The sequence below is a fragment of the Geotrypetes seraphini genome, chromosome 14, assembly GCF_902459505.1.
Source record: "Geotrypetes seraphini chromosome 14, aGeoSer1.1, whole genome shotgun sequence".
NCBI lineage: Eukaryota > Metazoa > Chordata > Amphibia > Gymnophiona > Dermophiidae > Geotrypetes > Geotrypetes seraphini.
Genome location: NC_047097.1, coordinates 35,898,563 through 36,186,920, shown reverse-complemented (window position 1 = coordinate 36,186,920; position 288,358 = coordinate 35,898,563). Strand labels below are relative to the sequence as shown.

The 288,358-nt window shown below is 44.4% G+C and overlaps 1 protein-coding gene across 1 annotated transcript; it reads right to left on the bottom strand.

Annotated features, from left to right (window-relative positions):
* Positions 1 to 147,715: 147,715 nt before the first annotated feature.
* On the bottom strand, positions 147,716 to 273,472 carry ANXA2 (annexin A2). Its single transcript, XM_033920392.1, has 13 exons — positions 273,371 to 273,472; positions 237,567 to 237,625; positions 231,180 to 231,282; positions 225,358 to 225,452; positions 206,000 to 206,113; positions 187,306 to 187,396; positions 182,507 to 182,586; positions 179,282 to 179,341; positions 171,643 to 171,736; positions 166,714 to 166,809; positions 165,815 to 165,873; positions 152,254 to 152,376; positions 147,716 to 148,071 (listed from the first exon to the last, which is right to left on the bottom strand). The coding sequence occupies exons 2-13, from the start codon at positions 237,612 to 237,614 to the stop codon at positions 148,012 to 148,014; spliced, it is 1,023 nt and encodes a 340-aa protein (XP_033776283.1). The 5' UTR covers positions 237,615 to 237,625; positions 273,371 to 273,472; the 3' UTR covers positions 147,716 to 148,011.
* Between the last annotated feature and the right edge of the window lie 14,886 nt (positions 273,473 to 288,358).

Below are 288,358 nucleotides of genomic sequence, written 5' to 3'. Positions count from 1 at the left end.
AAAAAAAAACTGTACTCAGAACAAAATGCTGTGTGGAAGTTTGGATAGAACACTGGCAATGATCTGAAATTTGAATGATTTTTCTGTTCTAATTAAAATATATTTATTGATACACCCACATGTCGAAAAAGTGCTGAACATAAACAGAATTTGGAATTAATGGGAATCTCTTTTGTTGCATTTATTCTTTCTAATTATCTTCCCTACCTCACACATTAAGTGCAGTCAAATGAAAACAGAGTTACTGTAAACACTGGGGAGTCATTTTAAGATTAAAGGCTTCGCTAACTAGTACATAAACAATCAGAAAAATAGCTGCTGATTTTTGCCTAATTTAAAGACAGTGGTGAGATAATTAACTTTATGGGGGGGGGGTTCTTCAAGTGAGGCAACTTCATTTTTCTGTTCAGCTATAAACAAACGCCAGAAGGAACATCCCCTCAAGTACTTGAAAAAATAATTGTTCTTTTTTTGTCTTTAGAATAATTATTATTATTTAAACAAAAACAAAAAAAATCATTGACGGCGACACTACTTTGTGGAACTGGGTAGATAGAAATGTGGTCAGTAGAGCTGTGGAGTCAGTACACCAAACCTTCAACTGGCTCCAACTCTGACTCCTACTATGTATAGTAAATCTAAGAGAAATGTGTTTAGTTACAGAAATACAGGCTATTTCTTTTAAAGGCCGACCAAAAACATGATTCTCGGTTTTGACCAAAACTGAACCAGCAACCAAAGTTTGCAGTTTGGTTTTGGACAAAACAGAAAGCAAACTTCTCCCCCCTTCTCCGTGGCCCCCCTTCATGATCACTTTTGCCGCTGCTGCCATCCATTCCCCTACGATCCCTCTCGGCGCTACCTTCTTCCCTCCCACCGCCTACCCCCTGAAGACCTCCCTCGGGCCTACCTTTAAACTTCCAGATGGGTCCTCAGAGCTCCATCAGTGATTCTTATGCTCACTCAGACATTTCACATGGGTTTGCTCCCTCACTTTTCAATTTGCTCATCCCATATGTCCTGCTGTGGAATTTCTATTTCTCCCCAAACACTATCCTCCAGAGTTTACCTGTCTTGTTAAACAATTAATTTGCATGTGCATCTCAAGATCTTGCTCAAATTTTGACACGCAAAGTGCTAGTGGAGACAGTCTGCTAACTAAATAATTACCCTGATAAAGTTAGGGTAGAAAAAAGCTATTCTAACTTTATCCAGGTAGCTATCCAGGCAGTGGCTTGAATATCAACACTGGCCAGTACTGAAACTGGATATTCAGGGTCAGCCAGTATCCAGATTTTGTATAACTGCAGTGGCCGGTATTTTAACAAATTGCTGACCAATACACTTATATGTTGGGGAGGGGAAGAGCTTTTACTCCAATCTAGAGTTACCATATGTCCAGGAAGACCTAGACATGTCCCCTTTTTAGAGCAGTGTTTTTCAACCTTTTTTGGGCAAAGGCACACTTGTTTCATGAAAAAAATCACGAGGCACACCACCATTAGAAAATGTTAAAAAATTTAACTCTCTGCCTATATTGACTATATATAAAGTAATTCTCTTGAATAGGAATCAAATAAACACAAAGAAAGTATTTTATAATTACTTTATTACGAAATAAAAATTATAAAAATTATAAAATACTTTATTCAGTGCGAAACCTGGGCCTGTTTGGCTGAACACAAAGCTGATATTCTGGCTGGAATCGAAGAAAGACACACACGTAGCTCTTCGTCAACAGCTCTCAGTCTCTCTCTGTATTTGGTTTTTATAGCATACAAAAATAGACAAATATACCCTCCATCCTTTTTATTAAACCACAATAGCAGTTTTTAGCGCAGGGAGCTGCGCTGAATGCCCAGCGCTGCTCTTGACGCTCATAGGCTCCCTGCGCTAAAAACCACTATTGCGGTTTAGTAAAAGGTGACCATATTGTAAAATATAGACAGCAGATATAAATTCAGAACTGTGCATAGTAAGTGAAGGGAAGTTTTCATCTCTGGGAATTTACCCAGTTAACTATTAAGTTATTTGGGCAAATTCCTTTGAAAACTGTGGTAATACTGCCTCCACTTTGCTAAATTTAAAATAAAATCATTTTTCCTACCTTGTCTGGTGATTTCTGGTTGCACTTTCTTCTTCTGACTGTGCATCCAATCTTTCTTCCCTTCTATCAGCCTGTATGCTTTCTCTCCTCCACACCTCATTCCCTCCCCCAACTTTTTCTTCCTCTCTCCCTGACCTTTCTTTCTTTTTTTCTGTTTCTCTTCTTTCTTTCTGTTTCCCTGGCTGCCCCCTTTCTTTCTTTCTTCCTGCCGTTCCCCAAGCCACTGCCACTGCCGCTGCCATCGGGGAACAGGACCCACCAATGGATAACAGGCCCCAAAGCCGACGCCGACGCATGCTCTCCCTGACGTCAATTCTGCAATCGGAGAGGAAGTTCCGCCCAGCCAGGCAGCGATTGGCTGGCCCGAACTTCCTCTCCGACTGCAGAATTGACGTCGGTGAGAAGAAGACTTATCGGCTCGATAGATTAGATCGCGAAGACAAAGTGAGTCCTGGGTGATCGACTCACTTTGCCTTGGCGAGCTACTAGCGCCCCTGCCTCGGGCCCCCTGTCAGCTCCGGGCCCCTGAATGCAGGACTGGTAGTACTGCCCTGATGGCGGCCCTGCGGCACACCAGGCAACATCTCGCGGCACACTAGTGTGCCGCGGAACAGCGGTTGAAAAACACTGTTTTAGAGGACTATCCGGGCACAGTTTGTCTGCGTTTTGGAAGGCCCCGAGCTCAGGGCCGCATATGGAGGGCCTCTGCGCATGCATGGATGTCAACATCTGTGCATCTGCATGGAGGCTCTCCAGACACAGCCCAGAGCTCGGAGAAGGGACATGAGGTTTGTGTGGGGGTGGAATGGGCCGGGGTAGAACAGGGCAGAGCTGGGGGCAGGATGGCATGGGACCAAGTGTCCTCTTTTTTATAAGAGGAAATCTGGTAACCTTACTCTAATCAGTTGGAGACTGAGATCAGTAGGCTGGCCTGGCTGAAGACTCTGAGCTACACACCCATCCAGTGACATAGTGAGGATTAGAGGCACCTTGGGTGGAGGCACCCCTCCCCGCTCCTTCCCCGATCCCACCCCTGTCATGCACGCACCCACCTTCCCTTCCCTTCCCCTATACTTCTGGTCACTATCCACCATGAGTAACAACTTCAACGTGCTTCTCGCGACCCCGGAGGCTCTCCCTCTGATGTCACTTCCTAGGCACCCGGAAGTGACATCAGTGGGAGAGCTGACAGCGGTCACGAGGAACATGTTGAAGTTAAACATGGCAGTGAACAATTAGAGGTATGGAGGAAGGGAAGGGGGCATGCACATGGCGAGGGGAGGAGTGGGAAGAGGCAGAGGGGTCGGAGAGGAGGAGGGGTGCCAGAGTGCCCACCAACATGATGCCCAGGGTGTTCCTACCAGAAGTGATGTCAGAGAAAGTGCTGAAGCTGAAGCAGGCAACAAGTGCGTCACTGCTTGCGCTGAAGATAAAAAGGTATAGGGAAGGGCCGCGGGCATGTGGCAGGGGGAGGAGTGGGATGGGGGGGAGGCGGAGAGGAGGAGAGATGCCATTTCCCCGAGGAAAATTGCGCTCAGGGCAGACTGCCCCCCCCCTACAACTTCCTACTATGCCATTGCCACCAGAATTTAAAACTGCGGCCAACAGACGTTGCTGCCAAAATTCAAATTGCAGACCTTACAAAGTAAACCTGAAGAAAGCCACAGCATCATGGCTGAAATGTCAATTCAGATGTGGCAAGACCTAGACAGCTGCAACAATCATACCATACCATGCCGCTGCCCGAAGTCTGGCCAAAAATCCACTTTTCATCTAAAACTAAAAATGTAATTAATTACTGCAAAGCAAAATAAAACATACCCCCCCCCCTTTCACAAAACCGAGATAGCAATTTTTAGCGCAGGCCGGCGCGCTAAATGCTCCACGCTGCTCCTGAAGCTCATAGAAACTCTATGAGTGTCGGGAGCAGCGCGGCGCTTTAAGTGTGCCGGCCTACGCTAAAAATCTCTAACATGGTTTTGTAAAGGGGGGGGGGCAATGCATTCAAGCAAAAATTAAAAACATTAAACATTAAAGAGAGAGAACAAAATGAGCTTTCTTTGCCTGCAGTTCTGTTGTCTTGCGTCTTTTATAATAGTCCTACATCCATAAAAGGCCAAAAGGACTCTGACCTTGACAAGCTAACTAAGCAGGAAAACGCAATCATGTGTACAAGGTTGTCACCTACCCTCACAAATTATGATAAAACATACCTCAGCAGTGGAAAAAATAGCTGTATGTCTTCAGTGACATCCACTGTGCTACGTTTAAGATTTGAATAGGACGGTAATTTATTTTGCACTAAAATGTTTTATGGTTATCATAAAGCATTATGTCTTCAGGGACTGAAAGGTGATGGTTTTATGGACTCTTGTTTCTTGTTGCATTATCTTCACAGCTCTGGAATGATCTCCTTTTTTATATCTAAATCTCCCACTCCCCCTCACCACTGCTTTTACAATAAAAAGATGAAGAATAGTTCTAGTGAAGAAAGGAAGAACATATTTTGCACAAAGGGGACAAAGACCCTAATTCTAATGGCTGACTTTTCATAATGAACGATCATATCGCTAATTAGTGAAATAAATGAAAATAATTGCCTATCCTTCCTTATTAAAGTCTTTTAAAGCAAGAACTATGCAGTAGAGCTCAAGCAGGCCTCGCTTCCCAGCAAACATCTCGATCCATAGATGAGAAAATCTGAAGAAAATCCATTACTCTGCCAAGAGACAACCCTGGCCGCCTTTCTGGGTAGATTGGATAGGTCAAGCTAGTCTATCTGCTGTTGTTTGCTAGGTTAGTATGTTAAGAGCATACTTTTTGGAAGGCATATGGGGACAGACTTAAAGATCTCAGTATGTATACTTTAGAGGAAAAGCGGGAGAGGGGAGATATGATAGATGTTTAAATACCTACATGGCGTAAATGCGCATGAGTTGAGTCAAAACCTAAGGTGTAGCAATATTCCATGCTACCGATACAGGGCAAGCAGTGGCTTTCCCCCCCCCCCCCCCCCCGGTGTCTTTCTCAATAACAGACTATGGACTTTTCCTCCAGGAACTTGTCCAAGTAAGCCATGAAAATTACATGATTGCAAAGAGAGCTAACAGTGACTTTCCAGGTTATCCATGTGAAAGGATAAGAAAACGATGATTTAAACATGTAAATGGGCTCTTTTAAAATTAGTTCACACCCAAAAGTACACGTTGTGTAAACAGGCACAGTTTGGGCATCACATTGGCACAGTTTGGGCAGGGCATTGGCAAAGTTATGATTTACGTGCATATTTGATAAAATATGTGATCAAGATCATTGTACACATGCACAATTGCGCCTGTTCTTGAGCAGGCACAAGACTTGAACCGCCATCTATGCATGACTTCTGCAGGGTTTGTGGTACTGTTTCATGAAAGCACAAAGATGCCTATATACCCAGTGGCATAGCGAGGGTGGGAGCGCCCAGGGAGATGGCATCCCCTAAGCCCTTCTCTCTGCCTGCCCGCTCCTTCCATGCCACCCCCCTCCCGCTCCTTCCATACCCCCATGCCACACTCGCACCCTCCCTTCCCACCCCAGTACCTCTTTAAATTTGTACCAGCACGAGAAGTTTCTCCAGTCTGCTGGCTTTCCTTCTGATGTCACTTCCTGGACTTATGACCTGGAAATGATTTCAGAGGGACCCAGGTCAGCATGAACAGCAGACTAGTTACTCACGCTGGTGACGATTTCAAAGAGGTAGGGGGGGGGGGGCGGAGAAGGGCGGGCATGAGCAAGGCGTAGGGGTTGGAGAGGTGACGACACCCCCACCAAGATGGCAACCAGGGCTATCTGCCCCCTGCCCCTCCTCCTATTTCACTGTATATACCTATATAAAAAAGGCAAAAAGCAGACTTCTTCCTATTAATCTAGGTGTCCTGCTATAAAATTACCCTCTTAGAGTCCTTTGCTTCTATCCTAGGTTTCTCACAACCAAATGAAATAGACAAAAAAGGGCATCTTTTGAAACGTACAGCTAATGGTATATGGAGAAAACAAAAACAAATATTCAGTATTTCAGAGACGGTCTAATTACAAGATCTTTTTGCTTGTAGGCAGTTGGATACCTATAAATCTGGCTGAATTAGGTTTTCAGGCCCTTATTTCAGATAATTTCTTCTCCCTATGTGGACTTTCCTGGGAAATGAGGTTTAATGAGTCATAGAACTCACAAATAATCATAGAAGAGCTCATTATTTTTATGTCAGATTCTTTACACTTATTATCTGCCCCCCAAATGAAAATTACTTATCCTGAGTCAAATATGTCATTAGAAAGACAACGAAAGGGGGGTCATGTAATGGTCGCAGCCTGAGCAGACACCTCGAGGTTGAGCTCTGCTCTCCTTTCCCAAAAGCCCCCCATTTTGTCTACAATATGATCTGTAGTCTGAACAGCTGTGGAAACGACTGAAGCATTTTTTGAACTGAAGACACCTCTTTTGTTTTAGTTATGCCTATGAAAATAGCGTAACCTGGAAGAGCTAGGGCCATGTGCACTCCCATAAAAGATGGTGTCCCAGCAGCCACAGGCTATGGCCACCCTTCAAGAGGGTACAATGCAGGTTTCCACGAGACTTCTGTCCCAACCACTGGACGACAAACATGCTGAGCTGCATTCTGCCATGGACAAAATTTAAAACTGTGTGATTGGCCCTGCTGCTCGGTTCCAACAAGCTGAGGATCACATTTCCACCCAGGAGGATCGATTGGCATTTGCAGAGGAGAGAATAAGAGCTCTTGAAGCCCAGCCAAAGAATATGGAAGATTGAGCAGAAGATCGGGAAAACTGTTGATGACACAATAAAGTGCATGTCATTAGGGTCCTGGAGAAAGTGAAAGACAAGGAATATTGGACCTTGTGTAACAGCAGCTCCCCCAAACTTTGGACCTTCTTCAGAGTGCTGCGCCAGTGCAAATGGAAAGAGTACCTTGGGTTAGTGTGTGGTAAGATGAGGGAGCATGGACGCTCCTGGTAATATCATGCTTCTTATATTTTGCTATTAAGGCCAAATTGCTGGAGCTCTACAGAAACAATCAATCACTGGATTATTGGGGCACAAAGCTGCTAATGTTTCAAGATTTTTCAGCCAAGGTGTCAGAGCAATGTTGATCTCTTGCACCATACTACTCACATTTGCATGCAAGGGGCATTAAATTTGCCTTTCAATACCTAGCTAAGGTGAGAATTACTCATGATAATTGCATGGTGATATTGTCTAGAGCATAGGAACTTTGTTCCCTTTGGGAAAGGCTGCCTCCTCATTGATGGCATTATTTCAGTGTTTGATGGCCCTATGAGCAACTGTTATTTAGACTGCATGATATATTCTGCTGTCATGGCTGCTACTGTGATCTTGGCCTCCAGGCATCTTTGGGCTGGCAGGAGTGTGGACAGTCTTGGAGTACTTTTTGTCTCTCACATTCTCAGCATGAGTTTTAAGTGGTTGGAGAGGGATGCTCTCTAATGCTGGACTGGGCTTCACCAGCCTCATCTTTGGGTTGCTTTGCAGAGGACATTGCTCCAGGCTCATCAGGCAGCTCATCTTGCTGGCTGTTTGTTTGCTTCAATTTGCTATGGTCTGCTTGTATCATTTCTGGCCAGCGTGCATCGCATTAATGTTCGAGTACTGCTCAGTCACTTGTGGACCTTCATGTTATTGAAGTTCCATTTGTACACTTTATTCAATTTTGTTCTGCTCCTCAAGGGGGTGGTGGACTGAGTAGTGATATAGGAATGGATGGGATAGATGTTTTAGACGGGGGGTAGAGCGAATGTGTGGGGAAGGCATGCGAGTGTGTGCGGATGCACGTATGGGCTGCTTTTAGGGTAGGGACAACAGGGAGTGGGGGGTCTTGCACTGTCAACCACAGCAACTATGTTATGGGGATTTGGGATTCTAGGGTGGGCTGTTGTGATGCTGTTGGAGGGAAGAAGGTGAAGAAGAAGCTGGGTATGGGTACAAACTCCCAGTGTCCGTGTGTTTTACTTGTCTAGGGGCTGTGAAGATCTATATTGCTCATCAGAAGACTCTAGGGCAGGGGAGCACAACTCCGGTCCTCGAGGGCAGAATCCAATTGGGTTTTCAGGAGTTCTCCAATGAATTTGCATGAGATCTATTTGCCAGCACTGCTTCCATTGTATGCATATTGATTTAGACTTTTAATACCTTATACTACCTCTAGATCTCTTAGATCTCAAGACCAGCAACTTTTAGTAATTCCCTCACTAAAAGTTATCAACACAAGGCGTAACACTATCTTTTCCATAACAGCCCCTCAATCTTGGAACAATCTTCCATTGTACCTAAGACAGGAAAAAAACTTAACAAAATTTAAGTCAGAACTTAAAAGTTTTCTATATATTGATGCCTTTAATAACTAATTTTTCTTTTTTCCTTTCTGCATCCATAACTCAAAAGGTCAATTGTCTTTGTCCCCCCTCCTATTGTTTTTCCCCTGAATTTAATTAAATATTTTAAAATTGAATTAATGATTTTAATATTGAATGTAACCATTAAATAATTTTCCTTATGTTTCATTATAATCTATTCAAATACCCTTTAAATGTAATGTTATATGTGTATTTGTATTCTAGATAATCGTTTGTTTAATTTAATAATTGTAAGTTTGTTACCAACTATTTTATCTGTACATCGCCTTGAATTTTGAATAGGTGATAAATCAAAAATACCTAATAAACTTGGAAACTTGGAAACTCATGCATATTCATTGGGGAAATCCTGAAAACCTGGCCTGGCGAGGGCCGAAGTTGTCCATCCCTGCTCTAGGGTGATTTAAATGGGAGGCTGCTCCTAGGTTAAACCTTGTAGTATTAGATCTTTTAGTGCATATAGTGCCAAAATATTAGAATGGGTAGCATGAAAATTGCCTCCCTAAACGTGGATGGTTTTCACTCAAAATGAACATGGATACTATCATATTGCAAGTGCATGAAAGTGGATGTCTTATTTATGCAGGAAACTCACTAACTCGGAGCATGCTAAATTGAGGAGGGATTGGGTGCAAGAGCTCTTTTGCCTCCGGTAGTGCAAGGAAGTGGAGAGTAGCAATCCTCATTGATAAAAAAAAAATAGCCTGTGTGGGTTTTAAGTTTATTCAGGATCCTGATGGCTGGGTGAACTCTAGGGGACAAAAGGTGGCTTTGTGTTCTATTCATGCACTCAAAATATATTCACACAATTTCTTCCTCAACATTGCTAGCTACTCTGGCTACTTTACAAAAGTATCAACTTATACCCCCTCTTTTACTAAGTCGTGCTAATTGAATTAGCACACGCTAAGTGGTAACGCGTCCATAGACTAACATGCACACGTTAGCGTTTAGCGCCCGCTAAATCAATTAGCGTGCACTAATCAATTAGCGCACCTTAGTAAAAGAGGGCCATAGTGTGCGGCAATTTTAATATCACAGCTGATTCTTTAGTGAACTGTATCCCTCCGAAACCAAGACTTTCAGGAGCAGGTGGAATGGTGTTAATCTCCTTACAAATGGCTTGGGGTTGTTGGACATTTGGCATGTTCTACATCCTGAGGAGTACAAGTAAACATTTTTTCCCTCAGGTTCATAATGTCCATGCCAGGCTGGATTATCTTTTGGTCTCTTCTTCCTTCTTGGGGAGCTGGCATTGACTGTGGGGTAGTATCAGACTATAGTATGGTTTTGTTATGTGCCAATTTGCAGAAACAAAATTATGTGTTTTGACATTGATTCAGATCATTGATTGAACCATATCCATGTCATTCTCTTCTTGATTGAGCTGAAAACTTTCCAGCACCCCCTCATACAGCTTCAGATGAAAGCAGAGGGGCACTCTAGGGGGTACTGCAGTGAATGTCACATTTAAAAGTTCCAAATACATGTCACTGTAACCTGCTTATATTGTATAAGTGAGCCCTCCAAAACCTACTGTACCTACATAAAGATGACATCTGCTGGCAAAAGGATTATTGTTGAGGTGTACAAGTGGGTACAAAATGTTTTGGGTGGGCTCATCATACAATATAAGCAGGTTATAGTGACATGTGTACCTGGGACTTTTAAATGTGACATTCACTGCAGTACCCCCTAGAGTGCCCCTCTGCTCTGTTGTGGCCAGTTTGCTAAGAATGCTGGCTGCTTGGATGCCCCAATAGTTTGTGTTTGTGCATTTTTTTTATTTAGACATTTTTGTATTCGCAAATGGCCAAAAAAGATAGATGTACTAAGGACCAAAATGTCTTTATAGGTTATTAAAAAAAAAAAGATAGATGTTTTGTTATGAGAATAGACATTTTCTGTACTGGATTTCTGGATGTCTTTCCCAAAATATCCAAACTCAAAATTAGACATCCTATCAAAAATGCCCCTCGCTGGGACTGAAAGTGGAGACTCTCAGTTTTTGTATGTCTTCTTCCATAGGTTTGTGGACAGGAACTTTTATACAGTCCCCAGGCCACTCTTTGGAGTCAAGAGCATCCATTAGCTCTGCTCAAGGCTCTGACACAGATTCCATGTTAACTGGCAGCACCTATCTTATAAACTTTATAAAAGAATGACTTTTGGGAGGTGATCTTCGTCAAAGAGGTAGAGGGCATGGAACAAAAGGAATCCCATAGGACTCATCTGCAGACAAGTCAGGCTAGTTACTAGAAGAATGTTGCGACAGGTCTGAGTCCTTGATGTCAGCCCTTGAAAATGTAGATTGTCGACGTGATTGTCAAGGAGAACGTCGAAAGGAGTGTTAAGATGATGAACTGTGCTCTTCAAAGGAAGATGGATGTCTCCTCGACTTAGATGCTTGACATTGTTGTGTCTGATATTGATGATTTGATGAAATTTGAGGGTGGTGCTCGGACTGGGCTGAGACTGGGCGTGTTAATACAATTAACTTAGCGGGGTTTAAAAAAGGTTTGGATAATTACCTAAAAGAGAAGTGTTCAAGGCTTGTGCAGTTAAGGCAGAGCTTACAGGAACGGGGCAGGGACAGGAACATCGACAAAACTCACGGGGACAGAACGGGGAAATTGAGTTGCTGCGGGGACGAGGAAAAATTTGTCATTCTCTACTCAGGAGTAGTCTAAGGAAATACTTTTTTACAGAAAGGGTGGTAGATATGTGGAACAGTCTCCCAGAGGAAGTAGTGGAGACACAGAGTGTGTCTGAAGTCAAGAAGGCGTGGGATAGGCACTTGGGATCTCTTAGAAAGAGGAAGAGATAATGGTTACTGCGGATGGGCAGACTGGATGGGCCATTTGGCCTTTATCTGCCATCATGTTTCTATGTTTCTTTGTTTCTATTTTTCATACATGGTGGCATTTTACAGATTTAAGCTATAATACAGCAAGCCTACCCGGCAGCAAAATTTAAGCAAAACAAATATGTCAGGGTAATCATGCCAAAGTTCTTTATTGAAAAAAAAAAAAAAAAAGCCATTTATTAATACCTTATTGTTACAAGCTAGATTCTATTATCATCTTGGGTCATTTAGAATCTTATTAGGTATTCTGATAGTGGATGAATAATCCTGTGATAAATTCTTTGCCATGTCCTTCACAGTTGTCATAGCAGGATCATAAACAGCATTTATAACAATCTAGCCCGAGGAAAAGGCTTACAATGATCTGTTTAGCATGCAGAATATATTCAGATTAGCTGTGTCTGGTTGGACTTCCAGCTCACTAGAGAGATAGCAAAGTTAAATGTAGCGTGGGCTTTTCTTCAGATAATCTTTAAAAAGGTAATGGGTCAGGGACACACAGAAGATTTCCAGTTTTTAGGCCTTGGAAATCATTTTTATAACATGAACCTAAGAAAGATCTACATTATTAAATATCAACTCTTTTCTGAAAGGCTCTTCATGGCTTTAACCGTGGCTTTGTGAGGCTCTGCAAAGTGTTTCCTCAAGAAACTCTACTGTAAAACATGTGAAACGCACATGGGATAGTTTTAAAAATGTGAAAATGTGCTGCATATTTAATTTCAGCATGTAAAAATAAGTTATTTATTGATCTAATCAAGCTCTGCATATAAATCTTACAGTATAACTACTAAGAAAAAAGGGGGAGACTTCAAAGAACCCTCCAGAAATCTAAAATCATTTTGCAATCTACTCTAAAATCATGTATTAATAAACAGATTTAATAACGTATATGGTACCATATTAGCCTGCATTAATGTATAAGATGGGACTTGTAGTAAGCAATGCACATTCATGTAGTAGCACTCCTAAATTAAGGACCTAATTTTAGAAGAATTAGGTGCCATTTAAATATATAAAAAGTTTGCTTACATGTATAAGTTTCAAGTTTAAAAGTTTTATTTTATCGCATTATCAAAAGATTTCAAAGCGATATACAAAATTTAAAAAAATAAATCGTAGTATATGACAAAACAATCTGTTTAGGTGGACAAAAGACTTAACAATAGACAAATGGTTTATAACATGAAACATTTAGGGTAGTGGGAAGAACTACAATATGTAAGGAAAAGAGACGTAAAGGGAAATAATACTAGGATAGGTCATATCTAAAATGAATGGTCTCGTAGCTTTCATACATCGAATGCGTCCTTGAAAAGCAAACATTTGAGTTTTCCTTTAAATTTGTCAAGGTTGGGTTCCTCTCTTACATATATTGGCAATATGTTCCAAGTTTGAAGGGCTGTTACGGAAAAAATAGTGACCTCAGCGCTTCCTTACATGGGTCTTTCCCGCATGCTGAAGCCATTTTTACTGCAGTGGTAAAATGGGCGAAAGTCCTATTTTCTGTATTAATGGCCACATGCTAATTTTCCCATTAGAGCAGGGCCGCAATCCAGTTGGGTTTTCAGGATTTCCCCAATGAATATGCATGAGATCTATTTGCATGCACTGCTTTCATTGTATGCTAATAGATCTCATGCATATTAATTGGGGAAATCCTGAAAACCCGACTGGATTGTGGCCCTTGAGGAGAGACTTTGACACCCCTGCATTAGAGTGTGACCTTTAGTACATGAGCCCCTACCACCACCTATTTTGTAAGCATTAAAGGCTCACATGATAACCATGCTTTAATTGGTCAGCTACACTAATGGATTAACACAGAACATACCTACTCTCCATCCACTGCTAAAAATTAAACCCTGGTTGGTTAAATAGCATATCAGCTCCTGTGATGGAGCAGAGTTGCTATCACCCCAATCATCTCCGAGAGAAAGCTGCATGGAGAAGCCCTGTGCTAAAACCTGCTGGGTATAGACTCTTCCCAGCAGGCCAAGCAAAGCAAGCTTATTTGCATGTTGAGTCAAGTTGGAACAGATCTCACCCCGAGAATTAACAGGAGCTTACAATCAAGACCCAGATTCCATAAAGACAATTGAAGCAGAGTTCCTGGCAACAGGAACTTCTATGAGTGACCTTTGGGGGGATAGGCCTGCCTATTCCTAGTACACTCAGACCTGAACTGACCAAGGTACCAAGAGACCTGAATGATCAGTGGAGACTGGAAGAGACCTGAGTGATAAGAAGTGACTGGTGGTTTATTTAGGATTGGTTTGCCTATGGCAATCTTTTAATTTGAAGGTACTATCCAGCATCGATCGGCAACGCGGGTCCCTCCGATCGGCAATGTGGGCCCCACCCCGATCAGCAACGCACCCCCCCCCCCCCCATTGATGGAAAGTAAGACAAGCAAGCAACGCGGGTAAGAAAGGCAACTGGAATTGTAATTGTGCAAGCAGTGCTGCTTGCCCAAAGCTTCCCTCTGACGCAGCTTCCTGTTTCTGCCAGGGTGCATGGTGGGGTGGGGTGGGGCGGGGCAGGGGCCCCAGTATTCTTGGGTGCCTAGGGGCCCTCAACGAATTAATTCTGCCATGGGGGAGAGAGAGACCAGAAAAAAAAGGAGGGGGGAAGAGAGGCCAGAAAAGGGATGGAAAGAGAGGAAGAGATTCTTAGTCAGTGGAGAGAGAGAGAGAGATGCCCAGACTATGGGGAACAAGGAGGGGATTCAGGGTGCAAGTGAGAGAAGGGTGGGAATTAGAGGGAGACGGTACTGTAGTTGGAGTGAGAAAGGGAACTGAGGAGGCTGGGACCTGAGAGAGGAAAAGGCAGGAAGGAATTTCAGGTCATAGGATAGGAGAATTCTATGCAAAACACTATGAATGAACTTTGCAGAATTTTGAAATATCGTATGCAGAATTTTCAAAAACTTTGCACAGAATTCCACCAGGAGTAGGGCTTGTAGATGGTATATAGTAAGATAATCATTGTTTCATTTTGGAAACAAAAATTCTAACCATAAAGAGGCTAGAAGTGAGTTCCACAAAAGGGAAGTCATATAATAAAAAGAAGAATGAGCAGAATAAAAATGAGCATAAAACATACTGTAGAAGAAATGTGTAAGCAACGATCATTAAGAGAATGGAGCACTCTTGCTGGAGTGTAAGGGATAATTAGGGAAGAAAGATAGCAGGGGACACTGATATGTAGAACTTTGTATACCCTGAAATCCACCCCAAAGTCTCAAGGGCATAAAGCATCTGCTGAAAGGGCCATGTATACAACAGGAGAAAGACATAATCCCAAAATAGAAGCTTAAAAAAATAGAGGAATAAAAAGATGATATAGACCACAACCAGTACAATTAAATACCCAGCCTAGGTTTTTATATATTTTATATATGACATTTGTCTATTGTTTTGGTTATACTTTAGAAACCCTGAAACCTTTTTCTGACACTTGCTAAATTGGAATGCATATGGTTTTACACAGATTGCTATACATAGTAATTAAATTGTTTACCCTTGCTGATCAATTTCTGCAAGCTGAAAAGGTTTCCGATCGCACGACACACTGATTTTACACCTTGCTTGCATAAGGTTTAGAGAATGATATGGGGGACAAATTTGTCCCCATCCCCGCAGGAACTCAATTTCCCTGCCCCATTCCTGTAAGCTCTTAGGATTTTAAAGTGTTCGAGGCTTGTGCAGATGAGGACGGATCTTAGGTATTGGTGGAATGGGTCATTATGACATCACAATCTGAGCTCTAGAATGTTGCTACTTATGATTTTAAAGTGTTTGAGGCTTATGTAGACGAGGACGGAGCTTGCAGGAATGGGGCAGAGACAGGAAAAGAACTCACGGGGATGGGACGGGAAAATGAGTTCCCGTGGGGGACAGGAAAATTTTTCCCCATGTCATTCTCTAATAAGGTTCATAAACAAACCCGGAAGTTGTCCTGTTGTATTGGAGCTACTCAGCTTAGCTAAAGTGATCGCTCTAGAAGTGCAAATCTTTGATTAAATCAATTGCTCCCACAGTTCCGAGTGAATAAATGCAGAGTGTTTCTGTGACTGATTGACTTGATGGTAGTCAATTAGGATTTGAGTGTCTAATTAGCAGGAAATAGATGAAGTATTCACTATTACCTTACAAAGCATATTGTAACATTAGCTCTGTTTGAACAGCTTCAGTTCTTTTACTTTTAGCATAAATAGAGCCAAAATAAAATTTTCAAGAGGCTAATGTTTAACATGCATGCATCTGGCTTGCCTGAACTTACTTATTTTTGGTTGGCTCATTCCTTTTCAGTAGTAGTCTAAAGCTAGTTACCGTATTTTCATGAAGATAATGCGCACTCGTGTAAAACGCGCTCACGGGTATAGCGCGCGGGAAACTGACATATATGTAAAAAAAATTTTATATACCACGCGCACCCGTATACCGCGCATGCTGCCCCGACTCTTCCGTCACCGCCCAACTCTCCTTTCGCCCGCCCCGACTCTCCTCTGGCCACCCCAACTCTCCTTTCCCCCACCTCGACTCTCCTCTCCCCCTTGAAGTCCTGTCCCCACCCTGAAAGCCTGATGCCCCTCCCCCGATGTCCAATTCACACACCCCCGCAAGACCGCTCGCACCCCCACCCCGAAGGACCGCTCGCACGCACCCGCACCCCCAAGGACCGCTCGCACACACTCCCACCCGCACCCGCACCCCCACCCTGAAGGACCGCTCGCATCCCCACAGCCTCCCGACCCCCCTCCCCTCATCACATAGAAGCTCCTACCGGTGTCCTGCTGCTTCCTCTTGGCGGTCCCGGCCCTTCTGTGAGCCCTGCGTCTGCGCTGCTTCGTCTTCCAGCGGTCCCGCCCTTTCTCTGACGTCAGATATAATCACTAGACCACACCTCTACTTTATTTCCTCACCGCATTTATTTAGGATGCTGCACTACTGAAGAACTATTCTCCAGTCCCAACAGTCTAAACTAAACTAAACTAAAACTTAACCTTATATACCGGGTCTTCAACCAAAGGAAGCTCGACGCGGTTAACAATAAATTTTTTTTAAAAAAAAAGTAAACTGAAATACAAGAGAGTTAGTTTTCAAAATGTTTAGCGAATAAAAAAGTTTTTAGAAGTTTACGGAAGAGTTAGAACATAAGAATATAAGAATTGCCACTGCTGGGTCAGACCAGTGATTCATCATGCCTAGCAGTCCACTCACGCGGCAGCCTCCAAGTCAAAGACTAGTGCTCTAAATGAGTCCAGCCTCACCTGCGTACGTTCCAGTTTGGCAGGAACTTGTCCAACTTTGTCTTGAATCCCTGGAGGGTGTTTTCCCCTATAACAGCCTCCGGAAGAACGTTCCAGTTTTCTACCGCTCTCTGCGTGAAGAAGAACTTCCTTACGTTTGTACGGAATATATCCCCTTTCAACTTTAGAGAGTGCCATCTCGTTCTTCCTACCTTGGAGAGGGTGAACAATCTGTCTTTATCTGCCAAGTCTATTCCCTTCAGTATTTTGAATGTTTTGATCATGTCCCCTCTCAGTCTCCTCTTTTCAAGGGAGAAGAGACCCAGTTGGAAGCAACTGGGACACCTCAAAATTAGGGGAAGTTCATTCCATAATTGGGGAAATTTAAGCGCCAGAGAACTGCTAAAATTCTTAACTCCTTTTTCATCTGTAGCTGTTGTCTTCAAATTACAGATTGTGGATCAAATCTAGCCTGCCAGGCAATAGAATCCGGTTCACCAGCCCTCAAATAAAACAGTCGCTAATGGAAATCAAATAGCTGGAGCTAGACATGGCAAAATGTGATCCATAAAATTCACTGCCAGTATACAAAGAAGGGCATATACATGCACCCACTATAGAAACATAGAAACACGACGGCAGATAAAGGTCAAATGGCCCATCCAGTCTACCCATCTACAGCATTCCCTACTGTCCCTGAGATCCCACGTGCCTATCCCATATCTCCACCACCTCTACTGGGAGACTATTTCACACATCTACCAACCTTTCTGTAAAAAAAAAATATATATATATATATTTTTTTTTAAATTACTCCTGACTAATTTCATCCTATGCCCTCTCATTCCAGAGCTTCCTTTCAAATGAAAGACATTTGTCTCATGTGCATTTATACCACAGATGTATTTAAATCCCTCTATCATGTCTCCCCTCTCCCACCTTTCCTCCAAAGAATACATATTGAGATGTTTGAACCTGTGCACATACGCCTTATGACGAAGACCACTGACCATTTTAGTAGCGTTTGACTCCATTCTGTTTATATCTTTTTGAAGGTGCGGTCTCCAGAATTGTACACAATATTCTAAATGAGGTCTCACCAGAGTCTTATGCAGGGGCATCAATACCTCCTTTTTCTTACTAGCCAATCTTCTCCCTATTCACCCAAGCATCCTTCTGGCTTTCGCTGTCACATTTTCAACCTGTTTGGCCACCTTAAGATTATCATATACTATCACATCCATGTCCCACCCAATGTTCCCTCTAAGGACTGATGAGGTGTGTGCAAAAAAAAAATATGCATGAGCGACAAGTTACATACTCTACAAATTTATGAGCAGGCGCGGAGGACGAGTGCCCGTGAGATTGTGGGAGGGTTAAATACTCAAAACTTAGAAGAATAACAATTTATTTAAAGTTTTTGCTTCGCCAGCTTTCTAGTATCTTTACATACAGTGGCGTACCTAGCATATGTAACACCCGGGGCCCATCATTTTTTGGCACCCCCACCCCCCCCATCTATACGAAAAACATGATTTTTAGTAACAAGCCACACGTCACACATGAGTACCTAGGAAAAGGCAGCATCTTACATATTGCAGTGAGCAGTACATCAATACACCTATTGTAAAACTAAACAAGTCAGACCAGCACAGATCAATCCTACATCGTCAATCTAGCAGAAAACCATGTCTTTCGAACACACAGAACACAGAAAACATCTTCGCCTAGTATGTAATATGTCATCACAAACTAACCCCTCCTTCTTTTACAAAACTGTAGTGTGGATTTTAGCCACAGTGGTAACAGCTCTGACGCTCATAGAATTCTGAGCATCAGAGCTGCTACCACCACGGCTGGTGCTAAAAAATGCTCCACAGTTTTGTAAAAGGGGGGATAAAATAGAAATACACAGCTTCAATGCTCTAGCTCAGGGGTGCCCAAACATTTTGGGCTTGCGAGCTACTTTAAAATGACCAAGTCAAAATGATCTACCAACAATAAAATTAAAAAACACAAAGCACACTATACGCTGAGAAAATGTTAATTATCATTCCTATTCTGGGTTTTTTTCAAAGAGATCAAGGCAGATGACTCTATGCATTGTCACCTCAGTAACAACCATACAAAAATAGACAAATATACTCCCCTTCCTTTTTATTAAACCACAATAGCAGTTTTTAGCGCAGGGAACTGTGCTAAATGCCCAGCGCTGCTCTCGATGCTCATAGGTTCCCTGCGCTAAAAAACACTATTGCAGTTTAGTAAAAGGGGGCCATAGTGCAAAATATAGACAGCATATATAAATTCAGACACATTTTGATCACTAAATTTAAAATAAAATCATTTTTCCTACCTTGTCTGGTGATTGTCTGGTGATATCTTCCTGTATTCAGCTTTGATCCCTTGTACCTGTTCTGAACCCTTCGTTCTGTAACTTGACTCAAAGCATCTCGCCTCCTATTGCTAACTCCATTATTCTCTTTGCCTGTACCTTCTTGCAAGCTCCCCCAACGAGTTCTCTTAGATATCATGTTCCAAAGCTTATGTATCTCAATTCCTGGTTCCAATACTTAGCTTATATCTTGTTTCAAACATATGTATCTTGTTGTAAACATATGTCTCCTGCTGTTAACACTGCACTCTCTCTCAGCACGACCCTCATTGTAAACTGCTTCGAACTTAGGGTATAGCAGTATATAAGAAATAAAATAATAATAATTATTATTATTATTATTATTATTTCATGAGTCTATGGTTGCAATTTCATCTTCTGACTGTGCATCCAATCTTTCTTCCCTTCTTTCAGCCTGTATGTTTCCTCTCCTCGAGACCTCATTCCCTTCCCTAATTTTTTCTTCCTCTCTCCCTGCCCTTTCTTTCTTTTTTCTCTCTTGATGCCCCCTTTCTTTTTTTCTGTTTCCCTTCTGTCTCCCTGCCTGCCCCCTTTCTTTCTTTCTTTCTTTCTCCCTACCCTCCACAAAGCCACTGCTGCCACCATTGGGGGAAACAGGCCTCAAAGCCACCGCCGCGGCTGCCCCAAGCTCTCTGCTTCCCACCATCGGGCCGAACAGCATTCCCCCGACGTCAATTCTGCCAACGAGAGGAAGTTCCGCCCAGCCAGGCAGCGATTTGCTGGCCCGAACTTCTTCTCTGACGGCAGCCTTAGGGGGGGTGCACAGCCAGCCAGATCCGGACCTGGCCGGCTGTGCACCCCCCTAAGACTGCACCCGGGGCGGACCACCCCCCCCCTTGGTACACCACTAAAGATGTGGCAGTGGCTCCTTTTACGAATCGGACTGCGTCGGAAGTCCGATGCAGTCGGGGATCTTGAGAGGAGCCGCCGCAGCATCTTTCCACTTAAAATACACTAAGGCGAGCAGGGCAGACCGCCGCCGCCGCCGCTTCCTCTCACCTCCACCCGCGACACGAGCTGAGCGACACAAGAAAACGTATGAGTGACGCCACTGAAAATAATGAGCGATCGCTCATGCGCTCAGCTTAGAGGGAACATTGGTCCCACCCCTCTTTCATGCATAAAAGTTCTTCACCCTCTAAACTGCACTGTTTGTGCAGGTTTTTGCAGCCCAAATGCATGGCCTTGCATTTTTTAGCATTAAATCTTAGATGCCAAATTTCAAGGTCCTTCCTCATATTATTCACACCATCAGAGGTATCTACTCTATTATAGATTTTGGTATCACCTGCAAAGAGGCAAATCTTACCAGTCAGCCCTTCAGCAATATCGCTTACAAAAATGTTATAAAGAACAGGCCCAAGAACCGAACCTTGAGGCACACCACTGGTAACATCCCTTTCCTCAGAGCGATCTCCACTGACCACTACCCTTTGTCATCTTCCATCAATCAGTTCCTGATGCAGTCTGTCACTTTGGGGCCCATCCTGAGGGCACTCAGTTTATTTATTAGACACCTATATAGAACACTGCCAAAGGCTTTTCTAAAATGTAAATACGCCACATCTAGCACTCTCCCTCTATCCAATTCTCGTGGAGGCAGCCGGCTAGGATGTTTGTTCCACTCAACAAGGCCTGTACATGAAAACATGCCCGATCTTACTACCGGCGAGGGAGGTATTTAAAGGGAGGAGGGGGTGATGCATAGGCTGCCCCATTGTATAGGCAGATTTACTTTTTATCTCTTAGATAAGCCACGGCTAGTAACATGGAGCGGCTTATCTAAGAGTTTTATCATTTAAATCGCCGTTTCCTGCGGCCTATACATGAGGAAATACGGTACATACACAGTAGAAGGTTTAGGAACAAGGTTACAACTTCACATACAGCAGATATACAGAAAAGCAGATTAAGAGGCTGAAAAGCAATACTGTAGTAGAAATTCCTATCTACATGTTTTGGGTACTGAGCACGGTGGCATGGCAAACGCTGGGCAACAAGGATGCAAATTCACATATAGGATATACAGAACAACAGATTAACGGGAAGAACGGCAATAGAGGGATAATTCTTATGAACTGTATGGACAGCAACAGAGGGTTTACTATGCCAGTCGGCTAGTTTTGACACACGGTAGCAGTAAGCACAGGTCTGTGCTAACATCTACTGCACAACAGAACTTAATGCTTAATGGAGCTTGGTAAACAGGCCCTACAGTACCATTAACACATTTTAAAGCATATTAGTTGCCAGCACAAATGTTTAGCATGCCTTATTGCATTAACAGAGCAGAGTAATTAAGACTTTATGAAACTCCCACGAGCTTGCCTGAAGACTTTATAAATCATGTTCACTAAAGATAGTTACAAAGTCTCTACTCAAAATATATCTTATTTTTTTACCTCGTGCAAAACCCTCGTGGGTTGTTTTTTTTTTTTTCATATTCTTAATGTTAGTGCTTTATATTGGAAATTTGCTACAATGCAAAGTACAGTACTTATAAACTTTAATGCATTTATCTTTGCAGCTTATATTAGTATAGCATAAATGAACAATATGGTAGCAATTCTATAGGTGGGTTCCTCGTTGTAGGTGCCATGATGCTGCATGGAAAGCATGTACTCCTTAACAGCATCTGGGCATCCAGAAGCCAATAGAGAATACTAGCCATAGACCTGATGTAACTGCAAATTCAACACGGGCAAGTATAATTAACAATATTGTGTAAGTTATATGCATAATGGGGAGCCTTGGTCACATTTCACCCATACGCCACCTATGTTTGCCACTTTGCAAATGCATGCTATAGCACTTATGTACCCTTACTGAATTGTACTTGTGTATTTATTCCATTTTCTACATTATTCTCTCAAGGGAGCTCAGAATGGTTTATATGAATTTATTCAGGTACTCAAGCATTTTTCTCTGTCTGTCCTGGTGGGCTCACAATCTATCTAATGTACCTGGGGTTATGTGGGGATTAAGTTTCAAGTTTATTAAAATTTTGATAAAACGCAAATCAAGACTTCTAAGCGTTTTACAGTTTGTATTAAAAAGGGGGAAACTGAACAAATAACTACTGCCTAGACCAGTGGTCTCAAACTCAAACCCTTTGCAGGGCCACATTTTGAATTTGTAGGTACATGGAGGGCCGCAAAAAAAAAAATAGTTAATGTCTTATTAAAGAATTAACAATTTTGCATGAGGTAAAACTCTTTATAGTTCATAAATCTTTCCTTTTGACTAAGTATTAATTGTCATTGTCATTTATAGCTAAAGAGACATATGAGCAAGAAACTTTTATTTTACTTTTGTGATTATGATAAACATACCGAGGGCCTCAAAATAGTACCTGGGGGGGCCGTATGTGGCCCCCGGGCCGCGAGTTTGAGACCACTGGCCTAGACAATACTTCACAAACATAAAACAATAGGAAAGTGTATTTAGAAGTAAAGAAAACATTAAAAAAGTAAACAACAATAGGGAAGCTAGGGAATAAAGATTCAAAATTGTAGTTCTTCCCTGATTTCCCCATGAAATAAACTTGAAACTTGATTATTAAACAACCCTGACTGTTTCCAAGTCTATTCAGCAGTCGGAAGAGGTAGCACTTTAGATTTCCCTTAAATTTATCTACATTTTTTTTTCCGCCCTGATATGAAGTGGCAGGGAATTCCATACTATAGGGACCATTATTGCAAATGAAGTGGCCCGATGTGGGCTAATGATTTTCGAGGAAGGTCTATAAAGAGGATGTTGAGAGGAGGATCATAGGACTCTAGAAGGTTCGTGTGGAATAAGAAGCTTGTAAATAAAGGCCGGTACATTAGTATTTTGGGACCTGAAGGAGAGAACAGCCATTTTGTATATAATTCGATGTGGGATTGGTAGCCTGTGCGCACTTTTCAATAGGGGAGTGACATGGTCAAATTTCTTCCTGTTTGTAATAATTTTTATGGCACAATTTGCATCAATTGTAGGCGGCGGATATCTTTTTGGCACATACCCTTATATAATGCATTACAGTAGTCAAGATTGGATATAATGAGAGTGAATTAGAATGTTGAGGGATTGGGTGTCCAGAATGTTCGCAAGAGATCTAATCAGGGTCACATGGAGCAGCAAGGGATTGAACCCATGACCTCAAGGTGCTGATGTTGTAGCTTTAACCACTGCGCCATACTCTCCCCTATTTATGGCATTTATGGACATAAGTGCTATTTTTCTCTGCACTTAATTGAGCAAAAAGACATGTAACTGTGTGTAACTTATTTTCCTGTAAAACTGCCCTCAATGTGTGCAAGCAAAGAAAATACACCTTTTGATTGGTCATAGTAAAATAAGACAGTAGAAAAGAAAATATTCATCAAAAGAATTCCTGCAGTTAGGAATAATTATGGAAGTTATCCTGAACATAAAACGGTGGAATAGTTCCTCAATGGCAAGGAAACCAAAGGGCAAAAGTGAGGAGACCCTCAAGTGCCATGGCACACAACCAAATCATTTGTTAAAATGAAGCCATCTTTTAAAAAGAAAATCCATTAAAAACCACTTCTGAATAACACACCATAAATGGTGAAGAAGCAAGTAGCATGTACTATGGGCGTTAGCATACTCTGTTAGTAAATGATCCCTTCAAATAAAAGAGAATTGGAAAGGGAAGGGATATGGGATTTAGCACACACCTTTTATTAGCTGTAGCTCACAGTAAAGTATATATAGATACAGAAATTTTCTACCATCCCTAGAGAGCATACAATTGTGAGTTTGTACCCGAGACAAGATCACAAGGAGCTGCACACATTTAAGTGATGATCACCACCAGTTATATTAGACCAATATTCAATGCCAGGCCACATCTGGGCACAGGTATTAAATATCCAGGCATGACCAGCTAGGACTGTACTACTGATATTTATTGGGGTCTCAGCTGGTATTCAGCCAGCAAGGGCCTTTATGTGAAAGGCTGACATTTGCAGTAGTACCACTGGTAAAAGCAGAAGAGGTCCACTCTTAGCCTGGCCCACTAGACACCAGAAATCTCCCCCTAGATGACTCCCAAGGGTGAAGGGCAGTCCTTGTCATGGTCTGGAGGTGGGTTCACCACTTGTGGGTGACCCTTCATTGAGAAAGGGACCTATAGGGGGGTTTTGGATCCAGAAGGATTCAGGGATTGTGGGGGTTCTCAGAGTGGTTCTGATTATTGACTTCACCTGTGTGATTATCAGTTACTTCACTGTGGTATTTTCACTATTTTGGTTAAGCACACGTGAGGTATCCTATGATGGTGTGCAGGCAGAGGTTTGCTTACCTTTGCCTAGTTGTGTAAAGCAATGGAGAATTTCTTCCTTCGCTGACCTCTCACGCTGAGGATACCCCCTCTACACCAATATTTTGAATAATTTTTCATGAAATTCACATTTTATGTTGTTTCACACAGGTCCATCAATTATCATATTACCACTCTCAGAACTCTTTGACTTGTTCTGCCTTTTTGGTCTGTGTCTCTTGAAGATTTATTATTGGGACACCGAGAGTCTGTATGGTCAGCGTTAATAATTATTCATGCTGCAATCGTGTCCCATGCCCCTCCCTCTGCCCCTGAATTAATTTCTTTGATAAGGACCACATTCCTTGCTGATCGTTCTTTTTATGGACATTCTGGTTCCATATTATGTAGTTGGTAATGGCTCCAGCATTATCCATGCACTAACAAGTTTGAGTACAGTAATGTAGATAACGCTAATTGGTTAACGAAGGAATGCCCAACTCTGTCCCCGATATGCCCCTTAAAAAAATTCCATATAAATATTTACCACAGGGACATCTCAAATCTAATTCATGATGCTTTAGTGCATCCTATGTTTAGACACACATTAGCGCCTAATTCAGCTTAATAAAAGGAACTCTGAGATACTTAGAACAAAGCACTATACTGTAAAAGCTTAACAAATTCAATAGAAAGCAAAAGCTAAAATCAAAGTGAGATTTTATGCTAAAGTCAACTGAGATCTGAGGGAGGGATGAGATTAGCAGCAATTAAGAAAACAGGAGTGTGATATGTGATTTCGAAAACATTTTGTTTTGTATTGCGGGTGTACATTTGTGCAATGATTTACCAGGACATATGAGATTATGCGCAGACCGAACAAATTTTAAGAGACAACTATTTGTTGATGCCTATAGGTAATGTGGATGAAAATTTCCATGCTGCTCTAGGTATACTGCACCATATATGGATGGCAACATAGTGGTGTCGTTTTTAAGACTATGGCTCTCTTTTACTAAGGTGCGGTAACCGATTAGCGCGAGCTAATCGATTTAGTGCACGCTAAACGCTAACGCGTGCTTGTTAGCCTATGGACACATTAGTATTTAGCACACGCTAATCGGTTAGCGCACCTTAGAAAAAGAGAGGGAATGTGTTTTATGACAAATTTTATGAATGTTTTGATACTACTTTGATATGAATGTTTTGATACTACTTTGATATGAATGTTTGGAAACCACTTAGAAATGAGGCGGTATATAAATGTTTTAAATAAATAAATATTGATGTACAGTTTCTTTTTACTTTACCTACATTCACACTTAAATATCACTCAAAGCAACTTAGATCTATTAAGTATAACTGTTGCAAACAAATCTTAAAAAACAGACAGAAACGTGCCGATAAAGAAAATCCGAAATGGTCTTGAATTGTGTGGTATAGTGGAGCTAATCTGTAAACATTATGGGCTCCTTTTATCAAGCTGTGGTAGGCGGTTAACACACGGAATACCGCGCGGTCAACCGCCTGCCGCGCTAGTTGCTAATGCCTCCACTGACGAGGCGTTAGTTTTTGGGTGTGCTGCGGGGGTTAGCGCATGATGAAATGTCCGACGCGCTAACCCCCATGGCGCACCTTGATAAAAGGAGCCCTATGTCTCACCATGAAATGAAACAAACCAAACAGCGGACTTGTTCTACTTGATACAATCGATCAGTGTCAAGTATATTTTAACTTATGAAACCCTCAGATTCCTGCGCTGGACAATGGTCACATTGAAACAGCAAAAAGCAGGTTCACAGATTATCTTTCATGGGGCTTTCATATGTTTTTAGACTTTTGAATTTTTAAGACACTCATCAAACATTAATGCTTAAGCTGGTGCAAAAATTATATGTAAAACAGCGACACTTATCTTTTGGTTGGTCGCTAGTTGTTAAGCACGAACAAGTGGCCCAGTGGCCCAGCGGGACCCGTTTCGCCAATTATGGCTTCTTCAGGGGTCTGTAAGTTTAGGTGCGAACAGCTCAACCTGCCTTAAGCGGATCGAGCTGTTCGCAACTAGCGACCAACCAAAAGATAAGTGATGAAAGCCCCGACGAAAGGTAATCTGCGAACCTGCTTTTTGCTGTTTCAATGTGACCATTGTCCAGCGCAGGAATCTGAGGGTTTCATAAGTTAAAATATACTTGACACTGATCGATTGTATCAAGTAGAACAAGTCCGCTGTTTGGTTTACAGTGGTGCCTCACACAACGAACTTAATTGGTTCCAGGAGCAAGTTTGTTATGCGAAAAGTTCGTTATGTGAAACGCGTTTTCCCATAACAATATATGTTAAAAAAAATAATTCGTTCTGTAGCATAAAATATGCTAAGATGACATAAAAAAAGATAAATTTTTTGTTATTATTTTTATTTAGATACATCTAAAAACATAATTGTTTTTTAAAACAACACACATTTTTTAAATTTAAAGACAGACTAAGTAGAGTCTAATTTTACAGTGAGAGAGGGCAGAGTCTCAGCGGCAAAAACTGGGACTTAACTGTTCATTTTTTTTTTTTTACGTTGTTTCAAGATGCCCTAAATAAAGTTTTTAAAAAATGCAACTTTGGATATAACGGACTCTGAATATAACAGACTGGTTTTCCAGGTCCCTTGAAGTCCGTTATAATGGGATTATACTGTATTAACTAAACCTCTACTAAAGCTTTGAGAGCTCTGATAAACTTCAGAAACCCAACGACATCATTTTTTTCTAGCATCGGGGAAGCGGCGAGAGTAGCTCCGCCCCCCCCAACGCATCAGCAGTAGGCGCCGGGCCCCTGCGAGCCGACGGTCCGCCACTGCACAGGGAGCCAGGCGGAGAGAGGGCAGTTAAGCGCAGTGCCTGCGCGGAAGGATGCAGCTCGGGCGACTTCGTTGTGTGAAACGAAGTTCGTTGTAGGAAGCAAGACATGAAGTTCGTTGTGCGCAGCGTTCGCTGTGCGAGGCGTTCGTTATGCGAGGCACCACTGTATTTGATATTGCTGGGACTTGATATCATTGTTATCTGAGTAGTGAGTCACCATGAAATGAGTATACCATCCATAGATCCTTGCAAAAGCAGCAGACACTGCTGTGGATAATATTTAGTGCGGACATGAAAGTCAGTAAGAGCAGAACTGTGCATGTTATTAATCATAATTAAGGAAGACATGACAGCTTCTTGGTGACAAGACTTAGGGGTACTTTCTTTGACACAAAACTCCTTAAGGAATACATTTCCTTTCAGAAATGAGCCTGCAATTCTTCATGGATATCATATATTTCAAAGAAAGCTACGACGTTCTATGTACTAGTGAAGAGTCACAGATTTTGCTAGTATTTGCTTAGCTGTTAAAAGTAAATTAGGTTCAATACAAGAAGTTGTGTGCTGTGCCTTAAGGGCTCCTTTTATCAAGGCACGCTAGGGGGATTAGCACGTCGGACATTTCATCACACGCTAACCCCCACGGCAGCCTAAAATCCTAACGCCTCGTCAATAGAGGCGTTAGGTACTAGCACGGCAGGTGGTTTAACGCGCGGTATTCCGTGCGTTAAACCGCTACCGCGCCTTTGTAAAAGGACCCCTAAATATTAGGACATGTTTACAATGTTATAGCCCATTATCTGCAGCAAGGCAAATAGGAACAAGATGCCACTATTATGTGCTACCATTGGTAAAGGACCCTGGAAATAAAGAGAATATCCCATGGTTATAAGATAGATATTTATCTACTGTAGAGCGAAAAATAAAAATAGTTGTTACATGAATATTTATTGACAAATTCACAAGATTTATTTTTTATACCACAACAATGTCCATTCTGTTCTTCACATGAAAATAAGAACATAAGAATAGCCTTACCTGGTCAGACCAATGGTCCATCAAGGCCAGTAGCCCATTCTCAATCCAGTGGCCAATCCAGGTCACTAGTACCTGGCCAAAACCCAAGGTGTAGCAATATTCCATGCTACCAATACAGGGCAAGCAGTGACTTCTCCCATGTGTTACTCAATAACAGAGTATGGACTTTTCCTCCAGGAACTTGTCCAGACCTTTCTTAAAACCAGCTACCAAATCCTCTGGCAACGCATTTCAGAGCTTAACTATTCTCTGAGTGAAAATTTTTTTTTTCTCCTATTGGTTTTAAAAGTATTTCCATGTAACTTCATCAAGTGTCCCCTAGTCTTTGTAATTTTTGACGGAGCAAAAAATCGATCCACTTGTGCTTCTACTCCACTCAGGATTTTGTAGACTTCAATCATATCTCACTTCAGCCGTTTCTTTTCCAAGCTGAAGAGCCCTAACCATTTTAGTCTTTCCTCATTCAAGAGGACTTCCATCCCCTTTACCATCTTGGCTGCTCTTGTTTGAACCTTTTCGAGCGCCACTATACATCTTTCTTGAGATAAGGAGACCAGAATTGAACGCAATACTCCAGATGAGGTTGTACCATGGAACAATACAGGGACACTATAACATTCTTAGTCTTGTTAACCATTACTTTTTAAATAATTCCTAGCATCCTGTTTGTTTTTTGGCCGCCGCCACACATTGGGCGGAAGGTATCATCATATTGTCTACAATGATACACAGATCCTTTTGTTAGGCGCTAACCCCCAAGGTGGGCCCTAGCATCCGATAACTGTGATTCAGGTTATTCTTCCCAATGTGCATCACTTTGCATTTGTCCACATTAAATTACATCTGCCACTTGGACGCCCAAGAATTCCTGTAAGCTCTCACGTATACTAAATCTGATTCTTTTTGATATGTTTGTCATTTTAAATGAGTAGCAGCAGCTTCTGTCGATGCACACATGGTCCCTTGGCCCTTCAATACTGAAGAAATAAAACAGACCACATAGTTTGTCTATGCTTGCTTGTTTTTATTTGTTTTATAAATTTATGTATGTAACATTATGTAAACTGTTTAGGTTTTAAATTGTGTAGAAATTTTAAAACTAAATAGCAGGCAACAAAACATAGAAACATGATGGCAGATAAAGGCCAAATGGCCCATCTAGTCTGCCCATCTGCAGTAACCATTATCTCTTTCTCTCTCCGAGAGATCCCACGTGCCTTTCCCAGGCCCTTTTGAATTCAGACACAGTCACTGTCTTCACCACCTCTTCCGGGAGACTGTCCCATGCATCTACCACCCTTTCCGTAAAAAAGTATTTCTTTAGATTACTCCGGAGCCTATCACCTCTTAACTTCATGCTATGCCCTCTCATTGCAGAGTTTCCTTTCAAATGAAAGAGACTTGACTCATGCTCATTTATATTACGTAGGTATTTAAACGTCTCTATCATATCTCTCCCTCCCCTGCCTTTCCTCCAAAGTATACAGATTGAGATCTTTAAGTCTATCTCCATATGCCTTATCACGAAGACCACACACCATTTTAGTAGCTTTCCTCTGGACCAACTCCATCCTTTTTATATCTTTTTGAAGGTGCGGCCTCCAGAATTGTACACAATATTCTAAATGAGGTCTCACCAGAGTCTTATACAGAGGCATCAATACCTCCTTTTTCCTACTAGCCATATCTCTCCCTATGCAACCTAGCATCCTTCTAGCTTTCACCGTCACCTTTTCAACCTGTTTGGCCACCTCAAGATCATCACATATAACTACACCCAAGCCTCGCTCTTCTGTCGTGCACATAAGCTCTTCACTCCCTAATCTTTACCATTCCTTCGGGTTTTTGCAGCCCAAATGCATGACCTTGCATTTCTTATCATTAAATTTTAGCTGCCAAATTTCAGACCATTCTTCAAGCTCCGCCAGGTCTTTTTTCATGTTATTCACACCAGCATAGAGAGGGGTCAGAAGGAAACTCTAGCACAGGCGCCCTCTAGCAAATTTCTTCCTTCTTCCCATCCACCCTGAGCCAGAAATGGTTTATTTTTCAATCCCACAGTAGTTTTCAGATTTTTTTCTTCTGTTGACTAAAAATGAGACATATTTGCATTCATGTTTTGGACATCTGACTGATTTCATAAAGCCAGAAAATGGACATCTAAAACTGCTGTATGTCCATATGACAAGGGGTAGAAGCCCGGGTGTGTTTTGGTCAAAGCTGGACACCCAGCTCCAATTGCAGAAGACGAAGAGGAAGATGGACATTTGTATTCAGATCAGATACTTGGTACATCCAGATTACAGAATGGATAGGGTTACCAGAGGTCTGGATTTCCCTGGACTTGTCCTCCTTTTGAGGACATGTCCGGGGGTCCGGACGGCTTTTCAAAACCTGGCACTTTGTCCTCAAATCATGTCGGGCTGGGAGGAAGTCCGCACAAGAGCAGGCAGGGACTGGGGTGTGGGATTAGGGCATAAATCGTTGGAACTGGGTGGTCCTGGGGGTGGGTCTAGGGGGTCCAGATTTTCCAACTGGCAATCCTATGAATGGGGCTCTGATTCAGCAGTTCTCCACTGAAAGAAGTAAGAAAACGCATAGTAGACGTTCAGGGAGACATGATCGAGACGTTCAGGGAGACATGATCGAGACGTTCAGGGAGACATGATCAAGACGTTCAAATATGTCACAGGCCGTATCGAGGTGGAAGAGGATCTCTTTTTCCTTAAAGGACCCACGGCAACAAGAGGGCATCCGTTGAAAATCAGGGGTGGGAAATTTCATGGCGACACCAGAAAATATTTCTTCACCGAAAGGGTGGTTGATCGCTGGAATAATCTTCCACAACAGGTAATTGAGGCCAGCAGCATGCCAGATTTTAAGAAAAGATGGGATTGGCATGTGGGATCTCTTCATGGAGGTAGATAGGGGGTGGGCCATTAGTGTGGGCAGAATAGATGGGCTGTGGCCCTTTTCTGCCGTCATGTTCTATGTTTCTACCGCCATACCGAAAAAGTTCTAGGTGGTTCACAACAAGGTGAGCTAATACATGGGATACAGATAAAATACAAATTAGAATAATGGACTTAAAACCAGATAAAGACAGAAAGCATTTACAATATAATGCAGAAAATACCGGCATGGCAGGGAAAGAAGTAATACATAAAACAGATAAAATACCTCAAGTTGAATATAAGGAACTTGATTGAAAAAATAAACAGAATGCATTAAGATACCAGCCTATCAAAGAGTTGAGTCTTTAACAATTTTCTAAAATCAAGATAGGAAGAGACCTCTAACATAATTTTTCCAAGCCATACATTCAATTTAGTGGCTTGAAATGAGAGGGCTCACAAAAAAATTACACAAAACTACATTGAGACTTAAGTTTATTTAAAAATTTGATATACTCATACCTGTACCACTTTCGCTAATAAAAGGTCAAAGTGATTTACAATAAAAATTAATGGCCCCTTTTACGAAGCTGTAGAGGGTAAGGGAGTTCCCATTCAGTGGATATCACGGAAAACATTTTTACTTTACAAAATCTCTTCAAAAAAACTTTTTAAACCAATATAATAAGTTCCCTGAGATACCAATTTCAACCAATATTCTTAATAATATTACATGATGTACTAAGGGCTCCTTCTACAAAGGTGCGCTAGGGCCTTAACGTTAAATTCCCAAGCGCGCTAGCCACTACCGCCTCCTTTTTAGGAGGCGGTAGATTCAGCGGTAATTTTGTGCGTGCACTAAAAACCCTAGCACACCTTCATAAAAGGAGTCCTGAGTCGTAAGCACTGGATAGGTCAAATTGAAGTAACAATAATCTGTAACCCTTAGAAATATTACTTCTTAAAATTTCTAACATGGGTCTTAAAATGGTTTCTGTGTGGAATATACAATATTAAATTTTTCTGAATAGGAATTTAATTGGATGTTGACTAGACCGCCTAATATTTTACCTAGTAAAGAAGAACACCAGATTCATCTGGTGTGATATAACATTAGCTGAGCTGATGTCACCGGCTGGTAATATTTATTGAATAATGGTGTGGGTAAAATGGGAGGGGGGGGCAGAGGGTGAGGGGAATATATGAGGTGTTGTCAAGGGTCTGTAGAATAAGGATTGACAAGTTTATAAGAGGAGGTAAGAAAGGGTTAATAGACAGAACTTGTAAGAAAGAAAAAGGATTAGGGAGGTTTCTAAGGTGATGGGGGTGGAGCAGCCACGTGATTGGTTGGATGTTGTGGCAGGCTGGAGTGAATTCTGTGAGGAAGGGGGAACGGTAGTCTCTTCAGGAAAAGATTATGGTCTATAACTGGATACCTGGTCAATATGCCCCTTAGAGTCTTCTTTTACTAAGGTGCGCTAGTGTTTTTAGCGCGCGCTGCATTGCCGTGCACGCTAACCCCGTGCTACGCGCCACGAACTAACGCCAGCTCAATGCTAGCATTAGCGTCTAGCATGTGCGGCAGCGCAGCGCGCGCTAAGCGCACGCTAAAACCGCTAGCGCAGTTTAGTAAAAGGAGCCCTATGTGTTTTAATGATTTTGGGGAAAGATCTCTTTTTAGTATTTCATTAGCCCATTCAAAAAAGAATTATTTGAAATGAGAGAAGTGCCTTCTGTAAGATGGACAAATATCCAAATAGCAAAAACTGTTGATATACCTATTATATATTTTAATAAATTCATCCCACTTAACGTTTTCAAAAGATGTCCGATAAAGGCTCCCCCTTATTATCCCCCCCTATTACCAAACCGTAATAGCAGTTATTAGCGCAGGGAGCCATGCTGAATGCTTTGCGCAGCTTTTGACGCTCATAGGAACTCTATGAGCGTCAGGAGCAGTGCGGAACATTCAGCACGGCTCCCTGCGCTAATAATCGCTATCACGGTTTAGTAAAAGGGGGTGGGGTATATTTGGATCTTTGCTAAAAACTAGATGTGTAGACTCTGAAATAGGTGGGAATTGTGCTTTTATATATCTTTGACTTAATTTATAAACTGACAAGCTAATTGTTGAGCAGTCGGTGGTTTTTCAATAGGAACATTAGTTAAATGTTTAGTGTTACTTAATTCCTTTATTAATTTGAATAATCTTTTAGTGTCACTAACATCTGCTCCTATAAGTGTAGAATAATAGTCCTTTCTTTATTCTGTTAGTTTCCTTTTATTAAAAAAAGATCATTTTTCTCCATTCTAATCTTAACTGCTCAGTTTGATGTTTCCTCCATCTCTTTTCTAGTTTACTGCAGTTTAAGCGACTAATTCAGTTGTGAACCATTTCACACTGTTATATCAGTTGCCCAATTTCTTCTTTCTTTTTTGCAAAGGGGTGTGTTCATCTAATAATAATAATAATAATAACTTTATTTTTGTATACCGCCATACCCCGAAGAGTTCTAGGTGGTTCACATCAATTAAATAGAGTTACAAGTGGTTCACATCAATTAAGTAGAGTTACAAGTGGTTCACATCAATTAAAACAGAGCAAACAGCAGTTCAAGACCAACTTGATCATAGTTGCCAGGGGGGGAAGGGGGAGGTGGTGAGGGGGGAGGTTTATTTAGTTAGGACGGGGCATTAAGGATCCTGGTCTTGGAAAAGGTGGGTTTTGAGCATTTTTCTAAAGCCGAGGTAGTTGGGCGCCTTGAGGGCCATTTGGGTTAGCCATGGGTTTAGCTTGGTAGCTTGGAAGGCAAAGGTTTTGTCAAGGAATTTTTTAGAGTGGCATAATTTTAGGGAGGGTTAGGCGAAGAGTTGAATTCTGCGAGTGTTCTTGATGATGTGGTTCAGGAGGAAGTGAGGGATGATGTAGCTTGGGGATAAACCAAACACTGTTTTATAGCAAAAGCAGGCAAATTTGAATAGGACTCTGGATTCCAGTGGTAGCCAGTGGAGTTTGTGGTAGAAAGGGGAAACGTGTTCCCATTTTTTCAGGCCGAATTTCTCGCTGTTAGATTCCACTGTGTAAAAATGTTTATTGGGTTATCTATGTGATCACAATCTAAATAGTTACAGAATACAGCTGAATCTATCTTTTTCCTAAATTCCTGAAACTCATTCATATTTATATTTGAAAGTTTTTTCTTCCAGTCAACTGAAAAATCAAGCATATAGTGATCTGACCATAGATTTTCTTCCCATCTAGAAGGACCCAGCCAAATATTCACATCCAAATCCTGTTTAAAGGCGATCCAGTCAAATTGATGACCTTTAATATGAGTCTTATGTGAAGTTAGACTAAAATAATTAAGAGTATAAAAAAGAAAAAAGTCAGATACTCTGTATCTGTTTGTTGATCTAGAATAGATGACAATTCAGCTCTAATTTCAGGAGGAAAGTTATTCCTGAGGGTTGGTGATTGGTAGAAAAAAGCAGAGGATTTAGTAGTTTCATCATGCATTGTTCTCAAAGATGGTATAACTCAGTGGTCGGCAAGCTGCATGTGGCTCTTTAGCCACTTGAGTGAGGCTTTGTTAGAGAATGGCACAGTGGCAAAAGGTGGGAGAAAAAAAGTCTTCGCCGTGTGTATGGAGACAAGGCCATTTACCGCCCCGTGGAGCAGTGACTGACCTTGTCTCCCGCAGTTAAGGGAGGGATCGCGTGCAGTTACCAATTGAGCATCTCTCTTCCTCCCCCTTACCTTACCATGGCGATTTTCTTTTTTTGTCTTCTAGCTGCCCGAGCCGGCTTTCAACAAATCGCATGTGGCTGCTGAAACTTCTCCTCTGATGCAACCGGAAACAGGAAGTTGCATCAGAGGACTTGATGAAAGCCGGCTCAGGCAGCTGGAAGACAAAAAAAAGAAAATCGCCACGAAGGTAAGGGGGAGGGAGGGGAAGCTGCTGATAGACATCTAGTAATTCTTGCAGATTTCACAACTTTTCTATAGCACCCGACTGTCCCTCCTAGTCCCACACATCTACTGTATTTCTACTTAGTGTTCAGGAAACCTGGTGGCCCCGGTATGCTTGTGGGGCAAGGGAAGGAGTGGAAAGTGGAAACGAGGGGCAATATCGGTCCCGTCGCCAAACATGCAGAGAAAACTGCAAACCCCTCCTAAAAACATGGTTCTTGAAAAGAAATTTGGCTCTCAAACGAAATCTTAATTGTTGTACTGCTGATCTTTGGCTCTTTTGACTAATGAGTTTGCCGACCACTGGTATAACTAATTGATGTGCATCCAAAGAATGGTGGGAGCAGTAGGGAGTATATGGGATAATCAATACGGAACTGGCAAGCTTTGGCTCTCAGCAGACTGTTTTAACCATTAGGCTACTCCTTCACAAGGATGTCTGTGTCCATTTTATAATATGGACGTCCGTCTGCTGCCATATAGATGTCCACATCCCTTATTTTGTACAGTTCATAGTTTAAATATTTCAATTTTAAAAACAAAGGTTGATGCTGAGTGTAAAAAAATGAAACGTCAACACACCGGGACATAAACTATTTATACAGTTAGAAGATAACTACTTAGTGCTCAGAGAACCATTGGTATACTGAGACCGTTGGGTGAGCAAAATTTGCCCACTACTGAAACAGCTCATATTCTCAATCACTGCACTAAATTGTATCTACTGTACAATAACCACAAATCTTTTGAACTTTTCTTGAATAACTTCAAACTGTAATAAACAGAACTTAGATTTCGGTGTACTCAGCATTCATACAATGCGTGGTGAATGTAAAGGTTCTTAAGGGTTCTGATGCGTTTCGCCAGAGGCGGCTTCAGAGAACCCGTATTTCACTAGGCGTACCTTTGCCCACACTGTGTCTTAAAACAAAAGAATAGACCCCCCAATAAAGACCAGTTTCATACCAAATTTACACAACAATTCCTTTAACCCCCAAAAGTCTGGCACACTCTGAACGCAGTACCTGTTTATGGTGTTCTACCCTTCTCAAGACGCTGCCACTTCAAACTCTGAGGCCCTCTTTTACAAAGACGTGCTAAGCGTTTTAGCACGGATTTAGCACGTGCTAAATCAACGCGTGCGCTAACTGCTAATGCACCCATAGGATAACATGCACGCATTAGCGTTTAGCGCATGTTAAAAAGCTTAGCGCACCTTTGTAAAAGAGGGGGCAAGTGTAGCCAGAGCTTGCATTTCCATTCTCTTGTATTTTAGAGCAGACAAATAGATATAGATTTAAAAAAAAAAAAAAATTAATAGCTGGGCAAACTTATCCAACCAATCTTCAGCCAGCAGCAGTAAGCACTTTGCTGACCGCCACCGACATTCAATGCTGGGCCCTTTACAGGCTTTGACATTGAATATCTTTTTTTTTTTTTTTTTGAGCCAGCTGAAACATAGCTGGTTATATCAATATTCAGCCCCTCGTCGCATCAGCCAAGCCACTTACAGCTATAAATGCTATTTATGCAGCCCGATTTAAGTGGTTTACTTATGCGGTGAGGGGCTGAATATTGGCACTTACCCTGACTCTGTCCCTGGAATGCCCACGAGTTAGTCACTTTTGAATTCAGTGCTAAGCAATCATTTTCAGCAGAGATAACCCTTTAAGTGCCGCAAAAAAATGATCAGATAGTTGCAAACAAGTGATTTAACCGGTCGGCAGCCATTTCCAGCCAGTTAAATCATTTTGAGTATTGGACGACACTTGTCTAAGCATGGCAACGACATTGAGCTGTTTGTATTTAGAATAAAGAGTAAATGATAAGTTTTCTTTCTTCAAACCCACATCAATTTATTTTTTATTTTTTTCGTACAAATCTTTTATTTTTGTAGAAATTTGAGACCAATAATTCATACTGGAGACAATTCTATATAGTAGGTCACCAACATTTAGGAGACAAATTTCTGTAGGCTGTGGGCATGATCTATAGGAACATTAGCAAAAACTGGCATTTGGCATGCACATTTATATGTAAATGGCAGTATTCTATAAAGTTCAGCCTGCAAATGGTACTTATTCATACATGTAGGTGACCTGTTATAGAATAAAGTGGATTGTGTCAGGCAGTTTTTCATCTTTTTATGTTTTTAAAAAATTTAGGGCTTCTTTTACGAAGGTGCGCTAGCATTTTTAATGCACGCACCAGATTAGCGCGCACTGTAGCGCACGCTAGCCGAAAAACTACCGCCTGCTCAAGAGGAGGCGGTAGCAGCTAGCGCGTGTGGCATTTTAGCACACGCTATTCTGTGCGTTAAGGCCCTAACGCGCCTTCGTAAAAGGAGCCCTTAATTAACAAAAGCCAAGATTGTATAATATCTTCGGCTATTTTTTTTATTATTACGATTTCAGATTTATCACTGATGAATGGCAATCCGTGTCATGTTTTGTTATATGTAGCCAACAAAATATATTAGTGATTGTCCTCATTTACCCAGAGCTTTCCCATATCTTACAGAACCTGTAAAGTGTATAAAAATACCCCCCCCCCCCCACCCCCGCTGAGTTTTGATTTTGTGGTCTGTTCTTTGCTGAAGCTCGTGTTAGTGAGCTCCCAGAAGATTTAGCAATTAGCATGAGGGAAGCAGTATGATAATCAGAAGAAATTAATGGTTTAAAAACATAATCTTACGTATTCCCCCTGGGCTTGTTCCATGCGACCAGATAGTGAAAACAAAAATTAATTGATTCTTATTAAGAGAATTATCTGCCACAAAATGCCTTTCATATGTAACAGATTTTAGCTTAATATGCTCAATCAGTGTGAATGGAACAGAAAAGCTGATGCAAACCAAGCTTGTTAATAGGAAGCATTATTATTCTGCATTTTCCCAAGAGTTCCAGAGATGGCATTTAGCAAAGTGCAAGGAGTGTTCTCCTCCTATACCTTCATTGATAAAGGTTGAAACACATGTCTTTCAATTAATCTCATTAGACAATGTTCAATGCAGAACAACAGGTCTGACAAAACAGACAGCAAATGTTTTCATTCCCCAAGGATATTTTTGGTTTAATACTTACAATGACAGTTCTTTCTTTTTTGCTGAGAGAGGCAAGAGTTAAGAGTTTTTTAATACATTATATATTATTTTATAAAACATTTTCTTGCATTGCTTGAAGCACATACAAATGCTCTCTACAGCTTCACATGAAAATAAATTTTGTAAGCACATCCATCTTTAGCTTTTGTCATCTTTCAGGTTCTACATCAGTTCTACCAGACTTGGATGTGTGAAAAAATAAAATAAGCCACGCAAGATGGTCAAGGGGACCCGTTAATAAAGAAAGTGGAGTGGAAAATTGGTCAGAAAGGTCTACATAGCTGAGCCTTTCACAAGTGATCACATTTTGTCAAGAGGCGTGTAAAGAAAAGATGCTTACCTGTAGCGGGTGTTCTCCGAGGATAGCAGGCATATATTCTCACATGTGGGTAACATCATCCACAGAATCCAGTATGGGCACTAACAAATGCACTGTCACTTTAAATCTTTAGGCAGCACCCAAACCACGAATGCTGTCCTACTGAAGATGGACTGAAATTGAGGTTGTGATTTCTGTGTCCTTTGTTGCCTTGCATGGAGTCACTGAGCAGAAGGCCTGGGGGGAGAGTGTGGCGCAGTGGTTAAAGCTACAGCCTCAGCACCATGAGGTTCTGGGTTCAAACCCATGCTGATCCTCGTCAACTGGGGATCGCTGCTGCCCTGACCCTACTAGACACCACAGATACCAAAAGGTGGGCCTTGGGGAGCCTACGGGAGGGGGGAATGCTTTTTGATTTGGGTGGGCTTCATCACTGGAAGGAATTTAATAGGGGGCATGCAAGAGAAGAGGCAGGTCCTGATTTCAAGCACCAGCCCCTTTAAGAAACAGCTGAGAGCCTTGGGTCTGGGCTTTGCAGGAAAATAATGCCAACTACAGTACATTACTCTGTTTACAAAGTAATGAGGCATTTTACGTGCATTTGCATGCTTTGCATCTCATTACTGTGCATCTTCGCTAACTAATTTTAATGTGTGTTATGTTAGAGTCATTATGCACCTTAATAATAACCCCCCTCCTATTTAAATGTTCCTTACGCCACTCAGTCAAGGCATCTGGAGACACAGAAGAGGCAGAGAAGGCTAAGCAATCCAAAAGAAAAAGCATTCATATATAAAATACTATTTGCGTGTAGTAGGTTTCTAATAATATCCTTTCAGCCTATATTCAAAGAGATGTAAGTGGGCAGGAGAAGCTCTTGCCTGCTTAAATCACCTGTGGATGCCTTCCCCCACCCACACAATAATCAGTTGCACTAAACTGGGCAGTGCTGTTGAATATCGCCTCTGACTGCCCATAGAAAATTGGCAGGTCAGAGGCAGTATAAGGGCGAGTGTTTGGGAGTAGCTGGTAATTTTATGGTACCAGTGATATTCAGTGCCAGCATCCGCATAGCTAAGCAGACAAATTTAGGACAGCTCAAAAGCTGTCTTTATTCCACCTACTTAGCCATGAGGGTGCCAGCATTGAATATCAGATGACATCCACATAACTATTCTTAGGCACCTCCATTTTTTTAAAATGCCATTTTAATCGGTTTTTAAACAACGCACTCAATTACTACGCAAATTGAACCAATGAAAACAATTAAGGGCTCCTATTACAAAGCCACAGTAGAGGTTTCTACCGCAGGCCAGCGAGGAAAATGCTTCGACGCTCACAGGAATTCTATGAACATCGGTGCATGTACCTCGCTGGCTACGGTGGAAACCTCTGCTGCAGCTTTGTAAAATCCAGCACGTTAGGCAGCGTTAGGGCACCTAACGTCACCTAACATTATTAACATCTGGCCCTATGTGTGAAAATGTATGTTCAAGATTATAGAATTAGGGAAATAATGTACAACACAGAGCAGTGTGAAGAAAAGTTAAAGATAAATAAAAAGACTGATATACTCTGGGCTAGATTCACTAAGCTCATCGATTGTGTCCCGACCAGTTTGCGACCCTGACCCAAATCACTAACCATCCGCACCCGATCCGGTCCGCACATGCAAATGAGGGGAAATGGCATGCATAAGCAGGAAGGCAGCGATTCACTAAACAGAAGAAGAAACACCGATTGGGCTGGCCGATCCAAAAAGAAGCAATTGCTGAGGACCTGTCACTCACGTCCTTGCCGACTGTCCTGCTCTCTGCCGCCCTGAAATCCCAGTATCAAAACAAAAATAAAACATTTTAAACACATCTCCCTTGTGCAAAAAGCACAAGAAGGCAAGCTCTGCCGACTCTCCTGCCTACTCTTTTCCGCCCTGTCCCTGACGACTCTCCTGCTGTCTGCCACCCTTCCCTGCAGTGCGAGCTCACGGTTTTAACCAAAGGGTTAAAAGCGTGTTCTGTTCCTGGCTGCAGCGTGTTCTGTTCCATATAGCTTTGGCTAAAGTGTGTTCTGTTCGATTAAAGCCCCTCCCCCCCTTGTTTTGACCTTGCAGAGAGCAAGCGCATGCGCGGACCACATCTACAGGCAAAGAAGATGGTCTGCACATGTATCTGGATTGCTCTGCAGCGATCCGTGGGTCGCTGTGGGGCGTGCCTCCGATAGCACTAATTTGCATGAAGACTCGTAGTGAATCGGTCGCCCGGGAAGACTCGGCCATGGACCACCCAAGGATCGAATTGGTGAGATTAGTGAATCTAGGCCTCTGTGCAGGAAGTGTGCAAAATTTTGGCCAAAGACCCATATCAGAAAAAGTTAACTTTCTATACATTAAGATAATTTCAGCATCCTATATAATGCGCCTAATTACAATTTAGAAATTAGATTTAAAAGGAATAATATTATGCTCGCAGCTAATTTCATTAAAGTATTAATGAACAGGGCTTATCTTGCGTCTAGAGGGCAACCACTTTCTGCAGAGTATCTCCACGCTAGCTAATTTATTCAAGCATGAAAAATAATCCAGTGAGGAATGAGTGAGCCAGGAACGGCTGGTCCTAATTAAAATATTTAAAACACCACATCTCTTCTGTTCCATCTAGCCAAATACATAGGCTAGAAACCAGCATGGTGCCAATTAACATGGAACAAGCAAACACACGGTGTTCGCAGTTCCTGATTAAAGTCCACATTATTGTATCATACAATGTATTGTTCTGCACATATATGTAAATGTTTAATTAACCCATGTTTAAATTTCTGCAATTTTTAGAAATCAACACATTAATCTCCAAACAAGTGATATCTTAAAGGTGTCACAGATAAAATGTTATTTATGGCTGTGCTTTGCAAGAACATAATTTGGACTGATCACAGAGACTATATGTTAAGCTATTTCTTAGAAGAAGGAAACAGGGGAAAAATATGTCCTCCTGGGCCACATGAGACAGTAAAGAGATTGGCCACTGGCAACTCTCAGTGAGAGCAAGGGAACATTGGTTGAGCCTCAGGTTACAAAATATTTTTCATGAATCATTTAAGGAAGAGTCTGACGCTAAAACAACTTGGCAATTTTGGTCAACAGCGATACTCTCCCTCTCCTTCCTCTTCCGTAAAGGCACAAGCACCTTTAGCAGTGGTGCAGAGAGAGTATTACTTTAGAAGAAAGGTATCCTTAGAAACTCAAGATTTGGGGGGGGGGGAATGGTATATAACAGAAACTCAACTGGGAAACTATCAGAGTGAAGAGCTAGGGAGTCTCCTTAATGCAGAACAATACTGGCACTGAAGTCCCTCTTCCCCCAAAACATTTAACAGTAGCTCATCAGGACAACTGTTCAAAACATTGCATGCTACATAGAAATTTACAACTGTGCTACACTTACAGTCAAAATTATGGTTATATCCGTTTCTTATAGCCTTTCACAGTGTTCCGCCATGTACTGATTTCTTTGAGTCATGCCAAAAAGACCACACCGTAGAGTGCACTTGTTTTCATATCCCTCCATAAAATCCTGTCGTTATAAGAAGTTCCTTGAGAGAACCCTCTCATTTCAAGCCGCTAAATTGAATGTATGGCTTGGAAAAATGATGTTAGAGGTCTCTTCCTATCTTGATTTTAGAAAATTGTTAAAGACTCAACTCTTTGATAGGCTGGTATCTTAATACATTCTGCTTTATTTTTTCAATCAAGTTCCTTATATTCAACTTGAGGTATTTGATCTGTTCTATGTATTACTTCTTTCCCTGTCATGCCGGTATTTTCTGCATTATATTGTAAATGCTTTCTGTCTTTATCTGTTTTTAAGTCCATTATTCTAATTTGTATTTTATCTGTATCCCATGTATTAGCTCACATTGTTGTGAACCGCCTAGAATTTTTTCGGTATGGCAGTATATAAGAATAAAATTATTTTTATTATTAAATAGCTTACCATTTGGCATTTGTACCACTGTACTCCTGCATACTTACCACTCATAAGCATTTCTATAAAGCACATAACTGTCTTATAATCATGTTGGCAATAACTTGACCGAAGCTTTATTTACATCAACAGGAATTTAATAACAATGCAATTCCATCATCACCCTTCTTCCTAGGCAGCCCCAAAACTTCCCTCTTTCCAATCAACTAGTCAGTGACGACCTAGCTGCTCTGTGTCACCAAGTCCCAGTAAATCATGTTCAATTCCAAGTATCCCGTTTGCATGACCAGCGGTGTCGCCTGGCCTCACAGCTATCTGTGCTGGAGTAGCACACAGTAAACATCATAATACCTCTTACACACCCCTTGCCAAACAATTGGCTGCCTGGAAGGAACTCCGCCCCCATTTTCCCCACAGCTGCGGCCTCTCCCACCCCAAAAACCCTGCATATCAAAAATTCCCACACATAGAACCACAATTGTCCTCCTCAGGGACACCTACCCCCACCTGCAACAAAATTAAACTGTGTGCTCCCCACCCTCACACAAATCAAAGGAGATGGGAAAGGGAGGGCAAATTAAAGCTGCTAAACCACGCCCCCTTCTAAAACCCACATTCCCCTGCTCTTCCCATTAGCCCACAACCTCTCTTAGATCTAGATTCACTAAACTCTGTGTCCTGGATCGTTGTTGGGCGATTCGTGGCTGAGTCTTGCCGGAAGACTGATTCACAACAGTTCCTGCATTCAAATGATCTGATCGGACACACGCCCACAAGCGATCCCACGGATCGCTGTAGAGCAGTGGTCTCAAACTCACGGCCCGGGGGCTACATGCGGCCCGCCAGGTACTATTTTGAGGCCCTCGGTATGTTTATCATAATCACAAAAGTAAAATAAAACAGTTTCTTGATCATATGTCTCTTTAGCTATAAATGACAATATTATTATTGGAGACTTGGCCAAAAGGAAAGATTTATAAACTATGAAGAGTTTTACCTCATGCAAAATTGTCATTTCTTTAATAAGACATTAACTATTTTTTCTGCGGCCCTCCAAGTACCTACAAATCCAAAATGTGGCCCTGCAAAGGGTTTGAGTTTGAGACCACTGCTGTAGAGCGATCGAGACACATGCACAGGAATCATTTCAATTTGTGCAGCCAGAATGGAACAGAACATCCACCCAATCAGTGCTACAGGGGGAAGAAGTTCCTCTGCCGACAGAATGTTGTGCAACCTATCATGTTAGGCATTACCTGTGGCTCTGGCCCACTTCTGTTAACTCCTTCTCCCTCTCTTTCGAGCTTGGCTGCAAAACAGGAAGAGCTATGGCAGAGAGCAGGACAGTCGGCAAGGCTTCAGTTTGGATTGGCAACACCAATCAGTGTCCCTTCTGTTTAGTGAATCGCTGCCTTCCTACTTATGCATGGCATTTCCCCTCATTTGCATGTATGGATCAGATCAGATTGGATATTGATCGCACAGCTGTTTAGTGAATGGGGTCAGGGAACAATCGGGTCAGGAAACTATCACAAAACCATCAGTACACGATCGGTAAGTTTTGTGAATCTAGCCTTTATAACATCAAACACAAAACACCCTCTCCCTTCCACACAGTCTCTCCCGCCACATCCGACCCATAGGCAGCGGAACACCTTTTTGTTGGGGGGGGGGCCCAAAAGCTCCACACCAGACCCCGCACCCATAATAATAGTACTAATTGTAAATGCCATTTCTTCCATTAATTTTTCATATACACACACAATATAATCTTATTAATAATACACAATGGTGACCACAAAATTAAACTACACAAAGCACACTCTTTTTCCCCTCTCCACCACTAGCATTTCTTCCTCTCTCCTCCATCCCCATGTGCAATATCTTCCTCTCTCTCTCTCTCATTCTTTCCCTTGCTACAAAGGGAGTGGGGAAAGAGAGAGCCAGAGAGGGATCTATTCTAGGGTGCCTCTCTCCCACCCCCTCTACTTTTACATCCAATATGTCTTCCTGCCCACCAGCCCTATGTCCAACATTTCTGCTTCTATCACCCCTCTCCAGCTCCATGCCACATCTCTTCCTCCATTCCCTCTACCACCATGTCCAGCATTCCTCCCTTTTGCATCCATTTCCATCTGTACCACTGTTTCCTCTCCACCAAATCCAACATTTCTTCTCATCTCTCTCTACCTCACTCCTCTCCCATCACCATGTCCAATAATTCTCCTTTCTTCCTTTTCCCATGTATACTATCTCTTTCCCTCCCACTCTCAGCTCTAACATTTCTCCCTCCCTCCTTATCCTCCTTCCATCCCCAAGTCCAATTCTCTCCCTTTCTCTTCCCAACTGCCCTCCCATGCCATATCTCTCCATTTCCAACTATCCTATTCTCCTATTCTATATATCTCCCTCCCTCTACACCACCCCCAGGTCCACCATCTCTGCCTTTCTCTTTCCAACTGTCTTCCCTTCAAGTATCTCATTCCCCTTTTCTTCACAGCACTCCATGCCCAACTACTCTCCTTTTCTCTCCCTCCACAACATTGCCCACCATCTCTCTCTCTAATGGCCCTATAAGTTCTTTCCCTTCCCTCCTCACCCCCAGTCTAGCATGTCTTGGAAACCTATCCCCCATTCTACCTTTAAAAAAAACTGTCGTGGGGGGGGGGGCCTTCCTGCTCTGGTACATTCTCCCCCTTCACCTCCACTCTCATCCGTTTTTGTGGCAGGGGAATGTCGGCTGCGGCAGCAACTCTAAAACACAGCCTGCAGCCTCCCTTCATGCTTTTCTTGTGCCGTACTCTGCCTAAGCTGAGTGCAATTGTTGGATATGTAGAAAGGGGGGGATGATATATGTATTTGTTATAAAATATGATTTGATAGAATTTAAGTGCTGTTAAAGTATAAAATGTATGTATAATATGTTGCACTTATTTTTGATTTTAAAATGAATAAAGATTTTTTTTTTTTTTAAACCCTCAAATACTCTTAGTGCAAATCCTGTTCTAAACAAAGGGGATTTCACTTCTTACTCTCTTACACTAGCATAATTTTAAGCCTTTTTCTTAGGCTCAACAACGCACTGTGGACTTAAAACTCAATAAAGCCACTGCTATACAACAGGAATCTTGTAAAGGGGGAGAAAAGCCTCAGACTCAAGCCTACTGCTATTTTATATGCATTCAGGCTACCTCATCGGCATTTTTTTTTTTTAAAAAACCCTCCTATTTCCAATCATAAATTTTTTTTTCCAATAATAAATACTTTTTTTTAAAATACTTTTAAAATCTTCAAACATTTCAATAAATTAAATTTATCAATCTTAAATCTCAATAGTGATTGATCCTAAGGATCACTAGATTATACACTTTACATCCACATGCGCTGGGAGCCCTACTCTAAACTCCTAAAGAACAGCTGTGTCGGGAGCGACCATAAAATTGCTTCCCGCTAGTGTAATCGGGCTGCATCCGGATTGTGTGCCAGTATGTAATGTAGCTAATACTATTATGATAAAACACTTATCTTTCCCAGCGCTATGCTGGATCAGGCCCGCATGTCTTTTATACCCACTGCTGTTCTTGTGGCAAGTCTGCCCAGCCAAAGCCCTTTCCTGTTGTAAAGCAGTGGCTTTATTGAGTTTTAAGTCCACGGTGCGTTGTTGAGCCTAAGAAAAAGGCTTAAAATTATGCTAGTGTAAGAGAGTAAGAAGTGAATTTCCCTTTGTTTAGAACAGGATTTGCACGAAGGATATTTGAGGTTTTTGTTTCTAGAAAAATATGTTCCCAGTTCAGTAAAAGTTAACAAGCTTAGGGCTCCTTTTACAAAGGTTTGCTAGCGTTTTTAGCGCACGCACCAGATTAGTGCACACTAGCTGAAAAATTGCCGCCTGCTTAAAAGGAGGCAGTAGCGGCTAGCACGAGCTAAAACTGCTCGCGAACCTTTGTAAAAGGAGCCCTTAATTTCTCATGTTATTAATGTAAGGGCTATTGGAGTGGTATAGTAGATTTTGGGGGAGTTTTGGAGGGCTCACCAAAAATTATAAGGGGTATATGGTAAGATGTATATCTGGTACCCTTTAGGTGAAATTCACAGCAGTGCTCTTAAAGGTATCTCACTGTTCTGTTGGCCTGTCTATGTGGCCAGTCCATTAGAATGGTAGCCCCCTCCTATGTCTAAATGGTGCTGATTTGGACATTTCTAACTTGGACATTTTTGTGGTCAAAAATGACGAATAATAATAATTTAATAATAATTAATTTTCTTATATACTGCCCTACCAACAGTTCTAGGTCAGTGTTTTTCAACCTTTTCACACCCGTGGACGGGCAGAAATAAAAGAATTATTTTGTGGACTGGCAAACTACTAGGACTAAAATTTAAAAACCCCGTTTACGCCCCATCTCCGCGAGCTCAGTCCCCACAAACCATCTGATCCCATCTGCACAAGCCGCAGTTATGATTTTATATTGAACGTATTTTATTGAAGTATAAAAAGAAACAATATTCTGAACAATTGTGATTTTATAAATACAAATATACAGAGCACGGACCAACAAAGCCCCTGTCTCCCCTCCCCTTCACATATATCCCCTCTACTATCAAGAAAACTGAACAAGCCAAGTTATTACAGAATGCTACACAGAAATATCATGCTAACAGAATACTGCAGTCACACAAGACAAGAATAGTGTTAGGGGAGTACCCCCTGGTCCGAGAAAGCCCTAAGCCAGATGAAAGCTTTGCAGTCCCCAGTTCTAGGTGGTTCACAACAGAAGAAAACCTGAAACATTTCAGCGAAAAAATACAATTTCATAAAATAATATTTCATACAGCAGTCAGATACAGCATTAGTTAAAATACAGTTCCCAATTACTAAAAAAAAGTTTAGAAGAATAAAAATAAAAAAACACATCGTAAAATTAAAATCAGCATTCTTGTTTAACGAATAAATAAGTTTTTAATGATTTCCTAAATGTAAAATAAGAATAGGTTTGAGCAATCGGCAGATTTAACCAGGAATTCATCTTCCCAGCCTGATACTCCAATGTCCTGTCCAAAAAGGTTTTGTAACGGCAGGCCCTTGGGGCAGGGAAGACGAACATACCCGAGTTTCTGGTACCTTTTATTGAACAAGACAATTTCAAATAAGAAACCAAATAGGATGGCAATAATCTAAAAAGTGCCTTATAACAAATACACCCAAACTTAGAAAACACTCTAGCTCCAAATGGCAACCAATGCAATTTGGCATAGAAAGGACTAACATGGTTATAAAGTTAGATGTCCTGGCAGTCTAGATATTTTGGTGGTCGAGATGTCTAAGTAGGTGATTTCCCCCCCCAAAAAATTATTTGGACATCCCATTTGAAAATGGACATTTCTGTGCTTTCCAAATTTGGACGTTTAGTGGGACATGTCCAAGTCGGACTTAGACATCCTTTTCAAAAATGCCCCTCAATGTGTACTTTTTCAATCCGTCTGTGAACTTACGATTCTTCTATTCATAACTTCAGTTTTTAAGTTCTTCACTCGTGCTGAAAGACTTGGTTTTCATGCCTCTTTAGCCAGGCAAACATTAGTTCTCAGCCTGAGAGATGGAGCCACCGTTTTAAAGAATACAGGCCTATCATTTTCCAAACAGGCAGCTCTTCTCTCTTGTGACACTGCTGAGCAGTAATGAACCACTTCTTAATATTTAATAAGCCTTGCATGCACTCCCTAAGTAGGGAATATGGATGGTTGATATGCCAGTGACTAAATGGTCATTAAAAACAGAATATGTCTTTAACATGTGCTCAATAAACAGGTTATCACCTGCAGTGGAATGTGAGTTATGAGCTGAGAGCACAGCTTATTCCTCCTTAAAATGTGAAACAGCAAGAAGCAAAGTTAATGCTTTTCAGTCTTATAAATGTAAATGTGTCATATACATAGCAAATTCTTGCGACAGGCCATAACTTTGCATTGCACCGTAATGTTACCAATATAGTTAACATTTCCAGATGTCCCAATTACTGGACGAAGTACCTTGCACCAGGAGTGTGCACACTGGGTTTTCTATTTCATTTCATTTGAGCGAGAGGGGGGGAGGAGGAGGTTTCTGGGGTTTTGTATCATTTTCTGGTTCATTTTAGTATCTCAAGTAACTGCGCCATTACTGAAAGCAGTTACCTGAGGTAGCTGTTGATCGATAAGCAGGTTTACCTACAAAGGTTTGAATAATGTTTGGAACACAGCTTTGTGAGGATTTGTTCCTGATCTCCTGATGAAAGCCAGGGCAAAATGGGCCCCATTGGGATCAGTGATTAGAATTTTTGATCTGCTATTCACAGCTAAGTTCCTAGTTTTATGAAAATTTTGCATATTTTGAAGATTTGGATGTATTGATTATGGTCGAGGTGGTCAACCAATAATTATACTAATTCCCACAGAGTAGATCCTCTCTATAATGAGTTGGGAATAAAAGAAACTGAGGTCTTTCCACTTTCCATTTAAAGATACTTTTTGCAACATATACATATATTGGTCAACCTTGATATATAGATATTAATACTGAGAAATAATAATATATTTTTTGCTCAACTTATTTGTGTACATTAACTTACAGATACCCACGTGGTTTGAAGATTGCCCCTTCTATGCATAAGCACCAAAGGAAGACATCTTTATTAAACAGTATTTGTAATAATTTACTCATAAATACTGTTAGTATTTATGTATTCAGAGCTGACCTTACAGGGGTGGGGTGAGCAGGACAGATCAGCCACTAACATATGTTAAAAAAAAAAAAGCCTTGTTCTTGTTCTCATTTTACTGTATTGGCTATTTTTTTATTCCATTTACATCTCTGCTTTCCTGACTACTTTACAAGCTTCACTTAGGTTTTCCAGATATTTTTTATTTAGATTTACATACAGGGCCATGTTTTTGAAAAAAATTCTCCAAAGGCAGTGTTTTGTTGCTTGTCCCCATCTTTCTACAATCTCTTGTGGTTTACCCTTTGCTTTTTCAACTAGTACTTTCAAGAATCGTAGGGATTCCTTTGTCCTCCTTCTATTGAGTTTCCTAATAAAAAGGTTTGTTGCCCTTGAAATATATCTCTGTTTTTTCCACTGCTTTTCTATCCTCTTCCCCCCCCCCCCCCTGATGTTCTCATGCAGTTACGGACTCCTTGAGGTATTTCCCCATCTTGATAAAGCTAATTTTCCTAAAGTCTAGAATCCTCACTTTTGAATGAAACCTCCTAATATTGAGCCTCGCCATTCGGTGGCACGAAGTGGGAGAAACTCCTAAACAATTTAAGCCCAGAACAGCATACAAAGTTAGAAGAGACAAGAGTGTATTTTCAGCAAGAACTCAGAATAACTGAGTCACAGATGGAAATCTAAGCAGAACAAGCTAGTGTTTTTGATTAGGATATCATAGAACCCATTAGATGCACCATTCCTCAACTAAAGAAAACAACTTTTGTGTATTGTGATTCTCCCCTCTGTGGATCTGAAATTATACACAGTGATATCAAAGGAAAGTCATTTCAAGCGGTTTATATATTTCTGCCTTTTCTTTCTCTGCCATGAAATAAATCTGTGGCCCCCAGCAATCATTTTAGACTTTGAGACCTGTCCTGATAGAGAGAAGACACAAGCGATTCCCTGATCTTTCTTCTCCATCATCAACAAAAGTGACAGCCTTCCTAATTGGGCCTAATAAAGCAGCAACCAAGAGAGTGGCACAGCAATGATCTAAAGAGAGATGGCATTGACCCACAGATAGAGGTGCCGCCCGGAGGCAGAACTGGTATTGCTTTATCGCTAGTACTTTAGAGCTAGCTGATTACATATTCAAATGCAAGTGGCATGATTCTACCCCCTTCCTCTCAATGCTTAGATCAAGTACAAAAAAAAACCCCTCATATCATCTAATCAAAAAAGGCACTGACAATTTTTTAGGTTCACATTAAAAGCAAAGTGTCGTTCTGAACAGTGCACTTCATATTCCATTTTATAATATCACTTTAAGCTATTCCTTTGAATTGCAAACGTCTCTTTGCCAAGCAGGAAAATCAAAAATTCATCAGAAGAAATTTTTTTTCTTCTTTTCCTTCTCTTTTACGGGGCGAACTAGGCCTTTGAGCTGGTACCAACATTTGTAGAAGTTAAGGGTCCTTAAGCAATTATTAGCGATGACAGCTTGACACACTTGAGAGTTGTCAACAACCAACTTTAAACCAAGAGTAAGGAGAGAGATAAACACTGCTTTCAGCAAAATTAAGCACAGACTGCAAATTAAAGCAGTAGCATGCTTCATCCCCAAATAATTGAACTGCTTATGGAACAGTATTTTTTTAAATTATATTCCTTCCTCCTCCCCCCTTCTAAAAAACATAAGAACATAACCAGTGCCTCTGCTGGGTCAGACCAGAGGTCCATCATGCCCAGCAGTCCGCTCACGCAGCGGCCCATCATGTCCAGGACCTGTATAGTAATCCTCTATCTATACCTTTCTATCCCCTTTTCCTTCAGGAAATTATCTAATCCTTTCTTGAACCCCAATACCGTACTCTGTCCTATCACACCCTCCAGAAGCGCATTCCAGGTGTCCACTACCCTTTGGGTGAAAAAGAACTTCCTAGCATTGGTTCTGAATCCATCCCCTCTTAATTTTTCCAAATGCCCTCTCATTCTTGTAGTTTTTGAAAGTTTAAAGAATCTGTCCCTCTCCACTTTCTCTATGCCCTTCATGATCTTGTCCCCTCTAAGTCTCCGCATTTCCAGGGAAAAGAGCCCCAGTTTCTCTAATCTTTCAACATATGAAAGGTTTTTCATACCTTTTATCAATCGTGTCGCTCTTTTCTGGACCCTCTCGAGTATCACCATATCCTTCTTAAGGTATGGCAACCAATACTGGACTCAGTACTCCAGATGCGGGCGCACCATCGCCCGATACAACGGCAGGATAACTTCCTTCGTTCTAGTTGTAATACCTTTCTTGATAATACTTAGCATTCTATTCGCCTTCCTATAGGCCGCTGCGCACTGTGCCGATGGCTTCATTGTCTTGTTACAAAATGCTATGAAAGTTAATTTATTTATTTGGTTTTATATCCCATCCTGAGTCCCTGGAGAGTTCAGAATGGGTTACAAATTGACATTCACAGTTGTAAAGTAGTTACATTATATAGGAGTACAGTTAGCACTCATAGGGTTACAATGACATAGGGTTAAGGTGCGTTCACAGTTGTACAGTATTACCTTACATAGGGTTACAGTTAACACTCATAGGGATACATTAACAGCACAAGGGTTAAGGTTCAGAAGAGCATGATGTCATGATTTTATGGTCATGGTGTGCAGTGAGAGGAATCTATCTGATAGTACAATCTAATACATATGTTCCATAGGGATTGAACCAACTGCAATAGCAGAGCTTTATCTGTATGCCAAACCCTCAATTTTGCTGGATATACTGAGGCAAAGTGGATACCCTTATGGTGCAATTCTGTGAAAAACGGAACCATGGTTTTCGCTGGCCACTGGTGAAATAGTCATTGAATAAGAGCAGCTTTGTCCCTTTATAGTCCAGAGGTCCAGACTTTCTATAGGTGAGAATCTGTTCCTTTTCTCGCCAGTTACAGTACCTGGCAATAGTTGTGCAGGGTCGGTGTTTCTCTTGCCTTTTAGGACCAATCTGAAGGGCCCGCTCGCAGTTGAATTGTTCATGGTCAGATTTCAGCTGCTAAAAATGTAGTACAAGCCCCCATCTGTAACAGTCTTAGGCAGGCCTACCTAGCGCAGGTTATTGTACCTATTTTTGTCCTTTGATCTTCTCCTGCAGGTTTCTTTTTGCAGCGCCGTGATCTGGCTGGCCATGTGGTACTATTATCCTTCTGTGTGGAAAATCGTTGTTCCACTTCTGATAGTCTTCTATGGTGCGAATCAAATTTTTGTTGAGCTCATCAACTGCAGATTGCAGTTTGTTAAGACTGTCCGCGAATGCTTCCCAGACAGATTTAGTAATCTCTTGGATCCATTTTCCTGCTGGGATAGTAAATAAAGCAGGCTCTGACATTATCTTGGCTGGTGAGGGTTTCAGCTTGTTCTTTAATCTAATCTAATCCTTAGGTTTGTATACCGCATCATCTCCACGTTCGTAGAGCTCGACGCGGTTTACAGTAGGAGAAATAGGAAGTAACTACAACAGAGGGTTAGAGGTAGAAGTGTGAAGAAAAATTTAGAGGACTTGGGATGCCAAGATATAAGAGTTTCCTTGATTCCTAAGTTGGAGGGAGACTTACATTTTTTGAGAAAATCCAGATTTTCAGATGTTTGCGGAAAACTTGGAGAGAGCTCAAGTTCCGAAGAGGGGAGGTAAGGTTGTTCCAGAGCTCAGTGATTTTGAAGTTGAGGGAGGTCCCTAGCTTTCCTGTGTGGGAAATGCCTTTTAGCGAGGGGAAGGATAGTTTTAATTTGTGGGAGGATCTGGTGGTATTAGGGTTTGAGGAATTCCAAGAAAGAGGGATAAAAGGAGGGAGGATACCATATAGGATTTTGAAAGTTAAACAGGCATATTTATAGTGGACCCTGGCAATTATTGGAAGCCAGTGGAGCTTGGCCAGGAGCGGGGAGACATGGTCAAATTTACTTTTAGCGAAGATGAGCTTGGCCGCGGCATTCTGAATCCGTTGGAGTCTGTGGAGGTTTTTCTTAGTTAGGCTTAAGTAGATAGAGTTGCAATAGTCCAATCTGGAGAGGATGATGGATTGGACAAGGAGGGTAAAATGTTTTTGATGGAAGCAGGATCTAAATTTCCTCAGCATGTGAAGGCTGAAAAAGCATTTTTTGTACCAAGGATTAGAGGTGGTCATTGAAGGACAATGTGGAATCAATGATGATGCCCAAGACCTTGCTCGAGAACTCAAGCTGCAGAGAGGAGCCAGAGAGTAGTGGGATAGAGGTGGGTAGGTGATCTAGTTTTGGACCGAGCCAAAGAAGTCTTGTTTTGGACTCATTCAATTTCATTTGCACAGTGTGGGCCCAGGATTGTAGGTTCATTATACAAGAGGATATGTTCTTAGACAGGTCGGTGAGGTTCAAATCGGTCTCGAGGAGGACAAGGATGTCATCTGCATAAGTGTAAATTGTTTCAAGGGGGGATAGGTGGAGGAGTTTTAGGGAGGACATATAGATGTTGAAAAGGATAGGGGATAGTGGAGAGCCTTGCGGGGCTCCACAATTCGGTTTCCAGGGGAAGGATGAGGTGCCATTCATATTAACAATGTAAGAACGAGAGCAGAGGAATTTAGAGAACCAACTTAGGACTGTGGAGTTGATACCTATCTCAGAGAGTTGGTAAACAAGAATATCATGGTGAACAACGTCGAAAGCAGCGGAAAGGTCAAATTGTAGGAGGACGGCGAACTTGTTTCGAGAGTGAAGTTGTTGAACCCTTGAAATCAGGGAAGACAGTAGGGATTCGGTTCTGAAGTTAGGACGAAAGCCATATTGATAGGGTAGAAATGATGAACTCTAGCATCTTGGTTAGGAGAGGGATATTTGCAATTGGGCGATAGCTGGATGATATGGAAGGGTCAAGGTCAGATTTTTTCAGTAGTGGGGTCAAGGCGATATGACCCATTTCTTTACTGCCCGCGGTGGGCATGCCAGACTACAAGAGGCTATAAATAGAATCAGTCTGGTCCTCTCACATCCTGGAGCTTCTTGCCAAGAGGAAAATTTGTGTCCTGGGGATAAAATAGACCAATTTGGATTGGTTTTCTCGGAGCGCCACTTTACCATGTCTGCTCAGGCAAGCTGCATCACATGACACCCCCACTCCCCAACCAGTCTATCATTCTGCCTGTTTTTTCCCCAAAATCACATTCTCATCCAGGTAAAGCAGCTTTACACACTTTAGACTGCAAACACACTTCAGCACTACTTAGACTGAAGCAGCCTCTGCCTGCCCCATTGGAAGTCCTCCTCAGCTGCCCAACATCAACTCCGCGCCCAGCAGGCCTGATCCGATCTCCATCCCTTTAAAGGGCTGTTGAGCAGGCGGGCCCCACGGAAGGGCCACGTCATAGGGTCCTTTGTACAACCCTTCGCATAGACCAAGCAGAACACTGTGCTCAAACTCTCCCAGAGACTACACCATACAAAGGAGCAGAAGATAATTTCCCTAATTATCTTTCTGGTCCCCTTTTCTGATTCCCAAATAAGATACAGAGAAAAATGGTTCATTTTTTTTTTTTTTTCATAAAAGTAGCACAAATGTAGGAAATCCTGAAGGTCATTTTAGACCAGGGTGTCAAAATCCCTCCTCCCCAGTGAATATGCATGAGATCTATTAGCATACAATGAAAGCAGTGCATGCAAATAGACCTCATGCATATTCATTGGGGAAATCCTGAAAACCCGACTGGATTACGGCCCTCGAAGAGGGACTTTGATATCCCTCTTTTAGACTGATTGTGTGTCACCTACACATGTAATATTTCTATCCTGTTGTCCCCAAAGAGCTCAGAACGGGTTACAAATTAAACATGCATAATATACAGTACAGTTAGGTTACAATTTGCATTGGATTTGCCATAATTTCAGTATACGCTTTCGATACAAGTTTTTATCCTAACTTGACACATACTAGAGTCCAATGTAAATGTACATAATATACAATTTACTGGTCACAATTTGCCACAGTTATCCTTACACTGCAAGGTTTTCAGTACAAGTTTTATCCTAATTTGACACACAGATAGTTTACAGGTTAGATTTGCCATAGTTACAGTGCAAGATTTTACAATACAAGTTTACTCATGCAGATGTAGTGGGATGCCTACCGCCCCCCCCCCCTCCCCATTATGTAAACCTGCTGACTGCTGGAGGTTCAAGGCCGTGATCCACTGACCATTACAAGTTGAATCTGACCTTGATATTCAATGCATTAGTGTCCAGATAACTGGCCAGACACAGTTAGGACAGCTATTTTGCTATCCTAATTTTACCTGGCACCTGTACGGTTAACAGACAAAAATATCGCTGTTAACCAGAAGTCCCAGCCCTGTCCTGACTCCATGCCCAGACCAACCTGACACTAACCCAATAGTGCCACAGCAGTCAGAATACATATTCATTGACACTAGGCAGTTAAGTGCCAATGAAGCTGTTCTCTGGTAAATCCTTTTGAATACCTACACCATAAACTTGGATTAACATGTCCCTTATTTCACTTCCATTCTTGCCAAGTTTAACAAGAAATTTAATGTTTGGTCGTTGCTCTCATTCAGCTCTGACATGTTTGCGGGAGGTACACAAAAACACGCAACAATAATAAAGGCCACTCAGCAAGACACCATCACATGTTGACACGAATACAGCTGTGAAACATCAATATGCCAAGGTTATGAAACCTTACCGAGTTGTTTGTACAGTGCTGCCAATGTAAGCGCACGGAGACAAGTTAGCAAACTTGTCAGACCTCATATGATTGAGACGTTTAAATACCTACATGCATAAATGTGATTGAGGTGAGTCTCTTTCAAGTGAGAGGGCATGGGATGAACTTAAGAGGTGATAGACTCAAGAGTAATCTAAGGAAATACTTTTTTTTAGAGAAAGGGTGGTAGATGTGTGGTATAGTCTCCTAGTAGAGGTGGTGGAGACAAAACTGAATTTAAGAAAGCATGGCACCTCTTAGGGAGAGGAGGAGATAAAGGATGCTGTGGATGGGTAGTTTAGATGGATCATTTGACCTTTATCTGCTGTCATGTTTCTATGTTTCTAGACCAATGGTCCATCTAGCCCAGTATCCTGTTTCCACGTGGCCAATCCACATCCTCTGGAAATGTATTCCAGAGCTTAACTATTCTGTGAGTGAAAATATATTTTCTTCTATTTGTTTTAAAAGTATTTCCCTGTAACTTCTGATGAAGTAAAAACTCAGTTCACATGTATCCATTCTATACCACTCAGTATTTTGTAGACTTCGGCTCTCTTTTCCAAGATGAAGAGCCCTAACCTCTTTAGTCTTTCCTCATTCGAGAGGAGTTCCATCGTCTATCATCTCGGTTGCTCTTCTCTGAACCTTTTCTAATTCTGCTATATCTTCTCTCTGTATCACTCCATGGTGCAACCTCACCTTGAGTATTGCATTCAGTTCTGGCTGCACCAAGGAGTGATACAGAGGCATTATAATATTTTTAGTCTTATTTAGCATCCCTTTACTAATAATTCCTACGATTTTGTTTGCTTTTATGGCCACCACTGCACATTTGGCAGAAGGCTTTCAGCATATTGCCTATGGCGACACTTAGATATTTTCCTTGGGCGTTGACCCCTAAGGTAGACCCTTGCATCTGGCAACTATGATTTGGATTATTCTTCCCAATGTGCATCACTTTGCATTTGTCCACATTAAATTTCATCTGCCATTTGTATGCCCAGCAATTTCCTAAGATCTTCCTGCAATTTTTCACAGTCTGTACGCTTTGTAAAATATTTGAACAGTTTAATGTCATCTGCAAATTTAACCACTTCACTCGTCATTCCAATTTCCAGATCATCTATAAATATGTTTACATAGCACCAGTCCCAGTACAGCCCCCCTGTGACACTCTATTTACCCTCCTCCATTGAGAAAAATTGTCATTTAACCCTACCCTCTGTTTTCTATCCAATAACCAATATCTAATCCACAAAAAAACATTGCCTCCTATCCCATGACTCTTTAATTTTTTTCAGGAGCCTCTCACGAGGAACATTGTTGAAAGCTTTCCAAAAATCTAGATACACTACATCAACTGCCCGTCCTTTATCCGGGAGAGCATTCCAAGCGCCCACCACTCGTTGTGTGAAACAGAACTTCCTGACATTTGTCCTGAACCTGCTGCCACTCAGTTTCAGGCTATGACCTCTGTCCCGTTAAACCACGTTTGTCTATGTGTTCATTTTTTGTAATGGTTTCAACTATTTTTCCCAGCACTGAAGTCAGGCTCACTGCTCTTTAATTTCCTAGAACACCCCTGGAACCCTTTTTAAAAACCAGTGTAACATTAGCCACCCTCCAATCTTCAGATACTTCTGATGGAGTTTGTTGCAGGGGAAAACACCTTCCAGGATTTCAAGACTAAGCTTGACATCGCTGAACCAGCCTTCTGGACACAAGCACGTGGGGAGCTGCGAGCAGAGAGGATCGGAGGATCAGAGGTGCTGTGTGTGTGTGCTTGAGTCCAGGTGCAGGGCAGGAGAAGCGCAGGAGAATCGGAGGAGGCGGTACAAGGGGGCGGAGAGGAGCAGAGAAGGCAGGAGAAGCGGCAAAGGGAGCGGACAGAGGCGGGTGGTAGCTCCGCCCACCCCTGACGTCACAGCCGAGATCCCCCATAAAAGGGGGCGAGCAGGCAGAGGGTCCACATCACTGAACCAGCCTTCTGGACACAAGCACGTGGGGAGCTGAGAGCGGAGAGGATCGGAGGATCAGAGGTGCTGTGTGTGTGTGCTTGAGTCCAGGTGCAGGGCAGGAGAGTCGGAGGAGGCGGTACAAGGGGGCGGAGAGGAGCGGAGAAGGCAGGAGAAGAGGCAAAGGGAGTGGACAGAGGCGGGTGGTAGCTCCGCCCACCCCCGACGTCACAGCCGAGATCCCCCATAAAAGGGGGCGAGCAGGCAGAGGGTCCACATCGCTGAACCAGCCTTCTGGACACAAGCACGTGGGGAGCTGAGAGCGGAGAGGATCGGAGGATCAGAGGTGCTGTGTGTGTGTGCTTGAGTCCAGGTGCAGGGCAGGAGAAGCGCAGGAGAGTCGGAGGAGGCGGTACAAGGGGGCGGAGAGGAGCGGAGAAGGCAGGAGAAGCGGCAAAGGGAGCGGACAGAGGCGGGTGGTAGCTCCGCCCACCCCCGACGTCACAGCCGAGATCCCCCATAAAAGGGGGCGAGCTAACGGCGCGCAGCCGTTCGGCGCGCGGCGAAGGCGAGCGGCAAAGGCGCTCACCTTAGCGAGAGCGCCTTTGCGAAGGGCCTCGAGAAGGACCTCTAGGAGGGGCTCCAGAAAACTGCCAACGTAGGATCCGAATACACAACAAGGCAGAGTACAATCACCTTCACTGATAACTAGCTAATTAACCTTTAACCCAGCTTTTAAGCTATCCCAGCCCCTCTATAACCTTCTATCACTAACTTTCTTAAACTTGCTGCTTTCTATCACTAACTTCCTTAAACTTTCTTAAACTTGCTGCTTAATTTCTAATTTCTTCTTACCAGCAGTCACCCTATCCTCAAACTTGCAAACTAATAAACAGGCAGTATAACTAACAATTAGCTGACACCCTTCATCCTTCTAACCTTCATCCTTCTAACCTTCAACTGTCTGACAACTAACGAATACCCGATTAAATAACTTACAAATATCTTAAAAAAAAAAAAAAAAATGGCAGGTAGAACCAGAAGCAACAGGACTACAATCAAGGTAGGCGGTCCAGTCACCAAAGGGATCGAGGGGGTGGCCACGGAAACAGAGGGAGAGCTGGGACAGAGCACAGAGGTATCTGTACAGACCGAGGCCATCCCCACAAAAATGGCTACAGTTTCTACGCAGACAGAAACGACGGATCAACTAGAGAACAGCCTTTTACAAGAACTGAATAGCTTGAGAGAGGAGGTCATGCGCTTAAGAAGTATCCGGGATGATGAGGCCTACATCGATGAAGTCATCCAGGAACTGTCCCAGATCACCGTACAGGAACCTGGCAGGACCATCCTCGGGACGCCCAAAACCACCATTCCTGCTTCATTGGGACCAACAATTGGAATTCAGGAGGAGGCTGACGACGCTGACTCCTGGCAGCTGGTAACCTCCTCCACAGGCAAACACAAAAAACCTTCCTCATATACTGTCTCTTTTTCTCACACACAGGGTAGTTCTACATCAACCCCGCAAATCCCATTGAGGAACAGATTCCAGCTGCTTCAGGGAAGACCTGACAATGAGGAACAGGAAGATATCCAGCAGGAAGTTCCGGTCCCAGAGACATCAGTACGGTCCTCCCCTAAGAAGCGTAGAGTGGTGGTAATTGGGGATTCAATGCTGAGGGGCACGGAGGGCCCAATCTGCAGACCAGATATTCAATCGAGAGAGGTTTGCTGTTTGCCAGGAGCCAGGATCCGGGATGTAACCGCCTGCTTGGACAGTCTCATCAAGCCCCAGGACCACTTCCCCATGCTTCTTATCCATGTCGGAACCAACGATACCGCCAGGAGCACCCCGGAGAGGATACCTGAGGACTTTGGTGCCCTGGGTGAGAAGCTGAGGAGGTTGGATGCGCAGGTTGTGTTCTCCTCGATCCTTCCAGTAAGGGGCAAGGGAAGAGCCAGAGAGAATCGGATCCAGAAGGCAAACGACTGGCTGCAAGGATGGTGCAAGGAGATGAACTTCGGGTTCCTGAACCACGGAGAGGCACTACAAGGACTACAGGGACCAGATGGGTTGTACCTGTCCAGCAGAGGGAAGAACGTCTTTGGACACCGATTAGCCCGCCTACTCCATAGGGCTTTAAACTAGGTAAGTTGGGGGAGGGTACGGGCACTAATAACCTATCTAATGATGTAAGCTGCAAATACCATTCAGGATCTGAGGTATATACACATAGCAATCATGGATCTGGGGGGGATACTGACATTTTCGAGTCCGGGGTAAGTTCACACTGTGTTTCAGGGTCTAAGGAGAATACACACATTGCAAACAATACCAAAGGAGCTGATGGAGCTCAATCGGGAATATCTCTAGATAGCCATAACAAACCTAGGATTTGGAAGGCTATGTACGTCAATGCCCACAGTTTGGGCAACAAGATTCTGGAATTGGAGACGGAAATGAGGGGCGCCGACCTAGATGTGGTGGCGATATCCGAAACCTGGCTTACGGACTCCCACAGGTGGGACATGGTCATACGGGGTTACAATTTGTTCCGCCGAGACAGGGAGGGCAAAATGGGAGGAGGGGTAGCACTATATGCCAAAGATGACATCAGAGTTACCAGAATCACAGATGTTAGGTACACAGGGGAATCCCTTTGGGTAAATTTGGCCAGGGGAAAGGACAAATGTCTGTACCTTGGCATAGTATACAGACCTCCAAGGCAACAGGAAGACCTTGATATGGAATTAATCGAGAACATAGAGAATATCACCTTGCGTGGGGACACAGTATTGATGGGTGACTTCAATATGCCTGATGTGAATTTGAACACACTTTCCTCTGCGACCGGCAGCAGCAGAAGGCTATTAAACTCTATAAAGGGAGCAAGACTCAAGCAAATGGTTTTGGAGCCAACTAGGGATCAGGCGATTCTAGACCTAATACTTACCAACGGAGAAAGTGTCACAGATGTCTCTGTGGGAGACACGCTGTCATCCAGTGACCACAACATGGTATAGTTTAACCTCAGAAAAGGTTTCACCAAATCCAACACATTAACTAAGGTCCTCAGCTTCAAGGACACCAACTTCGAGGACATGGGGGAATTCATCCATCAGTCGCTGCAAAACCAAGCAGAGACTGATAATGTAGAGGAATTGTGGTCAACACTGAAAGCTACCATGCACGAAGCAACAAACCGATTTATTAAATCTGTAAGTAAACGACGAAGAAAAAACAAACCGCAGTGGTTCTCTACGGAGGTCTCCAACCTCATAAAAGAGAAGAAAAGAGCATTCATCTCCTTCAAACATTCAGGGAAGCAGGGCTCCAGGGAAGACTATCTGGCCAAGTCAAGAATCGTCAAAACAGCAGTCAGAGAGGCCAAATTGCAGGCGGAGGAGAATCTAGCAAAGAATATCAAAAAAGGCGATAAAGCATTCTTTAGGTATATTAGTGATAGAAACAGGAACACAGGAGGGATAGTACGCCTTAGGAAACCGGCCGGGAACTAAGTAGAATCGGACTCCGAGAAGGCTAAACTGTTAAATGAATACTTTTGCTCAGTTTTCACCCGTGAGGCGCAGGGATCCGGCCCTCAGCTACCAACAGGGGATAGCTCGATAGACCCATTTTGCAGCTTCGAGTTTACGCCCAGTAGTGTCTACAGTGAACTATCCAAACTCAAGGTTCACAAAGCTATGGGGCCAGACAACATACACCCCAGAGTACTCAGGGAGTTAAGAGACACCTTGGCGAAACCACTATCAACACTCTTCAATCTCTCCCTTAGCAAAGGAAAAGTCCCGCTAGCCTGGAAAACGGCTAATGTCATTCCACTCCACAAAAAAGGAAGCAGGACGGAAGCTACGAACTACAGACCAGTGAGTCTCACATCAATAGTAAGCAAACTAATGGAAACTCTAATCAAACACCAATTGGATACGGTCCTTAATGAGGGGAATCTGCGAGATCCCCGTCAACATGGGTTTACAAAGGGGAGGTCCTGTCAATCCAACCTGATCAGCTTCTTTGACTGGGTGACGAGGAAGCTGGATATTGGGGAGTCCCTGGACATCGTGTACTTAGATTTCAGCAAAGCATTCGATAGCGTACCACACTGCAGGTTGTTGAGCAAGATGAGCTCTATAGGTTTGGGAGATACCTTGACTACATGGGTGGGGGACTGGCTAGGAGGTAGACTTCAGAGGGTGGTGGTGAATGGCTCCCCCTCCGAAACGACAGAGGTGATAAGTGGAGTGCCGCAGGGCTCGGTCTTAGGCCCAATCTTGTTCAACATCTTCATAAGGGACTTGGCTGAGGGGCTTCAGGGTAAATTAACGTTATTCGCCGATGATGCCAAATTATGCAATATAGTGGACAAGAACACAACAGGACCTGACAACAAATCCAAGACCGATAGTATGGCACACGACCTCCTCCTACTGGAGAATTGGTCCAGGACCTGGCAACTAAACTTCAATGCCAAAAAATGCAAGGTCATGCACCTTGGCAACAAAAATCCATGTAAGACTTACACTCTTAATGGTGAGATCCTAGAGAGAACTGTAGCGGAACGAGACTTAGGGGTAATCATCAGTGAGGACATGAAGACTGCAACTCAGGTGGAGAAAGCTTCATCTAAAGCCAGACAAATCATGGGTTGCATACGAAGGAGTTTCGTTAGCCGTAAGCCTGAAGTCATAATGCCATTATATAGGTCCATGGTGAGACCCCATCTGGAATACTGTGTACAATTCTGGAGACCACATTACCGCAAAGATGTGCTGAGACTTGAATCAGTCCAGCGAATGGCCACACGGATGGTCACAGGGCTCAGGGATCTCCCGTATTAGGAACGCCTGAATAAATTGCAGCTCTACTCCCTAGAGGAACGCAGGGAGAGGGGGACATGATCGAGACATTCAAGTACCTCACGCGCCGTATCGAGGTGGGGGAGGATATCTTCTTCTTCAAGGAACCAACGTCAACACGAGGGCATCCATGGAAAATCAGGGGAGGGACATTGCATGGCGACACCAGGAAATACTTCTTCACCGAGAGGGTGGTGGATCGATGGAATGGTCTTCCGATGCAGGTGATTGAGGCCAGCAGTGTGCCTGATTTTAAAGCTAAATGGGATCGAAAGGTGGGATCTCTTCACAAAGGGAGGTAGGGGAGAGTCATTGGTGTGGGCAGACTTGATGGGCCTTGGCCCTTATCTGCCGTCACTTTCTATGTTTCTATTTCTATGTTTCTATGTTTCTAAGCTAGACAAGTTCCTGCTAAACTGGGACATACACAGGTGAGACTGGACTCATTTAGAGCACTGGTCTTTGACCTGGGGCCGCCACGTGAGCGGACTTCTGGGCAGGATGGACCACTAGTCTGACCCAGCAGCGGCAATTCTTATGTTCTTAGATCACTAACAGCAGATTAGCAATTTCATGTTTGAGTTCTTTCAGTACCCTTTTAAGAGCTTGACTCAATTGAATTTTCTTACCCATACTCGTCGCAATGAACCCTATGCTCTTCACAACAGCAGTTATTGGTCGTTCCTTCATTCCAACAACTTTTCCTTGATTTTCATAGGAATCCTTCATTTTCTGTTAGGGCTCCTACTCTCTGGTATTCTTTGCCTTTTTATCTCCGTTCAGAAAAATCATTTGCGACCTTCAAGATACAATAAAAGGCATATTATTTCTCCTTGGCCTTCTGCTCTTAATTTATTTTTCATTGATGGCAACCTTTCCCAAAAGTTGCCATCATATCAGTGTGCTTAGATCAAAAAATATATAAACTGACCTCACATTCAAACAAGCAACCTGGATATGGATTGTGATCAACAAATTATGAGTCACTCAGAAACGTGAAACTCTTCAAGGGAGGAACGCTCCCCCCTAGAGATGAACCAGAGTTTGCCTTCCAGTCATTGCAACTGTTTCAATGCTGGTCACGCTCCATATATGGTTACAAAAATAAATAAATAAATGTTACAATCTTGCAACTTCTTGTGTGAAAGTTTTTTCTTTTTTATGTGTTCAACAAGCAAACATCACTCTATGAGCTGTAAGTAATGTAATAACTTAGCTTCATAGCGGGTTAGGGGTCTCTACATGGCCCTGTTTCGATTGCTTCTTCAGGAGACCCGACTCGTAATTGCAATAGAAGTCCTTGTTTGAAACTCATACACTTTTAAACTTCGGTGATGTGACACCATCGCCGAAAAACGCTGTCAGTGTATACAAATTTTCAACTAGTATTACCCCTACGATTCCTGAAGGAAATCATATCAGTGTGGGCAGAACTCATTTTCTGTTTCCTCTCCCCAATCTTTTTGTTTTTATTGTAATCGCTGAGTCCCTTCTTTCCTCATGTTTTCAATTGTATTTTATGTTTTATTTCATTTTTGTTCCCTACCCTATTTTTATATTGTTTATTTTAAATTTTTATTGCAAACTGCTTAGATTTACCTTTGGTTTTATATTTGCATCTTATTAAATAAATTGTCGTTTAAACTGCAAGTGAAGATGGTTGTTCAGAAGGCCTGTTTAGGATTCCAAACTCTAACCCACCTGAAAAGCACCAATATCTGTCTTATCATTCCGGCTGTGATTCCCCCACCTGAGCACTGTGTATATATGCATCTTCTTATCCAGTTTGTCTGTCTTGACTAGATTATAAGCTCTTTTGAGCAGGGACTGTCTCTTCTGTGTTTTGATGTACAGAAGTGCATATGTCTAATAGCACTATAGAAATGATTAGAAGTAGTAGTAATAATATTGAAGCAACCCCCCACCCCCACCCCAACATACACACACGACAGCAGTGCGGTTGGAGGATTCCCGCATAGCTTAAGAGGGAACATTGCTCACGCCTAGGTGCATATGTGCACAAATTCTTGGCATTGCTAGTATTCTATAAAAGAAAGTAGGTACCACAAAGATGCACAACTATAGAATTATCCTCTTAGGAGGCAATTCTATATGTGGGCAGTGCTATTTTGGTGCCCCAATGCTGCACATGAAGCCTACCCTATAACAGCATCTGAGCACACAGATTCCATAATAGAATACCAACATAACCTGCATTGGTATGCCTTAAATTAAGTCATGATACTGGCCATAGACCTGATATAACTGTGGGCAGTTAAATGCAGCAAGGGGTGCATGCATGAGTAGTGGTGTAGCAAGGGACAGTTGCATCTGGTGATGTGGAGGAAGCAAGCAGTGTCTCACTTCCGGTTCACCACACAATTGTTTCCCACGTACTCACCTTTATAGGACCCCCAGGGACCCCTGAAGAAGACTTTTTGTCGAAACGTGGACCATGTTGGGTCCTGTATCCCTAGCGGACTAGGTCCTTTAAGGCTCTTATGTGGATGATTTACTTTTATGTGAATGGAATTATTTTATGTGGATGATTTTAGTGTATCTTTGGAACTTTGATACTTTCAAATAAAGTCCATTTGGGAACATCGTCACTCCACAGAGTTTTTTTTGTTTTCTCGGAATCTTTTAGACGCAATTATCACCCCAGGTACCTCTTCATGTCTTTGTCGGCAGTGAGAAGGATCTCCTACTTGCTGCTTACGTCAGCTGATCTTTCCTTCTGACGTCACTTCCTGGTCTCATGAACAGGAAGTTATGTTGGAGAGAGGGCTGACATGAGCAGCAGGTAGGAAGAGGTATGTGGAGAGGATTTCATTTAAGAGACCCTCTTCCATCGGCAGTGGGGGAGAGAGTAGAGGTGCTGGTGCCCCCATCAAGATGACGCCCAGAGTTATCCACTCCCACCCTCCCTATTATTACGCCACTGTACATAAGTGTGACATGTATAACAGGGAGTCTCACCCTTGTCTCACCCATTCTCCGTCCACATATGTGCCTCCCTTGCAGTTATGCACTATAAAACTTATGCACATCATTATAAAAAAGCACTTAGGGCACATGCGCTTAAGGGTTGCTTTTTTCTGCATTTACACATGTAAGGAGAGCATAACCCTGAAGGCCCTTCACGTGCCTAGCCCCTTCAACCAAATGGGAAAACCTAGCTATTTGCTCTTATGCAAAACCAGCAGAAAAATATAGCAACAATAATTAGTAATGGTCACAAACTGAACATTATGTGAAGCCTTTGTTAAAAATTATTGCTGTGCTAAGTGAAGTCTTAAAGGCTCATTACAATTCTTTACAATCACTTATGTGTTGGCCAGCAGGTGGCAGCAGCTGTATGACACATTCTGCAGTTTCTCCATACACTCAAAGCATGCTCATTTGGATTTAGCTCAGATCTTTTTCAGTAATAGCTCAAAGGGAGTTACTTTCAGTTAAACTAGATATTTCCCTGTCCCTAGAGGTGTTTACAATCTAATTTTGTACCTGAGGTAATGGAGGGTTAACTGACTTGCCTAAGATTATAAGGAACAGAAGCTGGATTTGATAAGCTCAGGCTCATCCGTTCTATTTCCTTTTTTCTCGACCATTCCTCTATTAATATCTTGATTCACTCCCTAGTAATCTCAACTATTGATTACTATTATGCCCTCTATCAAGGCATAACCCAGAAAGAAATCCGTCATTTACAATTATTACAAAATACAGCTGTTAAATTAATCTATCATGCTAAAAAAGTTTGATCATGTCACCCCTCTTTTTCGTAAAGCACATTGGTTACCTGTTTCTCATCGTCTTTCCTATAAAATACTTCTCCTCACTTTCAAAACTAAAAACTCTAATCAACCGGCATTTATAGACAAACTTTTGTTAAGCATTATTGGTGTCATGGCCCCAAGTAGGAAGATATTTGTCGGTAGTTTGTCCAGATTTTGGAAGGCACCTTGCTCGGGCCAAATCTGGAGGGTCTCTACTTATGCACGGATGTTGGCATGATGACATCACATGCTTGAGTGTGATGTCATCACATTGACATTCACGCATGTGAAGTGGTCCTCTAGACACATCCTGGAGCTCAGGGAAGGAAGGAAGCATGAGGTCCTATGTGGGTGGGACTGGGGGTGGAACGGCAGGGCTAAGGACAGAACAAGGCAAGGATGGGGCAGAACAGGGCAGGGCCACATGTCCTCAGTTGGGGCTGCAGAGAGTGGAGATGGTTGAGGTGTGTGGGCTGGAAGGAATGGGGGGACCCAGGTGAATGGGGGGACTTGAGAATGCCTGGAAGGTGGTGGGCCTGAGTGATGGGGAGGGGCCCAGGTGGAAGGCCTCAGGAGAGTGTGGAGTGGTCGACTCAGATCAGCTGGGGTGTGTAAGGACAATATGCTATAGAGAGTGGGGAGTGCTGTGGTAGGGGGCTGAAGAGAGTAAGGAGGGCTGGGATGAGGAGCTAGAATAAGTTGAGGGCTGTAAAGAGGCTTGGGCGGATAAGAGGGTTGCTGGAAAGAGTGGGGAGGGCTAAGGTGCAGGGCTGAAGAGAATGGGGAGGGCTAGGATAAGCAGCTGAAAAAAATTGGGAGGGTTGGAGATAGGCTTGGATGGGTAACAGTTTGCTGGAGAGAGTGGGGAGAGCTAGATTAGGGGACTGGAGAGAGTGGAAAGAGCTAGAGTGTGAAGGTTTGGGAGGATGAGTGCTGGGGAGAACTGGGGTGGCTGGATGATGGTGGGATGTGTGGGGTCAGAGTGGAGAGGGCTGAAGTGGGTGAGAGGATCAGTGGAGTGTTGGGGGCCTGGGTAGGTGGCAGGTTCAGTAAAGTGTTGGGGAAGGCCTGAGTGGGTGGGGGTCAGGAGAGTAGGAGGGCCTGGCAGGGCTTGGCATGTGGGGGTGAGGGTGGGGGTGGGAAAAGGCTCAGAGAACTGAAAGGGGATTTGGGACAGCTGGGGTGAGAGTGGTGGTTCAGGGAAGGGGGGGTCAGGGGTATAGGGGGGCCTGGGAGGTCTGGGTGAGTTGGGGCTCAAGAGAGTAGAGAACCTAGGTGGAGGCCTCAGGAATTTGTGAAGAGCTCAGCTGGGGGATGGGGTGAGGGGCTTGGGTAGGTAAAAGGTTGCTGTAAAGAGTGGGAGACCTGAAAGAATGGGGAGGGCTGGGATGGAGTATGGGGTCTGAGTGGGCACAAGGGGGGGGGCCAAGAGAGTGTGGGTGGGATGGGATTTGGTGGGAGGGACTGGACAGGTGGGTAGGGTAACAGAATTTAGGGGGGCTGGGGAAAGTGGGAGTGTCAAGGGAATGTGGGGGCCGGAGCAGGTAAGGGGGTTGGGGAAAGTGAGGGGCTGGAACTCATATTTTTATCATTCAAAATTTAAAATATATAAATATATAAAAGCACAATGAGGAATCTTGCCAATCTATATAAAATAACATTCTTTAAAAGGCAGTCATATATTTCTATAAAATTAATAATTCTTCCTTCACCTACGTTTATTATGCGCATGTGCCCTTCACTATCACCAGAGATGGGCACATGCAAATTTAGTGAATCTTTACTACTCTCTGCCATCCTCATTTCCAAAGGTTATCTTTTCTGTCAATAGCTCAGATCTATAACATAGTTGTCGTGAGCACAGAACAGTTCTTCACCTCAGCTGGCGATCACAGAGATAAAGTCCCATGTGCCATAAGTAAATAGAAAATGCTAACCTTAGCATATTCAAAGGAGCATTTTAGCATGAAGTCATTAAGTTATATCTTCGTTATTTATCCCTTCTGCTTGTTATTAGCCCTGCAAAGAATATTATTCTAATTATATCAGTCCAATCAGCAGTATTGCATGTCCAGGCTCATTTCCATTAGTCGGAGCTTTGTCTTTCACACTGTGATACTAATTCAATGAGACATCAAACATTTAAATCGACCCAGGATGTTGAGGGCAGGCAGTTTTGCCCTTCCACTCTATTAGCACTTCACTGTAATTGTGTTTGTCACTCCCTGCTTGACTAATAGTACCAGGGCGACTATCAGAGCACAAATGAGTAACACACTAATATATTATTTTGTTCCCTAATACCAATATGTGTTTATTCAGGAGCTATGTTAGCCAAGTTGAAACATTCACTTTGTTGAGGCAACAATAAACTGTTCCTTTAAATAGAAGTGGTCACTTTAGAAAAGTGTTTCCACAGGTGCTGTGAAAGTGAAAGCAAATAAGGCTGCAGAATAGAGAATGACATGGGGACAAATTTGCAGGAACTCAATTTCCCCATCCCCTTGAGTTTTGTCGCTGTCCCTGCCCCATTCCTGTAAGCTCTACCTTAATCACACAAGCCTCGGAAACTTATGATTTTAAAATGTTTGAGCCTTTTGCAGATGAGGATGGAGCTTACAGGAATGAGGCAGGGACAGGAAAAGAACTCGCAGAGACGAAACATGAGTTCCCACGGGGATGGGGAAAATTTGTCTCCGTGTCATTCTCTACTTGGGAGAACAGTATAGAAAATTGAATAAATAAATTGTGTGAAAAGTTTCAGCCTTTGATAACCAGACCGGAGCTGGTATTGTGACATCATAATGCCTCATTCCACCATCGCCTAAGAGCCAACTTCATCAGTGATGTCACAATGGCTTGATTGTCCTTTACTTGACTCACTTTTACTACATCTTGATTTATAGAGGGGTGCAGTGTAGAGAATGGCACAGGGACAAATTTGTCCCCATTCCCGCAGGAACTCAATTTCCCCATACCGTCACTGAGTTTTGTCACTGTCCCTGCCACCATTCCTGTAAGCTCTGCCTTAACCGCACAAGCCTCGAACACTTATGATCTTAAAGTGTTTGAGGCTTGTGCTGGTGAGGATGGAGCTTGCAGGAATGGGGCAGGGACAGGAAAAGAACTCCCGGGGGCTGGACAGGAAAATGAATTCCCGCGGGGATAGAGAAGAATTTGACCCCATGTCATTCTCTACTGTAGAATAACTGAGATTTCTTAAATTCAGTAACAATCTCCAGGAAGAAAAGCTTTGAGCTATTTTTGAAAAAGGAAAAACATGTGGTTCTCTAATCTGTACGGTTCTCTAACACAGTGTTTTTCAACCGCTGTTCCGCGGTACACTAGTGTGCCGCGAGATGTTGCCTGGTGTGCCGTAAGGTCAGGGCCGCCATCAGGGCAGTACCACCAGTCCTGCATTCAGGGGCCCGGAGCTGACATGGGGCCCGGGCTCCCCCAGGGTCCTAGGCCACAGTCTAGGGAGAGGGGCGGTCCGCCCCACGTGGACAGGAGAGAGCTGGACGGGGGACCCATGGAGTTCAATACATCTCGAGCCGCGAGGCTCGTCTTCTGTTCCTGCCTGCCCTGCAGCTAACATATAGCCGATCGCAAGCGTTCCCCGATGTCAGCGCTGACGTCGGAGGGAGGGCTTAAGCAAAGCCTGCCCTCCGACGTCAGTGCTGACGTCGGAGAATACTTCCGTTTGGCTATTTGTGCGCGGCAGGGCAGGCAGGAAGCAGAAGACAAGCCTCGCGGCTTGAGCTTCGTTTTGCTCAGAAAGTTGCAAAGATGGGCTGGGAGGCAAACACGGAACACAAAAGGGGGGAGGGAGTGCGTTTTGGACACAAGGCATGAACTTGGGAGAGAGGAAGGGAGGGAAAGAGATGCTGAGGTGGGGGAGGGAATGGGTTTTTGGACACAGAAGGCATGGACTTGGGAGAGAGGAAGGGAGGGAAAGAGATGCTGAGGTGGGGAGGGAATGCGTTTTTGGACACAGAAGAAATGGACTTGGGAGAGAGGAAGGGAGGGAAAGAGATGCTGAGGTGGGGGAGGGAATGAGTGTTTGGACACAGAAGGCATGGACTTTGGAGAGAGGAAGGGAGGGAAAGAGATGGTTGTGTACACGGGGAATAGAAGAAAGGAGAATTTTTGGTCATAGGGAGGGAGTGAGGTACAGATAGTGGCATACCAGGGTGGGGGGGGGGCGGTCTGCCCCACCCCGGGTTTACGTCCCAAGGGGGTGCACAGCTGGCCACCCTCCAGTGTTGTCCCTAGGCCGGCAAACTGCGGCTCTTTAGCCACTTGAGTGCCACCGCCGCCATCGGGAACAGGCCGGCGCCAAGTTCTCCCTGCTTTTCCCTGTGGGGCCGGCCAACTCTCACCACTCGCGTCAATTCTGACGTCGGAGAGGACGTTCTGGGCCAGCCAATCGCTGCCTGGCTGGCCTAGAACGTCCTCTCCGACGTTAGAATTGACGACGGGTGGCGAGAGTTGGTCGGCCCCGCGGGGAACAGAAGCAGGGAGAACTTGGCGCCGGCCTGTTCCCGATGGCGGCGATGGCACTCAAGTGAATTACTTTATATATAGTCAATATAGGCACAGAGTTAAATTTTTTAACATTTTCTAATGGTGGTGTGCCTCGTGATTTTTTTCATGAAACAAGTGTGCCTTTGCCCAAAAAAGGTTGAAAAACACTGCTCTAACAGATTTGTTTTCATGATAGCCACAGTAAGGGCCCTGCTATTAAAGTGTGGTAAAGTTTAGTAGTGAATGAGTGGTTCATTATTTGGATTTGGCTCTTGCCTTTACAGTTGTAGCTCAAAGACTATTATATTTCAGTATGCTAGAATTTCCCTATCCCTAGGGGGCTCACAATCTAAACTTGTACCTGAGGCATTGGGGGGTTAAGTAATTTGTCCAATGTTACAAGATTCTGCAGTGTGATTTGAATTGCACTTCTCGGCTTCACAGCCTGCAGTTCTAACTCTTAGACCAGTGGCGTAATAAGGGGACGACAACCACCCTGGGCGCCATTTAGGTGGGAGCACCAGCACCTCTCCACTTCCCTCCATGCCCATGCCTTCCCTTCCCCACACCCCCGTGGGGGGAGGTCCATACCTCTTTAAAATGTTAGCCAGAGTGAGCAACTACTCTAGTCTGCTGCTCGCGCCAGCCTGGCTCCCTCTATAATGACATCCGGGTCGTGGGGCCAGGAAGTGATGTCAGAGGGAAAACCAGCGCAAGCAGCAAGTCGGAGAAGCTGATGAAAATTTAAAGAGGTACAAGAGTGGAAAGGGAGGGCACGAGTGTGGCATAGGAGCAGGGGGGTGGTTTGGAGCGGAAGGGGTGGTGCCGAAGGAGTGTGGGGCCATTACTTGAATTAACAGAGAATGTACTCTTACCATGTGTTAACTGCACTGCAGCTAATGCAGTAGTGCCACTCCCTCCTGCCATGAAGGTGCCCACTCCCTCCCCCTCCCCCCTGAAAAAAAAAGCAGGACCATTAAGGGTCAGAGGCATCATTTTGCTCCTGGGTGCTAACAAAGTAGGAGCATCTTGGAGAATTCTTGTTCTCTCCACTTATTGCTGCAGGGAGAGTTGTTGGGGAAGGGGGTCTAGATTGAAGATATCAGAAGGTGTGGAGTAGTGCTGCCCAATTCAGGGAAAATATTTTGATTCGATTCGATTTGGCCTATTGAATTGATTTTTCAATTCAATTCAATTAACTTTTCTTGCCCAATCGGGGGTTTCTTTTTGTGTTTCTTTTCAAACGTCCTGGTGGGTTTATTTTGTAGCCTCTTCACCCACCCCACCCACTCCCTTGCCCTCTTCAACCCCTCGGCGCTGTGGTGTAAACAAAATAAACAAAAAAGACTTTTTCTCTCTTTCTGTTAGGTCCTAACTCACGCTCACTGTCTAACACCAGCTCTGGCAGGATTACACATTTCAAATCTGACATATTGTAATCACAAAATAGAAAATAAAATTATTTTTTTTACCTTTTGTTCTCTGGTCATTTTTTTTATTCAGATCATGTTGGTCCCAGGCTGTGGTTTCTGTTTGTCTTCTGTTAACTCACTCACCAGGGTCTCCTGCCCATTTATTTTTTTGGATTTATACCCCGTCCTCCCAAGAGAGCTCAGAATGGGTTACAGTTTAACAAAACAATTAAACTGAAAAGTCTAATCAGGTACTTTGTTTCCCTCTCTGTCCCAACAGACTCACAATCTAGCTACAGTACCTATGAAAGAGAAATGCTAGAGAAATATAAAGAAAATGGGTATACTACAATACTATAGGTATACAAATGGGAACAATATAAGAGAAAACTTCAAAATTTCAGTATCAAAGCAGAAATAAGAGCAAAAAAGAAGAAAAAATAGCAAAATTAAGCAGACCCAGAAAAAAATAATATGAAAGAAAAAGTAAAATAAAATAAACCCCTGTCAATCTCAGACAGATTTCAGTTCCATATCCTCAATCGAGTCAGCTTGACATTTTCTTCTTTCTCCGTGCTCACCATCCATCTTCCATCTCTGTACCTTCCCTTCCATGACCATATCCAATATTTTTTTTTTCTTTCCCACTGTCTACTATCTCTCTCTCTCCAAACCTCTCTATTCCCCTCCATGCAGCATCTCTCTCTTCCTCCCCTCTCTATTCCCCTCCATGCAGCATCTCTCTCTTCCTCCCCTCTCTATTCCCCTCCATGCAGCATCGCTCTCTTCCTCCCCTCTCTATTCACCTCCGTGCAGCATCTCTCTCTTCCCCCCTCTCTATTCCCCTCCATGCAACATCTCTCTCTTCCACCCTCTCTATTCCCCTCCATGCAGCATCTCTCTCTTCCATGCAACATCTCTCTTTTCTTCCCCTCTCTATTCCCCTCCATGCAGCATCGCTCTCTTCCTCTCCTCTCTATTCCCCTCCATGCAGCATCTCTCTCTTCCCCCCTCTCTATTCCCCTCCATGCAGCATCTCTCTCTTCCCCCCTCTCTATTCCCCTCCATGCAGCATCTCTCTCTTCCACCCTCTCTATTCCCCTCTATGCAGCATCTCTCTCTTCCATGAAGCATCCCTCTCTTCCTCCCCTCTCTATTTCCCTCCATGCAGCATCTCTCTCTTCCTCCCGTCTCTATTACCCTCCATGCATCATCTCTCCCTTCCTTCCCTCCATTATCATGAGCAACATTTCTTTCTCTTCCCATGCATCATCTCTCCCTGGTCTCCACCCTATATCCAACATTTCTTCCTCTCTCTTCTCCATACATCTAATCTAATCTAATCTTCCATTTGTGCGTCACACATACCTATACAGACTCAAGGCGACAGATCAAGGAGGAAGCGGGAAAGGGAAGGGGATATGGAGAAATAAGAGAGGGATCCAGAAGAAGGGGGAAGTTATACAGAAACTAAGACTGTTAATTGTCAAAGAGGTGAGTCTTCAGGTTTTTTCTAAATGCAATGTAGTTTGCCTCTGTCCTGATAACTTCTGGTAGATCATTCCAGGTTTTTACACCCAGATAAGTTAGCATAGAGTGGAAAATTCGCTTATAGTGGATTTCCCACTCTCGCCCCTTTCTATCTCTTTGTTGCATCTCTCCCTTCCTCTCCTCTACCCCTTGTCCAACAATTCTTCCTCTCTCTTCTTTCTCCCCAGGTGCAGCAGCTTTCTATCCCTATCCCTCATAGCAGCCGCTTTCCATCCCATCCCCATGTGCAGCAGCTTTCCCTCCCTCCTATCCCCCTATGCATCACCTCTCGACTGACCCCCTTCCAATGTGATATCTGACATATGGGCCGCCCAAAAGCAGCAGCAGTGGCCAGTAGGAAGAGACAGTGCTCTGAACAGGCTGCTTCTGTCCTGCCCCACCAGGGCTTCCATTTGCTGCATCATGTAGTAGAGTTCTGTAAGACTTGAAGTAATTTAACCTAAGATAAGGAAAACCCTATGTAAAACAAGGTTACAATAGTCCAGCGTAGAAATGAAAAAAGCATGAATAGCAGTGTGTAATTTAGGAATCAACTTTGCAGCATCTCCAGCTCACCTAAGAAGCCAAAGCCAGAAGCAGAAACGCAAAGGTAAGTTTCCCATGCCAAGTTCCAAACTTGGTTTGAAAGGCTACCTCAGACTAGCTGTGCATATCTCATACTGAACTAGAAAGGAAGAACTAAGAAAGTCAACTTCACTTAAATATATAAACTTTCAACCTGAGAGGTGCTCAGAACCTTGAAAAACAAGGTGGAATAAATGCTAATGGGGACAAGCCCCTATAGACACTTCAGTGTTCTATCATTGCATCCTCTCCCGTGTTAGAAAGAATATAGTGAACCAATTTTTCCAAAAATTGAATTAATGTCCCAAAACAATCATGTGAACAAAATAATAACTTCAGCGTTTTTTCAAAAATGTGAACTTAGCTTGCATGGGTGCTTTAGGAAGCTGTCTCACTCCAGCGGGCTCTAACGCGTTTCGCCGCAAGGCTTCTTCAGAGAGCCGCCAAACAAGCTGGAACTGAGTGAAAACTTCTTCCTTCCTTGTCACCCGTGATTACATCACTTCCTGCTATCAGGTTGAAAGTTTATATATTTAAGTGAAGTTGACTTTCTTAGTTCTTCCTTTCTAGTTTTGTTGTATGATTCTGCTCTTTTGGGAGACATAGTTTTAAGTTTGACCCAGTAGTTTTCATTGGGTATCTCATACTGAAGACATGATAATAATAGTGAGTATCTGAGGTGATCTAAACCATTTTCCTGCATCATCCTTCCATTGGGAAGTGCCATTTGGGTAAATGTAGAGAGAGAGTTCTAGAGATTTGCAGAACTAGGTCAGAATTTATGGAGGGTAAAAAGATCATTGTGAATATTTTCCCCCCAATATGGTCAATGTTGGTCTTAAATGCCAATCACACTGTTTAAATCTGTACTCAAATATCCAGGTATAGACAGACTGTGGGGATTTATCTGGCACCACCAATATTCAGTACCAGTTCCCAGATAACTACCCAGTTAAGCTGGGACCAGTGCTGAATACCAATATAACCTGAATAACTTCCAGCTCCATCTTGGCAGTGTCTCCAGACCACCCTGACCTAACTCACTATTATGAATATAAGTAATTGTAGGCACTGCTCTGGCAATCCATATCAGAACAATGGAGGAACCGTGAGGATGAGATGTCAATAATTCAGCCATGGGTATACAGTTCAAAGTATTTGCCGTGCTACTACCAATAAAGTATACTTTGAACTGTATACCCGTGGCTGAATTATTGACATCTCATCCTCACAACTCCTCTGTTGTGTTGTGCTTCTATCGTCGTTGAGGCCTTTTGGGACTTTCTCTTCAATCCATATCAGAACCCTATGTGGGCTTCACAATGATCCAATCCAGTTCTCATTTAACTTTTAGTGAAATGATTTTGAAAGGTATTCCATTTCAATGAACAAAATAGAAATGTCTAAAGCCAATAATGAGAGCAAGGTACCAAACAAAAAAAAGGAGCTGCCATAAAATTCAAGCAACTACTGTATTTTATCTTGAGGAGATAAGAAGGCAGGAATTCTTAGGTTCACATCTTACATAAAAACCTTTTGTCTGCTTCTCTTATCTTTAAGAGGGAAAAGACCTAGTCTTATGCACCAATGTTCCTTTCATTTGATGAGCCAGTCACAACAAAAGGCTTTACACTTGATCATAAAAAATACATGAATCAATTAAGCAAAAAAAATGTTTTATTTATTGTACTTACATATTCAGAAATTCAGCAAAAATAATGCGACATAGAATCACAGCACAATGCAAATGGAGAAATTAGATATTTCCTTCTTAGGTGACCCGTCCAATGCACACAGGACTTTGGCGTGCCGAGAATCCCGCCCCGACATTTGCACAACACCCTATTTCCTTCCCTATTGCCTTCCGGTTTGCTCTCTGAGGGGGGGTTTGGAGGGAACACCCCCCACTACACTCACACTCTCGCTGGGGGTGGGATGGGGGGGAACCCCCTAAACTTACAACTTGCACTCTACTCACGCAAACTTTAACTGTTCCTGTTTCCGCTCTGAGGGGGTTGTTGGAGGAATCCCCCACTACAATCAGGGGGATGCCGACGCACTCTGAATTACACCATTCCCACAAACCCCCCCACCCCACACACACACACATACTCCACTTACAATTTTGCCCTGAGGATCACGCTCCCTTCATGTGCACACTTGACGGTGCATGCATTTGACGAAGCAGAATTGTCAGGGTGCAATTGTCCCGCATGCTACTGATGGTGTACCATTTCTCAAGACCACTCCCAATGAGTGGGATATATAACAACCTACCAGCAGATGGGGAGATTGAGAACTACTAGTGATGTCACTTTATTAAATCCTGTACATAGTCTTGAGTACCTCAGTATTTCTACCAACAAAGCTATTATGGTGGTACAGGAGTAACAGAATCCCCCAAAATGAAACACCCTGAGGAGGAAAAGAACCATACAGAAACAGAAACATACCTGTTTGAGAATCAATATTCATTTGGACATTGGTACTACAACGCCACATTCATCATTTATCTTCATTTTTTTTTCAGACAGATTCTTCTAGAGTCGAAGTCCTCACCTCCATCCAGGTTCAAGCAACAACAAAGACAGCAGAAGGAAAGGGTTCAGGAATGGTCTAGACCAGCGGTCTCAAACATGCGGCCCACGGGCCGCAGGTGGCCCCCTAGGGACTATTTTGTGGCCCGCGATCTGTCCTCACCTAAAGCAGGGGTCCCCAATCTGCTTTCCTTCCCACTGCCCTCCCCCAAGCCACCACAATTGGGGAAAAGGCCAGCGCCCGAGGTCTTAGCTCTCCCTGCATATCTTCCCCAGCTCAGAGCCGAACAATTCTCGCCACCCGACATCAATTCTAACGTCGGGGAGGAAGATCCGGGCCAGCCAATCACTGCCTAGCTGGCCCGGAAGTTCCTCCCCGACGTTAGAATTGACGTTGGGTGGCGTGAATTGGTTGGCCCCACGCTGGGGAAAATAAGCAGGGAGAGTTAAGACCTCGGTGCTGGCCTGTTCCCTGATTGTGGCAGTGGCAGCAGCCTTTTTCCCGATTGTGGTGGTGGCGGCCTGTTCCCCAATGGTGGTGGCTTGGGGGAGGGCAGGGAGAAGTAAAGAAAGAAAGGGGGGACAGGGAGACAGACAGAAAGAAAGAAAGAAGGGAAACAGGACATAGACAGAAAGGCGGGCATGGAGAAAGAAAAAAAGAAAGAAAGGGGGCACGGAGAAAGAGAGAGAAAGAAAGAAGAGGGCAGGGTGAAAGAAATAAAAAGTTGGGGACGTATGGAGACAGATGCCAGACCAGGGGAAAGGAAGGAAGGAGGGAGGGAGAGAAAGGAAAGAAAGAGATATCAGACCATGGACATAGGGACAGAAGAAGAGAGAGATAGAAGGGAAGATATGGAAACGTAGATTTTGAAAAGAAAGCAGAAATATTGAATATTAAGTTAATGCCAAACATGGATGCAAGGCAGAAAGGGAAGACGGAGAGAAAACCAGTCAAAGAAAAGAAGACCCTGGAAACATAGTTAAATGCACAGAAAAATAAAGTCACCAGACAACAAAGGTGGGGAAAATGATTTTATTTTCAATATAGTTATTGAAATGTGTCAGTTTTGAGAAAGGAAAGATTTTAAACTTTAAATGTGAGGGCTGCAGAAAAAATAGGGTACTTGGAGGGCCACAGAAAAAATAGTTAATGACAATTTTGCATAAGGTAAAACTCTTTATCTATATATATAAAATCGGAGGTATGTATGTGTGTATGTATGTGTGTGTGTATGTGCCGCGATCACGCAAAAACGGCTTGACCGATTTGAACAAAACTTGGTATGCAGATCCCTCACTACCTGGGATGATATGTTTTGGGGGTCTCGCGGCCCACCTGCACACGTGGGCGGAGCTACAAACATAAAATCAGATTTCACCCATTCATGTCAATGGAAAAAATGTAAAAAGCTGCCATTCTCACTGTAATTCAAAAACGGCTTGACCGCTTTGAACGAAACTTGGTATGCAGATCCCTCACTACCTGGGGTGATATGTTCTGGGGGTCACGCGGCCCACCTGCACACGTGGGCGGAGCTACAAACAGAAAATCAGATTTCACCCATTCATGTCAATGGAAAAAATGTAAAAAGCTGCCATTCTCACAGTAATTCAAAAACGGCTTGACCTATTTGAACGAAACTTGGAATGCTGATCCCTCACTACCTGGGGTGATATGTTCTGGGGGTCTCGCGGCCCACCTGCACACATGGGCGGAGCTACAAACAGAAAATCAGATTTCACCCATTCATGTCAATGGATAAAATGTAAAAAGCTGCCATTCTCACAGTAATTCAAAACCGGCTTGACCGATTTTAACGAAACTTGGTATGCAGATCCCTCACTACCTGGGGTGATATGTTCTGGGGGTCTCGCGGCCCAACTGCACACGTGGGCGGAGCTACAAACAGAAAATCAGATTTCACCCATTCATGTCAATGGAAAAAATGTAAAAAGCTGCCATTCTCACTGTAATTCAAAACCGGCTTGACCGATTTGAACGAAACTTTGTATGCAGGTCCCTCACTACCTGGGCTGATATGTTCTGGGGGTCTCGCGGCCCACCTGCACACATGGGCGGAGCTACAAACAGATAAGCAGATATCACCCATTCATGTCAATGGAAAAAATGTAAAAAGCTGCCATTCTCACAGTAATTAAAAAACGGCTTGACCGATTTGAACGAAACTTGGTATGCAGATCCCTCACTACCTGGGGTGATATGTTCTGGGGGTCTCGCGGCCCACCTGCACACGTGGGCGGAGCTACAAACAGAAAATCAGATTTCACCCATTCATGTCAATGGAAAAAATGTAAAAAGCTGCCATTCTCACAGTAATTCAAAAACGGCTTGACCGATTTGAACGAAACTTGGTATGCAGATCCCTCACTACCTGGGGTGATATGTTCTGGGGGTCTCTCGGCCCACAACTCTATGTTGCTTGCTCAAGGGTCGGTTCACCCAACAATTTATATGTTCTTGCTCCTGGAGGTGAAACTAAAAATGTTGTTTATAATCACGTTTTGCGTTAGTTGTATTATATTCATTTTGTCAAATATTTCACATTATAATTTGAATATTGTACTTTTTATTAAGCTGTAAAACAATAATTTCATTCACCACTATAAAGTATCTTTATTTGAATCCATTTACAGTGTTATTGCTATAATTAAATACCCGTGCAACGCCGGGTCATCAGCTAGTAGTTTATAAATCTTTCCTTTAACTGTTAAAGGAAAGATACTATAAAGAGTTTTACCTTATGCAAAGTTGTCATTTCTTTAATAAGACATTAACTATTTTTCTGCGGCCCTCCAAGTACCTACAAATCCAAAATGTGGCCCCACTAAGGGTTTGAGTTTGAGACCACTGGTCTAGACTCTAGAGAGACTCAAGGAAAGAAAATTAGCTAGCAATGAACAGGAAGTACCAAAGCAGTACTCACCGAGGGCAGGAAGCATTGTATCTCTGAAGTCTGTCTGGTTTTCTTTCTTTCTACTAGCCTGGACATCCAGTTTAGCGATCGGATTGGATTCCCCGATGCACAAAACTGCCTACCGCGTGTTTTCCGATCTGACCCATGCAAATTGATGCATTAACATCGCTTGGCTATTTAGCATCGTATTTTACCAATCCTAAAACCCGACTGCTGTCAGTAACTGTGTTACCAACAGGTCTGCCTGGGTTTGTTTGTTTTTTCGTTTTTTTTTCAATGGCACAGATATTTAGCATATATTACACATGCAAAATGTCTGTCCCATAAAGAAAAAAAAATGAAGTTCCCCCAATAAACCCCCCTGTATCCCCCAAAATGGCAGGAGGGCTTGGTTCTACCCATCATTTTCAGAGCTGCTGCTGCAAAATGATTGTTTCAGAAGTATTTACCAATTTCAATGACATTTTTAGTCTTTATTTCTGGGACAGTGAAGTCTTTGCCTATGAGGTGCAGCAAATGAGCACTGCATTCATAAGTTATTAGTTTGGTATTCATGCTCTTCTAAATTTCTTCTCATCTTGGATACTTGTTTACATTTTATTAGAGATTTTGTAGATACTTCTTGTAAGCCTTCTGCTGTATGCGCATTTCATGAGGTATCAATTATTTCTGCATGAAAGACATCCCCTTCTTCTGTTGTTATACAAACACATACAACAGGATCAATGTGACCATTACTCCAACCATCATGACTTAGCAAAAAATGAAAGCATTGTATGAATATACAACCTTGGACTATAATGTATCTTAAATAGAAAACTATCTTTAGATAGATTTTTCTCAAAAAAAGCATTTTATTTAAAAAAAAAATCCAATTTAAAATTTTTAAAAAACTGATTTTTTTTCAATCATTGATTTTTATCCACCCATATTAACACTAAGGGCTCCTTTTATAAAGCCGCGCTAAGGCCTTAATGTGCAGAATAGTGCGTGCTAAATTTCCGTGCACGCTAGCTGCTGCCACCTTCTTTTGAGCAGCCAGTAGATTATCGGCTAGCGCGTGCTACAGTGCGCGCTAATCTGGTGCATGCGCTAAAACGCTTAGCGCACCTTCGTGAAAGGAGCCCTAACACAGTTTCATTTTCTCATTCGCAGGTTTCAACCTAGGGCTCCTTTTACAAAAGGTGCGTTGGGGCCTTAACGCATGGAATAGCGCACGCTAAAAAGCCACGCGTACTAGCCGCTACCGCCTACTCTTGAGCAGGCGGTAGTTTTTTTTGGATAGCATGCGCTAATCCGGTGCATGCGTTATAAACGCTAGCGCACCTTTGTAAAAAAGGAGCCCATAGTGTCATCATAGCGATAATCTAATATTGAAAATGTCCAAAAGAAAACCAAGAGTGTAAGTTTTGCATCATTTGGTAGGATCATGCAGAGAGCTACCTGTAGCTGAACTACCAGCTGTCAATGATCGCATTAGATATGGGTTGTATTTGAGACACATCAGTGATCAAGTCAGATGAAATTATAGCACTGATGAACTGGTCAATGACCTAACGACAGGATTCCTTGCTCAGTGGCACAAAAGCAAATCCAAAATTCAGTAGTCCTGTTATAAACAGCCATGTTAGGATTAAAGCACAGTTGAAATCCCTGTGGGGACAAGCCAGCAAAGTTTCTGTGTGCAGAGCAAAACTGGAGAAGAAAGACAGATTTATGGAGAAGCTCGACATACTGATGGGCATACTTACCTACAAGTGTGAAATAAAGAGTTGTACTGATGTGGGATGCAGTTCTGTCTGTGTGAATAGAATACACATGCTTTGACTGCAGCAGAGAGATAATTCCTGCAATTCCATTTAGCCTATATAAAAAGCCAAAGAAAAAATAGTTGTAAGTGAACCTAAGATTAGACTAGTCAACCTCCCTGAGACCAGAAGGCAAGAACTACAGAAGGAAAGACGGGCAATAAAGAAGGAGGATAAAGAAAAACAGACAGTAATGTAATGTAATGTAATTTATTTCTTATATACCGCTACATCCGTTAGGTTCTAAGCGGTTTACAGAAAATATACATTAAGATTAGAAATAAGAAAGGTACTTGGAAAATTCCCTTACTGTCCCGAAGGCTCACAATCTAACTAAAGTACCTGGAGGGTAATAGAGAAGTGAAAAGTAGAGTTAGAGGAAAAATAAAAATAAAATAAACATTTTAAAAAGACAGCATTGATCTAAATACTTTGGAAGGTAGAAGAGAGGAGAGAAAGGAATAGAAGCAGAATGGGTCAGCGTCAGTGATGAAGTGGAGCAAGTAAGTTTAGGAGGAGCGATTGACGTATCCAGAAAGGGCTTCTTCTGGCCGACAGTCCCAGGATGCCTATGTCTCCTCCCCTGCGATGTTCTCCCATCCATGCATTCCCTCCCAGACACACTGCCCGTGCCCCAGCCACTCCAAGGAGGCTGCCCCAGATGAGACCCACGGTGAATGCAGGATTCTCTCCTCTGTGGGAAAGCCGCCCGGAACCGACAGTCGATCTTCTTAGCAGATTGCAGGGGGGGAAGAGTTCACACTCTTGGTAGGATCGGGTCTGAGTGCTCTCGGTGGTTGTGGCTGGTCTCATTGCTGCTTAGATGTAAAAGCAGTTGATCTCCACTGCTGCTGATATTTAAAAGCAGGCAGATTGATCTCTCCAATGGACTGCAGGGGGAGGAGTTCACGCTCCTGGCAGGATCGGGTCTGTGGGCTCTTGGTGGTTGCGGATGTACCCGCTGCTGCTTAGGTGTAAAAGCAGTTGTTTTCCCAATGCTGCTGATATTTAAAAGCAGGCAGATTGATCTCTCCAACAAATTGTATGGTGAAGAGCACACTCGTCTGGCTGGATTGGGACAAAGACTCTCGATAGTGGCGGCTGGTCTTGGTGCTGCTTGGGTGTAAAAGCAGTTGATCTCCTACTTCTGATGATATTTAAAAGCAAGCATATTGATTTTTCCAACGGAATGCTGGGGGAAGAGCTTACTTGTTTGGCTGGATCAGGGCAAAGGGCTCTCGGTAGTGGTGGCTGGTCCTGTTGCTGCTTAGGTGTATAAAAACAGTTGATCTTCCTAGTGTACTGCAGGGGGAGGTGGAGCTCAAACTCTTGGCTGGATTGAATCTGTGGGCTCTTGGTAGTTGCGGATAGTTCCACTGCTGCTGAGAGTGAATGAAGAACAGCAGAAGAGCAAGAGATGATGGAGAGATCTACAGTATGCTTGAAGTGAGACAGGGAGATTTGCATGACGTGGCAGAAAAACCAACGGAGAAAGTTAGGACGAAGCCAAAATATAATTCTGAGGATATAACCAGCATAGCTCTTGCCAGTTTAAGACACCATACTGGACTCAAAGAGATTGCTGACAGGAAACTCCCTGTTTTGATGGGGCTGCGTCAGGGGAAGGGAATGTCAACTTCTCTCCAACATCTCCTTCCCTTGTTGCAGCCCTAGTGAAACATGGAGCTTTCCTGTTGGGATTGGAGTTTGGACCACTGTTGTATTTTTGGATATCATTGGAGGAGAAATTTCATTTACCAGATGCTGGATTGCAGATGAGAAGATAAGTGCATGATTTGTTTTGCTAATTTGGTTCACTAAGTAGAACTTATTTTAGAGTATAGGCTGTCCATATTAACTATTTGAAAAGTGAAGCATACCAGATATTAGTCATAAGATAAAAACATAAGAATAGCCTGACTGAGTCAGACCAATGGTCCATCTAGCCCAGTATCCCATCTTCATGGAGGCCAATCCAAGTCACAAGTACCTGGCATAAACCTAAACAGTAGCAGCTTTCCATGCCACCGATCCAGGGCAAGCAGTGGCTTCCTCCATCTCTGTCTCAACAGCAGACTATGGACTTTTCCTCCAGGAATTTGTCCAAACCTTTTTTTTTTTTTTAAACCAGCTACATTTAAGACTGTTCATCAATATATCTGCAAAGTAAATACAGCGATCTGACTGTGAAGGTTGAGCCTTTTTGTGAGGTCTTTTTCTCCACATCTTACTTATCTTGGATTATAGGGTTTTCACTATATGGTTTTTGCACTCTGTGGTTTGTATTTACACACTCCATTTTCTCGGAGTTGGTGTGCGCATTATAATAGATCCATCAGCATTTGCTCTGGCACCGTCTCTTTTTCATCTTCAGGAATCCCCCTGTTTTTTTTTTGTCCTCTTTAATTTTTTCATTTGTTTCTGAGGTTTTTGTGTTGCTGCAGTGAGCTCAAGAACACCAAGCCTATTGCTCCGCTACTGTTTCCTTCTTGTCCTGTTCTTATGCTTGTTGAACTAGATGGCTGTTGTGCCTTGCTTTTATCTGTTTCTATTGTTGGTTGTATGTTCCCTTTGCAATTGCTAATAATGATATTAAAAAAAAGAAGAAAAGTTATTGTCTCCTGAAATTCTGAATTACTGCTACCACTATCTTTACCCCTAGTATGCTAAGTTGTAGGTGAGAACGTTTTGTTTTGTGTTTTTTTTATTCAGGATGAAAGACAACTAGTATGTACCATATTCCTTTTCCGTCTTACCTTACTTCCAACATTATCTTGCTGAGATTTAGAAGAGATTTTATATCTAATATAATAAAATGATAGGCCGCGCATGCGCACTAAAAAAAATTGTGTTCCCTGATCCGTTGCGGAAACACGATTGCGCATGCGCGGGTTTTACGTCACCACCTGATCGCTTAGTACGTCACAGCCTCCCTGCTCTCCACAAGCCGGACCGCAGCCAGACGACGATCTCCGTTCCTCCTGCCGCCGCTGATCTCCGTTCCTCCTTTGACACCCACCCCCTTCTCTTCCTGCGGGCCCGAATGGTGATTCCAGCAGCGTGTGCATCAGTCTTCACACGCTGCTTCGGGCCCTTCTACTGCCCTGATTTGCTCTGCCGCGTCTCTGATGATGTCATCAGGGACGTGCCAGAGTAAATCAGGGCAGTAGAAGGACCCGAAGCAGCGTGTGGAGACTGATGCAAGCACTGCTGGAATCACCACATTTGTAGTCCGGACCGCGGGAAGGGAAAGGGGGGGTAGAGGAAACGCTAATGCTGCTGCACAGGGAACTGGTGGGGGGGAGGGAAATGGAGGGGGAGGGAATGCTGCTTCAGACAGACAGACAGAGAGAGGAAGGGAAACATAAAGAAAATAAGAAAGACACAGGGGCAGGTGCACAGGGAACTGGTGTGGGGGGAGGGGGATGCAGAGGGAGAAAGAAGAAAGACACAGGGGCAGGGAGATACACAGAAAGACAGACAGGCAAAGGGGGCCAGGGACAGAGACAGACAGAAAGGACAGCGGGAGCCGCATCAGGAGGGGTGCGGGATGCGACAGTGGGAACTTTTCCAATGGGTGCAACTGGGCGGCTGTCGGGAACCTCTGATCAGGGATAGAGCAAGGTAAGAGTATCATAGGGATAAGAAGGAGGGGGGGGGATAAAAAAGCAAGGGATGCCTACTGCTGGACAGGGGGAGAAGGAAAGAGATGCTGATGGACAGGGGGGGTGAAGAAAAAGGAACAGAGGACAGCCAAGGAAAAAGAAAGGCAGAAAGAAAGAAAGCGGCTAAGGAGAGAGAGAAAGAAATAAAGACAGACACACACACATATGTTCTAGCACCCGTTAATGTAACGGGCTTAAAGACTAGTAATAATAATAATAATTTATTTTGTTTACCGCCATACCCAGGGAGTTCTAGGCGGTTCACATCAGTTAATCAAAAATACAAACAATGAAATCATTGAAGTTAACAGGTTGGAAGGGTGCAGAATTAGAAAAGGAAGCAGGAAGTGAATACAGGCCAATTAGTGGAAGGGAAAGCAGTCATTAGGTAGTAGAAAAGGGGAAAGGTAAAAGCAGAAAATGCATTAAGAGTTCAGTCTGTGGAATAAGTGAGTTTTAAGCGGCTTTCTGAAGTCAAGATAGGAGGGGGCATCAAGCACAATTTGGGCGAGCCATGGATTGAGTTTAGCTGCCTGAAAGGAGAAGGTTTTTATCAAGGAACCTTTTTGAAATAACATAATTTTAGTGAGGGAAAGGCAAACAGGTGAATTCTGCGTGAGCTTTTATTGTTGTAATTTAAATTGAAGTGTAGGTTAAGATAACTTGGTGACATACCAAATACTGTTTTGTAGCAGATGCATGAGAACTTGAACAGGACTCTGGATTCAAATGGTAACCAGTGTAATTTATGGTAGAAAAGGGTGACATGTTCCCATTTGTTCAAGCCAAAGATGAGGCGGACAGCGGTGTTCTGAATCAGTTTCAGTTTCCTGACTGCTTTCTTCAAGGAGCCCAGGTATATGATGTTGCAGTAGTCCAGGATGCTGAGAATGGAGGATTGTACTAACAGACGAAAAGAGGTGTCAAAGAATTCTTTTATGGTGCGGAGTTTCCAGAGCACCAAGATGCTTTTCTTAAATACTAGGTCAGAGTGTTTCTCCAGAGTAAGGTATTTGTCTAAAGTGACTCCTAGTATTTTTAAGGTTTGTTCGAGACTATAATCTGACCCATTCACATGTATTGTGGTGTCCTTGATTTTTTTCGTTGGGTGTTGCCAGGAAGAATTTAGTTTTTTCTGAGTTTAATTTTAGTCTAAAAGCTAGCATCCACAGTTCTATCTGATTAAGCGTGATTGATGGAGAGTTTAGCAACTCTGGTGAAAAACAGGTTAGCGGGATGACTATAGTAATGTCGTCAACGTAGATGAAGAAATTGAGCTTTAAACTCTGCAAGATATTACCCGGGGAGACAAGATAGATATTAAACAGGGTGGGGGAAAGGGGGGAGCTTTGTGGAACCCCACAAGAGTTTTCCCAGCTGTAGGAGAAAGAGTCGTTCTTAAACACCTTGTATGATCTATTTCCCAGAAACCCATAGAACCAGTTGAGAACATAGCCCGAGATACCGATGTTTGCCAGACAGTCCAGGAGAATAGTGTGGTCGACCAGGTCAAATGCACTACTCAGATCAAGTTAAGAAGGTCAGCGAGACTTGTTGGGGAGACCTCAAGTTAGAGTTGCATAACAATTTACCAGTTGCTGTTAAATTCTGTATTGTGTTGAACTGTGCTCACTGTTGACTCATTTGCTCTGGCACTAATCCAGGAAGGGCTGTGGCTCACTGGTTGAGCTGTTGCCTCTGCACCCAGAAGTTGTGAGATCAAATCCCAGTGCAAGTCACTTAATCCTCCAGTGCTCACCACTTTGAATGTCAGCAAAGAAATGCCAAAGCCACAGAAAGGCAGTATATTATGTAACATCTTTCTCCTCTCATGTATTCTTTCCCCAGGTTTTCCAATTTATTATGTAACTTCTTTCTTCATACATTCTGTAATTCACTGACTGTTCAGCCTTCTTTCTATATGAACCGCCTAGAAGTCATTTTGACTAAGGCGGTATAGAAAAATAAAGTTATTATTATTATTATTACACAGTTCCCCTTTAATTGACCATATTTGGAATTCTTTGCAGGTCTTTGATATCCTCTATTTGATTAACTCTTATGATAGCCGAAGAAACTGATGGATCTGAGCTTCAAAATAACTATGGGTCTCTTCTTCATACATGACAAAACACATATTTAAATCTACAAGCATAGTTTAAAATAAGAGCCCTTCTGTGTTTAACTGAATTTCAAAAATCAAATACAGGTGGAAGCTTCATTTACAGTACCTGCTGCTCTGATAACATTTGTCAATTGGGTGGCTTCCTATGCAAAGGTTGAATGTTACTTTTATGTACAGAAGGAAGCCGTTCAGTCAGGTTTTTCAGACCAGACTGGAGTTTATATATGATATGTTGCCTCTTTGTTTGCTACTGACAACCGTAAAGAGCCACTTTCACTGCCTATAATAATGGTTAATTTATCACATACAGCAGTGACTGACCTCTGAGCGTCCCGGCCTCTTCATCACCTTCACAGCTGCTCAAGCTAATTGTTAAAGCCAAGTGTAAATGAAAATCAACTGGGCTAATAATGAATGAAGCCCATTACTTGAACACAGCGCATTGCTTTACAAAGGTTTATCAAGGAACATTATAACCAGTCCCCTTGGTCACAGTCCCCTACCAACATATAGAATGCTAGTCAAGCTATTAAATAAGAGCAGATGAATCTCAAGCTTTTTCAGGTCACAATTGTTATTTTGCTGATGCAGAGCATTGATACGGTTGTCACAATTCAATGTCATAATGCAGAGGCGGAGCCAGTCCTGCTTTTACCCTATTGCATGAATGAAGATGTACGGTAGATGTAATTAGAGAAGGTGCGGGGGGGGAGGGGGGAAGCTTAGCTAGGTAGTTTCCTGCAATTCCTTTTGGACATCAGTTCACTCGGGTCCTGACTCTTCTAATCTCCAGTACCTTGAGCCTTTGTTCACAATTACAGGTTGTTTTTTTTAAACTTTCTCCCCTTTGGACTGAGAACCAGGGATGCTTTATATTTAATCCTCAGGGTCTGATATTCAAAGAAGCTGAGCTCCTAAGTTTAGAATCCTAAATTAGGTGTCTAAATTTATGTCCTATTTTCAAACATTGGATCCAAAGTTTTTCTACTGAAAATGTAGCTACATTTAGGAGTTTAAAAACGTGCCTGCCAGTCATTTTTTTAGAACAGTGGTTCTCAACCTTTTTTTTTCAGTCAGGACCCACCTGACAGACGATGCGTACACATGTGACACACCACATACATGACCCTCATAGATATTTGATCTGACAGTATGGCAATTTTTTTGAGTTAAACATAAACATGCTCTTTATCTAAAAAACTTGTATTCCCCCCCTGTCTCACGTCATCTGATTAATAGCACATAAAATCTCTCAACATTGTTAAATACAAAATCCTAACAACATCCATGTAGCAAACCTACAATTAAAAAAGTAGCACTAATTCCTTTGATACAGGAAATGTGAACACTACCTTTGAACAGGCAGCACTACAAAAATTACCTGGGCGCTAGAATATCCATGCACTTACCACTGGTAAAGCAGAACATGCAAACGGAATACCACACCATGGGCACAGACCCTCACCAAATACAGAACAAGGCATCACAGATGAGAAATAGAAAAATGAAGACACACTTCCTCTTTTACAAAGCCGCGCTAGCGGCTGTTGTGCTTCAAGGTCAGCCTACGAGATAGAAGGCTGAATATCATAACTGCCTGTGTACATTGAGAACACAACCAAAACAGGCACAGATCCCGGCACCAAATATCAGGGTAATAATAATAATAATAACTTTATTTTTATATACCGCCAGCTATCTTGCGACTTCTAGGCGGTTTACAATAAAAGAAACTGTGAATACAATGAAAGAAACTGTAAATACAATAAAGAGAAACTTTACGTACAATGAATTAAAGAGTATAGCAGTATACATCTCGTACAATGGATTAAAGAGTATGGCAGTATACATTTGATAATATTAATAATGTTAGCAACAGTTTGTGTGTTGCAAGGCCAGGAAGTGCCCAGCTATTTGCACAGAAGTAGAAATGTTCCGTAAATTGAATAGAGTGTTCATAGTTAGTGGTTAGGGGTTGGGTTGACAGTTTGCATGATCAATATTTTGTAATCATATCTTCTAGCAAGAAAATGTTACTACATTCTAAGTAGTCTCTTTCCATTTAGTCTCTTTCCTGAGATCTGCTTCCACACAGTTCCTTCCATTTAGGGATAGTCTTATACTGTAACTCTTTTGTAGTCTAGTTTCCGAGTGGTGTTTCTCTGTCTTAGGCCCACCTGCTTGATAGCCTCTATGCTAACCCACTCTTTAGTTAAACATCAGACACATTGGTGGGTAAAATGTCAGATCTGTCTTATTCATTTCACACTGGACTCAAACCAAGAGTAAAGGGAATCTTCACACAAGACGTAACAAAACAGAGGCCCAAGGTTTGGACCCTAATGCACACTCCATTAAGAAGCCTAAATCTAGCTCACACCATCACACGTGCTTATTAAGATCTTTGACTTATATAAGGGGCTGGCAGTACTACTGTGGCCATCCCTGGAAGGAGGGATGCTATAAGCAGACACTAGTCACCTTCTTGGATCTCTGACTTATTACCTGCCCATTATATATCACTCCAACCATCCATGGAAGGGGGGATGCTATAAGCAAACAGTATGCACCTTCTCTCTATTCCTGGGGGCAGGAACATAGTAGACTAGTGAGGGTCTTCTAGGGATCCTTACTAAGGCTGAAAGTTAATCACTATTAACGCTTTGATTAACATGATAATTATTAGTTGTGATTTCAAAAATTAATTGATGAAAATTGTTCCTTATCATTTTTATGTTCATACCAAACAATTGTCCCTACTTTAGTGCAATTGTGTGCAATGGAGTTACATGTTTTGGAAACACAAAAGAGTTGTAAAAAAAAAAAAAATTAACTGAGACTAATAATTGAGTGCTGCAAACATTTCCCTCCCACTGCCCATGCACGGTCTGGTATCTTTCCCTTCCCTTTCAGCCCTACCCACAGTTCCATAAAACTCTCTCAATTCCCTCTCTCATCTCCCAATTAAAACTTGAGGGCTGGATTCTCTAATATCGCCAGTAAAATCCAACGGGTCACTGAGGCAGCTGTAAATCTAACAATTCAAAAAAGACGAGTCATTCTGGAAGAATCATGCATGCAAATGAGGTTCAGATCAGTCTCTGCTGATAGTGATCAGCAGGTGTGCAGAATAGTCCACAGAAAGAGGCATGGGTGGATAGGAGGGGCAAAGAACTACCAGCAACGCTATGTCATGTCAATCATAGGCGCACCAGCACTATTGGACAGAGGGGAATGGAAGGGAGATGCAGTCATTGGCTTTCAACAAGCACGTATAAGATGCCTTTAATACATGCCTCTAATACATGTGCTCAAGATGCATGTTTTTGAGATTTTTTTCCCATCACTATATTGTTATAATTTATAATAATAATAACAACTTTATTCTTTTATACCGCCATAACCAAAAGTTCTAGGTGGTTTACACTAAAGAGCTGGACAATCAGTGAAATACAATAATACAGTAAAAAATGCAAATATTTATAAAATAGAATTTCAATAATAAAACTCACTAAGTAATAAACTTATCAAACAAAGTGGTCTTAATTAATTTCCAAAAAAACAGCAATACATACATTTACCTAACCAAGATTGTTGCCTACCAGCTTGATATGCTAGGGTCCTATGTAAGAAGGTCTATATTTACACCCATTAATTTTTGGATAAGCAAATAAGTAGAAGTTTCTAGTTTCTCTTGATGGTCTATGTAACACTAGTAGATGGTCTATGCAACACAAGTATAAGTTTCTAGTTTCTCTTGATAGTCTATGCAACACAAAATTATGTGAATAGTGGGTTTAAAAATTATTTTTATCATGAGCCACAGCCAGAAACAAACCCCCGGAGCAGCCGATAATTTTTGGTCATTAAAAGCCAGTGCTTCACTTGAAGAATCAACCAGCAATGATAGAGAATCACCCAGAGTGCTTGTTTAAATATTAATGAACCCCTTTTACCATTTTACTACCATTTTAATAGTAATGACCTCATTGTACTACATTTGAATGGCAGAGTCGAAGGCTGCTAGGAAGCTCGGAAGAGACCAAGGTGAGCCTTTCTAATCGGGCAATAAAATACTGGCATGTTAAACCAGCTGGAAACAGTTTTGCAAACATTATTAAAGGCACGGTAAGTTTTGAGAATCCTGTCCCAAGTCTTTGTTCCAGCTGTGCTGAACCTTTCCCTCCTTTCCGTCCCTCCCTTGCACAAAGAAGAAGTTGCATCAGAAGGGGTGGGGCGAGTCAGAGGTAAAAATTCAGTAGTTGCTGCAGGTAGCCTAAGAGTATTGCTGGCATTACCAAAGATTTGATTTTTAACAGGTACACTGATAGTGGGGGATGAGGGGGGGCAGGTATTTTAGAGCTTTGGGTAGAGCCAGGGAAGGAAGGGAGGGATGCCATACCTTGCATGGTGTGGGAGGGGGGAGGCAGAAATGTCAAACTGAGGGACAGAAGGAAATCAAGAGATAAGAGAGAGGAAGAGATGTTAGATTCAGAGGGAGGGAGAGAGGGAGGGAAAAAAAGAGAAAAATAATAGACCTGGGGGAAGAGAGAGCGGAGGGAAGGAAGAAAGAAACTTGTTGGATTGGGGGAGGGGTGGTGAACGAGAGGAAGAAGAGAAAGCTAATGGACCTGAAGAGGAAGGGAAAGATGGGGGACAATAGGAAGGGGGTTCCCCACATTGGGCTTTCTCCTCCTCCAAAGCTGCAGTACCTGTTCGATGGTGGGGTAGCTGTAGAATTTGCTGCCTGAGTCGCCCCCTTCCTCTTTGTACTGTCTCAGGCGTGAGGAAGTTAGCAGTTTGCCTCTAGCTGTCTCAACTGGCATTCTACTAGCAAGTCTTCTGGCAAAGTGGTAGGCCCAGCTCCCCAAAGAATCCCTAAACTCCCCAAAGAATCCCCCCTTCCGTTGTTCAGCATCTCTCTCTCCCTCCTCTCTATCCCCAGGTCCATTATCTCAATCTTTCTTCCCTCCTATCCTCATCCCCTGCATTTAATCATGCAATTAATTGCATGGTTAAAATGTTTAATCATGTGATTAATCACAATTAAAATTTTTAATGGAAATACAGCCTTAATCCTTACAAATAATATTGCTAATGCTTAGGAGAATCTTCCTGATATTTTAGTTTATATCCACGGAGTTAGCTCAGTTGAATGCACATTTGTCACTTTCAGCAGTGCCTTCTTCTAATCCTAGATTTAGAAAAAAAACACTCCAGGTTATTTGAGAAAGGGCTAGGAGTGCAAGAAAGTGTGTAGAGAGGTGTCACCCCCTCTCAAAATGCTTGCATGGTAGTCTGGAATTTGAATTTATGCCATTGCCTGTACTGTTAATATATAGATTCAGGGAAATTCACCTGAAGTTGAGGGTCAAAATGGGTTTGCTTTTCAGGATATAGTCAACATGTGACCATGAGAGCCCATTTAGGCTCCTCAAATGGTGTTCTCTATAGGGACATCCTTTAACCTCTTGGGCATAAATGATGAGTATCTTTTAGCAGAGGTACAGTTTGCCTGATTAGTTGGGGCAGAGGGCAAGATGTAGGGAGGTCAGAATGCCAGGGAAGGCTAACTCAATTGCAGCAGAGCACTTTCATTAAATATTGTCAGATTTTTGCACTTCTTGTTCTGACATTCTTTTCTTTTTCTCCTAACCATTCTTCAGTTTCCTTCCTGTTTATTTTATTTTATTTTCCAGTTTTCTTTCCTGGAGCTGGCATGGTTTACTAGTTAGAGCAACAGTGTCAGCATTCTGAGGTTGTGGGTTCAAATCCCATGCTGCTCCTTGTGACCCTAGGCAAGTCACTCAATTCTCCATTGACTCAGGTACGTTAGAAAGATTGTAAGTCCACCAGGACAGATAGGGAAAATGCTTGCATACCGGATTGTATACCACTTAGATAACTTTGCTAGCCAGTATATAGGTACCTAAAATAAATATCATTTTCCTTTCCCCCTTTGATTTCATTCTATTACGTTTTCTGTTATCTAGATTTTTCTACTCTTTTTCCTTTTGCATGTCAAGTTTTTTGTCTTTTATTTTTGTGCTTTCTTTTTGTTTTCTTTATCCTATTTATATTTTTCTATTCTCTTCCCCCTATCATACACACTCCTCCTCTTCTACACTTGTCATATACTGCATTTCTCCTGTCCCTATACCCATTCTTACCCTTGTTAGGCCATTTCGTCCCCTCAGCACTTCATTTCTAACCATCCTTCTTCCTCTTGTATCCTCCCTCTTTTCCACCAATCTCTCTTTCACATCTTTCCTCCTCTCATCCCTTTCTTTTCTCCCCTCCCCCCACCTCAACTCTTTTCTCCCTCATTGACCTCACTTTCCTCTTTTTTCCTTCTGTCTACCTTCACACCTTCCTTCCTCTGGCTTTGCCCATCTCTCTCTCTTTTTTTTTTTTATCCTCCCCCTTATACCCTCCTGCATTTCTTCCTTTCCCGTCTCTTTTCCTATCCCTTTATAGTAGGCATGTGCATTCATTTGCACACATTCAGTTCTTTTGGGCACCTTAAAAATATTAGTGCATGCAAAATTGATTGTTTGCACATTAGCCTATGAACTAGCATATGTACAATTGATTCGTACATGTAAAAAACTTTGAATGCACATTTAAAAATATGAAAATGAATGTTTAAAAAGAACTGAAAATATACCGCAAACCTGGAATAAAAAGTCAAACTAAGCAAAACTGAATTGAAAATGATTTGCTTATGCGTATCACTTCTTTCTATTTGTCCTCACTTTGATCCCTCCTTCTTGCTACCACCAACCTGTTTCCCTTTTAATGGTTTCTTTTCCACACTTCTCCTCCCCATCCATCATCTCTCTCCTCATAATACCCTGTTTACTCATATCTGGTCCCCTCTCTCTATGTTCCCATACCCCTTCTCCAGATTCTGGATCATCTCTATCCCCCCTCCCTCCACCCCCACCCCTTCTACACACACACACTTATGCACTGTTCTTTCTGTCTTTTCAGTGGTCCCTAACTTCTATTCCCCCTACCCAGCATAAACAAAAATTTAAATGTATCAAAATTACCCCCAATAGGAGACATATGCCATCCTCACAGCATAATAGTGATAAAAGTTGTTAATATATTTAGGAGAACGGGTGTTTGTGAGTTGTGCAGGGGAGGGAGACAATGAGTACAGGCAGTCCCCGGGTTAAGAACAAGTTACGTTTTTAAATCTGTTCTTAAGTCGGATTTGTATGTAACTCAGAACTGAACCTACTAGTGTTCCCTCTAAGATACAGCATGCACAACCACACACTGTTCTTAATGTGGCCATGCAACATTCCTGAATCTGCTACAGGAGATGTGTAGGAGTCTATGCCACTGGAAATACTGTTCAGTGAAATCAAATGAAGCTGCGACTGCATTCTTACGTATGAGTCGTACTTAAGTTGGGCGTCTGTAACTCGGGGACTGTCTGTATATTAATTTATTTATTGGGATTTATTAACCACTTTTTCATGAAGGGATTCACCCAAAGCAATTTACAATACATTGAAGAGTAATCAGGTACTCTTAAGTATTTTTTTTCCCTATCTGTCCCAGCAGACTCACAATCTAACTATGGTACCTTAATGGAATATCTGTGGTGGGTTTTCCTTTTGACCATTCCAAAAAGCATTTATTGCTGAATAATTCCTGAATACCTATATTTACCACAGTCCAGCTTTTGCTCTGTTCCTTATTCAGAGACCTGAAAGAATTTGGGTGACTGAAGCCCTTTGCTCTGTACACAGTGAATACTTTCAAAATTCAAAAGTGCTATGCAAACCACTAAGCTAACAGTGTGTACTGAACTTTTTAAAACATTATTTAAATGCAAATTTTAACCTTTATCTCTATGCAAACATACAGAAAGTTATTTTTTTTTTTATTTCCAAAGTTTGGTAGGTTCATTTTAATGGTGAAATGATGGGGGATTTTTTTTCTTAATATTCAAAGTTAGGTCAATATTCTAAGGGATCTAACCAGCTAAACAGAGATGTACTCAACAGGCAAAACCTTCACAAACTGGCCAGATTAACCAGCTATGTTTAGATAACCTTATATAGGATAACCTTATATAGGATCCAATTAAAAAATATATATTTAGGCATGGCCAACTTAATCATTAGGCAGACTAGACAAGTTCATGGCAGTCAATCAGCTAACGGCTCTGCATGAGCAGGAGCGAAGGATGTTCGCTTCTGCCGCGATTCACCGCTGGACCACCAGGGATACTTAAGGTACGCGGGGGAGGTGGGAGGGAGATAAAAATAATTAGAATTGGGCTGAGAAAGGAGGCAGGCCACCGCTAGACCACCTCCTGGACCACTAGGGCAGGCCTGGTGGAGGCCTGCAAGGCATCAGGAGGGAGGGGGAAAAGGTACAAAACCTGGCAGGGAGGGAGGGGGCTGGGTACAGAGACTGGCAGGGTAGAGGAGCGAGGGGGCTGGATGCAGAGCCTAGCAGAGCAGCGAGGGAGGAGGAACAGGGTGAAGAATCTGGTAGGGCAAGGCAAGGCACTGCACTTTAATAGTAATACCCCCCATCCCCACCCCCCTAGTTAATATTTGAGTCAACCTTTTTTCCTCTTCTTTTGAGGGGAAAAAGGTTGCCTTGGTTTATATTCGGGTCGGTTTATATTTGAGTATAAATGGTACTCTTCGGTAAAAATCATAATCAATCTCTCCCCCGATTCTATTAAATGATATACCTGTTCCATTGGTCTCCGCTAGCATGCTAGGAGCTATCCTAGACTCCGCCCTTTCATATACTTTCCAAATTTCATCAGTTATATGTGGTTCTTTTTCCAAACTTTGTCTTATATGCCCCATTTATCCTCTTCTACATCCCTCAGTGATCAATGTTTTAGTTCATTCCCTTGTATTTAGTCACTTAGACGATTGTAATTCATTGTACAAAGGTATTTGGATTAAAGATCTTAAAAGACCAACTCATTCAGAATACCGCTATCAAACTAATAATTGGCCATAGGAAATTTTATCATGTTACTCCTATAAAATACTTCTACTTGTCTTCATAATTTGTACTGCTGATGTCCCTCTCTACCTCTGTAGACAACTGACACCTTACAGCAGGGGTGTCAAAGTCCCTCCTGGAGGGCTGCAATCCAGTCGGGTTTTCAGGATTTCCCCAATGAATATGCATGAGATCTATTTGCATGTACTGCTTTCATTATATGCTAATAGATCTCATGCCTTTTTGTCAGGGAAATCCTGAAAACCCAACTGGATTCCGGCCCTCGAGGAGGGACATTGACACCCCTGCCTTTCAGGCTTTCATGAACTTTAAGATCCATCAATCAAAATTGTCTGGTTGTTCCCATATTTAGAGAAATCCTTCCAGATACTACTCGTGGCTCTATCTTTTCTTTACAGAGACCTGAACTATGGAATCTCCTTCCAAACCACCTCAGATCTCTGATTTCACTTAGGGCTCCTTTTATTAAGCTGTGCTAGCGGTTTTAGCGCGTGCTTAGTGCGCGCTGCATTGCTGTGCGCGCTAGATGCTAATGCCAGCATTGATCTGGTGTTAGTTCTTGGCGTGTGGCGTGGGGTTAGCGCGCAGGACAATGCAGCATGCGCTAAAAACGCTAGCGCACCTTAGCAAAAGAAACCCTTAATCTTTAAAAAATAAAAATCTTTTTTATTTGCGTAAATCATTTTTATTTGCTGATGTTTATTTCTAAGTGCTTTTTTTTTTCTTTTCATAGATCTTTGTTTCTGTATTATTACAGGTAAACCAGCTCATTTGTTTGAGCATTGGGACCCATCCTTTTGTGTTTTCCTCCCCCTGCTTTTCTATTTATATTTAAGTTCTCCCTTCTTCCCACACACTTCTAATTTTTCTAATTTCTATTTTTTAACTTTTTATTGAAAGCCGCTTAGACATTTTATGATAGATGGGATATCAAACCTTAATAAAACTTAGAAACCTGGAAACCTTTCCAAGAAGTCATGGACAGAGCTTAGATGTTCTGAGCTAGACCTGTTTTAAAAGCATCTAAGTGCCAAAAAAGTACCCAAACTGACCAGATGGCCACAGAACGGATTATGTTATGACACACATGCCCCCAACACACACACACACACACACACATACACACACTCCTCCAGTGGTCCTCCAGTGGTCCCACCTCATAAAGATCTGAATGAATCAGTGCATACCTGTCTCTGGTATGAAAAAGCCTAGCAAGGCAGCACACAGGTGTCTTAAGTAGCCTGATGGGTGGTCTAATAAACCACAGAGAAGAGGACCCAGACACATAAGTCACTCTAAGTACTACATTCATGGTGGAAAGGGTGAGCCCCCAAACCCTACTATACTGCCATATATGTGCTATCTGCAACCATAAGGGTTATTGGAATGTATACAGGTGGGCATAGTTTTTGGGGAGTTTTGGAGTGCTCAGTATAAATTATAAGAGGGATATGGTGAAATGTACATCTGGCACCCTTTATGTGAAGGTCACAACAGTGTCTTCTAAGGTGCCCCACTGCTCTATTGGCATGTCCGTTTGGCCAGTTTATTACAAAGCTAGTCCCTTCCATGTCCAAATGAACTTGGACATTTTTGTGATCAAAAATGGTGAACAAAGTTAGATCTAAGGTTAGATGTCCTGATGGCCAAGAAGTCTAAACAGACGATTTTTGAAAATTGAATTATATTTGGACGTTAGCGGTTTTGCTGGTTTTGAAAACAGCCATTTCTCTGCCTCCGACTTTGAACATCTTGTGGGAAATATCCAAAGTCGGACTTAGATGTCTTATTGAAAATGCCCTTCCATTTTTGTTTTATTTCTCTTTATTAATTTAAAAAATTGTGATTATTTGTCAGTGTTTTCAAATTTACATGCAAATTTATATTTATATTTTGCACAGTATTAGGGGACATGAGTCAATGTTTTTGTTTCTATGGTGTTGCATTGTATGCAGAGCCTGGCTTCTTGGTGGTTCAGTTTAACTTTTGTCTACATTTTTCTATTTTTAGTTTGTGATTATTTATTCCATTCTAGGCAAGGATGTATTTGTGTTCTGTGTGTATGAAAAAGACATGGTAGTTTTCTGTTAGCATTGACTGTGAAGGATCAATCTGTACTAATTTGGATTGTTTAGTTTTACAATGAACATATTGATGATCTAGTGTTCACTGCAATGCTTAAGATGTCACCTTTTCCTAGATACACCTTGTTGTGTGACTCATGAATTATTACTAAAATTTATTTTTTCATGTAGAGGAGTGTTAAAAAGTAATTAGTTCCAGGTGTCAAATATGCTAACCGCTTTGTGTGAATCTCTTCATGAAAAGGCGATTAATAAATCCCAATGAATAAAAAGGTATGTCCAGCCTAAAGCAGTAAAAACATTATAATAGGTGCCAACAATTTAAAATGACTGAGGGTGCCAAAAAGAATTCAAATTATCCCTCCATGGATACAGTAAAGAAACATGCTTAACACTGGGGGTTCTGAGCATCCACTGGCACCCACAGAGCTGAATCCCATTATTATACTGTGCTTTCAGAATACGTGGGGTTGGCAGTTACAGCCCTGAACACCTAGCTGGGCTGACAAGATGGGCTACAGTATTTTGACCTTTATCCACTGTTGTTTATGTACCTATTCAGTCCTTGATCTCTCCACAAATACTGCCTGTGGTAATGTGGGCAAGCAGCAGGCTTAGATTTCTCAGCAGGCAGGCAAGGAGTAGGAGTAACCAATAGATTTTATTATTAACAGAACTAGTATTAAAACAGAAGTACAATATCACAATTCCTTACAAACCAACAGAAGGCAAGTTCCACTAGGGCTGACCCTACATCCCAAACAGAATTGAAGTTCCCCAAACATACACAGTCCCACATAGACTTGCCTTCTGTCTGTTTCCTAATATCTGGGCCTTCAAAATGATAAGAGACTTCCTACCTTAATAGTCTATCTCCACACAAAGTTACCTGAGCCACCTTGCTTCCATGGTCCTCTCTTCAGGTACAGTACTATGGCTCATCACTCCACAGTAGTCCTTTTGACTCAGGTCCTCCCTCCTGGAAGCCTCTATATTTGAGGCCTTCCCTGCTTCTACATCCTGTTAGAGCTTTTAAGCCTCCTTTCTTCTGAGCCCTGCCCCTGTGACTTGGGGGTCTATTTTAGCAGTTTAGTGCCATCTGCTGTCAGACAGCTAAACTGCATCCTCAATGAGGAAGAGCTCCTTGCCATCTCACCTGCTTCCTCACACTGCCGATGAAGAAAACCAGTGCTTGTTATTGAGGTAGTTCTAGAGTATGGTATTGGCCTGTGAAAAACTGCATCAAAGCCACCAGTATATTTCCCCAGACCTCTGAATAGGATTTAGAATCTAAAGGCTTTTGGTTGTGAACAACTTACATCAGAACTGAACGAGCAATTTAAAGTTGAAAGGTCGCCAGTCCACTGAGTCATTTAGTCCTCCAGCTTCTTCCTTTGTCAAGCCTTCATGAAACCTCTTTTAAATATAAAGATAGCAGGGCTTATATTTCAAACGCAGCTCTATTTATGTATTTTGCGACTTAAAACTTTAACCACTGGTGAGATCTAGGCTCTGCATACAGTAAATTGACTGAAAGAAGATGGCGAGTTTTACAATAAAGCAACATGGGTTTTTTCTAAGTATATATCACAAAAAATGATGCCTGCAATAAATCTTGCTGAAGTCATCATGTTGGATGATGGAAATTAAGCATATAGTTTTGAGCAAGGTGGACGACCACAGTCCATGATTTCCACAATGAATAAACATGAGATTGATTTGCATGTACTGCTTCCATTGTATGCAAATTGATCTCATGCATATTTGTTATGGAAATCTTGAAAACCCAATGGGTTGTAGCCCTCAAACTATGGTTACTCACCTCTGCTTTTGAGAGTGATTTGGGATAAGCTAAGGCAGATCCTGTACCAGTCCCTTTCATATCTCGTCAGTGCTGAACACTCTGAGTTGGTCTCACAATCAGAAATCTAAGAATTTAAAGTGATAAACAAGTTCAGTAGCTAATAACCTACTACATATATGCTTAATTTTCTTCATTCATAAGAAACAAGGTTCAGGCAGTCAGTCATCTTAATAATTAAGTGTTCATAACTCCATAATCTTATATATACCGCCTTGTTAAACAGATTAACAACATGGAACTGAATGGTTTTCTCTCTCTTTAATCCACATAAGGAATTCACAGCAGACATTTAAACTGCAGTGCTATACTTTGCGTAGCATTTTACTCTGATGTTGATTGGTTTAAGGATCATCTATTCCAGGCATGTCCAACAGGTAGATCGTGATCTACCTGTAGATCACGGAGGGGTCAGAGGTAGATCGCCATCCCCACTTTGCTCCATGTCTCCAGCAGCTCGCCCCATCACTAGGAGAGAGCCCGTGCCAGCAGGTCGTCTGCTGAGGGCTTGCCACCGCTGCCGATCCTTTGCCTGTCTTTTTTCCCTGCCTGCGGGAATCTTGCCTGCGGGTGTATTTGGGGCACTTGTTGTTTTCATGCCAATAGTATGTTCCGCCCATGCCCTATGACGATACACCACAGGCTCGGTGTCATACCTGGTCTCCTGCCTCTCAGAATCACCCATTCCTGCCTCCACCCCAATACCCCTTAGAAGTGTGTTATATACCAGGCGATATCCATTTGCCCAGGCTTTACCTGAATACACTTACCATATTAGTTCTGTTGTGTGCTGGTTGTTGGTCACTTTATAGTTCATTAAATGTTTTCGGGCAGACACAACAAAGTATCAATAATTTGGTGATTTTGGCGGGCTTTTCCAATTTTGTTCTAACTTGCCTATGCCTTGCCTTCAAATTGGTTCAAACCACTGTGACTTTTGCTTGCCGCTGCAATTTTATTTTGTCTAGCTTTTGCATTGATTCTACACTGCAATTTTATTTCTCCTTGCCTTTGCGTTGTTACATAGTGTGCAGAATTTATTAAATTGTGTATGGTGGTATTTGAACTTGTTTGAAGGTATTTGATTTTATCTGGTTTGCTGGACAGGTGTTTGAGTTTTTTTGATAATTGTTTGGTGGTATTTGATTATTGGTACCCGTATGATGAATTCTTATTTTTACTTTTAGAACTGCATGTGTGGTTTTGTCATCTCCAGTCCTTGTATTGCACATCATCCAGAGGTCTTCAGTTCCTGTTGGTCTTTAATACTTTGGGACAATGACATTTTTGGACCAGATTCAGCCAGTGTTTATACTAACTTAGCAAATTTGGCCTTCTTACATCCATCCACCCCAGTATAACGAAGATGAGTAATCCAAAGAAGAGCAAATCCTACCACTTTCATGATGAATGGGAAATAGGCTACTTCTTCATCATGGTAAAAGACAAGTGTTGTTGTCTAATTTGTAACACCCCAGTATCCTTGCCCAAAAAGGATAATTTGGAACGTCATTATGAGGCTCTGCATAGCAATAAGTTTGATGCTGATTTTCCACCCAAAAGTGAAATTCGTAAACTGAAGCTCAAAGAACTTAAATCGAAATTGGCTACTCAGCAATAGTTGATGGTGAAGCCAAGGTCACATTCAGTCAATGAAACCATAACATCCTTCAAGGTCAGCAACCTGATCGCAAAGAACTGCAAACTTTTCACTGAAGGGGAATTTGTAAAAGATTGTTTTCTTGAAGCAGCTGACAATCTTTTAGAAGGATTTAAAAACAAAGAGATCATAGCTGCTATTCAAGATGTACAATTGTCAAGAAACTCTGTCGTGGAGACACAACTGAACAATTGTTGGAGGATGTTTCAAATGATGTTGTTTTCTCACTCCAACTGGATGAATCTACAGACATAAGAGACATAGTCCAGTTACTAGTCTTTATCCAGATGGTTTTTGAAGACTTCGGTGTTAAAGAAAAACTACTTAGAATGATTTCTTTAAAAGGGAGAACTATCGGTCAGGAAATATTCAGTTCTTTCCATTCTTTTGTGACAAAGTGTAATCTTCCATTGCATAGACATGTTTCCATCACTACTGATGGAGCAAGAGCAATGACTGGTGAGGTTAAGGGTTTCATAGCCCTCTGTAGACAGCATGACAACTTCCCAGATTTCCTTTCATACCACTGCATTATTCACCAGCAAGTTTTGGCATGCAAGAGACTCAATATAAAGACTGTCATGGACATCATTTTCAAAATTGTAAATTCAGAAATTCAGTTTGTGGAAGATCACTTCAAAGACGGCTTTTCAATCTTGCGCTTGATGAAGGGGCAGCGGAAATCATTTTGCACACAGATGTAAGGTGGCTAAGTAGGCACAAATTTCTGCAAAAATTTATTGATTTGCTGAATGAAATAAGACATTTTTTGAAGGAGAAGGGAGATGACCAAGCAGAGTTGGAAGATTAGAAGTGGTTATGTGATCTGGCATTTCTCACTGACTCTACAGGCAAACTAAGTGATATGAACCTTGAACTACAAGGTAAAAACAAATGCATTGGCGAGATGATAAGTACAGTTTCATCCTACAAGAGCAAATTTGAGCTAATGATGTCTGACCTTGCAACAACACTTTTGATCATTTTCATAATACGCAGGACCATCTGGGACAATATCCAAATTTTGTTTTTCAGAACGAGATGTATGTGACAGAAATCTGTTCTGTTATCCAAGAATTCAAAAATAGATTCTGTGACTTCCAAAAAATTGGAACAGTTGTGGAGTACTTGTCATACCAATTCAAAGTAGATGTGGACATTAAAGAAACTGCAGCTGCTATTAGTAAAAATTACTCATTGAACAGGCCATCTCTTGAAAAATAAATATTAACCCTTAAAAATGTCATTTTTCTCAAGACCCGTGCTAAGCAAGAATCATTTTGGAAGCTAGTGCCTAGAAACAAATTTCCCAACTTGAGAAGATGCATTGAAGCTGTACACTCCTGTTTCGGTTCAACTTATTTGTGTGAATCTGCGTTTTCCCATCTGAAAATGACAAAGAGTACACAATGTTCCAACATGACAGATCCAGGATTCCCTGAGACTGGCCCTCACGCAATATTCACCCAAATTCAAAAAGCTGGTGGATGAAATTTAGGCTCAGACGTCTCACTAATGAGCAGGAGCGAAATAGTAAAGATTGTTCAAGATCAGCCTGGATCAATACTCAACCTAAATTTAACACAAATTACTCAATAAAAGTAAAAGAAAGTTATTACTCAATAAAACGTTAAGAAAAAATATACTTTCCATTTCTCCTCGCAGTTTTTACTGGATCTTCATCTCTCTGTTTTGTTTTTGCTTAATTTGCTTAACAGCTGATCACATCCAAGTAAATGACAGGTTCATTAAAAATGGGGGAGGGGAATCCTCCAACTTTATTGGGTTAAAATTTAATTTGAAACTGATTTGAAACTTAATTTTCATGGTGGTAGATCACCGGCACCGGCGAAGTCGGACATGCCTGATCTATTCTATGGGGATCATAATCAAAACAAAAATACATCTAAAAACCCGCCAAAATCGGCATTTGGATGACCTAAAACATAGGTTGTCCAAGTGCTGATAATCGAAATGGGTTTTTAGACGTATCCAGAGACTTTTAAGGCCTCTGAATCCCACTGTACGTCCAGAGCAGAAAGGGACATTTTTGATGGAGTGGTGAGGGTAGGAGGTGGATGGGATGTGGGCCAACCTAAACTTAGTCGTACTACAGGGATAATCGAAAGTTTTACGTGGCTGCCTGGATGGAACTTATATGTTGTGACTTAGACCAGTGGTTCCCAACCCTGTCCTGGAAGACTACCAGGCCAGTCGGGTTTTCAGGATAGCCCTAATGAATATGCATGGAGCAGATTTACATGCTTGGTAACTCCATTATATGCAGATCTCTCTCATGCATATTTATTAGGGCTATCCTGAAAAACCGACTGGCCTAGTGGTCCTCCAGGACAGGGTTGGGAACCACTGACTTAGATGATGTAAAACCAGGTCTAAGGGCCAGATTCTGTATAAGATACCCGGTCTCAGAAACCGCCTAAGCAGCTTTTGAGATTCGCACAAGGGCGTAAGAACATAAGAAATGCCTTCACCGGATCAGACCGAGGTCCATCAAGTCCGGCAATGCGCTCACGCGGCGGCCCACTTAGGTTCTCTATTATAAAAACCTATATACAATCGTCTAACATCACGATTATCTAACCGGCGTCTATGTTAAAAGCGCCGGTTAGAGAATTTGATTGCCACTGAGCTGATCGTGGCAAGAGAATCTCCCTACTGTGATCAGTTTAGTGACCACGGCAGGGAACCCATCCCTCCCACGAAGACTAGAGGCAGGAGGGATGCCCAGTCCCTCCGACCCACCCCACCCCCCTAATGTCCGTGGCAGAAGGAGTGACCAATTTCTCCTGCCACCACCTCACCCAGACATCCACCAGCAGGAGGGGGTACCCATCCCCCAATGAAGGGCATGCTCCCTGCCCCCCCCCAAGCCCACCCAGATCCCACAGTACCTTTTTTAAGTTTTCTGGCTGGAGGGATGCATACTCCCTCTGGCCAGCAGGCTCGCCTCCAACTAAATAGTGGACCTGCCCCTTCCTGGTGGATAGGAAGGGCCTTAGGCACCCAGGTGAACCAGAATCTTAGACCTCTCTCTCTGGGCATTCTGGGATGTGCTGGAGTGGCCTAAGATTCCGATTGTTCAGATCCCTTAGGCCACTCCCATAGTGGCGTAGTAAGGGGGGGGTGATCCGTCCCAGGCACTGTCTTGGTGAGGATATAGGCACCCATCCTTCTCTCCCCCTCCTCCCCCCCACTGCTGTACATGCGCACTGCTTCCCCCATACCTCTGTAACATTCCTGGTGTGAGCAGCAACCCCAAACCTGCTGTCACGCCAGCATCAGCTCTTCCTCTGATGCCACTTCCTGGACTCACAGCTAGGAAATGACATCAGAGGAAGAGCCGATGCTGGAGCGAGCAGCAGGTTGGGGTTGCTGCTGGTGCCAGGAACGTTAAAGAGGTACAAGGAAGGGAAGGGGCACGGCAAGAGGGAGCAGGAAAGGAGTGGATGGGATGGGTGGGTTAGAGAAGAGGGTTGGGGAGGGGCACCACTGCTCCAGGCGCCTCTCACCCTCGCTACGCCACTGGTTAGACCTTAAAAGGCATAGCATTTTACCTTGAGGCAATGTTGATTGCTTCTTGACATGTGGTCAAAAAAAACCTTAACATACACCTAGTAAACAAATGTCAAACAATGTTAAGGGGGGAGGGGGGATAAAAATGTGGCAGATTGTCGTTTTTTACCATCCATTTGAAAAAGAAATGAGGTGCTTTAAAAGCAGCACAGTCTGGAAATGGGTGATTGATAGGCTTGAGTAATCTCTCCACTCTAATCATTTTACACAAACAGTGTCCTTCATTTACATTAACCGTAAACCTGCAAGCTCCAGAAATAAATGCACTAGATGCTAAATATACAGGCGTTAATAATAAAGAAAAGCAGAGAGCCAGATTATACAATCAGCACAAAATGCAGATGCAATGAGGGTGTCTGTCATGTCAATTGTTTTTCATGTCAAACATGTTTCTTCCATTTATTTCACTGACAACTTTTAATTTGGCACAGCTCTGACACTTCACTTTATCAAAACTCAGGGTGCTTCATGGATAGAGGGATGTTTCTTATGCTATATTACACCACACTTTTCTGCATTTATCATTTATTTACTTCCAAGGACTTTTATCACACCAGTCCAAGAATTATATGTCTTGGTGGTTCATGAATCAACATAAAAAGGTAATACATATATCATAGTCCATGGTGGTATCCTCTTATCCCATAAACTACAGTATTATGAGTCAGTTATCAAGGGGTTTAAGAACCTAACTGTCCGAGAAGTGCTCTAATCAACCCCTTTGAAAACTGAGTAGAACCAAAGACCGGATGTTCTCAAACCAACGCTAAAATGCGGGTTGTTCGATTTAAAAAGCGGCGATTGATGATGAAACAATTTCACATGCAAATGAGTTTTGCGGAGGTCTGCCATAATCCCATCCAATCAGTCATTGAAGAACTAAGGCCAGTACTATGCAGACTTGCACAGTCTGTGTCTGTATAAGGCTGTTTGAGGGGGCATGGGCTGGGGAGGGCTTCGATGGCTGGGAGGGTGTAGATGGGCTGGAGTGAGCTTTGACGGAGACTTCAGTAGTTGGAACTTAAGCACAGTACCGGGCAGAGCTTTGGATTCTTGCCCAGAAAAAGCTAAGGAGAAGAAGAAAAAAGAAAAACCCAACGAATTTTTAAATTGAAGCAGGTTGGGCAGACTAGATGGACCATTCGGGTCTTTATTTGCTGTCATCTACTATGTTACTATATTAAAGAGACTGTCACAGGCACAGAGCCAGCAAGGGAAACCCAGAACAGCAGAGCAGCAGGGGAAGCCCTAAAGCAGCCTCCTGCCCCTCAGTTGTTCGAAGCAGGAAGAGTAGGGTTTTGTTTTTTGGGGGTTTTTATAATGGGCATCATTAACAATAAACTAATACCCTGGGTTTGTTTGTTTGTTTTCCAGTAATGGTAGTTTTACAGTGCATTTTTGAATGTGCAAAAATCACTGGGTGTTCCCGCTAAAAAGTCTGTAACTTCTTCGTGTAGTAGTAGTAAATAAATCTGCAAATATTTACTTTGAAATTCCAAGCGGTTGCTGAGGAGACAACAAAAACTCTAGAGGATTACTTTTTTTTTTTTTTTTGCCTCGCCCTTTATATACAGTACCTGGGGCAAATACACTCCTCACACTCTTGTCAGTAAAAGATCAAGTGCGTAGTCTTGGGGTGATACTAGATGGCCACTTGTCCCTTTCAGCCCATATCTCTCAAGTGGGCTCTGTCTCCTTCTACTACCTGCACCAGCTAAAAATGATCAAACTGTATATCACTAAACCTGACCTAGCCCAACTCCTCTATGCCTATGTTCTCTCCAGAATGGACCATTGTAACTCCATCTTCAATGGAATCACCGCCAAAGAACTCAAACGCCTCCAGCGTGTCCAGAACTCTGCGATCCGCATCCTACATGACCTGGATTACCGCGACTCCATCTCCCTCATTCTCCATGCAGAACACTGGCTACCAGTTAACAAACGCTATGTTTTCAAAGTCTTCGTGATGGCCTACAGGAGATTCCACCACATCACCCCTGCCTACATCACATCAAAACTACCTCAATACATTTCTGCCCACCCTTTCCGCTCTGAGGCTGAGAAATGACTATGCATCCCTGCAGGAAGATCTTTTCAAATGGAAACAGCGTGCAGATGCTCCTAGAGCCACTTTGTCCCCAGTCTTTGGAACCAATTGCCTGCCCAGATTAGATCACAAAACTCGCTGATGACCTTCCGGAAAACACTGAAGACTCACCTCTTCAAGTTAACAGCCCCCTTGGACCGCCTTCTCCTTGCTCCTCGCTCCCCTTCCTAACTCCCGCTCCCCTGCTCTCCTACCTCCCCCTCCTCCCCTACATCTCCCCTCCTGTCTTTCTACGACCACCTATAAACTTTGTTCTATAATTTTATTGTGAATGTCAATTGCAACCCATTCTGAGCTCCCAGGAGAACGGGATAGAAATCTAAATACATAAATAAAATAAAACAATAATACATTATTAGCTGAAGAATATTGAGAATTCTCTAAAGACTCTTAATTTGAGAGTCTTAATTTTTCAAAACCTCTCTACTTCCTTAAAACTCTATTATAGGTAGCTCAGGGCTTTCCTCGTATTTCTTCTCTTAGCCTAGTAAGTTGAGAGTGGTGAGAATACAGGACAATTACGTAGTAATTGAGTATATACAGTAAGTGGAATTGGACTTCTGTTTGGCCTGGATATTTTGAAGCTTTCAATGTATTGTATTGTATTTATTTATTTATTCACCTTATAGAAAGCGAAGAACAAGTGAACACATATAATAAATACACCAACATTCATAAAATCATACATAAAACAATCTGAAGCAAGACAATGTGACACAAGACAGTTGCCTACATTGTCTGTGCCTAAATTTGAGCCCACTGTCATATCAACTTCAAACACTTTCTAATGTTTAGGGAGTACGATGCCATTGTTAGTGACATATGGCAATCTTAGTGCCAGCAGCCATCCGCCTTGGAATTCTGTTAGGCTGTCTCAGAGCAGACAATAAGCAGAGCCAGGGTATAGTATTTCTCATTATAAATTAAAGCAAATTAGAACATACAAATTAAGAAGCAAGCAATTAAGATTTCCCAAGTTTTTTGTTATATTCTAATCAACATTATTTTATTATAGTGCAGGTCTACCACTGTCCACAACTTTTCCCCAGATCATGTTCAGAAGCACAGGCCACCGACTTTCAAAAATAAATCATTCTCCAGAGATGAACTAGTAAAGAGTTACTTTCTGTAGCCCACTTATGGCTTCTCTTACAGAAGAGGAACATCTGTTATTACCTCCTGAGAGTTACAACAAAGGCACAGTGACAAAAGCAATTAGTGCCTTGATGGCAAGGAGAGACAAAGCAAAACATCAGAGAACACAGCACAGAATTCATCTCCTTTTCCCACAAGTTATGCACTATTTCAGTGATTGTGAACTGTGTAGAATTAAGGTTCCATCAGGTATCAAACACTGAGAATTATTGTATTGGTGGGGGACAATATCATTGGGCTTACTTAATTCTCAATTAGCAATTGCACATTTTGAACAACATTAGAATGGGTCGGAAGCTCTATTTTTAGGCACTTGTGCCATTATTTTGCCATCCCAGGAGTATTAATTTGATTGCATAACATAGCATGCGAGGGTTCTTCAAAACGTTTCCACACGTTCATATTTTCACGGGAATATGCTGGGGCGGAGAAGCGGTACGAGGGCATGTCGCAATAGGATGCTGGGACTAATGTATTGCAAAACAGGGTGATTATGTTGAAAAGTGATGTCATTTGCTTTTGAGAAATTTAATAAATAGTGTATTTTGTGGGGGGGTTTTAGTTCAATAATTTTTATTGAAGTTTAGAACGTACAAAAATAGCAAAAGTACATCAGCCATTTGTACAAAGAGAAACATAGGGCTCCTTTTATCAAGGTGCGCTAGCGGGGTTAGCGCGTCAGACATTTCATCACACGCTAACCCCCGCGGCAAGCCAAAAAACTAACGCCTCGTCAATGGAGGCGTTAGCGACTAGCGCAGCAGGCGGTGTAACGCGCGGTATTCCTCGCGTTAAACCCCTACCGCAGCTTGATAAAAGGAGCCCATAGTATTGCATATGTGGTATTTGCTCTCGTCAATTACTGTCTTGTAGTTGTGACTTATAAATAGTGTTTTTTTAAAAAAAGAGAAGTGCAGAAACTTTGTGAAGATCCCTCGTAACATGTCTTGTGTTATGTTAGAACTTTAAATGTACAATATGTTAAGGATTAATAGTAAGGAAATATAAGTGGCTCTGTTAACATGAAGTAATTTAATTCACACCTACACATAGGTGGTGTTCATCAGGGGTGTAGCCAGATCTGGTATTTTGGGTGGGCCTGAGCCCAAGTTGGCTGGGCACACAATTTTTCCCGCATCTCTCAACTTAATAAATACCTGAGCTGGCAGGGATTCCCAAGCTCTGTCAGTTAAAGCTGGAAGAATCTTAAGCCTGGAACATAGTAACATAGTAACATAGTAGATGACGGCAGATAAAGACCCGAATGGTCCATCCAGTCTGCCCAACCTGATTCAATTTAAATTTTTTAATTTTTTCTTCTTAGCTATTTCTGGGCAAGAATCCAAAGCTTTACCCAACTGCCGAAATCTCTGTTAAGACTTACTCCAGCCCATCTACACCCTCCCAGCCATTGAAGCCCTCTCCAGCCCATTCTCCACCAAATGGCCATACACAGACACAAACCGTGTAAGTCTGCCCAGTACTGGCCTTAGTTCAATATTTAATATTATTTTCTGATTCTAAATCCTCTGTGTTCATCCCATGCTTCTTTGAACTCAGTCACAGTTTTACTCTCCACCACCTGTCTCGGGAGCTCATTCCAGGCATCCACTACCCTCTCCGTAAAGTAGAATTTCCTAACATTGCCCCTGAATCTACCACCCCACAACCTCAAATTATATCCTCTGGTTTTACCATTTTCCTTTCTCTGGAAAAGATTTTGTTCTACGTTAATACCCTTCAAGTATTTGAATGTCTGAATCATATCTCCCCTGTCTCTCCTTTCCTCTAGGGTATACATATTCAGGGCTTCCAGTCTCTCCTCATATGTCTTCTGGCGCAAGCCTCCTATCATTTTCGTCGCCCTCCTCTGGACCGCTTCACATCTTCTTACGTCCTTCGCCAGATACGGTCTCCAAAATTGAACACAATACTCCAAGTGGGGCCTCACCAATGACCTGTACAAGGGCATCAACACCTTCTTCCTTCTACTGACTACGCCTCTCTTTATACAGCCCAGCATCCTTCTAGCAGCAGCCACTGCCTTGTCACACTGTTTTTTCACCTTTAGATCTTCAGACACTATCACCCCAAGGTCCCTCTCCCCACCCGTGCATATCAGCTTCTCTCCTCCCAGCATATACGGTTCCTTCCTATTATTAATCCCCAAATGCATTACTCTGCATTTCTTTGCATTGAATTTTAGTTGCCAGGCATTAGACCATTCCTCTAACTTTTGCAGATCCTTTTTCATATTTTCCACTCCCTCTTCGGTGTCTACTCTGTTACAAATCTTGGTATCATCTGCAAAAAGGCACACTTTTCCTTCTAACCCTTCAGCAATGTCACTCACAAACATATTGAACAGGATTGGCCCCAGCACCGATCCCTGAGGGACTCCACTACTCACCTTTCCTTCCTTCGAGCGACTTCCATTAACCACCACCCTCTGGCATCTGTCCGACAGCCAGTTTTTGACCCAGTTCACCACTTTGGGTCCTAACTTCAGCCCTTCAAGTTTGTTCAATAGCCTCCTATGAGGAACTGTATCAAAAGCTTTGCTGAAATCCAAGTAAATTACATCTAGCATATGTGCTCGATCCAGCTCTCTGGTCACCCAATCAAAAAATTCAATCAGGTTCGTTTTCCACGATTTACCTTTTGTAAAGCCATGTTGCCTCGGATCCTGTAACCCATTAGATTCAAGGAAGTACAATATCCTTTCTTTCAGCAACACTTCCATTATTTTTCCAACAACTGAAGTGAGGCTCACCGGCCTGTAGTTTCCTGCTTCATCCCTGTGACCACTTTTATGAATAGAGACCACATCCGCTCTCCTCCAATCCCCAGGAATCACTCCCGTCTCCAGAGATTTGTTGAACAAGTCTTTAATAGGACTCGCCAGAACCTCTCTGAGCTCCCTTAGTATCCTGGGATGGATCCCATTGCTTTGTCCACCTTCAGTTTTTCAAGTTGCTCATAAACACCCTCCTCCGTGAACGGCGCAGAATCTACTCCATTTTCTCGTGTAACTTTGCTAGACAATCTCGGTCCTTCTCCAGGATTTTCTTCTGTGAACACAGAACAGAAGTATTTGTTTAGCACATTTGCTTTCTCCTTATCACTTTCCACATATTGGTTCCCAGCATCTTTTAGCCTAGCAATTCCATTTTTCATCTTTCTCCTTTCACTAATATATCTGAAAAAATTTTTGTCTCCCTTTTTTACATTTTTAAGCCATTTGTTCTTCCTCCTGTGCTTTCGCCAGACGTATCTCTCTCTTGGCTTCTTTAAGTTTCACCCTGTAGTCCTTTCTGCTCTCCCATACTACTCGCTATATGCCACCGTATTGTCCCTTCTACCTGCACATGTGCAAAAACTGAGCATACCTGGAGGGGGAGGCTGGCACATAGAGGGGGAGGTGGCACATAGAGAGTAGTATGGGAGTGCTCTGGCCATGGGCTGTACAGTACAGGATTATTCCAGCTGCTGGAAGAGGCCTTCTTCAGCTGGTGGGGCTTTGGGACCCTGGCCAGTCTTTAAAAGGGTACCACAATTTTTGGTGGGCTCAGGCCCACCCATGGCTTTGTCACAAGTGTTCAGTAAGTCACACACATATAGCTGATGTTCCGTAACTATCATGATACTGTTGCGAGGGAGCATGGAGGCCATTCTGAGGCCAGACCTGCAAGAGGCAGGAGGGAATGGGTATTGCTCCTGCCTGTACTGCCTCCCTAGACTACCAGGAATATTTGAGGTAGGCCCTGGGGAGGGGGGAGCCCTTAGGCCTGGATTTCAGTATTCAGGGGGAGCAGGAGGGAAGGGGGACTGGAACAGAGGTGGGGTCAGAGTTCAGACCAGGGCTTTAGCTTTCTTTGGAGGGGGGTGGAAGGGATGATCTGGACTGGGGAGGATCCAGAAGACCAGACCGGTAGCTGAAAGTTATCAGGGTACTAGCCACTGGTCAATATTCAGACTAGTGCCCAGATAGGTGGGTGGCTAAAGTTAGGATAGTCTATTTTTCTGTGTTAATTTTAGTCACTTAACCAGTTAGCAATCTGAATATCACTGCTAACTGATTTAAGTATTCAGCAGCACTGTCCTGTTAAGTGGCACTAAATATCAGCGATTAGGGGGCCACAGGTGATGTGGAGGTGTATTGTCAAAGCATTTAGACACACAGATTTCCACAGGTTACTATGGTACTTTGTGTGTCTAAGTGCCCCTTAACCTGACAGAAGCCTATCCTGAATATCGGGCAGTGCAATTTCCTAAGTCAACACAAATCAGGGACATGCAGAATCTAAGAACCCAGCTTCAATTTTTAGGCTACCTTGTCTTCCTCCTAATGTAGGACATCGAAAGCCCACTTCTGCATAGGGCACCTAGGTAGCAATTGGGACAACTAGGGCAGGATGTAAACAATTTCAAAAATATTTTACAAAAAGCTTGCTTTCAATACCAGCAGCATTCTCTCCTCTTCCATCAGATACTTCCCTTCCAACGTTTTCCAAGGTGCACGCATTCTTCAAAGCATCAAGCACCTGCCCAAGGGTATCTCAGCTGTTCCACAAGGACATCTTAGCTGTCTGTTTCCAGCAGCAATTCTATTACAAGGGCATCAGCAGCATCCTTTCTCCCAACCAGGCTCTTACACCAAGTACCTCTCTTCTGATTTCTCCCATAATGCACCTTTTCTTCAACGAATCCAGGACATGCCTGATATCACCACGGGGGTGTCCTGGCTGCCTGTTTCCAGAAGCCTTAGGCGTGTGTGGTGAAGTGGTTAGAGCCACAGCCTCAGCACCCTGAGGTTGTGGGTTCGAATTCCACACTGCTCCTTGTGATCCTTGGCAAGTCATTTAATCCCCAATTGCCCCAGGTACATTAGATAGATTTTGAGCCCACCAGGACAGAGAGGGAAAATGCTCAAGTACCACTAAGGCTTTACGTGGTATATAACTACTTAAATAAATAAATACTGATTGAGCCTCAACTAGTGCAGTGTTGACAATGGGGGAAGGGGGGTTACTCTCTCATATTCTAGAATTCTAAAATGTTGCCTGAGTAAAACCTGGGCTTCAGTGTCTCTCTCTTATATGTTTAAGTTTTTAGTTATATTTAGTTTTATTTTGTTGGTTTCTACTTTATTTTGTTCATTTCATCTACCTTATTCATAGTTTTACATGGTTCTGTACTTTTTTCTTTTAATTTTCACTTGGGCGAGTCAGAAAACATCTTGGATAGGAGGAGTTTGACAGCTATAGAATCACAGCATAACTGTCTACTAACATAAAGGTCTGGAACGGTTAATTTTCCACAGAGGCCCTTCCTATCTGTGTGTGGTGACTGGAGATCACTGCGAGAAGATCGTTGCTGGAGGCGGGACCAGTGGAGGCATGGTGGATCGCTGCTGGTTGTTACCTAGGATGGGGCGGAGTCTGCTCTCTCATTGAGGAGGGGCTGGTGGTGTCTCCGGATCCGTGGAGTGGGGCCGTGCCATGGACTCCTCCTCCCGATTGTCTGCCAATGGAGGCAGAGTGCTGTATTCTTTGGGAGCTGCCCACTGAGAGCAGTGCGGCCCGGCGCTGGATTGTTCTATCTCTGTGCATCGGGGCTGCAGCAGCTGGAAAGCCCATGCTGATATCTGTCCCGTCTGGACTTTTGCCGTGCCTGTGCTGATATCTATCCCATCTGGACTTTTGCCGTTGGGATTATTTAAAATATGCTGAGGCAACAAAGCTGCTTCAGGAAATTGGACTTCTGCCAGACTTATTTGATTCTTTTTTTCCCAGTTTATGAATTATTTACAATTTTATTCCATTGTTTTTACCCCTATTCTTTTTATTTTATCATTTGAATTTCCCTGAATTATATTGTTTAACAGTTCCTCCCTTCTATTACTTTTTACATATTGCTTTACTTCATTTAGATATCATTTACATAGATGGTGCTCCTATCTGTAAAGTTAGGAATTTCTATGCTTCTCTCCTCTCCACTCCTTCCTGCCCTCCATAGTCCTCCCTACCCTGTTCTAACCCCTTCCTCTGTAATGTCGCTGAGAGCTTGTATAGGTATGTGTGACGCACAAATGGAAAAAATAGAAATAAAAATACCTATTGTTTCTAAAGTTAATTTAACTGTACACTTAAAATTAAAAAAAGTCAACTCTAAGGCATATTTTTCATGAGGGAAGAGGTGATTGAAGAAAACAGAATGAAAAAAAAAATGAACAAAATAGAATTATTTCTCATGTTCAAAGAGTCCTTTTGTTAAGGTATGCTAACTGATTTAGGGCTAGATTCACTAACCTGCCCGATCCAATCTGGGAAGGGCCGATCGATTCTGGAACCAAGAACATTCAAATGGGGGCAATCGGAGGCACGCCCCCATCCGTCGACCTGGATCACTAGGTAGCGATCCCGCCACATGTGTAAACTATCTACTTTGCCTGTAAATGATCTGCGCATGTGTTTGCTGTCTGGTTTTTTGTTTGTTTGTTTAGTTATTTTACTGGCCCCAACTCTCCTGCTCTCTGCCGCCCTTCCCCGCAGTGCGAGCCCATGATTTTAACCTGCGGGTTTAAAGCGGGTTAAAATCACAGGCTCGTGCTGTAGGAAAGGGTGGCAGAGAGCAAGAGAGTCGGGGGAGGTAGAGAGAGTCAGGGCTAGTAGAGAGCAGGTCATAGCAGAGAGCAGGAGAGCCAGGGAGCCAGAAAGAGTCAGGGCAGGCAGAGAGCAGGTCATGGCAGAGAGCAGGAAAGTCAGGGGAGGCAGAGATCAGGTTGCGGCAGAGAGCAGGAGAGTCGTGGAGCCAGAGAGAGTCGGGGCAGGCAGAGAGCAGGAGAGTCAGGGGAAGCAGAGATCAGGTTACAGCAGAGAGCAGGAGAGTCGGGGAGCCAGAGAGAGTCGGGGCAGGCAGAGAGCAGGTCATGGCAGAGAGCAGGGGAGGCAGAGAGCAGGAGAGCTGGGGAGCCAGAAAAAGTCGGGGCAGGCAAAGAGCAGGTCACGGCAGAGAGCAAAAGAGTCAGGGGAGGCAGAGAGCAGGAGAGCCGGGGAGCCAGAAAGAGTCGGGGCAGGCAGAGAGCAGGTCACGACAGAGAGTAGGAGAGTCAGGGGAGGCAGAGAGCAGGAGAGCCAGGGAGACAGAAAGAGTCAGGGCAGGCAGAGAGCAGGGGAGTCAGAGGATGCAGAGAGCAGGAGAGTCGGGGAGCCAGAGAGAGGCGGGGAGCCAGAGAGAGGTGGGGCAGACAGAGAGCAGATTGCGGCAGAGAGCAGGAGAGTCAGGGGAGTCAGAGAGCAGGAAAGCTGGGGAGCCAGAAAGAGTCGGGGCAGGCAGAGAGCAGGTCACAGCAGAGAGCAAAAGAGTCAGAGGAGGCAGAGAGCAGGAGAGCCGGGGAGCCAGAAAGAGTCGGGGCAGGCAGAGAGCAGGTCACAACAGAGAGTAGGAGAGTCAGGGGAGGCAGAGAGCAGGAGAGCCAGGGAGCCAGAAAGAGTCAGGGCAGGCAGAGAGCAGGGGAGTCAGGGGATGCAGAGAGCAGGTTGCGGCAGAGAGCAGGAGAGCCGGGGAGCCAGAAAGAGTCAGGGCAGGCAGAGAGCAGGTCATGGCAGAGAGCAGGAGAGTCAGGGGAGGCAGAGAGCAGGAGTGTCGGGGAGCCAGAAAGAGAGTAGGGGCAGGCAATACTCCGAGTGGAGCCTCACCAAGACAGACAGGAAAAAAAAATAGCACCTTTCTATGCATGAGCAGGGCTGGGAGCAGAGAAGCCTGATCGGGGCAGAGAGCAGGTAGCAGCCAGAGCAGGAGAATCGGGGCAGAGAGCAGTTTTTTACACAAGCGACTGGTCCTCACCAGTCGCTTGTTCTTGATCGGCCAGCCAGTCGGTATGTCAGAAAAAAGTGTAGCAAATTGCATCCTTCCTGCTTTGCATGCTGATTTCCCTCATTTGCATGCATGGATCGGGATCGGATCGCTATACGGATTAGTGAATCGGGTCGGAGGGAAATCGGGTCTCAAAGGGCTCGCAAACTGATCAATACAAGATCAGTTTGCTTAGTGAATCTAGGCCAAAGTCCCTGATCTAAAAAGGAAACAAAAAGAAAAATCAGTTGGTGCTTCTTAGTAAAAAAAGGACTCACCCATGTTATTTACTAAGCATAACAAAGTGAAATGAAATGCCCTCCAGCACATCAACAATCCAATGGATCTTAAATCTGGTTCTAGAGATGTGCATCAGGTCTGGTTTTCAGGATAGCTACCAGAGCCGGCCCTACCAGAGCCAGCTCCATTTGGCAGCTCCTACTGATTTAAGCAAATTTATTTATTTAGAACATCTGCTTTTTTTTACCAATTCACATGCACAGCTTATAATGCATACAGTCTTACAAGACCAAGTACATAACAGGTAAAAAACAGAGGTCAGGGATAAAAACACTATCACATAAGCATCTTACTAATAGTAACATAATCTTCGTTAGGAGCTAACAGAAAAATGCCTGTACAAGGAGATAAGTTTTGAGCAATTTTCTGAATTGCAACAGATTATCGCAAAACCTCATAGGCCAAACATAGCATTCCATAGAACAGACCCAGCCTTAGAAAAGCAAGATTTTTAGTTCACACATATCAAACAATATTCATTTTCCCTTTATTAAGCAACATTCAATTTTCAGATCTCAGTTCCCTGGATGGCTTGTACTGCAACAGGCATTTAGCTAGATAATCTGGCAGATTATCATAGACGCCTTGTTGAACAAGTTTTAAGATTTTAAATTGAACATGAAAAGATACTGGTAACCAATGTAATTTTCTTAAGATGAGAGAAACTCCCATCAACATCCGGGCCGCTGAGTTCTGAACAACCTGTAATGCATTGATCTGAGTAGTCGGCAAGCCCAGATAAATTCCATTACAATAGTCTAATTGTGATAATACCATCATTTGCAATACTTGTCTGAAGTCCCAATTTGATAACACATTGTTCAAATGAGATAGCTTGTGCAGCCTGGACAACTCGTGTAACTTGAGCTTTAAAGGATACACTTCTCCCTCGCTGTGATAGGGGATTAACAGACCCGCGAATACAGAAAAACCGTGAATAACTTTTTCATGTGTTATTCGCTGTTTTCTATTAAAAACCTTCGTGAATATGGTGAAACATAAGCAGTGCCTCTGCTGTGTTAGACCAGAGGTCCATCATGCCCAGCAGTCCACTCACGCGGTGGCCCATCAAGTCCAGAACCTGTATAGTAATCCTCTATCTAAACCCTTCTATCCCCTTTTCCTTCAGGAAATCATTCAATCCCTTCTTGAACCCCAATACTGTACTCTGTTCTATCACACCCTCTGGAAGCTCATTCCAGGTGTCCACCACCCTTTGGGTGAAGAAGAACTTCCTAGCATTGGTTTTGAATCTGTCCCCTCCTAATTTTTCCAAATGCCCTCTCGTTCTTGTAGTTTTCGAAAGTTTGAAGAATCTGTCCCTCTCCACTTTCTCTATGCCCTTCATGATCTTGTAAGTCTCTATCATGTCCCCTCTAAGCCTCCGTTTTTCCATGGAAAAGAGCCCCAGTTTCTTCAATCTTTCAGCATATGAAAGGTTTTCCATACCTTTTATCAATCGTGTCACTCTTTTCTGAAACCTCTTGAGTAGCGCCATTAAGGTTCTTCTTAAGGTACGGCGACCAATATTGGATGCAGTACTCCAGATGCGGGCGCACCATCGCCCGATACAACGGCAGGATAACTTCTTTCGTTCTGGTTGTAATTCCTTTCTTGATAATACCTAGCATTCTATTCGCCTTCATAGAGGCCGCTTTACACTGTGCGACGGCTTCATTGTCTTGTCCATTATTACCCCCAAGTCCTTTTCTAGGGTACTTTCACCCATTACCAGTCCTCCCATCGTATAGCTGTACTTCGGGTTTCTGTTTCCTACATGCAAGACTTTACATTTCTCTACATTAAACTTCATCTGCCATCTCGTTGCCCACTCTTCTAGTTTCTGCAGGTCCCTTTGTAAGTCTTCACAATCCTCTCTTGTTCCAACTCCACTAAATAGTTTGGTGTCGTCTGCAAATTTTATTTCTTCGCACTTTGTCCCTGCTTCTAGATCATTTATAAATACATTGAATGGCAGCTGTCCGAGTACCAACCCCTGCAGAACACCACTTGTGACCCTCCTCCAGTCAGAGTAGTGGCCCTTCACTCCTACCCTTTGCTTCCTACCCTCCAACCAATTCTTGATCCATCTATGTACGTCTCTTTCCACCCCATGGTTCTTCAGTTTCCATAGTAGGCATTCATGGGGTACCTTGTCAAAGGCTTTTTGGAAATCTAAGTATACGATGTCTAAGGGGTCCCCTTTGTCCATTTGTTTGTTAATTTCTTCAAAAAAGTGCAATAAGTTCGTTAGGCATGATCTTCCCTTGCAGAATCCATGTTAGCTTGTTTTCATCAATTTGTTCTTTTCTAGATGCTCATCGATGCTTTCTTTTATCAGCGCTCCTGAAGGAAAGGCAAAACACGGTGAAGAAAGTGCTGGGAATAAGCGATTTTCTCTGTAAATGCTTGGAATCAGTGATTTCTTCTTAAGGTACGGCGACCAGTATTGAATGCACTACTCCAGATGCGGGCGCACCATCGCCCGATACAGTGGCAGGATAACTTCCTTCGTTCTGGTAGTGATACCTGTTTTGCACTATTTTTTGAACTGTATTGCAGTCCTTCCCAGCTACCTCTACCTCACTTTCGCTATCTGTGTGACTTAAGGTATTGGCCTCTGGACACATTCATTCGGCCACGCCTGGTCACATTATTCAACGATGAACTAATTACAAGCTACAATAGTTGCTGCTATTTTGAAAATATGGGTGAACATTGAATGAAGGTTATTAGTGACTGTTTTAACGGGTGTATGAATTGGTGGGCGGGGTTCTATTTCTGTGATGGATGTTTGTATATTCTATTCTATTTATATGCCACATATGTATTATATTTATGTGAAATAATTTGAAATAATTAGTATAATGAAATAAATAATTAATATGAAATTGATTTGAAAATAGGTAATTAGCTTTTTGTATGGTTTTCATGAATATTCATTATGGATATCCTGAAAACCTGACTTGCTGGAGAGCCCCCCAGGATAGGTTTTGGAACCACTGCTTTGCAACAAGTTACTTTATTGGCAAATTAATTTATAGAGACAACATAAATGATGTATTGAAGCCTGGTGTGCCAGTCGGACATGTTCAGAAAGTGTTAGCCTTTGCACATTGCTCTGTGTGTTGGGCGGGAAGCAGAACTACTGATGCCACTCAGGGCAGACTGATGAACTTTGCCCTTTGTATATTGCTCAGCTTTTTTTATATTTTATTTTTGTATTCATTTAAACAATAATAATTTGTTTTAGTTTAGTTCCCTCAACATAATAGTCTCGTTATTAAACATCTGGCTTCTTCCTAGCAGATTAGGCCTCCAATGAGGAAACTGTGTTTATAATTCTAATTTGAAGCACAGCTCATTAATATGCTGATTCTTCTAATGTTTGCCTTAACCTGTTTGAAGGAATTATGACTACAAATATATTGTACACAACATGGTCTAAACTACCAGCTTGTATAAACAACATAAGGACCGAGGCAGCTTCATACAGATGATTAGAACCGCTCCAGAAGCAATCATGATTAGCGCTTTGGCTTGGAGCCATATGTTACCTATAAACAAAGTCTCTCTTTCTAAGTTCTTATGTCCCAGGCTAATACGCACACTTCTGGTATCACAATAGTCACGTTCAGGTGAGCCACAGTGGCTGTTCCCCTGTATAGCACAAAGGGAATCTACCATGAAATAAATTCTCAGGCCTCAGATCCTCTTTCCTTTGGATTAAGGAACTAAAAGCATCAAAATAATATACAGTATTAACTTGATCTACTTAGAAAAGCAACTCAAACTCTATCTCTGTGGCTAGAAAAAATATTCCTCTTTTTTTCCTCCTTGTTGAACTTCTCTTCTATCAACACACAGCAGTTACGTAGGTTCAAGGTAGTAGTTCTTCACTTACCCCCTTTTCCCCTGACAAAACACATTTCAAAGACAAATGACAAATTTAGGGACCTATGTTTAGTGAATTATGTTACCCCAAATTGTAGTTATTTAAATGAAGCAGACACAGAGAAATATTATTTTATGGCATGTAGTGAATTTAAAATGATTCAGGTTATACCTCTGTCATGGGTCCTCTCAGTCTACATGGATCATTTGGAGTGGGGGCAGGGGGAGAAGGTTAGAGTCGATGAGGTCAAAGGGCCACATAATTCACTAAATTACACTTCTGCAGTCTTCACTGCTTCTTTTGATTATTCAGCCACACGAGCTCCGAGAGCACATTACCATCTGTTTGGCTACCCCAGCAGATCTGGCCAGTTATTGAGATAGCGGCCATTAAAAGAGCATCCCATTAATGCTAATTGCCATCTTAAGGAAATCAAGCAGATACCAAACATCAGCAGAAGAACTGAAAAATAATATTATTCTGAAATGCAGAAAGTCTAAAGATGGTTGTACTGATGTTTCTGGAAAGGTGAGAATGCCAAATTTGTATTTAATACATGTAGAACTTCACAAAAATGCCGATTACGTGTTGTCATGTGGAATGTGCATAAGTGAATGTTGCATGATATTTATGCAAACTATAATCAAACAATTACAGTAGAAGTGTAGTATGGTTCAGTATAAATGAAAGGCTAGTGCAAGGGAATCACTTGCCCTGGGTAAACCTTCAGCCATTTACCCTAGGCCTATGTGCCATCAGGCTTAGCAGGACCTTCTTTTTTCTCCCATCAGCTCCTATATCTCTTTCCAAATCCATCCAGAGTCCAGGCACAGAGTGAAACGTCTTCTCTTTATGGTCTTTCCACAGCCCCACCATCTTTTTTTTTTTGTCTGTTTTCTCCTTTCCCCTCCTCCCCCTGTTGCCTACCAGTTGCAACTTGCAGTGGGGAGTCCTTAGTTCCTCAGGCTCTGTCTGTTCTTTCATCTCCTGAGGAGCCACTGAATCTCCGTGCCCTGTTGCCATGCTCTCAAAAGGTATGCAGCAGGAGAGTTTTTAGGAGTTTTAGCTGGCGGGGCTTGGGGATCCCCACCAGTATATGTGCTGTTACTGGGTGGGCCTGAGGTTAAAGTGGATGGGCCTGGGCCCACCCGTGGCTATGCCATGGGTTACCAGTAATCTGTAACCTATCATTCAAAATAGCCATGGTGCCTGAAGATTGTAGAATTTAAATATCATCACCTCTTCAGGGCTCTTCCTGGTATTCACTGATGATGTCATATTAGGGGTGGAGTCAGGTTATCATGCCCTGATGAAACTCTAGCTCAGTAAAGCACTCAGCACAGACTGTCAAGTCAGAGCCATGGATCCCACAGATTGTTCAAAAGACAAGCCATGATCAAGAACATTTTCAGTGATAGCACCTCAGTTTCTGAACAGACTATCTAAGTAAACATTAGAGAAATTGCTGATTATGGGACCTTTCGTACACATATGAAAATGTATTTATTCGGGTTTGTATTTGATGATGTAATTGAAAATTATAGTGTATTGATTGCTGGTTTCTAAACTGTTGATGTTTTTTGTAACCTGTCAAGAATATTGTGTATTAGGAAGGATATAAGTGCATTGAACAGAATTACATTAAACAGAGCAAAATAATGAAACGCAAACAGGTAAAAATAAATATCTTAATAATAAAATGCTAAGCGCGCATGCGCACTCGTGCTGCGTGTTCCCTGATCCCTTTTCTGTCGGGATGTGGCAACACAAGTGCGCATGTGCGCCAGACAAGCTTCCCTGCTCTCCACCTCACAATACGGCCCTACTGGCCAAAGTTTCTTTAGACGCTACCGCAGCAAGGCAGTGCAAAGGCAGTGCTGAGAGGTGGCTGCCAGGAGGAGGCCGCGGCAGCTTGAGGCGAAAGGCGGTGTGGAGCGGCGGCTGCCGGCCACTAGCACCCCCTGCCCTCTCCGTCGCAGCCCAGGAGAGACGTGGCAGTGCGAGGCCTGGACGTCACCGCCGCGCGATGCGACGCCTGCGTGCTGCACACAGAAGAAAGCGCTGCGGCTTGCCTAAGCGGACATGTTGGTGGTGGCGGCTGTGGAAGAGGGAATGGGCGCAAACACCAGCTCCCCGCGACCCGGCAGAGGCCCCACACCAGAATGAACTCACGCTGCCACCCAGAACTCCCCCATCTCTGCTGACCCTTGCCCCTGCCTGTCCCACAGGGCACCCCTGGCAATCCTGGCCCACAATAGTCAGCCCAGACCCAAGGCAGAGGAGACACTGGAACACCAACAATGCAACAGGTACTCTAATGATGCTGGATGGGGTGAAAAAGGTGGAAATAGGAAAGGTAAAAGGGGAAATGGGAATATTGGTAGAAAAAAAAAGGGAGAAGGGCTACTGATGGACAGGGGGAGCAGGGAAGGGGTACTGCTGGACAGAGAGAAAAGGGCTACTGCTGGACAGGGGGAGGAGGAAAGGGGTTCTGCTGGACAAAGGGGAGGTAAAAAGGAAGGGAGAAGGGCTACTGCTGGACAGGGGGGGAGACAGAAGGAAAAGACAGAAAAAAAGGGGGGCAGGGAGAAAGAAAAAAAGACACACATACAGAAAGAGAGAAAGAAATGCCTAAGTCTACACATCTATTCTAGCACCCGTTAATGTAACAGGCTAAAAAACTAGTTATAAATAGGCATACAACATTGTTTAACCTCTGAAACAGCACTAAAACAAAGAGGACACTACATGAAATCCATGATCAGCAAACTGAAGACAACATTAGAAATAACTCAAAAGGAAATTTGTCGACTGCAACTGATTCAAAATACTGTGATTAAACTCATCTATAAAGCCAAAAAATATGACCATGTCACCGCGCTTCTTCGAGAATCACATTAGTTGCCAGTCTCACATAGAACAACTTACAAAATTGTCCTTCTTGTTTTCAAAATTAAGTTCTCCCATTCACCTGCCTTCGTAGATAAATATCTTTTCTTACATACTCCTTCCAGGGTGCTCAGATCTTCCGATCAGAACTTACTGACGGTTCCCTCGATCAAAGACCTATATTATACCAGAAACACTATCTTTCCACAACAGCCCCTTCCCTCTGGAACACAATGCCACCATATCTCCGCCGTGAAAACTCTCTAACCAAATTTAAAACTAACCTCAAAACATTTCTGTTCAAAGACACATGCCAAAACTCCCTTTCTTCCTGTATTCTCCTCCCCCTCTTCCCTGCCTCTTATTTTTATTTTTTGATGTAATTAAAATCTCCCTCCCCCCTCAGCTCCTTCTGTATCTAACATGTCCAAACTTTGTCCCTGTCTAGGCTATAACCTGCCCTATTTTATTTTTATTCTTCAAGTTTTATACATTTTTAATATTGTAAACCAGCCAGATACCTTTGATGGTCGGTATACCAAATTATAAATTAATTTGAAGCTTGAACATAGTAACATAGTAAATAACAGCAGATAAAGATCTGAATGGTCCATCCAGTCTGCCCATTAGTTATATCCATTAAAAATTCATGTTTAAGGGCTCCTTTTACAAAGATGCGCTATCGTTTTTAGGGCACGCACCGGATTAGCGCATGCTATAGTGCGCGCTAGCCGAAAAACTACCACCTGCTCAAGAGTAGGCGATAGCGACTAGCGTGCTGGGAATTTTAGCACGTGCTATTCCGCACGTTAAGGCCCTAACGCGCCTTCGTAAAAGTAGCCCTAAATTAACTTGTCTCTTTTTCGATATTTCTAGAAAATAGACTGTAAAGTCCACCTGGTAATGTCCTAGGTTCCAAATGCTGAAGTTGCCGTCCAAGTTCTCTCTCCAGCCTATCCAACCATCCTGTACAGCACAAAGGGAATCTACCATGAGTGGAATGTTTTTCAGGAGGTGAAAGAGGCGGCTTGCTTTAAGTTCCTGCAGACCCACGCAATCCTCTGGTGATGCTTGTTCAGTAGGGCTTTGAAGAAATTAGCAGGGAAGGTGGTTCCAATACTTACCAGGATTATCAATGTAATTTTGGAGAGTGGCGAAATTCCCGTCATTGAAAATTTTGACAATTAAACCATTGATGTGGGACAAGAAAGTAGGGTCCTGCGAACTGAGTAATTTCCATCCGATAGCATCATTACCCATACTGGCAAAAATAATGGAAAAGGTGGTTTATTCCCAACTTCATCAGTTTCTGCAGGATCATTATATCTTGGATGATCATCAATATGCATTCAGAAAAAACCAAAGTACGGAGACTCTGTTGGTATCTATGCTTGATGAATTGGGAGTGGGTCTGGATGAGAGAAAACAATTCTTGGTGGTGCTTCTAGATATCTCAGCAGCATGCGATTTTGTTAAGCAGACTGAGGGGATGTGGGATTCATGGATCGGTTCTGGTCTGGTTTGAGTCTTTTCTGAGGGGGAGTCAGCAGGAGGTGCTTATGGGTGAAAAACTGTCGAGCCGTAAGGAGGTTAAAATAGGGGTGCCGCAGGGATCTGCTTTATCTGCGGCCTTGTTCAATCTGTATCTTGTTCCACTGTGTAAACTGCTTTCGGACCTGGCCATATCATACCGACTGTACGCTGATGACATCCAATTCTTTTTCCCCATTGAAGGGGATTTTGATGGAGTTTCACCACGCTTACAGACGGTAGTGGTAGAGGGACAGATTCTTCTAACTTTCGAAAACTACAAGAACGAGAGGGCATTCGGAAAAGTTAAGAGGGGACAGATTCAGAACCAATGCTAGGAAGTTCTTCTAGCATTGGACACCTGGAATGCGCTTCCATAGGGTGTGATAGGACAGAGTACGGTATTGGGGGTTCAAGAAGGGATTTGACAATTTCCTGAAGGAAAAGGGGATAGAAGGGTATAGATAGAGGATTACTATACAAGTCCTGGACCTGATGGGCGCCGTGTGAGCGGACTATTGGGCACGATGGACCTCTGGTCTGACCCAGCAGAGGCACTGCTTATATTCTTTTTTTTTTTTTAGTTCAATAATTTTTATTGAGTATTTTGAAAAATACAGGGAGCATTTCAAATACATAAAAACAAAATAAAGCTTTGTGTATAAAGAATCTGCAAATATATATTTAACTGTAGAGGACCATAGCAGTAAGAAAAGCTCCAAGTATTGGAACTGCTTGTGAAGACTATATGAGAAAAAGATGAGGGAGAACAGAAATAGAAATTAAAAGAGAAAGGAAAGAAAGAAGAAAAGAGAAGAAAAGGAAGGGAAGACAGGAGTGTCTACGAAGCAGAGCACTGCTTATGTTCTTATGTTCTTATTAAACACTGGATGGACCGTAACAGGCTGAAGTTAAGTATTCGGAAGACACAAGTGTTATATGTTCCGGAGACAGTTGAGTTGCTGGGGAGAGAGTATTGGTAAGGCGCGAGGTGAAGTATCTTGGTGTGCTTTTGGATTCAGGACTCACTATGAGAGGGCAGGTTCTTGCTGTAGTTCGGAAGGTGTATTTTTATCTTCGGTTAGTTAATGGATTGAGCCCTTATTTAGCGGCCACATTGTTTAGGATGGTTTTATCCGTTACGACTATTGCAGTCTGGCGTTCTTGTTAGTACCAGAATCATTCCTGGGAGTGCTTCAGGTGACCTGAAATTCAGTGGTGCTCTCTGTTTAAATTGGACAGACGTGAGCATGTAACAGAATATTTTATAAGGTTGTATTGGCTGAAAGTAAAGGACAAGATATGGTATAAGCTACTGGTGAATGTCTTTATGTGCTTACAGAAGTTGGCCCTAAACACCTGGTCCAGAGTATCTTGCCGCATGAGCCGGCTCGACTGCTCCGCTCAATTGAGCATTATGGTCTGTCTGTACCATCTGTGCGGATGAGAAATAAACAAACAAACAATCCTGTTTGCTTTGGAATCTTTTGTCAGAGCATGTGGTCAAGGCAACTAATACTGTATAATGGAGTTCCTATGAAGGGGGGCTGAAAATTGCTCTGCCCAATCAACCAACTTCTTAAATTCTGAGCGTTATATTGCCACTGTAGCTGCAAAGAGTACTATCTTATTTTGTTAAGTGCCAATTTGCAGAAACAAAATTCTCTGTTTTGATATTGTTTCAGATCATTGATTGAACCATATCCACGTCATTCTCTTCTTGTTTGGGCTGAGAACTTTTCAGTTGTTGGAAGACTTCAGGCTCTGGTAACAAGAGCTGAGATTGTGATGTCATACCTCATTCCACCAATAAGAGCCAACCTAAATAAAACGACAAAGAAACAATAAACCCCAATGGTTCAACGCGGAGATCTCGCACCTCATTAAGGAGAAGAAAAAAGCGTTTCTCTCCTACAAGCGCACGGAGAAAAGAGAGGCAAAGGTAGAATATAGGACCAGGTCTACAGCGGTCAAAATGGCAGTTAGGGAGGCAAAACTTCGAGTGGAAGAAATTCTGGCAAAAAACATTAAAAAGGGGGACAAATCCTTCTTCAGGTATATTAGTGACAGAAAAAGGAACACAGGTGGGATAGTACGCCTTAGAAGACCGGACGGAAGTTACTTGGAAGCAGATTCCGATAAAGCCGAACTACTGAATGAACTACTTTAGATTGTGAGCCCACCGGGACAGAGAGGGAAAAATGTTTGAGTACCTGATTGTAAAAACCGCTTAGATAACCTTGATAGGCGGTATATAAAATCCTAATAAACTTGAAACTTGAATACTTCTGCTCAGTCTTCACCTGTGAGGCACCAGGACACAGTCCGCAGTTCAAGGCAACACAAAGCACAGAAGACCCGTTTCAGAATTTTGAGTTCAACACCAGGTGAAGTTTACAGTGAACTGGCAAGACTCAAGGTGAACAAAGCCATGGGACCAGACAATTTGCACCCAAGAGTGCTCAGAGAATTGAGCGATGTCCTGGCGAAACCGTTGGCTGAGCTATTCAATCTTTCCCTAAGTAAGGGGAAAGTTCCCCTGGACTGGAAATTAGCTAATGTCGTTCCTCTGCATAAAAAGGGTTGCAGGGCAGAGGCTGCGAATTATAGACCGGTGAGTCTCACATCAATAGTGTGCAAACTCATGGAAACACTAATTAAAAGCAAATTGGGCACGATCTTGAATGAAGGGAATCTTCGGGATCCCAGTCAGCATGGATTCACCAAGGGTAGGTCCTGCCAATCCAATCTCATCAGCTTCTTTGACTGGGTAACAAGAAAGTTGGACTTGGGAGAGTCTTTGGACGTCGTGTACCTGGACTTCAGTAAAGCTTTTGACAGTGTCCCACACTGCAGGCTGCTAAGCAAGATGGAATCGATGGGGTTAGGAGAGACACTAACTGCATGGGTCAATGATTGGCTGAGTGGCAGACTTCAGAGGGTGGTAGTTAATGGTACCCTCTCTAAAACATCGGAGGTGACCAGTGGAGTGCTGCAGGGCTCGGTCCTGGGTCCCCTCCTTTTCAACATATTCATAGGGGATCTGACTCAAGGGCTTCAAGGTAAAATAACACTATTCGCCGATGACGCCAAACTATGTAATATAGTAAGTGAATGCAGTTTACAGAATTATATGGCGCAGGACCTGCTTACATTGGAAAGTTGGTCCTCAACCTGGCAGCTAGGCTTCAATGCTAAGAAATGTAAGGTCATGCACCTCGGAAGCGGAAATCCATGCAGGACGTACTTCTTGAACGGAGAAACTTTAACTAGGACTTCAGCAGAACGAGATTTAGGAGTAATCATCAGTGCAGACATGAAAACTGCCAATCAAGTGGAGAAGGCTTCATCTAAGGCAAGGCAGATATTGGGTTGTATCAATAGAAGTTTCGTCAGCCGAAAGCCTGAAGTCATAATGCCGTTGTACAGGGCCATGGTGAGACCTCATCTGGAGTACTGTGCGCAATTCTGGAGGCCACATTACAGTAAAGATGTGCGCAGAATTGAATCGGTTCAGCGGATGGCCACCAGGATGATCTCGGAGCTCAAGGGTCTCTCGTACGAAGAGAGACTGAACAAATTGCAGCTCTATACTCTCGAGGAACGTAGGGAGAGTGGAGACATGATCGAAATATTTAAGTACCTCACGGGACGTGTTGAAGTGGAAGATGATATTTTCTTTCTCAAGAGACCCTCGGCCACAAGAGGGCACCCGCTCAAACTCAGGGGCGGAAAATTTCATGGCGACACCAGAAAGTATTTCTTCACAGAGAGAGTGGTTGATCATTGGAACAAGCTTCCAGTGCAGGTGATCGAGGCAGACAGTGTGCCAGACTTTAAGAATAAATGGGATACCAATATGGATCCCTACGAAGGTCAAGATAAGGAAATTGGGTCATTAGGGCATAGACAGGGGGTGGGTAAGCAGAGTGGGCAGCCCTTTTCTGCCGTCATCTTCTATGTTTCTATGTAACCTCATCAGTGATGTCACAATGGCTTGATTGTCCTTTACTTGGCTCACCTTTATTACATACTAGCAGATTACCCGGCGTTGCCCGAATATTTATTTATCCCAAAATGTCCTACAAGAATGTCCTTCTGTATGGGGCTGAACTTGGACTTAAACGGCATCGGGAGTGTCAATATTCATCTCAGTGAGCCTGAAAACTATGGTTTAGACACTAATATCTGTCGTTTTTGATCATTTTTACATATCACCCTCTTCCCACCCCCACAGTATTTTCCCCCAGATACTAAGTGATATGTATACTAAGTTGGGTTAAGAATTGCCATCTCCGAATCAGACCTTAGGTCCATCAAGTCCAGCAATCCCCACACGCGGAGGCCCCACCAAGTGTACCTGACATAGTTTTAGTCCCATATCACTCTACGCTTCTCATAAGGAGATGAAAATCTAGTTTACCCTTACCCGTATCACTCTATGCCACTCATAAGGAGATGCACATCTAGCTTACCCTTAAATCCTAGAATGGTGGATTCCACAATTACCTCTTCTGGGAGAGCATTCCAGGTGTCCACCACTCATTGCGTGAAACAGAACTTCCTGTTATTTGTCCTGAAATTGTCCCCTCTCAGCTTCAGTCCGTGCCCTCTAGTACATGTCACATTGGACATTGTAAATAACTGCTTTTCCCGCTCTATTTTGTCGATTCCTTTCAGTATTTTGAAAATCTCGATCAGATCCCCTCGCAGTCTCCTCTTCTCAAGGTTGAAATCTCTCAATGTGTTTCAGAGTAATGCTAATTATTCATCTCAGTGAGCCTGAAAGCACTAAGGGGTAGACACTAAAATCTGTTGTTTTTGAAAATTTTTACATGTCACCCCCTTCCCACCCCCCCACAGTATTTTCCCCACATAGTAAGTGATATGCATACCAAGTTTGGTTGAAATCTGTCCATACATTTTAGAGTTATGATGAGTATTCACCTCAGCGAGCCCGAAAACTATGGGGTAGACACTAAAATCTGCCTTTTCGATTATTTTTACGTCACCCCCCTGCCCACCTCACAGTATTTTTCCCCAGATAGTAAGTCATATGTGTACCAAGTTTGGTTAAAATCTATCCATGTGTTTATGGATTAGACACTAATATTTGTCCTTTTCGATGTCACTCCCTTCCTCCCACCCACATGCCACCCCCTCCCCCCACCCCCTAGTATTTGTGCCCAGGTAGTAAGCCTTATGTATACCATGTTTGGTTGAAATGTTTATGGATTAGATGCTAATATCTGTCGTTATCAATGTCACTCCCTTCCTGCCCCCTTCCACCCACCCACATGTCACCCCCTTCTCCCCCCCAGTATTTGTCCCCAGATAGTAAGTCATATGTGTACCAAGTTTGGTTGAAATCTGTCCATGGTTTTAGAGTTATGCTGGAACATACATACATACACATACACATACGATTTTATATAGATAGATGAGGGGGGGTGATGAAAATTTCTCAGCCCAACCAACCAACTTCTTAAATTCTGAGCGTTATTTTACCACTGTGGCTGAAAAGAGTATTATCTTAGTTCAATAAGTGCTAATTTGCAAAACCAAAATTCTATGTTTTGACATTGTTTCAGATCATTGATTGAGCCATATCCATCCAAGTTGAATTTGAATTACCAATAATTACCATACACCATCATCGAACCCTCCTATGTATGCACTAATTTTGTGCCCGTGAACATGTACAAAGTGCATTAAAAATGCACTTTTAAGCTAACAGTGTCATCAAAATAACATATGATAAGTCAGTTCAACCGAAATGTCTCGCTGCCATATGCAAAAATTGCATGTGTGCAACCTGTAGAATTAATGATGACCAGTGTGATACTTTGGTGTCCCAGAATATAGGACCTGAAAAAGTCAGATGAGGAATTTGATTTTGTAGTGGAGAGGAAGCCAGTGTTGTGGACTTCATCAAATTCATTACAGTGCATCGGAACTTGGCTATACAGTATTTTGAATAAGCTGTAAGTCATTGTATAGAAATAATTACCAGGCTCAAAAAAAACAAACCAAAAAAAAACAACAGGAGATATTTTACATAAAGACCTTAGGTTATGAATGTTACAGTTCAGATGTGAGCCTGGTGTGCTCACATAGGCTTACAGAGGGGAGGAGTGGCTTAGTGGTGATGTGAGTTCTAGTCCCACCACAGCTCCGTGACTCTGGACAAGTCAGAAACAAAAAACAATGTGGAGAAATGATGTTACTAAGATGGACTTTATTAATATTAAAATAATATTAATACTTGGCAAACCACATAAAAACCAATAGGACACAGTCCGCTGAAAAGCTTTGGACCCTGGACCCAACACGGTCCATGTTTCGACAGAATGTCTTCTTCAGGGGTCCCTATGAAGTCCTATGGTAAAGATATGTGGTGTGGCCAGGCCAGGCCCCAGGTGAGTAGGAAACCCCAGCTCGGACCACAGGTAAGATTTTTTTGATGCACCTTTTATATGGTTGTGTAAGGAAGACCCGGACACTGGATTTCTCACAAACAAAGCTTCACCGGATTTATTATCAGGCAAAGAAAAATTCCAAAATAAACAATTGTTTCTCACAGGCACCAATTATACACGGACAAGAGGTCATGGACTGAAACTGAGGGGCAACAGGCCCAGGACAAATGTCAGGAAGTTCTGTTTAATACAGCGAGTGGTGGATGCTTGGAATGCTCTCCCGGAGGAGGTTGTGATGGAGACCACCATTCTGGGATTCAAAGGTAAATTGGATGCACACCTTCTTGCAAATCACATTGAAGGATACGGGTTAACAAGGTCTTCATCAGGGAACACCTAGCTTAGCCTCCGCATGTGCGGGTCTCCGGTCTAGATGGACCTAAGGTCTGATCCGTTGAAGGCATTTCTTATGTTCTTATAAAAGTCGTTATTAAATACCAGCAAATAAATAAATTCTGTATTAAACAGGTGTAGTTCTAGCTATGAGGTTCCTAAAACCTATCCAGATGCTTCAATTGATATTTTATTTCACTTCATTAGAAGCCTATCCATGAAGCTGCAAGCAAGTTACATTAGGTGTAGGTGATCACAACTTTGTGAAAAGGGCATAATTTTCTAGAATCCAGATATGAGGTTTCAAATCATAAGCCATGTGATGCCACCAGTGTCACATCTAGTCGTCAGCTGCAAATCGGATTCCATAAATGTTTGCTGAGTGCAAATTATTCCTTAGAATTTTTTCCAGGCCTGCAAATATTCTTCTGGAGCCAATTTTCCTGACTATCTCACCTCCAAGCATTCAGATGTGTCTTTAACTTATTGTCAGTTGTTCTGCTGTTGTATGTTCTCGGCGCTACCAATAAACAGTTTTTTGTAAGTATAAATAATTCCTAATGCTTTCTTAGAGCGCCCTCTAGTGATCAACTCATGCACTTTACATCCCCTGTCACAGTGTTGTTGCTATACAGAAAAGGACAGGATGTGTGACATACTGTCGAATCTATAACCCCTATCTTATTTCTTGTCATAACTTTATCAATGTAACTATGATGTTTCTATGCTATTAAGAGTACAACTGCTTGTATTTGCACTCTAGACTACCAATAAAAAAATATTCCTAGCAGTGGCATAGTAAGGGAGAGGTGAGGGGGCAGTCTGCCCTGGGCACCATGTTGGAGGGGGCACTGGCACCCCTCTTTCTCCTCTCCACCCCCTACCTCTTCCCATTTCTCCCATCCACGGGTGTGCTCCCCTTCCCTTCCCCCATAGCTCTAGTAGAAGTTTTTGTTTGCAGTGGTCAACAACGTGCTCTTTGCAACTCCGTCGGCTCTCCCGCTGACATCACCTCTGGGTGCCACACACAGGAAGTGATGTCAGAGGGAGAGCCGATGGGGTCATGAGGAGCACGCTGTTGACCGCTATGAGCAACAACTTCAACTAGCGGTACAAGGGAGGGGGAGTGGAAGGGAAGGGGCACGCATGGCAGGCGGGATCAGGAAAGGAGTGGGGGATGCGTGCGGCAGGTGGGATCAAAGAAGGCACAGGGGGAGGGGTGGCACCGCACCCTAGCTGCACCACTGGTTCCTAGAGTGGTTAAACAGCCCAATCTATAAGGCAAATCCGATCATTTGAATTTGTTAGACAGCTTTGACTTGACTAAGTTTTTGGGAATCATCACAAGATGACTTCTCTAAGAGAGCTACATTGTTAGTAGCTTTGTGTTCGATTGAGAAAAAAAAAATATTAAAGCTGAAAATATATTTCCAGAACAAAACTACAGTATACCTTTTTTGGGACTGAAAATGTTGATGTTTCCTGATGTGGCCAATGTTGATGTTTCCTTCAGCTTAAACCTCGTGTTTTAGCATCAGGGGGCACCTTTTTCCTTAAATTTCCTTGCAAGTGTCTGTTCACATATGACAAATATTCATTTGTTTTTTAGATCCCGTGCAACTCAATTCATTTCTTTTGACTAAAACACCTAAAGTGATTTAGGGCCTCTTTTATCAGGCTACTTAAGCTCTACTAGGCTTTCCTATAGCAGGTGCTGATGTTTCGGAGACAGGTATGTACATTTTTATTCTCATCTTGGGGGGGGGAGGTATGAAGGGGTCAGTGATCATTGGGGGAGTGTGTATGGGTCTTTACGTTGTCTCTGCAGTGGTTATCTGGTCATTACAATGATAAAGTGAAGATAATCGTGATGAATTAGACAGCGCCACTTCTAATGCAGGTTATAATGTCAAGTATTTCAGACAAAGTTTCCCTTGGTCAATACCTGCAGACCCAGTCAAAAGACATCAGTTAAGCTGCAGCGTGGCCTGAATTGAAGGAACTTTTTATCCACTTTCTGTTAGTGCAGCTGTTGAAAACCTTTTTAGCTGTGCTCCATTCATGACTCACAAGCACTTGCATGAGTGGCAGCCATTTTCAAAATTTACTTTTACTAAAAGCACAGTGGATTGACTTGTACGAGTAGAGCAATAAAGTTCTCAGGATGAAAATGTAGTTGTGGTGCTTTAAGTTTTGATTCAAAAAGTATTATATTAGGTAATAACTTTTTTACTTTCACTTAAGTAAACTTTTTAATGTGTTCTTCACTGTACTTTTTCCTAAGTATTAAAATATACATTTATTTCTACTTTTACTTAAGTACTTTGACCTAGTATTTTAAACAAAATTGTATCTGAATATATTTCACCTTGAGCTATTACTGAAAAAGGTGTGAGCAAAATCCAAATAAATGAAATAGGGACGGAAGAGGACATGTGATTTTTCCTACATCCCTTAGTGGCTCAAGAAACCTGAGTAGAATATTGTTTTGAGAAGTATGTTCACATAGATGCCCCAGTTGCTCTGTGAAACTGAAGAACGGAGTAATTTGGAGTCTGTGAAGGGAGGAGAGTGTCTAAATTTGGGGAGTGGCCTTTGCAGGTCCCAGGAACTTAAGAACATAAGAAGTTGCTTCCGCTGAGGCAGACCATAAGTCCATCCTGCCCAGCGGTCTGCTCCCGCGGGGGCCCATCAGGCCCATTGCCTGAATAGTGGTCTATACCTATCTATACCCTTCAATCCCTTTTTCTTCTAGGAATCTATCCAAACCTTCTTTGAAACCATTTAATGTTTTCTTGTCTACAACAGCCTCTGGAAGCGCGTTCCATGTATCCACCACCCTCTAAGTGAAAAAGAACTGCCTAGCGTTTGTTCTAAACCTGTCCCCTTTCAATTTCTCCGAGTGCCCCCTTGTACTTGTGGTGCCCCATAATTTGAAAAATCTGTCCCTGTCTACTTTTTTATGCCCTTCAGGATCTTGAAGGTTTCTATCATGTCTCCTCTAAGTCTCCGCTTTTCCAGGGAGAAAAGTCCCAACTGCTTCAATCTGTCGGTATATGGGAGATTTTCCATTCGCTTTATCAGTTTAGTTGCTCTTCTCTGTACTCCCTCAAGTACTGCCATGTCCTTCTTGAGGTATGGCGACCAGTACTGGACACAGTACTCCAGATGCGGCTGCACCATTGCACGATACAGCGGCATGATGACTTCCTTCGTCCTGGTCGTAATACCCTTCTTAATGATACCCAACATTCTGTTTGCTTTCTTTGAGGCTGTGGCGCACTGCGCCGATGCCTTCAGTGTTGCGTCTACCATCACTCCCAGGTCTCTCTCCAGGTTACTGACCCCTAGTGGTGTTCCCCCCATTTTGTATGTGAACATCGGGTTCTTTTTCCCCACGTGCATGACCTTGCATTTCCCTATGTTGAAGCTCATTTGCCATTTTTCGGCCCACTTTTCCAGCTGTGTTAGATCCTTTTGGAGATCTTCGCAGTCTTCCCTGGTTTGAGCCCTGCTGTATAGTTTGGTGTCATCTGCAAATTTAATGACCTCACACTTGGTTCCCACCTCTAGGTCGTTTATGTAGATATTGAACAGGAGCGGTCCTAGCACCGACCCCTGCGGAACTCCGCTCGTGACCCCTTTCCAGTCTGAGTAATGGCCCTTTACGCCAACCCTCTGCTTCCTGTTTGCCAGCCAGTTTTTGATCCATCGGTGGACCTCCCCTTGCACCCTGTGGTTCCATATCTTCTTAAGCAGTCTCTCGTGTGGTACCTTGTCGAAGGCTTTTTGGAAGTCAAGGTAAATGATGTCTATAGATTCCCCTTTATCCACCTGGCTGTTCACCCCCTCAAAGAAGTACAATAAGTTTGTGAGGCATGATCTGCCCTTGCAGAAGCCATGTTGACTCGGTTTTAGCTGCCCATTTTTTTCGGTGTGTTCACAGATGCTGTCTTTAATCAGTGCCTCCATCATCTTTCCCGGGACTGAGGTCAGGCTCACCGGCCTGTAGTTTCCTGGGTCGCCCCTTGAGCCCTTCTTGAAGATGGGCGTAACATTTGCTATTTTCCAATCCTCTGGGATCTCTCCGGTTTTTAAGGATAGGTTGTATATCTGTCGAAGTGGCTCCGCTATTTCGTTTTTTAGTTCCTTGAGTACCCTTGGGTGAATGCCGTCCGGACCTGGCGATTTGTCGCTCTTTAGTCTGTCTATCTGCCTGAGTATATCTTCTTGGCTTACCTCTAAATTGACCAGCTTATCATCTTGGTCTCCTATTGCGATCTCCTCGGGTTCCGGAATGTTGGTTGTATTCTACATCGTGAAGACTGACGTGAAGAACTCATTTAACATGTCAGCTATTTCTTTCTCTTCTTTTATTACTCCCTTTCTGTCTCCATCATCCAATGGTCCCACTTCTTCTCTTGCCGGTTGCTTCCCCTTGACGTATCTGAAGAACGACTTGAAGTTTGTTGCTTCCTTTGCCAGTCTCTCTTCGTATTCTCTTTTTGCTTTTCTAACCACTCGGTGACACTCCTTCTGGTGTTCTTTGTGCACTTTTTGGTTCTCCTCTGTTTGGTCTTTTTTCCATTTTCTGAACGATGCTTTCTTGTCGTTTATCGCCTTCTTCACTGCATTTGTTATCCACACTGGGTTTTTTGTTCTATTTTTTTTGCACCCTTTCCTGAACTTGGGGATGCACCGGTTTTGCGCTTCGTGCACAGTTCTCTTGAGTAAGATCCAGGCTTTTTCTACGGATTCCATCTTCCCTATGTTGCCTTTGAGTTTCTTTCCCACCATTTCCCTCATGGCATCATAATTTCCTTTTTTGAAGTTGAGTGCCGTCGTTGTGGTTCTTTTCCCCTTTGATGATCCAATTTCTAGCCTGCACTGGATCGTGTTGTGATCGCTGTTACCTAGCGGGGCTAATACTGCCACCTCCTTTGCTGGCCCCCCTAGTCCGTTGAAGATTAGGTCAAGAGTGGCGTCATCCCGTGTTGGTTCCGTGACCAGTTGCTCCATGAAACAGTCCCTCGTGACCTCTAGGAATTTGTTCTCCCTTGCGCAGTTTGAGTGCCCAATACTCCAGTCTATCCCAGGATAGTTGAAGTCCCCCATCACCACCACATTTCCGCTTCCGCATACCTGCCTCAGTTCAGCTTCCAGGTCCTGGTCGATTTCTTCATGTTGTCCAGGTGGGCGGTAGTACAGACCCAATTTAATGTCTGCCTCAGTTCCTCCCTGTAGCTTAACCCATAGTGATTCCAAGCCATCCGCCCGTACTGTTGTTTCCATCCTGGTTGAGGGTATGGAGTCTTTTATGTACAGCGCTATTCCTCCACCCTTTTTATGTGTCCTGTCTCTCCTGTATAGTTTGTACCCTGGTATGGCCACATCCCATTGATTGTCCTCAGTCCACCACGTTTCTGTGACTCCAATTATGTCTAGGTCCTTTTTGCTGGCAGTGATTTCTAGTTCTCCCATTTTGGCCCTCAGGCTCCTGGCATTTGTGTATAGGCAGTTTAAGACCCAGTTCTTTGCCCTATCTTTTTGTTTTCCTCTTGTTTTGGTACCCCTGCAGTCCTCCTCATGGTTTGCCAGCACCCGAGCTTCATCCTCCTCCTGCTGCTGTGTGTCTGTGACGTCCTCAGCCTGTTTCCCCTGCACCTCTTGTTCTCGTAATTCCCACTCAGTCCTGGGCTCTTTTTCACAAAGTCTTTGCCCCTCTGGCTCCTGTTGTTCTGTGTTAGTGCCGCTTACCAGTTCCATTTGTGCCCTCAGTCCCTACAATGCGTCCTTAGGTCCTTTTTCAAAAAATACACACTCAGTCCCGAGTCCTCCTTTACAATGTCCCAGATCAGTATCCTTGTCAGGTACTGATGTCCGATGTGTCGAAGTCAAATCGACTATCGGCTTTCCCCTTCTCTTCAGTTTAAAGCCAAGTCTATGACGTTCTGGACGTTGCGTGCCAGCATCCGTGTCCCAGCTGTGCTAAGGTGCAGTCCATCTCTTCTGTAGAGTTTGTTCTTCCCCAAGAAAGTAGTCCAGTTCCTAACAAAGTGGAAACACTCCTCATCGCACCATCTCCTCAGCCAAACGTTAATTGCTTGTAGTTCGCTCTGTCTCCTTGTGTCCGCTCTCGGTACTGGCAGGATCTCTGAGAAAGCTATCTTCCTTGCCCTCAGTCTCAGTTTCCTCCCCAGGATCCTGAACTGGTCAGTTAGTGTAGTCCTGTTGAAGTTTCTCCTACAGATGTCGTTGGTTCCGATGTGGATCACTACTGCTGTCTCCTCCGTCTCGGCTCCCTCCAGGATCCTCTCGATATTGTTGATGATGTCTTTTGTTCTTGCCCCCGGGAGACATGTTACCAGTCGGTCCTCTCTCCCTCCGGCTATGTGACTGTCTACTCCTCTCAGGATTGAGTCTCCAACCACGATAGCCGATCTCCTCTTCTTCAACTGTCTCTCTGGTCTCAGATCTGTGTCATATGTGCAGTCCATTTTTCCATCCTCTGGGTTCTGCTGTGTCTCCGCCCCTGGTCTCAGGTCTGTGTCATCTGTGCAGTCCGCTAGTCCTTTCTCCTGGCTCTGTTGGGTCTCCTCCTCCTCTGTCTGCCCAGGTCCTCCGCAAGGTCCTATTCCCATGGTGTCTGGTGGTTCCTGTCGTCCAACTGTCGGTTCTCTCCTGGTGTGTTGGTGGTCTTGTGCCTCCACCAGCCTGCAGGCCTCCTCAATGAACTTCTCGAGCTCCCTAACTTGTTCCGCGATGTGGCTCTCTCTGGTGGTGTCTTTAGTTTCCCAGCATTGCTCCTCCATGGTGCAGAGTCCCTCCAGCTCCTGGACTCTAACCTGCAGTCTCCCAACCTCCTGTTTCAGGCTATCCAGTTCCTGGCATTGACCGCATATGTATGCCTGCCTCCCGGAGGGGAGGTAGTCATACATATGGCACCCGATGCAGTATACTGGGTAGCTCTGCTGGGTTCCCACAGCCTCCATTGCTCCTTTCTCGTTCCTATGTCCCACGGTGTGTATGAGTGGTGCCCGGCGCGCAGCTACCTGAAGAAAAAGAGAAAGAAGAGAGAGATGAGTACAGAGAGAGTACCTTAGCTGTTTAGATGTTAGATGCTGCTGCTGGGCTCCTTCTCAAGGCTCCTTCGCAAAGGCGCTCTCGCTAAGGTGAGCGCCTTTGCCGCTTGCCTTCGCCGCGCGCCGAACAGCTGTGCGCCGTTGGCTCCCCTCCTTATTAAGGGGGGGAGTCCGGGCACCGACGCTGCTGTGACGCGGCGTGGGTGGGCGGAGCTATCTCTCGCCACCAGCTCCGCGCTGCCGCTAGCCCCTGCTTCCTCCTCCGACCTGAAATCGCCTCCTTTCCTCTCCCTCTGGCTCTCCTGCTTCCTCAGCCGCTGCCTGCCCTCGCTGCCTCCACGCGCTGAGAAGCCTTAGCGCCACTGGCCCCTCCTTATTAAGGGGGGGAGTCCGGGCACCGACGCTGCTGTGATGCGGTGCGGGTGGGCGGAGCTATCTCTCGCCACCCGCTCCGCGCTGCCGCTAGCCCCTGCTTCCTCCTCCAACCTGAAATCGCCTCCTTTCCTCTCCCTCTGGCTCTCCTGCTTCCTCAGCTGCTGCCTGCCCTCGCTGCCTCCACGCACTGAGAAGCCTTAGCGCCGCTGGCCCCTCCTTTTAAGGGGGGGAGTCCGGGCACTGACGCTGCTGTGACGCGGCGCGGGTGGGCGGAGCTATCTCTCGCCACCCGCTCCGCGCTGCCACTAGCCCCTGCTTTCTCCTCCAACCTGAAATCGCCTCCTTTCCTCTCCCTCTGGCTCTCCTGCTTCCTCAGCCACTGCCTGCCCTCGCTGCCTCCACGCGCAAGATCCTATCACATAAAGGAAGGATTTGAGTCTGAAGAGAGATGAGAAAGAGTTTACTACTGCTACAATGAGAGGACATTTTGTTTGGTCATTTTATTGTGCCAGTTGCTGATAACAGTATGCACTATTTGGAAAGAGGTAGCCTGGGAAAATCCACCGCTTATTCTTATGATAAGCAGCATAAAATCTGGATCTAGCTAGGTACTTGGGACCTGGGTTGGCCACTGTTGGAAACAGGATACTGGACTTGATGGACCTTCGGTCTGTCCCAGCACAGCAATTCTTATGTTCTTATGTGAGCCAAGTATAGAACAATCAAGCCATTGTGACATCACTGATGAGTTTGGCTCTTAGGCATTGGTGGAATGAGGCATTATGAGTATGACATCACAATCTCAGCTCTGGAACGTTGGTATTCTCTGAGTTTCTGCCAGGTACTTGGGACCTGGGTTGGCCACTGTTGGAAACAGGGTGTTGGGCTTGATGGACCTTCGGTCAGTCATAGTATGGCAATTCTTATGTTTTTATTACTGATAGGGTGCACATGCATGCACATTTGCACAAGCACACCAGTTTGTGCATGTACAATAGTTCATACCTGCAGTGTGATTCCACCATTAGGAAAGAGTGCACCCTCTTTCTACAAAGAGCACATTATTTTCAAAGAGTGAAAAAATGAACAAAGAACACAATGTTTCTGCTTGTTTTCGTTTGATAATGACATGCAGCGACTCAGGATATATCATTGACATGTGACCCAAATGGTTGCAAATGACGGTCAATTCCCACAAGAGACCAGTGTGATACTTTGGTGTCCCAGAATATAGGACCTGAAAAAGTCAGATGAGGAATTTGATTTTGTAGTGGAGAGGAAGCCAGTGTTGTGGACTTGATCAAATTCATTACAGTGCATCGGAACTTGGCTATACAGTATTTTGAATAAGCTGTAAGTCATTATATAGAAATAATTACCAGGCTCAAAAAAAACTAACCAAAAAAAAACAACAGGAGATATTTTACATAAAGACCTTAGGTTATGAATGTTACAGTTCAGATGTGAGCCTGGTGTGCTCACATAGGCTTACAGAGGGGAGGAGTGGCTTAGTGGTGATGTGAGTTCTAGTCCCACCACAGCTCCGTGACTCTGGACCAAGTCAGAAACAAAAAACAATGTGGAGAAATGATGTTACTAAGATGGACTTTATTAATATTAAAATAATATTAATACTTGGCAAACCACATAAAAACCAATAGGACACAGTCCGCTGAAAAGCTTTGGACCCTGGACCCAACACGGTCCATGTTTCGACAGAATGTCTTCTTCAGGGGTCCCTATGAAGTCCTATGGTAAAGATATGTGGTGTGGCCAGGCCAGGCCCCAGGTGAGTAGGAAACCCCAGCTCGGACCACAGGTAAGATTTTTTTGATGCACCTTTTATATGGTTGGTGTAAGGAAGACCCGGACACTGGATTTCTCACAAACAAAACTTCACCGGGTTTATTATCAGGCAAAGAAAAATTCCAAAATAAACAATTGTTTCTCACAGGCACCAATTATACATTTCCTCCCTTTAGTTCCAGTGCACACTATCTGTGGTTTAGTTCAGGGACTGGACAGTCCTTGTCAGCAAAAAAAGATAAACCAAAATCAAACAAGCTTTTCAGTCTCTCAAATGCCCCAATTCTCCCTCCTTAGGACAGCTGGCTTCTCCTACCCAATTCTGGCCAGCACTGGCTGAGCACTGCAGGTGCCAGCCCTTCTTTCAAGTACTTTCCCCACAGAAAGAAAAAAAAAATAAGTTTTATCTGTCACTGCTTTTCCTCTCTAGCACTTTGTCCCAAGGACTTTCACAGCCCTGCTTTGCAAGCTGTGTGGAGCAAGCCTCCCTTTTCACCAAGGTCTTCAGGTCCTCCCAAAAATGCCCCCCAAAATCCTTCAGCTTGGTTCTTTGGAGACTGAGGTTTTAAACACACTTGGAAACTCAGGTAATGACGCATTGTTATTACCTGGAGCTTCAATTAGCCTTAGGATATGTTAGCAAAGACTTTTCTTTTACTCTGTAAGGCAGGAAGCAGCTTTTCAAGGGTCTTTCACATGTCCATGCCTTCCTCTAGCACACATTCCCCTGGGTCAGTCTCACAGTATCTTCCCCATCCTGTATCACTGGGGCTATAGTCCATTAGGTCTCCTGTTTCACTTTCCACCTCCCATCCCCCTTCTTGGGTGTTTGGGACAGCTTCACAGGAAGATTCCTCCTGGCTGGAACTATCCTCTAGCCCTACCTCCCAAGGATTATATGGGGCATTACCATACCTCTCTGAAGGGAATATTCCTGCCCTTCATTCCTTACCTGGAACAAAACTCCTGTTTTGTGGATAAGGGAAGTTTTCTGCTCTGCTCCTCAAGTGCCTGCCTTTTTAGAGTCAGCTGAGGGTAATTTATTCACCTCCCTCCTGCTTGAGGCTTACCTGACAGCCTAGCCTCGTAGCCAACGCCACCCCCTTCTGTGTTGACTCTCTATTTCACCTTAGCTCTGAGAAAGGAGTAATAGGGGATAGACTGTGTTTTCTGCCTGAATTTCTGGCTGTGACAACACCTGCCTTTTCTCCCTTCCTTCTTGCTATACTAAACTAGTGCTTTTAGCAGGGTGTACAGGCTTCATCTTAGGGATTGCAGGTTTAAGGGCTGTACTTTTGACTGGGCTAGCAGTCTTTTTAACCGTGACAGGAGCTTCCCTGTCATAGTGGATAAAAATGCCAGTCGGAAATAAACTGGTCCGTAAAAAGCTGTGTGCCCTATGCAAACTGCTTTCTGTAAAGCGCACAGAAAAAGCAATAAATCAAGTCCCATCCCTCCTCTGTAAACGGCAGAGCTTCCACTAGCCAAGCCAGTTTGCACTTGCCAAGTTTGTGTTCATATTGCCAACTTACATCTATCTTAGACTTACCCCCTCTTTTATAAAGGTGCGCTAAGCGTTTTAGCGCACGCGTGCATGTTATCCTATGCGTTGATTTAGCCAGCGCTTAATCCACGCTAAAATGCTTAGCATAGATGTGTAAAAGAGGGCCTTAATATTTCTTTTCTTTTTTTTAGTCTTGGGTGTCCTTAGTATTTCCTAGCAGATTCATATATTTTTTGATATCTTAAACTAAAAGGACTAACTAATATCCTCCCTTAATGCACAAGCTCTCCCTCTATAGAATAACACATTAATCAATTCTTAGAACCTTTCCTATCATACATACTCTGATTCCTATAAAAACATTTTCCACACTATCCAATAAACTTCTTATGTCATTATTAGGTAACTTCCAATCTGTAAACCGTATATACTGATATTCTCCACTATATTCTCTTATCACTTGATTCCCTGATATGTAATTTTCATAATTGAATCCTCTACCACACCATGTAATGTACATGAATCACTGTTATGTAATTTATCTAGATAATCTTTATTACGCAATTCTTTTGGTAATGTCCAAATCTCCTATAATTTGTATTCCGCCTTGAACAATATATAATGTATAATGTATTCAAAATTAATTTTCCTATGAACTGTTTTCCTACCTTCTTCTACTCTATATTTATAACCTAACTAATTTATTTTTCTCAAGTACTTTAGCAAGAATGTGAGCCTTTGGGACAGTCAGGGAACTCTAAGTACTCTCTCTTCATCTTAATTAATCTTACTTATTTCATTTCTTTTGTCTCTACTGTAAACCGCTTAGAACTTCACGGAACAGCGGTATATAAGAAATAAAATTATTATTATTATTATTATTATTACTGTAACATTATTTACTTGACAATCACTAAGAAAGACATGACCAGATTATTACCGATTCAGAATATAGCAGTCAGACTGATTTATGGCCTGAAGAAGTATGGCCATGTCACGCCGTTGTATTGCAAGTTGCATTGGTTGCCGATGGAGGCTCATGTTCTGTTTAAGTTGGATTGTTTTTGTTATAAGGTTTTGTATAGTACTGCTCCACTCTACCTGGTTAATAGATTTTTATTTTTTTTATAGCATTGCACAAACTTACTCGAAAATCCCACGCCTTGTTTAATTTCCCTTCAGTACAGGGCTGTAAAAGTAAGAAATTTCTTGACCATACTTTGGCATTTCAGGTAGCTTCCCACGATAAAATATTTTGATCACTACTGCTTTCTGCCTTTTCCTACACTTTAGAACTCAACTGAAAACTTATCTTTTTTCAAAATATTTGGTTAATTTATTCTGTTCTTGATATGTTCATTGTTTATAGTCTTTTGTAAACTGCGTTGAACTTAGTTACGTGGTTTACAAGCACGATGTTATGTTATGTTATTTCTGGCCTCCTGTGCAGTAGTGTGAGGCATATTTTGGTAGCAGCACTGGCTTCATTTATTCATCTCAGGGAGTGTGGTTCGTATGAAGGAGAGCTTGCCAAAGATCTTTAAAAACCATCACCCCAGTTATATATCAAGTAAAAGAGGGGTCCACAAACTAAATTGAAGACATTTGCCTGTTCTGTTGCTTTAAGGAAAAATGTGCATAGTTCAGTGCAAAAGGATGAGTTTGAAAAGTTTTTTATTCTATTTATTTGCTTCTCAAAGTCCTTAAAGCGCTTTCACTGCTGTGCTCACAGTCAGGCAAACAGAGGCTACAGAGATGAGAGTTACTGCCTATGACCGAGTTGCCATCTCAGCACTGTAGAGCTTGTTACATCCTGTCCTGACACTTTTGTAAATACCTATGAAATGATACTCCTACTCAGGCATTATATTCTGGGCACCCATTAACCATGACAAACGTTACGTTTGTGCATTCAATTAGCTGGATGCAGTTAAGTTTGTGCTTAGCGGCTGGGATGTTCTCCAATTAATGGTTCACTGTGTGGATGCTCCTTATATGTGTAACATAAATCAGATCTCCTCTGGAGAATTAAAATGTCCTTTTGGTGGGAGTCTCTGTCATGTTTTTAAGATGGAACGTAATATGGCCATGCATCAGGGATATTATAAGAAGTTTCTGAAGATTTGGGAGCCATTGACAAAATTTTGTAAGAGTGATTGCTAATTATGCCCTTTGGTCATACACGTCCAGGGCGGGCTGGAATGTATTTTTCAATTCGCAATTTGAGAGTAGTTCTTAGATATAATTGTGGGGGACGGGGGATAATCTTTTTGTCATAGATTGTAATTGTAATTCTATTTTAGTGCTTTTATAGAATTTTATGATTGTATTTTATTTTGCACTTATGGCTTTAAAATGAATAAAGAAAAAAAATGAAATGAAATGGTATCAATTTTCAATTCCAAATCCAGCCTCGGTCTTTAGTGGTTCTAATTCCTTACAATTTGGTGGACTGCTGCAAAATGAATTTGTAGACCTAATTCTCATTCCAAAAAGAGGTACTCGTGCAGGTTTGGACTGTACATAAACACCAGCTTAGGGTTTTGCCCCCAGACCAGCTTATCTTTCTTTTCAATCTCCTCCCATCATCTCACCTCAGTCAGCCAGAAGGATCTTGCAAGCCAGCATGCAGCAATAATAATAATAAAAAAATTCAGTGTGGGACCTCAAGGTCCTGCATGTTCCCACTGTTCTTTTCCTTATATTAGGGAGTCTGTGCTGCGGGAGGGGGCAGGAACTTTGAACCTTAGAGTGGCTCAGAGACCCCACACTTATTTTTTTTTTCTCTATTTGTCTTTACTTCATCAGCTGCAGGGTCACAGCAAGCTTCCTACACATGCTGCTGGTGCTCCCTGGTCTCAATTCCCATTATCACTTGGCCCACTAGGGCATCCCCAAACGCCTGGTAAGGATAGGGATTTGATATACTGCTTGGACAAGCTGTATTAAGCATGCACATTTGCACAAGCACTCCAGTTTGTGCATGCACAATAGTTCATACCTGCGTGGTGTACTCTTATCTGTCCCAGTGGGCTCATGGTCTATCTAATTTACCTGATGGGACAATCTGTCTCTGTCCCAAGCATACCCAGTTGATACTGTCAGCAGAAAGGTGAACAGGTTGGTTCCTGCAGCCTATAAACATGAATCCGTCCTTTAAGACCTAGGTAAGCCAAGGACAGGACCAAGATGACTGTCTTAAAAGAAAAAAAAACAACCCCCAAACCCACCATTTATCATCATGAAAACATGAGATGCAAGATCCCTTCTGAAGGATTCATCCAATGGTCCTGGTTACTTCAAGCTCAGTTCAACACCTTTCTTTTACAGGGCGTTGGTATAGGAGAGATTCTCACACACTGCACATGTTTTGCAAGGATCATAACTCATCAGGGACCATAATGAAACTGGGCACTTTGGTGCAGTATCATATACTTTCCAGCTGTAGTTTTTCCCAATAAGCTAAACAGAACTACGCTGTAGGAAACAGCCTCACCAGAGATCTATGCTGGCTTTTCCTTGAAAAGTGCAAAAATACCTGTGGGTTTGCCTCCCCTAAGCTAAGTCTGCTCCCAGCAATGCCTCTGCACAGGGTAATTGATAAGAGAACACCTTTTTTGAGAAGTCCAAAAAGGCACATATTTTAAGCCTATTTTATAAAGCACATGTTTTCATAGAGCTACTGCTGGAGGTACACAGGGCTATATCGAGGTACAATACATTCCTATCCAAGAGGAGTTTACAATTCAAGTGTGTACCTGAGACAATGAGAGATAAAGGGCTCCTTTTACAAAGGTGCGCTAGCGTTTTTAGCGCAAGCACAAGATTAGCGCGTGCTAGCCGAAAAATTACCGCCTGCTTAAAAGGAGGCGGTAGCGGCTAGCGCGCGCTAAAACCGCTAGCATACCTTTGTAAAAAGGTGCCCCCAGTGACCTCCTGAGGTCACTAAGAGTGTCAATGGCAGAAACCAGAAGAAATCCTGGCTTTCTGGTTTGGGGGGGGGCTGAGCACCTTTCTATAATTAGCACCTGAAGTTGCATCTTGTTTATAGAATAGCTCGTAGTGTCGGGATCTGCACCCAACTTGGGCGTGACTCAAAACTAGTGTAAATCCTGGTGCGTAAGTTAGGCACAGATCCCCTGAAATCTATAAGACTGTGTACATCTTCACTGACCGCCCCTGCCATGGCCATGTCCTCTTTTTCAGTTGCACGCTTAAAAATTTGCATTTGCATCTTTATAGTACAGCGCTTAGCAAGATATGCATACAAACCATAATTGGAGCCAATTAACTGCAATAATTGATTGTTAGTGCCCATTACTGATAGTTATCGGCTTGTCGCTCAATTAAAATGCACTTGTAATTTTGGGACCCATATAGAGAATCTGGAGGTTAATGTGGTGAAAGTTACACTCTCCCAGACACAATCCAAATGAGAGCATGGCAGATTCACTTACCAACTTCCAATATAGCATGCTTAGATTTTCAAACAGAGAAAGCAAAAGGCCATTTTATTTTAAAGTAAAAAGTCAATTTTATTTGTCTGTTACAGTAAATGGTTAAGGAGAGATGCAATTCTGTCACAAACGAGGTTCCACCCTTTACCTCGGGAATGTTAGAATTCTTTGGCCTTTTTGCTTTTAACACATTAGGGGAAGGACAAGCAAAGTGGTGTGGCCTAGAGAAGATACAGGAAAGCGAAGAGCCCCGGCAGTCTGCTAAATACGGATGCTGGTTACAATGAACTACATAGGTGGATTCAGTAAGAACAGCGGGGAAGATACCCAGAGACAGAGCTTCAGCTTTCAATCATCTCCTCCGCACAGGTTTAGAAGAGCCCGCTGGTAGTCGCCCTTTGTGTCTTGCTGCAAAATAAAATAAAATCCTCAAGTTTAGACACAAACCTCCTCATTGCTATTTCTGCCACAGAAATACCTTAGAAGCCAAACCCGATGCCAGAATTTTATCATTTCCTGCAAATTGATCTGAAGAATAGGAGAAAGTACTTTTGGGGAGCTAAGGTATTTCTCCAGGTCTATCTACAATATATTGGGACTCACGGCAATTCAAACTGACTTTTTTCTCTTCCTTTATTTTTTTTTTTTTTGGGGGGGGGGATAGTTACTAAAAGTATGTTAAGGCAATACCACACGATTTGCCCTGTTAACATGCATTAAATACACCAATAACATGCACTATATGACTGTGACATGCATTTAGTTTAGGTTACCATAGGAAACATGATAATGAAATGCAAAATATGCAAATGCAAACATTTAGTTATTGCGTAAATCAAATCAAATAATAATAATAACTTTATTCTTGTATACCGCCATACCTAGGGAGTTCTAGGCGGTTCACATCAATTAAACAAAGATCAGAGATAAATAAAACAGCTTAAAATGAACACTACAAGCTATATTATTACAGGAAAAACAATGCCAGCTCAAAACTAGATTTATTTTTCCTGCCCAGGGGGCGTCAGGCCACTAACCTGCAACCTGATGCTCCCAATTAGCATCTTAAAGAGATCAGATTAGAACCTTACTGTGCCCCCTTCTTCCTGAAGACATACCCCCTCCCCCCCAAAAAAAAAATTTAAAAAAAAAAGAGCCCCTCTATACACACCTTCCACAAAGGCCCCTTGAAGTCTCTCCACTCGGGTCTATTTATTGCAATCCCTGATCTAGGGGCTCAGAAACAGGAGAGATTCACCAGTTCCTTCAGCCTCTGCCAGCCCTGCGTTCAAAATGGTGCCATGACCCCTACTGGTAGTCTAGCAGTACTACTACTTATATGGGCTTTTTATCTTATATGACAGTCTGACGCCTAATAGTAGGCTACCGCTAGGCATCGCCAGCACTATTTTTAACTCTGTGCCAGCAAGGGTATCAATGAATGCACTTGCTCTGAACCACAGCTATTGACCCCTGAGGAAGGCAAATCTTTGCTGAAACACCGTCCGTGTAGGGTCCGTCCTTCAGCTTTTTAAGCATCAAAAATATAATGTGATCATTGTTTTATGTCATCTAGATTGTTTTTATATGAATATTTGTTCTTAATAAAGATATTTGCAAAATAAACAGTTCATCATTGACCTTTCGAGACTCCAGGAACTTGTTCCACTTTTTGTATTTTTGGATATTCCTGTTTGGTTTTGTGAAACTTGGTCCTTTCCTGTTGGGTTTTGGGAGTTGCAGTTTAGGCTGCAGTCCATCCCAGCGGATTTTGGTTTGCATTTTACCCACTTTGGAAAGCTGCTAGTCTTTAATGTAACTGGAGCCTATATGTTATTCCAATTTCATTCACCTTTTTAGCCACACTGAAAGAAACGAGGCTCAAAGTGTGCATACTGGGGAACAGGGTGTGGATGTCATCTGCACTGAAGGTGCGCAGTTTTCCAAAGGACAATTATCGAGTGAAAAATGAGAAAGGTGTTTCTTTGGGGGGAGGAGCAGCACAGTCAGATTTTCAAAACTATAGGGCCCTTTTACTAAAAGGTACCACAATTTGCAGTTAATGCTTTTACAGCACAATAACTGTAAATTTTAAATAGCACTTTAAGGGCTTTCCCATTTTTTTTTTCAGGTCATGCACTAAAGTTACCTTCAGAGAACAAAATCCATAAGCTGCTGGGTAGGTGGGAGGATTGGCTCCAACTTACTTTTCCTCTCATTTTAAGCTGTATAGGTCTACCAAGGCTACCCAAACTTTTCACCTATTTGCCTACCCAAACCCAAAAGCTTGTCGATACAAGACGTTCTTGGAAAGGTCACTTGCGTTTCAGGCAGGCAAATTGCAAACTGGATTAGGTGAAATTATTTCTCAAGCCTTACCTTACTGTTCTTTCAGGAAATTAGTTTGAACATTTTTAAACTGGCTTTAATGCAGTATTATTCTGTATTTCTTATCCAATTGTATTTTCTTACATAACTGTATTTTTCACTGATTGTCCAGTTCTATTTTATGTGAACCGCCTAGAACTGTTGGTGTTGGCGGTATACAAGAATAAAGTTATTATTATTATTAGTGTATTGTAACTGCAGATTATTAATGCAGGAATTCAATTTCCCTATCCCATCCCCGTGAGGTTCGTTGCTGTCCATGCTCCATTCCTGTAAGCTCTGCCTTAACAGCACAAGCCTCGAACACTTATAATTTTAAAGTGTTTGAGCCTTCTGCAGATGAGGACAGAGCTTAGGCATTGGAGGAATGAGGCATTATGACATCACAATCTGAGCTTTAAAATGTTGCTACACTTCTCCCTCGGTATTCGCGGGGATAGGGGCAGAGCCAGACCGCGAATTGAGAAAAACCACGAATAGCTTCTCATCCGGCTCTGACCCATCCCCGCCTCCCTCCCGCCTTTCCCCCAGCATCCTGGCCTTACCTGGTGGTCTAGCGGACTTTTGGGGCAGGAGCGATCTTCCTACGCTCCTGCCCCGTGTAGATCGCCAATAGGAAATGACTGCCGTGAGTTCCTGTAGTCTCTCGAGACGACGACAGGAGCTCATGGCAGCCATTTCCTATTGGGAGGAAGGCTGGAGAGAGGTGGAAACATGCTAAACTATGGGGGGGTTCCCCCTACCCCCAAAAAAATCCAATATGTGAAATTGCGAGTGTCGAAACAGCGAATGGGGAGAGGGAAGTGTACTTATGATTTTAAAGTGTTTGAGCCTTGGGCAGATGAGGATGGAACTTGCAGGAATGAGGCGGGGGCAGGAAAAGAACTCACGGGGACGGGGAAAAATTTGTCCCCTTGTCATTCTCTACATATCACCTCTCAGTGTGCAGTGCCATTCAAGGGTGCTCCAGGCTGAGTGCCTTTTATAGAACAGAGCCTAGTGGGGATTCCTGTGGCCAACTTTGGGTGCAAAGACCTACACTGGTTGAAACCTGGTGTAAATCCTGGCATACAAGTTGGATGTGGATGTTCGGAATTGTATAACACTGCACGCATCTTTGAGAATGCCCCTGACCTGCTCAGGCCCTTCCTTCTTTTGGGTTGCATGCTGTGCGATCTGGGTACCCAGACTTATAGAATAGCATGCAGCTGTCATCGGTGTACCCAGTATATTTGATACCTGGGGACAATCATTTTTCAAACAACCCCTCCTCCACTAAATAAAAAAAATATTTTTAGTAATAATGCATGAATCGCACAAGGGTAGGAAAGGCAGCACTTTAAACACCACAGTGAGCCCTAGAACATCAATGCACCCATTGTAAAACTAAACAAGCCAGATTAGTACAGATACTCAATGCTAACAGAAAACCGTGTCTTTTTCATACACACAGAACACAGATACATCCTTGCCTGGTATGGAAAAAGTAATCACAAACTAAAAATAGAAATATGCAGAGCATTGTGCTGCAAACTTTTTGAAGCCGCGGCATCCTATATGAGGGGCTGCGGCTGAAGGCTATCCAGAAATGCGCAGATGTCGATGCAGAGATGTCACTTGCATGTGTGATGTCATCACGTCAAAATCTGCGGATGCGCAGATACTCTCCAGCCATGACCGTGAGCCTCCTATTACCACCAGTTTTGGGGTGCTGGACGAGAAGCGCAGCGAGGAGAAGAGGCACCGGCACCAGCTGCCTACAGAATGCGACTCTCGCTGCGAGAGGCACATCCTATAAGCAATCATCCAGCACTGGCACCTCTCCCACTGCCGGTGCAGGGCCCATTTGAAGGGCCTTTGCACATGCATTGACATCATCATGGCGATGTCACACATTTCCAGGTGCCTTGAATCACGGACACTAGGTTTAGTGTGCCCCAGCTTGAGAAAGATTACGAGACATTGGTGATTACCTTTCAAGCAAAACTCCAGAGACAGGTGCAGGGGCTCAGGCATTTACAAAGTCAAAGTCCTCACCTGTGAATTTATGCATCGTTCAAAAACCTGGCCTGGTGTCACAGCAGAGCGATTCTTTGAAAGACAGTACAGTCTCATGCTACATATTTTCGCTGAACACTTGAAAATTATGTTCAAAAAGAGACAGAAAAGTGAGATGCTCAGAAGATTAAAAGAACTACTTACGCTGATGAAGTAATACAGGGATTTGCCATGCTTAGATTTGAATTCCTTTCTGATTTTTAGCATATCAATCTCGCTGCGAGATACCATAATCCTGATCAAAGTCTTGTCTTTGGTGCCTTTGCCCTGGAAATACACAAATTGCCAAAAGTTGAGAGAAGTGACAGAAAGTTCACGCGATCCAAGAAAACTTTAGGGAGCTGAAGAAGTCTCCCTTGCTTGTATGCTGCCAATACAATAGAAATGGATCCAGCCAAGGTTGGCACTAGGAAGGGTGAGCAACCAGGGGCTTCAAAGCCTCTCTGAAGCGAAAGGACTAAAGCCAGGATTTTCAAAAACCCATGTTAAAAAGCGACAGTCTGCTAAGGCAGCCGTTTTCATACCGAATCTAAAAACCCGGGACAGTCTTTAAAAAATCACGCATGCAGATAGATCGCTGGACAGTAGTGAAGGTTTCAGCACATGAGCAGTAAAAAAACCATAAAAACAAAAAACACTCTCCCGCTGCCCCTGTGTTGTGATGCAGCGGGAGAGATGCCCATTCTCTCCGGTGCATCACAACACCCCTTTCCTAACATCCTGGCCGCGACTCCTATAGCAGAAGAGATGGCTAATATCTCCTGCTGCACTAAAGAAAATATTGCCCCCTCCCTCCTGCAGCCGCAGGAGAGATGCCCACTCTATCATGCTGCAAATAAAAAAAATGATCCTACCTGACCGGAACATCCCCTCCCCCCGCAGCAGGAGAGATGCCCACTCTCTCCTGCTAGTAGTGACCCCTCTCCCCTTTACCTGACAGATGAGCCAGCAGGACGGAGACAGACATCCTCTTTGTAGATGCTGCTGCATCATCTAAATTGGGTATTCCCCTCCCCGCCTTAAACATCTTGGGCCAATTAGAGCCTCAGGCCCCTCCCCAGATGCATCAGGGGGGAGGGAGGGTTGTTTGGGTCCATACGGGCAGGATTTTTTTGTTATTTTTTTTATTTCCAGCAGGAGAGTGGGCATCTTTCCTGATGCCGGGAGGGGGGGGAATCCTTTGGGTTGGGGCAGGAATGGGCATCTCTCCTGCTGCCGGGGGGGGGGGGGGGGAATGCATGTGGGTCAGGTCGGGCAGTGCAGATGGGTTTTCTAGCAGTCTCTGAGACTGACTGGCACCCCTAGATCAGTCATTTTTTTTAGTCGCCAAAAGCTTACGCCGCTTTTTAAAAATGGCTCAGCATTTTTTAAGATGCCACCAGAGGGCAGCGTTTTTGTTTTGTTCCTTTTTGTATTGCAGGAGCAGAGAGGCAGAGGGGAAGGCAGAAGGAAACAGCCAGAGCAGGCTGTTAGACCGGGGTCGCGGCGAGAGTTAGCTCCGCCCACCCCCACCCGCGTCAGAGGTTACATCGGGCCCGGGCTCCCCCTATAAGAAGAAGGGAGCCAGGGCACGAGGTAAACCTCGGCAGCGTTTTTGTTTTGTTCCTTTTTGTATTGCAGGAGCAGAGAGGCAGAGGGGAAGGCAGAAGGAAACAGCCAGAGCAGGCTGTTAGACCGGGGTCGCGGCGAGAGTTAGCTCCGCCCACCCCCACCCGCGTCAGAGGTTACATCGGGCCCGGGCTCCCCCTATAAGAAGAAGGGAGCCAACGGCGCCCAGCCGTTCGGCGCACGGCGAAGGCGAGCGGCAAAGGCGCTCGCCTTAGCGAGAGCGCCTTTGCGAAGGAGCCTTGAGAAGGAGCCCAGACAGCAGCAGCAGCAAAAATCTTTTTTCTCACTCATTACTCTCTTCTCTCTCTACCCTTTCAGCTAGCTGCACGCCGGACACCACTCATACACACTGAGAAACCAAAGGAGCAGGGAAAAAGAAATGGAGGCTGCAGGAACCCAGCGGAGCTACCCAGTGTACTGCATCGAGTGTCATATGTATGACTACCTCCCCTCCGGGAGGCAGGCGTACATATGCGGTCGATGTCAGGAACTGGATAGCCTGAGGAAGGAGGTCGGGAGACTGCAGGCCAGGGTCCAGGAGCTGGAAGGACTGTGCACCTTAGAGGAACCATGCTGGACAACGGAGGATAACACCGGAGAGAGTCACGTCACGGAGCAAGTAAGAGAGCTCGAGAAATTCATAGAGGAGGCCTGCAGGATGGTGGCGGCTCAGGACAAACAGCACATCGGAATGGAACCAACAATTGGACAGAATCCACCAGACGCCATGAGAGTAGGACCTTGCGGAGGAGCTGGACAGACAGAGGAGATAGTGACCCAACCGAACCCAGAGGAAATTCTAACGGATCGCGACACGGACCTGAGACCAGAGAGACAACCAAGGAAGGGGAAGTCTGCAATTGTAGTGGGAGACTCAATCCTGAGAGAAGTGGACAGTCACATAGCAGGAGGGAGAGAGGACCGACTAGTGACATGTCTCCCGGGGGCGAGAACGAAGGACGTCATTGACAGAATAGAGAGAATCCTGGACGGAGCTGAAACAGAGGAGACAGCGGTGATAATCCACGTTGGAACCAACGACATCAGCAGGAGGAGCTACAACAGGACTACACTAACTGAGCAGTTCAGGATCCTGGGGAGGAAACTGAAGCTGAGGACAAGGAGGATAGCCTTCTCGGAGATGCTAAGAGACAGACCGAGCTGCAAGCAGTAAACGGTTGGCTGAGGAGATAGTGCGAAGAGGAGGGTTTCCAATTTGTACGGAACTGGACAACTTTCTGGGGGAAGAACAAGCTCTACAGGAGGGACGGACTGCACCTGAGCACGGCTGGGACGAGGTTGCTGGCACGCAACGTCCAGAGCAGCATAGACTTGGCTTTAAACTGAGGAGAAGGGGAAAGCCGACAGTCGACCTGACCTCGACACATCGGACCAAAGTATCAAACAAGGATACTGAACCAGAAATTTGTAAAAGAGGGCTCGGGACTGAGAGGGAACTTTTGGGAAAAGGATACATGGATGCAATGCAGGGAGCCAATGCACAAACGAACCTAGCAAGCAGAATTAAGAGAGAGCAACAGGAGCCAGAGGGTCATCCAAACATGGGGGAGCAGGCTGAGGACAACATAGACACACCGCAAGATGGGGATGAACACAACAAAGCTCCGGGGCTGGCAACCCATGAGGAGGTTGGCAGGGGCGCCAAACCACGAGGAAAACCAGCGGAAAAGGCAAACAACCAGGACTTAAATTGCCTATACACTAATGCTAGGAGCCTAAGAGCCAAAATGGGAGAACTAGAAGTCATAGCCAATACAAAGGACCTGGACATAATAGGAGTCACAGAAACGTGGTGGACTGACGACAACAAATGGGATGTGGCCATACCAGGGTACAAACTCTACAGGAGGGACAGGACACACAAGAAGGGTGGAGGAATAGCGCTTTATATAAAGGACTCCATACCTTCAACCAGGATAGAAACAACAGTAAGGGCGGACGACTTGGAATCACTATGGATTAAGCTACCTGGAGGAGCTGGAGCAGACATAAAATTGGGCCTGTACTATCGCCCACCTGGACAAACGGAAGCACTCGACCAGGACCTGGAGGCTGAGCTGAGGCAGATATGCAAAAGCGGAAGCGTGATGGTGATGGGAGACTTCAACTACCCTGGGATAGACTGGAGTATTGGACACTCAAACTGCACAAGGGAGACCAAATTCCTGGAAACCACGAGGGACTGTTTCATGGAACAGCTGGTCACGGAACCAACACGGGGGGATGCAACTCTCGACCTAATCCTCAATGGGCTAGGGGGACCTGCAAAGGAGGTGGCGGTGCTAGAACCCCTAGGAAACAGCGATCACAACATGATCCAGTGCAAGCTGGAAATTGGACCATCAAAGGTGAAAAGATCCACAGCGACAGCACTCAACTTCAAAAAAGGGAATTATGATGGCATGAGGAAACTGGTGGGAAAGAAACTCAATGGTAGCGAAAGGAAGATGGAGTCTGTAGAAAAAGCCTGGTCCCTACTCAAGGGCACGGTGCAAGAGGCACAGAACCTGTACATCCCCAGATTCAGGAAGGGGTGCAAAAAAAAACCGAACAAAAAACCCAGCGTGGATAACAACTGCAGTGAAAAAGGCGATAAGTGACAAGAAAACATCGTTCAAAAAATGGAAAAAGGACCAAACAAAGGACAACCAAATGGAACACAAAGAACACCAAAGGAAGTGTCACCGTGTGGTTAAAAAAGCTAAAAGGGAATATGAGGAGAGACTGGCGGGGGAAGCAACAAACTTCAAATCGTTCTTCAGATATGTGAAGGGGAAGCAACCGGCAAGGGAAGAAGTGGGGCCATTGGATGATGGAGACAAAAAAGGAGTGGTAAAAGAGGAAAAAGAGATAGCAGACAGGTTAAATAAGTTCTTCACGTCAGTCTTCACGAGGGAGGATACATCCAATATTCCGGAACCGGAGGACATCGTAAATGGGGATCGGGATGAAAAGCTGGTCCAACTAGAGGTAAGCCAAGAGGATGTCCTCAGGCAGATAGACAGACTAAAGAGCGACAAATCGCCAGGTCCGGACGGCATTCACCCAAGGGTACTAAAGGAACTAAGGAACGTAATAGCAGAGCCACTTCGCCAAATATGTAACCTATCCTTAAAGACTGGAGAAATCCCGGAGGATTGGAAAATTGCAAATGTCACGCCCATCTTCAAGAAGGGTTCAAGGGGGGACCCAGGGAACTACAGGCCGGTGAGCTTGACCTCGGTCCCGGGAAAAATGATGGAAGCACTGATTAAGGACAGTATCTGTGAACACATAGAAAACAATGGACAGCTAAAGACGAGCCAGCACGGCTTCTGCAAGGGTAGGTCATGCCTCACAAACTTATTGTACTTCTTTGAGGGAGTAAATAGACAGGTGGATAAAGGAGAATCCATTGACATCATTTACCTTGACTTTCAAAAAGCCTTTGACAAGGTACCGCACGAAAGATTGCTTAAAAAACTGTGGAGACACGGGGTGCAAGGGGAGGTCCACCGATGGATCAAAAACTGGCTGGCAGACAGGAAACAGAGGGTTGGAGTGAAGGGCCATTACTCAGACTGGCATGGGGTCACGAGCGGAGTTCCGCAGGGGTCGGTGCTGGGACCGCTCCTGTTCAATATATTTATTAATGACCTGGAGGCGGGAACAAATTGCGAAGTTATTAAATTTGCGGATGACACCAAACTCTACCGCAGGGTTGAAACCATGGAAGACTGCGAAGATCTGCAAAGGGACCTAACGACGCTAGAAGAATGGGCCAAAAAATGGCAAATGAACTTTAATGTAGGGAAATGCAAGGTCATGCATGTAGGGAAAAAGAACCCGATGTTCAGCTACAAAATGGGAGGATCACTGCTAGGGGTAAGTAACCTTGAAAGAGACCTGGGAGTGATGGTGGACACGTCTTTAAAGGCGTCGGCACAGTGCGCCACAGCCTCAAGAAAAGCAAACAAAATGTTGGGTATCATTAAGAAGGGTATCACGACCAGGACAAAGGAGGTCATCCTGCCACTGTATCGTGCAATGGTGCGACCGCATCTGGAGTACTGTGTCCAATATTGGTCGCCGTACCTCAAAAAGGACATGGCGGTACTTGAGGGAGTCCAGAGAAGAGCAACTAAACTGATAAGAGGTATGGAAAACCTCTCATATACTGACAGACTGAAAAAGCTGGGGCTGTTCTCCCTGGAAAAGTGGAGACTTAGAGGAGACATGATAGAAACCTTCAAGATCCTGAAGGGTATAGAAAAAGTAGACAGGGACAGATTTTTCAGATTACGGGGAACCACAAGTACAAGGGGGCACTCGGAAAAATTAAAAGGAGACAGGTTTAAAACAAATGCCAGAAAGTTCTTTTTCACCCAGAGGGTGGTGGACACATGGAACGCGCTCCCAGAGGCTGTGATAGGCCGGAGCACGTTACAAGGCTTCAAAGAAGGGTTGGATAGGTTCCTAGAGGATAAAGGAATTGAAGGGTACAGATAAGAGTAGCGGTAGGTTATAGGGATAGTCTGGGACCATTGCTCAGGCAATGGGCCTGATGGGCCGCCGCGGGAGCGGACCGCTGGGCGAGATGGACCTCTGGTCTGCCTCAGCGGAGGCAACTTCTTATGTTCTTATGTTCTTATGAGCCTATTTGCATGTCAGTGTCGGAGACTACTAGAAACCTCACTAAAGACGGAGATAATCCCTTTTAATAATCTGTCGCTAAACTGTGTACAGGCTAAACTGCCGGAAAACAGTTTAGCAATGGTGTTAAAGCTTTGAGAATCTAGCCCTTAGAGGGGTCTCTCAAATGTCTGCCCTGGACCCCAGCATATCTAATGTCTAGCCCTGGATTCATTTTAAAATACCTCCCATAGAACAAAACAGCACCGGACTCTGGTTAGCTAACATTATTTACTTTACACTTCCCCCTCCCCATTCACGGTTTCCCCCCACAGTTTAGCCTTCCCCCCGGCATCCCGGCCTTACCTGGTGGTCTAGCGGGCTTTCGGGGCAGGAGCGATTCTAGTTATTCTAGTCCTGCTGATACACTACACTTCTCCCTCAAGATTCACGGGGGATAGTGGCAGAGCCGGACCACGAATGGTGAAATACCGTGAATATCTTCTGGTCCAGCTCTGACCCACCCCCGCCTCCCTCCTGCCTTCCCCCCGGCATCCCGGCTTTACCTGGTGGTCTAGCGGGCTTTCGGGGCAGGAGTGATCTTCCTACACTCCTGCCCCGTGTAGATCGCCAATAGGAAATGGATGTGGGGAGTTCCCGTCGAAGTCTCGAGACTACGGGAACTCACGGCAGCTATTTCCTATTGGCGATCTGCACGGGGCAGGAGCGTAGGAAGATCACTCCTGCCCCGAAAGCCCGCTAGACCACCAGGTAAAGCCGGGATGCCGGGGGGAAGGCAGGAGGGAGGCGGGGGTGGGTCAGAGCTGGACCAGAAGATATTCGCGGTATTTCACCATTCGTGGTCCGGCTCTGCCACTATCCCCCGCGAATCTTGAGGGAGAAGTGTAGTGTATCAGCAGGACTAGAATAACTAGAATCTGCCCCTGCCCTGCAAACAGTTTACAGGGCTATGAATTGGGTAAGAGGTTTGGGGGTGGGGGAGACCCAAGGTAGTCTGGGAGAGTTGGTGAACAGGACTCAGAAGAGGGCGTTTTAATGTTTTTTTTTTGTAGCAGGGATAGGGTGCAACTTAAAAAAAAAATCGTTTTGATTTTGTATATTTCATTTGTTGTTTTGTTTAAAATAAAAATAAATCCTAAGAACAAAAATGAAATACGTTTGTGCATGCTACCACCATCTTATAGATCGCCTGTAAAAAAAGTTCTGCCAACAGCATATAATAGGAGAAGATCCTTCCCAGAAGGGCCGTCTATAGAAGAATAAGTGTGGTTGTTTTGAGACAGTTTCATTCTACAGCAACAGAATCTGCTACAGTGAAGGTTTGTACTGTCCAAACATCATTTCAGCTGGAACTCCCACCTTTGAGAGGCTACAGTACGTGATATATCCCTAGGTAGTAAGCCCTACCAAATAATTATTGACCATCTCCATGAGCTCAGGGCATAGATTGAGGTTAGGAAAATTTGGGGCCCTTTTACCAAACAGTGATAAAAAGTGGCCTTAGCGTACCCTTTAGTGGATTTTTCGCATGTGCTAAGGCCATTTTTACTGGGGTAAAATGGTGGAATTAATATTTATTTTAATGGCCATGAAATAATTTTCAATATTCACAATACAAGCTGAATATCTTCGAAATTTATAACCACATCAAGTTGATATTCATAGAATTTTACTATCAGAAACCAAGTGCCATAAACTTTTCAATTTGTGAAGACGGTAAAGACCTCAGTGTTTCTCAGGAAAAATCCTGTGAAACCATCTACGACAATATTGATATTGTCAAAGAGAAATACATCCTTGGTCTTATGTACTACCGTTACAAATTCACCATTTATATTATTTCTCTTTTTAACTTTTTTACTATCATTCAAGATTTTGTGAAAAACTAAGCACTTATCTTAATGTTTCCTTCCGACAGTGCAAAATCACCGCAGTTGCAGTTTAAGATTTAGCGCGGTACCAATCCACCACACTTGGAGAATTTCAGTTCAATCTTATTTATATAGAAATATCCCGACAGGCCCTGTTTCGCCCTACGGCTGCATCAGGGGATTATTTTAAATTACGAGCCACTGCTTCAATGATTCTCTCTCAAAGTAATTTAAAATAATCCCCTGATGCAGCCGTAGGGCGAAACAGGGCCCGTCGGGATATTTCTATATAAATAAGATTGAACTGAAATTCTCCAAGTGTGGCGGATTGGTACCGCGCTAAATTTTAAACTGCAACTGCGGTGATTTTGCACTGTCGGAAGGAAACATTAAGATAAGTGCTTAGTTTTTCACAAAATCTTGAATGATAGTAAAAAAGTTAAAAAGAGAAATAATATAAATGGTGAATTTGTAACGGTAGTACATAAGACCAAGGATGTATTTCTCTTTGACAATATCAATATTGTCGTAGATGGTTTCACAGGATTTTTCCTGAGAAACACTGAGGTCTTTACCGTCTTCACAAATTGAAAAGTTTATGGCACTTGGTTTCTGATAGTAAAATTCTATGAATATCAACTTGGTGTGGTCATGAAATAATTTTGTCATCAGCACAAGGCCATTAAAACAGATTCACGCATGAGCCCTTACCACCAGCCAATATCAAGGTACTAAAGGCTCGTACACTGATTGGTTAGCGCAATTAACGCAGCACATGCCCACTCCCTGCCCCCCACCAACACGAGAAAATACATTTTTTTGTGCATGGGTAGCATACACACTTCCTGAAATTACCCCAGGATGCTCTAGCACTCCCCACGGTAAACCATTTTTTGTGCGGTAATCATGCGTTCCTGCTTATCACACCACCCTACAGTTGAATCAGAAAAAAAGGAAACTCAAGTCTGCAGGTTCATCAAAAGATTTTGATGTGATTACGAGGTCTGTTCAAAAAACTCCAGGACTAATTTTATAAAAATCTATTAAACAATCTTACAACTTATTCCATTGGGTCCCTTTCAAAGTACTCCCCATCCTTATGTATACACATTTCCCAATGTCGTTTCCACTTCTAGAAACAGTCCTTAAACACATCTTCAGGAATTGGAAAAAGTTGCTGTGTCAGGAATTGCAAAATGTTGCTGCATCAAATTTTGCTTTATATCGGCAATGTAGGTATCTGGGGGGGTTTGGGGGACTCTACACTTTCATTTAAGCCACAGGTAAAGTCGGTGGTATCCCAAGTTGTTTTTTTGTTTTTACTTCGTCTGTTGCATGGCTTAAGAGATTATTTATCATTGAATAATTTTAGGATGATTATTATGATGATCCTCACCCTGTGTTTGATTATTGTAATGCATTGTACTTGGGGTTGCTGAAGTACATGGTACAGGCCCTTCAATTGGCTCAAAATGTGGCCACACATACGATTGTGAGGGCAACCAGATCTCAACATATCACACTGAGATAGATGACAGGAGCCTATGGGAGACTTTTACAGGTTGTGAGACCTATTCCTGCATTTTGCTGAAGTTGCTGAAGTCACGGGCTTGTGCAAACTGGTTTCAGTTCAGATGCTGAGATGCTAATATGTGGCATGTGAGTGTGTGGATTTCTTGCTGTGAAGTTTCTCAAGGACACCAATCAGTGCTGGAAAGACAATGAGCTATTTAACAGTGCTGAAAGAAAATGCCAGTCAGAAAGACACTCCATCATCCGGGAACCTAAGAACTGATAAAGTGATGCCAGGCTAATCCGCTGAGGCACTGATATTGATGTACCTGTGTGAAGAATGCAAACTTCAAGAAGAAGAAAGTTCTAGAAGCTATGCCTGTTCAGGGACCCCCCTCCCCCCAGGGAAGAATGGAGGCGTGGACTAGGAGAGGGTTAGATAGGCAGTTGGTCTTATCCAATAGGGTAATACATATTCCCAGCCAGGGGAATTGTCTAAGACTATGACACCTTCTGTATAAAACCACCATGCTCTGGCAGAGTTTCTTTAGAGAGACTGCGCCATACATACAGAAAAAATATTGGCACTGTTTGTATGAGATTTTTTTCTCTCCATTGTATTTATCCAAACTGATTTATTTCTGATTTGACAAATGCTGCTATAATACTTATTACTAGAATAAAAAGTTATTTGCTTTGGAATATACAATGTAATCTTGTGGACTTTTATTTTTATTTTATTTTTTTTGGGGGGGGGGTTCTTCACGACAGACCTCCAGTGAGGTAAAGTAGTAGCCTTTTATTTCAGTGGTGACCCGGATGTGATGCAATAGTGCCCTCTAGTGGTTGCTGAGTGAAGAGAGGAGATACTTATTTTTCAGTTAAAATCTACCCAGGGGACTTGAGAGCTGGGTAGATCAGAGAAACACGCTCAGGGTATATGAAAGCGTCTTGGTGCTGAGCGGAAGGTGCTCCTGCACGAGGTGGTAGGCACAATTAAGGTATAATTCTTGCGCCACAATGTGGTGCAATTTTTGCGCCATAATAAAATGCCAAAACGCCACAAAACACATAATTCTAGTCGCATAGAGACCATAGGGAATTAATACTGTACAAACTGTAAGTACAACCTTTCATTTTAATTTTTATATATTAGAGGTCAGTTTTAGTGACAGAGAAAAACAGTAGACATTGTACATTTGTATATATACTGAGAACGGGAACCCGAAGGCCTTGAGCATGCGCAGATGCTCAAGGCCCAGCATGAAGAAGGCAGATCTTCGGTCTCCGGCACCGGCATGTCCTGTGCGTTGGTGCCGGTGCCAAATGGGGGTAAGGAATGTGATTGGGTGGGTGGGTGGGTGCTTGAAGCATGCTGGATCGCGGCGGGGGGGGGGGGGGAGTGCGACGCAAGCGAGGGGTGCCAGATCAGGGGGGGGGGGCTTTCATAAATTGAGCCACACTCGGTTTCCGAGGTGCCGATTGTACAAATGTTTTCCTCGTCTTGCAAAACACTCGCAAACCGGTGCACTCGTAAACCAAGGTACCACTGTATTTTTATTTAGATCAGATTTTGATATGACAGGAAAGACAAACACTATCGCCTGAATATAAAAAAAAAAATAAGAATAAGATTATTGTCAAAAGTTACAGCAGTGAGCACATTTTTGAAGTTTGGAGAGGAATAGGAGCCAAGCACATTGTTCTTAGTTTATGGTTTTAAGGATTGCAATGTATTGTGCCTAAAATAAATAAAATAAGGTATGCTAATTAGTTCTGAATTGGTTACAGGCTTTACACAGCCATGCTTGGACTGGATTAACTCTCCTAATCTTATGGTTTAGCGACATTTACATAAATTCAAAGGAGCTTTAAAAACAAAAAAAAAAACCCAAAAAGAGTTTCCTATTTACAGATGCATTTGGCTATTAAAATTCTCTTATTATGTTTTCTTTTTCCTTTGTTCTCTCTTGATTTGTTGCAGTCTCAGGAGGATTGTATGTTATAATCATTGATGCAAGTTACACTGGTTGCCTGTATGTGTGCATGTTGAATTTAAAGTTCTTTGTATCATCTTTAGATTGTTGAAGGATGACTGATTATTTTGCGGTCATTACTATATATCTATCAATCAACTCAGACAGGCGTGTTGTCGTGATACAGGAACCACAGCTGCTTCCTCCAAAGTTCAGGCCATTTCCTCCTGATTCTCTCACGGAGTCATTTCAGCACTTTCAGATAGTAATTTTGGTTGACAGTTTGTCTATGTGGCAGAAATTCATAGTGAACAACGCCACAACTGCAAAAAAAAACAAAAACAACCAAAAAACTGTCAACATCACTGACATTCGACTGAACTTGCCAAGCTTTTTTCAGTCTTGGCAATGTTTTGGTTCTCCATTGAGATGATTGAGCTTTGGTTTCCACATCATAACCATAGACCCATGTCTCATCACCAGTAATCACTTTATCAAGAAATATTTTCTCTTCAATTGCCTGCTCAAGAAGATTCGGTCAGATCATGACACGGTTGTTCTTTGGATTGTCAGTCATCAACAATAGAACAAACTTTGCCACAACACAAGATTTCTCCAACTTCTGTTAGAATGTTGTGGCATGAACCAATGGAGATGTTGCATTCCTCTGCCAATTCTCTAACAGTTAATCACTAATTAGCAAGCACAAGAACTCTCACTTGATCATCATCAGTTGATGGTCTTCCAGTTCGTGATTCTTCTTCCACTAATTTACGACCACTTTTGAAGTGTAAATACCATTCAAAACACCTTCCACAACTTCTGACATGTTCCCCATAAGCCACTTAACATTTCATAAGTTTCTGTAGCGATCTTACCCTATTTAAAACAGAACTTCACACTGTAGCACTGATCATTGAAGTTGCACATGATGAAAAATAGTCAATCACTAAAACACACTTTCACAAAACCTGCTGCAGCTCGGAGGCAAAAACAGATATCAACAAACGGAAAAAGGAGGTTACTTGTGAGGTTTCAAGCTACTCATCGCCGCCTAGCACATCTCAAAAGAACTTCCCATTGGTGTGCATTTCAAACTGTCCTGGAACATTGTGAAAAGACCTCGTACATGCAGATTAAGGATCATATAAAATCCTTTCCCCAAAATCAAGACCAATACAGGGATTATCCAAGAAAATGTGATGTGGGAGCTTCCGACGTCACACAGGTCGTCACATATCTAAAGAAAAGGTCTCCAGTTTGTAAAGCTTATACGCACTTTCATTTTGCTCCTATAAAAAGAATCTATAATTAGAGAAATATGTACAGAGAGGTTCAATAACTGTAAGGGTTCTAGTAAACGTAATGTTTGAGGGTTGTGACAGCTTTTAAAAGGGCCAACTGTACTGGAACTAGTGATGTTTGTTCTTCAAATGTTCTCATAATCTAAAAAGATTCCATGCAGAAAATAAAAGATCCAAGTAATCCCAGATGTTGTATGTTTTAATTTATAATAAAGGACTACTATCATATTCTGAGCCCAATTTTATATAGAGTGGCTAGGACAAAAAATGGTTGTGCATGAGTGTAAAACAGTGATATTTTATAAAAAGCTCACTGTGACAGATGATTTATGCATGCAAATCAGCTATTTACAGGTGTAAATTACAACTAGCCCTAAAATCACTTACTCATAACTATAAAAGGTAATTAACAAACCACTATCAAAGAACAAACACTACAAAGTATAATATTGTATACTATGGCCCTCTTTTACTAAGGTGCGCTAAGCGTTTTAGCACGTGCTAAATCAGCACGTGCGCTAACCGTTAACTCGTCCATAAGATAACATGCACACATTAGCGTTTAGCGCGTGTTTAGCGCGTGCTAATATTTACCACACGCTAAAAAGCATAGCGCACCTTAGTAAAAGAGGGGGTATGTTTATATTCAGTAAACATTCACTTTGAACTTCTTGACCTGAGTTTTGATGCACTAGCTTTGTCCCAACTGGAGCTTGTATAAGAGGGGACACCATCTATAGAGCTAGAAGTCAATACAGGGTAACGTCCTAAAGGTGCTTACCTTCATAGAATCGTATAACCTATCAGCGAAATACAACTGTTTGTTCTGAATACACTGGACTGCAAAGAAAAGAACAGGTTAGTTGTAAATAGTCTTACACTATGTCAAGCAAATGCAAACAAGCTTTGGCAGCCTCTGCCGAGAAGCTTCTAAATACTAACTTGTGCAAGAATGAACATTCCTCTTACATAGCACCTCTTGCTGAGCTTGTACAAACAGGTTTAGAAAGTTCAATGCAAAGGTTCCCATCCACCACATACCAGGGTTTAATTTAGTCCTTGTAGAAACAGAAATATAAGCACAAACACACTAGGGCTCAGAAGAAATGAATCTCCCCCGAGGTTTCTAGTCCTATAACAGGGTTCAATAGACCAGCCACATAGCCAGACCATCAATTTGGGGAGGGGAGCACAAATTTTTGCCCTGCCTCCCCCTCTAACCCACAAATATCTGAAACTGCTGGTGGGCTCCCCAAGCCCCAGCAGCCAAACAGGTCCTCCACTGGCAGCCTGGTAGATGATGGCCAGGCTTACCCCTCCTGCATATGCTCAGTTTTTGCATTTCAGCAAAAAAAGCAAACATGCAAGGTAAGGGTGTTCCTTAGTGCATGCTCGGTTTCTGAAAACTCTGCTATCTGCCTATATTTACCTTTTATCTTTGCTAGGTGATCAACATTTACCAGAATCTTATGTTTTAGTTTACCAAGGTCGATGTCTAACCTTGAAATCTGGCAAGACTCCATCCATCTTAGAGATTTTCTCATTTCAGTAAAAATGAAAAAGGTGTTGACTCGCCTATAGAGTGAGCTTCCTATGCTAGGGGTGTCTATACTGTCAAACAGCTGCACAGAACAGCACCTCTGAACTGGACAATGAAAGGTAGACCACGCACATCCTTACCTAGGTTAACAAAGGCGTTTTCCAAGTCTCCTTTCACCTCCTTCCTGATGCTCTCCACCATGCTGTAGGGGCTGTAGCTCTTGTACCTCTCAAATACTAAAATGACACAAGAAGATGATTAGAAATTATTACACCTGGAAGACATAACACATTACCCTTTTTTATTTCTTATTTCCTCATGTTTTAAAGCATTCGAGAAGAAACAAAATCTTTGGTGTTTGGGCCACTTAACATTTAGCTTTACACCTCTCTATGTGTATAAGGCCATGTAAACCACCCCATCGGTTTGATAGGTAATCACTTAAGAGTGACTTAGTATGACATGGTCAACTATGGCTAATACTTGATGGAAACCTCCACATAACAAGGAATGTTGAATATTATTGTTGGTACAGTTCATTAACACCCTTCCACAGTGGTGTAGTGAGGGGTGGTGGTCTGCCATCTTGGTAGGCGCCAGCATCCCACCTCCTCCTCCCCCCAACTCCCACCGTACCTCTATCTCTTCACCGGCGCAAACAACAATTCCAACCTGCTGCTTGCACCAGCATCGGCTCTCCCTCTGATGTCACTTCCAGGTCCCTAACCTAGGAAGTGATGTCAGAGGGAGAGACGTGGGCAGCGAAGTTACGCCACTATTCTTTCTTTTCAGATGGATCAGGAGCAAATATGTGTATTTTATACCACATTCATATTCGAGTATAGGTCTTGACTACTCCGTGTTGGGGGGGGGAGGACATATTATAGAGGAACTTAGAAGAAAAAACCCAAAGTGCTACTAGCAATAAAGTGAACCTTGAACTTTATACCCACGGCTGATTCATTGACATCTTGTCCTCACGACTCCTCTGTAGTGCTAGATTGTTGATTCAACATTGCCTTCATGATGAGTGTGACTGTTGAGCAGACTGGATGGACCACATAGATCTTTATCTGCCGTCAGATCCAGCTAGTGAGTACCTTCAAAGTGGGGCCTTCCAGGATTCACAGAGAAAAGCTCTATGAAGTCCTTTCTCCTCCTCCACTAGGGCTCTCTGTCACCAAGGAAACCCATGCAGGAGAAGGGAAACTGCAGGGCCTATCAGCACAAGACTGTTGAAGGCCCCACTTAGAAGGTACTGAAAAAGATTCATTGCTGTGGAGAATCTTTTAACATAGCATGCCAGGTCCACATCAAACCATGGCAACAGAAGCAATGCTATGGTACCTATCAAAATTTGGGGCTGGAGATGGCTGCCTCTTTCTCTATCCAGGCATGGAGTCAATAACCAGCAAGTCAATCTCTCAGGGCCTGGTTCTACAAATGGCACCTACTTTGCACACGCCACTAGATGCTCTAATCACGGATGCCTAGTGACACCCAATTAAAATTTGCACACAAATTAATTAGTTTTAATGTGTCAAATAGTATGATAATTAACGAAGAAGATGCTGATATCTCACGAGGAAAGCCAAGCAGACAGAATAGAGAGGGAATCAAAAGCAGGCATATGAGGGGACAAAGTTCAATCAATTCTTTATTGTGGAAATGTTCACACAGGACTCAGCACAGACTGTGTTTCAGCAGAAAGTCTTATCAAGGAGTCCAACCCAATGTAGAATCACATCATTAAAAAACAAATTTTTTAAACTGATAATTTAGGTTATGCGTGGATATTTGCACAGCACCTAGCAATGTCTAAGTCGAAGCGCCCTCTGACACCCTCCAACGCTTACCTGGTTGAGGGTGGTTAAGGGTTGAAGAATAGGCATGGTAGAATTAGGCGTCGCTAGGTGTCTGAAGTAGACACCAGTAAATTAGGCCAGGTAAAACCTAAGTCTGCTTAGATGCCACTAGGCATGATTCTATATACAGTACCATGTGGTTGATTTTGACAACCGCGTGAGTGGTGCCTACTAGTGCTGCCCAATTCAGGATTCGAATCAGTTCACCGATTCACTTCGGGTAAATCGATTCAAATCGATTTAAATTTTTAAAAAATCAGCTTCCCGATTCGGACCCTCCCCCCTCGCCCCCTAAAGCAGGAGTGGCAGCGCTGCCACATCTGCTTTAGAGGGCAGGAGGAAGAGTCAGTCAGGAAGTGCTGCTGTCGGCTTCCCCCCTGGCCTCCCCGAAGGACATCGCATGCCTCTCCCTCCCCCCCGGAAGGCCTACGTGTTCCCTCTGGCCTCCCCAAAGCATTATAGCTGCAGCCTGCAGCGAAGATCACGATTACAGCGTCTTTACTAAGTGCTTTCAGCTCTTTCCTCCGCCCTGATCCTGCCTCTGATGTCAGAGGAGGGGCGGGACCGCAGCAGAGGAAACAGCTTAAAGCACTTAGTAAAGACGCTGTAACCATGATCTTCGCTGCAGGCTGCAGCTATAAGGTAAACGCTGCGGGGAGGCCAGAGGGAACACGGAAGCCTTCCCGGGGGAGTGGGGTGGGGGGCGCAGTCCTTCAGGGAGTGGGACAGGCCTTGGCGGGGTGCAGGCCTTTAAGGGGGGGACAGGAAGGCCTTCAAAGGGGGGGGACAGGAAGGCCTTCAAAGGGGGGACAGGCGTTCAAGAGGGGGGGCAGGCCTTCAAGGTGGGGACAGGCAGGCCTTTAAGGGGGGGGACAGGCCTTCAAGAGGGGAGGACAGGCCTTCAAAGGGGGGACAGGCAGGCCTTTAAGGGGGACAGGCCTTCAAAGGGAGGACAGGCAGGCCTTTAAGGAGGGACAGGCCTTCAAAGGGGGCACAGGTCTTCAAAGGGGGACAGGCCAGGGATGGTGGCATAGGCCTTCAGAGGGGACAGGCGGGCCTTCAGGGGGGGAGGTACAGACCTTCAGGGGAGGGGGGCCCTGGTGTAGAAGTACACAGAGGGAAGGAAGGGGGTTCAAAGAAACGTGCATATGACGGACTTTGGGGGAAAGAAATAATAGGTCTAAAAATAGAGGAGAGGGAGAGAGATGATGGACAATGGGATTTAGGGAGGGAAGGAACAGAAAGGGAGAGAAGTTGGACACAAGGGATGGTGTGAAGGGGGGGATAGAGATACTGGATAGGAGGGTAATTGGGAAAAGAAAGGGAGAGATGGTGGACCCTGGGGTGGTGGGGAAGAAGGGAGAGATGCTGGATGAAAGGGTAGTTAAGAAAAGGTGGATCTGTGGATGGAGACAAAAAAAAAGAAAGATGCCAGACCTCCGGGGGAGGGAAGGGAAATGGAAGGGGAGGATGGAGATGGCAGATGGATGGTTAGCATGGAGAAAGAAGAAAGAAGGAGACCCTGGCAAGCAAGTTATCGGAAGACACCCAGAGCCTGGGTCCAACAAGATTTGAATAATGATCAGACAACAAAGGTAGAAAAACATTTTATTTTATGTTTTGTGATTACAATATGTCAGATTTGAAACGTGTATCCTGCCAGAGCTGGTGTTATACCGCAAACATGAGCAAGGATTTAACAGAGAGAGGAAAAGTCTTTTTTGTTTATTTTGTTTACACCACAGCGCCAGTGTGGTTAGAAGGCAAAGGGAGTGAAGAGGCTATAAAAGGGGTGAAGAGGCTATAAAATAAACCCTGTTGTACTAATCACCTTTGTTTTACTTCAAACACAAATTACAACACAAGTTGATGTGGTTAAGTGAACACTCAGACCCGCAGCTGAGGTCCGGTGAAACAAGTTCACGGAGCAGCTGTTAAGGAGACCATCATTGTTGTTCAGTCTCCTCCACCAAACAAAGACTAGATAACCACACATAAACTTGAAGAAAATAAAATAATAAATTTAATAGCAACTTAACTTTGAATGGTGTGGATGATACACATAGCTGCTCCGGGCTCCTCCATTTATTCACAATACCGACCCCCCAACCTAGGTTTCACCCGCTGGCTTCTTCAGGAGGGGTACTACAATTACAAGATGACTCAAATCAGCACTGCACCACACAGCTTGCTAACTTAATAAGCAATACATTTTGAAATACTCAATATAAGCACTCTCTCTGCAACTTCTTCATTTAGAGCAGAAGTTTATATTTCAATGGCATACCTTGGCCCCAGCAGGATTAAACAATGATATTGAATGGTTTCAACTATAATCTTTCACTCATGATGTAAGGAGTGATGATGTAATAGGTAGTAAAGGGGAGTGTATTTAAAGCATGGCCTGCTGGGAAGTTCCTCTTGTCAGCAGTGCGTGTGTGTGCAGTATGGAGTGTTTGTGCCGGTAAGTTGCAGAGAGAGTGCTTATATTGAGTATTTCAAAATGTATTGCTTATTAAGTTAGCAAGCTGTGTGGTGCAGTGCTGATTTGAGTCATCTTGTAATTGTAGTACCCCTCCTGAAGAAGCCAGCGGGTGAAACCTAGGTTGGGGGGTCGTATTGTGAATAAATGGAGGAGCCCGGAGCAGCTATGTGTATCATCCACACCATTCAAAGTTAAGTTGCTGTTAAATTTATTATTTTATTTTCTTCAAGTTTATGTGTTGTTATCTAGTCTTTGTTTGGTGGAGGAGACTGAACAACAATGATGGTCTCCTTAACAGCTGCTCCGTGAACTTGTTTCACCGGACCTCAGCTGCGGGTCTGAGTGTTCACTTAACCACATCAACTTGCGTTGTAATTTGTGTTTGAAGTAAAACAAAGGTGATTAGTACAACAGTGATTTATAAGTATCACCTTGGATAAATATATTCCCTTGCTGTTTTTTGATTATAAAATAAACCCACCAGGATGTTTGAAAAAAACACCCAATTGGGCAGGAAAATCGAATCGAATCGAAAAACCAATTCAGTAGGCTGAATCGAATCAAAATTTTTTTTCCTGAATCGGGCAGCACTAGTGCCTACAAGTTAGGCACTGCTAGGCCACCTTTTATAGAATCAGGCCCTCAGAGTTTCATAAACTTACCAATCAAAGTACATTGTGAGGTAATATAGATTAATAAAAATGTACATTTCCTTGTACCTTTCTGCAGGTGGGATATTTGTCTTTCAGTCATGATGCAGATCCATTTGCTCACATCAGTTCCCTTTCTCTTTACACCAGCATCATACATCTCCTGCAAGGAGAAATGAGCACCAAGGTCAAAGAATGATCTATCATAGCCTCACATGATCACTAAGAGACAGTAATTAGACAGTGCCACACCTGTATGCTAAGGTAGTATTTTTAGATCAATTATCAGACATAGAATCAAAGGCAACTGAAAGATCTTTCGGGAATAAAAGGCAAACTTTTGTTTTTATTTTATGAAGTTTCAAAATGTGCAATTCAAATACATTTGAATTAGCAAACTTAGGACTTAGAAAACAAGTAAACTGCCAAGAGATTAAACAAAGAAATGAAAGAAAAATCCATAACAGTGGGGAGAGTATTAGCAAATTATCTCATTAGAATCTCGGAGAGAGCGGGAGCCAGAAGGCCTTGAACATGCGCAGATGCTCAAGGCCCAGGAGAATCAGCAGCAGGCTCTTTGGACACTGGCACGTCCTGTGGGTTGGTGCTGCGTGCCGGTGCCCGAAGGGTTTGGGCGGGCGGACAGGGGGTGATGCCGGTTCCCGGGTGTGGGGTGGAAGCGCGGCACTGGCCTCAGGGGTGGGGGTCTTTTTGGGATGTGGTGGGGTGAGATAGAAGTGCGCCAGTGGCCTTGGGGGGGGTCTTTTTGGGATGTGGAACAAATCATGCAAGTTTCCCTTAATTTCTATGGGGAAACTCGCTTTGATGTACAAGCACTTTGGTTTACGTGCATGCTTCTGGAATGAATTATGCTTGCAAAGGTTCCACTGTATACTTGAAACAGCCCTCCCCCCCCTCACAGAACAAGAATAACCAGTTCACAGTCCATATCATAGAAATACTTTTTAAATGCTCAAACTCAAAGTTGAAGAATACATAGGAATCATTCTTTTTAAGTAGCTACGCAATTCCAAAGAAAATGTAACAGAAAGTTAATGCCTAGGCCATTCGCTTTCTCTTTAAGCAGCAAGATCTCCTGTTGCCTTTTTTTTGTGTGTAATTTTACACAAGTGAGGAATCTTCCCTAAAAAGAAATCTTTTCTATGTCTGAAACAATTTAAGAATCCAGCTTTATTGTGCCACACTAGTTTGTCCTTTAACTCAGTGTATATCAAACTGTGTGCTGTGGCATACTAATGTGCCTCCTGAGATTTCAGGTGTGCCGCGGCACACTGGGGAGGAGAGGTGCTGGCGCCAGCTGACTACCTATAGGAGGTGCCTCTCCCGGCGAGAGACACATCCAGTAGGCAATCAGCGGGCACAAACGCCTCTATGGCACTCTCCCCTGCTAGCACTCCCCACTGGGGTCTAAGGGCCCTTCTGGAGGGCCTTCACACATTCGCAGCAAGCAATGTGATGACATCACACATGCACGTGATGTCATCGCAGCAACATCTGCGCACTTCCGGGTGCCTCAAACCGTGGCCACTATCTTTAGTGTGCCGCAAGCTCAAGAAAGTTTGCGGGACACTGCTTTAGCTTCTTAAATACCACCAACATCCAAACTATCATCCAGAGCTGGACAAATATTGGCATACACAGTCAAAGAGGCTAAGCTGAATATTGCCTTCTTGGCTAAAAGTATGTCTCCACAGATGCAAAGAGGAGATGCGTTTTTGGGCATGTTAGGTCTTAAAATAACACAACAACAAAAAGACTATGAAACAGAAGATTGGATGTACCAGTTTGTAATTTAATAAGCGTCCAAATAATTTAAAACCAATAATCATAAAAACAATCCACAAAAGGTGTATATAGTCACAAGTGACCCACAGGATAGAAAACAAATCATGTGTACAATAAAAATGACCCAACACGAGCCATGTTTCGACAAAATAAAAATGTTTTCCTCAGGGGTCTTTAGGGTCCTTGGCTGTCTTAAATATAAAAACATTTTTAAAAATCCAAGTACCACATATACTCGAATATAAGTCAATCTGAATATAAGTCGAGACCCCCAATTTTCCCGAAAAATGGTTGACTCGAATATAAATTGGGCGGCTTAATATTCAAATGCCCTGCCAAGATCTGTACCCAGCACCCCCTCCCTCCCGTCAGGCTCTGCACCCAGCCCCCTCCCTGCAGAAACTGCACACAGCCCCTTTCCCTCCTTCCCAGGCTCTCCACCCTGTCCCCCCTCCCTGCCCTATCTGTTGTACCTCATCTGTCGCTGGAATCCCTGGTGGTCCCCTAGGTGTAGCGGGCAGGAGCGAGCTTTCTGCTCTCCTGCCAGTGCTAATCTGGTCGGTCACTGCCTGCCGCAAGTTCTGGCCTCCAACCGCTAAACTGTACTGAACAGGAGCATGTTTTGGCGCTGCTGGTCGGCGCTAAGCGGCTTCCTGAATGGCTCCCGTGAACTCTCACGAGAATTTGTGGGAACCATTTAGGAAGCCGCCTAGCACCTACCAGCAGCGCCAAAACGCGCTCCTGCTCAGTATAGCTCAGCGGTTGGAGGCCGGAACTCGCGGCAGGCAGCGACCAACTGGATTAGGCAGCAGGCAGGAGCGCGGAAAGCTTGCTCCTGTCTACTATACCTCTGGACCACCAGGGATTCCAGTGGCAGAGGAAGTATGATGGGCAGGGATGGGGGACACAAAGTGCAGAGCCTGACGGCCCAGGGAAGACCTGCAAAAGGTTTGGGAGGGGGACGGGCCCCAAAACTCCCAGTTTATATTCGAGTATATACAGTAGTTAAGAGACTACAAACAAGCAGCACATCTCACAAGACTACAATGTAGAATTTTTTTGTGACATGTTTTTATATTTAAAACAGACAAGGACTCTACAAGAAGACCCCTGAAGAAGGCATTTTTATTTTGCCAAATCACGGCCCGTGTTGGGTCATTTTTATTGTATACATTATTTGGTTTCTATCTTGTGGGTCACTTGTGACTGTATACACCCTTTGTGGATTGTTTTAAAGTTATTTGGACACTTATTAAACTACGAACTGGTATATCCGATCTTCTGTTCCACAATCATTTCCTTTGTAGAATCTTTTGGCGCTATTTGGATTTTGTTGTTTAGGTCTAAATATAGTGCACAGATTTGATATTTTCAAATTTATTTCTTCCTTTTTTATATACTGTGTTCCAAAAGAGGCTACAAAATGGTGTACACAATAAAAATTACAACCCCAAATCTCTCCGTGCCTATCAGTGTCATTTTAGCATCTCTCTGCTGCCCACAAAAATACAACGGGCCCCAGTAACTTTACTAAATCTACTTGACAAGTGAAAATTTTCAAAGGGATATGACCCATGGTTCCCTCACAGCAGTGTCCAGCAGAGTCCAGCCACTACAGAAGGGCAGAGGGTCTGCACAGCAGTTAACTCCACTTCATCACTTCATCATGCTTCTATTCCTTTCTCTCCTCTCTTCTACCTTCCAAAGTATTTAGATCAATGCTGTCTTGTTAAAATGTTTATTTTATTTTTATTTTTCCTCTAACTCTACTTTTCACTTCTCTATTACCCTCCAGGTACTTTAGTTAGATTGTGAGCCTTCGGGACAGTAAGGGAATTTTTCAAGTACCTTTCTTATTTCTAATCTTAATGTATATTTTCTGTAAACCGCTTAGAACCTAACGGATGTAGCGGTATATAAGAAATAAATTACATTACATTACATTAACAACCCCTGCCCGCAAGATGCCCACTGTACTGACTCCTACGAATCCTTCAAAGATGTTATAAGCAAGTTGAATGCTCATATTGCAACATGTCCAACTGAGAATTCAGAATCAGAGAATTACACTTCTTTCACGTTGGTATCGGAAGTAAGCGGCGTCTGTTCACTGAAAAATTTGCACCTTCTTAATTTGACACCTCTTTGGGGTCGATATTAAGCATGGTTGAAGCAGGCAGGAGAGGCTTCTGCCTGTGTAAACCACGCTCAGCAGGTTGGCCATCAGTATTTAATGGAACATAACCAGGCAGGTCTAGATCGCCACGGTGCTGTCCATTTAGTACTGAAAAGAGTCGCCAAAGAAGGGGCTAGGGAAGCCCCCATAGCAATACCATGATGCTGTAAATAAAACTCCTCATGAAACCAAAAATAGCTTTTAGTTAAAACTAAAGTAGCCATTTCCATCAAAATGTCCAGAGATAAACAGGGACGAATCGTCTGTTTGCAAAAAATTTCTTTCAATAAGGTGAGAGCTTGGTCTACAGGGATCATTGTATATAAGGCAGTCACGTCAAAAGACGCCAACAGCCAGTGTTCCTGAATATCCTGGACTTCAGAGAGTAATCTCAACATGTGTGTAGTGTCTTTAATGTAAGATTTAACCCTCTGAAGCTCAGGTTGCAGGAACAAGTCCAGAAACTTGGAAAGCGGTTCTAATGGAGAATTTTTCATTGAAACAATTGGTCGACCCGGGGGGTTCATTAAACTTTTATGCACTTTCGGAAGAAAGTATATCCTGGGCGTAATGTACCACTTAGGGTTCAAAAAAGTAGCTTCTCGTAGAGTAATCATCTTCGCCTTATAGGCTTTAGATATTAAAGTAGAAATAGCAGATTTTAAATCATCCACAGGATCATTATCTAAATGGAGGTAGAACTGCGAGTTGTTCAATTGTCGCTGAGCTTCACTTAAATATTGTTCTCTAGAGAGAATAACAACAGCACCCCCCTTGTCAGCTCTCGTGATTACGAGGGAAGAGTCATTTTGGAGATCCTTGAGCGCCATCCATTCAGAGTAAGAGAGGTTATAATCCCTGGGATATAGAGTGGGCTGTTTTTCTATTTCCTCCACCTCCGTTAGGATCAAGTCTCTAAAAGTCATCAGATGAGGGTGGAGGGGCACAGCCGGACACCAGCCCGACTTCCTTGCTATTAAAGTCCCATCATTGCTAGGAGGGTGGTCCGAAAAAAACAGTTTTAAGTGAAGTTTGCGCAGGAGACTATAGATGGATAGTCGAGTCTCAAAAGCATCATACCGGACACTGGGAACAAATCCAAGACCTAATTCCAAAACAGTTACTTGTTCAGCGGATAACCGCTTGAGGGTAAGGTTTATTATGGAGGATTGGTGCGGTGCTGAGATCGGGTTTGAGGGCCCATCCCGTATCCCGGTTGTTGTTGCTGTTGGAATCCTACTCGTCTTGCACCTCGGGATTTTTGTCTGCCTCGTGGGCCCCGTTGGTAAAAACCCCCTTGGGCTTGGGGACCCACATTCATGTTTGGGCGCCCTCCACTTTGACCACTTGACGAGCTAGAATCTGTAGATGTGTGGTCATCGTCAAAAGGTTGCTTAGTCGTTGCAAAGGTCCCTTTAAATAACCATAAATAAACCTGATTGGTGTTATAGTCCCGACAAAAATCCCGAGGTGCAAGACGAGTAGGATTCCAACAGCAACAACAACCGGGATACGGGATGGGCCCTCAAACCCGATCTCAGCACCGCACCAATCCTCCATAATAAACCTTACCCTCAAGCGGTTATCCGCTGAACAAGTAACTGTTTTGGAATTAGGTCTTGGATTTGTTCCCAGTGTCCGGTATGATGCTTTTGAGACTCGACTATCCATCTATAGTCTCCTGCGCAAACTTCACTTAAAACTGTTTTTTTTCGGACCACCCTCCTAGCAATGATGGGACTTTAATAGCAAGGAAGTCGGGCTGGTGTCCGGCTGTGCCCCTCCACCCTCATCTGATGACTTTTAGAGACTTGATCCTAACGGAGGTGGAGGAAATAGAAAAACAGCCCACTCTATAACCCAGGGATTATAACCTCTCTTACTCTGAATGGATGGCGCTCAAGGATCTCCAAAATGACTCTTCCCTCGTAATCACGAGAGCTGACAAGGGGGGTGCTGTTGTTATTCTCTCTAGAGAACAATATTTAAGTGAAGCTCAGCGACAATTGAACAACTCGCAGTTCTACCTCCATTTAGATAATGATCCTGTGGATGATTTAAAATCTGCTATTTCTACTTTAATATCTAAAGCCTATAAGGCGAAGATGATTACTCTACGAGAAGCTACTTTTTTGAACCCTAAGTGGTACATTACGCCCAGGATATACTTTCTTCCGAAAGTGCATAAAAGTTTAATGAACCCCCCGGGTCGACCAATTGTTTCAATGAAAAATTCTCCATTAGAACCGCTTTCCAAGTTTCTGGACTTGTTCCTGCAACCTGAGCTTCAGAGGGTTAAATCTTACATTAAAGACACTACACACATGTTGAGATTACTCTCTGAAGTCCAGGATATTCAGGAACACTGGCTGTTGGCGTCTTTTGACGTGACTGCCTTATATACAATGATCCCTGTAGACCAAGCTCTCACCTTATTGAAAGAAATTTTTTGCAAACAGACGATTCGTCCCTGTTTATCTCTGGACATTTTGATGGAAATGGCTACTTTAGTTTTAACTAAAAGCTATTTTTGGTTTCATGAGGAGTTTTATTTACAGCATCATGGTATTGCTATGGGGGCTTCCCTAGCCCCTTCTTTGGCGACTCTTTTTATGTCCAAATTGGAGGAGGCAAAAATATACCATATGCCATTGTTTGAGCATTTAGTACTGAGGCAGTCAATGGGCAGAGCCAGCAATTAGTTAGTTACTAAGCTATGCTAAAAAGAAGCCTCTGCTATCCCCAGGGGAGGTCTTTTCCTTGTACTGAGGCTACACAGCAGGAAAATGGCCCCATTTTCCATTATTCCCATTAATAACCATGCGCTGATTTCCTTATTAGAGTGTACAGGGCAACAAAACAAAGGAGAAAGTCCAACTTTGTCTGCAGAAAAAAATCAAGCAGGAGAAACAAACAAAACTGCAGACTGTGTACAAGATGCAGGCAAAAATTTATTGTACCAAAATTAAAATGCAAATAAGTAAAATAAAACCCTTTTACCAATCAAGGGACCCAACACGGTCCATATTTCGGACAAATCTTCGTCAGGGGTCCATGGTGAAAAAGGTTGGGACATACCATAAAAAATGAAGATAAGTAACAAAGTGCCTGTATATTGTGTTCGCCGAGGATTGCTGCAAAAAGTAAAGTGTCTCAAGGAAGCAGTAAAAAGAGGCTGCCTCAGTACTACCACAGGATGCCTGAGCATGCTCCATGGCAGTGCTTTTCACTCTGTGGTAAGCACACATTAGTGCTTACAGCAGCTTAATAAAAGGGCCACTCAGTCTATTAACCGATTAAGTAAGCTCAAAGTTAGGACAGCAAAAAGCTGTCCTAATTTTATCCACTAAACCAACAGGGCACCAGTCTCATTATCATTCACGAAACAAGGAATGGGCAACCAGGGCCACAACCCAGTTGGGTTTTCAAGATTTGCACAATGCGTCTACACGAGATTGATGCTTATGAATTCTGGAAATCCTGAAAACTCAACTGAGTCGTGGCCCTTAAAGACTCTGGTTGCCCATCCCTGTGCTAAACTAGCCAGGCACTGGTCTGAGTACTGGCGAGTGCCCAGTTAACTTCAAGATGACCACAGTGGTCCAGATATTCAATGCTAGAGCTTGGACATGTCTTGGCATTGAATAACCCAGGCTTAACTCAGTCTATGGCTGAATATTAGGTCCTTTGTAAGTGACCTCTCTCAACGACAGCAGCGCAACTTACCCGGGCATCTAGATCAATCTTTTCATAATCAATCACAGAGTTGTCTTCATCTCTTTTGCCCTACAGAGAAGTAAAATCAACATGGTTAGGTGACAGCAAGCACCTGTTTGGTGATCACTGAGATATTACAAAACATCTGATCTGCAGTTTCTCTGGAGAACAGGGGCATAAGCAAGAAAAAGTAATGGAAAACTCATGCTCCTAGCCGAAGATTTTCTTAAATTGAGGCCAGATTTTCCACTGAGCACTCAGGAGTTTGCAAAGCTGTTGTGGTAAAGTCTAGATGCATCTGAGGAAGGGCCTAAGGCTCTGATTGGCCCACCATTTTAAAGAGGCGTGCCAGCTGGCCATAGAGAGTAGGCATCCCTCCAGCCAGCTATCTGAAAATAAGGTAAGAGGGGGTCATTGGAGGCACAGGGAGAAGAGTTGTATGGCGGCGGGAGAGCGTGGGCAACTCTTCCGCTGCCGAGGGGAGTTGGGGGGTGTCGGTTGGGCGGGAGAGATTGGGCATCTCTCCTGCTGCCAAAGGGAGTTGGGGGAGGGGTGTTGGTTGGCAATGGGAGATATTGGGTAATTTCTCCTGCTGTTGTGTTTTGGGGTTTATTTCATTTATTTTGCACATGTGCCCGTCACTGTAACCACAGATGGGCACATGCAAATTTAGCGAGTCGGCGCTACTCACCGCCAACCTCATTTGCATGAGCATTTTTTGGAGAATGACTCGCTTTTTTAGTCGCTACTATAATGGCTGCGACAGCGGCCTGACAGGTTTTTTACGCAGTTTTTTGAAAATCTAGCCTAAATGTAGTGTATTTAGATTTTAGCAAAGCCTTTCACACAATTCTGCTCAAGCATCTAATAAATAACCTGAGTGGCTCCAAAATGACAGACTGGGTTAAGAACTGTTTGAATGGAAGGGAAAAGAGGGTGGTGGTAAATTGCTCTCTCTGAGGAAAGAGATGTTACCAATGGTGTGCCACAAGATTCGGCTCTTGGGCCTGCTCTTAACATTTTTGTAAGCAATATTGCTGAAGAGCTGTCTGGTAAGGTTTGCCTCTTTGCAGATGATATCAAAATCTGCAATGGGGGAGACATCCTGATAGTGTGGATAACATGAGGAAGGACCTAGCGAAGCTTGAAGAATGGTCTGGAATTTGGCAGCTATTCTTTAATGCTAAGAAATACAAGGTCATGAATTTGGGCTGCAGAAACCTGAGGGAACGGTACAGTTTAGGGGGTGAAGAACTTTTGTGCACAAAAGAGGAGCTTGACTTGGGTGTGATCATATGTGGCCAAACAGATTGAAAGGTGATGGCGAAAGCTAGAAGGATGCTTGGGTGCATAGGGAGATGAATGACCAATAGGAAAAAGAAGGTACTGAAGCCTCTGTATAAGACTCTGGTGAGACCTCATTTAGTCTAATGAGACAGACATGGGGAAGCCACTGCTTACCCTTGGTTTGGTAGCATGGAATGTTGCTATTTGGGATTCCGTAATCTCGCTACTTTGAGATTCTACATGGAATCTTGATACTCTTTTGGGTTCCGGAATGTTGCTAGTTAAGTTTTTGCCAGGTATTTGTGACCTAGATTGGCCACTGTGGAAGCAGGATACTGGGCTAGATGGACCACTGGTCTGACCCAGTATGGCTATTCTTATGTAGAATGTTGTGTACAATTCTGGAGACAACACCTTCAAAAAAATATAAACAGGATGAGGTTGGTCCAGAGGAAGGCTACTAAAGTGGTTGGTAGTCTTTGCCATAAGGTGTCAGAAGGCTTAGAGATTTCAGTATGTACTGTCTGTATATGGCCATTTGGGGGAGGAAGGGATGGAGAGGGCTTCAATGGCTGAGAGGGTTTAGTTGGGCTGGAGTAGGTTTTAACGGAGATTTCTTGCCCAGAAATAGCCAAGAAGAAAAAAATTTAAAAATTTAAATTGAATCAGGTTGAGCAGACTGGATGGACCATTCGGGTCTTTATCTGCCGTCATCTACTATGTTACTCTGAAGGAAAAGCAAGAGGGGGACATATGATAGAGATGTTTAAATACCTACATGGCATAATGCATGAGGCTCTGCATTCTGTACAGAGTTGTACACGGACATTGACACTTGTGATCACTTCTGTTTGGATTTGAATAAAACTTGTTTTGAGCCTTTAGATACTCTTTGATTGTCTGCATAAATCAGTAACAACAACTCAGTGATGCTCTGTTTACTGCTGAAAGCTGCCAAAATAAGCTTTTGTAATCAGTTCACCAATGAACCTGAGCTGTATTTCTAACTTACCCATCCCAGACCCTCCATCATGCTCTTTATCTTACGGCAAGCACAGATCTTGGTACTGGTGAGATATATAGCACTACTAATACTGAAGTCCAACAGCTGAGATATGATAGAGACATTTAAATACCTACATGGCATAAATGTGCATGTGGTGAGTCTATTTCAGTTGAAAAGAAACTCTGGAGAGGAACATAGGATGAAGGTTAAAAGGGGATAGACTCAGAAGTAACCTCAGAAAATAATTTTTCACAGAAAGGGTGGTTAATGCGTGGAACAGCCTCCAGATGGCAACAAAGTATATCTCAGTTCAAGAAAGCTTGGGACAAGTATGTTGGATCTCTACGGGGAAAAGAGGGGATAGCAGATGGCATGGTTAGGCAGACCAGATAAACCATAAGTATGTTCTTTATCATCCTTCATTTTTCTATGTTTCTATTGAGGTAATATCCAAACCCTTTGCTCTACACCAGTGGTCTCAAACTCGCGGCCCACCAGGTCCTATTTTGAGGCCCTCAGTATGGTTATCATAATCACAAAAGTAAAATAAAATTGTTTTGATCATATGTCTCTTTACCTATACCTATAAATTACAATATTATTATTAAAACTTAGCCAAAAGGAAAGATTTATAAACTATAAAGTGTTTTATCTCATGCAAAATTGTCATTTCTTTAATAAGAAGAAATTAACTATTCTTTCTGCGGCCCTCCAAGTACCTACAAATCCAAAATGTGGCCCTGCAAAGGGTTTGAGTTTGAGACCACTGCTCTACAATGACTTGTGGTAGTCCTTTTCTTCCACAAATGTGATGTCATGGCCCCCATATTTTGGGTAATGATCTCCTAAGAAGGCATCTAAGATTAGAGACCGAGTATGATACACACATTTAATTTGGATGTTAATGGAAATAAAATGTTATAAAATATTTGTTATCTTACTTTTGCCAGGGCCACCATCAGTTTCCGGAAATCCCCAGATGTGTCAGAAATTATGTCTTTTTCCAGCTCTGTCTTGTACACTAGGAAGAGTAAAGAGAAAACATAGAATTTCACCAGTTCAGTATCACTGATCTGCACCGAATATTTAAAGTGGGTGGGAGAGTTCCTTTAAAATGCTCAGTGTTATAAAATAGTGCAAATCTGTGCCCAACTTGTGTGCCAGGATTTACGCTTGGTTTCATCTGCTGAGTTGACCACAGATCCTGGCACTATGCACTGATCCTGGAACACATGTTATAGAATACCATTCAATGTCAATTGCAATGGCGCCAAATTGTAAGTGCCATTGACTGAATCAAGCCATTAGTGCATAACTGAAAGGGGGTGGACAGGTGGGCTGAGCCTGTGAAGGTCACCAAGTGACACACAGAGCTTACAGAATACTATCAGCTGTGTGTGTTGCATGGAAGACTTAGACACACCTACTTACACCAGCCATTGCCTGTCACAAGTTGGTGCACATAAATTTCAGCATCTTTGCACTAATATTTGAGCACATTTACTCCAGCTTTAAAGAAATTGCATTGGATCCCAATTATATTCCAAATACAATTTAAAATTTTGGAATACAATTCAACAAGGGATTTACAAAACTATACCTATTTGAGAAAATGTTTGATAATGTATAGACCGGGTAAACGTTAAGATTGGAAAATTATATGTTACTAGATGCATGAAAAAGGGATGAAGCGAAATATGCCAATCCTAGAAAATCCTGCTTTTCAGTTGCAGGTCCAGTTTTAGGGAGATACCTGAAGGAACATGATTCTGTGAAATATTTTACAGTTCAGGAAATTGCTTAAAACATACTTCTTTGTCCAGGCTTTTAAATGATATCAGTAATCTATGCTTAGAAGTGAGATGGTGGAACCTGATCTAGAAGAAAAGTTACTGTAGAATTCTGATTTGTTTGTAGCAGGGCTAGAATTTTAAGTGTGGCTTTGTAAAGTCTGATGAATGGAGTTTTGTCTAATGGTACTATGAATGTGATACTGTGAGCCGCTAAGTTTATTAAGCAGGATTAGAAATATTTTTTTTTATAATGGCTTAGATTGCCTAATTGCCAGTATAGATTTGGCTCTAAGCGTGTCCCACTGTGATGCCCACATCTTAGCACCAAGTTACAGAATTTTCCCTATTTGGATGCCAGTATGATTCAGGCAATGCTGTTGAAAATCACCGAGTGACTTCCGTGAATGCCACTGACCTTGATCACTAGCTCTGAATATTGTGTTCCTGGATTCTCATTCCCTGTTTTTCTAAGTTCACTTCTAGCAGCAGTCAGGAGGAAGCAGAGGCAAAGATGTGAACCTTTATGCCAAGCTTATGGCTGGTGTGTTTGCCAGAATTCCTTTTTTTCCTTTAAAATAAATGCAGCACTATACGGTTGCACTAAATATGTGGAGGGGCATATTTTTGGGCCTAAGTCGCTAGTCGCCCAAAGACAGCAGCATTTAAAGTCCATTCTCGAAAAATACGTTCCCAATTTTTATTTTTTAGAATCGTCTACTTGTACGTCCAGCCGTTTGATTGGGTGTCAGGTCAAAAGCGCGCCGGGACAAAGGCGTTCCCAGACAATTGAGCGCAGTGCGGGGGTGCGCGCCACACAAAATTACTGTTTTTTGGGATCTGACGGGGGGCGTGGGGGGGAACCCCCCCCCACTTTACTTAATAGAGATCGCACCACGTTGTGGGGGCGTTTGGGTGGTTGTAACCCCCCACATTTTACTGAAAACTTCACTTTTTCCCTGTTTTTAGGGAAAAAGTTAAGTTTACAGTAAAATGTGGACGGTTACAACCCCCCAAACCCTCCATAACGCCGGCGCGATCTCTATTAAGTAAACTGGGGGGGCTCCCCAACAAAAACCCCCGTCGGATCCCTTAAAAACTGTAATTTTCTTCGGCGCGCGCCTCCATCTTGCGCTCAGTTGTCGGCGCGCACCTTTGTATTTCGCGGGGTTGTCTATGAACCGTTTGATTGTCTAGACCAGTGGTTCCCAATCCTGTCCTGGAGGACCACCAGCCAGCCGAGATAGCCCTAATGAATATGCATTGGGCAGATTTGCATGCCTGTCACCTCCATTATATGCAAATCTGTCTCATGCATATTTATTAGGGATATCCCGAAAACCCGATTGGCTGGTGGTCCTCCAGGACAGGGTTGGGAACCACTAGTCTAGACCACCAAGTCGTCTATTTTTATACCCCATTCTCGCCCCAAAAATCGTCCATGTCAAAACCACCTAGAACAGTGATTCCCAACCCTGTCCTGGAGGAACACCAGGCCAATCGGGTTTTCAGGCTAGCCCTAATGAATATGCATGAGAGATATTTGCATATGATGGAAGTGATAGGCATGCAAATTTGCTTCATGCATATTCATTAGGGCTAGCCTGAAAACCCAATTGGCCTGGTGTTCCTCCAGGACAGGGTTGGGAACCACTGCCCTAGAACAAGACCTTTTGGATGTGGGAGGGGTCAGCAAAGTGATGGACTGGTCACCCAGACACGGCAACAGAGTAGTGGGGCACCTTACAGGGCACTGCTGTGAACTTCACAAAAAGGGTGCCACATAAACATCTCACCACAACTCCCTCATAGGTCATGGTAAGCCCTCCAAAACCTACTAGACCCACCTGTCTACAACCCCAATGCAGGTGCCACCTATGTGGAAGTACAATAGGGTTTGGGAGGTTTTGGTGGGTGGACATGTTTCACCATGAATGCAGTGGTTAGACTGGATTATGGGCCTGGATCCTCCTCTCTATGGTTCACTAGCCCACTCCCCACACTACTTAAGCCTACTTAAGCTCTACTAGGCTATCCTGTCAGGTGCTGATGTTCGAGACAGGTATGTACGTTTTTATTCTGATTTTTATGGTGTGGGAGTGGGGGGTCAGTGATCACTAGGGGAGTGGGGGATGTCTGTACTTTGTGTCTGCAGTAGTTAGCTGGTTACTTTGGATACCTTCTGGGCACTTACACCGGTTTTTAGATCGCCTAAGTCACTACGTATAAGTTCTGACTCTAGGCAGCCTTGTTAAACTTTCGGTTATACATGTAGGTCAGCCCAGGTCCCGCCCTCGCCACTCCTCCTAAAATGCCCCTTTCAACTCTGGGCGTACAGCAGCACTGAAAAGGCCTGAGCTGTTTTAAGATATGTCTAAAACCCGTTTTCATTATCGGCACTTGGACGACCTGTCTTTTTGATCGTCCATGTACGATTTATGCGGGTTTTTAGACATATTTGTTTTTTGATTATGAGCCCCATAGCATACTAATTATGGTTAGCAGATACACATTGTAATAACCAGAGGGGTAGACCTCTCAGAGTACAGAGCTCATTCCTAGCCAAGAGTGCACTAGTTTGCTCAAAGCATAGACTAATACCCAGGGTAGGTTGAACGATCTGGCCTGTCCCAGGGAAAGGATTCTTATAAAGCATTTTAAGGCTTTCTGAGAAGGTAGCCGCCAGGCTTGTGGTAGGGCGGACAAGTTCAGATGAGGCTCCATTTCCCTGGTGACCAGGCAGTATGAGCTAGAACTAAACAGAGGCTGGAAAGAGGACAAAGCCTTCAGACAGGAAGCAGAGCAGCAGTCTGGAAGTAAGATTCCTGAGCAGCTGGAGGAAGAAATGGAGGTTTTAGAGGAGTGGGAGCTATCCACTGAAGAACCAATGGAGGATATAATCCAGCAAATTTAAATTCACTACTGTGACTTTTTGATTGCAGCTTGCTGCTATTCAGTGGCATATCTAGCAGGATGGAACACCCCATTTTCTGATCGGAGAACCCCCTCCTCCAGGCAGTGGGAGGGTGCATGGAGCAGTTGCGGGGCTGTGGCCTGCCTGCGCATGGCCATTGGCTTTGCCAGCTCCCAGTACTAGAACAGGAAGCTGATGTAAGAGGGAGCGGGGGGCCGGCATACCGCGGCCCCGCAGCCACTCCAGCACCCAACTGTCTGCACCTGGGACAGACCACTGTACTCTTGCTACGCTACTGCTGCTATGTAATAACCAACTTAGCAAGTAGCTGAGAAAGTTTAAAATCTGGCAAGTGGGTTCAGGGCTGCAGACAAGCTGGAAAAGAGTTGTGACCTAGATTTTATTGAGAAGTGGATCTGTTTTTGTTGACCAGAATCTGAGACACAGAGAAAGGAAAGAATAATTTTCCAGATCGTTTTCCTACTACATTTGAGACAGCCTGGTGGGACATTTATACTGAAAAGAGTGATTTAGACTTTTGGCCTTTGGGTAGGGTTACCATATGGCTCCAGATAAAGGAGGACTGATTGAGACTGAAAGCAATGGAAGTAAGGTCCGATAGAGACATCTGGGTTTTACTTCCATTGAAAGCAATGGAAGTAAAACCCGGATGTCTCAGTCCATCCTTTTTCTGGAGCCATATGGTAACCCTACCTTTGGGAACTGTAGACTGAGCCAAACAAAACAGCACTACTTACTTGCCTTAAAGAGGGGGAAAGTGACCAAATGTTTGCTTAATGGATTAACTTATGAGACTCTGTATTGGATAACATTTTAATTTCATAACCTGAATTAGAGGAGTTTTGTTTTTGAACTTATAATTGATTTGGAGTATTCATAACTGGAAAGAAGAAAGTCCCAGACTGGATTATTATCAGGGATTGAACTTTGAAGAGAAACTTTTTGAATCTCCAGGACGGCAGACACCTTCAGCAACATGATAACATTTGTGGCCTTAGATCACTGGCTCACTTACTCTCTTTGTATGCTCTGTTGATTTCATGGAGCTCCTGGTTTGTCCGTGAGCAGATGATCTCAATAAGGGAATCTTCATCAGTTCCCAGACCCTGAAACAATAATAGATATTTGGTTAGAAGGTGAAATGAGACCATGTAAACTAGAGTGAAAAACTAACATTTAGCAAAATGAGTGCATCAGAGTATAATGGACACACATTGAACTGTCAATATTCATCTAATCTAACTAATGGAATGCCAACACTGGATTACTTTAAAATTGCCCTGCCTTACATGAAAAGTAGATACCAGATCACCAGAAGGGAGAAAAGAGAGATGGACTACTGGAGGGCGAGGGAAAGAGAGAGAGAGTTGTCAGACCAGGGAAGGGAAGAAGAAGAGAGATAGATTCCAGACTAGGGTAGGGAGGAAAGGAAAGGGAAAGAGAAAGATACCAGATCACAAGAGGGAAAGGGAAGGAGAAAGAGAGATGCCAAGCCAGGGAAGGAGGAGAGAGAGGTAGGGGAGAGCAAGAAGAGAAGGACAAAGAGATGCCAAGCCACAAAGGAGGAGAACGGAAGGGAAGGAAGGGAGAGTGGCTAATGCCAGACTGGGGGAAGGAGAGGAGAAAGATGTCAGACCACTAGAGGGGGAGAGAGAGGGAAGAGATGCTGCACAGGGATGGAGAGAAAGAGGAGAGAGGGTGAAGATGCTGCATGGGATGGAGAATAAGGGGAAAGAGAGAGGGAGGAAATGGTGCACCAGAATGGGAGGGGTGGGGAAGGGAAGAGAGATGGGGAAAATGCTGCTTTAAGAAAAGATGGAATAGGGGAGAACATGGCATACATGGATGGAGGGGAGGAGAAGGGCAGAGAGAGGGAAGAGATGGTGCACATTGATAGATAGGAAGGGAAGATATGAAATAGTAGATAGAATTGAGAAGGAAAAAGAAAAATTGAAGATGGATGTAGGGAAGAAAGTGAAGGAGAGGAAAACAGCAAATCGATAAGAAGGCCCTAGAAATAGAGTTAAGGGCCCGGACAGAAGGAAATGCAACCAGAGACTGGGAAAACATGTGTAGAAAAATAAAAATCACCAGACAACAAAAGGTAGGAAAATGATTTTATTTTATTTATTTAAAAATGTTTTATACTGCATAAAACCTATGCAGTTTACATAAAAAGGTGTTTTCTGTGTTCTGTATGTACGAAAGACATGGTTCTGTTAGCATTGACTGTGCAGGATCAATCTGTACTAGTCTGGCTTGTTTAGTTTTAGAACTGGTGTATTGATTTTCTACTGATCATTGCTGTATGTAAGATATTGCTTTTTCCTTGGTACACTCTTGTTGTGCAATGTGTGGATTGCTACTAAAAATCATGTTTTCATATAGATGAAGGGAGTCTCAAAAAATGATGGGTCCCAGATGTCACATATCCTAGGTATGCCACTGCAAGACATACAAAAAAAAAATCCACCTAAAAATGACATACTGCTTTGGATAACTAATACTTAAATAGATCATGCAGTCATTAATCACGTATAGCAGTGCTATAATGAAACTATAGAAATATATTTCATGCTTAAGCTCTTTGTCTGCTGACCTGGAAATTAACTAGGCACTGGCTGATATTCAGACTAGTGCCCAGTAAACTTACTGTATAACTAACCCCCCCCCCCCCTTTTACAAAACCATAGCGCAGTTTATAGTTTCGGCCACGACGGTAACAGCTCTGACATAGAATTCCTATGAGCATTAGAGCTGTTACCGCCATGGCCGAACCTAAAAACCGCACTATGGTTTTGTGAAGAAAAAAAAAGGGGGGGGGGGGGGCGGGCGGGTTTATGTGGTTACTAAACTGGTTAGTGGATTGAATATCACCATTGATTGGTTAAGTTGTTGCTCTAGCTTGTGCCCTCACCTGCCCCTAACCTAGATGGTTAGGAGATGGCCAATGTGGAGATGTTCCACAGCACTAACCAGTTAACGGCCACAAACTCATCAGGGTTTAACCTTTTCCTATCGTAATAAATTTTACGTTACGCTGGTTCCAAACGTAATTATTTTAGCAAAGTTTTGTATTATTCACCGTTATCATTTACGGCTATTGTAAAGATAATGTAAATAAGTCATAAGTCTGTAAATTCAAATATTTTGTGTTCCTGGCTCTTTATTAATCCATACAGACTGTTTATCCACTGTCTATGTCATTTTTGTAATGTCCCGTCATCCGGGACGATAGGAAAAGGTTAACTGGGCAAAAGCCTCTCCTGCCCAGTTAAACCCTGTTGAATATCAACTGCAGGCAAGGTTACTGTTACCTAAATATTGTGAGATGAATTCAGTGCCATACAGCTAACTAACTGCAGAGGTGACCCTGGATGTTACACACTCTGAATTAGAGAATGACACAGGGATAAATTTTTCCCCATCCCTGCGGGAACTCATATTCCTGTCCCGGCGAGTTCTGTTCCTGCTTTTCTTGCAAGCTCCGTCCTCATCTGCACAAGCCTCAAACACTTTAAAATCATAAGTGTTCGAGGTTTATGTGGCTAAGGCTGAGCGTACAAGAATGGGGCAGGGACAGCGACAAAACTTGCAGGGACAGGACGGGGAAATTGAGTTCCTGCGGGGACAGGGACAAATATGTCCCCGTGTCATTCTTTAGTAAACTCAAAATATATAAATAAATAGGAGAAAATATATAAATCTATTCACCGACTTAATAATATAACAAATAAAGTAAATTAAATTATTTAATTATATAAAATGCATGATATAATACTAAAAAATAATTATAGAGTGCTCAGTGTGATATCTTATTCAAAACCAGCAGGTTAATAGAATAAAGATGTATTAGCATTGCATCATTGCACACACATTGGACACACGTTGATGCGACTTTCCTGTTGTATTCTTCCGACGGCGTGTTCTCTCCATTGGGAGATCCGAAGTTATTTCCTCCTGATGACGCAAATTAAGGTGAAACACGATCGGTGTTGAGGAGATGTTGAAGATTTTTTTTCAGCTTTCACGCTAAGGAGTTTTAGCTACTTGTTGAACTTTGACTAGTTTTCAGCAGTTGATTTGGGGACTCACTTATTTCAATATTACTATTTCCTAACCAGCTATAACAAGATGGAATATTTCATTGCACGACTCCCAGCATTAATGAGCAGATTTCAAGGATATTTTTGATCATCTTGAGATAACATTTCTGATAGTGGTGATTTGTTCATCAATCAATCAATCAATATCGTCTAAATTCAGCTAAGTATTCATTTATATATATTCACCACTATATATCTGCTTGAATAGTTTATATCCAACAGAGTATTTAGGGCTGGTAGGTAGGTGAGTGCAATGATGCAAAGCTAATACATCTTTATTCTATTAACCTGCTGGTTTTGAATAAGATATCACACTGAGCACTCTATAATTATTTTTTAGTATTATATCATGCATTTTATATAATTAAATAATTTAATTCACTTTATTTGTTATATTCTTTAGTAAACAGCACCAATTGCATGCAGAACTGCACAAGCAGGACGGTAAACCCTGAGGGCAGTGCCAACTGTCACGGTCTTGTTAATGAACGAGCCAGGGCTGAAACAGGGTGAAGAAAAACAGGATGAAACAGAGTTTGAGTATACATTTTCTTTGGATGCAGTGCCAGCAAAAAGACAGCAGAGGGTAGCATATGATCTCATAAAGCATCCTCCAAATTGGAGACAGGTATGCTTCCAGCATAACACTAACTAAGAATTTGTTAACATTGGTATAGAATGGCATGCAATGTGAAGTGGTTGAGTTTTGTAAGTGGTCGGTCAAGTCAACTCAACTGTATCTTCTTGTTAATATGATATGTAGTTACAGGGCTTTCCTGTGGCTTTGACTGATCACCCCTTAAATGTAACCATGGATAAATACCATGTGTTCCATAGACAAATCTCCTACCACATATGTTAAGGGCTTTTTCCCTGCACCAGTTTAGGAGATGTCTTCTTTTTATGAAGTGGGAATACAACATACCACCTTACTAGAAATCTGGATCACAGTCTCTATTATGGGTATTCAGATGAAGTGTTGCTACTTTTTCTCACTTTGATATATTTCAGGATATGCTTGGCTGGCTTGTTTCTCTAATACTTAAAAAAAAAGCACTGCAGGTTGAAATGCCCCTTTTCACTAACAATGCATTCTGACAGTTCTGCATAAATTATTACTGACAATCACACACAATACCCAGGCGTAACTTATAATTACAATTAAAAATGCTCATTGTTCTAACTGGCCAATCACCATAACATCAAGTGTCATCCTTCTAGCAGAAAAAGAGAAACTGGTTGCAACAGGCCATGAGGTCTGCTCTGGCTGTGATATTTACCCAGCTGGTCCTCACATAATCTATTTCTCAGATTAAAACACAGCTAGTAGATATGGACAGTCAGGACAAATTTATGAGTCACCTGAGCATACAGAACAGCAACTTACATGCCAGAAAAATATGATTCTTATATTTCTCTGACTCTGGGCAAGTTGCTTAACCCTCTATCGCCCCAGGTACAAAAATTTAGATTGTGAGCCTACTAGGGACAGAGAAAATAGAGTAGCTTCTCAATTATCCAGCACCCATGGGGATTGGTGGATGCCAGATAATTGTTTTTCTGGTTGATTGAGAGTGTGTTAGAAACCTTGTCTAACACAGATCTCAATCCCCCCCACCCCCAAGCACCAGCACGGCAGTGGTCATAAGCAGCAAAGCCCCCTCCCTCAAGTCCCGATGCCGAAAAAGCAGGTGGCAGTCCTGAGCCATGAACCCCCTCACTCCCTTCCTTGCCTGAAGAGGCAGCCGGTCAGCAGGAGGCAATGCTCAAAACAGGCTGCTCGCAGTCAGCCCAGAAGGGCTTTTCCTCTGACGTATTGGAAGTGACCCATAATGAAATATGCATGATAGATTATAACATGAGGCCGTGCAAGCAAATTAATCTCATACATATTCATTGTAGGTATGCTGCAAACCTGATTGGCTTGGTGTGTCCTGAGGCACTGGCACTTTGCCTCTTCCCCCAGCCTCTATATCTCTTTAAATCTTTACCAGCAAAAGTAGCATCTCTTACCTGCTGCTTTGATGGCCTCATTCCTTCCTCTGATGTCACTTCCTGTTCACAGGAACCAGACATGGCATCAGAGGGAAGGATGAGGCCAATATGAGCAGTGGGTAAGAGATGCTACTTGTGGCTAGTGAAGAATTGAAGAGTTACTTGGGGGGAGGGGGGAGGGGGAATAGTGCACAGAGTGGGGTTGGATGCACAGCACAGACACTTCCATCTGGGAGGGGGTGAGGTGAGGTGGGGGTTACACAGCAGAATGATGTTGGGTGCTTCTGTCCCAGGCGCAAACTTCACTCATTATGCTACTGTCTCAAGGACTGGTTTGAGAACCTCTGGTTTAGAGCTTAGTAGATTAGCCCTATTCCTAACTTTGGGATCCTAATACAAAGTTTGGAAGTCACTGCTTTAAACCTCTGGCAATGATGTTCTTACAAGAACATCCTAATTAACCGAACTCATACACTAATAGATATCAGTGTCCCCATAGCCTCTGAACTGGGGCTAAAGCTACGGTTACCAGATTTTAGTTAAATAAAATCTGGACACATAGCCCAACCCCCAGGCCCGTCCAGTTCTACCCAAGCATGCCCCAGCCCTGCCCCCTAAACCTGTTCTCACTGGTCGGCAGGGCATCCATGCATGTGCAGATGCCCTTCTGACGTAGTCCCAAAGAAGCAGCTTTTCAAAACCCGGACAAAGTTCCACTGTCTAGTAACAGCACTGATGAAGTTCTGAGAGCTGTGGCAGAGAAGAAACTAGAAGGGATGTTGGGAATTAGAGCTTCTGGGTGGAAGGCTGCAATGCTGAAAGCGTTTCAGTGGACAGCAGACCCTTTCTAGAAATCTACCTTGAAAACAATGGCATCCACAAGAAAGAAGATAAGCAATGCCTCTGCTGGGTCAGACCTGAGGTCCATCGTGCCCAGCAGTCTGCACACGCGGCGGCCCAACAGGTCCAGGACCTGTGCAGTAATCCTCTATCTATACCCCTCTATCCCCTTTTCCAGCAGGAAATTGTCCAATCCTTTCTTGAACCCCAGTACTGTACGCTGCCCTATTACACCCTCTGGAAGCGCATTTCAGGTGTCTACCACACATTGGGTAAAGAAGACCTTCCTAGCATTCATTTTGAATCTGTCCCCTTTCAACTTTTCTGAATGCCCTCTTGTTCTTTTAATTTTTCAAAAGTTTGAAGAATCTGTCCCTCTCCACTCTCTCTATACCTTTCATGATCTTGTAAGTCTCTATCATATCCCCTCTAAATCTCCTCTTCTCCAGGGAAAAGAGCCCCAGTTTCTCCAATCTTTCAGCGTATGAAAGGTTTTCCATACCTTTTATCAAACGTGTCGCTCTCTTCTGAACCCTCTTGAGTATCGCCATATCCTTCTTAAGGTACGGCGACCAATATTGGATGCAGTACTCCAGATGCAGACAAGTTTCAAGTTTCAAGTTTCAAGTTTATTAAATTGTTTGATTTAACGCTTTTCCAATTTCAAAGCGTTTTACAAAATTAAAAACAGAGTTTAAAAAACAAAACTAACTTATACATAATGTTATACTACACGAACTAGGGTAACATCTTTGGACAAAAGAAAACTGGAAACAGTGGGAAAATAGGGACGAAATACAATTTTTGTTTAAAGAGAACATAAAAGGAAAACACATTAGGGAGGTAGGGATTATAGAAAGGCCTAAAAAATGTCATTATAGAAGTATAAAGGTTTATATTTAAGGGAAAAGAAGTTAACTGATATCATTGCTCAGGAATTAACTGATAAAATTAAGAAAGTGAACTATCAGTTGAATGCTTCTTTAAAAAGAAGACATTTTAAGTTCTTTTTAAAAGTTTGCAAATCTTTTTCTAGTCTTAAATACAAAGGGAGAGAATTCCATAACATTGGGGCAGTAACAGAGAAAATTGAAGCACGGCGGGTTCCAATAATTTTCAGTGAAGGAACGTTAAGAGTAGATTGGGAGGCTGATCTGAGAACTCTGGATGAACTGTAAGACACACCATCGCCCGATACAACGGCAGGATAACTTCTTTCGTTCTTGATTATACCTAGCATTCTATTTGCTCTCTTAGCGGCCGCTGCGCACTGTGCCGTCGGTTTCATTCTCATGTCCACCATTACCCCCAAGTCCCTTTCTTGGGTACTTTCCTTCAATAACATCCCTACCATCATATAGCTGTACCTCGGGTTTCTGCTTCCCACATGTAGTACTTTACATTTCTCAACGTTGAACTTCATTTGCCATCTCATCGCCCATTCCCCTAGTTTGTTCAAGTCTCTTTGCAATTCTTCGCAGTCCTCTTTAGTCCGAGCTCCACTAAATAGTTTGGTGTCGTCCGTGAATTTTATTCTCACACTTCGTCCCTGTTTATAGATCATTTATAAATATATTAAATAGCAGCGGCCCGAGCACCGAGCCCTGCGGGACATCACTCGTTACCTTCCTCCAGTCCGAGTAGTGGCCCTTCACTCCTACCCTCTGTTTCCTACCCGCCAACCAGTTTCTGATCCATCTATGTACGTCTCCTTCCACCCCATTTAGCTTCTTGTGTCATTTACATCAGTCATCTTTGACATTTCAGTTAGAGAATGACACGGGGAAAAAATCTGTCCCCGTCCACCGCCCCGTCCCCGGCTCACCGTCCCCTTCATCTCCCCGTCACCGCCATTCCCTTCACCGCCCCATCACCGTCACCGCCATCCCCTTCACCGCCCTGTCACTGTCCCCGCAGCATCCATATAAACCTCAGTATTGCGAAATACCATGAAGACAGAAGAGAGTCCTGCCACTACTATTACTGCACTGAGAATCTGTTTCAGTGCCTCTGCCCTGTAGTAAAAACAGAACATAAAATAAATCAATTGACTTGTCTTCCCTTGCAATGACGTGTCCCCCATGTTCACCTATAGCTTGAATCAGGTCAATTGTGCACACTAAAAATGCAGGTGGATCTGGAACGTGAGCGCAGGCAGGCAGTGATACAAAAACAGCAGACACCCGACCGATTGCAGCATTCAAAAAGCCGCGCACGCGCGGCTGCTCATTTGTTCCATATTCTCCTCTGACGCAACCAGAAACAGGAAGTTACAGGAGAGGAGAAGATTGATCAATTCGAGCAGCCGCACGTGCGGCTGAGCGAAAAAGAAAGCCGGCATACTCTACATCAGTGTTTTTCAACCTTTTTACACCTGTGGACCAGCAGAAATAAAATAATTATTTTGTGGACCGGCAAACTACTAGGACTAAAATTTAAAAACCCCATTTCCGCCCTATCTCTGTGAGCTCGGTCACCTCAGTAACTATAGAAAAATAGACAAATATAGTGCAAAATATAAACAGCAGATATAAATTCTCAAAACTGACACGTTTTGATCACTAAATTGAAAATAAAATCATTTTTCCTACCTTTGCTGTCTGGTGATTGATTTCATGAGTCTCTGGTTGCGTTTCCTTCTGTCTGTGTATCCTTTCTTTCATTCTGCACTCAGGCCCAAGAATTGTCCCTTTCTATTCCCTCCCTCTTTCCTTCCTATGTCCTTAGTGCCCCCGGTGCCTCCTTCCCATGTCTTTAGTGCCCCCAGTACCTCCTTCCCATGTCTTTAGTGCCCCCAGTGCCTCCTTCCCATGTCTTTAGTGCCCCCACTGCCTCCTTCCCATGTCTTTAGTGCCCACAGTGCCTCTTTCACATATCCTTAGTGCCTCCTTCCCATGTCTTTAGTGCCCCCAGTGCCTCCGTCCCATATCCTTAGTTCCCCTTCCTGTCTTTAGTGCCCCCAATGCCTCTTTCCCATGTCTTTAGTGCCCCCAGTGCCTCTTTCACATATCCTTAGTGCCTCCTTCCCATGTCTTTAGTGCCCCCAGTGCCCCCTTCCCATGTCCTTAGTGCCTCTTCCTGTCTTTAGTGCCCCTAGTGCCTCATTCCTATGTTCCTCTCACTGCCTTCCACACTTTGTCCCACCCCCACCCCCACCCCCGAAGCCTGCCTGTCTACCTCTGTCCCTCCGTCCCTAGCCAAAGCCAGCCTGCTGCCTCCCTGCTGCTAAAAAAAAAAAAAAAAAGCCTCCTTCCCTTTCCCCTGCTCTTACCGCCATGCTGCAACTGCTAAAGCCGACAGGAAGTCTTTCCGCCGTCAATTCTGAAGTCGAAGAGGATGTTCTGGGCCAGCCAGGCAATTGGCTGGCCCAGAACGTCCTCTCCAACGTCAGAATTGACATCGGAAAGACTTCCTGTCGGCTTTAGTAGCTGCAGCATGGCGGTAAGAGCAGGGGAAAAGGAAGGAGGCTTTTTTTTTTTTTTTTGCGCCTGTCCATCTTGCCGGCCCTGCTCTACATCAAAGGTGAGGTGGAGGGAGGGAGATGGCGGAACGCTGCGATCAGGCGGGTGGGGACCGCGGGATCCTTGAATGCCTCATTGCGGAGTCAAGTCCATTCACCGCTCCATGGGGCGGTGAATGGCCTTGTCCCCGTCCCCGCAGAGACCACTATTTTTTCTTCCCCGTTTCGGGGGGTTACCCGCGGCTACTCGCGGGTAACAACCACCGTGTCATTCTCTAATTCCAGTGCTATTTAACAAGATTATTTTTGGTAGGATGTGTTATAAGAAAATCACAAGGGAACTTGCACGAGTCTTGGTCTCTACAGCACTTTGATTCATAATCAAATGCTGCTGTTGATTGCACTATAGTTATCCACAAAATGTCTTCAGCTCACTAAGGAAGAGTAGTTGGGCCCTACCTAGTCCAAAGTAGAGAATGACATGGTGACAGAATTCATCACCATTCCCATCCCTGCGGATAACTGCTGGCCCCCTGTGCTGGTGCTCTTTCAGCCGAGGGCACTTTGCCCCCTGCTCCACAACTGTTGGTGGTTGAGTTTTCAAAGATGTGTCGTGGTGTCTCATCCAATGGCTCTCAGAGCTGCTACCTCATTCTCTGCCACTGGGGAGCAGGAGAGCTCCCCACTTCTCTTCCCTTTCCTCAAGAATGAAGCTCTTCCTCAAATTACCAACTTGCTGCCCCAAAGACTCACTCAAAGAACCGTTCTAGGAGTATTAAGTGAGAATAAGCAGCACCAAAAGTCACTTGGTCAGAGTAATAACACAATTGGATGTTTTTACGAGACAGAAAATGCCTTTCCTCAACTTAGTAAACCATCCCATGTCATTCTTTTGTGTCTATCTCAACCTCAGTCCTTCTATACCAGCATATTTTAATGCAAAGCTTGAGGACCCCATTTATACTCAGATTCTTCCCTCTCTCCTTAAAGAACAATATGGGATGGTTTCTCACAGATATTTGCGGGGATGGGAATGGTGATGAATTCTGTCACTGGGTCATTCTCTAGTCCTGGGGTGTCCAACCTGCGGCCCTGTGAAGTATTTTGTGCGGCCCCGGTCGAGGGCGATGCAGTGTTTTCCTCTGCTGCCCCTGTTTACCGTCTTGCCGGCTCCCTCCTCTGTCTTGCTACAGCGTTTGCACGGCCCCAGAAAGCACAGTTACTTACCGTAATACTTACTTACCTGCTTGTCCTGGGATAAAGCACAGTTACTTACCATAACAGGTGTTATCCAGGGACAGCAGGCAGATATTCTTAACGCATGGGTGACGTCACCGACGGGGCCCCGGTACGGACACTTTTAACTAGAAAGTTCTAGTTGGCCGCACCGCGCATGCGCGAGTGCCTTCCCGCCCGACGGAGGAGAGCATGGTCCCCAGTTAAGATAAGCCAGCTAAGAAGCCAACCCGGGGAGGTGGGTGGGACGTAAGAATATCTGCCTGCTGTCCCTGGATAACACCTGTTACGGTAAGTAACTGTGCTTTATCCCAGGACAAGCAGGCAGCATATTCTTAACGCATGGGTGACCTCTAAGCTAACAGAGAGGGAGGAGGGATGGTTGGCCATTAGGAAAATAAATTATGTAACACAGATTGGCGAAGTGTCCATCCCGTCTGGAGAAGGTATCCAGACAGTAGTGAGTAGTGAACGTATGAACTGAGGACCAAGTGGCAGCCTTGCAGATTTCCTCGATGGGCGTGGAACGGAGGAAAGCCACAGAAGCAGCCATAGCTCTGACCCTGTGGGCCGTGACAGCACCTTCCAGTGATAGACCGGCCCGAGCATAACAGAACGCAATGCAGGCAGCAAGCCAGTTGGAGAGCGTCCGTTTAGAGACAGGGCGCCCTAGACGGTTAGGGTCTAAGGACAAAAAGAGCTGAGGGGACGAGCGGTGAGCCCTGGTACGGTCAAGGTAGTATGCAAGGCGTGTGCAACGCCTGTTCTCCAGGATGAGAATGGGGCTTAGGGAAAAAGACAGGCAACACAATGGATTGGTTGAGGTGGAAGTCCGAGACCACTTTGGGAAGGAATTTAGGATGGGTACGTAGAACCACCTTGTCATGGTGAAAAACAGTGAAAGGTGGGTCGGCCACCAGTGCATGCAACTCACTAACCCTCCTGGCAGAGGTGATGGCAATGAGGAAAAGCACCTTCCATGTCAGAAATTTGAGTGAAGCAGTGGCAAGAGTTTCAAACGGAGGTTTCATGAGGGCTGATAAAACCACATTCAGGTCCCAGACGACTGGGGGAGGCTTCAGAGGTGGTTTGACATTGAAGAGGCCCCTCATGAACCGGGAAACCAGGGGATGAACCGTGAGAGGTTTTCCGAGGATAGGTTCATGAAACGCAGTGATGGCACTGAGGTGGACTCTGATTGAGGTGGACTTGAGGCCAGCATCGGATAGAGAGAGCAAATAGTCCAGTACAGTTTCCACCGCCAATGAGGTGGAATCGTGGTGATGCAGTAGACACCAAGAGGAGAACCTGGTCCACTTCTGATGGTAACATTGGAGGATGGCCGGTTTCCTGGAGGCATCCAAAATGCGACGGACAGGCTGAGACAGATTCTCTAGTGAGGTCAGCCCGAGAGAAACCAAGCTGTCAGGTGGAGCGAGGACAGATTGGGATGTAGTAGAGACTGATGCTGCTGCGTAAGTAGAGTAGGAAACACAGGAAGAGGAATGGGCTCCCTGGAGCTGAGCTGGAGCAGGAGGGAGAACCAGTGTTGGCGAGGCCACCGAGGAGCGATGAGAATCATGGTGGCTCTGTCCCTGCGGAGTTTGAATAGCGTCCGCAACATTAGAGGCAGTGGAGGAAAGGCATAGAGGAACCGATCTGTCCAGTCTAGCAGGAATGCATCCGGGGCCAGACGATGAGGAGAGAAGAGTCTGGAACAGAACTGGGGCAGCTGATGGTTGTGAGGAGCTGCAAAGAGGTCCACCTGAGGAATGCCCCAGAGAGCAAAGATGGAGTGGAGTGTGGGAGGATCCAGGGTCCACTCATGAGGTTGAAGGATGCGGCTGAGATTGTCGGCCAGGGAGTTCTGTTCGCCCTGGATATAGACAGCCTTGAGGAAGAGACTGAGGGCCGTGGCCCAGGTCCAGATGCGGATGGCCTCCTGACAGAGGAGGGGAGATCCGGTGCCGCCTTGCTTGTTTATGTAGTACATGGCGACTTGGTTGTCTGTGCACAGGAGAAGAACCTGAGGGTAGAGAAGGTGCTGGAAGGCCTTGAGAGCATAGAACATGGCCCTGAGTTCGAGGAAGTTGATGTGATGCTGACGCTCCTGATGGGTCCAAAGTCCCTGGGTGTGAAGATCTCCCAGGTGAGCTCCCCATGCATAGGGGGAGGCATCTGTGGTTATGACCATGGAGTGAGGGGGTAGATGAAAGAGTAGACCCCTGGAAAGATTGGAAGAGTTCAACCACCATTGAAGAGATTGCTGAAGAGACGATGTCACAGAGATGGGATGAGAAAGAGGATCCGTGGTCTGTGACCATTGGTTGGCCAGAGTCCATTGAGGTGTCCTGAGGTGGAGTCGCGCCAGAGGGAGCACATGGACCGTCGAGGCCATGTGGCCCAGGAGGACCATCATTTGCTGAGCTGGAATGGAGCGACGAAGGAGCACCTGACGGCAGAGGTGGAGAAGGGTCCGTTGGCGGTCTGAGGGGAGAAACGCCCTCATCAGAGTGGTGTCGAGGACGGCTCCAATAAACTGCAGTCGCTGCGTGGGAAGCAGATGCAACTTGGGGTAGTTGATCTTGAACCCCAGGAGGTGGAGGAAGGAGATGGTGTGCTGAGTGGCTTGTAGCACAAGAGGAGACATAGGTGCTTTCACTAACCAATCGTCCAAGTAGGGGAACACCTGGAGGTTGTTGGACCTGAGAAAGGCCGCTACCATGATGAGGCACTTGGTGAACACCCTGGGTGATGATGCGAGGCCAAAGGGTAGCACTTTGTACTGGTAGTGACGGTGCTGAACCTGAAATCGAAGGTAGCGACGTGAAGACAGATGGATTGGAATGTGAGTGTAGGCCTCTTTGAGGTCTAGGGAACATAGCCAGTCGTGTTGAGAGAGAAGAGGGTAAAGCGTGGCAAGGGAGAGCATTCTGAATTTTTCCTTGACCAGACACTTGTTGAGGTTCCGGAGATCGAGGATGGGACGGAGGTCCCCTGTCTTCTTGGGAACCAGGAAGTAGCGGGAGTAGAATCCCTGACCCCTTTGGTCTGGGGGTACCTCTTCGATGGCATTGAGAAGAAGGAGGGATTGGACCTCCCTCAGGAGGAGGAGGGATTGGGAGGAGTGAGAAACAGACTCTATGGGAGGATTGTCTGGTGGAAGAGTCTGGAAGTTGAGAGAGTAGCCGTGGCGAATGATGTTGAGGACCCACAGGTCTGATGTGATGACCTCCCAACGTTTGAGGAAGAGTTGAAGGCGGCCTCCGATCAGCTGAGGAAGAGGCAATGATGGTGGGAGACTGGCTATGCCCTGGAGAAAAGAGTCAAAAGGGCTGAGATGGTTTTAACTGAGGGGGAGGCTTGGCAGGTTGGTGAGACTGCGAGCGTGCCTGAGTTTGGTGTTACTGATGAGGCCGGCGAGGTTGTTGTTGAGGCGGGTTGAGAGGTCTGGCCGAGAACCTGCGTTGGTAGGAAGACTGCTGTCTGTAGGGGCGAGCAGGTGGAGTCTTCTTCTTAGGTTTGATCAGGGTATCCCACCTGGTCTCGTGGGCCGAGAGTTTCTGGGTAGTTGAGTCCAGGGACTCCCCAAAGAGTTCATCACCAAGACAAGGTGCGTTAGCCAGGCGGTCTTGGTGATTAATGTCGAGGTCAGAAACTCTCAGCCAGGCCAAGCGCCTCATGGAAACAGCCATGGCAGATGCTCGAGAGGTCAGCTCAAAAGAGTCATAAATGGAGCGCACCATAAACTTCCGGAGTTGGAGCAAACTGGAAATTTGTTGTTGAAAAACCTGGACTTTACGCTCAGGGATGTACTTTTGTAAGGAGGAGAGTTGTTGCACCAAATGCTTCATGTAGAAGGAAAAGTGGAAGGTGTAATTATTAGCCCTGTTGGCAAGCATGGAATTCTGATAAAGGCGCTTGCCAAATTTATCCATCGTTCTGCCCTCTCTGCCAGGAGGGGTGGAGGCATAAACACTGGAGCCCTGGGTTTTCTTTAAGGTGGACTCCACTAGAAGGGATTCATGGGGTAGTTGAGGTTTGTCGAACCACGGGATAGGAATGACCCTGTATAAACTATCCAGTTTTCGAGGAGCACCCGGTACCATGAGAGGGTTTTCCCAATTTTTGTAAAAAGTTTCCCGTAAGATGTCGTGGACAGGTAACTTCAAAAATTCTTTGGGGGGTTGTTCGAAGTCCAGGGCGTCAAGAAAAGCCTGGGACTTCTTAGAGTCGGATTCCAATGGGATAGACAGAGCCGCCGACATTTCCCTTAGAAATTTTGTGAATGAGGACTGTTCAGGTTTGGAACTGGTATCAACCATCGAGGGTTCCTCGTCCGTTGATGAAGCCTCATCATCGGTACCGGGTGGGGATTCTTCCCATAAGTCCGGGTCCCTGACGTCGGTGTGCGCAGGACGGGACGGTGGTGTGGACGGCTCAGTGTGGCGAGTCTTAGAGAGAGATTTGCCAGAGCGCATCGAGACGGTACCGGGGGAGGAAGACCGGTGCCGGTCCTGGTCTCGGGAGGACTGGTGTCGGTCTCGATGTCGGGAAGGGTCGGCGTCAGAGCGTGGTTGCACGGGAAGATTGAGTGGTTCAGCCGCGAGTACCGGCATGGAGGTGTTCAACGGTACCGATGGTGTCGACACCGGTGGTATGGTGCGAGGCTCGGGCCGGTCCGGTACCAGAAGGAGTGGGGCCAACAGTGCTGGCAACAGGTTTTGGAGTTGCTGCTGTATTTGCTCCTGCAACTGGCTTTGGAGTATGGCCGCAATGCGGTCGTCCAGAGGAGGCACCGATACCACTTTTTTCTTTTTCGGTACCATAGGTGCCGCTCCATGCCCTGGCGATGAGGAGGCCGATGACGAGGCACTCACCGAAATCGGGGCGGAGCGTTTGCGGGGTCAGCGAGACGCCGGGAGGACCGGCGTCACCGTTGTGGCAGGAGGGCGCTCAAGGGAAGTGGAAGGCTTCTTAGACGGCTTACCTGGTGCCAGCGACCCCGAGGAAGGATCAGGCGTCGTCGAAGTAGTCGGTGCCGACTTTTGCGGTGCCGTCGACGGCGCGGCCAATTCCATGGCAGATCCGGTACCGAAAAGGATATTCTGTTGGATCTGTCTACTTTTTAATGTACGTTTTTTAAGAGTAGCACAGCGGGTGCAGTTGTCAGCCCGATGCTCGGACCCAGGCACTGTAGGCACCAATTGTGCGGGTCAGTGAGAGAGATCGGGCGTGCACACCGCTGGCACTTCTTAAAGCCCGGCTGAGGGGGCATGAAGGGAAACACGGCCTCCGCAAAATCAAAACCGGAGGCCTGTATGGTGGCAATAGGCCCCGCCAGGGCCGGGCTGAAAAATAAAGAAAAAGCAAAGTTTTTTTTTTTTTTTTTTACTATTTAGAACGGAAAAGAAACCCGAAGGAAAAAGAACAAAAAGGAAGACAATTTCGCGAGCGGGAAGGCAAAAATCAGATATTTCAACAGCCGTTGAAAACACATGCGTCTTCTTCGCTCCGTGGAAACGAAGAAACTGGGGACCACGCTCTCCTCCGTCGGGCTGGAAGGCACTCGCGCATGCGCGGTGCGGCCAACTAGAACTTTCTAGTTAAAAGTGTCCGTACCGGGGCTCCGTCGGTGACGTCACCCATGCGTTAAGAATATGCTGCCTGCTTGTCCTGGGATAAACATTTTTTTCGGCCAATGCGGCCCAGGGAAGCCAAAAGGTTGGACACCCCTGCTCTAGTCCAAAGATGTACACTGATATTCTGCCATTTCCTAGACAAAGGGTATAAACTCCAGAATGCTTTTGGCAAAACTAAGGAAAAAGGAGGGTAGTGGCTTGGAGTTGCAACTTATGGCCACCTGAGTTGATTCTCTAGAACTTGAGCTACAAACAGGTCAGCAGAATGGATACTGCCCTGAGGGGGGTGCATTGAGATTGGAAATTCTGCCCATATCCCTGCCTCCCCTGCAGAAGGAACAGCCATGGTGGGGCCTATAAGCTGCTGTTGCTGCCCCATGGCAGGTGGTAGCTGCTGCAGTTCACCAGTAGCAGCCTTGCATGACCAGCAGACATTCTGACCCCCATCTAAAAAAAAACAATTTTCTTTCAGCCCTGTGACCCTGAACAGCCTCAGCTCTCCCTGTTAACCTTGCAGCAAGAGGTGGTGGCTGCAAGACCTGAAGCTGTTTGTGATTGAGCGCAGACAGAGAAAAGGCAAAGTGGCAACTTCTGAATCCCTTGCATTCCATGGTAGCCTCCTGGTTTTGGCTGAAAGCCTTTCACTGTATGTGAGAGACAGGGCAGCTCTGTATTTATAGGTGATTCAATCAATAGGACACCTAATTTCAAAGATATGGGTATACTAGGCCCACATGACTGATGCTGCTTTTCAAAACAAAGATGGTCCACCTATGACCTGTTTGAAAATCAAGTGATTATGCAGCTAAAAGTAAAAGTGCTTAGGGGTGTAAATATCAAAACAAGCCACATTTCAATAGCTGCAATAGTTAACAATTAATGAAGTAATCTGAATAATCCATGGAAGACCCCCACCCACTGCAGAGAGCTCTCCGAACATATCCAAATAATTCATTCCCTGCCCTGCCCCACCTCTAAGTCTATGCACGAGTTAAATACATAGAGCCCAGGATGTTACGGTCTTCTGCAAAAAACTGTATTGGTGCCAGCTGCATTTCTAGACAAAGTTTTTAAATATTGGGACCGCTTAAACCAGGGGTGTCAAGTCCCTCCTCGAGGGCCGCAATCCAGTTGGATTTTCAGGATTTCCTCAATGAATATGCATGAGATCTATTTGCATGCACTGCTTTCATTGTATGCTAATAGATCGCATGCATATTCATTGGGGAAATCCTGAAAACCTGACTGGATTGCGGCCCTCGAGGAGGGACTTTGGCACCCCTGGCTTAAACCAACAATGGGTCATCTACATCAGAAATGGTTGCAGACCTGCCCATGATATATCAGGACAGTTGTGGACAAGGAGGTGTTTGGATGTGATATTAATCCAAATTTTTAGTTTGTCTGTGTCCAAGCTCTTCTAGATGTGTATTAACTACTACAAATAAAACTTACTAGCTTGCGTTAGGTAACTAGGTAGGCTCTCCTGTTTCCCTGTCCACTAGTCCTCTGTCACGGCTGCTCAATAAAATGAAGCTCTAACTTGCCCTGCTGAACTCAGCCACTTCTCCCGAGTGTATCTGCTGGGATCTCTGTCGATAATCCCCTTGGGTCTTCACTTGTACAGGATCTCCGTTTAAGGATACAGATTCTCATAATACTCTTGTAAATTAAAAATCTATCATCTCTACAGTAGTGTTCCCCTATGAATTCACCATTCGCGGACCCGGTCACTCACGGTATTCTCCGACTGCCTCTTCCTGTACTAAAGTCAGGCTTCACCAATCAGGAGCTGCGTGTCAAAGCAGCTCCTGATTGGTAAAGCCCGACTTTAGTACGGGAAGAGGTGGTTGAAGCAGACCGCGAGTGATTTCCTTCACTCGCCGGCACTCCAGTTGCCCTCTCCTGTCTCCCCAGGTGAAAAACCGTATTTGCGGTTTTTGATATTCGTGGGGGTTCCTAGAATGGAACCCCCCGCAAATATCGGGGGAGTACTGTATATGGATCCGAGACCAAATGCAGCAGAGGAGTGAGGTCGAGAGGCGCCCGGGCGGTGATGCACCTCCCTCTGCCCTCCCGCTCCTTCCTCAATTCCCCCCCCGCCGCAAACACAAGCCTTCCCTTGTCTCTCTACTTGTTTACCGTGCTGAGCAACAAGAACTTCAACGTACTCCTCGTGACCCTGTTGTCTCTCCCGCTGACATCCTATGCGCAACCCCCACAAGTGATATCAACGGGAGAGACAACGGGGGTCAGGAGCAGTACGTTAAAGTTGTCATTCATGGCGGAGAACAGCTAGGGGGGGTACGCTTGGCGAGGACCGCCCCCACCAAAATGGCACCGTGGTGGACCACCCCCGCTCTCCATTACTACGCCACTGACAAAATGGACTCCTTCATTCAGGATCTGTCTGCTAAGAGACCTCATTACCTTCATGGAAGACTTCAGTTCAGAAGCATCATATTGTGGATGTGGCTTCATCAGCCCCAGCATTACAGTTTCCAAGTTACCGGAGAGACAACCTTTCAGCGCCAAAGAAAGATCCTTTGAGAAAGAAGAAAGCAAGTTCAAGTTTCAAGTTTTATTAAGGTTTGTTGTATACGCAATGTCAGATACTTCAATGCATAGAACATTTTAAAAATAGGGGACAAAGCAGAACAGTTTTATACAATTAAATACAAAATATATACATACTAATGAATAACTGGTACAGAAGGTGAGGGGGATGAACTACAATCTTTAAAGAAAGAGAACAACCATTTAGGGAAAACACACATATGGTGGGTAACACAAAAGAAAAAAAAAAAAGATATAAAGGCAGAAATAAACATAGAAAGAAAGAAGATAAATTTGCGACCTACGCATAGGTCTAATTAGGATTGAAGAGATTTAATGATTGATAAGTTATACTATCTATATCTCAAATGCATCCTTATACAGGAAACTTTTTAAAGAACGCTTGAATTTTTCTAAAGAGGATTCATTACATAAGTATATTGGTAAATTGTTCCAGAGCTGGGGTGCTATAACCGAGAAAATAGTAGATCTCCTGGTCCCTATTACTTTTAAAGAAGGGATAGTCAGTAAATGTTGTTCTGTTGATCTAAGTGCCCTGAATGGAGAATATGGTATCAGACGATCCAAAAATATCAGAGCATTAGATTGTTGAATTTTAAAATGTTTTATTTGGTACGCTGAATTATTTTATTTGGTATAATGAATTATTTGGTATGTTTCCTAAGGGCCATTCTGCCGCTCAGATAGGGAAGGGGTATTTTCACAGCAGGTTCAGTTTTTTGACAGTGGGGCTGCCACCTAAGTCCACTTGGATGCTGAAAAACAAAATGTCAAACAGGCTGTAGAGGAATCCTAATTTAATTTATTCACTGAATACTTGTTGGGATGTTCATATCTTGTCTCTATCTCTGTTTTTTATCTTTACCTTTTTTAATAATTGCTTTCTCAGGTACTTTAGTTAGATTGTGAACCTTCGGGACAGTTAGAGAACTTCCAAGTACCTATCTTTATTTATTTTTATTTTATTGTATCTTTAATGCATCTTTATTGTAAACCGCTTTGAACCTCACGGTATAGTGGTATATAAGAAATAAAATTAAATAAAATTAAGAGATTCATTTTAATAGAACTATTAATAACTCTTTCAAGAGACCTGCTCCAGTCAAAAGCCTCAAGCAAGCTGCTAAAAGTTACTCCACCAGAATGGAAATAGGGAAGTGTATTCATTTGAAACACTGAAATATGGGAAGCAAAGGCATTTCACGTTATTTCATACTGCTTTTAAGCTGAAACAAAAAATTTTTTAAAAACCCGTTTTTTTGTGAGTGTGTTGTTGACAGATGGTGCACCGTGGCACAACAGTACACATACTGACGATAGTGACCTCTGAGATTTTTCATTTTATTTATCATTAAAAATATTTTTTTTTGTTTCAGACATTGTAAAATAAACAAGACAATAAATTTTGGCCTGCACAATGTGAGCTATAACAGGGACAGTTTGTTTATGACGAGTCATGCTATTTTGGCAAAGGGTCCCCTTTTATGCAATGAGACCCTGTGCTAAAATGGCATGATTTGTAGTAAAATAACCCATCTGAACAGTAGCCCACGTTGATAAATTCCCCCCTTAGATGTTTACAGAAGAACTTCACAGCTAGCCAAAGCTATACATCGGAGAAGGCTACCAGACCCTCAGCAGAGAGGAGGAGCGATTCAGAGGAGCCTCACTCACAATGGAGCAAATTGAGCACTGAACTAGCCCCATTGCAAACCAAAACTAGAACCAGCAGATGATCAGACCAATGGTTTGACAATAAATGACTTCAACTGAAAAGACAATGCAGACAACTAGAAAGAAAATGGAGAAAAAACCAACCTAGAGCATACGAAAACCACCTGGAAAAAATTAACAAACAATACAAACTACAATTAAAGGATAAGAGAAAAGAACACTACACCAACCAAATAGGCACAGAAACCCAAGACACCAAAAAACTATTCCAAATATTAAAAAAAATCTGACAGACACCAAACCCTACCTGACCACTAACAACACCCCCCCCCCCTCAGCCACCCTCAGCACAGAACACTTCAAGAATAAAATTACATACGCCAGAGCTACCCTCAATGGTACCCCAACCCACCCAATTGAATTCACAATGCATCCCACAGAAAAAGAATCAACTGCAGTAGACAGAACCTGGTCCCACTTCACCAGTGTACAATGGTCCGATCTCAATAAACTCTACAGAAAATACAGCTACGCATCCTGTGACCTCAACCACTGTCCACCATATCTCCTAACAACCTCCGGCACAAAATTCCGTGATCTACTCCTACAATGGATACAAACCACACCTCAGTAAAATCACCATCACTCCAATCCTAAAAGACCCAAAGGGACCAACAGATCAACCATCCAACTACAGACTCATTGCCTCAATACTACTATATGTCAAACTAACAGAAGGACTAGTAGCCAAACTCCTCACTAACTATCTAGAAGACCACAACATTCTCCGCCTTACACAATCTGGCTTCAGAACCAACTTCAGCACAGAGACATTACTAGGCTCCCTTATTGGCACAGCTAGACAACACCTCAACATAGGAAAAAAAAAATGCTGCTCATACAACTGGACCTGACCGCAGCATTCGACCTGGTAGACTATAGCATCCTACTGCAAATTCTGGACACAATAGGTATCTCAGATAAAGTATACTCATGGTGTGAAGGTTTCCTAAAATCCAGAACATAGAGTAAAATCAGATAAAGAAAAATCAGACCCTTGGTCCAACCCCTGCGGCGTACCCCAAGGATCCCCACTATCCCCCACCTTCTTCAATCTCTATACTGCCTCACTCAGTGCATACCTGGACAAACTAGGCCTAACTTCCTACAGCTATGCAGATTACATTACAATTCTCATACCTTTTGATCAACCTAAGCCCTCTATGACAGACACACTACACACCGAACACTAGAAACAGTAGGGACCTGGATGAAAGATCAAACTGAAATGGAACCCAGACAAAACAAAATTCATTCTCCTCGAAAATAACAAAGTTCCAACCATAACCAATATAGAAATAAACTTAATCAACTACCCCATTCAAACCACCCTAAAACTACTAGGAATGACTAGGGCTGCATCCAGTCAGGTTTTCAGGATTTCCCCAATGAATATGCATGAGATCTATGTGTATGCACTGCTTTCAATGCATATTCATTGGGGAAATCCTGAAAACCCAACTGGATTGCAGCCCTCAAGGAGGGACTTTGTGATAGGCAGATGCTCCACCATGCAACCACAAAAAATAAAATACAGAAATCATTCGCAGTTATGAAAAACCTGACAAGTCCAAAAATTCTTCGAAAGAACACAATTCCAGCTCATAGTACAATCCCTAATCCTAGCTCTACTAGACCAGGGATAGGCAATTCCGGTCCTCAAGAGCTGGAGCCAGGTCAGGTTTTCAGAATATGCATGCGATAGATTTGCATCTCAAGGAGAAATTGCATGCACATCCATCTCATACATATTCATTGTGAATATCCTGAAAACCTGATCTGGCTCCTGCTCTCGAGGACTGGAATTGCCTACCCCTGTACTAGACTATTGCAACATCCTCTATCTCCCCTGCCCTGCAACAATGACAAAACAATTACAATTCAAAACACAGCTCTGAGACTAGTCTACTCATTGAGGAAACACAACCACATTACAGAGGCATATCTCATAAGAACATAAGAAGTTGCCTCCGCTGAGTCAGACCAGAGGTCCATCGCGCCCAGTGGTCCGCTCCCGCGGCGGCCCATCAGGCCCACTGCTTGAGCAGTGGCCCTTGATTTTTCTCTAACCTATCTCTACTCCTGTCCCTATATCCTAACCTCAGTCCTTATCTGTACCCTTCAATTCCCCTGTCTTCCAGGAACCTATCCAAACCTTCTTTGAAGCCCTGTAGCATGTTCTGGCCTATCACAGCCTCTGGAAGTGTGTTCCACGTATCCACCACCCTCTGGGTGAAGAAGTGCTTCCTAGCGTTTGTTCTAAACCTGTCCCCTTTCAATTTCTCCGAGTGCCCCCTTGTACTTGTGTTTCCCCATAATCTGAAAAATCTGTCCCTGTCCACTTTTTCTATGCCCTTCAGGATCTTGAAAGTTTCTATCATGTCTCCTCTAAGTCTCCGCTTCTCAACTCACACTGGCTTCCAATTCCAGAAAGAATACTATTTAAATTCTACTGTATACTATTCAAAACTATAAACGAAGACAGCCCAACCTACCTGAACAACCACTTCATCCAAACTACCTCAACCAGAAATAGAAAAATTCACACCCCATTCACACACCCTCCAATCAAAGAAGTTAAACGGAACAAACTTTGATGGCCTCCTAGCCACTCAAGCAGCAAAACTAGACAATCAAATCTCCAATCTACTGATAACAACACCAAACTACAAGACGTTCAGAAAAGAAATAAAGACTATACTCTTCAAGAAATCCCTGAAAATGTCTTAACACTACGAGTACCTTCCTTCCTCCCATCTTATTCCTACCCCCCCCCTACCCCCGAATCAATCTGATCTACTCTTTACCTGCTCTGGAAATGACCAGAGATCTTCTTTTATAACCAACTTTCTATAACTCTTTTGTAATCCGCCTTGAACCACAAGGTAATGGCGGAATAGAAATCTCTAATGAAATGTAATTTCCAGGGTCAAGAGAATTGCTGTTCAAAAGAAGGGTAGAGAAAAATCTAATAAGAACTTATTGAACTTAAAAAAGGGAATCTAGTTAGAGGATCAATCCATAGAGTCCCAGAAGAAATCAGGACTCCTGAAAGAACCATATTAGAAAAGAGAAACGAGTCCAGTCAGAAAAAAAATGAAATGGGAGCAACCCATTTTGTGGTTTGGATTTTTAGCCATTGCTTGCGAAATACAACGGGTGACCTTTATTCACTTCATTGAGTCATTCAGTTGCACTATTATCTAACCAATGATATAGAATTCTTTGGTCCTATTTGTATCAGGCATGGATGAAACACTAACTAACCAGATAGGGGGTTTTATGGATAACTTATAAATATTTAATAAGAACATAAGAAATGCCTCCGCTGGGTCAGACCCGAGGTCCATCATGCCCAGCAGTCCGCTCACGCGGCGGCCCAACAGGTCCAGGACCTGTGAGGAACCTCTATTTATACCCTTCTATCCCCTTTTCCAGGAGAAAACTGTCCAATCCTTTCTTAAACCCCAGTACCGTACTCTGCCCTATTACGTCCTCTGGAAGCGCATTCCAGGTGTCCATAATTTTCTTTTTTGCACACAAAGTGCTTTAAGTTATTAATAATTTGATTTTTAATCATTATTTTTGAATGTATCTACCATTACCTAATTTAAAGATAGAACTCGTCCCTATAATTAATGAGGTTGAAGTATCATAAATATGTATGAATCTCAGTAAAGAGACCTCTTATAACTTGGATGTTATTTCAAGTCTTCATTCTGAATGCATGTAATAAAATCATTTACTTCACAACCTCCTACCTACCCTAAAGTTTTTTTTATTAATTTATTGAAATATTTATTAACAAATTTATTTTAAAAAAATGTAACTAACTGAAGGAGAGTGCAAATTTTTGCTTTATCAATCATAAGTTATTCTGACCTTGTACTTGATACAAAAGCAACAACACTTATCTTATTGGCTTTCCAGCCAGAGCCAACATTATCCATAAAACCCCCTATCTGGTTAGTTAGTATACACTTAAGTGTGGGTTGGATAATCTATAAATTGATCCACACATGTAGTTTGAGTTTCAATGGATGAAACACTAGATAGTTACTAGGATATTTGGTTTTCATTGAACAATGGATGAATGAAAATCATTTCGCTAAAACGGGATTGTTGGGGAACCTGATACCAGAGGGACTTTCCTGCAGCCCCCGTGCTTCCTGCAGCACAGCAAGAGACGGACCCCTGACGTCACTGGGTCTGTCTCCAACACCTTAAATTCACGCCGCTGCCGCGGTAAACTTGGGAGCCTGATACCTGTGAGGGATACCGGAGGGACTTTCCTGCAGCCCCTGTGCTTCCTGCAGCAGCGGCTGGCATTTTCTTTTGCTGCTCATTGGGCAGGCACAGCAAGAGACGGACCCCTGACGTCACTGGGTCCGTCTCCAACACCTTAAATTGACACCGCTGCCGTGGTAAACTTGGGAGCCTGATACCTGTGAGGAATACTGGAGGGACTTTCCTGCAGCCCCTGTACTTCCTGCAGCAGCGGCTGGCATTTTCTTTTGCTGCTCATCGGGCGGGCACCGCAAGAGACGGACCCCTGACATCACTGGGTCCATCTCCAACACCTTAAATTGACGCCGCTGCCGCAGTAAACTTGGGAGCCTGATACCTGTGAGGGATACAGGAGGGACTTTCCTGCAGCCCCCGTGTTTCCTGCAGCAGCGGCTGGCATTTTCTTTTGCTGCTCATCGGGCAAGCACAGCAAGAGACGGACCCCTGATGTCACTGGGTCCATCTCCAACACCTTAAATTAATGCTGCTGCTGCAGTTGTGGCTGCAGGGTGTGGCCAAAGGGGCATGTCCTGCCCCTTGGGAGCCACAAGGAGCCACAAGGAGCTGGAATCTAAGGTTGTATTACTTTTTCCATAACTTTTTCACAGCTAGAACATGGGGAAAAGAAAAATTAAACCTAAGAGTTCCAAGACTGGTTGTATCTGGCCCTATGGACAGGCATTTGACATTATTAACTGACAAACAGCAGTACCACTTAACATGAACTCTTCCATTTCGGGTGCTTCAATAAGTCCCCTCGAACGTACTCCTCCCCTTCATCCAGTATCAAGTGATAGTAGGAATATAAATCCTACTACTTCCTCCGAAAATGTGGTATCCTCCACTCAGATAAATAAGTTAGTTTTTACTGAAATACCTAAATCACTTGATTTTTCAGGTGTAGTGGAGGATCAACCACCAACGGAGGAAACACAAGATATTATCTTGAAAGACTTGTGGTTAGGTATTTCTAGAGTAAAAGGGTTTCTCAGGTCAACTGTGAAACAAACAGTGGACTTTTCACAGTCTGTTTCTCACAAGCTTGAAAATGTGGATTCCAACCTAGGTTGTTTGGATAAACGTTTAAATGTGGTGGAAGCTCAATGTAATACACTTCAAGCTGTCTCAGTATCTGCTGTTAAGGATTCTACGGTGATACATTCTAAAATGGAACTAATGGAAAATATGTATAGAGCGAGAAATCTCCGCTTGGTCAATTTTCCAATAACCCACTTACTATCTTCTGAAATCTTACTAAGGAAATTTTTCAAAGAAATACTGGAGTTACCCAACGCGGAGAATTTTCCAATTAATAATTACTATTATGTTCCTCAAAAAAAATAGAATCTGACCAAGAGGTGGACCGTTTGGTTACAACTGAAATCAATTTCACAGAGTTTTTAGAATATAGTCAGGATGTGATCCAGAGTCGGTCCACTCTGGTGATAACATGCATGAGTGAGATAGACAAGATGTTAATAATGAAACTTTATTTTAAAAATAGGTTAACAAAATTTTGTGGGGATTTGGTTAGAATTTTTCCAGATGTCTCTAGAGCTACTCAATTAAGGAGGAAGGAGTTTTTGAAATTAAAAGTTAGAGTTTTAGCTCTACAGGCATCCTTTTACCTAAAATTCCCATGTAAAATGTCTTGTCAAGTTACAAGACATCGAATATGTTTTTTGGGATCCCACACAACTGCATCAATTCCTAACTGCTCGAGAACAGAAATGAAAAAAAAAGAAATGAGTTAGTGTTTAAGAGGTTTAAGTTTCACTACTGAGAAATAAGAGGAGGGAAATTAAGAATCCCTATAAGAGTAAGGAATGGTTTAGGATTCGCGAGGGTGAATCGTGAATTATTTCCTTTTTTTTTCTTTATAATTTGCTTTTTTGAAATTGTATCATATCTCCCCATTAATGTGGGCTTAGAAAGGAATTTTGTATGAAAGATTATGTAATGTTAATATCCAAGGAAGACCTTTTCTTTTGTATCATCTGATATTGTAATCATTTAAATTTATAAATTAAAAAAAACAAACAAAAAAACGGGGTTGTTGATGATCAGTAGGTCTAGAGTTCTGAGCTGTATTTATGTCACCTCTTGGGTGCATACTTTAGACATGGCGACTGATCCATTCCTATCTGTGAAAAGGCAGGTCAAGGATGGGGTTAGGGGCAGGGCTGCATTCTTTAATCTGCCCTTTTTGCAAAAGTTATGAGATTACTTGCATTTGGATGACTTTAGATCTGTTTTGCAGGCTCTAGTCATATCAAAATTAGATTATAGTAATTAACTGTATTTAGGATTGCCCAAGTCCTTGCTAAAAGCTTTCCAGATACTTCAGAATGTTGTTGCACATTTACTATTGGGGGGAGTCTTATTTTTAACCTTATTTCTCCCAATCTTTCAGCATTAAATGGATTTCTAGTTTGTATGGAAGGTGAAATTTAAGTTCTTAAGTCAGATTCATCTAGCGCTGAAAGGCAATACTCCTTGGAATTTAAATACAATATTGTGCATTTACAGAGCATGTGCTTATTACATTCCATGGGCTCCTGTCAGTTGTATATTTCCTCCATTCGACAATTTTCTCTTGCGTGGGGGGGGGGTTGGCATGGCAGAAAGGACATGGGCACCCTTCTGTCTATTTTGCCTCTTGCAGGAGGGAGGGAGTCACCATGACAACAGGGAGTAGGCATCCCTCCTGCCTATTTTCTCTCACCAGAGGGGGTCACCATAGCAGGAGGGAAGTGGGCATCCCTCCTGCCAACTTTCACTGATGGGGGGAGGGCTCAGTCACTGTGACTATTTGTTGGGGAGACGTTGGGGAGGGCTGTCACCGGTTAAGTGGGCTTTTTTCTTTTAATGGGGCAGATATTGTGCCTATATAACACACACAGAATCTGTGCCCCGTTAAAAAAAGGTTTCCTGCCCTAAACAGCTGAGTGGTATGAGGCTACGTTGGGGCTTCCCCTGCCTCGTAATTGTTTGGGCTTCCCCTGCTGGCTCGGCACGTGTGAGCATCGCTCTCGCAGCAATCGATCGAACAGAAGATGGCGATTACGACAAACCTCCATGCAAATCATTTGCATTCAAAATTTTTAGTGAATCAATAGTTCTTTTAGACTTGGCCAAACTTTGGATCAGAGAGGATTCATGTAGTCTTGCCAATCCTGTTTAGTAAATCTAGCTCTGAGAGACTGTGTTCAGTTCAATAATTGGCTAAAGTCCAGTGCAGCAAAGAGTTAGATATCAGATTAAGCCTTACTTGGAGGGTGGCTCCAGATTTGCTTGACAGGATTGATCCAGTCCTGGGTTTACCCACTGCATTCAGTGACCTTGTTTTTCTTAGGGGATGCAATTGGGAAATGAGTTATAAGCTGCTGTATGCAATGCAGTAAACCCAGAAATGGATCAACTCCAGCTGGCAACTCCACTTTAACTAATAAGATTACCATATAATTAATTTAATACTCATATTTTTAGCAAGCAGCATGCGTCTTTAGATGAAATGACAGACTCCACTCCCCCGGTGAGGTACACAGATCCTGAAGATGGTATTAGCAACAGCCATCTCATACAAGGTCAGTGGCCAAAAAGCGTGCAATAACTTGCTTACAGTAAACTATCCTCCAATGCGGTGTATGCATTTCAAGGTCACACCACCAACAGTCTTTGCTGTGTGGATCTAGATTTTTACCAGATGGGTTGCAGGGAGCTGTTTTTAAAATGCCCAGAATTTCTCACCTTGCATGTCCTGGCTCCCACCCCCTAGGGATCATCTTTTTTTCCTATAGGAATTTCTGGGGTTTGGAACAGACATACACAGGGCATGCTAATTATGCTGATGTCAGTGAGTTGTATTAGATCCGCTTAAGGGCTAGGTTCACTAAGCAAACCGATCGCTTTGTGAGCCCTTTGCAACCCCGACCTGATTCACTAACCTTACTCCCGATCCGCGCCAGATCCGATCCACGCATGCAAATGAGGGGAAACAGCATGCAAAGTAGGAAAGGTTGCAATTCACAAAACATTTTCAGTAGCACCGAATGGGCTGGCCGATCAAAAAAAAAGCGACTGCTGGGGACCAGTCGCTCACGTCCTTTCCTCCTGCAGCCCTGAAAAAGTAAAACCCACCCTAACTCTCCCACTCTTGCCTCCCTGACTCTCCTTGCTCTTGCCGCCCAGAGTTAGTGGAATCTGCCAAAATAATGCAGAAATTACTGCTGAACTAGAGGGGAAAAGGAGAGCCGAAAGTAGAATATATGACTTCGGAAAAGGCAGAGAGAAAACAAAAGAAGCTTGCAACACAATAAACACAGGGCAGGATTACATATGATGAACTGGTTCCCACACTAGCACTACGGCTCGGACAGTGGGGACGGAAAAAGATCATCTCCATCCCCACCCCACTCCACCCCCCGGCCAGGATCACTGGAGGCAGCAGCGGGGGGAGGGGCTCATTTCAACTCTAGCGCTCCCAAAACCACATTCCGCTTGAGGGTTGGGGGGGGGGTGAAAAAAAGCAAAGGGAAATGGTTCTGTTCTCCTGTAGGGTTCACATGCACCCCGTCAATGGGGACTGATCAGCTTTTCACTGGCCAATGCCACCGTACTGAACATTGTGCAGGCATTTAAACAGTAGAGCTGCAAAAGAAAACAGGAATCATTTTCCCCACTGCACGGAGAGCATGCGCAGACCATCTACAGGCAGAGAAGATGGTCTGCGCATGCATTAGAAATGCTCTTCTGTGATCCGTGAGGTTGGTAAGGGGCGAGCGTCCGAGCACTTCATTTGCTAGAGAATGACACGGTGGCGGTTACCCGCGGCTAGCCGCGTTTAGCCGCGGGTAACCCGCCAAAACGGGAAATGAAAAATAACAGTCGCTGCGGGGACGGGGACAAGGCCATTCACCGCCCATGGAGCGGTGAATGGTCTTGTCTCCGCAGTGAGGCATTAAGGATCGCGCACCGCAGGCTGTTGAACAAACTAAAATCGATGGGATTAGGGGATACATTCACTACATGGGTAAGGGATTGGCTAGATGGTAGGCTTCAAAGGGTGATGGTAAACGGTACCCCCTCGAAAACGTCAGCAGTGATGAGTGGAGTACCTCAAGGCTCCGTCTTAGGGCCGATTCTATTCAATTTATTCATAGGAGATTTAACCCAAGGACTGAGAGGAAAAGTATCACTGTTTGCAGACGATGCCAAACTATGCAACATAGTTGGCAAAAACAGTGTGCCTGACTTTATGACGCAGGACCTAAGACAGCTTGAACAGTGGTCATCAACTTGGCAGCTAGGCTTCAATGCTAAAAAATGTAAAGTAATGCACCTAGGCAAAAAAAATCCACACAGAACTTACACACTAAATGGTGAAACCTTGTCCAGGACCAAGGTGGAACGTGATTTAGGAGTGATCATTAGCGACGATATGAAGGCTGCCAATCAAGTAGAGAAGGCCTCGTCCAAGGCAAGACAAATGATGGGCTGTATCCGTAGGGGTTTTGTCAGCAGAAAACCTGAAGTCATAATGCCACTGTACAGATCCATGGTGAGACCTCATCTCGAATATTGTGTTCAATTCTGGAGACCACACTACCGAAAAGATGTGTTGAGAATTGAGTCGGTTCAGCGAATGGCTACCAGGATGGTCTTGGGGCTCAGGGATCTCACGTATGAAGAAAGGTTAAAAAAACTGCGGATGTACTCGCTGGAGGAGCGAAGAGAGAGAGGGGACATGATTGAGACCTTTAAGTATATTACTGGGCGTATAGAGGTGAAAGACGATATCTTCAGTCTTACAGGGCCCTCGGTAACCAGAGGACACTCGCTGAAAATCAGGGGTGAGAAATTTCGGGGTGATACTAGGAAGTACTTCTTCACCGAAAGGGTGGTCGATCATTGGAACGAGCTGCCTCAGCGGGTGATTGAGGCCAGCAGCGTATTAGATTTCAAGAAAAAATGGGATATTCATGTGGGATTTCTAGAAGAGTAAGAATCAGGGAGTGGGTCATTGGTATGGGCAGACTCGATGGGCTATGGCCCTTTTCTGCCGTCATTTTTCTATGTTTCTATGTTTCTATGTAATGCCCGCCCGTAGCGTTTAGCCAGCTCCCTCCCTCCACCTCACCTTAAATTCTGAGTTTGCCGGCTTCCTTTTTCCTGAGCCGCATGCATTCAAAAAGCCGTGCACGCGCGGCTGCGCGAGTCCATCAAGCTTCTCCTCTGACGCAACCGGAAACAGGAAGTTGCAGGAGAGGAGAAGCTTGATGGACTCGCGCAGCCGCGCGTGAGCGTCTTTTTAAACACGTGCGGCTCAGGGAAAAAGGAAGCCGGCAAACTCAGAATGTAAGGTGAGTTGGAGGGAGGGAGCTGGCTAAACGCTGCGATCGGGTAGGTGGGGGCTGCTAGACTCTGCGATCACGTTTGTTCCTGGCTCATACTAGAAAGGAGGGAGTGAAAGGAAAAAAAAAATCTGGGCCAAGGGGATGAAGAGGGAAAGAAAGAAATTCACAGCAGGAAAGAAAGGGGAAGACAGGCAGGTGAGCCAGATGCTGGAAGCAGGGGGGGGGAGAAAGAAGGAAAGAAGCTAGATGGGGTTGAAAAGAAGACACGCTGGTATGGAAGAGGAAGATAGGGGAAATCTGGACAGAGGAAGGTAACAGAAAGAGGGGAAATTATGTGCATGGGGCATAGGGACAGAGACATAAAGGGGACATGCCATGGGGATGGTATATGGACACAGGGGGGGCAATGGCAGATACATAGGAGAGATATTAGAAATGGGGAAAATAAGAACACAGAAGCGAGATGGTTTGTGGGAATGGGACAGGGACAGAGCTCCAGCGGCTTGCACAAATTACATTGTAACATGCCACGAAAATAAGAGAGAGGGAGGTAGATAGATAGGCCACGCGAGAGGAGCTGAAGGGAGGTAGAAAGGAACAGATGGTAAAGGAGGGATTGAAGGGTGGTGGTAGAAAGGAATAGAACAGACATTGAAAGAGGGTAGAGAGGAACAGACCCTGAAGGGAAATGTGGAAGACAGAGTGGGAAGAAGACAGATGCTAGACTATGGGGGAGCAGAGGGAAGAAGATGGGTGCTAGACCAATTGGGGGAGGGTGAAGGGACGGCACAGTAACAGCAAATGGAAGACGCAGAGAGAATACACACAGTGGATGGAAGGAATTGAATGAGAAGATGTGGAAAGCAGAAACCAGACAACAAAGGTAGAAAAAAAATTCTATTTATTTATTTATTTTTTGCTTTAGGATAAAGTAGTATATTAGTTGTGTTGATAAAAATTTATAAACAAAACCCTGCCAGCTGAACATCTCTTTATCTAGTTCAGCAGCAGGAACTTTGATTTATAAGAAAGGAATAAGCTAAATATTACAGTACTAAGGCTTATATGGATGCAGCGGGGACGGTGACGGGGTGGTGAATGGGATGGCAGTGGCGGTGACGGGGCGGTGAAAGGGATGGCGGTGACAGTGACGGGGCGGTGAAGGGAACGGCGGTGACGGGGCGGTGCAGAGGATGGTGGGCCGGGGACAGGGCGGTGACGGGGACAGATTTTTTTCCCCGTGTCATTCTCTAATCCCTGCTTTAGGAGGATTCTTTTTACATGCTCCAGCTTTGTATCGAGCCAGGTTCCCCCCCTCACCCCCCATTTTCATTCTCACCCCCCTTTCCACCTACTGCAACCAATGAAGCTTAGATGTACTAAATGTTCCGATCATCTACTGAGAGTTGCTAAACCAGTTTGACTGGTCCCCCTCAATCCTGCCTACAAGCTAAGTAAATTTTCTAAATTCGCCACAGGTGCAGTGACGTTTGCAATTTTAAAGGCAATACCTTGTTTGGACATTTTTTTGAAGTTTTTAGAGATGAATCTTTCATATATACCTTTGAGGGAAGTGATCAAAGATTTTTCATAAAAGGACTATGACTGGAAGGTAAACTCTTTCTCCAAGGGAGGTCTCATAACCTTCCCTTCAGAGTTTCGTATCTCTGAGCTTTTTTATAAATTTGTTTGATCACCCTTCATAGGTTAGTTATCTATACAAGCCAGTTCTCTTCGGTGTTTATCATATTTTTTCTATAGGCACAGATGTTGTATGTGTGTAATACACGTACAATATCTGCCCCATTAAAAAAAATAAATAAAAAATAGAGTTGGAGCCCCCCCACCCCCACCTAGAACAAGAATAGAGGCAAGAGGGATGCCCACTCCCTCCTGCTGCTGTGAACCTCTTTATGCTGCAAACTAACTCCCCTTCCAAACCCCCAGGCATTGAAAGAAAAAAAAATAATAATAATAATAATAATAGGTAGGAGGGATGCCCACTCCCTCCTGCCAATGGATGCCCCCCCAGAACCAACCAACCGACTCCCACCCCATGCCAGGACCCCTCCCCCACTCCTCGTACTCTGAAAAAGTCAGAAGGGATGCTCAATCCCCCCTGCCTCAACCTCCCATCCCCCCAAACCATCCCGTACCTCTTAAGTGAATAAGACAGCAGGAGGGATACACAGTCCCTTCTGCCTACATGCTGACCTCTCCAAAATGGTGAGCCTGTCCCTTCCCAGTGCATACTGGGATGCACATGGAGGGTGCCTAAGGCCCTGATTGGCTCAGATGCCCCCAGGGAGCAGCCTAAGGATTTTCATGGGGGAGGGGGGACTTGGGAGTATGGGCGGGTCCAGGTGGCCAAGGCAGGAGAGAATGGGCATCCCTCCTGCTGATGGTCTTTGCAGTGGGGGGAAGGGAGGAGGGTCTGGGTTTGACTCAAGGTGCACATAAAACACGCCTTCAACACACACATATATAGCAAAACTGTTGATAATTTGAGGTAGTTAGAAATCAGCACTAGATTTTGTGCATCCCTAAGCGATGTTAGGGAATCGGTCAGATTGCTCATTTTAATATTAATGGCCTTGTTTGCACAGCAAATGCAAGGAAAATCGCACAGTGAGCCATTGTGTGCATCAGCTGGTAAATTACTTCGACGCAAAACCAGTTCAAACTGATTTAGCAATGATCATTAAACACATGGTGAGTTTAGTGCATCCGGGCCTGAGTTCTGTATTACTGAAACAGAACAATGAATAAAGCTGGGGGGGTGGGAAAGACTATCTTCCAGTAAGCAAACCAACTTGAAACAGTGGTTAATTTTTAATATTCTAGTTTCACTGCTGCTTGAGAAAATCAATGGAAGAGGCTTTTTGTAATATGACTATTATGCCTCTTTGTTCTGGTGTCTCTGCAGTCCAAGACTTTCAGAAAAAGCCTCACAGATTCTAAAAAATTAGACATTTAGATGTGCAGAAAGGAAATCTATACTGGAGTTACAAAAACAGCATTTCGAGTATCCTTTCCTAACCTTGGAAGAAGAAAGCAGCAAACCCCGGTGCTTGCCATATTTTTCACACTATAAGACGCACCTGACCTTAAGACGCACCCTAGATTTAGAGGAGGAAATCAAGGAAAAAAAAACATTCTGAACCAAATTGTGCACCCAGCCTCCCTCACTCCCTGCCAAGTTCTGTACCCTGTCCCCCTCTCTGCCAGGCTCTGTATCCTGTCCCACTGCCCTGCCCCCTCCACCACCTCTGGTGGTCTAGTGGTAGGCTGGGACAGGAGGGATCCGTACCAGCCAACTAAAAATTTTTTCCTCCCCCCACCATCTCCCGGTAATTTTTTAATCCCCCTCTCATACAACGGCCCACCCTTTTAAAACACCCCCGCCCGCCCTTTAAAACATCCCCCACCCCTGTAGTACCTTTTTAAATACCCCTTACGCCTGATGGTCCAGTGGTGTTATCGGCCAGCAGTAGCATGCTTTCTGCGTTCCTGCCTGATAGTGGAATCACCACATATGAGCAAACTAGTGTGTATTCGCAGACATGGGAAAAGAGAGCTCTCTAGAGTGCGCATTATTACCAGAAACTGATAAAATGGCCAAGTGAAAATGCCTGTAAAATAACATGAAAAATGACATGGAAATACATTTTTTCTGGATGCCCATCCCTATTAATTTGTACATAAAAAGGAACTGGAATTCTGGAGCTGATGGGGGGAGGGTGGATCAGGTGGACCAGTGGCAGAAGCAGCGGAAGAGGGGCTAGGTAAGGGAGCAGCGACTGTTCTCATCCCCTCCCCTGACTCCCTGCAGGCTGCCTGAAACAAGGGGCTGCAGAAGAACAGCCCTGATGCTCAAGAGCCTGGAAAGAAGTGGGTTTCAGGTGGTCCCACCTCCCCCAGCAATGAAGTCTGCAGTAGAGAATGACACAGACGGGTACTTGCAGTTAACTGTGGCACAGGGACAGGAACCACAGGGCAGGATGGGAACAGAGCCTGCGAGGACGAGGACAGGGATACAGCACATGGGGGACAGGGCCAAACTTTTCCCCATGTCATTCTCAAACTTGAGACTATGTAAAAACTTAACACATCGTAGACAACTGGCAACTGAATTCAATGATTAAACCCCCTCCCCAAAAAAACCCCCAACTACAGAAGCTGCTTTTGAATTTAAATGAACTACTGTTAAATGTCAACATTTATGTCATATCTGCCTTCGATGTGGCAACATAGTCTTGTCTGCTCACCAGACTCCTACCATCTGCAACATCCTATCATATGCTCAGCTGCTCAAGCATTTTACTCTCTTAACTGCAATAAATCCATCCATCGTTGCTGGCATCAAGGAGAATGTCCAGCATTTAATAGACACGTGGAGGGGCATAATCAAAAGAAACAACTAAGTCCGTTTTGGGCCTAAGTCACAAGTCGCCCAAAGTCAGATACGGGTAAAGGTCCATTTTTGAAAATTACGTCCAACATAAATCATCGTTCAGTCGTCTGATCATCCAGATGGCTAAATCGGCCATCTTTATACCCCATTTTCGTCCAAAAATTCGTCCAAGTCACAAATGCCTAGAAAAAGACCTTCTGGGCGCAGGAGGGGCCATAAAAGTGATGGACTGGACACCCAGACATAGTAACATAGTAGATGATAGCAGATAAAGACCCGAATGGTCCATTCAGTCTACCCAACCTGATTCAATGTAAATTTTTTTAATTTTTTCTTCTTAGCTATTTCTGGGCAAGAATCCAAAGCTCTGCTCGATACTGTGCTTGGGTTCCAACTGCCGAAATCTCCATTAAAACCTACTCCAGCCCAATTAAATCCTCCCAGCCACTGAAGCCCTTTCCATCCCATCCTTCCCCAAACGGCCAAATATAGACAGAGACCGAGCAAGTCTGCCCAGGACTGGCCTTAGTTCAATATTTAATATTATTTTCTGATTCTAGATGGCACAAGAATAGTGGGGTACCTTACAGGGCACTGCTGTGAACTTCACAAAAAGGGTGCCACATAAACATCTCACTACAGCTCCCTTATAGGTCATGGTGAGCCCCCCAAAACACCCCCAGAACCTACTAGACCCATCTATCTACCACCCCAATAGCCCTTATGGCTGCAAGAGCCACTTATATGGCAGTACAAAAGGGTTTTGGGGTGCACATTTTTCACCATGAATGCAGTAGTGATTAGAGTAGCTTGTGGGCCTGGGTCCTCCTCTTTCAATGGTTCACTAAACCACCCCCAAGACCACCTCTATGCAGCTCTACTATGCTTTCCTATGCCAGGCTGCCAGGTGTTGATGTTCTGGAGGCAGATATGTAAAGTTGTTATTATGATTTTTATTGGGGGGGGGGGTCAGTAATCACTGGGGCAGTGTGTGGGGGTCAGTAATCACTGGGGCAGTGTGTGGGGGTCTGTACTTTGTGTCTGCAGTGCCTATCTGGTCACTTTGGATACCTTCTATGGCAGGGGTCCCCAAAGTCCCTCCTTGAGGGCCGAATCCAGTCGGGTTTTCAGGATTTCCCCAATGAATATGCATTGAAAGCAGTGCATGCACATAGATCTCATGCATATTCATTGGAGAAATCCTGACAACCCGACTGGATTTGGCCCTCAAGGAGGGACTTTGGGGACCCCTGTTCTATGGCCTTAGACCTGGTTTTAGATGGCCTAAGTCACGTCCAAGTTCCGTCTAGGCAGTGTTGTAAAACATTCGGTTATACATGCAGTACGACAGTCTAGGATGGCCCACATCCCACCCAAGACACTCCTCCTGAAACGCGCCTTTTAACTCTGGTCGTTCAGCAGCACTGTGAAGGCTTGGGTCGTTTTTAAATATGTCTAAAACCCGGGTCGATTATCGGCACTTGGACGCCCCATCTCTCTCTTCTCCATTCCTTCCTTCCCACCCCACGGTCTGGCATCTGTCTCCTTCCCTTCCCTACCCTCCATGCCCTGGCATCACCCTTTCCTTTCTTTCCATCTCCCCCTCTCCCTCCTTGCTTAGGCATCTCCCCTCCATCCTTTCGCTCCCTCCCTCCCTTCCCTATGGTCTGGCATCTCCCTCTTCTCTCCCTTTCCTGGACTTCCTTCACCCTCTCCCTCCTCCAAAGTGCAGCATTTCTCTCCTCCTACGCTTCCCCTCCCCCCATGGGTACTTTCCTCTCTCCCTCTTTCTCTGTCACCCCCCCCTCCCCATTGGCAGCTCAGTCTTCACCACTGGCTGCTTTTACTCAGTGTCAGGCCTTCCTCTCTGCCAGTTACACCTACTTCCTGCTTCCGTTGAGGCAGCAGAGAGGAAGGCCTGACACTGTCAGAGCAGCAAGTTGTAAAGGCTGTTGCTGCCTCTGCTGGAAGGGGAAGAAGTTCAACCATGACGCCAGCCCTCAACGCACCCCCTTATGGGTTACACCTGGAGCGGGCTGCCTGGATAGGCATATAATTTGTAGTGTACATTCAGTTTATTAGTGGGCTTAAATGTAATGCAAGTTACATTGATTTAACACACACTAATCAAGTTAGTAAGCCTTAATTTGTCAGTTAGTGTGTGCTAAATCAAACTTACGAATGTGCAAAACCAAATAGCACCACAAAATAAGGAAAATCATCATCAAAAAACTAAAATGAACCACCATTTTCTTGTCTGTATACACTCCTACTGTTGAAAATGCCGAGAACTCCTGTTGTAGAGAACATCGGCTAATTTAAAGGGTTTTCTTAGTCACCTTTCAAGGAAACACCCCACCACAAAATGATTTACAAAACAAGAAACAAGGAAGAGGGGCTGCAGTGGTCTTCCGCGTTACCTTTTTTGTCCTCCGTTGATAGGCAAAGGCAATATCTTGTCTTTGGTCATTGCTGCGGTTGGTTAGAATGTTGATGATGGTTACTTCGTCCACACCTTTAAAAAAAAAAAAACCCAAAGGCCATAAGCATTTTTAATTCTTTATTTTTCTCAGATGCACTAATCGGTATTTCAGCCAATCAATATCGCCTTACAGAAGATACCTCTCCACTGGGATAACAGACTCTCATTGAGCATCCATCATAAAAAGAGCAAATCATTTATTATCTTCTGCTAAGATATGCAAATCACAGGATAATTGGGATCCTGTAAATTCCCAAATGTTGGCTCTTGCTTAAATGCTAATCTATGGTTCCAAAAGCTTATCCTTGGGTTCCACACAAATGTAAAGAAAGACCAGAGAAAAAGAAAAAGAAAAAAAAAAGACACACACAAATTTTCAAGACCAGAAAAACAAGCCAAAAATCAAAGACCATTTACAAAACAGGGATAATTCATTAACACATTCTGGGAACCAGATCATATGTCTCACACACAGAATTTACATCCCAATGACAAATGGAAGTTTGATTTGATTTTTTCTGCTACATAATTTCTTATTTGTGGAATATACCTGTCAGTCCTAAAGGCTGTTTTATCATCATGGATTTGCTTAGATTAAATACAAACCACCCGAACCTGGAAATTCAAGCCTGTATCTGGTTATTTGGCACTGGATTTCCAGGGAGGGGAGGGGGGTTTGACCAGTCAAGACAAAGCCAGCTAAGCTGATATTCATCAGCTGGCCAGCTAAGTTATAGCAGCTAAAAATAGACCAGCTTTTTAGGCATGACTTAGAGAATGACACAGGTACACAGTTTGTCCCCACAACCCAAGTTCCCGCCCTCGCCCCCATCCCCACGGCCTCCATCTCTGTCCCCTCAAGTTCTGTTCCTGTCCCCGCCCTGTCCCCACGGTCTCTGCCCTCTTTTGCATAAGCTTCTAACACTTATGATTTTATATTTGCATCTTTTTATTAAAGCATAAAAAGAGACAATATCCTGTACAACTGTTTATAAGTCAAACAGAGCCTTCTATTTCTATCTGGTTTTGGTACAGCCTTCCCAAAGATTCAGTTGCCTATGTTTTTACATTACCTAAGAAGGTACACTTTTCCCTCCGTATTCACGGTCTCGATTATTCAGTTTTTAGCTTGCTGGCTCCTCTCCCAAAATTACATCAGCTTGCATAGAGAAATTGCTGATTCCCAGCCCTTTCTTCACCGTGTTTTGCCTTTCCTTCAGGAACAGGCCAGGTCTCCCACCATGTTATTCACGGTTTCACCATATTCATGATGGTTTTTAATAGAAAACAGCAAATAACATATAAAAAAGTTATTTACGGTTTTTCTGTTTCTGCGGTTCTGTTAATCCCCTATCACAGCGAATACGGAGGGAGAAGTGTAATCAAATTGTCTTTCAGACATGGATGTTGAAGAGAATCTAAACTGTGTAGAGGATGAATAGGAAAATATGGGGTTCATAATAATAAAAAAAAACATCTAAAAAGTGTCCTAAATGGCTACTTAGACAAAGTCAAAACAGGTCTAAGTGCCGAAAAAGGGGCCGCTGAGCTGATCGTGGCTGCTGTGATCAGCTCAGCGGCCCCAGCAACCTGCCTACCCCCTACAGCAATGATCGCAGCATGAGAGATGCCTCATCTCCCCTACCGCGATGCCATCACTCCTCTACCCGAACTGCTGCGACCCGCAGCAGGAGAGATGCCCTATCTCTCCTGCCGCGGGTTGTGGCAGTTTGGGTAGAGGAGTGATGGCATTGCGGTAGGGGAGATGAGGCATCTCTCCTGCCGCGATACATCCACCCCCCCCTTCCGACAACATCGGGGCAAGAGGGAGCCCAAGCCCTCTTGCCCCGCAGCACCCCCGACGACATCATGGCAAGAGGGAGTCCAAGCCCTCTTGCCCCGCGGCACCCCCGAACCTCCAATGGTTAGATAGCAGTAGGATGCCTACAGCCGCCTACAATCAGGACACCTTTTATAGAATTTGCCCCAAAGTCAATTACACAGCACAGCAAACCAGGTAGCACTGGCTCTGTTGACAGTGAAAGCAAAGCATTACATTCTGAAAGCCACACATCAGCACACACTCACCTGGAGAGAAGGAAACCAGTTTTCAAATAGCTGAATAAATTGTGCTTAGAATGTATTAGATGACAAAAAGCTAGTATTTACAATATGTGCCTCAATTTTCCAGTTTTAAAAGGATTTCTCTGGGAGGGGATGGTACTGAAGATAGTCAACTAAGTTAATAATCAAGACCTTTTGGGAACAAAGGTCTTAAAGGTATTTGATGAGCAGATGCAAAGCTTAAGGTTCATCTAGGGCAGGGGTCTCAAAGTCCCTCCTTGAGGGCCGCAATCTAGTCGGATTTTCCGGATTTCCCCAATGAATATGCATGAGATCTATGTGCATGCACTGCTTTCAATACATATTCATTGGGGAAATCCTGAAAACCCGACTGGATTGCGGCCCTCAAGGAGGGACTTTGAGATCCCTGATCTAGGGTACCTCAAACCGGTGGCCTTAAGCAAGTGTTTCCAGTACAGTAGCTACACTGTCCGTACATTTCTGCCTGTAAAAGTAAATTATGGAGAATGATAGTTTTGATCTCATTATTAGTATTTTAGTGCTGCTGGGTGTTATGTACCATATGACAGAAACAAACTGTTTGCTTCCTGAAGCTTACCAAGACGACACACAAGGTACAAATCAGAGCAGCAGCATCGTTGCATGGAGCAAGGCATTAAAGTCCCTCTGGGAAGCAGTTTGTGGGCACATAAAGGAAGCCACACGTTTCGTCATCATTGCAAGGTGTGTCCAGTACCCATGTTTTATGTGGTTAAACAGCTAATTCCATTCTACTTGGAACAGAGTTCTCCTTGAGCAGCTACTGAAAAGGGATAAGCCATACAAAAAGCCTTTCCTTTCCATGCACTGTAATACCTGGGGTGCAGGTAACTACCAGTAGTTATGGTTTGTTAAAACTTTTCTAGACTGCCTTATTTTGTGAGACAATTGAGACGGTTACAAAAAAAAAAAAAAAAAACATTCTTCCCATAAGGTCTGGCAGTAAATGAACTCTCCATCTATAACTAAACCCTGGGGATATGGGTTCAACCCCGCACTGCTCCTTGAAACCCTGGGCAAGTCACTTAATCCTCCACTGCCCCAGGCACTTTACACAGACTGTGAACCTGCCAGGACAGATAGGGAAAATGCTTGAGTACCCGACTGTAAATCGCTTAGATAACCTTGATAGGCTGTATATAAATACCTAGGCTGTATATAAATACCTAATAAAAATAAAAACACACAGAAAAGGAAGGGATTTAGCTCATACCTCTTTTGGTAGCAGTTCAAGGTGAGCTACATTCAGATACAGTAGATATTTTCCTGTTCCCAGAGGGCTTACATTCTGTTTGTACCTGAGGCGATAAAGGGTTAAGTGACTTTACCAAGGCCCTGCACGGCTGCCCTGGGATTTGAGCTTTCCTGGTTCTCAGCCCACACCTCTAACCATTTCACTCCTCCTCCTCTCCAGAGCTCATTGCTTCTCATGTTCAGGCCATGAAAAATCAGGCTTGAATCACTGCAATGGCATTTGATGGGAAAAAAAAGTGCTTTTGCACCATAAAGGAAGAGCAAAACTGCTAGCCTCTTACAGGAAGCTGACTCACATCTGCCATGGCAGCAGGGTGGGGCAGCTGCATCATAGCTGACTAAGGACAGACGGTCTTTTGGACTCGCATCCAACCCTATTTGCATCAGCACTTGCACAGTATTGATTCGGGTTAATCTGTGCCCAGGGAGAAAGAAAACCTCTGATTTTGTAAGCGTGTGCACACCAAATACATTCTGCAAGGAAAGAATAAACCTGATAAGCAGGGAACAGAGATTTCGGTCTGCAAATAAATCCAAGTAACCCTGGATTTTTATGGACTAACAAAAAGGCCTCAGTGTACTTCTTAAAATGTCTGATGAAAAACTGTTTTGTGTACTAGCAAGAAACATGAGGAGGGGCAGTGTCGAACAGCAAAATAACATTTTCCATTAGACCTGCTCAGTTTGCTGGTTTGTCATACATCTCTTGTCAGTCTGGGTAATGAAATCACACTTTTGACCTGATCAGGACACATAATTCTGGGCAGCTTAAAGAATGACACCAGGGTCCCGAGGGGCACAGCAGAATGTTGCATGAGGCATTACACGGCTACTGGCATACTTGTCCATCTGTCAAACCAGTATGATGTGGCACAAGGTGAGGAGATAAAGACAGTCAAATTTCCACTCAGCCACCAATAACCCTGGATGTTAGGGTGCCGCCTGAGCCCCACTTCCTTCACAACCATGGCTAAAGCCTTTACTGCTGCAACCAAGGTCACACAGAGGAAACGAGTTGCTGCAGGCCACATTCCCCAAGGCTGCTTCACATCCAGACTCTCTTAAAGAGTCCTTCAGCCAGCATTAACCACTAACGACACTACAGGAGTAACAGTCTCGGATCACTGCTGCAGGCCAGATGAAAATGTTGGGCAGGCTCAGCCACCAGGCCTTTCTTTTTTTTTTTTTAAATATCTTTATTAGCAATTGCAAAAGGAACATACAACCAAAAAGGGGGAGCAGATAAAAGCATTTAAAATCAGCCAAGTAACTCAACAAGCGAAAGAGTATAGCAACAATGAGAAAAAGGTACAAGGACCCCTCGAGCTTTAGCTAGTAATCTCAGATTAACCACTGATAGCACAGGAGAGGCTGGGCTGGCTGACAAGAAAGAGCTGGAACAAACTGAATGTGTTACTGCAGCCAACCTTACTGCACTACCTCGGCTTTCCCATCAGTGCCAAATTTCCACTCAAAAACTCCTCCTACACAAGAAAGTTCTGTATTTACTTTGGCAGTCAGAGGAGATAAGTGCCTGTTGTTTAGTTCCCCGACTTTTATTATATCCTGCACTGGAAACGGAGCTACATATGATAGAAGATAACGGAAGTCAGTGAGTATGGAGCTGGAGCTAGACACTGATGCTTGTAAGTGGAGGCTGGAGGCTTAGTTTTGTGAAATGTGAAGGCAGGGGAAATGTATGGGTGCAGATGAGGGGGGGAGTGAGACTGCAGATGTTTAAGAGAGGTTTGTTGACTTATTCAATAGAGTATGTTGTTGTCTTGAGCACGTTGCACAGGCTGGAGACTTCGCTAACGCCGGGGAATGGCAATCTTAGCGAACAAAAAAAACAGACATAGCTCTTTCCATAAAGTTTCTAAAGAATTAGCTTGGTGAATCGCAGATCATTCCTGAAGAAGAGACGAAATGGAGCACTCTTGTCGGGTGCCATTGGGACTGTGTCTAGCATTTAACTAAGTAATCCAAATTTGTTATACTGTCATGTTCCAGGTGTTGTTTCAATTGCCCTTGGACTATTTTTCCAGAATAAGTGTTTTATCACAATATTAACAATTGCACATACATCAATATTAAAAAATATATATATAAAAAAAAGAGAGAGTTAAAGATGTAGCACAGACTCTGGACATTATTTGCCTGCTGGCAAAGTTCCATGAGAATGCGTGGGGATTCCCATATATTGAAACATACATATGGCTCCAGAAAAAGGAGGACGGATTGAGATATCTGGGTTTTACTTTCATTGCTCTCAGGGGAAATAAAACCCAGATGTTTCAATCCATTCTCTTTCTTTCTGGAGCCATATGGTAACCCTTTGCATGTAGGATTCCAAGGACATATCGGTTTATACTGGTCTCCTACCTTTGGCCTTGATGGCTGTTTCAAGAGCGGCTGCATCCTTCTCTGCATCAAAGTTGGTGGATGCCCTAACAGTTCCAAGCGCGTGCTGGTGGCTTGCTTTTGCCTGGAAAGACAAAAGCAGGAATAAAGGTCTTTGCTCTTCACATGAAGACCAAACAGATATACCACATAAGCACAGGCTTTTCTCCCTGGATTGGGACAATCTTACTGCCTGGAAAAAGTAACTATCAGGTCTTCCTGGGTTTCATTAACCAGACAGCTGCATAAAATCTCTCTGCCGAATGGCTGATTAGAAAGAGTTTAATCTAGCAGCTGAATGACGATCTTACTTTGCTTTCTATCTTCTTTTAATTTAGTTATAGGCAGGAGATTTTACAATGTTCTCAGTTCCCAATTACAACCATTTTCCTCCTAAGCAAATTTCCCCCCTAAAGCTTTACCACTGGCTATAAGTTATACCACATTTAAATCTTTGTGACTAGGTGTCCCTGTTCTTTTCCTCATCTCATCTAGTGGAGGGTAATCAAATGATCAAAGTTTCACACTGGCTCCATTTCTACTGCTTAGAGCAGTTTCTCAACACATGGTACGTGTACCCTTAGGGGTATGTGAGCCGCTTGGGGAGTATGCGGCACTGCGTGGGTCTCCTGCCCCTCTTCCTCCTCAATGGACGCCGCCACCACCAGGGATCCCATGCCCTCCAGCTGCATGCCCCCTTCCGCCAAAGCCGACATGAAAGCTTCCCTCCAATGTCAGAGCTGATGTCGGAGGGTAGCCTTCTGGTCAGCGAGGGATCCTAGTTACCTCCTTCCAGGTGGGCTTTTCCTGCCTGCCTTCAGCCGCACTTGTTGCAGGGACATGGGCAGTGGCTCTTGCATACTGCACATGGCTGACCCGAAAGCCTTTCCTCCGATGTCAGAGCTGACATCAGAGGGTAAGGCTTTTGGGTCAGCTATGTGCAGAGTGTAAGAGCCGCTGCCCACGTCCCTGCAAATAAGTGCAACTGAAGGCAGAAAGAAGCAGCCCATCTGGACGGCCCTGAAGGGAGAGAGCGCGTTGTAACAGGTAAGGGAGAGAAGGGAAATGAACATGGGACAAAGGGAAAAAAGGAGGGGGGGAGCATGTTGGGATATGGGAGGGGCACAAATTTGGGACAAAGGCTTGAAGGCAGGGAGGGGGCATGAACATGAGACACAGAAGGGAGGGAGGAATGGGGGCACTAACTTGGGACATAGGAGGGAGGGAATAGAAAAGGAGAATTGTTGGGCATGAGTGTGGGAGTGAGACAAAAAGAGATGGTGCACTTGAGGAAAGGAAGAAAGGAAAATTGGGGGGCATGAGAGAGAAAGAAAGGGGGGGAGAGAGGTAAGATGCATGGGGAAGAGAAGGAGAAGAGGGAGAAATGTTGGATATGGTGGTGGAGAGAGAACAGAGGGACAGATTGAAAGGGATGCAAGGGGGAGGAATGTTGGACATAGTAACGGAGGGAGAGATGTGGCATAGTGCTGGAGAGGGGTGAAAGAAGGAGAAATGGGCATGGGGCTGGTGAGCAGTGGTGAAAAATGCTGCACATGATCTGGAGGATGAGAGAGGGAGAAATGCTGGATAAGGCAGTACAGGGGATGGAGAGATGCACCCTGGATCTCTCTCTTTTTTTTCCCCTCTTCCTTTGCAACAAGGGCGTGAATGACAGAAAAACAGATGAACAGTGAGAGAGAGGGAGACATATGGAGGGGCATAATCAAAAAAAGCGTCTAAGTCCCCTTTTGGCCTAAGACCTTAAACGTTCAACGCAGAAGCAGGGAAAGTGTCCATAACCAAACCAAACGTCCTTGTTTTGATTATGACCTTCCTCTGCCTAAACGTCCAATCACCACTACGTCTAAAAGTACACCCACACCACGTCTACACTTTTCAGCCATAATGAAACAAAAAAACGTCTAAACCACAAACATCCAACAGAAGGGCTTTTAGGTGAAGGAGGAGCCAGTCCTTCGCCGAAAAGCTGGATTCTGTAACCGGTGTCTGTCAAAAACAACACCGGTTACAGAATTCCCCCCCCACACAACCATCCAGGCAGGAGGGTGCCCAAGCCCTCCTGCCATGTCAAACCACGACCCCCCCCTCCTCCTAACAACATCGGGGCAAGAGGGAGCTCAAGCCCTCTTGCCCCGGCCAACTGCGGCACCCCCGACGATATCGGGGCAAAAGGGAGCCCAAGTCCTCTTGCCCCACTGATTAACATCGGGCCAGGAGAGAGCTCAAGCTCTCCTGGCCCCAGCGACCACCCCCACCCCACGCGACTGGCTTGGGCCAGAAGGGAGCCCAAACCCTCCTGGCCCTGGCGACCCCCAGCCGCTACTTGATCGGGCCAGGAGGGAGCCCAAACCCTCCTGGCCCCGGCGACCCCCCTACCCCCACCCCCCACTACAATACGGGCAGGAGGGATCCCAGGCCCTCCTGCCCTCGACGGAACCCCCCTCCCACCAACGATCGCCCCCCCTGAACCCCCGATCGCCCCCCCCAGCCGACCCGCGACCCCCGGCCGACCCCCCACAACCCCCCCTTCCCCGTACCTTTTTTAAGTTGGCCGGACAGACGGGAGCCAAACCCGCCTGTCCACAGGCAGCCAACAGCAGAATGGGGCCGGATTGGCCCAGCCGTCCCAAAGCCCCTATTCTGATTGGCCCAGGTGCCTTAGGCCCCACCTGTGGGCGGGGCTTTGGGACGGCTGGGCCAATCCGGCCCCATTTTGCTGTTGGCTGCCTGCCGGACAGGCGGGTTTGGCTCCCGTTTGTCCGTCCAACTTAAAAAAAGGTACGGGGAAGGGGGGTGGGGGTGGAGGGGGTCGCGGGTCAGCTGGGGGGGCAATCGGGGGTTCTGGCGGGGGGCGATCGTTGGGGGTAGGGGGTTCCGTCGAGGGCAGGAGGGCCTGGGATCCCTCCTGCCCGTATTGTAGTGGGGGGTGAGGATAGGGGGTCGCCGGGGCCAGGAGGGTTTGGGCTCCCTCCTGGCCCGATCGAGTAGCGTCGGGGGAGGAGTCACCAGGGCCAGGAGGTTTGGGCTCCCTCCTGGCCCAATAGAGTAGCAGCAGGGGGGTCGCCAGGGCCAGGAGGGTTTGGGCTCCCTCCTGGCCCGCTGTTAATTGCGAGGGGGGGTGATGGATCGCGGCAGGAGAGATGCCTCATCTCCCCTACCGTGATGCCATCACTCCTCTACCGGAACTGCCGCGACTCGCGGCAGGAGAAATAGGGCATCTCTCCTGCCGCAGGTCGCGGCAGTTCGGGTAGAGGAGTGATGGCATCGTGGTAGGGGAGTTGAGGCATCTCTCCTGCCGCAATGCTTGCGGTGAGTAGGTTGCCGGGGCCGCTGAACTGATGGCGCCAGCGACCATCAGCTCAGCGGCCCCTTTTTCGGCACTTAGACCTGGTTTGACTATGTCTAAGTCAAAAAGGTCTAAGTGCTGACTAGGCAACCTGTTAATGTTTTGATTATACCTTTATTCGCCTAGGTGTAGGTCGGCCCATCTCCCGCCCACTGCCCGCCCTTTCCCCTCCTCTAAACACACCTCTTTTCTCTCTGTGCATTTAGTGGCAGGGGAAAGGCCTAAGCTGTTTTTAGATACGTCTAAAAACCAGCTTTGGTTATGGGTACTTGGACGATCAGGCTTTTTGATCGTCCAAGAGCCATTTAGGACACTTTTTAGACTTTTTTTTTTTTATTATTATTACCCGCATTGCCAATAAGGGTGAAGGAGAGAGGAAGAAAAGTTGGACTCATGGAGGGACAGGGAGATGTTGGTTGGGGAAGGAATGAGGTCTGGAGGAGAGGAAGTATGCAGAAGACAGAAAGAAAGAAATATTGGATGCACAGTCAGAAGGAAGTCTAACCAGAGACTCATGAAATCACCAGACAACAAAGGTAGGAAAAATGATTTTATTTTCAATTTAGAGATCAAAATGTGTCAGTTTTGAGAATTTTATCTGCTGCCTATATTTTGCAATATTTATCTATTTTTCATAGTTATTACTGAGGTGACATTTCATATTTTAAAGTCATCTGCCTTGACCTCTTTGGGAAAAAAAATATAAATGATAATTAACATTTTCTCTGCGTACAGTGTGCCTTGTGTTTTAATTTTGTGGTTATCATTATGTATTAATAAGATTATATATATATTGTATATATATGCTCAGTTGCTGCTATTTTGAAAAACAACATTTCCTGACACAGGGAAAAATTCTCAAAACCCACCGTGCCTTTAACGATGGTTACTAAACCAGTTACAACCAGTTTACTGTGGAAGTATTCTACCAGCAAATTCTCAAAAGGGCATACTGTAGTCTTTTCCAAGCTTCCTGGCAGACTCTGACTCTGCCATGCAAATGTATTACGATGAGATCATGCATGGACAGTAAAGTAAGACTTGACAGCTCAGATCTGCCAGAAAATTTTGTCCTGTTCCCCCCAACAACTCCTGCCTAATCCCTCCTGCTGCTGGTGATTCCCCCACACCAACCCCCTGGAGGAGGGGATGCCCACTCCATCCTGCTGCCAGTAATGCCCACCCCCCTGACACCCTTCTCCCAACACCTCCGTACCTCAGTCCAAGGCTGACTGTAAGGATGCCTACTCCCTCCGGCCAGCAGGCCTGCTTTTTCAAAATGGTGGGCCTTCCACTCCCCGGTGCACCAGAGAGGAGCCTAAGGCTTACAGCAAGAATGTGCTGATTTTTTGCCTATTAACTAAGGCGCTCTGTTAAAAAAATGACTCTCGTGCTAGAAAGTCTGTAGATGGTCTGTGCATGCCCGGAGCTGCAATCTTTTTTTTTTTTTTTTAACTTTTATTATTAATTTTTAGGCCTGCGAGCCCGTGGTTTTAACCCGCTTTTAACCCAGGGAAGGGCAAGAGAGATTCAGGGGTGGTGATGTGGCGAGCAAGCAGGAGAGATTCAGGGAAGCGCACGAGAGATTCGGGGAAGAAGGGCAGGAGAAAACCGGGATGGCGATGCGGTGAGCAGGCAGGAGATTCAGGGAAGAAGGGCAGGAGAAAACCGGGGCGGCGATTCAGGGCAAGCAGGCAGGAGAGGGCGGCGAGCAGGGCAGAGAGCAGGGCTTCCAGAGTCAGAAAGATGTTTTCGACTGGGCCCCAGCAGTCGTTTCTTCAGTTGATCGGCCAGCCCAGTCGGATGTGAAATTTTGTGTTGTGAATCGCATCCCTGCCTACTTTGCATGCGTTTCATCTCATTTGCATGCACAGATTCAAAGCAGATCGCAGGAGAGGTTAGTGAAAGGGGCCCGAGGGAAATCTGATCACAAACCGATCGGTACACAATCGGTTTGCTTTATGAATTTAGCCCTATGCGTGGGGTCACAATCTCCGCCCTACCCCTGGGAATGCCTCTGTTGAACTGTGTGTGGGGGGAGGGTCAAGAGATGGGCACTGAACATGTCTACTCCTACTTTTCAAATTAACCTTTTACCCCTGAAAATGGCTTTTGAAAGAACTGTCCTCATGTTTTTGAATACTAATCTATATCTATTTAAAGAGTATTTTCCAGAGTGAGAGGGCAGAGAACGAGGTTAGGTGGCGATAGGCTCAGGAGTAATCTAAGGATATACTTTTTTACTGAAAGGGTGGTAGATGCATGGAATAATCTTTTGGTAGAGGTGGTGGAGATAAAGACAGTCTGAATTCAAGAAAGCATGAGACGGGCCCGAGGGATCTCTTAGGGAGAGGAGGGATTAGTGGATCTCTTAGGGAGAGGAGGGATTAGTGGATGCTGTAGATAGGCAGACTGGATGGGCCATTTGGCCTTTATCTGTTTCTGTTTCCTCCCAAGAATATTAATTTCATCTCTTCACCATTTTGTTGTCAAGGTCATAAATAGTATCAATACAAGAACTGCCATATTGGGAACTGCTAAGAAATGTGCATTCATTAATGCGCTTTCATTTCACGTAAGGTTCTTTCAGCAGAAGAAACCATCTGGACTCTGCCATTTAAGATAAAATGCAAACAAAAATATGGAACGTTCTAGTTACGCAAATATATGCTGGTCTTACTAAACGGCGCCAAAGGTTTTTAGCGCTGGCCAGCAAGGTAAATGCTCTGACGCCCGTCAGATCATTTACCTCGCTGGCCCATGCTAAAAACCTCTGGCACTGTGTAGTAAAAGGAACCCAAAGTTAGTTAACAAGGTGCTCACAAGAAATGTTTCTATGAATATTTGCACTCCTCTGGGTTGATGTAATCCTTGCAAACGATGTCAACCCCAAGTACTTTTCACAGAACAAGGAAGAGGATGGATGCAGTTTCATGGATGTGGAATTGATATTTGGTGAATACTGCCACTGTTTATTAAAGATAGTAACATATGGTACTTACGTCTCCCTCAAGCGTGAGCTTGCTTAGGATTTCGTGAATTGTGGCCATTCTGAGAGAAGCTGAAAAAAAATATAAAAACAAGCCTCAGGTCAGTTCACCCACCACTGCAATATCAGACACGCTACAGTGCATGCCTGCTAGTAGGATTTGAGTAACCTCAGCAATAGTGCAACCTGTTAACTACAAGGAGTGGCCGTCAGATATTAGAAGTACATATAAGCCCAACTTAAACGTTACAAGGCCAGAGACAGCAGGATTAGGAACATAAGAATAGCCTTACTGAGTCACACAAATGGTCCATCAAGCCCAGTAGCCCGTTCTCACGGTGGCCAATCCAGGTCCCTAGTACCTGGCCAAAACCCAAGGAGTAGCAAACTGCTAAAATTCAAGCATTCCAGGAAAGAAGTGTTTGAATCATTTTCAGACCTGCTGTGAAACAGAGCAAAGTGCAAAGGACTCGTGTAACTTAAAGAAGAGGGGGGGGGGGAAGAAAAAAAAAAAAAAAAAAGAGAGAGAACTCCTCCCAAGAATCTTAATTTCATCTCTGGACCTTTTTGTTGCCAAGGTCATAAATAGTATTAATACAAGAACTGCCATATCAGGATAGACCACAGGTCCATCTACCACGGTGGCCAAGCTAGGTCACATGTACCTGGTACCACTGCTTATAAATGTACATTTATTAATGCGCTTTCAATTCATTTAGGTTCATTAAAAACATTTAGGGCTCCTTTTACTAAGGTGCACTAGCGTTTTTAGCGCGTACTAAACGAAAAATACTAACGCAAACTCTATGGAGGCGTTACCATTTAGCACGTGCGGTATTGTAGCGCGTGCTAAAACACTTAACGCCTTTGTAAAAGGAGCCCTTAGAGTACATTGTCGTTATATATATAAATTAATATCTATATATCACTTATTGGTATGCATGGTATAATGCGAGAATTAAGAAATGCATGAAACAATGAAAATTGGTAAAAAAAAATTTTAAATCCAGAAATATATATAATTTTTGGAGGTCATGCGCATCTCTAGGATTGTTCCATGTCTTGCTCAATATTTCGCAACAGAATACCAACATTTCCTGGTGGTGTGACAGATGAAGGCTTCCTCATTCTGCCCTGAATGTTAAATTGCAGACTAAGCGTGTTATGTAATTTATTCTTTCTGAATGTTAAATTAACATGCATTTAGTGGTATGGCACTAGTTTTCTCATGTCACTCTAGCCCTCCCCCTCCCCTATTTATGTGGCAACATGGTACCAGCCAGTCTGCCAAGCATGCTGTCCACATACGAAGGCTCTAGCCCAGCACAATTTGTCCCTTTCCAGGACAATCTGTACACAAGATGCCCACTTCATTCCTTCCAGCAGCCGTCTTTCTCCAAAAATCTAAAGACAAGGCAATATTAGTGAGGCTTTTGACTAAACATCTGGCTTCCCTTGTCTCTTGCATAACCCTGCCTCCATTGCACCTGCACCTTGTGTTTTTTCCCTTTATATGTTTTTTTTCTATTCTGAGATATTTGTAACTTTATTTCCCTCTTCCCTTTACTTCTTGTTTGTCACTAAACCTCATGTATAGAGAAATCTTTAAATTTCTAGAGTTTTTTGTTTTACATATGTTGTTAATAATTTCTGGGGTTTTTTTTTTTTTAAATTGTCATTTTTAAAAGTGTCCTAAGATTGTCTGTTCCCCCTAAGTTGTTTTTAAATCGTACATCGCTTAGAATGTTTTATATAGGCGATTTATCAAATAAACTTGAACTTGAACTTCTTACCACATCTAGATAATTACAGAACAGAAAGACTCAGCTGCTAGTCTGATTAGCATCACAGTGCTAAACTTTTGTACTAAGGCATATTGGAGGTAATTCTATAAAGTAAGTCAACACTGCACTTATTGTCACCAAATACACACAAGGGGTTGGAGATGCAGGACGAGAGAGCGAGAGACCTGGAATATCTCAAACTCCCTTCTCTACCCATTGCAGTTCTTTGTAAATCTTGGGTCAAACATTTAGGATAAAGTGGCTCTTTGGCTTTAGAAAGGTTGCTGAGCTCTGGGTTAAGGCAATGGTGTAGCCATGGGAGGGAGGCCTCAGGACCTGAGTCTCCTTACCTTCAGCTCAAGGTCCCTCTGCTTTCATGGCTGGTGGGGATGCCAAGTCCCAACAGCCAGAGACGTCTCCTGCCCGCTTCGGCTGCTAATACTGGCTCGCTCATGCGTGCTCAGTTCAGGTCTAACTAAGAATGCACGGGAGAGCCAACATTAGCGGCCAAAGCACGCCTGCTGAATTAAGTGCCACTGCAGGCGCAACTCAGGCAGGAGACGTCTTCAGCCGGTGGGGCTTGGTATCCCCGCCAGCAAAGGTAATATTTTATGGCGGTGGGAGCCCACAGCTGGGGGGCAAGATATGAGGGGGAGAGAATAACAGGAAAACTCAAAATTGGACTTCTGGCTACCCCCTGAGTTAGGGTAGCTTATATGTTTTCATGAAATATTATGTTTATTATTCATTTGATACCCCACCAATGCAAAGGTCATGGCGGCTTACAATACATACATAAAAATAATGAAAGGAACGCCAAAAAGTAAAAGTAAAGTTCATACTTGTACAAATAAAGCACAGTTACTTACCGTAAAGCACAGTTACTTACCGTAACAGGTGTTATCCAGGGACAGCAGGCAGATATTCTTAACACATGGGTGACGTCACCGACGGAGCCCTCGGTACGGACCTTTTTAACTAGAAGTTTCTAGTTGGCCGCACCGCGCGTGCGCGAGTGCCTTCCCGCCCGACGGAGGAGTGCGTGGTCCCCAGTTAGGATAAGCCAGCTAAGAAGCCAACCCGGGGAGGTGGGTGGGACGTAAGAATATCTGCCTGCTGTCCCTGGATAACACCTGTTACGGTAAGTAACTGTGCTTTATCCCAGGACAAGCAGGCAGCATATTCTTAACACATGGGTGACCTCCAAGCTAACAAAGAGGGAGGGGGGATGGTTGGCCATCATGAAAATAAATTTTGTAACACCGATTGGCCGAAGTGACCATCCCGTCTGGAAAAGGCATCCAGACAGTAGTGAGTAGTGAACGTGTGAACTGAGGACCAAGTGGCAGCCTTGCAGATTTCCTCGATGGGCGTGGAACGGAGGAAAGCTACAGAAGCAGCCATAGCTCGGACTCTGTGGGCCGTGACAGCACCTTCCAGTGAGAGACCGGCCCGAGCATAGCAGAATGCAATACAGGCAGCAAGCCAATTCGAAAGTGTCCGTTTGGAGACAGGGCGACCCAAACGGTTGGGATCGAAAGACAAAAACAGCTGAGGGGATGCACGGTGAGCTCTGGTACGATCAAGGTAGTAAGCAAGGGCACGCTTACAGTCCAGCGTGTGCAGCGCCTGTTCCCCAGGGTGCGAGTGAGGCTTAGGGAAGAAGACGGGCAGCACAATGGACTGGTTGAGGTGAAAAGCCGAGACCACCTTGGGAAGGAATTTAGGGTGGGTATGCAGAACAACCTTGTCATGGTGAAAAACAGTGAACGGTGGGTCAGCAACCAGTGCATGCAGTTCGCTAACTCTCCTGGCAGAGGTGATGGCAATTAGGAAAAGCACCTTCCAGGTAAGAAGCCTGAGCGAAGTTGTGGCAAGAGGCTCAAACAGAGGTTTCATGAGTGCTGAGAGAACCACATTCAGGTCCCAGACGACAGGAGGAGGCTTGAGAGGCGGCTTGATATTGAAGAGCCCTCTCATAAATCTGGAAACCAGAGGATGAGCCGTGAGGGGTTTTCCGAGGATAGGCTCATGAAACGCAGTGATGGCACTGAGGTGGACTCTGATGGAGGTAGTTTTGAGGCCAGCATTGGACAGCGAGAGCAAATATTCCAATACAGTTTCCACCGCTAAGGAGGTGGGTTCCTGATGATGCCGGAGACACCACGAGGAGAATCTGGTCCATTTCTGATGGTAACATTGGAGGGTGGCCGGTTTCCTGGAGGCGTCCAAGACGAGGCGGACCGGCTGAGATAGATTCTCTGGAGAGGTCAGGCCGAGAGAAACCAAGCTGTCAGGTGGAGCGAAGACAGATTGGGATGCAGTAGAGACTGATGCCGCTGCGTAAGTAGAGTAGGAAACACAGGAAGAGGAATGGGCTCCCTGGAGCTGAGTTGGAGCAGGAGGGAGAACCAGTGTTGTCGAGGCCACCGAGGGGCGATGAGAATCATGGTGGCGTTGTCCTTGCGGAGTTTGGACAAGGTCCGCAACATCAGAGGAAGTGGAGGGAAGGCATACAGGAACCGGTCCCTCCAATCGAGCAGGAATGCATCCGGGGACAGACGGTGAGGAGAGAAGAGTCTGGAACAGAAGAGGGGCAGTTGATGATTGTGAGGTGCTGCAAAGAGGTCCACCTGCGGCGTGCCCCATCGAGCAAAGATGGAGAGCAGAGTCGGAGGGTCCAACGTCCACTCGTGAGGTTGAAGGATGCGGCTGAGATTGTCGGCCAGGGAGTTCTGTTCGCCCTGGATATATACCGCCCTGAGAAAGAGATTGCGGTCTGTGGCCCAGGTCCAGATGCGCAGAGCCTCCAAACAAAGGGGGCGAGATCCGGTGCCGCCTTGTTTGTTTATGTAGTACATGGCGACTTGATTGTCTGTGCACAGGAGGAGGACTTGAGGACAGAGGAGATGTTGGAAAGCCTTGAGGGCGTAGAACATGGCTCTGAGTTCCAGGAAATTTATGTGATGACGACGCTCCTGTGGGGTCCAAAGTCCCTGGGTGCGTAGATCTCCCAGGTGAGCTCCCCACGCATAGGGGGATGCATCCGTGGTGATGATCATAGAGTGAGGGGGTAGATGAAAAAGAAGACCCCTGGAAAGATTTGAGGAGTTCAACCACCATTGGAGAGATTGCTGAAGAGATGATGTCACAGAGATGGGATGAGAAAGAAGATCCGTAGTCTGTGACCATTGGTTGGCGAGAGTCCACTGAGGCGTGCGAAGGTGGAGACGTGCCAGAGGAAGGACATGCACCGTCGAGGCCATGTGACCCAGGAGGACCATCATCTGACGGGCAGGAATGGAGGGATGCATGAGCACCTGACGACAGAGGTGGAGCAGGGTCCGCTGACGATCGGAGGGGAGAAAAGCCCTCATTAGTGTGGTGTCCAGAACTGCTCCAATGAACTGAAGTCGCTGGGTGGGAAGCAGATGCGACTTGGGGTAGTTGATCTCGAACCCCAGGAGGTGGAGGAGAGAGATGGTGTGATGAGTAGCCTGTAGCACAAGTTGAGACGTAGGTGCTTTCACCAACCAATCGTCCAAATAGGGGAACACCTGGAGGTTGTGAGACCTGAGAAAGGCCGCCACTACTATAAGGCACTTGGTGAAGACCCTGGGTGAGGAAGCGAGGCCGAACGGTAGCACCTTGTACTGATAGTGGTGGTGCAGCACCTGGAACCGCAGGTAGCGGCGAGAATTCTGATTGATGGAGATGTGAGTGTAGGCCTCTTTGAGGTCCAGGGAACATAGCCAGTCGTGTTGAGAAAGAAGAGGGTAGAGTGTGGCAAGGGAGAGCATTCTGAACTTCTCCTTGACCAGACACTTGTTGAGGTCCCTGAGATCGAGAATGGGACGGAGGTCTCCCGTCTTTTTGGGAACCAGGAAGTAGCGGGAGTAGAATCCCTGACCCCTTTGATCTGGAGGTACTTCTTCGATGGCATTGAGAAGGAGGAGGGATTGAACCTCCCTCAGGAGGAGGGGGGTTTGAGATGAGTGTGAAGCAGACTCTACGGGAAGGTTGTCCGGTGGAAGAGTCTGGAAGTTGAGAGAGTAGCCGTGGCGGATGATGTTGAGGACCCACTGGTCCGATGTGATGACCTCCCAACGGCTGGAGAATATGGTGAGACGACCTCCGATTGGTTGTGGAAGAGGTAGCGAGGGTGGATGACTGGCTATGCCCTGGAGAGAAGAGTCAAAAGGGCTGGGATTGCTTAGCAGGCTGAAGAGGCTTGGAGGGTTGAGTGGCCTGAGAACGAGCCTGGGCATGGTGCTGTTGTTGACGGGGCCGCCGAGGTTGTTGAGGAGGCGGATTGAGTGGCCTGGCTGAGAACCTGCGCTGATAAGATGACTGAGGTCGATAAGGTCGGGCAGGCGGAGCCTTCTTTTTTGGTTTGATCAGGGTGTCCCACCTGGTTTCATGGGCGGAGAGTTTCTGGGTGGTGGAATCCAGTGACTCTCCAAAAAGTTCATCCCCGAGACAGGGGGCATTGGCTAGACGATCCTGGTGGTTGATGTCCAGGTCGGAGACTCTCAACCAGGCCAAGCGGCGCATGGCAACGGCCATGGCAGAGGCACGGGAGGTGAGCTCGAATGAGTCGTATATCGAGCGGACCATAAACTTGCGCAACTGAAGAAGGCCAGAGATGTGCTGCTGGAACAGTGGGACCTTGCGCTCCGGCAGGTACTTTTGAAGGGCAGACAGCTGTTGGACCAAATGTTTCATATAGAACGAAAAATGGAAGGAATAGTTGTTCGCCCTGTTGGCCAGCATGGCATTCTGGTAGAGCCTCTTGCCAAACTTGTCCATGGTCTTACCCTCTCTGCCAGGAGGGGTAGAGGCATAGACACTGGAGCCCTGAGTCTTTTTCAAGGTGGATTCAACAAGAAGGGACTCATGGGGCAATTGAGACTTGTCGAACCCTGGAATAGGGATGACTCGATAGAGGTTGTCCAGTTTACGTGGAGCCCCCGGTACCGTAAGGGGATTCTCCAAGTTTTTGTAAAAGGTCTCCCGTAGGATGTCATGCACGGGGAGCTTGAGGAACTCTTTAGGAGGTTGTTCGAAATCTAAAGCCTCCAGGAAGGCTTGAGACTTCTTTGAGTCAGATTCTAAAGGAAGGGACAGGGCTGCAGACATCTCCCTCAGAAATTTAGAAAATGAGGACTGCTCCGGTTTGGAGGTGGCATCGGGTGCCGACGGGTCCTCATCAGATGAGGAGGGATCCTCCTCGGTACCGAGAGGGGTTTCCTCCCATAAGTCAGGGTCCCGGACCTCTGGTGCATGTCGAGACACCGGGGTGGAAGGTGAGGTATGGCGGGTCTTGGATAAAGATTTCCCAGAACGCACCGAAACGGTACCAGGAGAGGAAGACCGGCGTCGATCCCGGTCCCGGGAAGAATGACGCACTGCTTGGTGCCGAGGAGGATCCGATGTGGTATGGGAGTGAACCACTGGATGGGCATGAAGCTGCTCAGCCGAAAGAATCGGCATGGAAGTGTTGATGGGTACCGAAGGGGTGGATACCGGGGGCTCGGTACGGGGCTCGGGCCGGTCTGGTACCGGAAGGAGCGGTGCCAGGATAGTGGGCAACAGGTGCTTGAGTTGCTGCTGTAATTGTTCCTGGAGTTGAACCTTTAAGATGGCCGAGATACGGTCATCTAGGGGTGGCATCGGAACCGCTTTCTTTTTCTTCGGTTCCTTAGATGCCGCTCCATTCCCCGGCGATGAGGAGGCCGATGACGAGGCACTCACCGAGATCGGGGCGGAGCGCTTGCGGGACCGGTGCGATGCCGGCAAGGTCGGCGTCGCCACCGTAGTTGGAGGGCGCTCGAGGGAAGAGGAAGGCTTCTTAGCCGGCTTACCTGGCGCCAGAGACGCCGATGTGGGGTCGGGCGGTGTCGAGGTAGACGGTGCCGATTTCTGTGGTACCGCTGTCGATGTCGAGGAGTCCATCGCCGACCCGGTGCCGAAGAGGAGAGTTTGTTGAATTCTTCGGTTTTTAAGAGTTCTCTTTTGAAGAGTGACACAGCGGGTGCAGGAGTCCGCCCGATGCTCCGGACCCAAACACTGCAAACACCAATTGTGTGGGTCAGTGAGGGAGATCGGGCGTGCACACCGCTGGCACTTTTTAAAACCGACCTGCGGGGGCATGAAGGGGAAAACGGCCTCCGCAAAATCGAACCCCGAGGCCTGTATAATGGCAACAGGCCCCGCCGGGGCAAAAACGAAAAAAGGGGAAAAAAAGCAAAGTTTTTTTTTTATTTTTTTTTACAAGCAAAGAAAAAAGAAACCCGAAGGCAAAGGAAGATAAAAAAAATGGAAAAAAGCGCGAGCGGGAAGGCAAAAAGTGGTTTCAACGGCCGTTGAAAAAACACATGCGTCTTCTTCGCTCCGCGGAAACGAAGAAACTGGGGACCACGCACTCCTCCGTCGGGCGGGAAGGCACTCGCGCACGCGCGGTGCGGCCAACTAGAAACTTCTAGTTAAAAAGGTCCGTACCGAGGGCTCCGTCGGTGACGTCACCCATGTGTTAAGAATATGCTGCCTGCTTGTCCTGGGATAACAGGTGTTATCCAGGGACAGCAGGCAGATATTCTCACATGTGGGTGACGTCATCTACGGAGCCCCGATGCGGACAGCTTTTTCAAGCAAACTTGATTGAAGATTTTAAGTTTGCTCTGCTGCTCCACGCATGCGTGCCTTCCTGCTCCACTAGAAGGCGCATCTCCCCCTCGTGGTCTCCAGTTCACTTAACCAGCAAAGAAGCCAACCTCGGGGAGGCGGGCGGGTTGTGAGAATATATGCCTGCTGTCCCTGGATAACACCTGTTACGGTAAGTAACTGTGCTTTATCCCAGGACAAGCAGGCATGATATTCTCACATATGGGTGACCTCCAAGCTAATTGAAAAGGGATGGAGGGAAGTTGGCAATTTAGGCGAATAGATTACGCAATACCGACTGGCCGAACCAGCCATCGCTCCTGGACAATGTATCCAGGCAGTAGTGGGAGGTGAAAGTATGAACCGAAGACCACGTGGCAGCCTTGCAGATTTCCTCAATGGGTGTGGATCGGAGGAAAGCCACGGAGGCTGCCATCGCTCGGACTTTATGTCCCGTTACTCGACCATGCAGCGCGAGACCAGCCTGAGCGTAGCAAAAAGAAATACAAGCAGCCAACCAGTTGGACAAGGTGCGCTTGGAAACTGGGCGACCCAGCCGGTTAGGGTTGAAGGACAAAAACAATTGTGGGGCTGTCCGATGAGACTGAGTGCGTTGGAGGTAAAAGGCCAACGCTCTCTTACAGTCAAGCGTGTGTAGCGCCATCTCTCCGGGGTGAGAGTGGGGCTTGGGGAAAAATACTGGTAAGACGATGGACTGGTTGAGATGAAAATCAGACACCACTTTAGGCAAGAACTTAGGGTTAGTGCGGAGGACCACCTTGTCATGATGGAATACCGTGAAAGGAGGGTCCGCCACCAGCGCCTGTAGCTCGCTAACCCGTCGAGCGGAAGTGAGTGCGAGCAGGAAGATCACCTTCCAAGTGAGGAACTTCAGATGGCATTTGTCTAATGGCTCGAAGGGGGGTTTCATGAGTTGAGCCAGGACCACATTAAGATTCCAAACCACCGGGGGAGGTTTGAGAGAAGGGTGGACATTCAGGAGACCTTTCATGAAACGAGAAACTAGGGGGTGGAGTGAAAGGGCTTTTCCTTCCAGGGGTTGGTGGAAGGCAGCAATTGCGCTAAGATGTACCCGAATGGAGTTGGTCTTCAGGCTGGAGTGAGAAAGATGGAGCAAATACTCCAGGACCAAGGGGCCCGGGACCGACACCGGGTCCTGGTCGTGCGAGGAGCACCAGTACGAGAATCTGGTCCACTTTTGGGAATAGCAGGTTCTAGTCGAGGCCTTCCTCGAGGCTTCCAGTATTTCCTTGACTGATTGCGATACAGGGGGAGAAGTCGGGGGAGAGAAACCAAGCATTCAGTTGAAGAGACTGAAGATTTGGATGCAACAGCGAGCCCTGGCTCTGTGATAGCAGAGAGGGAAACAGAGGCAGAGGCAGTGGATCTTTGGTACTGAGTTGAAGTAGAAGGGAAAACCAAGGCTGGCGTGGCCACCGAGGAGCAATCAAGATCATAGTGGCTCGCACTGGTTTGAGATGAACCAGCGTCCGCAGAATCAGAGGAAAAGGCGGAAACGCGTATAGAAACCTTCCCTCCCAATCTAGGAGGAAGGCATCGGCCTCGAGGTGGTCCGGGGAGTATATCCGGGAGCAGAATTGAGGGAGTTTGTGGTTGAGGGGGGAGGCGAACAGATCTATCTGAGGAGTCCCCCACTTCTCGAACACCTGTCGTAAGGTTTGAGCGTGCAGCGACCACTCGTGTGGCTGGAGGAGGCGGCTGAGTCTGTCTGCCAGGCAGTTCCGCTCTCCTTGTATGTACACCGCTCGAAGGAAGATGTTGTTGGAGATTGCCCACTTCCAGAGACGCAGGGCTTCCTGACAGAGGGCCTGAGACCCCGTCCCCCCTTGCTTGTTTACGTAGTACATTGCTACCTGGTTGTCGGTTCGGACGAGAACCACCCGGTCGTGGAGCAGATGTTGAAAAGCCACAGCGGCGAGGTAGATGGCCCGAAGCTCCAGCACGTTGATGTGGCAGCGGCGGTCCTCTGTTGACCACATCCCCTGAGTGCGTAGGCCATCCAGGTGAGCTCCCCAAGCGTACTCTGACGAAAACCAAAACATACTCATACAGGGACTTTTCTCAATTAGAAAATTCAGACATCTCATTAAAATTTAGCCCTTCAATCATCATTCCATCATTTGAAACAATTGACGAACAACTTTATTACTGGAACTCAAATCTAGAGTCCATACTAAATACTAAAACACCACTAATTACTAAAACTATAATCAGCAAAAAACCCAAAAATCCGTGGTACTCCAAAAAGCTATCTTTAATCAAGACTCAACTTCGTGCTGCAGAAAGGAAATGGCGCTCTTCAAAATCCCTCACCAACCTTCAAAAATTTAAAGACACCTCTCTCTACTATAAAAAAGAAATTACCCAAGCAAAAAAATCCTTTTACAATAACAAAATTCAAAAGGCAAAAAACACTTCTGTCCTCTTTAATATTTTAAAATCATTTAACCCAGAAAAAAACAAAAATATGCCAAATCAAACTTCATCACTGACAGCTCAAGATTTAGCTAACTATTTCTGCCAAAAAATATCAACAATAAGACAAACATTCTCGGCCAATACTCTAATCTCTCCGGGTTTCGAAGATCTATCTACAATTAACTCTATTCCAACAGCCAAATGCACAAATTTCAAAATTCCAACTATAAATGACATTGAAAGACATCTCAAATCTATCAACTTAAAAGGTTCTCCTACTGAAATTATTCCGCCATTCTATATAAAAAAATACTTCGATTTCTTTGGTCCCTTTATTCTATCTCTCATTCAAAAATGTTTATCCTCTGCTATCGTTCCTTCTGCTTGGAAAACTTCCACTGTAATACCAATTTTAAAAAACTTTAAGTCCAGTCAAGATGACTCATCTAACTATCGCCCCATTTCAAATCTTCCATTCCTAATGAAATTGACGGAAAAACTAGTTTTCGAGCAACTATCTGACTTCATTGAATCCTCCAATGCGTTACATCCGAACCAAACAGGTTTTCGTAAATACCACAGCACCGAATATTCCATGATTGGTCTTGTCACTAACATTCACTACTTCCTTGACCACCACAAATCTGTAGCCCTCTTTTCCTTAGATCTATCCGCAGCTTTCGATACCATAGATCATGAAATTCTTCTTAATCGTCTACAATCACTAGGAGTTGAGGGCCAAGTCTTACAATGGCTTACCTCCTTTCTATCGGATCGTCTCTCTAGAGTTAAATTCAATGAATCCTATTCCGACTTTTTCCCCTCATCTTTTGGAGTTCCACAAGGATCAATACTTTCTCCTCTTCTATTCAACATTTTCCTATCCCCACTTATCACCATGTCACAGTCTCTAGGATTTACAACCTTTTCTTATGCAGACGACATTCAACTGATGCACCCTCTCAATCCAGAAAACTCTGCAGAAATAAATATTATCAATGACAAACTAGAAAAAATTAAAAACTGGCTAAGCAATAACAAACTGGCTCTAAACACCAAAAAAACCAAATCCATGCTTTTCACTTGGAAAAGAGAAATATCCCAAAAAATACCATTCACACTCGACAATATTTTAATAGAATCGGTACCTAAGCTAAAAATCCTAGGTGTAACACTTGACGTAGATCTATCTTATCACGATCATATCAGTGTAATAGTCAAATCATGCTTTTATAGACTACGGCTGTTACGTTCAATCTCTACATTCTTAGATACTAAATCCCTCAATATTTTAATTCACTCACTTATTATTTCCAAACTGGACTACTGCAACTCTCTTCTAATTAACATAACTCAAAAAGAAAATAGACGCCTCCAAATTATCCAGAATACAGCAATCAAATTAATCCATAACGCAAAGAAATTCGACCATGTTACTCCCTTACTAGTTAAATCACACTGGCTTCCAATAACCCATAGAATTACGTTTAAAATTTTATTCCTGGTTTACAAATCTCTAACCTTCAATGAACCTCAATATATTGCCAAAATGATTGTCCCACACAAAACTTCACGTTCTCTTAGATCTTCTTCTTCACAATTGCTTTCAGTTCCCTCATTAAAAGTCATAGGCACTAGGCGAAATGACATATTTTCTGTAAAAGCCCCCTCACTGTGGAACTCCCTTCCAAACTTCATTAAAAATGAAACTGACCTCGTTGTTTTTAAGAAAATTTTAAAAACTTACCTATTTCAAGACGCGTTTGACATATGAAATTCCAACTTTTAGCACTTTTTAGGTCCAATATTTTTTCTTACCCTTTAATACCCAATGTGTTTCCCTTTCGATGTCCTTCTCTAACTAAGAACAAGATTGTAACTTTTCCCCCTCCTTCCCACCCCCTCCTGTTCGTCTAATTTTGTTTGTTTTATGAGTAACTATTGTAAATTAATTGTATTACCACACTCTGATGGTTTTTATTACTGTACATCGCTTAGATGTTATTATAAGCGATTTATCAAATAAAGGTCAAACTTGAAACTTGAAACTACCTTGCTGTGTGGGGGGGCGAGAAAAAGTAAACCTTTGGATTTGAAGAGTCGGCCCACCAGAGGAGTGATCGTTGCAAGGAAGGAATCACTGTCACAGGACGGTCGATTGGGTCCCGGTCCTGTCGCCACTGGGAGGCCAGGGTCCATTGAGGAATCCTCAGGTGGAGACGGGCGAAGGGTATGACGTGGACGGTAGAGGCCATGTGGCCCAGAAGAGTCATCATCTGCCGGGCTGATACCGAGGTCAGCTGCGAAATCCTTCGACTCAGACTTACTAACGCCACTTGATGTGGAGGGGGAAGGAAGGAGCGGAGTCGGACCGTATCCAGCACGGCCCCGATGAACTGTAAGGACTGAGAGGGGCGCAGCTGCGATTTTGGGAAGTTTACCTCGAACCCCAGACCTTGAAGGTAAATAATAGTCTGTCGGGTCGCTGAGATAACCCCCTCCCTGGACGGGGCTTTGATCAGCCAGTCGTCCAGGTAGGGGAATACCTGGAGGCCCTGCGCGCGTAAGGCAGCTGCGACCACCACGAGGCACTTCGTGAAGACTCGGGGTGACGACGCCAGGCCGAAGGGGAGGACTCGGTATTGTAGGCGCAGGTCCCCCACCTGAAAGCGCAGGTACTTGCGGTGAGCGGGGTGTACTGGAACATGTGTATAGGCTTCCTTCAGATCGAGGGAGCAGAGCCAATCGCCCTTGTCGATGAGAGGGTAGAGAATCGGTAGGGAAAGCATGCGGAACTTTTCCCGCATCAGAAATTTGTCGAGTCGCCTCAAGTCTAGGATTGGGCGCAGGTCTCCCGTCTTCTTTGGTACCAGGAAGTAACGGGAGTAGAACCCCTTCCCCCGCTGGTCGGGGGGGACCACCTCCACTGCCCGTAGGCGAAGCAGTTCTCGAGCTTCTGAGAGAAGGAGGGGTAGCTGAGTTCGGTTGGGAGGGCACACCCTTGGAGGATTGTCTGGAGGGTTTTCCCGAAAGTTGAGAGAGTATCCTGATGAGATCACGCCAAGGACTCATGCGTCCGACGTGACTTGTTCCCAGCTCGGGTAGAAGGCTCTGAGGCGTCCCCCAATGGGAAGGAGGCCTGGGGCTGTGGCGGAGGGGGCCAGCCCCCATCCGCTTATCCTGTCAAAAGGACGGGGATGGTTTGGCGGTCGCAGGCGGCTGGGACTTGGGTGGGGCCCGATGGTGAGCTTGCGGGCGTCTGGGTGGAGGCCGTGAGAAGGCAGGGGTAGACTTTTGAGGGTAGCGGCGAGGAGGGGCCCTGAACGGCCTGGACACTGGTGGTTTTGGTTTTTGCCGAACGAGGGAGGCAAACGAGCGTTCGTGCTCCGAAAGGCGTTTCGTTGCTGCCTCGATGGTGTCATCAAAAAGTTCTTTGCCCACGCAGGGGAGGTTAGCCAACCGGTCCTGTAAGTTGGGGTCCATGTCGACGAGGCGTAACCAGGCTAGGCGGCGCATGGCGATAGCGAAGGCTGCCACTCAGGAGGAAAGTTTGAAGCCATCATAGGCCGTGTGAAATAAGTGGAGGCACAGGTTGGAGAAGACCTCCAGGAGCAGGTTAAAGGCTCCTTGGCGTGAGGCCGGCAGGTCGGTCGCAAAGGCTCCCAACAGTCCAATGAGATGTTTCAAGTAGGACGTGAAGGTGAAAGTGTAACTTTGTACCCTAGAGGCCATCATAGCGTTCTGGTACAGTCTTCTGCCGAACTTGTCCAAGGTCCGACCCTCTCGACCTGGGGGGACCACCGCTGAGACCCGGGAGGGGTGAGCCTTTTTCAGGGAAGATTCTACCAACAGCGACTGGTGGGAAAGCTGTGGTTGCTCAAAACCTGGGTATGGTACTGTACGGTACTTGGACTCCATTTTGGAGGGGACAGCTGTTACGATGTAGGGGGTCTCCAGATTCCTGAAGAAAGCCTGTTGGAGTACCGGATTGGGTGGTAAGCGAAGGGACTCTCTGGGCGGTGACGGTAGATCTAATTCCGCCAGGTACTCTTTAGAGTATTTTGAGTCGGACTGGAGGTCTAAGTCCAGAGCGTGGCCCATGTCCTGGACAAAGCGAGTGAAGGAGGGGCGAGACGTTCCCGGGGCCCCGTGTGGGGACGGTTAACGAGACCTCCGTCGGGCGGAGAAGGACGGGAAGGCTTCCCTCGAGTATCGAGGTTCATGCTCTGACCCGCGCTCCGAGACCGGGGAAACACTGTGGCAGTGTTCCGGGGTCGAGGACCTACGTCGTCTCGAGGAGCCCCTCTGAGTCGATGCCGGGGTACGGGGTACCGATCGATGTCGAATCGGTGACCTCGACCCGGACTCCCTCGACGAAAGCCTGGGACCTCGGCTCGGAGCCCCGGTCCGAGGGGGAGATAGGAGGATGCGAGGGTTGGAGAGTGATAACTCAGTCACCTTCAGCGGTCCTGTACGAGGCGTCAGTGAACGGCCTCGTAGTGTGGGGGAACTCCGGGCCTTCTTAGAGGTACGGCGGTTTGAGGTCTGGGTCATTTTAGCACGACACTTTGCTCCCCGGCGGTCCGAGGGGGGAGAGCGTCTCGGGCGCCTCGGGGAGGAATCCGAGGAGGATGAAATGCGGCGAAGCTGGTGCACTTTGCCCCGAGGGGGCTCGACGCGAGGCTCAGGCTGATCCGGCGCACGCAAGGTCGAGGTCTGGGTTGGTTGTAGATGGGCAAGTGCAGCGGACAGCTCCGACGAGATCATCGCCCGGAGCAGGTCCTGGAAGACGGGCACGGACAGCATCGAGGGCATGTCCGATGCCTCGGTGCACTCCACCGGGGGCGACCTCGTGTCAGAGTATTCCCGTGTGGTGGAGGCACGGCCCGAAGGCTTGGGAGGCTTCGCCGGGGCTGAAAGCATGGGGCTTCCACCATGCGTCGCCGGTGTCCCCGAGGCTGGCTTCTTCGCTGGTGCGGAACCTGAAGAAGGAAGAGGAGACTTACCCGGGGCCGAGGCTTTTTGCTGTCCCAAGGTCTTTGGGGTCGAGTCTCGAGGTGGTGCCGAGGTATTCGGGCCCGAGGTCAAGGCCGGGGTTGAGGCCGGGGCGGACCTCGAGGCCGAGGTAGAGGGTTGGTCGGCGGTGAAAAGGTTCGCCATGCGGGCTTTTCTTCGACGAAGGGCCCAGTTCTGAAAAGTAGCGCACTGGGGGCAGGAGTCGGTTGGATGAGCGGCCCCCAGGCAGAGGATGCACCGGCGATGCGGGTCTGTGATGGAAAGAAGCCGCTCGCACCGGGTGCACTTTTTGAAGCCGGTCAAAGGCAGGGACATAGGAAAACGAAACTGGCCGAGGCCAAAGTAGCCATGCGGCCGCGGCGACCCGGAAGCCTCCGGGTCGGCAAAAAGAAGCAGGAACAGATAAAAAAAGAAAAAGAAAAACGCGCACAGCGACTGATTCAATAAAACAAGAAAAAAATCGCGGTGCTAGAAGGCAGTTGGGGCAGAGCCTAAAAAAACACGTCTTCTAGGCTCAGCGGAAAAATTTGAACTGGAGACCACGAGGGGGAGATGCGCCCTCTAGTGGAGCAGGAAGGCACGCATGCGTGGAGCAGCAGAGCAAACTTAAAATCTTCAATCAAGTTTGCTTGAAAAAGCTGTCCGCATCGGGGCTCCGTAGATGACGTCACCCACATGTGAGAATATCATGCCTGCTTGTCCTGGGATAACCGATCGTACATAATATCCAATTGTGTCATCTAATTCTGGTCAGTCTTACTAAAAAGAACAGTTAAAAGCCTTTTTTTTAAAAAAAAAGTGTTTTTTAAAAGAGATTTAAATTTGGTAAATGATTGTTCAGCCCGAATCAGAGGAAGCAAATTATTCCATAAAAATGGTGAAATAAAAAAGTAAGCCGATTTTTGTGTGGATTCATAATAGACCAATCTGGGAGAGAGGAGAGCCAGCCTATTACATTCAGCTGGCAGAATTTGAGCATTTCATGTTATCCTTTGTTTCATAATCCAGGGAATAGTTCACAGCCTTCTTGCACGGCAATGAAACAGGATAATAGTTTACAATAAGTGAAATAAATGGCAGAGCCTGTTTGCATCATTTTAATATCCAATTTGCAAGTTCTGCCGGAATTAATCCAGGTACCTCTCCTCCCTTGTAACCAAAAAAAAACAACAACCCCCAAAACTGTTGTAACTTCACTGGAAATGTCCAGTTAGCTCTTTTGTAATCCGCCTTGAACTGCAAGGTATAGGCGGAATAGAAGTCCCTAATGTAATGTAATGTAATTGTCCTCATTTCCTCCAATTGTGAGGACAGTTTTCAAAAAGAGATCTATTTATGATTTAGGTGACTGGATGCTCGGCACTGAAGTTTTGACATGGGAAAAGTAGCTATACAGTAGACCCCCGCAAATTTGCGATTCGGACTCAGTCATTTGTGGTATTTTCTGACCGCCTCTTCCAGTCAGAAAATACAGAGAATGACTGACCAGCCAATCAGCCTTCTGTACAGCCAATCAGCCTTCCTCTGTAAGTTAGTGCACCCTTCCTCCCTCCCTGTCGCACCGAAGCCTGCCTACCCGCTATCGATTCCTCCTACTTTCCCCCTGGTCAGCCTTCTGCACAGCCAACATCACCTCCTGCCAGCCTAAATATTGTTTTTTAGCACCCACTGCCGCCCCTGCAGTCCTCTTCCGCCTCTGATCTGCTCCTCAAACCTCATTCAGTTTTTTTTTTTTTTAATTTGCGGGTGCTCCTGGAACAGAACCCCCGTGAATTTCAGGGGAGTACTGTATATAGCACATAATTTAGCATGGCTACAGTTAAGCTGCTGTTAGAAGTGGGAATTCCTGGGGCTACCTCTGGCCTCAAAGGAGAAAAGCAGTCACACAATTCCATTTTCAATAATGCACATGAAATGTTCCCCCCTGCACCCTAGTCATTCTAATAGAAAAGTGCTGCAAACTGATCCCAGCCATCACTATACCTCTATCAATTTTCCAAGAGAAGCTACCAGTCTTTGAAAACTGGCTAAAAAAAGGTACACAGATACAAAAAGTACCCACATCCTTAGATAATTCAAAATTTTGCCCATCTATGGCTAGAAGTGATGGCCAACATTTGCAACAAGTCTAGGATTAAGCCATTTTGGAAACAACCTGTTAGAGCAGTGTATCAGTATGACACGGAACACTAGTGTGCCCTGGAGAATTCCAGGTGTGGCTGGAGATGCCGACGCCAGCTGATTGCTTACAGGGCGTGCCTCTCGTGGCAAGAGGCACCTCCTGTGGTCAGCCAGAGCCTCTGCTCCTTCTTTTCACCTCTCCTTCTGCAGCACGCCCTCCCCCTCCCAGCAGTAATAGAAGGCTCAGGACTGTGGCTGGAGGACATCCATGCATTAGTGTGCCAGCAGCTTAAAACATTTGACACATTGTCTTAGAGAATATACCAGACTCATGAATCTCATAAAAGAGCAAGATAAAAATAAATTTACCCTCCCTTTTACAAAGCTGCATTAGGCTTTTTATCGCTGGCCATGGCGGCATTAGCTCCGACGCTCATAGAATTCTTATGAGTGTCGGAGCTAATACTGCCATGGCCAGCGATAAAACCTAACATGGCTTTGTAAAAAAGGAGTCTTAATTAGCAATTAAACAGAAGCAATACTGGTATTTAAAGCTTTTGAAAGCTCCTTTTACCTGCCTCACCACTACAAATTTAAAGGAATCGGGCCCCGATGCTCAAAAGCTTACGTTGCAAGTAAGACTGGTTGCAGCCAGTTTTACTTTCAAGTTAGCTCAGCCTCATGCACAAAGCACAGTTACTTACCGTAACAGGTGTTATCCAGGGACAGCAGGCATATTGGGACATAGAATCGAAAGTGGCCGCGGCTCGAGTAGCCACGCGGCCACGGGGACCCGGAAGCCTCCGGGTCGGTCAAACGAAGCAGGAATCAAGTTGAAGAAGAAAAAATTTGGCGACTTAAACGATGAAAAACAAGAAAAATTGCGGTGCTAGAAGGCAGTTGGGGCAGAGCCTGAAAAAACACGACTGCTAGGCTCAGCGGAAAATTTTGAACTGGAGACCACGAGGGGATGCACCCCCTAGTGGAGCAGGAAGGAACGCATGCGTGGAGCAGCAGAGCAAACTTAAATCTTCAATCAAGTTTGCTTGAAAATGCTTCCGCATCGGGGCTCCGTAGATGACGTCACCCACATGTGAGAATATCATGCCTGCTTGTCCTGGGATAAAAGGGTTCTTTTACTGATCATGGCAGTAGTCACTGAGAACCCTAAGCAAATGCATTACAAGGAGTTTTTTTAGTATTAAAATGAACACTCCCTGTAATGCACAGCAAGGAATGTCCACATTTTAGAATATGCCGAAACTTGGATCCTTGTCGGGACTATTGGTTTAAATACATTGGTTGAAAAGACGCCTCCCTTGCCTTCTGTTAGACTGTTTGTATCCCAGGGTGATGTGTTCGTCTGTGTGCCTGCCACCTTTTAGAATGCAAACTTTCCGGCAGATCTGGTGCTATCGGTGACTTCTTTGGTAAAAGCAGTTTGCTTGAATCTTACAGTAAATTCTAATAGGTATGGGACACACACACACATATATATGTCTAAATCTCACTGGAACTAAAAAAAAACCCAAAACTTCCAAGCTTGCTGTAGCAAGAATTTTCAGTTGCAGATGGAATGTTTTGGGGTTGCCCCCCCCCCCTTTTTTTCAGGTCTTTCTGCTTACCTCTGAAGTTCTGGCGATCACAGCCCTGCACTCTACTGGGTCTGTGCACAAGAGCTGTGCCTACCACTCAGCTCTTGTGTGCAACTACCAAGCTCAGTTCCTCCCCTTTCACCACAATACTCAACACAAACAGCATGAATATAACCCGATGCTTTCTACTGGGTGGCCGGGGTTCTGTGCATCAAGCCCTCAGTCTTGCAGCATTAACCCACAGTAGAACCTCAGACATCACACACTGGCACCTATAACATATCAATACAGTATGAACATATACAGCATAACCTCAGGAGATCTGAAATAAGGACTGCTGCTGTAAAGCAGTGTTTCTCAAATCGGTCCTGGAGAACCCCTTTGCCAAACAGGTTTTCAGAATACAGTGTTCCCCCGCGAATTTGCGGTTTGTGAACTCACTAATTCGCAGGATTCTCCAACCGCCTCTTCCTGTACTAAAGTCGGGCTACACCAATCAGGAGCTGCAAGTCAAAGCAGCTCCTGATTGGTGTAACCTTACTTTAGTAACAGGAAGAGGCGGTCTGAGCACATCGTGAGTGATTTTCTTCACTCGCCGGCGCTCCAGCTGCCCTCTCCTGCCTTTTGACAGTTGAAAACCCGTATTTGCGGTTTTTCAAAATTTGCAGAGGTTCCTGGAATGGAACCTCCCACGAATATCAGGGGATCTGATTGAGACTTTCAAAATAATAAAAGGAATTGACAAGATAGAGCAGGATAAAAAGTTATTTACGATGTCAAATGTGACCAGGACAAGAGGTCATGGACTGAAGCTGAGGGGGGACAAGCCAAGGAACAAATGCCAAGAAGTTCTGCTTCACACAGCGAGTGGTGGACACCTGGAACCTCTCCCGGTGGAGGTTGCTGCGGAACCCACCGTTCTAGGATTTAAGGGCAAGTTAGATACACATCTCCTCGCAAGATGCATAGAAGGATACGGGTGACTAAGGTTTCGCCAGGTTACACCTGGCTGGGCCTCCGCGTGAGCGGGTCACCGGACTTGATGGACCTAAGGTCTGATCCGGAGATGGCAGTTCTTATGTATCCATAATGAATATGCATGGAAAAGATTTGCATACCATAGAGGCAATGTATGCCAACCAATCTCATACCTATTTGTTGTGCATATCCTGAAAACCTGACTGGCAAGGGGGCACTCCAGGACCGACTTGAGAAACCCTGCTGTAAAAGCAAGGCCACGCCTTGTCTTTGAGAAGATCCAGCTACGATAATTAAAGCACATTTAAATAAGTGAGGGCAAAACGTGCCCACGCACGTATTCAGAACATTTTTCAAATCCGATTCTACTGGAAACAAAATTCAATCTTCCATCTCAATAGTTTCCAATTTTATTTAAATTTTTAAGTCATATCAATTCTACAATACAGGCAGTGGCCTAGTAAGGGTGGAGGGGGGAGGCAGTCCACCCCGGGTGCGGTCTTGCTAGGGCCCCCCTCCCGTTCATTTCCAACCCCCCTCCCCCGTCGTGCGCATGCGCCCCTTCCCATCCCTCGTACCTTTTTCAATTTTCCCTGCACGAACAGCATTACGAACTTGCCGCCCGCATCAGTGTCGCCTCTCTCCGACGTCATTTCCAGGCCCCGCACTTAGGAGGTGATGTCAGAGGGGTAGCCGACGCGACATGGGCAGCAAGTTCATGAGGTCATTCGTGCTTAGAAAATTAAAAAGGTCATGGGTGAAGGGAGAAGAGGGCGCCACCGCGTCGGGCGCCACTCACTCTCGCTACGCCACTTAATACAGACTCAGGAATAGCAACTCTGGTACAACAACTGTAAAAAGCGAAAGAGAAAACACATACATTGAAGGAAATTAGATGAGTATCCCACATTACAGGGAAAACGAGATTTCAGTACAAAGAAACAAAATGTAAATTTTACAATGTTACAGTTATATAATCATAAGAAATGGAAAAGAAATACATTAAATAGTATAGAGAAGCTTCTTCAAAAAATAGAGGAACATAAAACCAGAGTTGCATTGGCTTCCTGTGGAGGCCCATATAGTTTTTTAACTGGGCTGTATATACTGTATTTTTCGCTCCATAAGACGTACTTTTTCCACCCCAAAAAGGGGGTGGAAAAGGGGGTGCGTCTTATGGAGCGAATACACCTCCACCCGCCCCCCCAATAGGCATTCTGCTGCTGCTCATCACCTCCCCCCCCCCCCACCGCTGCCCTCTTACCTGCTCACCACCATAGGAAAGGAAGAGAAGGGTCGGTGGAGCATGCAATCGGGCCCACAAGTCTTGCCCTGACATCAATTCTGATGTCAGAGAGAATGTCTGGGCGAGCCAATCGTGGGATTTTCTGGCTCCTGGGACACTGTCAGCGCTCCAGTTCCTGCGGTGTGGCCTTGATGATCTTGACAGCCCATTCCTGTGGCAAGTTCAGTGAGGCTGTGTGGGGGGGGGGGGGGGAGGAGCTTGGTGCGGGTGTACTAGTGGCTAGGGGCATGGCCTGGGAGGTGAGCCTCTGGTTATTTGGGGTGTTGGTAGGTTGGGGTTTACCAGAGTTTGGTGAAGGGTTTTTTTTTGTGCTCCTTATGGTGCCTGCTAAAAAGTCTGGTTCCAAGGGAAGGAGGGGTGGTGGTGCTTGGAGGGGTCATTCTGCAGCAATGACAGTGCCTATTGGCAGATCAGGGAGGAGGAATCGGCGTGTCAGGGAGGAAGGCAGGCTTCGTGGAGTTGTGGCAGCAGTGGGCAAGGGGCAGACCAGGGAGGAGGAATTGGCATGGCAGGGAGGAAGGCAGGCTTCGGTGTGGGAGGGAGGGAGGAACTCAGGACATAGGAAGGAAGGAAGGAGGAAGGGAGGGAATAGAAAGAGACAATTGTTGGACCTGAGGAAAGAAAGAAGGAAGGAAAGAAGTATCTAGTTCAACCAGAAATCACCAGACAACAAAGTTTCAATGTAGTGATCAAAATCTGTCTGCTGCAGTAATTTGTTTATTTTTCTAGGGGGCTGGGTTCAGAGGCACAATTTGGTTCAGAATATTTTTTTCTTGGTTTTGCCTCCTCTAAATCTAGGGTGCATCTTATGGAGCGAAAAATACGGTACTATAAAGTTGCTTTTTGTCAGGTTCCTTTATATTTGGCTAATATATTCTTTATGACTTCCCAGAAGAATAGCAGAAGATCTCGTGTCCTTTTCGCATTTCCGCCCGTTGAGGGTTATAAGAGTAAAAAATAACTGACTCTCCTTTCAAGCGGCCTCTCATGACAAGGTCTTCCATCACATTCTTCTTCACATTTCAGAAGTAAGCTACAAACTTATCTTTTTTCAAAATTTATAATCAACTAGCTCTTCCTGATTCCTCCATTTGTTCCTTAATCTTTTGTGAACCGCATTGAACTCTACGGTTATGCAATACAGAAGCCTGATTTTATGTTATGTTTCTCTAGCAGTGTTTTGTCTCCCATCTCCCACGAGGGGCAGAAGGTGAAAAAGGCTAGAAAAAGAGAATCTCTCTGTATGGACCTTATATACTAAAATTTATCTCAAAATAAGAATGGCTTTAGATCTCGGTTCTCTTCCCAACTCCTGCCCAAATGAAAAACACCCAATTAATTACGGGTAGGCAAGTTATTTGGCCTCCAGAAACACATGTAGCCCATTAAAAATGAATAAAATCAAACTACTACTTAACATTTCTAAAGCACCGCTAGACGTATGCAATGCTGTACATTAAAACATTCAAGGCAGTCCATTTATAGTCTAAATAACTGAAACCATATCAAGGGCTTTGTAAGTGGTGTGACCGTAACAGAGTACTGTACAAATATGGAGCACTGTACAAATATGGCAGCAAGATTAGACAATAGATGTGCTAACATTTTAAAAGATCTAATTAATTAATATAGCTACTTTAAATCCACTGAATATTGGCACGCTTAAGGACCTTTTTTGTTAGTCTCAAATAATATTGAAAATAGCACACAAGTCACAGGACAATTTTTAAAGCCAATTTTACCTAGATAAATTGAGAGTCAGAAAAATGCCCTCTTCCAATCCATATACAAAGTATGCAAGGAGGGGTCTATAATGCATACAAGTGTCTCTGTTGAGTGGACATATCCCTGGAGCATGCAGTTTTCACAGAAATTTCAGCCACAGGAGAAATAGGCAGAGTCCACCAGCATTGTTTATTCATGTCAAATTTTCAAAAGGGAAAGCCGGCATTTAACTTTCCACTAGGGAATTATGTACAAGATCCACAGTTGCAAAGCACTGACAGCAAGGGAGAACAGTACATAGAATGTGGAATGTACCAACTGACAAAAAGGAGCCTCGATTAGAGCCAGATTCCTCCCCCTCCCCCACAGTAGAGAATGACACAGGGACCATTTACTGCGGTAAACCGTGGTCACCGCAGTAAATCCGCAGAAATGGGGACATTTGCAACTGGTTTACTGCAGGAATGGGGACAAGACCTTTCACTGCCCCGTGGAAGTGGTGAAAAGGCTTCTTCCTGTGGTAAAAAAAATTGCGTCTATGTCAGACTCGGTATTTCCTCCCCAGCTCCTCCTGGGCCTATTTTACCTTCAGGAGTCAGCCATGCCATGGTGAAGACAGAAGGAACCCAAAATCAAAGCCAGAGACCAATCTGATTTGAAGAATAAAATTACCAGACAACAAAAAGGTAGAAAAAAAATTTATTTTATATTTTGTGGTTAGAATATTTCAGATTTGAAATACGTATCCTGCTAGAGCTGGTATTAGACATAACTGGGAACCACAAAGCCCAGGCTGTGCTTCTTTAGCTTCTAGCTGGCTTAGGGCTCTCTCTGACCAGGGGGCAGTTGCCCTAATTGTACTCCCCTAACACTATTCCTTCCATGTGTGACCGATGCTGTAAAATTGGGAAGTGGGGGAGATGAAGTAAAGATATACTAGATTGGTCATATTTTGGGTCAAAGACCTTGCTATGGCAATGGAGAATAAGGCCTCTAACAGCAGTCTAAGTGTAACACTGAGTCCAGGAGTAAAGGGAGAAGGAGAAGTTGAGAATGATAGAAGAAAAGAAAAAGAAGGAATCACCATCAGAGAATGGAATGTGAGGACACTCCCAAACTGGAAATTATGATCTATTAAAGAACAAACTAGAGAGATTCAGATATGATGTGGCTGGCCTGTGTAATGCAAGATGAAAGGAAGCAGAAAAATAGATGTTTAAAAGATATGGACATGTGGACAAAAGCATGACTATAGAGTTGGAAAAGTACTAGGGAAGGGAGCAACAAAGGCACCGATGGGATAGAATCCAATGAAGAGCGATGCAAGCTATATTCTGAGGTTCTGAGGAGCAAGGCAGCGATTACTGCAGATGCACCATCCAACAACAGTGATGAGAAGCTTGAAGCAACTATGGAAAGTACACCAAAGAGTATTCATTTATCAAAGGCTGGACTACAAAGATTGAAAAAGAATGGTGCTGGATATGAAGATGTGATGGGAACATATAGAACTGATGAGAGAAATGAAAGAGGTAAACAGCAAAGCAAAAAAAAGTCCACATGTGGCAAACACCAAGTTCAAGGGTACAGTAAAGCATAAGTGGACATGGAAAAAACCACCAGATGGTCAAACATGCTTGATTGGCTCAATTCTGGTTGAAAAGAAGCTCAAAGATGTTTACCTCAATTCCGCAGCTTCCCATGTGCTGATATTGCATCTGTTCATCAATTCATGTTATGCAACTTCAAGATACAGTGAACAGAAAAGCAGCACAGCAAAGCACAGAAAGCCATGATATACAACAGGATCAAACTAAAAGAGGAAAGGAAGTGATAAGGAAGCATGTCAAAGAAAGTATGGAAATGGAGGACAACCCAGGATGTGTAAGCAAAATGACAGAAGCACTGCAAGATGCAACAGCTAGAATGGAAGAAAGGAAGAAGCCAAGAAAACATTGAGGTTGGTGGAAGAAAGTAGTAAGGAGAAGCACGGGAGCTAAACCAAAAGTAGAGGAGGAATGCAAGAAGCTTTGCAAAGCTATCAATAAAAATGCAAGATCAGATAAGAAGAGATGGATTGAACAGCAGTGTGATCACTAGAAAAGCTGACTAAGTTGTAAGATATGAGAAGCATTTGAGTTAAGTACCTAAAAGGAGAAATCAATCTAGCCATGAGAACTAAAGACAACTCAGAAAGTTTTCAGATATCTCAAGAATGGGTCAAATTCTTCAAAGAGATTATTAAAGATACAAACTGTTATGGCAGGGGTATCTAACTGTTGCACAAACACTATGCAGGCCGAAAAATTTCTACCTCTACTTCACCAACTTCAAGAAGGTGCTTGATTTAGTAGGACTCTGGGGCTCACTGGAAAGTATAGGAATGATGGAAAAACTGATCAAGGTAAAGAGAAATTTCTATGAAACATTAGAGATGGCTGTAAAGTCCAAGAAAAAAAAGTCACTAAATGGGTAAGAGCAACAATAGGCTGTAGGCAATGAGATCCAATATCCCCCCAGTTTGTAACAATTCTGGAGAAGGTCATGGAAAAAAGTGGAAGTGAAAGAGCTTGCAAATGTGGTGATACAGGGATTATTAAGGATTTGCGATTTGTAAATGATGTAGATCTGTTGGAAGAAGGGAAGGACCACTTGCAAATGTAATTGAAAGAAATATTAGGATGCAAAAACTTTAAACCTCACCATCAACAAGGACAACATGATGGTGATGGGTAATGGAATATGTAGACCAATTTGTACTCCCAGGCTGTATGAAAATCAAAGAATGATCATAGCAAGGAAATATGAGGAAGCATCAGAAAGTTTGAAATGCTTTCATGAATCTGACCATAAAATAGAAGAGGACGAAAATTAACCCAATAACCAAACTGTGAATACTAGACACATGGGCACTGATTCTACAGTATAAACGGTGTCTAACTCATTAGGCGCGATATACAATCATCCGCTAGGTGCCATTTATAGAATCATTCCTAGTGGTTCCTAAATCAATCCATGCCCAAAATCCACCCCTAACCATGCCTACTTGCTGTTAGGCGCCTTGGTGTAGATGCCTATCTCAAAGTGGTAGACGCCTACTGAGTTAGGTGCCTACCAGCTAATTCATTTTTTAAATTGCACTTTCAATTATCAACATCAATTAAGCAAATCAAGAAAATTGTTAGGCGCGATGATCTAGGTGCTTAATTTTAGGCATCTTTTATAGAATCGGGGCTAGGTGTGATTCTGCAAATGGCGCCTAGCAGATGATTGACAATCACACTTAACGGTGCCTACGAGTTAGGTGCAGAATAAAGAATCAGAGCAGAAAACACTCCACAAAAAACTGCCACAACCTAAACAAGATACTACAAAAAAGGCAGAATAGTCAAAGGTTCAAGAGAGGGGTCGCTCAGAGGAATTGTAAAACCCTACCACTCCGCCCCCTTTCCAGCTGACTCGGATCTTCACAGCTTCCAGTATGGGTTCCTGAAGAAGGGCTAGTCTCCGAAACCAGGCTGGTTGAACCTGGTGTTCTGTTGCGTTTGATTTTTGTGCTTCAGATGTTTATCATATTCAGTTAAGTTTGGTTTTCATTATTGTTTCTAAGTTTCGCTGGGAAAATGGCTGGATTGGTTCTGTTAGGGGCCGCTCAGAGGTTTTCATTTGGTTTTCACCCTAATTTATGTGTGATTACAGTTTGATTTGAGTTGTGAGTGTTTTCACTTTATTTAATTATTGCACACATCGGGGGCCCGGTGATGGTGTGCGGGTGGGGGTTCATGACCTCTGCCTGTTTTGTGAAGCGTTGGAGCTGGTCTCCCGTGGCTGCTCGTTCACACTGAGGGCTCCTTACATTTACAAAATATTTTGTTGTTTAGAGTGGTAGGGTTTTACAATTCCTCTGAGCGACCCCTCTCTTGAACCTTTGAATAAAGAATCAGGGCATGATATCTACATTTCTATATACATGTGAGTCTTGGACTCTTAGAAAAATGGACACTTAAGTTGAGCAAGTTTGAAATGAAGAGTTACAGAAAAACAAATGGAACAAGTTGGTGGGATATGATAAGTAACAGAGAGATCCCAGAGGAATGAACAGGAATGTAACAGTTATGTTCACACAAAGCCAGTTTCCTTGGTTTGATCTTGTCCACATGTATAGGATAGAAGATCAAAAACAGTAATGTTTGGAAGAGCTGAAAATAAGGAAGAGAGTAGACTGAGAAAAAAAGATAGGTGGGTAGTATCTAGAAGTGGACTGGAAATCCAAATTGTAGAACATATGGCTCAGGGCAAGAAACAAGGATGGTTCCCACCACTGGCTGGAACAAAGGACTAAGGGACGCAGTGATGGTGATGACTCCCTTAATCCCCTGTATAGAAAGTACCCTGCCCAAAATGAGCATTTTTAAAAAAGGTTTGCATGCCTGAGCACCCACAAGAAGGTGAAATGTTTTTGAATGTGGCTTTCTCAAGCCACACTCGTTGAAATCTCTGCATCTCAAGATCTCCACATGTAAATAGAATCTTTCTGAAATAATTTACACATATATATATGTGATACATACACATGTAAGTGTCACGACATATACACAGAGATGCTTTTAAAATGACCGCCACGGATATGCACAGAGGATCCTAATTGTGAAAAAATTAGGGTAATCCAAAGGTCAAATAGGAATGCACCAGGCAGAAAGTCTATTTTCTTTTTTTAGAATTCTTTATTTATACAAGTTTTAACATTTGACAATAATACAAGTCAAAATGAAAAAATACAATGGAAAATGAAATATATCTAATTAGCAAGAATTAAATATTCTTACATCACCAAAAAAGTTTTTCAAAGGATAAATTATACATTCCAAAGTATAATTAGTCCACAATATCAGGGGACGGACCTGTAAGAATAGACCGAATAAGGTATCAGATCAAAAAAAAAAGAAAAGGAAAATAAAGATGGAACTTTACAGCCCCCGAACAATTTTCACTGAGCAGAATTACTTAAATTCAAATCTCATGAAGATATAGACTGCCCCTTAGTAGAAATAAATTTAGATAACTGCTGTGGCTCATAGAAAAACATATCTATTCTCTTTATAAATCATTACACATTTACAGGGGTATCACAAAATGAAGGTTGCTCCTAATAGCACTACCTGGGATCTCAAAAGGAGAACTTGTTTTCTTCTTTGCCGAGTAGGTCTAGATTCGTCTGGGTACATTCTCACTTTATATGTCATAAAGGAAACATCTATGTACTTAAACAATTTAAGCAACCATTCCCTTTCTGAATCAATGGCAAACTGGACCAAAAGTGTAGCAGGAACTTGGGCTTCAGTATCGGACCTCTCAAGGAAATTAGCTAAATCGAGACTATCAGCAGATAAATTCTGCTGATTAGGGCTCCGGGATTTTATCCTCCTAGGCAAGTAATAGACTTTTTGAGAAGGGTGGATATGAAGCCTCCGGTACTTTTAAAGTCTCATTTAGGTATCTTTTAAACATATCTTTTGTTGAAATTAGAAAAACTTTTGGAAAATTTATAATCCTAAGATTATATCTTCTAGTTGCATTTTCCAACATTTCGTATTTAAACTGTAAATTCCCACTATCTTTAACCAAGTTAAAGCTTGAAGTTCCAAGACTTTCAGTCTAGACTCGCAATCAGCTGACTTATTTTCCAGAATTGACACTTTGTTCTTTATCTCCAAATTCTCCGAGAGCACCGTTGTGCAACGAGAGGAAAGTTGCTATATTTGACTGCCCAGAGAAAGTTGTAAGTTTGATATAGCTTCCCAAATCATCTCCATATTGAAGACCTTAGGCCTTTGCAAGGGGGCAATCTCCATTCTGGAACCCTCTGAAATCACAGTACCTTGAGCTGCTGCAGCCATAGAAACCCGTAAAGAATCCTCTTCATGGGCTTGTTCCAATCCTGCCACCAAGCGCATTGTATTCTCCAGCCTCAGCTCAGAATCAGATCTCCCGCTCTGTTGAGACAGCAAGAGAACGACCAAGGCTGGTCCAACCTCCAACGCCACCTCCTTAGCCACAGGACAACTCGGTGGACTCCACTCCTCCGGAGATAAAGTGGCACCTTCTAAAGAGTACTTGCATGCCTCAGCCTGCGTACCTCCTCCACCCGAAGATCCCTCCGGTTGCGGTATTCAGGAGCTATGCTCCACGAAGGCATCCATCGGTCCGGTCGACAAAGTTGATTCCTCTGGGGAAACCCGGATCTTAGATTTCCTTTTTACCATGAATAAAGTTGGAAAGGAAATTTTTCAACGACTGTGTCTTTGTGAGAGCTTCAAGCCACTATCTTAGGTAATCTCCGTCCTTACAGTCTTACAGGATATGATTGGTCAGCATTGTCAATTACATCACACATGCTGATGACATAATTTGATTCTATGCTATATGCACTGTACACACAGCTTTGTTTTAATATCACAGTAGTAGCAAGCGTCTTCAAAAAGATCAACTTACCTAAAGTTTATTATGTAACAGCGTTCTTCGGAGACCTTTGAGGCAGCCCTCGTCATTATTCTGGCTTTTTTTCATCTCCTCCGTGTCTCTCTACCCAGTTCACGGACAGAAAGGAGAAGTGGATGAAGGGAAAAGATACAAGCTTGAAGGACAAGGCATTTCTCAATAGACGAAGAGAATGCATTTGAAAATGTCCACCACCTTGAAGATGTGCCCAATAAAAGTTTTTATGGCAGGTCGGTGAGGTGGAAGGCATTGAGACACACTGGTCAGCAGCACCGTTGCCTCGCATGGAAGATATTTGGCAGCTCTCCTTCAGCTCATTTGGATCTAACATGGCCCCAACTTAAAAATGAGTGAAGATCACTGTTACATAATGATGGGTGTGGCCAAGGAGAGGGTTCATTTCCCACTCAGGAAACTTTCCTTAGAATGAGATGAGGGACTTCAGCGAGCATGCATATTTTAAGTGCCTGCCGAATCAGCCGAAAACTCCTTCCTCTGCTTTCTGCCTGGAGCACGTTTTCTTGGAAGTGAAGTGGCAGGGGAGGGAAGAGCTGCAGAGCAGATTAAAAAAGCCTAGAGTCGAGTTCTGTACCAGTGCCTGCCATCGCACCAAGTACAGCAAATGGAAGAAGCAACCAGATGTGGGTGGAGAAAGGAGAGAAAATTCCAGTCCTGAAAAGTGGGAGGATCTTCCGTATGACAAGAAAAGGATAATTAAAGGCTTAGGGAGAAGAAGCTGAGCCCACACACTAACTGCTTTAGACTTAAAACAAGGGAGTGGCTGGAGAAGTGAAATAAAGTTTCATCATGGAGAGACTATGCACAGACCCTAAGGGGTCTCTATTAATGCAACAAACAGGACACAGTCCAATCATGCTCTTTGTTTCCTTCAACACAAGGGCACAATCACTGCCATAATATAAAGGTAGTAACATGAGGATCCGCAAAGGTAAATTTCTTACAAAGAATGTAAAAGCAACTTTAGCTAGTGTTACTGTTAGGGGGCCAGCAGGGACATGCTGGAGTACAGGGGCAATTGCCTTGTTTGCATCCACCTAATGCAGCCCCGTTATACAGAAAGATCTCTGTATATGAGTCAGCCCCGCAGAGCTCATTTTTCCTGCCTTACAGCAAACGTCCTGAAATCTTCCCGACAGCATTCTGACACTAGACTACCAATACAAGCACTGGAAACTGAATTTCACATTTGAGATCTATCTATATGTAAGGCACCAGTTTATACCACCATTAAATCAAATTACAGGGAACCACAAGTACAAGGGGGCACTCAGAGAAATTGAAAGGGGAAAGGTTTAGAATAGAGAATGACACGGTGAAAAAATTGGTCCCCGTCACCGCCCCGTCCCCGTCTCACCATCCCCGTCACCGCCCCGTCCCCGTCACCGCCCCGTCCCCGTCTCACCATCCTCTTCACCGCCCCGTCACCGCCACTGCCACCCCATTCACCACCCCGTCACCGCCACTGCAATCCCATTCACTTTTCTTTATTTACGTATAAAGGAAACATTCTTTAAAACTTTAAAACTTAGTTAAATATTAGTTAATAACTATACAAAAACAAAACACGCAGAGAAAAAATTAATTAATATAAATTCCCTGACTTCCCTGCACTGTCCCCCCTTGAAGGTCTGTCCCCATCCTGAAAGCCTGATGCCCCCCCCCGACGTCCGATACATCCCTCCCCCCGAAGGACCGCCGACTCCCCAACAATATCGGGCCAGGAGGGAGCCCAAATCCTCCTGGCCACGGCGACCCCCTAACCCCACCCCGCACTACATTACAGGCAGGAGGGATCCCAGGCCCTCCTGCCCTCGACGCAAACCCCCCTCCCCCCAACGACCGCCCCCCCCCCAGCTTCAAAATGATGCCTGAAGTTACCTTGGGGGTTCTGAGCACTATTAATTTTAATTTATTACAGCACTCCAGAAATATTTTTCTAATTGTTTTAACTTGGAAAAGCGAACCAGGATTGTCTTAATGAAAGGCTTATGTTTGCACTGCAGCCCTCCTGCCCTCGACGCAAACCCCCCTCCCCCCAACGACCGCCCCCCCCAGCCGACCCGCGACCCCCCTGGCGACCCCCACGACCCCCCCACCCCCCTTCCCCGTACCTTTGGTAGTTGGCCGGACAGACGGGAGCCAAAACCACCTGTCCGGCAGGCAGCCAACGAAGGAATGAGGCCGGATTGGCCCATCCATCCTAAAGCTCCGCCTACTGGTGGGGCCTAAGGCGCGTGGGCCAATCAGAATAGGCCCTGGAGCCTTAGGTCCCACCTGGGGGCGCGGCCTGAGGCACATGGTCGGGTTGGGCCCATGTGCCTCAGGCCGCGCCCCCAGGTGGGACCTAAGGCTCCAGGGCCTATTCTGATTGGCCCACGCGCCTTAGGCCCCACCAGTAGGCGGAGCTTTAGGATGGATGGGCCAATCCGGCCTCATTCCTTCGTTGGCTGCCTGCCGGACAGGCGGGTTTGGCTCCCGTCTGTCCGGCCAACTACCAAAGGTACGGGGAAGGGGGGTGGGGGGGTCGTGGGGGTCGCCAGGGGGGTCGCGGGTCGGCTGGGGGGGGCGGTCGGAGGTTCTTGGGGGGGGCGGTCGTTGGGGGGGAAGGGGGGTTTGCATCGAGGGCAGGAGGGCCTGGGATCCCTCCTGCCCGTAATGTAGTGCGGGGTGGGGTTAGGGGGTCGCCGTGGCCAGGAGGGTTTGGGCTCCCTTCTGGCCCGATATTGTCGGGAAGTCGGCGGTCCTTCGGGGTGGGGGTGCGAGTGGTCCTGCCGGGGGGGGGGGGGGATGTATCGGACGTCGGGGAGTCGGCCGGGCAAGAGGGCTTGGGCTCCCTCTTGCTCCGATCGCGGGTGCGGGTGGGAGCGCGTGCGAGCGGTCGTTCGGGGTGGGGGTGCGAGCGGTCCTGCTGGGGGGGTGAATCGGGCGTCGAGCGGTAAATAGCGGTTCCTAGAAGGGGGTACATTGGCCCGCGGGGACAAACCTGTTCACAGTTTCCGCGGTCGGTGAATGGCCTTGTCCCCGTCACCGCAGCGACTGCTAGTTTTCTTCCCCGTTTTCGGCGGTGACCTGCGGCTTAAATGCGGTGGCCGCGGGTAAACCGTCACCGTGTCATTCTCTAGTTTAGAACAAACACCAGGAAGTTCTTTTTCACTCAGAGGGTGGTGGATACATGGAATGCGCTACCGGAGGATGTGATAAGCAGGAGCACGCTATAGGGCTTCAAAGAGGGTCTGGACAGGTACCTGGAGGACAAAGGGATTGAGGGGTACAGATAGGAGTAGAGGTAGGTAATAGGGATAGGATTAGAGGCAGTTACAAAATTAGTCAGGGACACTGTTCAGGCAATTAGGCCTGATGGGCCGCCGCGGGAGCGGACCGCTGGGCAGGATGGACCTCTGGTCTGACTCAGCGGAGGCAACTTCTTATGTTCTTATGTCAACACTAACATGCTAAATGTCCCAGAGGCTGAAGTTCATGAGTGCAACATGTACCTCCTGAAGAATATAACACACTCTCATAAAGTATAATCATTAAGCAAAGGTTATTTCTAGATCAGGTCTATAAATCAAATAAAATGTTACATAAAAATAAACCTGGCTAAAACAAAAGTGACTTATACAGCTTTCAGCCACTCGCAAACATGCCCATTGGCGCATGAGAACTGGAATGTTTATGGATCCGCGTCAATAAAAACCCCTAGCAACTAAGAGTCCAAGTGAAACCAACCACAGAGCTGGAGTCTAAGCTAGAGAGGCCAGGACTGTGGAGCAAAACTCTGCAAATGTTGACTTTGAAAGCAGTAATGTTCTGCAACAGATTACCCTGTGTCTCCAGGAAAGCAAAATGCTTCTGTCATCCAGAGTCTGAGAACACCGATCCAACCAGTATGAAACACATGTGTCAGCATGTTCTCGTAGATTAAATACTTGCTTTAAGTCTGCCTTCTCTGTATAAACTTTCTGCCAACAGACAGGCTGAGGACACTCCCTTTCCCACCAGCACTCCAAAACCACAAATCTAGGATTGAATTTACAAAGAGCCTGTTGATTAGAGCAAAAAAAAAAAAAAAAAAAGGATAGTAAATGCAGAATGCCATGTGATTTTAAAGCAAGGGATACCCATCCTGTGATGGAAGCAAGTAGACTATTAGGGTAAAGTTGCAGAGTTGCAAAATCAAGGCATCCTCAAGGAGGTCTATTGCGGCACAAACCAAGATGGCTTTAAAATAGTAATACTATTTTTTTAATGAGGATTATTTATGGAAATTAAAATTGATCGACAAGATTTCCTAGTTATTTTCCAGCTCCACCATATTACATCGAAAAACTTTGAGGATCAGGTGGGCCTGATCCTCATCAGAATTCATTCGATCATACAGTTGAAGACTCACTGAATAAAGTACAGAAAATGGGAGAGGGTTTGGTTTTTGTTTGGGTTTTTTTTTAAAGAGTGTAGCTATGATGAAAGGGGCACACCTATTTCCCTTTTTGGATAAGATCAAGTGCAGAATCTGAGCCATGAGCTGAGAAGTCCAATCTTACTGTCGGTGGCCAAGGCTGAATTCTTGTACTATATATGAAGGGTTAATTCAATACCATTTGGAACATTCCAATCCAGGCCAAAGTGGGAGGTTAGGCCTCAACACAAACATGAAAAAAAAAGTAAAAACAGAATCAATCCAACAAAGGAGGAGAGACATGGAGGTCACATTTGAAGCCTCCAGCTAATGCTGTTGCTTTAGAACTGGGAGGAGCCCAGCAAAAAAAATTCTAGTGCCAAAAAAAAAAAAAAAACCCCACAAAGAGCACACACTGTTATGAAAAAAAATGATGAGTGCAGTCCTCTGCAAGTCAATAATTAAATGAAGAGGCAAAAAAGAAGGGAATATTCTAAAAAGAGGCTTATTGCCTTGGATGGAAGTCTCCGGCACAGCCCTACCACACCCCAAAAGCCACAAGTGTAAATGGATCTATTTTCTATTAAAATGCAGGACGGATTAACAGTACACTTAATTATTGCTGACATGATTCAACCGCTACTGGCGTAACAAAACCGAGGCACTATCAATTTGTGAAAGCATTCATAAGTTCTTTTTAATGCACTGCCCCCCCCCCCCCTTCGCTGCTCTATGAAGAGGTGGACGCTCCATTTTGTAGCACAATTGCACGTCTACCAAATCACTCACTTTATTAGATTTGATTCTACAGTGCCGTTTGCAAGCCCATTACTTTTTTTTTTCTCTCTCTATTTTGCTAGGACTAAATACCAAAACCGAGCCCCCATTAGACGTGTGCCATCTCAATGGCTCACGAGTCCAAAACTTCAGTTTCTTCCTCGGTATGAAGAACGCATGCAAAACGCACAACTCATCTTCAGGCACTTTTAGACAATTATTACCCAACTATGAAGGGCATCTCCGAAGGAGGAAAAGCAACGTGCAGCCAGCTTTGCCCAAGTGAATTTAGCAGACTTTTTCCATTACAGACTGATGCCAAGTTGAATTATTATTAATTTTTTTTTGAGGGGGGGGGGTTCGAGATAGATCGAGCCTAACGATCCACTACACAAAGCAGCCGCTCAACCTCTTTGCCCGCTTTTTTCCTGCTGCCAGCGCCCTAGAGATGCCAAGGGGCAAAGCCGCGCTTACCTGGGTGGGCAGCGCTTTGCTGCAGCCGGGAGCGGGAACGCACTGGACGAGGTCCTCAGCCGGGAGAGAGCGAGATGGACAGTAAGAAGAGCCTGGCCTTAGGGTGTGGCTTTTGTAGCCAGACACGCTGCCACTTTCCCCCAAAGGCTCCGTGGCTCCGCCCAGCCGTGCCCTTAGCCCCGCCCCGTTTCGCCCCCGTGGCTCCAGGGTCCCCCCGCCTCCAGGATAACATCCTTTTAGCCGACGCCCTGCGCCGCAGTGGTGCTGGCTGCAAAGAGCCTCGCGCCACTCCCCTGTGGATGAATCACCTTCTGATTCATGGACTTACCGGGCGCAATATATTGGGCCGGGATTGATGATGTGGAGCATAAGAAAAAAATGTTCAGGAAGTGTGCAAGGGGGAGCTCAAGAAAGGCATCGATTGTCTCTGCTGGAGGACACCGCCTTTGAAAAAAAGGTGTGGCCCGTGCCTTTTACAAATATGTGATGGCTGCATTAATATTTCCTTTCATATTTCATTATAAGATTAACTAGCTGTTCAACCTGGAGTTTGTGAAACTTTTTCTCCCCCCCCCCCTCTCTTTCTGTATAGACTGCTTTCCAGAGTAATCCTTTTCTATTTCTATCCAATGCCCCTCCGAAATTCTTAACAAACTGTATTTTGCAATTTGTCCTATTTCTAACATGTCCCCTATGAAAATACTTAACAAACAGTATATTGTATTTCGCTGTATTTCAAGATTCTACATACTGTAATTTCACTGACTATCTGAATATTGTAACTCGCTGATTGTCCAGCTCTCTTCAAATGTAAACCGCCTAGAAGTCACACGATTATTGGCGGTATGGAAGAATAAAGTTATTATTATTATTAATCTCAATTAGGGGAGGGATGGGAGACTGGAATTCATAGAAGCATGGAAACATGAAGGCAGCAGGGCAGGATTAACCAATAGGCCAAGTAGGCACGTGCCTAGGGCCCGAAATGGTCAGGGGGGCCCGATGAAGGAAGGCATCAACATTGTTTTTTCCAAACAACGATGGGCCCCTCCAGCATCAATCAGCAAAGACAAGCATGCAACGCGGGTAAGAAAGGCAACGGGAACTGTAATTTTGCAAGCGGTGCTGCTTGCCCAAAGCTTCCCTCTGACGCAGCTTCCTGTTTCCGCCTGGGCGCAAGGTGGGATTGGGCGGGGCAGGGGGGCCCAGTGTACTTGTGTGCCTAGGGGCCCTCGATGAATTAATCCTGCCCTGGAAGGCAGATAATGTTAAATGGCTTTTCCAGTCTGCCCACCCATAGCATCCACTATCTCCTCTCCCTAAGAGATCCCAGGTGCCTGTCCCACGCTTTCTTGAACTCAGACAGTCTTTGGCTCCACCACCTCTACTGGGAGACTATACCATGCATCCACCACCCTTTCTGTAAAAAAAAGTATCAGCTCTTAACTTCATCCTATGCCATCTCATTCCAGAGTGTCCTTCCAAATGAAAGCCACTTGCCTCATGCTTTATACCACCTAGGTATTTAAATGTCTCTATCATATCTCCCCTCTCCCACCTTTCCTCCAAAGTATACAGATTGAAATCTTTAAGTCTGGTCCCAAATGCCTTACGACCATTTTAGTTACCTTCCTCTGGACCTACTCCGTCCCATTTATATTTTTTGAAGATGCATTCTCCAGAATTGTACACCATATTCTAAATGAGGTCTCACCAGGCCAGAGTCTTATACAAGGGCATCAATATCTCCTTTATTCCCCAGTAGCCATATCTCTCCCTATGCATCCTAGCATCCTTCTAGCTTTCACCGTCGCCTTTCCAACCTGTTTGGCCACTTTAAGATCATCCCATACTTTCGCATCCAAGTCCCGCTCTTCTTTTATGCACAAAAGTTCTTCACCCCCTAAACTGTACTGTTCCCTGGGGGGTTTTGCATCCCAAATGCATGGCCTTGCATTTCTTAGCATTATATCTTAGCTGCCAAATTTCAGACCATTCTTCAAGCACCGCTAGGTCCTTCCTCATGTTATTCACACCATCAGGGGATTTTGTATCATCCGCAAAGAGGCATACCTTACCCGACAGCCCTTCAGCAATATCGCTTACAAAAATGTTAAAAAAAGAACAGGCCCAAGAACTGAACCTTGAGGCACACCACTGGTAGCATCCCTTTCCTCAGAGCGATCTCCATTGACCACTACCCTCTGTCACCTTCCACTGAACCTTTCCTGACCCAGGCTGTCACTTTGGGACCCATCCCGAGAGCACTCAGTTTATCAGCCCCCAGATCTGGTAATCAACTGGATTTAGGTCTGGTGAATTTGGAGACAAGAGGTCTGAACCAATGAAGTCTGGGGTCTCCCCATGTAGAAGTTCTACAGCGTCCTTTGCCTGATATGCTGTAGATTTGGGGCACCATAACCTTTTGAGCCAGCGCTGCATGCTGCAAAACCCTTGTGTACATATGCCAGGCACATGTTCCTCCCCTTGCTTTCAATTTGTTAGTTCAAATTAACTGCACATATTTGCATATCATTTCCTTTGATCGTCACTTAGCTGTTTTTCTGCTCCGCTGTGGGGTTTTGTATTGTGGGCCTTAGCGCTTGGCTTTCAGCATCAACCCTTAAAAAGTCACACTATCAGTGCCATAGTTGGCTTTGACCTTCAGCATCATATGAGAGTGTCACAAATGCACTGTCTGTGTCCATTCAGTAAATTTCCAAAAGACTACAGAATGTGGCGCTGAAAATGATCTGTAAGAGAACTTGAAGCAACTCAGTGCTGGCGCTGGTCCAATGTTCTTTTGGCACTGAAAACCCTCTGAAAAGAAAGTTGGGCAGGAAAAGGCCTGGTGCAGCAGGCATACAGCAGTTTGGCTAGAAGCCAGTTTGATCATCGGAATGCTTCCTTTTCATGGCTTCCTGCGCTTTTGTGTTTCCATCTCATTAAGAGCCAGCTCTATGGGATTTCATTCACAATCAGCCAGCCTGTTTTAACATCTCCATCTCAAGCTCAGTCATCGCAGCAACAATACTCAGTCAGGGGATACAAGTAATGGCTCTCTTGAGGACCTAGTTAATGTGACTCCCAAGTCTAGCCATAAAGGAGCTAATTTTATAAACATTTCATGCATATAAAGCATAGAAGTATGCATGCCAAAAATGCACATTTTTAAATCATTTCTCTTTATTAGCAACAATAAAATAACTATGCTACCATAATGGTACAAATTCAAATATAAATAACAATATTATTTTCTGGTCTAAAGCAAACTCTGCTGCTCAATCCATTAAAAAAGCATACAGTATTTGTGATTTAGTTCCTCCTTACACCACACCCAGGGTTAATATAATTAACTTACTAGCCCCTTACCCTTGGACTATATGGCTATATCAGAGAAATGATTTGTTGTAACGTTCCTTAGGCACTATTAAACACTGATAAAAGTCCAACAAACCAATTTCACCAGGTGGTAATTTCACCAAGAGGGTATGCAAGTTGACCAAATAATTTGGCAGCATCTTACAGAAGGATGTTTTGCTCCTGATGATGAAGATGTGAAACAGGGAAGCTCCATTGAGTGTAGGACACTGGTATTGAGCTAAGTTGCTGCTAACTTTGATCATTAATTACTGACTATTAAAGACAAACACAAGATTAACACAAGATATATCAAGAAAATTATGAAGAAGTGGCGAATTTGGTTTAAAGGAAGGTTTTTCTGACTAATGATAGATCATAAATAGGGAAGTAGGTATGAATTATTCAACAGCCTGATCTCTGAGCTCTTGAAGTCTTTTCCTTCCTCAATAATTATTACCCGGTGAAATGAGTTTGTTGGATTTTTTTCAATGTTTAATGGTGTTTAAGGAGTACTAAGGGTTGTGATATGCAGTGTTTCCCCGAAAATAAGCCCTACCCAGAAAATAAGCCCTAGCATGATTTGGGGGGTAGCTTTTAATATAAGTAACGCGGCAGAGTGAAATCCCTGACGGACAAGGCCAAGCAGCCTGTTTAGAGTGATGCTGGTCTGACGCCTTTTCGGTTGAGCGTAGGGCTGGCTCGCAGTGAGTGGAGAGGGAAGGATGGTCAGCAGGGGCTTGGCTGTGCGGTGGGGGGTGGGCGGGTTGAAGAGTTGCTGGCGAATCCTGGGACTAGGGCTTATTTTTGGGGTAGGGCTTATATTAAGACCTATCCCGAAAATGATGCTAGGGCTTATTTTCGGGATAGGTACATAGAAAATTAATCCTAACAGAATACCTCAGTCACACACAGAACACAAATGCCAAATACTTAATAACTGACCAAAAATGATAAACATAAATTAAGCCAAAATCTCAAGAAGCCACACCTTCCATATAGTTCAACACCAAAGAAATAAAAAGAGTAATTTCTTCCTATACTGTGCAAAATATATGGATCACACATGCCAGAGATAGTGTTAGGCCAAGGAGTGAACATAAGAACATAAGAAGTGCCATCTCCGGATCAGAACTTTGGTCCATCTAGTCTGGCAATCCGCACACGCGGAGGCCCTACCAGGTGTACACCTGGCATAATTTTTAGTCACCTATATCCCTCTATGCCTCATAAGAACATAAGACATAAGAAGTTGCCTCCGCTGGGTCAGACCAGAGGTCCATCGCACCCAGCAATCCGCAACCGCGGCGGCCCAGCAGGTCTATGACATAGCCCTATGTTCCTTGACATAGCCCTATGATCCCCCTTTTTCTTCTATCTATACTCTTCCTAACCTATCTCTACTTTTATCTGTACCCCTCTTCCTAACCTATTTCTACTTTTATCTGTACCCCTCAATCTCCCTATCGTTCAGGAATTTATCCAATCCTTCTTTGAATCCCTGTAGCGTGCTCTGCCCTATCACAACCTCCGGGAGCGCGTTCCATGTGTCCACCACTCTGGGTGAAGAAGAACTTCCTGGCATTGATTCTAAACTTGTCCCCTTTCAGTTTCTCCGAGTGCCCCCTTGTGCTTGTGATCCCCCGTAGTCTGAAGAATCTGTCCCTGTCTACCTTCTCTATGCCTTTCATGATTTTGAAGGTTTCTATCATGCAATTAGAGTGCAATTAGAGTAACTGCTGCAGTCTGCCCTAGACCAAAACAGGATGTTGGGTCAGAGAAGGGGCGGTAGCGTGCCGAGGGAAAATGCACTAGTGATCCTCCACAGGCCGTAATTAGTTTTTAAAGTGAGACCGGGAGGCAAATCGAGCAGCACTAGCTTGCGGGTCCGGCAGGTCCAGACAACTTCCTTCCCTGCCACAAACCTTGCAGAGTGAACCATCGAACACAAGCTTGCTCGTGGCCTTCCATCCGCTGGGCTCCTCCTTATTACGCAACTTCCTTTGTGATAAAAGGAAGTTGAATCATAAAGAGGAGCCCGGCAGAGCGAAGGCTGTGAGCACCATCCAGCAGCCCTGTGTAGAGATCGGCTCACTCTTCAAAGTATGTGCCAGTGGCAGGGAGGGAGGGAAGCTGGCCGGAGCCGCCAGACCCACAAGCGGGGGTTGGGTGGGCTGAGCCACCAGACCCATGAGGGGAGGTCCTGGAGCCGCTGAACACGAGATGGTGGGATATTGGGGAACTAAGGGAGGGGGGGTTCCCCATGAGAACAAAGCTTTTTTCTGCTCTACAGAGCAGTGAAAAGTTTGTCCCCATGCCAGTGGTAAACAGATATAAATTCTACCTGTTCCTGTGGTTTTACTGCAGTTACCCACAGTTAGCAGTCACCGTGTCATTCTCTACTCTTAAGGTACTGCGGTATAACCCCAGATACATGACCCCGCCCTGTACCACCTCCAGCCCCACCTTGGTCTGCTGCAGCCCCGCCCAGTTCCACCTCCAGCCCTGCCCGGTTCCACCTGTAGCCCCACCCTCCAGTCCTGCCCTCAGAAAGCCTACTCTCTTTACGATGAGCTTTGGTCAAGTCTGAAGAGACTGGAGCATGTGCGGATGTGTGTGACGTCATCCACACATGTTCAGAGGCCCTCCAGATATACGCTGAATTTTGGAAAGTCTGTCCAGAGCCTGGACAGTCCTCTAAAAATAGGACATGTCCAGGTTTTCCAAGATGTCTGATAACCCTAGATGGTGCCTTTGTACAAAACGGTGACCACTGTGAGAGTAATATGCTGCTATAAATAGAGATTAGGTTGTCAATTTGAGGGGTTTATTTGGCATCCTGATCCCTAGCAGGATACCATGATACTGCCATAAGACACTTACAGCTAGATTTTGCAGATGGCCACTGAGGAATTAGTAAATGAGAATCAGTTGTGCTACCCCCCGAACCCCAGTGGGCACTTGGGAGGAGTAGAGTCCTCTGTTTTGCAAGGGATTAGAGGGCACCAATTTACTTTTTAAAAGGATTGGGGGTGGAAGTGATCTGGGGATGCTATTGAGGGGGGGGGGGGCTGTCATTTTCTGTATCACTAGCCACTTTAACACCATCCCTGAGAGCATCGGTTCACACTTTAGAACAGGGGTAGGGAACTCCGGTCCTCGAGAGCCCTATTCCAGTCGGGTTTTCAGGATTTCCTCAATGAATATGCATGAGATCTATTTGCATGCACTGCTTTCAAAGCATATTCATTGGGGAAATCCTAAAAACCCGACTGGAATACGGCTCTCGAGGACCGGAGTTTCCTACCCCTGCTTTAGAAGATCAGCAGACCCAGGGAAAAGTTAACACTTCCTGACATATTGTAATTTTCATTCACACGTTTACCATTATTATTATTTTTTTTTTTTTTTTTAAATCTTTATTTAATTTTATAATTTGACATAATAAACAGTCAATTCAAAGAAATATTCCAATACCAGTCTCAACCATTGTTAACATTATAATCAAAAAGGTAAATAAGATAGCAAAAAGGAAAATAAACAATTCAATAGTATAGTACAATAGGAAAAATTTTCCTTAAAATTCTAATTATACTGGATTGGAAAAATTAGACCTCAATAAAGGGGGAGAAAGCTAATTTAGCTGAGTTTCAATCAAACATTACTAAGAAAATACAGATGGTATTGAGTAAAGGCAAGGAACCTAATTAAACTAAGCGGGTTGTAACTACAATTCTCACAGGAATATTAAATTTGCTCTTTTGCAGAAATAAATTTTATCAACTGCTGAGGTTCAAAATAAACATGTCTATTCCCCTGATAGACCATCACACATTTACAGGGGTATCTGAGTACAAACGTAGCACCCAGCTGTATGACCCTCGGTCTCAAAATGAGAAACTGTTTTCTTCTCTTTTGGGTCAACCTTGACACATCAGGATACATTCTCACAGTTTTTACGTTTACCATAATTTAGTATAATAATGAACTGCTTTGCATGTATTTACTTGAGTCACTGCTTATTATTATTATTTACCATGCATTGGGGTCAGCATTCTTGGATTAAGCTGCATTATTGTCAAATAACACCAGTTATTACTAATTAATGCATATTAACTGGCAACATGGTATTCTGATAACTCAGTAAACAGACCCCTTAGATTATAAAACCTCTGAACAGGGCTAAATTCGCTGTATCTCATCTATAGTACAACTCATCCTAAGCTCTGCTCTGGAAAAGCGAGTTAATTAAATCCAGATTCTCAATAGCTCAGGGAATGGAAAACCTGAACCACAAAAGTCAAACCCAGTTCTTCCATATCCAGATCAGCCCAGAAAGGGTTTCTTCAGTGATGGCCTGTCCCCCCCTTGAAGGCCTGTCCCACCCCCTTGTAGGCCTGTCCCACCCCCTTGTAGACCTGTCCCCCCCTTGAAGGCCTGCCTGCCCCCCCTTGAAGGCCTGTCCCTCCCCCTTGAAGGTCTGCACACCCCCCGAAGGCCTGCCTCCCCCCTTGAAGGCCTGCCTGTCCCCCCCTTGAAGGCCTGCCTGCCTGCCTGTCACCCCCCTCCCCCTTGAAAGCCTGCCTGCCTGCCCGCCCGCCCCACCCCGAAGGACCGCTCGCCCCCCTGGCCTCCCCGCACCACCTATGAAGCAGCACTACCTATGCTCCCGGCCTTGCCGTTCAGTCCCCCCCACCCCCGAAGGACCGCTCGCCCCACTGACCTTCCTGCACCACCTGTGAAGCAGCCCGCAGCAGAATCGCGACGTCAGCGATACCTGAGCTACTTGGGCGCTGCTTCCTGCGCCGCGTTCCCGCCCCTCCTCTGACGTCAGAGGAGGGGCGGGACCGCGGCGCAGAAAGCAGCGCCTAAGCAACGCAGGGATCACTGATGTCGCGATCCTGCTGCGGCTGCTTCATAGGTAGTGCAGGAAGGTCAGTGGGGCAAGCGGTCCTTCGGGGGTGGGGGGGACTGAACGGCAAGGCCGGGAGCATAGGTAGTGCTGCTTCATAGGTGGTGCGGGGAGGCCAGGGGGGCGAGCGGTCCTTCGGGGTGGGGCGGGCGGGCAGGCAGGCAGGCTTTCAAGGGGGAGGGGGGTGACAGGCAGGCAGGCAGGCCTTCAAGGGGGGGACAGGCAGGCCTTCAAGGGGGGAGGCAGGCCTTCGGGGGGTGTGCAGACCTTCAAGGGGGAGGGACAGGCCTTCAAGGGGGGGCAGGCAGGCCTTCAAGGGGGGGACAGGTCTACAAGGGGGTGGGACAGGCCTACAAGGGGGTGGGACAGGCCTTCAAGGGGGGGACAGGCCTTCGGGGGGGTGCAGGCCTTCGGGGGGGAGCAGGACTTCTGGGGGGGGTACAGACCTTCAAGGGGGGGACAGGCCATCAAGGGGGGGACAGGCCTTCAAGGGGGGACAGGCCTACAAGAGGGTGGGACAGGCCTTCAGGGGAGGTGCAGGCCTTCAGGGGGGTGCAGGCCTTCAGGGGGGTGCAGGACTTCTGGGGGGGACAGGCCTTCAAGGGGGGGACAGGCAGGCAGGCCTTCAAGGGGGGGACAGGCCTACAAGGGGGGGGGACAGGCCTTCAAGGGGGAACAGGCCTACAAGGGGGGACAGGCAGACCTTTAAGGGGGGACAGGTCTTTGGGGGGACCCTGGTTTAGAAGTACATGGAGGGAAGGGGGTGTTCAAAGAGACATGCATATGCCAAACTTTGGGGGGGGAGGAAGAAATAATGGGTCTGAAAATAGAGGAGAGGGAGAGAGATGATGAACCATGGGATTTAGGGAGGGAAGGAACAGAAAGGGAGAGAAATTGGACTCAAGGGATGGTGTGGAGGAGGGATAGAGATACTGGATAGGAGGGTAATTGGGAAAAGATAGGGAGAGATGGTGGACTCTGGGGTGGTGGGGAAGGAGGGAGAGATGCCTGATGAAAGGGTAGTTAAGAAAAGGTGGATCTGTGGAGGGAGATGAAAAAAAGGAAAGATACCAAACTTCCTGGGGAGGGAAGGGAAATGGAAAGGGAGGACAGAGTTGGCAGATGGATGGTTAGCATGAAGAAAGAAGGAGACCCTGGCAAGCAAGTTATCAGAAGAAAACCAGAGCCTTGGACCAACAAGATTTGAAATATAACCAGACAACAAAAGGTAGAAAAATTAATTTTATTTTCTGTTTTGTGATTATAATATGTCAGATTTGAAATGTGTATCCTGCCAGAGCTGGTGTTGGACTGCAAACGTGAGCTAGGATTTAACAGAGAGAGGAAAAGTCCTTTTTGTTTCTTTATTTTATTTACACCACAGCGCCAGTGTGGTTAGGAGAAGCCAAAGGGGGTGAAAAAGCTATAAAACCCACCAGGATTTTTGAAAAAAATCACCCAACTGGGCAGGAAAATCGAATTGAAAAACCAATTCAATAGGCTGAATCGAATTGAAATTTTTTTTCCTGAATCTGGCAGCATTAGTTTGCGCTACTGTCTTAGACTTTAGGACCTGGGATTGGGGAGAGATGGCATCCTCAGTACTTTATAATGCAAGTGAAACGAGGATTTGGTCAGACTTTTGAAGGGTCTGCAGAAAAAAAATATTGTATAGGCCGGGGACATGAGACAGCAGGAAATGGGAACTTTTCTTCCTTCTATTTTTGTGAATGGAAAGGCTGAGGATGTCAGAGAGTTCAGTTAAAATATGTGCTTTATAAGAAAATATAATAATGTGTTTTATAAAGTTTATAGCATAGCTGGCCTACCCAGTGAGGTGTTCCTAGTGGTGGTGGTGGCAGCGTGTCAATGTGTTGAGAGGAAGAGGTGGTCTGGGAAATTCTGCTGAGCAAACTCCGGGCCCATTTCCACCCCCCAGTTAGTCCACTAAACTCAACTGGTTCACACATTGAGTGGGTCTTTGGGTGTTGTTTTGGGATCTCTTCCAGTGGTTTATCAGTATCTCCTTCTGGTCTAAGGAAGGAAACTTTGTTATCCTTAGCATTGACTTACAGAATATGTTTGTAACAGCGCTGCTTGTGTGGCATTAGGCTATGTAGTGATCGAAAGAAAAAAAACAGACCTTTGCACATTTTTGCACTATATGGTGGGTGTATGAGGAGATTCACATTTCCTGCACAGCTAAGTCCATGTGAAGTTACCTTGTGCTGTATTTGACATCTAGCAAGGTCTCTGTTTGAAAGGAAAGATCTAAACTTAAAAATGAAGTGGCCAGAAGTTATGGTAAAAGCAGATAGTTTAGCTGGTTTTAAGAAAGATTTGGACAAATTCCTGGAGGAAAAGTCCATAATCTGTTATTAAGACATGGGGGAAGTGTCAGCTTGCCCTAGATCGGTAGCATGGAATGTTGCTACTCTTTGGGTTTTGACCAGGTATTAGTCACCAGGTATTGACCAGGTAGAGAATGGGCTACTGGGCATGATGGACCATTGGTCTGACCCAGTTAGGCTATTCTTATGTTATGTTCTCATCTGTAGGGGCCTTTGTTTTCACTTCTTATTTTAATGTATTTTTTTTCTGGGAACTTATCAGTGTTTTTTATAATGGGAACAAAAATGGAAGAGAATTAATGTGTGTGGGATGAGGGGGTAACTAATTTCTTCAGTTAAATAATTCAATCCACTTCAAACAGACATAGGAGAACTCACGCACCATTCACACACCCTCCAACCAAAAACGTCAAAAGAAAAAAACTGTTCGACAATCTCCTAGCCATTCGAGCTGCAACACTCGACCCCCAACTCTACAACCAATTGACATCGACCACAGACTGCAAAACCTTTAAAAAGAAATAAAAACCCTTCTATTCAAAAAACACATAAAACCGAACTAACACAATCAGAACTGTCCCAAGCATCACCTGCAATTACTCCATATGTACTTCTGATGTCATGACAATTCAGACATAATTTATGTTATGTTATGTTTGGAATATAAGAAAATTTTCACTGCCTGTTTCTATTCTGACCATTTATTCCGTTTCATGGTCATTACAAAAAATATTTTTTACATGGGGGGGGTGTCAAAAAATGATGGGCCCCGGGTGCCACATACCCTAGGTACGCCACTGGCATAGCTGGTTTTATGAAAGGCTTGGACAAGTTCCTGGAGGAAAAGTCCATAGTATGTTATTGAGAAAGACATGGGGGAAGCTACTGTTTGCCCTGTATCAGTTGCATGGAATATTGCTACTCTTTGGGGATTCTGCATGGAATGTTGCTGCTATTTGCAGTTCCGGAATCTTGCTTACTCTGAGATAATGGAATGTTGCTACTCCTTAGGTTTTGGCCAGGTACTAGGGACCTGGATTGGCCACTGTGAGACCGGGCTAATGGGCTTGATGGACCATTGATCTGACCCAGTAAGGCTATTCTTATGTTCTTATCTGGTTCTACACTTCCATTCTGAGAGACAGTTTTGAAGAATTTGCCGAGCTAAACATATTTTATCAGCCAAATGTTTTTGAAAAATTCAGGGTTCTTTAATCCGTTTTATTTCTTGTGATGACACGGGCCTCATTTATCCTCCACAGTTTATGGGAAGAGAAATCTGCTTCCTGTTGTCTATTTTGCAGATTTTGATACATTTCCATTTGCTCCTTCTTCTCTTTTGATATATTGAATAGAATCTCCCAATGCCAAAGAAACAACCAGAATTTGCAACTTGATTGGGTGAAATCTTATTCTTTCTCCTAGTATCTCATTCCAGCACCTGAAACAGCCAAAGTCCAGAGCTTCAAACAATGTTTCTGCTTTATTCAGGTCACTACATTTGAGCAGCTCTATAGTTTGTTTCCAGATCTGAATGTCCAGCTTTTTAATATAAGTGTAATGAATTGTGCAATGTTTGATGGTGTTACTTTGAGATGCAGGATTTGATATCGGCAAAACTGGCCAGTTTACTCACTGGAAGTTCCGCAGTCGGAGTTAAAAAAGCTAGGTGTTGTTGGTTGTTAAGGAAATGGCTTCAAACAATCTGCTTTCCTGGAACTGGGTTTCCTGCTTAGCGATGAGTGAGAAAGCATACACTTGTGTTTTGATAATGTTCCCCAGCTAGGAGACATAATCCTTGCTATTGAGAGTCATGAAATGGGAATATCAGAGATTGATACTAGTCCAGCAGTTGCAGGAAATATAACCCCAGTATATTTATTGTTTTATCATTTAGGATAATATTACTGTTGCTTTGTCACTGAGGAATGGCCTGGTGGTAGAGCTGCTGCCTCTGCACCAAAAGGTTGGGGGATCAAATCCCAGGGCTGCACCTTGTGACCCTGGGCAGTACATATAAGCCCTTTTTTACAAAGGCGATTATCTCGGCGGGCCGCAGTAATCGCTCTGAAGCCCAATGGGATTCAGTGGTCATTGGAGTATTTGCCGTGCGGCAGTTCCTATCATGCCTATGTAAAAGGGGGAGGGGGCTAATCCTCCATTGCCCCAGGTACATATGTACATATGTAAACTGCTTTGAATGTGTAACCACAAAAAGGCGGTATACAAGTCCCATTCCCCTCTTGTATACATAGACTGTTAAAGTGCCCCACATTGACAGTTGGGTGGAAAAATTGTTTATATTTATGTGGATTTAGCTCACAACCTTTTCTGTAGTAGCTCAAGGTGAGTTATATCCAGGTACAGTAGGTATTTCCTTTTCCCTGGAGGCCTAACAATCTATGAGAGAATTTTATTTTTTTGTTTTACAAATTTATATACCGTCTACAATGGTGGCAAGTCAAATGCACGCAGACAAGTGAGTGCAAGACAAATTGAGCGCAAAAAAATTCAGCGCAAGACAAGTGAGCACAATGACAATTCAGCGCACGACAATTCAACGCAACGACAATTCAGCGCAAGACAATTGAGCTCACAAGTGTGCGGCGCACGCCACAAAATGTTAACACAGTCACGCACACGTTCACGTAAAGATGTCATTGTCATCATACGTGACGGTGTTTTGCAAGTGCATTTTTATCACTAGGCGGTTTAAAGAGTACAAACATAAAAACTTTGGAATAAACATCACAAAGCAAAATCTTAAAAATGTTATTTGAAACCTGTTATTTGACCATGCGTTACTGGAAACTTTCGGCCTCTTTTACAAAGCCGCACTAGCGGCTGCTCTGCGCTAATGGCCCTGAAGGCCATAGAGATTTAAAGGGCTTCGGGGCCGTTGCCGCGTGGCTTTGTAAAAGATGCCGTTTGTAATGAAGCACACATGGCAATTTAGGGGGATATACAAAAACAAAGATGTGTATTTTATGCCAGTGTGAGGCAGTGGCGTACCTAGGGGGGCGGGGGGGAGGTCCGCCCCAGGTGCAAGGCCCGAGGGGGTTTACAGCTGGCCACTTACTGGGGAATAGGCTGTCACCGGGGATAGTCTGCCATTGCCGTAATCAGAAAGAAGCCGGCGCCAAATTCTCCCTCCCTGCTTCTCTTCCCCGAGCCGAGCAATTCTAGCCGTCCGACGTCAATTCTGACGTCGGAGAGGACATTCTGGGCCAGCCAATTGCTGCCTGGCTGGCCTGGAACGTCCTCTCCGACGTTAGAATTGACGTCGGGCAGCCAGAGTTGGTCGGCTGGCGGGAAAAGAAGGAGGGCGAATTCGGCGCTGGCCTGTTTCCGATGGCCAGTGGCAGCCTTTCCCCGGCGGTGGTGGCAGCATGGTTGTGGTAGCGGCGGTGGCATGGGGGAGGGAAGGGAGAAAGAAAGAAAGGGAGGGGGAGCCAGGGAGCCAGAAAGAAAGCAAGGGGGGGGACAGGGATCCAGAAAGAAAGAAAGGGGGCATTGTAAAAGAAAGAAAAAAATGGGGCATGGGGAAAGAAAGAGGAAGAAAGAAGGGGGCAGGGTGAAAGAAAGAAATGGGGCACGGAGAGAGAGAGAAAGACAGACATACAGAAAGAAAGGGGGCATGGAGAGAGAAAGAATGAAGGGGACAGGATGAAACAAATAAAAAGTTGGGGGAGGGAATGAGGTCTGGAGGAGAGGAAGCATACAGGAGGCTGAAAGAAGGGAAGAGATATTGGATGCACAGTCAGAAGAATAAAGTGCAACCAGAGACTGATGAAATTACCAAACAAAGGTAGGAAAAATTATTTTATTTTCAATTTAGTGATCAAAATGTGTCCGTTTTGAGAATTTATATATGCTGTCTATATTTTGCACTATGGGCCCCTTTTACTAAACTGCAATAGCAGTTTTTAGCGCTGGGAGCGTCGAGAGCAGCGTGGGGCATTTATCGCAGCTCCCTGCGCTAAAAAAGCGCGATCGCGGTTTAATAAAAAGGGAGGGGATATATTTGTCTATTTTTGTATAGTTGTTACTGAGGTGACATTGCATAAAGTCATCTGCCTTGACCTCTTTGAAAACCCGCGGAATATAAATGATAATTAATATTTTCTCTGCGTACAATGTGCTTTATGTTTTTAAAATTTTATTGTTGGTAGATCATTTTGACTTGGCCACGAAGGTAACGGGGAGGGAGGGGAGCTGCTGAAAGACATCTAGTAATCCTTGCAGGCTTGACTGCAGGGAATTATTTTTGTAAAATCATGTTTTGTTATGTGACTGGCATTATTTAGACTTTAATTTCTATGAATAAATAGAATGAAAATGATATAAAATTACTTGCTTGTTTTT

Coding starts and splice junctions, on each gene's coding strand:
- ANXA2 (XM_033920392.1), bottom strand. CDS start 237,614: ATGGCCACAATTCACGAAATCCTAAGCAAGCTCACGCTTGAGGGAGAC. Junction 171,737..179,281: donor AGATTGATCTAGATGCCCGG/GTAAGTTGCGCT, acceptor TTCTCCTTGCAG/GAGATGTATGATGCTGGTGT. Junction 148,072..152,253: donor CCCTGTATTACTTCATCAGC/GTAAGTAGTTCT, acceptor TTTATTTTGCAG/CAAGACACAAAGGGCGACTA.